This window comes from Plecotus auritus (genome assembly GCF_963455305.1).
Source record: "Plecotus auritus genome assembly, chromosome: 2".
Taxonomy (NCBI): domain Eukaryota; kingdom Metazoa; phylum Chordata; class Mammalia; order Chiroptera; family Vespertilionidae; genus Plecotus; species Plecotus auritus.
The window spans coordinates 68,617,426-68,863,433 of NC_137771.1; the positions used below are offsets into that span (position 1 = coordinate 68,617,426).

The following is a 246,008-nucleotide window of genomic DNA, read 5'->3' on the forward strand; positions in this document are numbered from 1 at the left end:
GTTGGGGGTGATCAAGCCTGCAGGGGAGGGCAGTTAGGGGTGACCAGGCCGGCAGAGGAGGGAAGTTGGGGGCAACCGGGCCTGTAGGGAAGGGCAGTTGGGGGGGACCCAGGCCTGCAGGGGAGGGCAGTTAGGGGCAATCAGGCTGGCAGGGGAGCAGTTAGGCATCAATCAGGCTGGCAGGGGAGTGGTTAGGGGGTGATCAGGCTGGCAGGCAGAAGCAGTTAAGGGCAATCAGGAAGGCAGGCAGGTGAGCAGTTGGGAGCCAGCAGTCCTGGATTGTGAGAGGGATGTCCAACTGCCCGTTTAGGCCCGATCCTCCCAGTATTGGACCTAAATGGGCAATCGGACATCCCTCGAGGGGTCCCAGATTGGATAGGGTGCAGGCTGGGCTGAGGGACACACCCACCCCATGCACAAATTTCATGCACCGGGTCTCTAGTTTAAGAATAAGAATATTTAGGTCCTCTGTGTCCCTTAAAAGGAAATGCAATTCTGAGTTTTCTCTTTATCTATCCCTTATTTTTATTTATATTTAATCATGTTTGTATTATTAATCAATATATTATGTAGTTTTGCATTGTTTTGTACTTATTCAAGTGGAAACATACTGACAACCTACTATTTCCCCTCAACCTTATAGTTTTTCCTTGTACATATAAGTCTTAATCTGTGAGGGTTTGATTTTTTTATATGCAGTGTGTGATGGTTTCCAGTTTCACCTTTTCACATTCGGGTAACTAATTTTCCAGTATCACTTACTGAAAAGTTCATCTTTTTCTAACCAACTTGCAGTGTCATCTCAGTCACAAACAAAATTTCCATTTTTGTATTGCTCTGTTTCTGAGCTGTCTTTTCTATTTTATTGGTCAATTTGTATAGCTCTGCACCTAATTCTAGACCATCTGAAGAAATAGAGCTTTATGACAAATTCTCAATTTCTAATAAGGAAACCCTCTATCTTGTACTTTTGTAGGAATGTCTTATTTATTCTTAATTATTTTCTCTTGAATAGTTATTTTAAAATCAGTTTGTCTTATCTCCTTTTTCCATGTAATTGAGTTGAACCTCAAAGTGGCTCACAGTGAATTGTGGTGAAACCAATATTTGAACCCATGCCAGGGCTCAGTCTATGTAATATCCAGCATTTCAGTGGATAACTGCTCTTAAATAGCCCATCAATAGACAAATTCATACAGCAATTCCAGAATATATCATGCAGCTAACTGATCAGGAGACCCATAAAAATTTAATGTTCTTTAAAATAAGGGGTTCTGGCCCTTGCCAGTATGGCTCAGTTGGTTGGGCACCGTCCCATGCATATAAGGTTGAGGGTTCAATTCCTGGTCAGGTCACAGGCCTTGGGTTGTGGCTAATCCCCAGTAGGGGGTGTGCAGGAGGCAGCTGCTTGATGTTTCTGTTTCACATCGATGTTTCTCTTTCTCTCCCTCTCCCTTTCTCTTTATCTAAAAATCAATAAAAATATTTTTTTAAAAATAAATAAAATTAAATAAGGGGTTCTGTGAGTGTATTCTGTGGTTCTTTCATAGACAGCTGTGGCAAGACTGCTAGATGTTCACTCAATGTCCATTCATTTTCCCACTGTTCTATTCTGACAATTATAGTTTTTTATTATTGTATCATTTTATAGGTAAGAAAACTGAGGTTATAAGAAGTAAATGTTATTTTTCTTAAGGCCACTCAGCTGATAAATATCAGAAACAGAACACAAATGCAGGTGATCAGACTCAAAATTTCAGGATGCACCGGTCTCTGACAAGGCCTGTAGAGTTGAAGATGAAGGATAAATGTCCTGCCCTCCAGTAGCTCACAATCCACCCTCAGAAATACCCTGAAAATTATTTTGTTGGGAGATGAGGGCAACTGCCCAGCCAATAAAAATTAAATCTCCGCCCTAGCCGATTTGGCTCAGTGGATAGAGCATTGGCCTGTGGACTGAAGGGTCCTGGGTTTGATTCCAGTCAAGGGCACATGCCCGGGTTGCAAGCTCGATCCCCAGTAGGGGGCATGCAGGAGGCAGCCAATCCATGATTCTCTCTTATGGATGTTTCTCTCTCTCTCTCTCTCTCTCTCTCTCTCTCTCTCTCTCTCTCTCTCTCTCTCTCTCCCTTCCTCTCTCTCTAAAAATCAATAAAAAAAACATATTTTTAAAAAATTAAATTTCCCAGCCTACATGGGCAGAGGTATCCATGTGTCACAGTTCTGGCCAAGGAGCTATAAGTAGGTATTTGGAGGCAGGAAAGAGAACAATACCTTAAAGAAGGAGGAGCTAGACCCAGCTGGAACACCCTTCCCATCATTTGTGCTCTTTGTTCTTTCTCCTTCATGCATCCTTAAGTGCAGGCATGGTAGCAAGTGTTGCAGCAGCCACTTGCATTTGACCACAAGAGAAAAGCTCAAAGAAACTGCAAAGACCTTAGAGACATGATACCCTTGAGCCTCTGTTCCATCCCTGCCTTCCTCTAGACTTTTTGTTTCATGAAATTAAAATAAACCCATCTGACTCAAGCCACTGTTATTTGAGTTTCCTGTTACAAATAGCCAATTTTAGTCCCTAGTTGGTGAAAGAATAATTATATTGGACATATGCCCTAAAACTGTATCTGCTTATTTTTATCTCTTCCATGATATATAGTACAAAATTTTAGGTCTTCAACCAGACATTGAATCAAAGCTTTCTTCCAAAGCACAAAGAGGTTCCACCTCCAAGTCCTCCTGCTACTCATGCTCGTGCTCAAATGGGTTGGCCACCTGTTGAAGTGAGAATGTATGCCCCATGTAAATTTCCAACATTACTCCCATTTTGCCCATGCTGGGTTTTGACGTATATAACTCTAATGTATCAACACTTCAAATACTTTTCAAAAGAGTCATAGACTCTTAGAGGTAGGCAGAATAGTAGAAAGCATTTAGCCCAACTTCCTTTGAAATGCATAGAAGCACAGTGTCTGTCATTCTACAAACACTGACCATCTGACAAGGCATTATGCTAAAGGTTAGAAGGAATTCAGACATTAAGAGATAGCCTCTGTTCTGAAAGAGGTTATCTATAATAATAAAAGGCTAATATGCAAATGTTTGTCACACCCTCACACCTTAATGACCGATCAGCAGGAGCCTGCGTCCCTGCCCAGCAGGGCTTGACGGGGGGTGGGGCCGGCTGGGTCTGGGTCTCACATGATTTCGAGGTGCACATGGGTGGGCGGGGACTTGACTCTGGGTCCTGCGGTATGCCCCAGACTTTGACAAGAAGGAGGAGGGAGCCGGATACCCGCACCCAAGACCCACACATCAGGGCAGCGGCAGTTAGGGGCAATCAGGCCGGCAGCAGAGGGCAGTTAGGGAAGATCAGGCCAGCAGGGGAGGGCAGTTAGGGGCGATCAGGCCAGGAGGGGAGGTCAGTTAGGCATGATCAGGCAGGCAGACAGGTGAGCGGTTAGCAGCCAGAGGTCCCAGATTGTGAGAGGAATGTCCAACTGCTGGTTTGTAGAATGGGGCTTAAACCGGCAGTCGGACATGCCCCAAAGGGTCCCAGATTGGAGAGGGTGCAGGCTGGGCTGAGGGACCAACACCGCCCCTCTCCCCTGTGCACGAATTTTGTGCACCAGGTGGCTAGTAATATAATAAAGAAAGTAGACCTAATTTGATGATTCAGCCTTCTGAGGTTGGAACTCAGATACCTGGGACAAGAGATTGAGTGCCAAGGTCAGTGGGAACCTGTTTATTTCTACCAGCTGCCATGGACACAGCAAAAAAAGAACTGTGGCAACATTTTGCTTATCTCAGATGTCAGAGAGTACCCATTTCCTTAACTTTATATGTGGGATCTCTGTTCTCTTTTATTCCTAGTTGCCTTATTTTATATAATCAGTCATCATCTTCCACTGGGGACTTGTGAGTCCCCAATTCTTTTCCAAAAAGAGTTCTTCTCTCTCTCTTCTAGATTCTCAATAACACAAGTGCTGTGTCTCCCTTCTCTTACTTTTAGCCTAAGACTAGATTCTTCCCACAAATGCTTAAAATGCTCTCTTTTTTAAGCTAACATGTACTAAGTGTGTCAAGAGCTAAGTGTGTCAAGCACTATCCTAAAGAGTTTGTGTATTTTAACTTATTGGTTCCTCAAAAAATCCTAAGATTTTTAGAATTTTTAAATGATTTTTTAATTTAATTTTTTCTCTAGTTCATTAATTGTTTTATTTTTTAATATTTAAAATCCAAGGACTTTATTGTGTTCCAGATGTGGAAACAGCTTCAAAAGGTCAATATGGTCAAGTTCCCATGGCTCATCAAAGGCTGTTGGAACTTGAACCCAAGCCATCTCATATTTATGTCCCTTAGATTGACTACTCTCTTATGTTGCTTCCTTGTCAACTGAAGAAGCACCCTGCAAACCTATTGATGAATAGGTTCAAAATAGCCTCGATCAGGGAAAATCAATTTTCCTAAAGGAATAATTCCCAACCCAGCCTTCCTGAACTTCTAGGATATTCACACCCATTCATTCATTCATTCAGCCTTTGTTGAGCTCCAATTAGGGGCAAGGATAATCCTGGGGATAGAGCAAGCTGTTAAGAAAGACCCTTGTCCTATGAGTCAAAGGAATATCAAAAAAAAACCTGAAAATGAAATCTGTTTGCTCTGCATTAAAAGCACAGGATGTCATACAAGTAGAGTAACAAAATAATTATAAATAAACCTTTATGGAACTCATACTACTTAACAAAAGGAAGATAAACCATCCAATCAAAAAATGGGCAAAGGACCTAAATAGACACTTTTCAAAAGAGGACATAAAGAAGGCCAAGAGATATAAGAAAACATGCTCAAAGTCACTAATCATCCAAGAGATGCAAATCAAAACAACAATGAGGTATCATCTCACACTTGTCAGAATGGCTATCAAGTGCTGGCGAGGATGCAGAGAAAAAGGAACCCTTGTGCACTGCTGGTGAGAATGCAGACTGGTGCAACTACTGTGGAAAGCAGTATGGAGTTTCCTAAAAAAATTTAAAATGGAACTCCCATTTGACCCAGTGATCCCACTTCTAGGAACATATCCCAAGAAATAAGAAACACCAATCAGAAAGGATATATGCACCGCTATTTCATAGCAACACAATTTACAATAGCTAAGATTTGGAAACAGCCTAAGTGCCCATCAACAGATGGGTGGACTAGAAAACAGTGGTACATCTACACAATAGAATACTATGCTACAGTAAAAAAAAAAAAAAAAAAAGAAACTTGCTTTTTCCGTCTGGCCGCAACCATCAGGTAAACCAAGATGAGTGCTTACAAGTACATCCAGGAGCTATGGAGGAAGAAGCAGTCCGCTGTAATGCACTTCCTTCTCAGGGTGCGCTGCTGGCAGTGCCCCCAGCTCTCTGCGCTCCACAGGGCCCCCAGCCCCACCCACCCGACAAAGCGCGCAGGCTGGTCTACAAGGCCAAGCAAGGTTATGTCATATATCGGATTCGTGTGCCCCGTGATGGCTGCAAACGCCCTGTTCCTAAGGGTGCAAGCCTGTCCATCCGGTGTTAACGAACTAAGGTTTGCTGGAAGTCTTCAATCTGTTGCTGAGGAGAGAGCTGGACACCACTGTGGGGTTCAGAGAGTCCTGAATTCTTATTGGGTTGGTGAAGATGCCATGAAAAAATTCTTTGAGGTTATTCTCATTGATCCATTCCATAAGGCTATCAGAAGAAATCCTGACACCCAATGAATCACCAAACCAGTCCACAAGCACAGAGAGATGCAAGGGCTGACATCTGCGGGCTGCAAGAGCCGTGGCCTTGGGAAGGGCCACAAGTTCCACCACACTATTGGTAATTCTCGCCCTGCAGCTTGGAGAAGGTGCAATACTACTCTCCAGCTCCACTGTTACTGCTAATATAAGTAATGTTTGTAAAATTCTTACCTACTAAACAATTTAGGACAGTGAAAAAAGGAGGAACTCCTACCATTTGCGACAGCATGGTTGGACCTGGAGAGCATCATGCTAAGCAAAATAAGCCAGTCAGAGAAAGATAATATCATATGATCTCACTCATTTGTGGAATATAATGAACAACATAAACTGATGAACAAAAATAGAGCCAGAGGGAAAAATAATATTCTAGAATATAATAGAAGCAATCCTGTTATTTGCAGATTTTTAATATTTCCTACAACTTTTGTGATATTGTACTACGTTAGTACAGTTTGGGTAATATTATTATAGTTGAAATCCTTTTATTCTTGAAATATTAATGTTTATTGCATGTAACATTATTATATTTAAAATAGTTTTTCTTGAAATTAAAAAAAAAAAACTGAAAAAAAATAAAGCTTTACTACCAGCATACCTTAATTGTAAAGAGGTTGAAAATCACCTCTTTAAAGAAGAGACAGAGTCTAAAGGAGTCTGCCTTCATTATAACTAGGTCCTATATACTATCCCCCAGAGAGTTCATTCTACACTAGATTTTCAAGTATCCCGTCACAAGAATTAAAAGGCATTGGGTCCAAACATGTTCTGTCTTGTTTTTAAGGGTTTCCATCTATGTGCATTTTTACTAGTTGGGTGTTTGAGAGACTACAAACTAAATTTCAAAAACTCATAAAAACTTAAAATACCATTAACTTACAATGAACCTACTTTTTCATGTCCCTTGCTCTCACCTCTATTCTTTCCTCTGCATAGGATCTCCGTGTGCCTATGTGGGTGAGTGACTAGCAAGCACCAAACTACGTTGATCTTGTTCTTTTGCTCCACAGAAGATTAAGCTCTGCTCTTCAACTTCAGACTACAGGCTGGCAAAACCAAGATGCACACAGAATATCACACTCCCTTAGGTGGCAACAAATTTTATGAACTTTAAATGACCCTTAACGACTTTGGGGGAGAAAATCCCAGCTAATGCAATCAGCACTTTGGAGAGAATTTTCATGATGATAAAAAAAAAAAAAAAATGTTCTATGTCTATACTGTTCAATACAGCAGCCACTAATAATGGCAATAGAGCATTTGAAATGTGGCTAGTATGACTGAGAAACTGAATTTTTAATTTCATTTAATTGTAATTAATTTAAAATCCACATTTGGTTGATGGCTACCAGACTGGTCAGCAAGAACAAATAAGAGAAAGATTTCACATTATTTAAAAATATTCTAATGGCATTTGATTGCTAAAATTTTTAACTGACATTTTTTCATAAAGCAATAATTGCATAATCCCATTTTAGGACTTCTACTGCTAATAGAAAATGTGGCAGTAATTTGATTTATTATAAAATCACATTTTCTTCTTGAGTGGCAATTGCAGATTTTATAACTCATTTCATTAATGCCACAGAGCCTTAATTTAAAGTGTTTACATTTACTAGTGCAAGATTTGGGGTAAGTAGGTCTTAGTATTCAAGATGACACTCCACCTAAAGACAGAAAAAAGCCAATTCAGTTTATTAATGAATTAATAGATAAACAAAGTGTGATATATTCATACAGTAGAATATTATTCACCTTTAAAAAGAAAGGAAATTCTGATACATGCATGAATGAACCTTGAAGATTTTATGCTAAATGAAATAAGGCAGTCACAAAGGACAAATACCATATGATTCCACTTATATGAGATACCTAGAGTAGTCAAATTTATAAAGACATAAAGTGGAATCATGGTTGCCAGGGCTGGAGAAAAGGGGTAATGGGGTGTGATTGTTTAATGGGTACAGTTTCAGTGGGGAAGATGAAAAGGTCTGGAGATGGATGGTGGTAAAAATTGCACAGAAATGTGAATGTACTTAATGCCACAGAACTATACACTTAAAATGGTTAAAAGATAAATCTTATGTTGTGTATGTTTTACCACAATAAGAAGTTGTTAAATAATTCTACAAAAGTAAAAAAAATGTTTCAAATGATGAGCTCTTACAGAGCAAATCACACACTACAATGTAGTTAACCCTCAGTCTGACCAAAGCTCGTGGAGAAAAAAAAAGAGCTCAATCCTAGATGGTTTGGCTCCGTGGACAGAGTGTCAATCTGCAGACTGAAGTGTCCCAGGTTTGAGTCCAGTCAAGGACTCATGCCCGGGCTGTGGGCTCAATCCCCAGTAGGGAGCATGCAGAAGGCAGCCGATCAATGATTCTCTCTCATCATTGATGTTTCTATCTCTCTCTCCCTCTCCCTTCCTCTCTGAAATGAATATATATATATATATATATATATATATATATATATATAGAGAGAGAGAGAGAGAGAGAGAGAGAGAGAGAGAGAGAGCGCTCAGGTTCAGCAAATAGTAGAGAATTCAAGATTCCCAATAACTCAGACATTCTTCTTAACTTGAGACTGTGTGACTGAGTGATTTTTATCCTTTGGTTCAGTAAAATCTTCCTCAGTAGGATTGGCCTACACAAATAATGAATTGCCTGAGTACAAACCACTGAGTGCGAGTGATAACAGATATTCTGGTCTAACTTACAAATTTCCAATGAAAGAATAGACAAACTATGTGGAGGAGGAGAGCGCTGTCATCCCAGCACCTGTTAGATTGTGTAGGCGAAGGTCATGTCTATGGTGCTCACAGCTGCAACTCCAAGACCCAGACACACCTTTATATAGTAGATATTCAATAAATATATTGATTGACTAAACGAGTGAAAATAATGAATGACTAAAATGAGCGAATGAATGAATAAATAGCAAAGAATTCTAATTTGAGCCTAAACTGGATCCTCACATATTCCACCTGGTCAGGAAAACTAATGGAACATTATACTTGAATTCCATTTACATGTGGAACTGAGAAATAATTCTAAGGGAAGCATTGAGCATATAGGCTTGATTCAATAACAATGTTTCAACCATCAGAGAATGAAAGTATGATTTTGTATACATCAGTACAGCAAGGTTTGTGTTATTCAGAGTTGTCTTTCATCTCAACACCCGCAGTCTTGTAGTGAGTCCTAAGGAAAGAAGGAGCCATATGGAAAAGCTAGATTCACTAAACTGTTTATAGCGTGTTGAAAGCCCTCATTAGTACTTCAATAAGACCAAAGATTGGGAGTGGGAAGAGATTTATAATGTAGCAGATGGCTGGTGGCTTTAGTTGGCACCAGTGACTTTAGTGTTAATGGCAGACATAAGGCTGTACCAATAGCTGGGGAGAGAAAGCTTTGAGAGTGACCAGAACTCGTACTTGACAAAGACCTCAGTGCCTTCAAAATGGATACCAGTGGAAACATCATTTGTGAAATGCCTACCTACAGTTTCATGGATTTTCAAGTTTTCCATAGTTAAAGTCTAAAAGAATGTTCACAAATACGAAATGCAAATTAAAGATTTTTCAGAAATATTTGGGGGAATTCTTGTGGAATCCTGGAGGTAGATGAAGGTAAAAGTTCAATAATTATTGATACTATCATTGTGCCCCTAGGTTGATATTAACAGAGAATGACATACTTACACTTGAACCCCATGGCAGAGAACATTTAATGGTCCCATTCTTGAGGCACAAAGAAAAAAAGGATGGAATATTCCTACTCTTCTTTGTATCTGTGAGTGACCATGTGACTTAGTTCTAGCTAAAGAATGAGAGCAGTGTAAAATATCTCCCCACTCCAGGGGATATTTGACTAGTCTAGAGTCATTTTTGGTTGTTACAACTTGAGGGAAGTGGGATATTACTGGCACCCAGTAGAGGCCAGGGATGCTGCTAAACTTCCTCCAATGCACGGAACATCCTCCCACAATGAAAAACTATCTGACCCAGAATGTCAATAGTGAAAATGTTGACAAATTCTGACTTAAAGGGAAGAGACATAATCTCCCCTTCTTTGCCCCTTCTGTCAGGTTGTAATTGAGACATAGGTGTGATGCATGTTGGATCACAGAGATGGAAACAACACCCTCCAGATGACAGAGCAAGATGAGAGTCTGGTTCTTCATAGTTTCACAGAGCAGAGTCACCATACCATCTCAGATTTTACATGATAGTGGAAAAAAACTTCTATCTTGTTTAATATACTGTTACTTTGAATCTCTATTACATGTACCTGAGACTACATTCTAAGCCATACAGAAGCTAAACGTGACTGAGAGTCCTTTTAGGGGAAATGCCAAATAAAGAGAGAAGGGGAGAAAAATCAAGGTGGCAAAAATATTTTCTTTGCTATTTAGCATCATTTTCCCCATTCATTTACTAGCAGAATTGGGGTGGGGGGTGGATCCTGCCATCCCAATTCTCTGCAAGTCAATTGGATGGGAAGGATCCCACTCCCAACCTCCATAGAGGACCCTGATTAACTTAAGCAAAACCTTACAACCCCAACTTCCTGGTCATGGTGACTGGCTCTAAGAAAGAAAAGCTTTCACTGTTCCACTGGATTTTGTAGATGAAGGTATGAAGCTTAAAAATGTTGCTGCCGCCGAAACCGGTTTGGCTCAGTGGATAGAGCGTCGGCCTGCGGACTGAAAGGTCCCAGGTTCGATTCCGGTCAAGGGCATGTACCTTGGTTGCGGGCACATCCTCAGTGGGAGGTGTGCAGGAGGCAGCTGATCGATGTTTCTAGCACTCTATCCCTCTCCCTTCCTCTCTCTGTGAAATATCAATAAAATATATTTAAAAAAAAAATGCTGCTGCCATCTTATCTCATTAAAGAAGGAATCCAAACATGAAGATGACACAAACAGAAAGTGTTGAAAAGTGATGAGAAACCCAGCATTTGATCCTCCCAGATCAAACTGCATCTATGACAAGCCCTCCCTCTGGCCCTGTCAAATATATGAGCCAATAATGCTTTGCTTACACAAACTTGAGTTAAGTATTCTGTGACTTGCAAAAGAAAGATTCCTAAGAGATACAGAAAGTTTTATGGTAGAAAAAATTCTTTCAAGAGAAGTTTCACTCTTATGACCTTTTCATTTCACTGAAGGGTTTGCACATCATCTGCAAAGTTTCCTGTAGGAGGAAAACAATTACAACCGAAGTTTTGCCATTGCCTGAGGTATGTGTAGTAGGGAAAGTGGATATAAAGAGATTTGAATCAATGTTTCCCTTGGACTTTAGAAGTAGCATTACTACTTTCATACAGAACATTCCTGCTTTTCTCCTCAATACCTAAACCAGGTTTTCAATAATGAGATTGGAGAAGGATTCATTTTTCCTTTATGTTATTCTTCTTGTGATTAGTGGTTAGTCAAGGCTGGAGAAGCTTAGCATTCATTCTGATTATGTTTGATTGCTCAGTTTCCCTAGGAATCATAAGCTGTCAGCCCTATGTAGATAGAAGTTTGTATTTTGATTTTTTAAAATTCCACTTTATTTGTCCTTTTGTTAGTACTTAGCTACATGTTCTTATGTTTCTTAACGGTTGCCTGGGAGCTTATTTTGTGCCTAACTATCAACTTCAAGAGAACTTCAGGAGACAATCATGCTTTCCAGACTCATCTACTCTAACAATAAAATGTCAGAAAGGAGCTATTGCAGGTGACAGTGGCAATGTTTCAGGTTAGAAGACTTGATCACTTAAGTTAGATCATTTATATCTGTGTTGAGTCTTAGTTGCCTTGTTATCCTACATTGTATTCAGCCTTTGTGGTTGTTCTTGATCTTCATGTTTTATTGTGGTCATGTAGCTCCTGATTCTAAAATGAGGAGACCATTGTTGTCCCAGGACTGGCCTATAAGCCATTTAATAGCTGTGATTTAATAGCTGTATTACCTAGGGAAAGGTAATTAACCCCTCTGACACCCAGTTTTCTCTTCTTTAAAATGAAAAGAAATGGGAATATTGTTATTGAGTTATTAATTACCTGATAATTATAGTGTTTCAATTCAAACTGCCATGTTTTGCCCTAGCTGGTTTGGCTCAGTGAATAGAGAGTCAGCCTGCAGACTGAAGGGTCCCGGGTTCAATTCAGGTCAAGGGCACATACTTGGGTTGCAGGCTCAATCCCCAGAGGGGGCATGCAGGAGGCAGCCGATCAATGATTCTTATCATTGATGTTTCTATCTCTCTCTCTCCCTCTCCCTTCCTCTCTGAAATCAATAAAATATATTTTTTTAAACTTCCATATTTTAAAAACCAAAAGCTTTGAAGACTTAGTAATCCACTGCCCAAAGATTTGTTTGTGAAAAAGACAAAGAGAGCTGCCAGGAATGGTACAATTCAATCAATTTAAGACTTGAGGCCAAAAACTAGCTGCAAATAGGTAAGCCCCACACTTTTCATTCTTCAGATGTTCTATGGAATTAGTTACTACATTGTTCATAAACAAGTTGAGTGGAAAGTTCTTACATGGCAGAAAAGCTACCTTGACATTTTTGTTGAACTACACTGCTCTTGTCTTGGGAACTTGGCACACAATGTTTTCTCTACTTACAACATTCTATCACCTCTCTTTGCCCTGCTATTACCCATACTACCTATGAGACCTAAAGTATTTCCCATATTTTCCCATGAGAGCTGAAGCATTAGTTCTCAGTATAGACATCATTTTTTGTGGAAAACCTTTCCTACCCACCACTCTACCTAATCTAACCATGCCACAGTTCCCTTCTCAATTACAGACTTTATCAATCTAAATTTTAATTGTCTATTTACTATTTACTCAAGAGTGTAAGTTCCATGAGGACAGAGACCATATCTGTTATATGCAAATATTGAGTGCTTTAAGAAGGAGGGGGGAATCAGATATATGAATAGTTGAAACCTAGAAGGATAGCTTGGTACAGTAAATCTCCTGATTGCCCTTTGCAAATCTGAAAGATGACCAGCCCACCTATGATTGCAAAACACTTTTAGTTTTCAAAGGATTTGACATGTATTATTTTATATTACCTTCTGAGCAAGAAAATACACAAAGGAAGATATATCCTTTAAAATATGAGTGGAGGGATTGAAAAAAAAAAAGAGAGGAAGAACTCATGGACACCACAGACAATAGTGTGGTGATTGCAGGGTGGTTGAGGGAAGGTGGAGTTAGAGGTGGAAGAGTCTATCAAGGGATAAATGGTAATGAAAAAAATAAAATAAAGACAATAAAGAAATGATAAGAAAGTACAGAGAGTTTAAAATGACTTAAGAAAATATACCTGGATAAATATGTAACTCCAGATTTGTTCTGTTAATCCACACTCTTTTCAAAGCTGTGAAGCTCAAGGGTTCTAGTACTAAGGAAGGCCACTGAGAAACCCATGTAGTGTGGCTCTCCATATACAAAAAGGTATTCTACTGCCATCTTAAAATCTTCAGTTTGCATTAGTAAAAATGAAGATATACTCAAGGATATTGTCAAGAAAATAAACTAGATGAATTGAATATGACCAACCTGTAAACATATATGATTGCTTAGACTGCACATAATGGCCATGTGTTTTTGCATGTTTTCGAAGGAACTGTGGGTTGCAGTTTTGATTAATTGTACTGATTCTCCAACTTGGAATCAAACTGAGAGCTATATAATTCTTGGGCCTTTTTTGTGACCTTTATAAACCAACCTTCTTTGGAGGTCTTGAAAATGACTTTCAAAATGTGAAATTAGTTTTCTTTCTAATCCCCTAGAGACTAATGCAGTGAATTTCATCATGCAATGTTGATTAAAAATGCTGAAATGAGTCACGATGTAATTAGACATTTCTTTGTCCAAATCAAGTCCCATGAACTACAACTAGCACTGGTTCAATCTATAAAAACCAGTCCATTCTTCCTGATGTTGAAGATTAATTTTGGCATGGAGACATTAAAAAATCTCATAACTTTAGGTATATTTATTAGTCAGTCAGCTTTTTTTTTTTAGGTAAATGGTGGTAAAGGATCTTAGACAATTTGGCAGCTTATACAAAAACATAGCAGCAGAGAACAAGAAATATTATGAGAGCTGCAGAAAAGCCAATATGGCTGAAACACATGTAAGAAAATGAAGAAACTTTTACTCTCTTAGCAAACTGGTAGAATAATTCCCCTAGAAGTGTAACACTAAATTTTTAAAGATTTTAATAAGCTACTTGGGATGAGAGGTGAGACCTTAGGGACATATTCAAGCTAAAAATGATGGCAATAAGCAAGAATGAATCTAGAAACAGAGGGACACTTTGTTTTGTTGAGTCCTTGGATGGAGTTGGGAATGTACATTTATAAACAGAAGCTGGGGCAAAGCCAAATTGTTCAATATAAGAAAGAAATGAGTGTAAAGAGTCTGGGGTGGGTGTGGGTACAAGTAGATCCAGGAAGGCTGTTTTACCTTGGGGCAAAAGTAAAGACACACACAAAAAATCCTAGAAGTACCACCGCTGAGAAGAAACTTGGTAGAAAAAAATGTCAAATAGTCAAATGGTAAAGTGGGGGTGGTTACTATCCCACATGTGATAAAATATCCTCTTCATCTCCCCAATTAATTCCATGTTTTTCACTAAGACTTTTGTAGAAGTAGATTTGGGAAAGAGAATGTGAAGACATGCAAGAGTTCTACATCCAAGTGGGGGTAAAAAAAAAAAAAAAAAAAACTAAGGCTGCTTTTGTAGAGGGGACAGCTAACATCTGGGCTTAGATACAATGTAAGAGGAAAGTAAGGAGGGGATGAGTCTAGAAAAATGAGGACAATTTTATGAGAGGCCATGTGAGCCATCCTAAAAAGTGTGCTCCTTATCTTAGGGCAAATAGGGAACAGTTTTAAAAATTTTAAGAAGAAAAACATCCTCTGATTTATAGTTTAGAAGGATTGCTCTAGCAATAATTCAAAGAATGAGGTAAGTTAAGCAATCATAGAGGCAAAAGGAAAGCTCAAAAGCTTTATAGCACCCTAAGCAAGAAATTATCATGGCCTGCACTGTTTAAAGCAGCAGAGAAGAGGAAGAGAATAGGACAATCTAGTTAGAATCAGTGGGTTTTGATGATTGATTAGATGTAAAAGAAAGAATGACCTTTTTTTTTGGGGGGGGGGTGCATATGTCTTTTTTTTAATTTAATAAATCTTTATTGTTCAGATTATTACAATTGTTTCTCCTTTTTCCTCCCACAGCTCCCCTCCACCCAGTTCCTACCCCACCCTCTGCCCTTACCTCCCTCCCACTGTCCTCATCCATAGGTGTATGATTTTTGTCCAGTCTCTTCCCACACCCACTACAACCTTTTCCCCCTGAGAATTATCAATCCACTCCCATTCTATGCCCCTGATTCTATTATATTCACCAGTTTATTCTGTTCATCAGATTTTTAATTCACTTGATTTTTAGATTCACTTGTTGATAGACATGTATTTGTTGTTCATAATTTTTATCTTTACCTTTTCCTTCTTCCTCCTCTTCTTAAAGAATACCTTTCAGCATTTCTTATAATACTGGTTTGGCAGTGATGAACTCCTTTAGCTTTTTCTTAACTGTGAAGCTCTTTATCTGACCTTCAATTCTGAATGATAACTTTGCTGGGTAGAGTAATCTTGGTTGTAGGTTCTTGCTATTCATCACTTTGAATATTTCTTGCCACTCCCTTCTGGCCTGCATAGTTTCTGTTGAGAAATCAGCTGACAGTCTGATTTCTACAAGGGAGTATGGGTGCTCCCTTGTAGGTAATTAACTGTTTTTCTCTTGCTGCTTTTAATATTCTCTCTTTGTCTTTTGCCATTGGCATTTTAATTATGATGTGTCTTGGAGTGGTCCTCTTTGGATTCCTTTTGTTTGGGGTTCTCTGCGCTTCCTGGACTTGTTAAGTCTATTTCTTTCACCAGGTGGGGGAAGTTTTCAGTCATTATTTCTTCAAATAGGTTTTCAGTATCTTGCTCTCTCTCTTCTTCTGGCACCCCCATAATTCTGATGTTAGTAAGCTTGAAGTTGTCCCAGAAGCTTCTTACACTATCTTCAAATTTTTGGATTCTTTTTTCTTTTTGCTTTCCTGGTTGAGTGTTTTTTGCTTCTTTGTATTTCAAATCTTTGACTTGATTCTTGCATTCCTCTAGTCTGCTGTTGGGTCTCTATATAATATTTTTTATTTCAGTCAGTGTATGTTTAATTTCTAATTGGTCCTTTTCCATATCCTAGAGGGTCTCATTAAATTTATCGGCCTTTTCTAGAAAATTCTTGAAAACCCTTATAACCGTGGTTTTGAACTCTATATCCAGGCGTTTGTTTTCCTCCATTTCTTTTGTTTGTGATCTGTTTCTTTGTCTCCGCATTTTCGCTGATTCCCTGAGTTGGTGGGGTGACTTTGTGTGCTAGGTGTCCTATATGGCCCAGTGGGTCAGCCTCCCAGTTACCTGAGGTGGACACTCTTCGTGCACCCCTTTGTGGACTGTGTGTACAGCCTTGTTGTACAGCCTTGTTAAGTCTTGATTGTTGTTGGTATCACTGGGAGGAATTGACCTCCAGGCCAATTGGCTGTTAGGACCCGCTGTGTCTATAATGGAAGAACTGCTGTGCTGGAGACATGCTTATGGGGCAGGACTTGTTTCAGTGGGGCTTTGGTGCTCACTGAGTCTGCCTCTTGAATGTGTCACTTATGGATGTGAGTAGTTGAAATCTGGTGTCATCTCACACTGACCACTATATACACTAGCTTTTAGATCTCAAATGAGGTGCAGGTCAGCTACTGTCTGAGGCCACCCAGCAGGAGCTACAGTGAGAACTACAGTTTTCTCCTCTTTGCTTGGGGTTTGGAGGTTTTGGAGCTGTCTGACCAGAGCTGCAGTTTGTTAGGTTAAGCTGTGATAGGGCAGGCCGTTTATATGCAAAAGCCACTGTGTGGAGCTTGGGTGGGTTTGTAGATTGTGCGGGGCGGGGTCTCAGGGAGTCACTAAGCTAGGGCGTGGCAAACAGCGATGGCTGCCAGTCAGCCGTCTCTGCGTTTCCACATTTCCAAGTCCCCGCATCCCGTGCCCCAGCACAGCAAACAATGATTGCTGCACGCACCTCTACAAGAAAGTCACCCTCACTTTCCGACCCGATGGCAGACAGTCCAGCTTCTCCTCATAGGAGTTTGGGTCCCCAGCGTCTCCCCAGAAACTGGAGTTCAGAGTAATCGGCAGCTTGTCTTCCTTCAGGTTGAAAAAAGCAGTGCACCCAGTCGCCCACTGCCAGCCCGATATGTGCGCCTCCATACCTCAGCTTTTCAGCGCTTGTGCACGTCTCAATGCTCTTTTCTCTTTCCTTCTAGTTGTAGAACTTCCACTCAGCCAGCTTTCCCGTGCTTCTGGGTGATAGACGTTTTGTCTTTTAGTTGTAGTTTTTAAATTGTTTTGTGAGGCAGCAGTTTAGGTCAGGGGTGGGCAAACTTTTTGACTCGAGGGCCACAATGGGTTCTTAAACTGCACCGGAGGGCCGGAACAAAAGCATGGATGGAGTGTTTGTGTGAACTAATATAAATTCAAAGTAAAGGAGCAGAGGGGAGAACAAGAGAACCCTCCGCTCTTTTGGCTCCGCGGGCCGGATAGAACAGCCGAACGGGCCGGATCCAGCCCGCGGGCCGTAATTTGCCCACGGCTGGTTTAGGTGTTTACCTACGCCACCATCTTGGTTTCTCCTCCAAGAATGACCTTTCTAGTTTGCCCAGGACTGAAGGGTTTCCCCAAGGTGTGAGAATTTTTGTTTTAAAAGTGGGATAGCTGCAGGCAAACCATTCCAGTTTTCATAGGATTACAGGAGTTTCACAGATGTGGAACCAAGGAAATCCTGGGCAAACTAGAATGAATCAGTCACCCTAATTGGAGTTGATGTTGTGGATAAGGGAGGATAGCCTCTAACATCTGACTTGGGAATGGAGGTACCAGTCACTGAGACAGGAAAGGCAAAGATAAGAACAGATTCAGGTGGGAAGAGAATGCTGAGTATCATTTTTTGACACATTGAGTATCAAGGTCTATAGGACATCAAAGAGGAAATATATAGTATGATAGATCCTTTTAAAAACCTGGTACTCGAGAGAAAAAGTTAGACTTAAGATATAATTTTGAAGTTACTGACATATAGATGGCACTTGAAGCTTGGTGAATGAATAAGACTTCCCAAAGATAGTTTTATACAGAGAGAAGGGAAGGGGAAGAAAGAGAAAAAAAAAGAAGGAAATGGAGAGGACTAAAGACAGAACCCTGAGAAACATCAATATTTATCTCTATGTATCCTATCTAATAAAAGCGTAATATGCAAATTGACCGTACCTTTGCTACACCCACAAGCCATGCACACCAATCAGGAGCGAGTATGCAAATTAACCCAACCAAGATGGCTGCAGCCACTGAGTGAACAGGAGGCTTGGGTTTCCCCAGCAATGGAGGAAGCCAAGCTTTCCACACACCCTGGCTGGCCCAGGCCTTCACTCAAGGCTACAAAGTTTCAATTATAGAAGATAAATAAATCCCAACAAAAATGGCTGTGGCCACAGAGCAAGCAGGAGGCTTGGCTCCGCTCAAGACTACAAAGTTTCAATTATAGAAGATAAATAAATCCCAGATACCAGGGCCTCCGTTTGGGTTGCTGGGGGGCGTGGCTAGCCTGCAAACCACCACAGACCCCTCGTCCAGGCCGCCCCACGCCCCAAGGGAACCCCCACCCTGATCCAGGACACCCTTCAGGGCAAACCAGCTGGCCCCCACCCGTGCACCAGACCTCTATCCTATCTAATAAAAGAGTAATATGCAAATTGACCATCACTCCAACACACAAGATGGCTGCCCCCATGTGAACACAAGATGGCCACCACAAGATGGCCAGCAGGGGAGGGCAATTGGGAAGGACCAGGCCTGCAGGGGAGGGCAGTTAGGGGTGACTAGGCCAGCAGAGGAGGAAAGTTGGGAACAACCGGACCTGCAGGGAAGGGCAGTTGGGGGGACCCAGGCCTGCAGGGGAGAGCAGTTGGGGGGGGACCCAGGCCTGCAGGGGAGAGCAGTTGGAGGGAACCAGGCCTGCAGGGGAGGGCAGTTAGGGGTGACCATGCTGGCAAGGGAGCAGTTAGGCATCAATCAGGCTGGCAGGGGAGTGGTTAGTGGGTGATCAGGCTGGCAGGCAGAAGTGGTTAGGGGCAATCAGGAAGGCAGACAGGCAAGCAGTTGGGAGCCAGCAGTAGTGGATTCTGAGAGAAATGTCCGACTGCCTTGGACATCCCTCGAGGGGTCCCAGATTGGAGAAGGTGCAGGCTGGGCTGAGGGACACACCCCTCCCCCCATGCACGAATTTCATGCACAGGGCCTCTAGTCCTATCTAATAAAAGAGAAACATGCAAATTGATCATACCTCTGCTATGCCCACAAGCTACGCCCACCAGCCAATCAGGAATGAATTAACCCAACCAAGATGGTGGTTAAATTGCATATCCAGGCACAGAGCGAAGATTGAAGACAGCGTAGAAGGAAACTAAGCACTGCAGAAGGGATCAAAGCTGCGGAGAAGCAAGCAAGTGGGGCGGCAGAGAAGGGAGGGAAGCAGGCGGGATGGCGGAGACTGCTGCAGGAAGCCCTATTGCAGGAATCTTCCTGCAACAGGCCTCTAGTATATATTTAAAAGGTTAAGTGACGAGGAGACAAAATGACGGCAGAATAGACGGACATGTCCTGAGCCTTGTCCTGGAGCAAATAGAGGGAGCAGCTGACATGAGTGGAATCCAGCCCGAATTGGCAAAGGAGGCGCAGCTGGTGAGACAGTTTGCAGCCGGGAAGGGCAGAAATCCCCCCAAAAAGGTAAAATCAAAGATCTAGGCAGTAGAATCTGCCAGACCTCTGTGCCCAGAAGGTCAGGGAGAAACTACATGGCGCCAAGCCGCGTCTCTGAGGACAGGCAAAGTGTCTGACTGAAAAAAAAAAAGGGGGGGGTCCACGGGACTGCAGGAGGTAGGGGATTTTAGACCTTGGAGTCTGGATTTGGGATCTGAGCTCAAAGGCAGCCCTGAAGAGCTGCCGGACTGCACAGTGCCGGCAAGAGAGGAACTTGCAGAGACGCGGTCCCTCCTCGCACTGGGGCCTGCGCCTTTCTACACTGAACCTGGTTTGTAGGACCTTTAGGATACAGAAGCTTACCTGTGGCTGAGGTTCAGAAGAAGGGGTGGAGTTGTGGAATCTGGGGAGAGTAGGCAGCGGACGGTCTAGGAGAGGTGGAAGCGAGTCTGGTGCTGAGTCATATCTAAGCCCCGGTCGCCATTTTCTCCTGAGAGATAGCCCCTCCCTCCAGTCTCCAGGCAACCAATATAGCCACACCCAGATCCCACCCTGAATAATACCATGGAATCTGAATACTCCCTGAGGCCATAGGATCTGCCCTAAAGAGAAATCTTTAGAAGCTAGGCACCTCAATTACAGGGCTACACTGCCAGGGCCCTTCAGAGTGCTTCAGTGTGCCTCGCTGGCAAACTTACCGCGGGTGCTCCTGTGAGCCGCCGCTGGGAGTAAGAGCCTACCCACCACAGGTGCAGCATTGAAAGCTGAGTCTGCCCACCTCATAACTACAGAATTCTGGGCATCACAGTAACGCCTTTCCAGAGTGCTGGCCTCCTGAGCCACATCACCCCGACAAACAGTTCCTTGGTGCCACTGTGAGTCCCCACTGGGCACACGTGATTTCAATTAAGGGTGCAAGACAGCAAAAATTGGGATACTCCCCTCCATGGCTGCTGACTTCTAGACACCACAGTTGTGCCTCTCAAGCTCACAGGCCTACATCAAGAGGTCCCAAATAGCTAAAGTAGGGAGCTACACTAGATTACCAAGCCCAGGAGAACTGAGAGATTACGCCAGTAGCACCATCACCAAAAGAACCTGGGTAGCAAAGCAATTGGATCTACAATTAAAACATTACAGGAAAACATGGGGAGACAAAAAAGCAATCCCCAAAGGAAAGAAAAAGAGGAATCACCAGAAAGGGAGTTAAATGAAACTGAGGCTAGCAGCTTAACAGAGAAAGAATTCAGAGTAATGGTTATAAACCATTTGTTTAAACCGATGGATGACAAATACACACAACTCAATGACAAATACACACAAATCAATGAGACCTATAAGGAGCTGAATGAGAATGTCACCAACATGAAAAGAAACCAAGAGGAGATGAAGAACGACATAGCTGCATTAAAGAACACATTGGAAGGCTTAAGCAGCAGACTAGAAGAGGCTGAGGACCGCATCAGCGAATTAGAAGACAAGATAGGAAAAAACACACAAACACAGCAGCAACTGGAAAGAAGACTTAAAAAGCAAGAGGAGAGCCTAACGGAGCTTTGGGACAACACAAAATGAAACAATATTCAAATAATAGGGATACCAGAAGGAGAGGAAGAGAAGAAATAAATAGAAAACCTGTTTGAAGAAATAATGACAGAAAACTTCCCTGATATTGGCAAGAAAAAAACTATGCAAGTCCAAGAAGTACATAGAGTCCCAAACAAGTTGAACCCCAAAAGACTGACACCAAGACACATCATAATTAAATTGGCGAACACTAAAGACAAAGTAAGAATCTTAAAGGCTGCCAGAGAGAGAGACAGAAAGTTACCTACAAGGGATCTCCTATTAGAATATCAACTGATTTCTCAACAGAAACACACCAGGCCAGAAGGGAATGGAATGACATATACAAAGTGATGCAAAGCAAGGGTCTGAATCCAAGAATATTATACCCAGCAAGGCTATCATTCAAAATTGAAGGTGGAATCAGGAGCTCCAGACAAAAAAAGGGCTAAGAGAGTTTATCACTACCAAGCCAGCAATGCAAGAAATGCTAAAGGGACTGCTGTAAAAAGAAGTAAGAGAAAGGCAAAAAGAAACACAAACACTAAGGAAAAATATGACAACAAACATGTACTTGTCAATAACATTAAACGTAAATGGATTAAATGCACCAATCAAAAGACATAGGGTAGCTGAATGGATAAGAAAACATGACCCATATATTTGCTATCTACAAGAGACCCACCTCAGAGCAAAGGATTCACACAGACTGAGAGTGAAGGGATGGAAAAACAATTTTCAAACAAATGGAAATGAAAAAAAAGCTGGGGTTGTGATACTTATATCTGATAAAATAGACCTCAAAGTAAAGGCCATAACAAGAGATAAGGAAGGCCACTACATAATACTAAAGGGAGCAATTCAACAAGAAGATATAACTCTGGTAAACATATATGCACCCAATGCAGGAGCACCCAAATACATAAAAAAACACCTGGAAGATATCAAGGGAGAGATCGACAACAATACAATCATAGTAGGAGAATTTAATACACCACTGACATCACTGGATAAATCCTCTAGACAAAATATCAGCAAAGAAACAGCAATTCTAAATGACGCACTAGATCAAATGGACCTAATTGACATCTTCAGAGCATTTCACCCCAAAGCCACGGAATATACGTTCTTCTCAAGTGCACATGGGACATTTTCAAAAATAGACCACATATTGGGTCACAAGCAAAGTCTCCCCAAATTCAAAAAGATTGAAATCATATCAAGCATATTCTCAGACCACAATGGCATAATATTAGAAATAAACTATAATAAAAACATTCCAAAAAATTCAAACACTTGGAAGCTGAATAGCATGCTATTAAACAATGATTGGGTGATCAACGAGATCAAAGAAGAAATTAAAAACATCCTGGAGACTAATGACAATAAAACCACAACAATGCAAATGCTATGGGACACAATGAAAGCAGTCCTGAGAGGGAAGTTTATAGCTCTACAGGCCTACCTCAAAAAGCAAGAAAAAATGCAAATAAATCATCTAACTCAACAACTCAAAGAATTAGAAAGAGAGCAACAAGAAAAGCCCACAGTGAGCAGAAGGAAGGACATAATAAAGATCAGAGCAGAAATGAATGACATAGAGACCAAAAAAAAAACAATACAAAAGATCAACAAAACCAAGACCTGGTTCTTCAAAAGGATAAACAAGATTGATGAACCTGTAGCCAGGCTCACCAAGAAGCAAAGAGAGAGGACCCAAATAAACAAAATCAGAAATGAAAGAGGTGAAATAACAACAGACCCCACAGAAATACAAAGGATTGTTAAAAAATACTATGAACAACTCTATTCTAACAAACTACACAACCTGGAGGAAATGAACACATTCCTAGAAAAACACAACCTTCCAAAACTCACTCAGGAAGATTCTAAAAATCTCAATAGGCTGATAACTATGGAAGAAATTGAAGCAGTCATCACAAAGTTTCCAGCAAAAATAAGCCTGGGTCCAGACGGCTTCACAGGGGAATTTTACCAAACATTCAAGGAAGAATTAAAACCTATCCTCCTCAGACTATTTCAAAAATTCAAGAGGAAGGAACACTTCCAAGCTCCTTCTATGAAGTCAGCATCACCCTAATACCAAAACCAGATAAAGACAGCACAATGAAAGAGAATTACAGGCCAATATCCCTCATGAATATAGATGCCAAAATCCTCAACAAAATTCCAGCAAATCGAATCCAGCAGTACATCAGAAAGATCATACACCATGACCAAGTAGGATTTATCCTGGGGATGCAAGGATGGTACAATATTTGCAAATCAATAAACGTGATACATCACATAAACAAATTGAGAGATAAAAACCACATAGTCATATCAATTGATGCAGAAAAAGCATTTGACAAAATCCAAGACCCTTTCTTGATAAAAACTCTCAGCAAGGTGGGAATAGAAGGATCATACCTGACCATAATAAAAGCCATATATGACAAACCCACAGCCAACATCTTACTCAATGGGCAAAAACTAAAACCATTTCCCCTAAGAACAGAAACAAGACAGGGATGCCCACTCTCACCACTCCTGTTCAATATAGTGCTGGAAGTACTAACCATTGCGATCAGACAAGAAGAAGAAATAAAAGGCATCCAAATTGGAAAAGAAGAAGTAAAACTGTCCTTATTCGCAGATGACATGATACTGTATATAGAAAACCCTATAGACTCCATCAAAAAATTACTACACTTAATAAATAAATTCGGCAATGTAGCAGGATACAAAATTAACGCCAAGAAATCTATGGCATTTCTGTACACCAACAATGAACTTACAGAAAGAGAGACTAAAAAAGCAATCCCATTTACCATCGCACCAAAAAAATTAAGATACCTAGGAATAAACTTAACTAAGGAGGTAAAAGACCTATACGTGGAAAACTACATGACACTGAAAAAAGAGATAGAGGAAGACATAAACAGATGGAAGAACATACCATGTTCATGGATAGGTAGAATCAACATCATCAAAATGTCCATACTACCCAAAGCAATCTATAAATTCAATGCACTTCCCATTAAAATACCAACGACATATTTCACAGACCTAGAACGAACTTTCCAAAAATTTATCTGAAATAAAAAAAGACCCCGAATAGCTGCAGCAATCCTGAGAAAGAAGAACAAAGTAGGTGGGATCTCAATACCAGATATCAAGCTGTATTACAAAGCCACTGTTCTAAAACAGCCTGGTACTGGCACAAGAACAGACATATAGATCAATGGAATAGAATAGAGAACCCAGAAATTGACCCAAATCACTATGCTCAATTAATATTTGACAAAGGAGGCATGAACATACAATGGAGTCAAGACAGTCTCTTCAACAAATGGTGTTGGGAAAATTGGACAGATACATGTAAAAAAATGAAGCTAGATCACCAACTTACACCATACACAAAAATAAACTCAAAATGGATAAAGGACTTAAACATAAGACGGGAAACCACAAAAATACTAAAGAATCCACAGGCAGAAAAATCTCAGACATATACCGAAAGAACCTCTTCACTGATACTGCCCCTAGGGCAATGGAAACTAAAGAGAAAATAAACAAATGGGACTACATCAAAATAAAAAGGTTTTGCACAGCAAAGGAAACCATCAATAAAACAACAAGAAAGCCCACTGCATGGGAGAACATATTTGTCAATGATATCAATGATAAGGGTTTAATCACCAACATTTAAAGAGATCTCATACAACTTAACAAAAAGAATATAAACAACCCAATCAAAAAATGGGCAACTGATCTAAATAGACACTTTTCGAAAGAAGACAGAAGGAAGGCCAAGAGACATATGAAAACCTGCTCAAAGTCACTAATCATCAGAGAGATGCAAATCAAAACAACAATGTGGTACCATCTTACACCTGTCAGAAGGGCTATCATCAACAAATCAACAAACAAAAAGTGTTGGCGAGGATGCGGAGAAAAAGGAACTCTTTTGCACTGCTGGTGGGAATGCAGAATGGTGCAGCCACTGTGGAGAACAGTATGGAGTTTCCTCAAAAAACTAAAAATGGAACTCCCATTTGACCCAGTGATCCCACTTCTAGGAATATATCCCAAGAAACTAGAAACATGAATCAGAAAGGATATATGCACCCCTATGTTCATAGCAGCACAATTCACCATAGCTAAGATTTGGAAACAGCCTAAATGCCCGTCAGCAGATGAGTGGATTAAAATACTGTGGTATATCTATACAATGGAATACTATGCTGCGGTAAAAAAGAAGGAGTTCCTACCATTGGCAACAACATGGATGGAGATGGAGAGTATTATGTTAAGTGAAATAAGCCAGGCAGAGAAAGATAAATATCACATGATCTCACTCATTTGTGGAATATAATGAACGGCATAGACTGATGAACAAGAACAGATCCAGAGACTGAGAAACGTAGATCAGCACGTCATACCTCAGGGTAGGTAGGGGAGGGTGGGAGTAAGGGGGAGAGATCAAGCAAGGGACTTGTGTGCATGCATATGAGCCTAATCAATGGACACAGACAACAAGGGGGTGGGGCATAAGTGAGGGTTGGGGGGTCATGGGGGAATAAGGACACATATGTAAAAAATTAAAATTAAAAAAAATTTTTTTTAATTATAAAAAAATAAAATATTAAATCTAATCCATACTTGTGGTCACCATAACCTTAAGAGAAATTGTTTCATGTGACAAAGATTTTTAAATGAAACTCTCTGTAGCCCGAAAATTATTTTGGAAGGAAACAAAGAGAAGTTTCCTTCAAAAGTCATAAGGATTGTAATTGAAAGTCAATATATTTGGCCTCTTGAACTAAAGTAAGTAATTTGTGTTTTTGCCTCCCTGACAAAGTTTATATAAAGTTACAAAAAGAAATTGACAGCCAGTTTGAAATTAAATTGCCATGGCCTAGAGCAAAGAATATCCTTACATGATATTATTCTACAATGTCATTATAATTTTAGATATTTTACAACAGCATATTGTACAATTATCCCAAACAAACTTACAAACTAATTCTTTGAATGTTTGGCAGCAATTTAAAAAAAAATGACATGAAAGGATTTAATCCCTTTCAGAAGGAATTAAGGCTCTGGGAAGGCACTTGAGCATTCTATATTGGCCCCTCTTGCCTTTTGTGCTAAGAGGGACCCTCTTCTCACAATCCAATTGCCCTCAGCTGTTGCCTGAGCTTTCTGTTCATGCTGAGCTTGAAGCCTCGTGGTGGCTGGTACCATGGATCTGTCTCTCGCCCAATCGTGTGAGCTGGGCCCTCCCTGGAGAAGAAACCTGAGTTCCCCGAGGTATGTGATCAGTGTTGGGGCCCCGCCAGCAGGCCAGGGGATCCCAAGGCAGGTGCTGGGCGTGGAGGCCACGGGGGCATAGGCTACCAAGGACACAGAACTGAACCTCACATCACCCTGCTTGGCCCCGGAGGATGACTGGTTAGCCAGAGACGGGTAAGATTCCTCAGGGAAGGAACAACCTAAGACAGGCACAGTCACAGAGGGGCCATCAGGAGAGAACTTGGGGGTCAACAGAGGTGGGGGACAGACCCTCACCCCCCTAACCTTGCAGGGGCCTGAACCCTCACCCCGTCTGAGGGAGGTCTCCTGCCCCCATGGCTGCTTTGCTTCCCACGCCCAGCTCAGATCGGGACACAGGTGACAGACAGTGACTTGTCCCAGCTCAGATTGGGACCCAGGTAACAGACAGAGACTTGGCCAACAGCAGCTGCCCTATATCTAAATCCAGCCTAGCACCAGGAATGCTCAGGGCCTACTCAAGAATGCAAATAATCCTTTCCACTAATATTTACAGGGTAAACTAAGATTGTTGGTAGAGTATTAAATTTGACAGTAAAATAATAATCAAGTTTTCAGATTAATTTAAATAGGCTAATTGAAATAAGTGAATATTCAAGAAAATTTAATTGTACTGGACAAAAAGCTGTTCCTAAAGTAGTAACTAAAATTTCTATTGGTAGTTCATCTCATGGTAAAATTCCTGAACATGCAATGAAACTAAAGCAGTCATACTTTTGTGCAAAAAAAATAAAATTTAAAGTTATCAAGACTGCATTATAAAATTTACAAAAGCCTCCATTCATCAACAAAAGGGAGTATAGTAGGGTAATATCATGTAAGGAAAAATATCCTATAAGTAAATTACATCTAGAAAATTTTTACTTTACAAAATTAATTTTCATTTGTAATGCTAACATCAAGACACCCATGAAAAACACACTGGTGTCTAAATAAGACAAAGGAAAATCGTTTGGGCAAAAATAAAAAGGATCCCAAATCAATTATATAGAAAAGATTCCTTTATTAACTTTTGGTGGAGAATATGTTTGTATATTTTCAGAAAACAACTCCAAGACCATGTGGATTCCTGCAACAGAGAGGAATTGACAGGTCTGCTCCAACCACGAAGACAAGAGGAGAAACAGTCCAGAGATGGAAGACGCTGATGATGCCTTGCCACGCTAGCAGTCAGCAGCTGTGTGTCGCAGCAGGTTGCCTAGGACCAAACCAGAGAGGGTGGGACCTGCATTGCCACCATGTGCCCACCATCCAGATATCATTGCTGACATGTACACATAAGGAACTGTTTGACATTGAAACGGGGACTCAGAACTGTTGGACATTGAAATTGGGACTCAAACATTTTTTGTTATTATATGTTTATTTCTAGTCTGCAGAGGCAAGATTTTTTAAAGGAAAGAAATGGCGAAAAAATAGATACAGAGGCAAAGAAGCATTGAACAGACTGTCAAACTACAGCGGGAAGGCAGGGGAGGTTGTGGGGGGGGGGGGAGGGGCGGGCTGTAAGAGATCAACCGAAGGACTTGTACACATGCATATAAGCATAACCAATGGATACAAGACACGGGGCGGGGGCAGGTAAGGCATGTACTGGGGGGTAGGGGAGGCCGGGGGGAGGTCAATGGGGGGGAAAAAAAGGAGACTTATGTACTACTATTTGTAATACTTCAAACAATTAAAAAAAAAAAGCCTAAGTGACTAGATCACCAGACGACCAGACGACTGGTTGCTATGATGCACACTGACCACCAGGGGGCAGACACTCAACACATGAGCTGCCCCCTGGTGGTCAGTGGCTCCCACAGTGGGAGCACCACTCAGATGACCAACGGGCACCAGACGCCAGGCTGACAGCTGGTGAGCACAGCTGTAGCAGCGTGAGCCTCTCCTGCCTCTGCAGTAGCGCTACCCAGCTGGGGGCAGCAGGTGCAGCGGGGCTAGGATAAGCAGGAGTGGCAGGAGGGAGAGGCAGGCAGGAGCAGCAGGCTGTGTTGGACTGCCGTTTTGGTGGATCCCTGCAGGCCATGCCGAGGGACCCCACCAGTGCACAAATCCGTGCACCGGGCCTCTAGTAAGATATATAAAGGTGACTAAGATGGAGTAGCTATAACAGCAAGATAAAAACCAGAGTGCATTGTCTAGAATTCAGGGCAATACAATGTTGGAAGAAGGAGGCAAGGTCAGTGTCAAGTGCTGCAGGCAGATCAAGTAAGATCAAGTAAGAAATTATACTTTGGATTTAACAACAACAACGTCATTATTGGTGTTCATGAAAGCAATTTTAGAGAAATGGTAGAGAGGAGCTAGATGAAGAAATAAATGGCAGATAAGAAAACAGAGATTAAAAGTCTCTTTCAGCTCTCCCCTCACACACGCTCACACCCACCTCGACATGGGGGCGGCTGCAGCGGGGGGACTCCGACTCTTGGGACTCGGACACGTTCTCCGTGGAAGACCCGGTGCGGAAGGTGGGGGCCGGTGGGGACCGCTGGGAAGGCGAGGACGAGGACGTCAAGGATAATTGGGATGACGATGATGAGGGGGAAAAAAGAGGAAGCAGAGTAAAACCAGAAGTAAAAATTTCAGAAAGGAAAAAAATAACAGAGAAGATAAGAGAGAAAGAACGGCAACAGAAGAAAAGGCAAGAAGAAATTAAAAAGAGGTTAGAAGAACCTGAAGAAACAAAAGTACTAATACCAGAAGAACAATTAGCAGATAAACTGCGGCTAAAGAAATTACAGGAAGAAGCAGACCTTGAATTAGCAAAAGAAACTTTTGGTGTTACTAATACAGTTTTTGGAATAGATGCTATGAACCCATCTTCAAGAGACGACTTCACAGAGTTTGGAAAGCTGCTAAAAGATAAAATTACACAATATGAAAAGTCATTATATTATGCCAGTTTTTTAGAAGCCTTAGTTCGAGATGTGTGTATTTCATTGGAAATTGATGACTTGAAAAAGATCACCAATTCACTGACTGTGCTTTGTAGTGAGAAACAGAAGCAAGAAAAGCAAAGCAAAGCCAAAAAGAAGAAGAAAGGTGTGGTTCCTGGAGGGGGATTAAAGGCCACCATGAAAGACGATCTGGCAGATTATGGTGGTTATGATGGAGGATATGTACAAGACTATGAAGATTTCATGTGACATTTTATCTTCTCTGGTGTCTTCTTTCTGTTGCCCACAATCCCTTCAACATGTAGCACAACTTCCTTTCCTTTCAGTTCTGCCAAATGCTACAATCAGAAGTGCAATATCTTTTGTGCTGGTTACTTAACCCCTTGACACTTAGGTGCTAATGTGCAAATGAGGGAACTTGGATCTTGCTGCCAAGGGGTTAAAATTGGGAACCTCAGTTGCTACTAAATCATAGTTTTAAAAGACACACAAACTTAATAATGTTGTCATTGTTGCTATCTGATTCTATAGCAGCAGCACTAAGTTGGAAACAAAGGTTGCAACATGACAAAAAATTGTGTAGTCTTGACCAGCACCATTCAGTAATACAGCCTTAACCATACCTCCTTGAACTACCATACCTCATAACTTGTCAAGAAAAGCAGTTCGCAGCAAGGGCATGTGGTGTGCACCTAGTATTAAAATTGCTTTGTCTTAAAAATGAGCGTGAGGATATTAAATATACATTGTGAAGAAGACTGCTTATGTCAGAGTGAAGATATGGCGGCTGAAAAGCACTAGTTTGATACTTAAAAACTAAATGACCGAAACCCTCCACTTTGAAGCTGAAGAAGGTAAACCTCTCCGTTATTGTATTACAAGTTGTGGAATCTCTTGAGTGCAACTGTCTAGTGTATCAAACTATTCTACTGATGAAGTGCTTCAGATGGGGGAGGGAAACCCTACCTGCTTTTTTTGCCCGATTGAAGTGTCTGAGGAACAAATCTCCTTTGTTCTTCTGGGCTGCAGTGGAATAACTTTAAACAGGGTTTTGGCATTTCCTTTCCTTTATAAAACATGCTCAGCACGTTGCACCAGTTAACTAGTTTGGTAAATTGTTATGTTAACAATTATGACATCTGCAATGTTTTACAAAGCAACTAATTTAATAAAATCACTATTGTGAGGACTTAAATTTGGTGTTATCTCCCAAGAGATATTTTTGGAGAGTATAGAGCACAGCTCTTGGGACTAGAGTTCTCCACATACTTAACAAAGCTTAATAAATGCTTGATGAGTAGTTAATAGCTTTAAAACAAAAATGATTGGTCAGGCCCTTAATAGAGTCACCCTAGAGCAACAAAGGTGTAGGGCTGCTTTCCTCATTTTATTTATTTGGGGGAAAATTATTTGGTTGTTTAGTTACTAAGGCCTAATTAAGATACCTGGAACTATTTATTTGGAGTAATTGAGCTTATAACTCAGGTAGGGCTGTGAGCACAGATTGAGTGATCTTTATTATATATATATTTTAAAGCAATTTAACCAAAAAAATTGTTAAATTTTTAAAACTGTCAGACTCAAAAGTAGGGACAGAACAAAAAATGTTTTTAATTTCTTTTACATACAAGGGAAGGGGGCGGTCTCAATCAAAGCTCTGTAGAACACTAAGTAGAAGACAGGACCATCCAAATGAGTTGAGAAATTAACAGAAAGCAGTGACTACACAGCAATAATTACAGCCAATAAAAATCGTTTTAAGGCAGACAAGGGCTAAGATTTCCTTAGCAGTTAATGACATGCACTGAATTTGAAATCTATTTTATTATAGAGATCAGTTTCTAACTAATGGAAATGTATCATCTGTTCCTTAACTGTGTAAATAATATTAAATTCCTTTGAAACTGGAAAAACAAATCTCTTTCAAAACATATCAAAGGGAGAGAAATATAAGTGGAATAGATAGATGGGGGAGACGTGGAGTTGAGAAAACATTTGTATGATGGATACCTTAGCCTGGGTTCTCTAGGAAACAGAACCTGAAGTAAAGATTAAGACACTGTTCTTTGTGAGATGCAAGCTCAGGGCAATGAGGGTAAGGAAAACGGGGGTGGGGACAAGGCAAGGAGAGATGCAAAGCAATGTGACTATCATTTCATAATGATTCACAAAGAAACCAAACAGGCTTCTCAGCGGGTGTGTCTGCAAGCCTTTTTGAGAGTTACAGAAGAAACCACACCTGAGTAGTCTGGGTAAGGAATTTATTTTATCCTTTCCTACTCTTGAATCTCATTGGTCAACGTTTGTCCCATAGGGAGCTGACTCCTCCGCACATCCGGTCCTTAGCAGTCACCAGGAGGCCCAATGCCATGACTGTAGAGTAGTTTTTAATCCAATCTGAATGAAACATGAAGGCTGCCTTGGAACAAAGGGTTCAATGAAGGCCATGCATGCCCAAGGCTCCAACTCAGACTACAGCCAGTTCAGAGAACTCGGCAAAGGTGCTAGCAATGGCAGCAAATAGGTGCACCAGGCCTATTGAATGTTTGGCAGCAATTTAAAAAAAAAAAAAAGGACATGAATTCATTTTTCATTTTTTAAATTTCAGCAATTTTTCTAATGAAAAATCCCAAGAGCACAGTCCAGGGGCAAGTGTCTTTATTTTTAATCTTTTTTTATTTTTATTTTTCTTATTGATTTCAGAGAGGAATGAAGAGGGAGAGAGATAGAAACATCAATGATGTGAGAAAATCATTGATCGGCTGCCTCCTGCACACTCCACACTAGGGATCGAGTCCACAACCGGGAATCAAACCATGACCTCCTGGTTCATAAATTGATGCTCAGCAAGTGTCTTTGTAAAGAAAGTAATCAGGAGAATCTAACAAGGTGCTCAAGCTTTGTGTTCAAATTAGTAGGAAAGACTTAACACATTTAAATGCCATTGGCCATTTGCCTCAGGGGATAGAGTGTCTGCCTGCGGACTGACGGGTCCTGGGTTCGATTCCAGTCAAGGGCACATGTCCATATATTACGTGATGAACAAGTCACAGGTCCCTAAACTGGATAATCTCTCCAAGAACGTAAACAAGATCCATCCATGGAAACAGCTCATTGCTGTGGAAGCCTCTGCACTCCCTGCTTTCCCACTCTTGCCACCCCTGCCGTGGCTCTAAACACATAGAAATTCTGGATAAAATTTAACAATATACTTTGCATGCATAGCTAAATTCTAAATAAGAAAGAAAAATTATCTAGGTGCTAGAAATAAAGACAGAATTCAAAGTGGAGCATTGGGCAGAAACTGAAGTTAAAATTGTGTAAAGGATAGAGGCCTTGGGCTGGGTCTTTAATACCTACCTGTGGGACAGGGGAATCCAGGCCTCAGACACCTAACTTCAGGCACCTGGACATGAGCTACTGCATGAGCCTAGGAATCTTGAAATCTGCCCACAATGTGACATAGGCCTAAAATGGGTTTTTCTCTGCTAGGTAAGCAGTTCACTGTCTGGGGCAGTAGATAGGAACTTCTAAAAAATATTAAAACCCAGGTCTAAGCTACACAGGACATGTGGTCTGAATTCAGACTACCTGTATGGTGAAGCACTCTAAACTAAGAAATTAACATTAAAAACCTGGCCCAGAACAGATGGAACTCTTAAAGTTTTGGCAAAAGCAAACTTGAAACTGTTCATAGGAACCTTTCCAGGACCCAGGACCCCCATGAAAAACAACCCACAAAAAGATAACTTTTATTCTGAAGAACTTGAGAAAAAAGAAAATTTTAAAAGAAACTTCAAAATATAGTGTTCAAAATGAGAAAAGAATGTAAGGCAAGAAAATGCTTCTATAAAACAACAGGTAAACTTTTTAAATGATGAAATAAAAATTCTGGAAGTGAAAAATACAATTACTAAAATACATAATGAATGGGTTCAATTGTAAAGTAGACACAGTTAAAGAGAGAACTGATGAATTAAAAGATAGAACCTCGAAAATCACTCAAAATTCACCTTAGTGGGGAAAAAAAGAGATGTAATACATGAAAGCAGAAATAAGAGAATTCATGTACAGAATGAAAAATCCCAACAGACAGTTAATAGGAATTTCAAAGCATTGAGAATCAGAAAGAAATATTTGAAGACATGATGGCAGGAAATGTTCCAGAATTAAAGAAAGACCCATGTATGAAACACACTTTATAAACCATTTTTGTGTGTATCTTAGTCTTACCCGTGTCTTGTTTGAGCTACTGCTTCAGCAACTGACTTTGCACAGGCACAATCTTATTAAACCTTGTCTCAGTTGTTACTCCAAAGCTTCTGTATTAATACCAAGGCACAGATGTTACAGTACCCATATGTATACCCCATAAGTAAAAGGGAGTTAACACTGCATGGGGTGAATCTTTGACATCATTTTTCTTCCACCAAGCACATATTTTCAGTGCCAGTGCCAAAAGACACTTCCATAGTGATAGACCTCTGGCCCTGCATCTTCGGTCACATTGCCACATGAACTGGTGCAGTAGACAGGGTAATTACACTGGAAGCCATTCCCACACTGAGCTAGTTTACTATACACAGAAGTGACTGCAAATTATATAAATACTAGAGGCCTGGTGCACCTATTCATGCACAGGTGGGGTCTCTCGGCCTGGCCTAGAGAGATTGGGCCAAAACCAGCTCTCTGACATCCCCCGAGGGGTCCTGGATTGTGAGAGGGCCCAGGCCAGGCCGAGGGACCCCACCAGTGCACAATTGGGGCTGAGGAGGGACCGAGGAAGGGCTCCAGGGGTGTCCAGCCTGTCTTGCCCAGTCCCAATCAGCAAGCTAACCTACCGGTCAGAGTGTCTGCCCCCTGGTGGTCAGTGCATGTCATAGCAACTGGCCAAACAGCCAAACGTTTGGACACTTAGCATATTAGGCTTTTATTATATAGGATAGCCAACTAAATGACTCCCCAATTCAATTCCCTCTAAGCCAGATATCCAAAACACTTTCAATATCACCCAAAAAAAGGGTAAGTATGAAGGAAGGGTATTAATGCTGGTTCTTCAAAGAAACAGGTCCAACAGGATGTATATCTATATAGAAAGAGATTTATTTTAAGAAATTGGCTGACATGATTATGTTAAGTGATCTCGGGATCTGCAATTGGCAAACTGCAGATTTAGGAAACATGGTGGTGTAGTTCTAGTCCAAAAGCATGCAGGCTCAATACCCAAGAAGAACCTCTGTTTCAGTTCAAGTCTGAAGGCAGAAAAAGACCAGCATCCCAGCTCAAGCACTCTGACAGGAGTAATTCCCTCTTACTCGTGAGAGGGTTAGCCTTTGGTTCCATTCAAGTCTTCAACAGATTAGATGAGGGCCATTTACATTAGGGAGGGTACTCTGTTTCACTCAGTCTACCAATTCAAATGTTAATCTCATTCCCACCCAAACACATAGGTGCACACCACACACACACACACACACACACACACACACACACACAAATGTTCTCACAGACACAACCAGAGTAATGTTCGATCAGATATCTGGGCACTCCATGGATCAGTCAAGTTTACACATAAAATTATCACAGGAAATCAAAGTAGAATGATCCAGTGATCTTAGCAAATTGCAGTTAAAGTATCCTACTTTTTCAAATTTCACAAAACCACATGACCATAGGAGCACTTCGGGCCATGAAAGTGAGGGGCCCTGAGGCAAAGCTTTATTAGTTTCACAGCATGGTTGAGTGTCTAAGATAGTGAACTTACATAAACCTATACCCCCAATACAGAGTGTCAAAAGAAAGCACCACTAACACCAGAACATTTTTTTCTTCTAAAGTTTAGGTTTTGTCTAGTATACATGGAATAGTTCATACCAAGAACCATTGCTCCCACCACCAAGCCTAGGGCTGTCATACCCACCTAGATCATGTGAAGAAACATTTAACTATTCCCAAGGTGCTTCATTTTGTATAATCCATCACAATAATTACTACAAACCCCGCTATTCAACTTCTTGAGCTTTTTGGACAATAACAAATTCTTTATCTTCATCAGAAAAAAGATACCCTCATTATCATTTGAGATGTTAATTGGTTGAGGAATTTTATTCTATATGACAGGGTGCATTATAGTCCCTCTGAGTTTTTTAGGTAAACCTGATTTTATTCTTAAAGGATAAATCCTATGTAATAAAGAGGTGATATGCAAATTGACCCTCATGCCCTCGCACAAGATGGCCACCATCATGTGGTCAAAGATGGCTGCCACAGATGGCCAGCAGGGGAGGGTGGTTGTGGGCAATCAGGCCAGCAGGGGAGGGCAGTTGGGGGGACCAGGCCTGCAGGGGAGGGCAGTTGGGGGCGATCAGGCTGGCAGAGGAGGGCAGTTGGGGGCAACCAGGCTGGCAGGGGAGGGCAGTTGGGGTGACTAAGTGAACAGGGGAGGGCAGTTGGGGGCAATTGGGCTGGCAGGGGAGCAATTAGGCATTGATCAGGCTGGCAGGGGAGTGGTTAGGGGGTGATCAGGCTGGCAGGCAGGCAGGTGGTTAGGATCCAGTGGTCCCAGATTGTGAGAGGGATGTCCAACTACCAGGATCAGGACTAAACCAGCAGTCGGACATCCCCCAAGGGGTCCCAGATTGGAGAGGGTGCAGGCTGGGCTGAGGGACATCCCCCCTCCCCCACCCCAGTGCACGAATTTCATGCACCAGGCCTCTAGTCATTTATAATTTTTTATTTTTCTTTTTTAAGAAACAAGCTTATATATACTACCAGAGGCCCAATGCACAAAATTCATGCACAGGGGGCGTGGGGAGGTTGTCCCTCAGCCCAGCCTGCACCCTCTCCAATCTGGGACCCCTCAGGGGATGTCTGACTGCTGGTTTAGTCCTGATTCTGGCAGTCGAACATCCGGGACCGCTGGCTCCTAACCGCTCACCTGCCTGCCTGCCTGATCACTCCTAACTGCCTCTGCCTGTCTGCCTGATAGCCCCTAACTGCCTCTGCCTGCCGGCCTGATCACCCCCTAACCACTCCCCTTCCAGTCTGATCACCCCCAACTGCCCTCCCCTGATGGCCTGATCTTCCCTAACTGCCCTCCCCTGCCAGCCTGATCACTCTCAACTGCCCTCCCCTGCTGGCCTGATCACCTCCTAACTTCCCTCCCCTGCCAGCCCGATCAACCCCCTAAGTACTTGCTCCCTGACGCTGGCCTGATCTCACCCCTAACTGCTTGCTCCCCTGCCAGCCTGATCTCCCCTAACTGCTTGCTCTCCTGCCAGCCTGATCTCCCCTAACTGCCTCTGCCTTGGCCCCCACCACCATAGCTTTGTCCAGAAGGAAGTCAGATGTCCGGAAAATGTCCAGTCAACCCAGTCTAATTAGCATATTACCCTTTTATTGGTATAGATTTCCACAAATCAACTATCAGGATACTGGAAGCTCTGGTGCCCAGGATACAAAGACTTATGCAAATCAGCACCAAAAACATCATTGAGCTAGGAAAGCCTTATTTTCTGAACGTTTCCAGGCTCCTAATTTTGTAAGTCTCCTCAAGGAGAAGGTAGGGGAAGGTATATGTATTTTTTTTATTATTGATTTTAGAGAGAGAAAGAGAGAAGCATTAATTTGTTGTTCTACTGATTTATGCATTCATTGGTTGACTCTTGTATGTGCCCTGACCAGGGATTGAACCCACAACCTTGGTGTATGGGGACAATGCTCTAACCAACTGAGCTACCAGGTTGTATATTCTTTGTATATCTTCAGGACAACTAGGGGAGAGATTTCATTTCCTTTTCAATTCTATTAGATGGAAATGTTGGTGATCCCAGAAGCTCTATAAGAAAAGCCAAAAACTCTGAATGGCACCCTAGTCATAATATCCCCAATGGAAAGTATGGCCTGGGGAAAAAAAGGTTGCAAAACAAAATCTCCTGAGGAGATTCCAAACCAAGACACAGATCAATCCCTTCTAATCATCTACAATCTGAGTAGCAAAAAGACTTTCTCATCCCAGAAGAAGATACTAGCTGTGGCACTGAAATATTTCCACCCAATTCTCTCCTTTATGCTCCATAATCTCAAGAAAATTAAGGGGAAAAATTAAATATGAGAGAGATACAAATGTATGGGTGGAAGTTTAGTGTATTAAAGGCAGTATCTTAAACTTATTAGGGGCACCAAAGAATGAACTTTTATTTTCTGGTGAAAGACTCAAAATTAAGTACTAGGGTGTGTCTTTTTTTCTCTTTTTTTCTAAATTCTCTGAAGTGGCTTGCCAGATCCACCAACGTTCTCTATCCCCACTCTAAAATATAAGCCTTATGTCCAACTACACTATACACTCCTGGTTAGTATATTTGGCCATGCCTACACCTTCTCTTCCCATAAGCTAAGTTGCATGCTTATCAAGAATTAATTTGTGGTTTCTGCCGGTGTGGCTCAGTGGTTGAGCCTCAACCTATGAACCAGGAGGTCATGGTTCAATTCCCGGTCAGGGCACATGCCCAGGCTTCAGGCTCAATCCCCAGTAGGGGGCATGCAGGAGACAGCTGATCAATTATTCTGTTTCACCATTGATGTTTCTACTTCTCTCTCCCTCTCCCTTCCTCTGTAATCAATAAAAACATATTTTTTAAAAAGCAATTGAAAAAAAAGAATTATCATGTGAAAGAAAAGAGAATTCAAAAATGCTATAAAGTGTAAGTAGCTAACCTTAAAAGGGGCAGGTGTAAATTTTGAGTGATACAGAGAGATAACGCTCATTTGACAGTTTTATTTCATGATTCTAATTGCCTTATTGCATTAAAAAATTTTCATCAAAACTTATGAGGTATGGCTTTAGCTGGTTTGGCTCAGTGGATAGAGCATTGGCCTCCAGACTGAAGGGTCCCAGGTTCAATTCTGGTCAAGGGCACATGCCTGGGTTGCAGGCTCGATCCCCAGTAGGGGATATGCAGGAGGCAGCCGATCAATGATTCTCTTTCATCATTTATGTTTCTATCTCTCCCTCTCCCTTCTTCTCTGAAATCAATAAAAATATAATTTTTAAAAAACTGATGAAGTAGTGTGAAAAATAGAGAGATGAGTTTTTATATGAAATTTAAGCTGAATTGTAACAAAATTATATCTTAAAAAAAAAAGTGTTGTCGAAGTGAAGTAGGTAAGACAAGAATAAAAGGTTGGGGGCTCTATCTTTAAACTTTTTTTTCTGGCTTTCAATAAACTGGAAATCATGGACAATGCATTATGTTTACAGTTGAAGAAAAAAAACCACAACCGAGAAAACAATTAGTGATTCCTCATTTAAAAAGTAAAATAAACCCCTAACCCAATATCAAAATATTGGTATTTGTATGTATATCTTCGATGTTTAAGGTAAAATAAACGGGTATATTACTTTGAATGATTCCCCACTTTAACTGACTCTTTAAACTGATTAACATCCTCAAGAGCTTCCCACTATCCACTGCTTTCATGCTTATCTTTCTAATGCTGTATTCGTGTTTCCCAAAGACTTCCCAATAAACTAAACTCTAAATTCTACATCACTTTACCTAACTTAATTTTCTAATTCCATTTTCTAGTCATATACATTACATTTAGTCCAACTAGACTTATAAGCCTCTGAACACAAGCTCTAATTTTAAGTTCATTCTAGTCTCTTGAGTTGGAAGAAAGGGGCAGGGGATGGGGAGGAAGAGTATTAGGAAGGAAGAAAGGGAAGGGGAGGGGAGAAGGGGAGGAGGGGGAGAGGGGAGGGGAGGGGGGAGGGAGAGGGGAGGGAGATGGAGAGGGGGAGGAGGAGGGGGAGGGGAGGGGAAGGGGAGGGGGGAGGGGGAAGGAAGGGAAGGATGGATTAGCTGGGTAAGGAAGCTCCAGTGATGGGTTTGAAGCCGTGATGACTTCATCCCATCACAGATGCTCCCAGGGCATCTGTCCTCTCACTCAGTTCCAGCTACCCCACTTACTATACATATCAGCATCTATAGACTCAAGGTCCTGTGCTAAAGTGTTATTAAATGTGGCAAGTATAGGGAACACATCAACATATACAAGAATATAAATAAAATCTATCATGTGAAAGAAAACAGAATTCAAAAATACTACAAAGTGTAGGTAGCTAACCTTAAAAAGGGCAGATGTAAATTTTGAGTGATACAGAAAGCTAATGCTCATTTGACCATTTTATTTTATAAATTTGCTTAAGTTCACAATAAAAAGAAATTATAAATATTAACAAAACATTCTATAGGATGAGATTAGCTTTTTTAGGGTTAAAATATTTTATTGATTAAGGTATTACATATGAGTCCTTATCGCCCCATTGCCCCCCACTCCCCCACCCCCACTCATGTGAGATTAGTTTTAAAGTGAATTAAGGGAAACTGAAGTACTCTGGACTGGGTGCTAATTAAGCCTCAATCTGGGAGTTCTAGAATACCAATAGACTGATTTTAAAATAATATCTAACATAAAAAATATTGAAGCTTTTTTAGACTCTTCACTTCTTCCTCACACCTGACCCAATAAAGAATTAATTATTTGATCATTTTTCCATTTCTTTGCATTACTTGTCTGTCTGTACTTCCATTTTTTCAATGATTCAATAAAGTCTTTCTAAAAAGTGACAGAATTATAAAATCTCTAAGCTAGGGAAGACTTTGAGCAACTATTTCCATTTCCCTACTTTTAGACAATAATGCCACGTTATTTTTTAAATCTTTGGAGGAGAAGAGTCTGTAATCTCCCAACATTAACAACTCTCACTGTCAGGAAATTCTTTCATATGTAATCTAAATCTCTCATGCTGCTGTTGAAATCAGTTTCCACTCAGCAGAGCTGAGTTGATATTGAAAACAGCTGGTCTTCTGCCTCTATGTAGAAATTCTTCATTTGCTGTCACTGCAATGTAATGAGATTTGAATTTTCTGTATAGCTTTGAGCTAGTCCTTAGCTCCTATCCTTCTCCAAGCTGATTAACCCCAGTTCCCCAACCTACCTAGAGAGTTCATTCATGCCCTTATCTGTCCTCCCACATCACTTTGTAGGTGTCTCTACTAGAACATTACCCCAACTTAGAGTTTACACGACTGTCTCCCCTCACCTCCTCCTGTCTCACTTGTAAGTCTCTCTGCGATTGAATCATACTAGGTCCTCAATACATAACAATTGAATGAATCAATGAAACTGCATTCAGATCAACCATTTTATTCTAACCATTCAGCCATGGTAGTGGCTGTCTTCTGTTAAGTTTCTTTTGATAACAAGTAACATAAACCAATTCTAGTAGTTTGAGCAAAAACAGAAATTAAATTGTAAGAATACTGGAATATCTTACAAAATCTAAGAAAGAATTAAACCAACGCTCAGAAAGGGTGGGAACTAGGGCAATTTCATGCATTTCTTCTGCAGGAGGTGTTCCTTTCAGAGTATTGCAATGTGTCTCAACTACCAACAACTTCCAATAACAATGTTGCTCTTCTGGCAACATTTCCAGTTCATGAGAGAAACAAACTTATTGGAGCAACTTGGGTCAGATGATGGGCCTGAACCAAGAAGCCATAGTCCAAGCGACCCTTGCCTAACATTGAGAGAGTTGTCAGGGTGGGAGCAAGAAGAGGACATATCTGCGTATATTGGGAGCTCCTCAGAGAAGAAGAACCCTGCATTGTGGATTTGCCACAATGATGATGCTCACTACAGTCACTGATCTCTCAGGCCTGTTGTCACTGTTGAGTTCTTATGAGGATGTCACAGAGCTGAATCAATAAAGTTATTCGACCTTACTTTTTTTTTGCTTGACTATTTTCCTTTAGGCTTCTGGTACCAAGAGTTAAGAAGATAACAGCCTGTTTTACTGAGTTGAAGTGTAAATTTCCTTTAAACTATGGATCAGTGCTTGAGCTAATGACAAATATTATCACAAGATTTACAGCACACAGGAAAATCTTTCTTTCTGAAATTCAGTACACTTCGTATGTTATTGAATTGGTAGCAGACTCATACATGAGATACCGAATAGCAAGAAACAGATAAGTAGTGGCCAAGCCCACAAACACGCTTTAGAATGGCTCAGCAAGCCTGCAGCAAGAAGTCTTGAACTTCTTAATGAGGACACCTGCCAAAATGACCCTGGAGAAGGAGGAAAGGAACAATGAGTCAGCTACTTCATAATAACACTTAGCAATAATTTAGCAGTTTTCTATTTAAGTCCAATTCTTTCATATCTCTTTTCCCATTTGTAATTCAGCTGAATACCTATGATAGATGACAGATAGCCAGTTTTCTTCTAGCTCTACAATGAGGGGAGTCAATTTCCCGCCTCTTGCAAAAGGGCTGACCATAAGACCTGATTTGACTGAATGAGGAGAAAGTGATTTCCTATGAATTACAAATGTAAGCCTCAAGAGACCTAGTGAACGTGCCAGATAAGAGGATAATAAACCATGTAGAAATGTTTAAAAATGTGGGTGTTTGCTGTGTGGAAATAGATAACCTATACATCACCAAAATATACCACTAATTTCAGACTATAATAATAGGGATCCAATAAGGCAGTGGTTGGCAAACTCATTAGTCAACAGAGTGGCAAACCGTGGCTCGCAAGCCGCATGTGGCTCACGAGCCGCAGTTTGCCGACCACTGCAATAAGGTATTTACATTAAACATATATTAAAATGTATCTCTAGCTTCTCATTCAGTATGGCAGAAATCTATAACCTTCCTTTAAAATTTATACATATATGTGTGTGTGCGTGTGTATACACACACACACACACACACACACACACACACATACTAGAGTCCTGGTGCATGAAATTTGTGCAGGCTAGGTGGGGGGGGCCCTTCAGCCTGACCTGCACCCTCTTGCAGTCCAGGACCCCTTGGGGGATGTCTGCTTGCCAGCAGTTGGACATCCCTCTCCCAGTCCAGGACTCCTCGTTCTTTACTGCCTGCTTGCTCGCTCCTTACCACTCGGCTCACTGCTCCTTAGCACTGCCACAGAGGCGGGAGAGACTCCTGCCACTGCTGCTGTACTCTCCTGCCGAGAGCCTGGCTTTTGCTGAGTGGTGCTCCCCCTGTGGGAACACACTGACCACCAGGGGGCAGCTCCTGTGTTGAGCATCTGCCCCCTGGTGGTCAGTGCACATGATAGTGACCGGTCGTTCTGGTCTTTCCACCGTAATGATCGCTTAGGCTTTTATTATATATATATATATATATATATATATATATATATATATATATACAATTTATAAGCAAATTAAGCTTGCTTTCCTAACATTTTGGAATAATGTTCATACTTGGAATTTGGTTAATCTAAGATCATTCTTCCTCAGGTTATTTAAGACATCCAGGCAGTCTATAAAATCTTTAAAATGTAAGACCATTTTCAAAATTCTTGCTACTCTGTTTGCATCATTTACTTTGAGAATTTAATTTATATTTCACACGTTTCCAGTCCTGCTCTCCTGAGCGAGTTATCTGAAAGGTAACTGGGTAGTTGAAATCTATGGACCATCTCCCTGGATGTGGAGATTCGGCTTCATTCCAGATCTCCATATCTGTCACAACCCCTGCTGTGAGATCTTCTTTATTCTGTTTTTCTTTTATCTTTACCCAGAGACTTTCAAGAATTCTTCTTTGTTCCTCCTATTTCCATAGTTACTTTGGTATTTGAATTCTCACCCTGCCAGAGAGAGAAGTTTATGGATACTTAGTTTGAATGTGGAATGAAGCTGGGATACTTACTAATTAGCACAGAAGCCAGCTTAGAAATTCCCACAGTGGGCCATATCATATACCCTTCTGTACTCATTATTTTTACTATGTTTTCAATAATATTCTGCTTCTCAAAGACTAAATGAGTCACAGTCGCTTGCCTTTAAAAAGACACATTCACTTTGCATGGTTCATTTTTAATCTAATACCTTTATTGTTGTTATGTCAGTTTCAGTTTCTAATTCTCTTTTCTCTGATAATGACTATTTGGTTTTCTATACCTCGCTTACTCTACTCCCCTTTTTCTAAGTTTGACCTCTCTTTTTACCTCAGAAAAGAGACAAGAATTAGAACATTATTTTAAGAGATTTGTGCAATTCCTACTATTTCTTTAGGTACCATTACAGTGCCAGGTGCCTCTATTCACATTCACCACCTGCCCTTCTAATGTTTTTTCGGGGGAGGGAGGAGAGTGCTCCACAGGAAGACTATTAGTCAAGGACACTATTGACTAAAAATATCAAAAAGAAATTGTTCTTATAAAGTTTACATTGGGAGGAAGGAGGCAGAAAGAAAGACAAACATTTAATCTCATTCTTCCAAAAGCACTTATTGAGCACCTTAGTAATACAATTTACCTCTGCATGCCTCAGTTTCCAACCTGCTTCAGGTAAATTGTCTCATATATTTCATAGGTAGGCAGATAATAAATGAGTTATTATACATGAAATACTGTAACAATACACTATATAGATGTAAGAAAAAGCTATTTCCATTTTACACATAAGCAAATGGGGGTCAAAGAAGTTGAGACACCTGACTAATCTGATTCACCTGGTCTCCTGACCATTATGGACTTTTATGCAGCATCACACTCTCTGTTCAAGGCAAAGGAATGTATGGAAATCTCTGCCTTGGAAAAGCTTATAAATCAGTAATGAAAAATATCATTCACATAAAAACAAATAGCATTTATTATTATTATTATTATTATTATTATTATTATTTACTACTTACCTTGTGCCAAGCATTGTTTTACATGCATTGATTCATTTAATCCTCTCTGCAATCTTAGCATGTTAGCATTATTTTTATCTTGAATGTAAACTAGAAGGGCACAGAGAGGTTTAGTAACTTGACTGAAATCACCAGGATAATGAGTAGTAGGACCAGGATTTGAAGTCAGTTACCTGGCTCCAGAGTTTATATGCTGGACTACGATACACTACTGCCTCTCTACAAAACAGTATATGAAATGCATTCCATACTTATGATAAAGTGAGCGCGGTAGAGTGTCAGGGAAATTCATATTGGGGGCGGAGGAGAAGGGAAATAAGACAAATATTTGTCTCACCAAAAAAACTAGTATAGAACAGAAATTTGGGGTAAGATTTATTTAACTGGAAGAAGCTAAGAAAACACCATAAGTAGAAAAGAAAAAGGAAGTCTGTGCTCAGCCATTTCCGGCCCTGCTAATGTAGCCATTCTGACTAAAGCAGAGGGTTTAGGTAAGCACACAATGGAAAATAATACCTACTTACTGGGCTGGTAGGTATGAATAAATTGTGACTGGTCTACATTGAAAAGCTAAGTTTGGACTTAGTAATAAATAATAGGAAAGCACAGAGCCTTCTTAGTAAGAGGCTAAAGTCCTGGAAAATGTGTTTTCTTGTGATAAACAGAATAGATTAGGGAGGGGAAGACACAAGATCTGAGAGAAGTTAAGTAACTCTGGCAATAGTCCTGGGTTGCATGAGGTAACAAGGGCTTGAACGAGAGAGACGTGGAGGAAAGGAGACATATTGACAGATGATTCATAGGTTGGTGACTGACAGCATGGGGGAAATGAGGCAGAGAGTGGGGGGGGATGGATTTCAAAGATGTCTCGATGCTTCCAAGTGTGTGAAAATGAGAAAATAATAAGTCCATTTATAGAAATTGGGATGTTCAGAAAGGAGATGATTTTGAGAAACATTAGATTTGGACATACTGGATTTGGGGTGACAGAATGACATACAAGTGAAACATCCAGGAGTCAATTAACAAATACAGGGTGTGGCAAAAGTAGGTTTATAGTTGTTCATATGGAAATAATACAGTAATTCATAAATAATAATACAAGAATAAACTGTGTTTCATGTACTCACAACTGTAACCCTACTTTTGCCCCACACTGTTTTTATTGACCCCCTACTTTGTATTAAGGCAACATGCTAGGCTTGGGGATACTGGTGTGACAAGACAGACAAGATCCCTGTACCTGTGGAACCTGGAATGTAGCCTCCACTGTTAGAGGATTAGCAGATTCAAAGAAAGGTCAGGAACAGAGATGAAGATTTAGAAGCCAACTAATCTGAGGTGACTAAAACCAGGGTGCTGATCCATCCCTTCTCTCCTTTTCTTCCTCAATGGAGCTCTTTCCTTTCCTTTTTTTTTTTTTTAACCTTCTAAGAGATTCAGTTATTTCTTTTTAGTCTCTCACCTCATCAAATGAATTACTATGAGCAGTTGTTTTTCTTCACAGAGAATTAAAATTTAAAAATATTTACTTGGGAAGCTCATAGATGCAGGGAGGTATCCCAAGTCAAGAACATGGTTAAGTTTGTTGCAGATAGAAATGATCAGACTCCCCGTCACAGCCAGCATCCAAAAGAAGAGAGGAAGAAAAAGAAAAAAAAAAAGGGTAAAAGAGGAAAACATTTTAAAATTCTACACAGTGATCAGTTTGCTGATAAATGAGCAATGGTTCCTGCTATTGGTCACGTAGGCCCAGGCCAGTGACAGATATTTGCAGCTTAGTATACCTGTGCATGTCATTGGGCTTGGAGCTTAGTCACAGAGCAGAAAAACCAGGAACTTGGCTGTTTTTACTGTATAGGTCAGAGGTTACAAAACAGTGCCCAAGGCTAGATGAGGTCCATAGGCCTGTTTTGTTTGGCCTGCACAGTGTTCTTTTAAACTTTGGGCCAACGTTTAAAATTCAGGTTTTGAATTTAAAGGTTATACACAAAATTCAAGATTTAAAAATTAGAGTGTCTGTCAATACTGGGTTAGTTTTTCTGCCGACAACATTGGGCTAGAGTTGGGTCAGATCTGATCTTTTGGACACAGTGCATGCCCTCACACAATAAATACCATTCTCCCTACGGCAGCTTGGCGTATTTGAATCTGCAACCTCTCAAATGTATAGTTCTCTGCGGAAGTTGAGCAAAGGCACTTACCTATAGGAGAGAGTAGACAAAAGATATGTGGCCCATTCTGAACTGACATACTAGGAGGAATAAATGCAGTTGTCCAATAACCAATAGGGGTTCTTTCAGGAGAAGGGGCTTTGGCCAGTAGTAACAGTTACACCTTGAACAAGTATATTTTCTGAAACTCAGCTTCCTAAATTGTAAAATAAAACTAATAGGATTCATCTCCCAAATTGCTGATAAAAGAGAGTTTCTTAAGTAGACAATATTATCTAAGAAGAAATATTGGAAATAAAAGATTGGGAAGAGGCAAAGAAAATTCAAGACTGGAGTCAAGAAGAGAGTATGTGAAAAAATGTCACAAAAGATGAAAGTGAAAGAATAAGTCTTCGATTGTGTTGAATTTGAAATTTATAGAAAGATGCATTTCATTATCCACTGAATAATGAATATTCACAAATAATAACTGTCAGAATTAACTTTTATATCTCACCACATGCCAGGCACTATTCTAAGTGCTGTATGCATAGCAGTTTAATTTGCAGTACAACTTTTTTTATATATTTATTTTTATTGATTTCAGAGAGAAAGGGAGAGGGAGAGAGAGAAAGAAATATCAGTGATGAGAGAGACACATCAATTAGTTGCCTCCTGCATGTGCCCCGTCTAAGGCTGGGGATCAAGCCTGCAACCGAGGTATGGGCCCTTGACTAGAATTGAACCCAGGACATTTCAGTCCTCAGGCTGATGCTCTATCCACTAGGCCAAACCAGCCAGGGCTGCAGACCAACTTTTGAGATAGATTCTATGGTTTTCTTTTTACAAATAAATAAACAAGGGCCTACGGAGGTCAATAATTTAAGTTACTCTACTATTAAATGGTGAAGCTAAGATTTAAAACTAGGCACTTCTGGCTCCACAATCCATGCTCTTAAGGAAATCGAAAATTAGACCCTGGAAGGAAGGAATCTTCATGGCAGACACCCTTCTAAGAATGGAAGAAAATGTGGTGTAACTGGTCAATCCAGTGTGCTCTTTTCCTGGAATATGTATGTAAATAGCTTCATGGAATCTGTCCCTCCACTTTCTCTGAGGAGAAAATTAACAGGCTTTGGTCATACCCAGGAGCAAGCACACCACCTCTGCTTCCAGTTGAGTGCTCAAATTCTGGGAGAAAAAGCTGAATTTGGAAAGGGAAATGACTAACCATATAAATAATTTTGGAGGATGTACTTGTGTGACACTCAAGATATTGCAGATGAAGAGTCCCCCCCAGAGTGGGAACACCACCGAGTCAGGGAAGCAAGCGATTCCCAATGGCTTCCCCAATGGACACCTGACTACTTGCCATAATTCAACTATCCACCGAAACAACATCAAGAAATCCAGGAAGTGAGGGAGGGGTGGGAGAGGGAAAGTGGAGGGGCGGACATAGGGAATACTTTCAACAATAAAGATTTATAAAAAGAAAAGAAATCCATGAATATGCAGAACATCAGTAATGATACTAGGAAAATTTACTTATTTTGTATCAGACATAGTTCCAAGTGCTTTCCATGTAATATCAAATTTCACCTGACAACTCTAGGAGAGGGGCAGTATTACTTTCATTTTATAGATGAAGAAACTGAGACACAAAGGCCACACAGCTAACAAGTGCTGGTGTCAGAATACGAACCCAAGTATATGACCTAGGGCCCTTGTTAACCACAACTTATTACATTCAGGAATACATGTAATCTTGATTTCTAAATAGTTTTTAAAAATATTGATATTCTTCACACAACTCAGAGCACTTTTCAAGACTTATTAAGTTGGGTGGCCTAAATTTTTTTATTATTTTCTGGATGATATACGGATTTAAAATATAGGAATAGACACAAATATCAATGTTGATGCTAGTTCCTACCTAGACAGATTGAGGAAGAAATATTTGTTTGAAATTTGAGTTGGTTAGCAAATGTGCTTGTCTATTTAGATTCATTAAGTAAAGACAATTATTTTTATGTGGAGTAATTTTCTGTTAATTTAAGTGGCACAATAAGATTGCCTATTAAATACCCTTTTCTACTTACCACAACAAAATCTGAATAAAGTCAACATTAAAAACGAAAATGTTTTCACCAACGTCATATAACAGTTCACCACTAGATGGAGCAACTAAATTTTAAATTTATTCACTCATGGCAAACCCTTGGAGTTTGTTTTGAAAATAGTCCTGAGTTTAGGTCACTTATTTCTTAACTACTGTATTTTCTTTGTTTTTGTTTTAATCACATGTTTATTATAACCTCTAGAAATTTTAATGAAAACATTGCTCTTAGTGCACTTGATGCTACTGCACTTGTGAGAAAAGATTGACCATAGATAAATATGAGTTCAGAATTTCAAGCAAAATAAATAGAAAATTCAATGTAAGCAGATTTAATACGCTTAACAAGCACAACCTGCAATCTGTTACCAAACAATGTGACCCATCTAGTCAAACCAAGCAAAAAATACCTCTGACCCAACAGAATAAATGTCACACAGTTTGTGCATATATAGCCTCATGCATAGATGATTACATGTTTGAATTAAACAACAAAAGTCCTGGCTGGAGAAGCCAGAATGGTTTTTGATGGTGTGGCATAAAAATCACATTTGCCGAAATCGGTTTGGCTCAGTGGACAGAGCGTCAGCCTGCAGACTGAAAGGTCCCAGGTTCGATTCCGGTCAAGGGCATGTACCTTGGTCCCGGGCACGTCCCCAGTAGGGGGTGTGCAGGAGGCAGCTGATCGATGTTTCTCTCTCATCGATGTTTCTAACTCTCTATCCCTCTCCCTTCCTTTCTTTAAAATATCAATAAAATATATTATAAAAAATCACAACATTTTAGGGTCAATGCTATCTGAGTAAGGGCAGGGAGTTTTCCTAGGCCATGTGCGTCATTCTCTTCCCACTGAAAACTAGAGCAATTACCCATTTGTTTAATAAATATTTATTGAGAGACTGTTACGTACTGAGCATCATAACCTCCACTCACTGTCACCCCAGAGACAGAAACTTTGACTAAGAATAAAGCCAAGGTCAACTGTGCACCAGGAATTTCAGCACTACATGGATCTGTCTGGGAAAACAAGAAGGAAGGATAGCGAAATGAATGAAACCACTGCTGAAGCTTGTGAAAATTGGGGTGATGAAAGAAGAGGATTAAACTGAACGGGGTCAGAGACATTTCCTTTATCCACTACTGACCAAGGGTGCCACCAGTTCCTGAACACAGCATGTTAGAAATCAACATCAGAAGCACACAGCATAGGAAAGTTTGTTCTGAGCATTATTACGTTTAATATAGCTACTCCTAAGTTGTATGCTTATATCTCAGGTGAAGCCATTTCCACTCCATGTTTTTGCTGTCACTATAAAGACTTGATTAAGGGGTACTTTGAATAACATTGAAATTCTCTGTCTAGATCAATAATCGGAGTCAAGATTCTGTTTATCAGCAGAAGCAGGTCAGGTAAGCAGCCCTTCTTAACAGAATGATGCCTCATTAAAGATTTTTCCTACCTGAACAAGTCGGCTGCTCTAACACTCACACACTTTCCTCATGGCCTACTTGGTTAGGCATTTACCCAAAGATCATTTAGTTTTATCTTATTCAGAGTTCAAATAAGCCTGATTATCTGGTTTTTAAATCCTTAGCAGGTTTGAAATAACTAATGAGAAAGATAGTGACAATAACAAACAGTTGTCGAGCACCCTTTATTTTCCAGGCATTGTTGTAAGCAGTTTTAGTTACCTTAAACCCATGACAACCTCATGAGTTGGCACATTGTTACCCACCATTTCATATATGAGGAAATCAACGAACAGAAAAGTTAAGAAACCTGCCCAGGGTTCATGCTCTTATGTGACAGATCTGAGATTTCCACCCAAAGAGCCTGGCTCCAAACTCACTCTCAAGAACACTAGCTCCACTGTAAAGAAGGGCTGTTAACTGGCATGCAGCAGGAAATGATCATTGCTAACATCATAGCAAGGGAAGAGACCATGTGTGAAGGGCAGCTGAACAGATTTAAAATGCATAACAATCTAGGGTCATTTAAAACACCAACAAACTATTTCTTATATTTTTAAAATATTTTTTTAGTTTTCCAATTACAGTTGACATTCAATATTATATTAGTTTCACGTATACAACATAGTGATTAGACATTTAAATTTATACCTCATGAAGTGATCGCCCCTATAAGTCTAATACCCGTCTGGCACTGTATGTTGTTATTATATTATTATTGAGTATATTCCCTATGCTGTACTTTACATCCCCATGACTATTTTCTAACTACCAATTTGTGCTTCTTAATCCCTTTAACTTAAACTGCTCTTTAATTACATATTTTCTGGATTTTTAAGGACACTTCAGATTTTTGGTATTTATTTCCATAATTTTGAATTAATTTCAAAATTTAGAGACATAAAATTTTCCCTAACTTTCAATTCAAAAAAGTTACAATACTCAAAACTTACCTAGCATTAAGTATAGTCTACCAATGCTTATAATGTAGCTCAGAGTTTATGAGAATCAGTGTCTGAACACACCTGTGTCCTGGCAAGAGATGTCATGGACCCAAGTTCTCTGAGAGCTATTTGTGCTCCAAATATGAGGGACCATGATACAGGGGCCAGGATTTCTAGTAATGGGAGACTGGAGGCTGAACAGATGGCCTCTGCTAAGGGGAAAACTTAGAAGGGAGCTACCACTAATCTCATTAAGATGGCAGGGCATGTGTCCCACCCCACCAGGAGAGCTGCAGTCACTGGATGTGTGGGCATGTAGACTAAGAAACCAGTTATCGAAGCCAGTCCTGTGGCTAGCCCAGACCATGTGTCTCAGATGAGAGACAGGGGCTGTGATAATACAGATACCCAGTCACACCTGTTAGATAAGCGGACACAAGAAAATACTGGTGTACTTCTGCCTGGCTCCACCAGAAGCAACATCTTGAGCTAACTTTTCAAGGTGGGCCCCCCTTTCTTCTAAGAAAGGAAGAACAAGAAGGCCTTTTGGGAGCTCTGTCAACTTCCTACAGGTTGTATGCTTGTATCTCAGGTGAAGCCATTAAAACAGCTCATTATACAAACAGTCCTGAGAGAGAGTGGGGTGGGTACAAAGGTGGATCCAGGTTTTACAATGCCTGTTGCTAATACAATTTGGGAGTACCTTTTAAGAAAAGGAATACAAAGTTATGAATACAAAACAGTTAGGGTCTTGTTAACCAGTATCCCCCGAATAAATTCAATAAAAATGGAAAAAAGAGTTAGGTTTAATAATAAATATTCATGTAGAATGAGAAAAGAAATTACAACTAATTACAAATTTTGAAAATCTGACAAGTACCACAAAGATCCCCAAATCCAGAAAAATAAGTTTTACTAATTTGATGACATAATCTATGTATTTTTTGTATATCCTCTGTATATCCTCTGTTAACATTTTTAAGTGATAATGATTTTGTAATTTTTATAGATGGAATTGAAAGATAATTCATCTTTCCTCTAGAATAGCTGATCACTTTTTTTTTCATTACTGACAGATTAGAAAAGTTTCTTTCAGTTTCACACCTCACTACTCCCAAAGTCATTTATAAGACTATTGTCAAATTTGGAAAATGTCAAGTTTTTAGCATTAATTACCTGTACGATTTCAGGGCAATTCAAGTTTTCTTGGCAGGGACTGTGTAAAGTGCTCTCTGAATTTATAACAACCGTATTGCTGGGATCTTGTAAGCAGCTTAAGCTTCAATCACTTCATGATAAACCCATTTATGGGTGAGTGGACAATTTCCAATTCAGATTTGAGACCCAATAGGAAGTTCAGTAGAGGCTATTTCTGTGGTGGCAATGGCAACTTGCTACCTAAGTAGAGCACTCCCACAAGTGGCCATTGAAGACTTTTCAAATCACTTCCAGTCTCAACAACTAAGCCTCAGCAACAACTTAGTGGCTTCAGCTGAGGGTGTCTCTGTACCTGCAAACAAAGAAAGCATTGCATGAATTTGGATCACATCAGTCAGTACTCAGAGTGCCTGAGCTATTACAGAGTGCTGCCCAAGGGGAAAAAAATATACTTTATATTTTCTTTTCCAAGGTCTGGCTCCTTTACAGGAGGTTAATCAAAATTCAGAGGACAGGAAGAATGCACCATAACAGCTAGTTTTCAAAAGTCACGACTTTACTTCATTTAGAGAAGACCCAGGGAAAATAGCTTTGAAATTGATGGTGCTTGGGTGTCCCACCAGGTAAAATAGTGTATGTGCTTTGGAATCAAGGGGACTTAGAATCAGATCTCATCAGCCAGTTTCCAAATGTATTAACTCCTGCTAACCTTTATCTATACCTCCAACCCATATGCAATCCCCTTCACCTCCAAGTAATTGTAAAAATAAGTTCCAGAATTCATAACTGTTCCTTTGTAAATATTCTAGAATGTATCTTTAAAAGAAAGAATCTGTCTTAATCACCTTGTGCTCCAATAAGAAAATACCATAACCTGGGTAACTTATCAGCAACAGAAATTTATTTCTCACAGTTCTAAGCTCAGGGTGCCAGCACAGTCAGGTCTTGATGAGGGCCCTCTTCCAGGCTGCAAACTGCTCATTTCTAGCTGTATCCTCATATGGTGGAGAACAGAAAGAAAAAGCAGCTCTGTCCTAACTCTTAAAAGGGTACTACTAATCCTATCATGAGAACCCTACCCTCATGCCCTTGTCTGACCCTAATTATTGCCCAAAGAGCCCATCTTTTAATACCATCACATGGGGGCGTTAGGGTAGGGTTTTAATATATCAATTTGGGGGTTCACAAACATTCAGTTCATAGCAGGACTCTTTAAAAATTTAATAACCATAATATCACTATCACACTTTTGAAATTAATATTAATTATGTAATATCAAGAAATATCTAGCCATACACTTCCTCTATTGATGGGGGGGGGGGACCCTGAAAACTAAAAGATTAAAGAACAAAACAAACAATGAACTGACAGTGAAAAAGACTGTATATTTTTATTTTTTAATATATTTTTATTGATTTCAGATAGGAAGGGAAAGGAAGAGAGAGATGGAAACATCAATGATGAGAGGGAATCATTGATCAGTTGCCTTCTGCATGCTCCCTACTGGGGACCGAGCACGCAACCCAGGCATGTGCCCTTGACTGGAATCGAACCCAGGACCCTTGAGTCTGCAGGCCGGCGCTCTATCTACTGAGCCAAACCAGCCAGGGTGAAAAAAAACCTGTTTATATCTCTTTTTTTTTCCTGTAGGTGACCAGGAAAAATTCAATTATCCTTCCGGACTTTGACTTACCCACTTTACTCTCATTCGCTCATCACTGTTACAAAGAGCAAGTTACTTAACTACTCTAAGATTTAATATGTAATCTATAAAATGGGCATAATAACCATTTGAAAGGTTGTTATAAACACTGAAGGAGACAACAGGTGAAGTACCTGGCACACAATCACTCAAAAAAATTAATTCTTTCCCAAATTCAACATAAAGCAATACTATATTTAATGATATACTGTATAATCTATACTCTGATTCTCTCTCTCTCTCTCTCTCTCTCTCTCTCTCTCTCTCTCTCTCTCTCTCTCTCTCTCGTGTTCACAACAGCCTGGAAATGTAAGTAGCTCAGGTTGCGTGTAATCCAAGGCTCAGAACAATTGATTGACTTGCCCAAAGTCCACAACTGTCGAGTGGCAGAACAAGAATTTGTGTAGAAAAAGCTCCTTATGCCCCTGTGTTTTTTTGAACCTGTGACATCAAATGAAAGTTATGTTTTATACTAACTATTCTGTTCACAGAACTTGGAACATATATAATAATCTTAAGGAAAATTTCCATCTAGAATGGTTATAAATTTCAAGTTTTTTGAACTAATGGAGAAAACTAAGCTATCTCCAAAACTCATTTCTCAGTTCAGGATACCAGAGGTTTTGGTTTTATTATGTAAAAAAGGGCCATGTGGAGTTTAAAAATAATAATAATAATGACTAAGTACAGTGAAGCTCAAATGTCCAATTTGTTACATATTTAAAGTGTAATTTTTTAAGCCAAATAATTATTGGCCTCACATAAGCACATTTAAAATCTATCCATGAAAGTTCACAATGATTTTTAATTTCTGAACTAAAAATGCCTCTATTTTCTCACAAAGTGAAACTAGAAACTATTACAAGAAACACTGCAACCTGACCAAATGCTCACTGTAATTAGTGTTTCTTTTGTAATCGGGGTTGTAGGTGGCATGATAACCTCTGAGCATCCTTGATTGTGTACAGTTAGAGAACAAAAGGTCACAAAGTCGCTGTGGCTTCCCAACAACAGTTCCTTCACCAGGAACACAGGCTCAGACTCTAGCATTCATTTGCTAAACTCACTCAAACATAATGGCTTCTGGATGAATACTCAGTATTCCCCAGCTATAAGACCTGGGGGAAAATTATTTTATAGCTCAATAGTTTTGTATTTTCCTTTATATGGGTCTTACATGTTTCTTCTTAAGACTATTCCAGGTATTTTATGTAGTTTGTTGCAATTGTGAGTGAAATTTCCCGTTTAGATTTTCCCCCCTGGATATTTGCTATTACATTGGTTATATATAATCTGGGTGGAAGAATAGAAGTGATGTTTCCAAACATCTTATAATAGAAAGCCTTTAACCATAAGGCAACATCAGAATTCACAATGACCCTGGACAATTAGAGAAGTGTTAGAAACAAAGAAAACAGTAGTGAGTAGGGGCAGGTACAACACAAAATAACAATGACAAACCAAAAAATCAAAAAGCCTGAAGGGAACTTTAGCTATATAAAAACATGTCAGCAGTGCCCAGCTGGTGGACTCAGTGGTTGAGCATGGACCTATGAACCAGGAGGTCATGGTTCAATTCCCAATCAGGGCACATGGGCGGCTTGGTCCCTGGTGTGGGGTGTGCAGGTGGCAGCCAATCAATGATTCTCTCTCATCACTGATGTTTCTGTCTCTCTCTCCCTCTCCCTTCCTCTCTGAAATCAATAAATATATACATATTTTAAAATGTCAGCAAAATATGTAGGGTCAAAGTGGATCATTAGCTGACCATGAACGAACAGGGAATCACTACACTCTTTTCTGACCTGTAAATTGGCAGCTGGTACGGAAGGACCATCAGGCTAGCTTCCTTGTGTGTTCAGTGCTGATGGAACCTCAATCATGACACACACTAATTCTGACAGCTACCACTTGAAGAACAAGGTGGAGATCTTAGAAGCTAAGTTGGCATGAGAGCTAAAAAGATGTATATAAAGTTAAAAAAAAAAGATGGAATTACAGAAAAGATAAAGAAAGGTCCTTTGATATGCAGGACATTGACCAACAGTAGCTATGTACACTGATGACAAAAAAACAGGCTTAACCGGCAACTTGACGGCATGCCATAAATGGCAATGCTTTCAGACAGCAGATGTATTAATCATTAAAACGGCTGTCAAATTTTCTCTTGTAGCAGTGTAATTTTGTAGGTTTTTCTACTGTGCTGCTCAGTTCTATAAAAACTGACAACTTCAGTGATTTCAGGCTGCTTCTGAAGATGCTAGTGGCTAAGTTATCCCCGGCTCACAAAGTAAATAATTCACCACACTTCTGAATACAAACAAAAGGGCTTTATAGCCCAGCTAGTGAGTGGCTGGGAAAAATTAGAATGTTTATCTTACAGTGCTTAGTGGAAGAGGGACACAGGGTGTTTATTATACCCAGCAACCATCCACATCTAGTCTGGGGGCCTGCTGTGTTTCATAAAGAAAGACAAGGAGAAGCAACTTGGAAGTACGGTAGGATCTTGTTGGACCAAATACAAACCTATCTCTTAACCAGCTCACACAACAGGCAAAGAAGAGACTCCCAGCAGATGAGAAATAAATCTCTAGAATCTTCAAACTAGCACGGGTGGAGAGGGACAAATTCACTTAAAGAGGCTTGGGACCAAGGTGTGTGAGTTTACGGTTAGTATAACCTCTTAGAGAAAACATTAAGAACTGGTGGGGAAAGACAACAGCAGTGCTAAAGAATATAGTAGTGCCTAAAGAATTACTCCATGTTCCATTAAAAAAAAAAAAAGAGTATATATATATTTTTTGATGGCGTATTCAGGATTATTTGAGATATGGACCCTTGAGCTGCCCTTGGTCAGTACTGACATTTTTATTCTCCTTCTAGATCCCCATGATTAACTAACCCAATTCTTGGTACTTACCAGTATATTTTTCCTTTCCCATAATCCTATATGTTCTTTTTTGTTGTAATATGCTCTCTTTTATAACTTAAGATTTCTTTTACAACTCACTACATTTATGTTAAGAGCTGCTTCCTATTGTCTCAAAGGGAACTTAATCTCTTACAAATGTGCAGACATATCTATAATGCTGACTAATGTAAAACTGATTCTTCCTAAATTGGCTGTTTCATTCTTTTCCCACTTATATCATTTCTTACCTAAAAGATCTACGCTAGCATTGCAGGACAATGATACTAGCTAAGACTGGGTGAGAAATTAGAAATATATGGGGAAGCGTCAGCCTAATACTTACCGAAGTAAATTATATCTAGAATACCTATAGTACAGGGGCTTTAGTATGGGTAGGAAGAGAATACAGTTGAAACTATATTTAAGTTCCCACCTTGAATACAGGGAAATAATATATTTTTTCTTTTGATTCTCTTTTTCAGACTTTTTTTATTTTTTTAAATTTAATAAATCTTTATTGTTCAGATTATTACAATTGTTCCTCTTTTTTTCCACCATAGCTCCCCTCCACCCGGTTCCCACCCCACCCTCTGCCCTTACCCGCCCCCTACTGTCCTCATCCATAGGTGTACAATTTTTGTCCAGTCTCTTCCCGCACCCCCCACACCCCTTTCCCCCCGAGAATTGTCAGTCCACTTCCTTTCTATGCCCCTGATTCTATTATATTCACCAGTTTATTCTGTTCATCAGATTTTTTTATTCACTTGATTTTTAGATTCACTTGTTGATAGATATGTATTTGTTGTTCATAATTTTTCTCTTTACCTTTTTCTTCTTCTTCCTCTTCTTAAAGAATACCTTTCAGCATTTCATATAATACTGGTTTGGTGGTGATGAACTCCTTTAGCTTTTTCTTGTCTGTGAAACTCTTTATCTGCCCTTCAATTCTGAATGATAGCTTTGCTGGGTAGAGTAATCTTGGTTATAGGTTCTGGCTATTCATCACTTTGAATATTTCTTGCCACTCCCTTCTGGCCTGCATAGTTTCTATTGAGAAATCAGCTGACAGTCTTATGGGTGCTCCCTTGTAGGTAACTGTTTTTCTCTTGCTGCTTTTAATATTCTCTCTTTGTCTTTTGCCCTTGGCATTTTAATTATGATGTGTCTTGGTGTGGTCCTCTTTGGATTCCTTTTGTTTGGGGTTCTGTGCGCTTCCTGGACTTGTATTTCTTTCACCAGGTGGGGGAAGTTTTCGGTCATTATTTCTTCAAATAGGTTTTCGGTATCTTGCTCTCTCTCTTCTTTTGGCACCCCCATAATTCTGAGGTTGGTACGCTTGAAGTTGTCCCAGAGGCTCCTTACACTATCTTCATATTTTTGGATTCTTTTTTCTTTTCTGGTTGAGTGTTTTTTGCTTCTTTATATTTCAAATCTTTGACTTGATTCTTGCAATCCTCTAGTCTGCTGTTAGATCTCTGTATAATATTTTTTATTTCAGTCAGTGTATGCTTAATTTCTAGTTGGTCCTTTTTCATATCCTTGAGGGTCTCACTAAATCTATCGGCCTTTTTTAGAAAATTCTTGAAAACCCTTATAACCGTGATTTTGAACTCTATATCCAGTAGGTTGCTTTCCTCCATTTCTATCATTTGTGACCTGTTTCTTTGTCTCCGCCTTTGGCTGCTTCCCTGAGTTGATAGAATGGTTTTGTGTGCTAGGTGTCCTATAGGGCCCAGTGGCTCAGCCTCCCTAATTACCTGAGGTGGACACTCTTGGTGCACCCCTTTGTGGGCTGTGTGCACAGTCTTGTTGTAGTTAAGCCTTGACTGTTGTTGGTATCACTGGGAGGAACTGACCTCCAGGCCAATTGGCTGTAAGGATCAGCTGTGTCTACACTGGGAAAACTTCTGTGCTGGAGACACCCTTATGAGACAAGACTTGCAAAAGCCTCTGTGCTCAGCTTGGATGGGGCAGAGTCTCAGGGCGGAGCAGACAGCATTGGTTTCCCATCAGCCCTGCCCTAATAGGCCCTTGTGTCTCAGTGTCCCGTGGTAATCGCTGCAAGCACCTCTGAGAGAAAGCCGCCCTCAAGTTCCGCGCAGACAGTCCAATTTCTCCCCGGATGAGTCTGGGTCCCCAGAGTCTCGCCCAGAACTGGAGTTCAGAGCAGTTCAGTCGGGAGCTTTTGTCTACCTCCCGCTTGAGAAAGCCAGCTGCCCTCTCCACGTGCGCGCCTTGGTACCTCTGCCTTTCACAGTTCCTCTGAGTCTCAGTGTGCTTTTCTCCCTCCTGACAGTCCAGTTTCACCCCGTATGAGTCTGGGTCCCCAGAGTCTCACCCGGAACTGGAGTTCAGAGCAGTCGGGAGCTTTTGTCTCCCTCCCGCTTGAGAAAACCAGCTGCGCACTCAGTTGCCAGTCCTCTCTGCCTGCGTCTCAGTACCTCTGCCTCCTGCAGCTCCTCTGAGTCTCAGTGTGCTTTTCTCTTTCCTTCTAGTTGTAGAATTTCCACTCAGCCAGCCTTCCTGTGGTTCTGGATGATGTCCGTTTTGTCTTTTAGTTGTAGTTTTGAAATTGTTGTGTGAGGCAGCAGTTTAGGTGTTTACCTATGCTGCCATCTTGGTTTCTCTCTTTTTCAGACTTTTCAAGAGATATATTTAGAATATCAGATTAATGCTGACTTGAGATAGAGAAACTCTCCTGGTTTTTGCTTCCTGCTGAGAATGGATCTATAATGGATAAATTATAGAATAAGTCAACATGTCTTTTCTGCATAGATAACAGTGGCACAATTTTGCTTATGTTCACAGGGACTCCTTGGTTTGGTGTAAGTTAGGCTTTAATAGTTTTCAAAACATTTTATGAAAGCCCCAAATTTTACAGTTAATAAACACTAACAAGATATTACATTAGGGCTATTTTAAAATGATGAAAATAATGTGATATTAAATCTAAAACTACTGGATTTGAATCATGAGCTTTGACTTATAATTTTTAGAATGTTATGAAAGACAAAAACAACAAATGGGATTAGATAAAACTAACATTTACCCCAAGATACAAATATAAAAATACTCTTTGAGAATACATTTAACCCAAGATAAAAAGCAAAGTGTTTTGCACATAGTTGGACCTCAAGTCAATCACATGTTTGTTCTGTCACTGACCTACTATGAGTCAGAAAATTCTATATAGCCTATGCTGCTGATACAAAGATAAATACTAGGAATTTCTTGCTATCCACAAGTTCACAGCCCAGTTGAATAAACATGTAAACAAAATAATCACAGGACAATGATAAGTGCTATTATAGAAGCACTTATAAAGTTATCTAAAAGATAATACGACTTACTAGCTGTGCCCACACAGGGGTGGAGTCATAGAAGTTTAACAGAAGATGTGAATCTCCAGTGGGGTTGACACCCAAGGCAGGAATAACAAGAGATTATTCCTCTGAAAAGTTAAACCAGATCACAAAGGGCTTTGTATGTCATGCAAATGGGTTAGGCTTTATCTGGGAGGTAATGAGGAGCTACCTTAGAAGGAGTGGCAAAATCTGATTCACATTTTAGAAATGTACCTCCCATGGCAATGTGAAAGGTGGACTACAGAAAAAGTGAGGCTACAGACAGGAAAGCCTTTTAGGAGGCTATTTCAAAAGCCCAGAAGAGATAACAAGCATCTAAGGAAGGACCCTGAGGCAATGGCAATGAGGATTATGAGAAGAAAACTAATCTGAGAAATGTTTGAAAAGTATGTGAGACAAGACTAGGTGACTAATTAGGTGAGAAGTAAAACACAGCAGTGAGGACAATTCCAAGTTTTCTGGTTTAACCAATTAGGTGGCTTGTGGTGCCATTAACTGAAGTAGATAATACAGAAGAAAAAGCAGATTTGGAGAAACCAATAGAAATGAGCTTGGTTGAAGATATGTGGGGTTTGAGGTAGGAATACTTGGTTGTTCATTAGAAATATTATGTTAATTAGGTCAAATATTTGAGCAGGATACACATTAGTAAATTAGTAGGTGATAGCCTAATTAATGGGAACTGATGAGTTGGCCCAACACACTTGCATAATAAATCACAGCCCCATTGGTAACTGTGGCCTTATTGTGATTTTATAGGAATGTGTTCTCAGCACTCTCCTCTTGAATCAGTTTATTTCTTTTGGTTTTAAAATTCATGGTTTTAGTCAAATTCTAGAGATTATTTTTCCTAGAAAAGTGTGTAACAAATAAATTTGCCTGCTTTGAGTCATAACAGTATATGTCCCTATGCTTAACAAGGAAAAATTATATCTACTAGTAAAGTTAAAAACAAAATAAGCAGCCGAAACCAGTCTGGCTCAGTGGATAGAGCGTCGGCCTGCGGACTCAAGGGTCCCGGGTTCGATTCCGGTCAAGGGCATGTACATTGGTTGCGGGCACATCCCTGGTGGGAGGTGTGCAGGAGGCAGCTGATCGATGTTTCTCTCTCATCGATGTTTCTAGCTCTCTATCCCTCTCCCTTTCTCTCTGTAAAATATCAATAAAATATATTAAAAAAAAAACAAAAAACAAAAAACAAAATAAGCAGTGAAAAGCAACTTGTTTACCAATTTGAAAATGACTAATTGAAAATTTTGGCCTCATTATGCTTAAAGGAAAGTGTCCTGAACTGAAATTCAAAAGCTGGCATTGTTTGACATTAGTACTGACCTTGAGGAAGTCTTCTGAAGTCTCTGGGCCTTCATTTCCCCATTTATCACAAGAAGGTGTTAGGCTGGAAAAATCTCATAAGGTTCTGGATAAGATTGATGTGTTGTCCTTTAACTAGTATATTTTGTTGAACCAAATGAAAATGATGATGTTGAACCATTTTACCTACAAAAAAATGGAAATTTCATATGTTTCAACATATTGAGGATGGAGCGGACCCATCAGGCATGACCAGTGCAGGGTCTCTATCCAACTCCATCTCACAGTCAGCTTGTTTGATTTTCTCCAACAAGTGTATATCTCGATGGCCCCAAGCACACCCACCTTTACATCCTGCAGGCCCTGAGATTTCAAAGGGCAACAACGGTTTTTTACCTCTAAATTGAAAAATCCTAGAGAAGAACCCAGATTGACATGGCTTGGATCATACCCTCTCCTCAGCCAAATGCTGCGGTCAGAGTACTATTATTGGCTGGAAGTAAGTCACTTTCCTACCCCAGTGACCAGAGGGGTAGAATAGTGTGAATGGCAACTTTTAGTCCCATAAAGGAGGTGAACAGACAAAAAACAGATATCCTTTACCTGTCTCTATGTCTCTGGGTATGACATGACTTAAAATATACTTTATTCATTGAAAGGACATATTATGACTCAACTAAACCAGAAGGAAGATTTGAATTCAAATGTTTGTGGCTTGGGACATTATTTTCCCTTCTGAACTTATTTTCTCATCTGAAAAAACCCTCTATAATAAAAGGCTAATATGCAAATAGGTCGAATGGTGGAACAACCGAACAGTCAGTTGCTATGACATGCACTGACTACCAGCAGGGGCGCACGCGGAACATGATGGGCATCAGCAGCAGGTGGCTGAGCATGGACATGGTGGTCATCGGCTGCAGCAGGATGGTGGAGCAGGTGAGTGGGGGCGCCAAACCAAGGCAGGGTGCTGATCACTGTCATCGGGGCAAGCCTCTGGTAGTTACTGAAAATTCTTTGCTCCTGCATGCCACAGCCCCACCTGGTGCTCGCACCCACTGCCGGCACCTGGCGCCATCAGCAGGTGCGAGCAGCTGCTGCCAGCCCCATCGCCCCTGAGGGCTTCTCCACCTCCTCATGCTCCTGAGGGGTGATCAGGGCAGAGCAGCTGCTGCTTGCACCCGCTAACGGCACTGGCCCTGCTTGCACCCGCTGCTGGTGCCGGCCCCAATCGCTCCACACTGTCATTGGGTGTGAGTGGGGCCGGTGCTATCAGCGCGTGGGAGCGGCAGCAGAGGGAGTGGGGCTGTTGGGAGACAGGAGACTGGGGGATGTGGCGGGAGGGGCCAGGCAGGGGTGTGGAGGATGGGCCGAGACCCGCCCCTGTACCCACTGCAGCCTCGCAGCCCATAGTTCCTTTCAAGGGGCACAAATTCGTGCACTGGGCCCCTAGTTTATTATAAAGACCTTGAAGGGTTATGATGAGATGATATGAAATCATGTGCATAAAATTTCTTTGAAAATTGTAAAGCTCTCCGATATCTCCCAAGGGGTCCTGGATTGCAAGAGGGTTCAGGACAGGCTGAGGGACCCCACCAGTGCACAATTGGGGCCGGGGAGGGACTGCAGGAGGTCTCCAGGGCATGTCCAGCCTGTCTCACTCAGTCACGATCAGCCAGACCCCAGCAGCAAGCTAACCTACCTGTTGGAGCGTCTGCCCCTTGGTGATCAGTGCACATCATAGCGAGCAGTTAAACGGCTTTAGCATATCATTAGCATATTGGTTGAATGGACGACCAGATGACTGGACACTTAGCATATTAGGCTTTTATTATATAGGATATCCATAACCTATGGACACAGACAATAGTGTAGTGAAGGCCTAGGGGAAGGGGGTTAATGGGGGGGGGGAGGGGAACATCTGTAATATTTTCAACAATAAATTTTAAAAAGGAAATTATAAAGCACTATAGTAGTTAAGGACTCTTTCATTCAATAACCATCTATTGAGTGCCCACTGGTTTTTTGTTTGTTTGTAAGCTTTCTTAGGCACCGGGAATATAAAGAGGAATTAAATATGATATTTTTGCCCTCTGCAACATCACACAGGATCAGGATAACATCCTGTATGTAAATAATCTCAGCACATCTTAACTTTTTTTTTTAATATATTGTATTGATTTTTTTTTTACAGAGAGTAAGGGAGAGGGACAGAGAGTTAGAAACATCGATGAGAGAGAAACATCAATGAGAGAGAAACATCAATCAGCTGCCTCTTGCACACCCCCCACTGGGGATGTGCCCACAACCAAAGGTACATGCCCTTGACCGGAATCGAACCTGGGACCCTTCAGTCCACAGGCCGACACTCTATCCACTGAGCCAAACCGGTAAGGCACATCTTAACTTTTTAATACTTGACAACTGAGTCAGAGAGTACAGTAGTTTAACAAATGCAGGGATAGTCCATATATTTTAGAATAGAGATATTACTCAAAATTTGAGTGTAAAATAAACTTTTCAAAGCAAATTTTTGACTTGTTTCACCTCTATTCTTTTCACAACACTATATTTGGTTCTGCTCACCTCTTCAACAAATGATTTCTTCCTCAAGATTAACATTGTCTCGAAGCCAGCTTTTCTCAAAACTGATCTTATGGCCAGTGCTCTACTGATGTTTCTTATCTCTACATACACTTCGACCTGAATACAGCAATTCTAACCCCATAGTCTCCCTTACACAAGATCTCAAATTATTTCCTAAACAATTTTGAATTTGATGCATTCTAATTTTTATTTTCATATTTTTGTCACAATTCTCTTATTAATGCTGTCCCACCCAAGCTCATGCTTTGGGAAATGGTTGATAAAACTGAGAGTTGTCTATAAAATCTTATAGTTCTCTAGCCATTCTGAATCTAAAATTTCCCATTAACATTTGTGGCAGTCAAACTGATTTCTTATAGTGGTTTATCTTCCTAAAACACATTTTGAAATAATCATCCTAAAATACATTTTGAAATATGACTTTATAAAAATTTTAACAAGATTAAACAAAAAATTATAAGAGACTTTTCAGGATCTTTCTGCTAATAAATATTTGCTTGCTATGCACACAAGTTTATATACCAATCACATATTTATTCAGCATGAATTGGTCACATTGTAATAAGATCATGCCTCCACGAGAACTATATAAAATTTCCAAACCTAAGGCTGGCTTAGTAGTCACAATGTTACTATTTACTCCTGGTACTTTAGTACCTATTGCTCAGAGTTTTGTCATGGGTTCCTAAGCCTCTATTCTTGAAATTATTTGCTTATTCATTTATTTCTTCAGCAAATATTTACTGAAGGACTACTATATGCCAAATGCCATTCTTGGCTGGGTGGGTACAAAATTAATAAGGCATAGTCTTTGCCTCAAGGCCCTCACAAAGCTGTAGAGAAGACATAGAACTAAAAACAAAAAAACAACAATTACAATACAGGAGATGCAATGGACTATGGGAACTCTGATGTGTGTCTGATTCCCTCAAGCAATTCCTCCCCCATTCCATTGGTCCGAAAGGGCCAATCATATTAGTTCAGGAATGGGCATCTTACTGTCCCAGAGCGATCAAAGGCCTCCTCACAACTTTCCTGCTGGAGTTAGAAGGGGAGGAGTATCCCTCTGTTGCTTTTATTTTATTTTTATTTTTTACTTTAAATATATTTCTTTATTGATTTCAGAGAGGAAGGGAGAGTGAGAGAGAGAGAGAGAAACATCAATGATGAGAGAGAATCATTGATCAGTTGCCTCCTGCACGCCCCCCACTGGGGATTGAGCCCGTAACCTGGGCATGTGCCCTTGGCTGGAATCGAACCCAGGACCCTTCAGTCAGCAGGCCAATGCTCTATCTACTGAGCCAAACCAGCTAGGGCCCTCTGTTGCTTTTAGATCACAAGCTCCAAGTGTGGAGCCTGAAGCATGCAAGTGATTTCACTGGTCATGCTCAGTGCAAGTGAGAAGCTGCTGGTGGCATATTCCCCACCATGTGGAGAGAATCAATCCAGGAGAGACCAAAGCCAACATTCCAGGAGAAGCAGAGAAAAGTAAGACCTGAGAGGCGGAGAAAGGCTTGCTGATGCCCGTGTCTGGTATGCCCGAACCTTTCACTTCCCTGAGCTTACCAGATATGTGTAGAGGTAGGCAGTCCTGGGTTTAGATGGGCTTCCATGATCATCAGGGATCCACACTCCTTCTGTCATTCTACTCCGCAATCCTTACTTAACATATGACTTCCATTTTCCTGTAGCAACTGCACTTTTTATATTATTTTATTAAAAATTTTTAATGTGGACATTATTGCAGACTCCCTCTATTCTCTCTGCCCCCCCCCCCCCCCGCTTTGCCCACCTCCACCTACCCCCACCTCCTGCTCTTTTGGCCTTCACCACACTATGGTCCGTGTCCCTGGGATATACTAATCCCTTCAACTTCTTTATCCAGTTACCCCCCACCCTACTCCCCTCTGCTCCTGACAGTTTGTTCCATGCATCCATGCTTCTGGTCCCATTTTGTTGATCAGTTTATTTTGTTCATTAGATTCCACATATTAGTGGGATCATATGGTATTCTTCTTTCTCTGGCAGGCTTATTTCACTAAGCATAATATTTTCCAGGTCCATCCATGCTATTACAAAGGGTAAGAGTTCCCTCTTTTTTACAGCCACATAGTATTCCATTGTGAAAATGGACCAGTTCTTTTATCCACTCATCTGCAGTATATTTTTATTGATGTTTTTTAGAGAGAGAGAGGAAAGGAGAAAGAGGGAGGAAGAGAAAAAAAACATTGATTTGTTGTTGCACGTATGCATTCATTGGTTGATTCTTATATGTGTCCTGATCAGAAATCAATGGTGTATTGAGCCAACACTCTAATCAACTGAGCTACCTGGTCAGGGCTGCAACTGCACTTCATTTTTTTTACTAATTTTTAGAAAGGAAGGGAGGGAGTGAGGAAGAAATATCAAGGTGAGAGCAGAACGTAGATCATCTTTCTCCTGCACGCACCCTGTCGGGGATCGAGCCTGCAACCTGGGCATGTGCCCTGACCCAGAACGAAACCAGCAACCTTTCAGTGCACTGGACTTACCACACAGGCCAGGGCACAACTGCACTTTTTGAATGGGAAAAAGACTCTATCATTTTCTGCAGTCCCCATTCTTCCTTAATATCTCCCAGACACTCTACTCTGTGCCAGTTGTCATGTATTCTTGAGCTCACAGTGTTGTTTTCCTTGCTTTCTGCCTCCTCAGTCATATACATAACCTGCACAGTCCCTGTAGACTCTGAGAGTATGGTCCCTGATCAAAAGAGCATTTCTACTGAACTCAAGCAAGAAGTCTAACTCCTTTCTTATAAAGCTTTTGGGAAAAAAAAAGTAGATCAACCAACAGCAATGTTCTCAACTTTAGAGTCATGGGACAATGGTGTTTCTACCTATTGTGCTGGATATGAGGTATATCCAAAGTAATTTCTTATTAGATATATGTGTGCTTTTAAAGTTTGTCAACAGTGCTCTTTCCTTTTTAGAAATTTAAGATCATTCCTATGATAACATCATTTTCTTTCTCTTGCATTCTTGTATGCTTTATAGAAGGGGGAAGTGGGGTGGGTTCAGAATTACTGGTTAATTCACATAATTTGAAGCTTATTTAAATACTAGAGGCCCGGTGCACGAAATTCGTGCACGGGGGTGTGTGTCCCTCAGCCCAGCCTACACGTTCTCCAATCTGGGACCCCTCGAAGGATGTCCGACTGCCTAAATGGGCAGTCGGACATCCCTATCACAATCCAGGACTGCTGGCTCCCAACTGCTTGCCTGCCTGCCTTCCTGATTGCCCCTAACAGCTTCTGCCTGCCAGCCTGATCACCCCCTAACCACTCCCCTGACAGCCTGATTGATGCCTAACTGCTCCCCTGCCAGCCTGTTTGCCCCTAACTGCCCTCCCCTGCAGGCCTGGTCACCCCTAACTGCCCTCCCCTGCAGGCCTGATCGCCCACAACTGCCCTCCCTTGCAGACCTGGTTCCTCCCAACTGCCCTCCCCTGCTGACCATCTTGTGTCCACATGGGGGCAGCCATCTTTGACCACATGGGGGCAGCCATCTTGTGTGTTGGAGTGATGGTCAATTTGCATATTACTCTTTTATTAGATAGTATAGAGGCCTGGTGCATGGGTGGGAGCCAGCTGGTTTGCCCTGAAGGGTGTCCTGGATCAGGGTCAGGGTTCTTGGGGCGTGGGGTGGCCTGGGCAAGGGGCCTGTGGTGGTTTGCAGGCTGGCCATGCCCCCCGGTGACCCAAGCGGAGGCCCTGGTATCTGGGATTTTTTATCTTCTATAATTGAAACTTTGTAGCCTTAAGCAGAGGCCAAGGCAGGCCAAGGCAGGTGGAAAGCTTGGCTTCCTCCATTGCCAGGGAAACCCAAGCCTCTTGCTCGCTCCGTGGCCGCAGCCATCTTGGTTGGGTTAATTTGCATACTCGCTCCTGATTGGCTGGTGGGTGTGGCTTGTGGGTGTGGCAGAGTGATGGTTAATTTGCATATTACTCTTTTATTAGATAGGATATTCATGTGTGTGTCACATATATGATCTTCATCCTTTATGTGTTTCAGCAGCAGAACGTTGAAGTGTAAGTCCAGAGCAGACAGACATTATGGTAAAGCTTTGAATGGGTTAGGGAGTAGAGACCAAATGTCATCACTAAACATGTCATGCTAAATGCCAAGTGGGATTACATAGTTTTTTGGCCAACTGGGGCTCTGTGTGAGCTTTTTAATATATGTCACTAGTCTCTTGGGAAATAAAGTCCTACCTTAAGATTAGGAAGAGAAGATTGAAGTTAGCTTTAAGGATGGGGGGTTGTGGGTAAGGAGATCATGGCTCACGCCTCTAACAATTCAGAAGGAGCAAGGTTAAGTTAGGTTAAGGGGTCTAAGATTAAGTTAGAATTCCAAATCAGAGATGGTGTTGCCAGAGACGCGGGCAAAATGAAGAAACTCTTCATAGAAATAAGGAAACCTGATAGGGACACGACTTTAAGGGGAAAGGTGATGTGTTCAGCTCTGGATAATTTGAATTTGAGGTGAATGTTAAATATTTAAGTGGAAATATCCAGAATACTCAGTAGACAATAGGAGATGTGAGGCTGAATTAATGAGAGAGATCAAAGCTAGAATTATAGATTGGAAGTTATATCTCAATGATGTAAGTAGGAGCTGGAAGAGTAGATGTGATTGCTAAGGGAGGTGCCCCAAAGACTAACCTGTAAGAATGTCTTCTCCTGGTTCCTATATATGAATCCTAAATATGTAGACTGGAGATATTCAGTTATTGCCTTGAACTGGCAATTATTTATTGCCTGTCATCTGAGACACAATGAACCAGGGATACTTGGTTTAAATTCCAAAATTATATTACTTCAACTGAGAAATTTAAATATACAGAGTAAGAATAGATGAATACCAGAAAGTTGCTCCTAACTTGTGTTATAAACTAAATATAGTATCAGATCCATTAAATATTGCCAGCCAATACTGGATGAATAGGTGGTTTTCACATAACATTTTTCCTTAAATCTATTTGCAGTATGTTTTTCCAAGAAGAATTTCAAGTTCACTTCTTAATTTTCTTAATTTTATAATTTCAAGTAAGACAAATGAAATATGCCTTTTCAAACATAGTGTTAAGGACCTGAGTACACTGTATAATCCAAAATACCTGTGCTAATGTTTAATTGTATAAAGAATATTATGCAAATGTTTAATTGAATAAGGAAGTAGGATATTGTTATTAATAATGATTTGTAAATATAATTAGAAATGAATGATTAGGGAAAATATCACAGTAAAAAGAGTATATTTCCAAAGTAGTAGACTGAGGATATGATAATAAGCCCTTTATATCCTCTACATACCAGTAGAACAGGCATATGGTATTCCTGTTTATGAAAATTATTTAAAATGAAAAGGTATGGATAAAAGGGTTATAATGGTCTCCTAATTCCTCTAAGTAATTTTAATATATTCTATCTATTACACAACTTTGAATAGACTAGTGATCAAATAAAATATATTCCCAGAGGAAGCCTGGAATTTACATAATGGTTTCTCAAATCCTATCTTTCCAGTAATTGCCTCACACTTATTGTTTAGTTTCTGTATGTGTGTTCTGCCTCAACCCATTAATAAATGGATTTTGGTGTTCAGTTGTATAAGTGAGTGTTAGCATTAAGAGAGCATAGAAGAGCCCTAGCTGGTTTGACTCAGTGGCTAGAGTGTTGGCCTGCGGACTGAAGGGTCCCAGGTTCAATTCTGGTCAAGGGCACATGCCTGGGTTGTGGGCTCAATCCCCAGTAGGGGGCATGCAAAAAGCAGCTGTTCAATGTTTCTCTTATCATTGATGTTTCTCTCTCTCCCTCTCCCTTCCTCTCTGAAATTAATAAAATATATTTTTAAAAATAGAGAGAGCATAGGAGAAAGATAAATACCACATGATCTCACTCATTTGTGGAATATAATGAACAACATAAACTGATGAATAAAAATAGATCCATAGATCCAGAGATTGTCAAACCTCAGAGGGAAGGTGGGGCAGGGGGTGGGGGAGGGCAGGTGATGGCAGGGGTGGGGGGGCAAGATGTTAGGAGATCAACCAAAGGACTTGTATGCATGCATATAAGCATTATCAAGGGACACAGACACTAGCAGGGGGGCAGGGGCGGGGAGGTGAGGGCATGTGCTGGGGGGTGGGAGTGGCCAGAAAGAGGACAATGGGGGTGGAGGGGAAAGAAACATACATAATACTTAAATCAATAAATAATTTAAAAATAAATTATATCATAAGTCTAAAAATAAAAAAGAGAGAGAGCATAGGTTCTGAAACTAAACAACTTTGAATATGGATTCTTCTGCTTCCTAAGCTTTGAAGATTTGGGCAGGTCACTCAACCCCTCTGAGCCTCAGTTTTCCCATCAATAAAATGAAGAACTAGTATTACTTACTTTATAGGATTGTTGGGAGAATAAAATATAAAGCATCTAGGAGAGTACTTGGCATAAATGTTTATTATAAAGTATTGACATAAGAAATGTATTTGAACCATGCAAACGCACACTTACGTAACACATACTAGTTATGTTTTGTTGTATGTGATGGTTGGGTCCAATAAGTATACTAATCAAGGCAAACAAATGGGCAGAAAGTCTTCACTCCAGGCTCAGGGAAATAACTTAGAGTTGGGATAGGTCCTCTGAAGGAAGATAAAATTGAACCTGTGCTTTATTTAGCATCTAAATTCTATTGTTTCATCCTCTTTGTCTCTGTTCTTTACTGTTTTACTCTTTGTGGCTCAATTAAACAGATGCCAATACTTTCAGAGAAATACAAAATAGTGCAACACAGGTAAAAACACTAAAAATAAAATTGTAGGGGCAATTAAAACTAAAGCTAGAGCTCAAATCTTAAATACATTGCCCGTCTGAAATGGAAATGAAGAACTTTCTTTTCTGTACTTTGGCTAATCATGTTAATCAAATCCATAGGATAATTCAAATTAAGAAGTAAATGGGACCCTAACACACTCCGCTAATATTTAAGAAAATTAAATTTGTATTACATGTGAACAAATTGACAATTGCTGGACAGAGAGTTGAATAAGCCATTCAATTAATCTAATTCTAATGTATACAATTGTCTGAAAATATTTCTTATTTTCAATTTCTAAATGTAAAAAAAAGGATAGGTATTCTATTTTTAAAGTTGAGTGATATTTTCAACTCTGTCTTCTAATTCATAATTCACTTATTTGATCCTCAGCTTCCCCTAATCTTCTGTGTATTCCTTCCAGTGTTCTTTATTTGTATTATGTCATTCTTTATCTCAGACTGTTCTTTTTTCATAGTTACTATATCTTATTTTTTCATACTGTTGAGCATTTTTAACATCATTACTCTGAACTCTGTTTCAGATAAATTTCTTATCTCTGCTTCATTTATCTCTTCTTCTGGAGAATTTGCTAGTTCTTTCATTTAAGGGTTGTTTCTTTGTTTCCTCATTTTGATTGTTTGCGTTTGTGACTATGTTTTAGGTAGATCCTCTATACTTCTCAATCTCTAGTGCAGGACAGTGTTAAAGGCTGTTTCTGACTAATTGGATCAGGCTAAGACTCAAAGTCTCCAGAGACCACCTGTGCCTACAGACTAATAGGATTCTGACTTGAATTGCCCCCAGGCAATCATCCTCAGGTGTGGTGAGAGTTTTGTCAACAGGGTGGTGCTAATTGTTAATTTTAATCTCTTAAGTGGCCTCAGGGCAAGGTGTTTTCCAATAGGGTGTGTTGACTGTCTTCCCCAAGCAAGGCAGATGTCCATGTGGGAAAGATGTCCTCCACTGTGTGAGGGAATGACTCAGCCCAGGAAACTTGGGGTGTCTGCCTTCTGAGCTCTATCCCCCAAGTCCCCAATCCTGGGTTCTGCTTTCACAGCTCCAGTCCATTTCACCTTCCCTCTGCCAGAGCACAAGGTAGGTGGCTCTACAGGGAATTTTTGTGCATTGGTGCTTTAAGAGGGTGCCCAAACTTTCAGCTGCCACTCGCTGGCAGACAGCATCCCACTGCTTTTCACAGCTAGATGTTATGTGGGTACCCTCCTTAGTTTGGTGCTCTCTGCTGGGGAGCCCAGCTTGGGGATTAGATCCCAGAGTTCTCAGTGGCATCCCCCCACAGCTGAGATATCTCTCCGGGACTTCAGTTGCTGTCTGTGGGTGCCTGGCCAGCCCTTTCATGCCTCCACCCCTCCTACCAGTCTCTATGTGGTATCCACCTTCAGTCCTTGGGTATCAGGGTTCTCTCCTGTGAGTTTTCCATTAATTATTCAGGAAGCCTTTCCGCATTTCAGTTGTAATTCCAGCTTGTTCCTGGGAGCATGTCCATGCAGCATCCTCCTACTCTGCCACCATTTTTAATCTTCAAAAATAAGGATTTTTCTTTTGAAAATTTTAAAGTTAGGGTTGTTCTCTTGGGATTGGTTAAGTACAATTCACCTTAGAATTACAGATTTTTTTTTTTTTTAATTCTCATCTGAGGACATTTCTCTAGAGAGAGTGGAAGAGAGAGGGAAAGACAGAGAGAACCATCAATGTGAAAGAAACACATAGATTGGCTGCCTCCTGCATGAGCCCTGACCAGGGCTGGGGCTGGCGAGGAGTCTGCGACCAAGGTACATGCCCTTGACTAGAATCGAACCCGAGACCCTTGAGTCTGCAGGCTGATGCTCTATACACTGAGCCAAACTGGCCAGGGCCAGAATTTTTAAAAGTGTATATATACGTATACACACACACAGACACACACACACACACACACACACATACATATACACACATATATACCAGCCAAGTAGCTCAGTTGGTTGGCGCATTGTCCTGATACACCAAGGTTGTGGGTTCAATCCCCAGTCAGGGCACATACAAGACTCAACTAATGAATGTGTAAGTGGACAATAAATCAATGTTTCTCTCTCTCTCTCTCTCTCTCTCTCTCTCTCTCTCTCTCTCTCTCTTTTTTCCCCCTTCCTCCCTCCCTTTCTCTTTCTCTCTAAAATCAATCAATCAATAAAGGGAAAAAAGTATATATATATGTATATTTTTTCAAACCCTAAAATGAATTGATGTGATAGCTGTGTGATATCACCCTTATTCTACATGTCTTACTTTACCAATCCATTTCAAGTAATTTCTAACTACATGTGGTATAGAAGGAGGTAAGGGAGGGCAGGGAGCCTATATCAGGGAAAAAATGATGGTATATTGAAAAACATATTTTGCCATTTATAGATATAACTACCATTTGTCTATATGCTAGTCTCCATCAGAGACCTCATCAATATCACAGCAAGTGTAAAGGGGATGAATATGTAGAAAATCCTGACTATCACACTTCAAATCTTTACCAGGAGTGTCCTATCTTTCATCCATTAACATTGCCTTAGGCAAAGGATGTCTTATATGAACTGCCTACAAATAACAAAGCAAATCTTTAACACTTTGAGTTAGCTTTATTTTTTATAATAGTCTTTATAGCTTCTGGCTTCATTTTCCTTTCAAAGAAAAATAAATGAGTTGACTATATCATTGTAGCTAAGGAATTTCAATTCTTTCAGCGTTCAAGTGCTAGGGCAAGGCTCAACTGAGATCACTTTCACTTGGTACTTAGGGCAAGTAAAATAGGTGCTGATAAAAAATTATTCACTCAGAGCAGCTATTACTAGAATTGTTAGTCTATATCACAAAACAGTGGGAGGAGAAAAATGCATTAGAAGGTTGTTTTAGAAAGACAACTCAAAAGTGAAAATTCGAAGTAATGTAAAATCTGTTAAATAATCAGCAGAGTCTAAGAAATTATTTGCTTCACTAGAGGCCTGTTGCACGAAGATTCATGCAAGAATAGGCCTTCCTTCCCCTGGCTGCCAGCACCAGTTTACCTCCTGGCACCTGGGACCCAGGCCTTCGCTCCGGCCACCACCTTCTGCCTTCGCTCTGGCCGGAGTCTTCGCTCTGGCTGGAGCCTTCAGTGTTCACTCCAGCCAGAGCACCGCTCCTGTAGCTCCCTCTGCCCTCCACCCTTCCCCTCATAGCAGGCATCCTGCCCCGCCCAGCCTCTCCATGCCTGTGTATGCAAATTAACCCTCCATTTTTTGTTGGGTTAATTTGCATACTCACTCCTGATTGGCTGGTGGGCTTCACAGAGGTACAGTCAATTTGCATATTTCTCTTTTATTCATGTAGATTATTCTGTTAACTATACTCATATAATGCTAAACCAAGAAGTTGAAAATGAGAAAATCTAACTCACCTACTGGTTATGTTAAACAAATATAACTCTATTTTGACATTGTATAGCTATATCGAATAATGTCCACATAGTGAATTTTGACATATTATAGTCACAGCCTAAATGATATCTATAAAAATAACTGACTGAAAAAAAGGAAAAAAATGAGCATTTCTTTTTTGATAAACCTCTATGTCTGTCTTTATTCACATACTGATGAATATATTATAGTGAATTTCAAATTTTAATATGGTTGATCAGTATAAAGATTATAGTATAGTTGATTAGTGTAATATTTTATTAACTGTCTCAGTAGATTTTTTTGAATTGTGTTTCAAGTCAGGAAGGAATGCATTCATAGGTGAATAATTATTTACTCCAAATACAGATTTTATCAGCATAGAAAACAGTGAAAAGAGGGTGTTAATAATATAGGCAATCCATTTACCAATATTTTATGAAGAATTTATACTAAGGCAAATATAATCTGGAACAAAATTAAAAGCATACCATATTCTTTTTAGTAAAGTCCCTTAAAATAATGTTTAGACCTACAGTAGGTGGTATAATATCATTATATCTACAATACTACATATTTTTTAAAAAAAACAATTTATAAGATCAGTCATTTTAATTCTTTTTTTTTAAAAATATATTTTGTTGATATTTCACAGAGAGGAAGGGAGAGGGATAGAGAGCTAGAAACATCAATGAGAGAGAAACATCGATCAGCTGCCTCCTGCACACCTCCCACTGGGGATGTGCCCGCAACCAAGGTACATGCCCTTGACCGGAATCGAACCCGGGACCCTTCAGTCCGCAGGCCGACGCTCTATCCACTGAGCCAAACCGGTTTCGGCCATCTTAATTCTTTAATATAGATAGTTCACAAGTTTCCATTCTTGGCACATAAAAAATACGAAGTGTTTTTCTATGTGGCAAATGAACTCATGAGAAAACTCTTGAATATCTTCTCTGTAGCCCCAATTTCAAGTCAATAGATTAAATGTCCACATCATTTGCAACCAAGTCACAGCTGTCTAAATTGCTTCAGAAATGTTTAGCAGATTGCTTTATAGCAGGGTAACAGTTTGAACCATAGTTTCTTGAATAGTTCTTGCTGAGAGCTTATCTCATTCAAATAATGAAGGCAGCTGAAGCATGGCATTTGAATCATCCACATTTTGCTCTAATAAAGGAGAACTTTAGGAAGCTCTAGTTGTTATAGGCAACACAGTAAAGCAATTGAAATGTGGATCTTATATTTTGCATCATTCAAAATACTTGCATAAGTATGTGTGTGGTGATTAGATACTTTAAAAATAACATTTCATTTGGTGAAAGGCTTACAGTTAAACTGTAAAAGCAATACACATATCATGTGACTTACAAGCATATAAAAATAGATATGCAAATGACTGTAGTACTGTTTTCCAAAATAGTATCTTTAATAGGAAACCCTTCTTAAGAGTCTTTATAAAGTGATATAGTTTAAAGTTGTTTTTGTAAGTAGCAGTTATTTTTAATTGGAACTTGCACGTCTTTTCAGCCAGACCTTAATAAGCTATATGTATGAATATGAAAAATGGTTATATATATACTTGTATTATAAATTATCAAACAAATTCTCAAGTAAATGAGCTTTACGTATATACTAGGTTCTGTGATTACAGAAGTCTGCTATACATATATTTTTTTTCACTCAAGAAGTGAATAATTATAAAAGGTAAACTTTGTAATTGATCAGTTTAGAGGATTTAAATGAACTATTACGGAAGAATTCTATTAATGAATTTGAGAAGTGGGCTTATCTAAATATCCAGCTTGGAAAGTATGTTCAGTTATCTATTGCCATGAATATCTATTGCTCCCCCACCCTAAAACAAACAAACCACTTGAGTATGCCCATAAATTGTATGGTTTAGGAATTTGGATAGGGCATGTAAGGTTGTTTGTCTCTTTCCATGATGTCTCTGGCCTCAAATAGGATGATTCCAACATCTGGTGACTTGAATTGATGGGGACTGGAAGAGCTGAGACTGTAAGATCTATTACCAAGCTATGGTATCTTCAATCACCTGTCTGGTGTCTGGGCTGGGATGATCTTTAGGATGGGCTGTACTGGTGACAAGAACACCAACATACAGCCTTTCCACAAGGCTTTGGCTTCTCACGGAATGGTGGCTGGGTTCTCGAAAGCTCAAGCTAAGAGAACAATCATTTCTAGGAGTGTCACAAAGTTTTTTATTGATTTGTTTTTTAACTGACACAATGAATATATTTACTCAATGCCCTAGAGAATGTAGTAGTTAGATTGAAAGCTTTCATTTTAAAGCCTGAGAAGTAGAACAATTTGCTGATTGCAAAAATCATTGACTATAAAGCTACGTGATGGATACTGTGAATTGTCCATCAAAATCCACCCTGACCCTCTTCTTCGGTAAAAGAGTTGTGGGTAGGCTCATGACTAGTCAGAGAGCACATTTCTTAGCCTCATTTGAAGCTAGGTGTGGTTAGGTCACTATATTATCACAATAGAATGGGGTCACAAATATGTGTGTTAACTTTGAGCCTGGGCCTTAACACATAAAACTTTTGAACCCCCAGGCTTTTTACTTCCCACAAAGTAGATCATGGAGTTCTTTGACCCAGGTTCAAGCCTGTTGTTGAGAATAACACCATGGTGGATGGTAGAGCAGTATGATAAAAGGCACTTGGGTCCCTAGATGACTTTGTGGAGCAGAGCCAGACTAATAACCTGGATTAATAACCTTATACAATCCTTGTGAGGGAGTAACAAATTTCAGTGTTCTTTAAACCATGTTTGGTGTCTGTTAAAAGTTTAGCTTTACCCCAATTCAGATAGTAAATATGTATTAATGAACAATAGCTGGGAGCTTAAGAAATGATGGTAGGGAAAGCCACCTCCCTGTTGTTCACCTCCCAAACCCTTTAAAATGCTTGGTATAACCAATATTAATTCTTTGTACCTATTGATTTTTTGCCATTTTACAGTTGCAGAAGAGCTTTCCTCTAGAGGAAGCACTCATAGTAAAATAGTCATGTTTTATATAAACTTTTTCATATCTCTATTCCTTTTTCATTTTGACAAGGATAGCCAACATTTCTCATGTATCATTGATGTTTCACTAGAAAAGCCCAGCAGCTTGTAATTATGTTGGCATGTAATAGATCTTAAACTCTGGAAACAAAGAGGTCACATTTCCATATTCACGAGCAGAGAAACTGTACTAATCCCGAGGCAGTTGTATAGGTTAAAACAGCAGTTCTGAAAGTGCAGTCCAGGGGGTCTGGTCTGCAAGGTCAAACCTATTTTTATAGTTATATTAAGATGTCACTTGCCTTTTCCACTCTTACTCTCCTACAGGTGTAAGATAGAATTTTGTCAGAGGCTGTGTGACATGGGATGAGGTCATCACTCCGTTGGCTAATAAAATGAGCTTGTGTATTCTTGTGTTTTAAAAATTTCTCAACTTTAACTTCTAATAAAGTAAACATCAGAAGATATAACTCTCATAAACAAAAGCTCTTTGGAGTGTTAAATAATTTTAAGAGGATCAAGGGATACTGAGGGTTAGAAAAAAAAGTTTAACTTCTCAATAGTGGTTAAAACATACTTTATTTTTCATTACTTCAAATACATAAAATTCAAAATGTTACCATTCATTTGATTATGTACCTACCAAGCTTGGAAAATGGTGTTTTCTGGTATCCCTTTCAGAAGAACATGTATATTTTGAGGAGAAATTTCTAAACAATCTTATTTGGGATAACACTTGAGAATCAGAAGAATCTAAGTATGGTTAAACTGTAACAGCCTGGAAAAGGAGCAGAATTTCTTGTTAATCTACTGAGAGTGGAAAAAGAGACAGTCCCAGATTCAGGATAAAAAGCATCATATACTATATAGTGTGACCCCTCTTAAATCTTTGGTACCAATTTAATGAATTCATGAATTCTTGAGGAGAGTTGGTATCGGGTAACTGGTCATGGGTTGAGCTTTAGGTCTATATCAATATGGATACTGTGAATTGTCCATCAGTGGGGAAGTGTTTGTGGCGGGAGAGAAAAGGAGGCAAGCATATGTAAATAACCCATCAGGGAATCAGAAAAACTGGAGTAGGGAAACAGGCTCTTGACTTTAGAGCCTACAAAAGTGGGCATTCAAGGCAAGTTTACCTAATTTTCTGAGGGACAGAGAGTCCCTAGCTGAGTTATCCTAAAATATTTCTGTAATACATATAGAACCACACACACACACACACACACACACACACACGTAACATCTACTCATAAGACACACCCTACTAGGCCACATAAGATTCATGTAACCTCACTAGTGGCTTTAAGCCTAGCAGGAGAACAAGGTATGTTATAAGCCTCTACAAGGAAATGTAAGTACACAAATAGATTTATCAACAAAATGCCGTGGGAAGGTTCATACCAGGTTTAATATATACTTATTGTTTATAATTTGTATGTTTGCTGGTGTTAGAATCCTTTGGGAATAATAGACAGGATAGAGGAGTCATTGAGAGAGAAGACAGCACGAAATAAATTGTGTTGCTGGTCCTACTTATTTTTACCCTATAGTCAGAATTGTGGTGTCACTCTGATGATTCTTACCACACACACACACACACACACACACACACACCCTATTTGCTTAAACAAAAGGAAAGATTATGGGAACACAGAGAACCTAAGAAGAAACACAGTATAGAGTAGCTGAACTTCCCAGAGATTAGAAACCAGCAAATGCTAAAACATCAAGAACCAATTCTGCTATATTTCTTCCACCATCCTGGGAGAAATAGTTTTTCATCTCTGCTTCTCTTTGCACATTAGCAGAGCCTTTTATCTTTTCTTTTCCTTCTGCCATTACAATGGCAATATCCCAGATAGAGACTCTCTGTTAGCCTGAGTACAGAGTGAAGACATGGAGCAGAGCTGTGGGCATGTTGCATGAGAAATAAGCAAACCTTATTGTAGGGCACTGAGATTTTTGGAATCATTTGTTACTCATCATAACCTATCCTATCCTAACTGATACACATGGTTTATAAGTTCTTGCTTATTGCTCCATCTTTTTGCTATAGTCCCACTAGCCTTTCAGTACTTATACAATGCTCCCTCCCATTTTAGATTATTTACCTGTTATTCTGTCTCCTTGGAAAATCTTTGACACATGTTTTTGACCAGTTAACATTTACTCCCCAGTGAGATCTCAACTTACCTGTGAAGTACTCAGGAAAGGATTGCCTGACCTGTATTCAAAGCCCCCTGAATTCACCTTTTGTCATTATATCTCCTTAACTAAATTATAAATTCCACGAAGACAGAGATCAAGTATGCCTTGATCCACACTATATTCTCAGTGACAGGAAGGAAGAACTTTTTATTTTCCAAAGAGTAGATTTTTCTGCATCTTTGTACATATGGCAGAAAATGGCCATTCTAGCCCTGGAACCGTAACATCTCACACTGCAGGGCCACCAGTTAATCAACATTCCAGTGTTCTGTTTCCAGATTTTTGGAAACAGAATTTTGTAGCTTTGAGATGTTCTATCATGGTCCACCCCGTGGTTACTGAAATTTCTAGGTCAATCAGAATCAACATTGCTAGAGAGACCTGTTCTCTGGGAATAGGGGCAATTCTCAGAGAAGGGGATGTGGGCTAAGACATCGCAAAAAATACCTGCTACAGTCACTACAACTACTTTACTTTTCTGTGTTCTTGAATTTTTTTTTTTTAACTATCTTCTTCTCAAAATTATCCTCATAGAGCACACAAAGGGACACTACCTACAAGGGATTTCTTAAATAAGAAAAGAGTGATCAAATAGTTCTGATTCTGTCTCCCTGAGTTTGGCCTCTCCTTTGGTAGTCTGTGACTTTATCACTGCTATTTCACTTAGGAGTATGGCGTTACTCTTTTTTTAACACTAACATCAAAACAACAACACCAAAAATTATCTTCCTTCGATACTCCAAAAATGCTTTTGGGATAAGCTAAAATTGGAAAAAACAACAACACTCACTTTACTAATATTAAGGAAGGAAAAAAAGGGAAATAAAAAAAAGCAAGGCAATAAAAACAGTTTGGTTCACAAAGTAAAATTTTTGGCCCTTTCCCTATTTATATAGTTCTTATCATCTAAATATCTGAAAGTCTGTTTCTCACCAATAACACAGAAAACAAAAATAATGAAATCCAACTCTACTAGGATTTTTCCTATAATATTTTTCATTTTAAAATGAAAAATACAAGATAACATTATCAAATTTTTGTTAATTGAAACTATTTCTATATGTTTGGTAATTTCTAATTCTTAAAGACCTTTAAAATCGCTATGAAAAAAGTTTAAAGGTGCCTGCATAACTAGTGATACAATCCAGATATATTTGAGGTCTTTAACTTCTCATATGGATCTGTGTAAAAAAACCTTTCATCTGTTTTATTGGTAATATAAATTAGAACATAACTTCAGCTGAACTACACTTAGGATTCCCTAAAAACACTTGCAAATAGGGACTGAATACAACTCGTCTGAATCAACACGATATGAGTTTCCATGAAAACTTTTTCAAGTGTGCTTCATTCTGATATGTTCCACGTACTATTACTTCCCCTTACCTTGGCCCTGAACAGAGACTATGAGATGAGTAGTAGTTTTTAGCTTAAATTAAACTAATTACTGCTTAAACCATTACATTTTCCAAATTATCAATCAGTTTTCATTTTGTCTTGGTCTCCCTTTTGTATTATACTACTTTTCCCAGCATAACTGATCTCAGAAATAATTCCTGTAACTTTAAAAACTTTTATTTTTGTTGTTTACATTTACATGTGATATATACAATTAAAATTATTATCAATACTTGTTTTAGCACTAGAAATAAGTAAAATTTGAAGCGTTTTTCTATGGTAAAAAAATTTTAGGGGTATATAATGCTTTGAGTTCCATTTAAATGAGGATTCTATTTTAAAGTACTTATAGCGGCATGGTCTAGGACAGATTAAAAGAAACACAGGACTGGCAATTAGATTTAGGTTCTAGGCTCCATTTCTGCCACTAAATTGCCATGCTCCTAATTAGCTAAGCAAATTACGCTTTTTTCCCCCCTACTTATAAGAATTAGGCTAAAACTCCATGGTGCTAAAAACGTGAATGTTTTCTGTATTGTATCTAAATTTATTTTTAAAAAGAATACCCATTGACTGTATTTCTCAGTCCTTTACATAGGTCATTTTAAATTCCATCATTGTTAAGCACCTACTATGTGCATGCCAGCAATATTAAATCAATTCTGGAATAAGGCAAGGCAAAAAATAAGCAAAATACATTTGCATGCATTTAATGCCACTGAATTGTACACTTATAATTGTTAAGATGGTAAGTTTTGTTATGTATATTTTATCACATGCAGTGCTCCCCTAACATTTCATTCCTACCATTTAAAATTGCATTATTGAAACAGATTGGTTTGGACATCAGTCTGTTTCTCTAAAGGACTCAACCACTCCAGGGACAAGAACTCTTTTGTAATCCTAGCTGTTAACTCCAGGGCCTTAGAACACTCACTGTCTGGCCCTTAGTTACCAGGGAGGACATTTATAATCTGGCTTTTCCAAGAGTTGTTACTTCATATATTTTAATTACTATTTTCAACCAAGGCAATGCATTAAACATATAAATAGCTGTAAACTTTTGAAATACACACCAGAAAAATTCTTTTTCACATGTCATGAGTTGGAGTTCAGAAAATCTGGTCACAGAAGTCTAGACCTTCGACAAATGTTTGTCAAATTAATGCATGAGACTTGAGAAGACAAAAAGATAAGCATTAAGTCCCAGCATCAGTCCAACAGATCTTACACAGAGTGTAAGACAAGTACATAATGGTATACATACTTCTTAAGAAGTATGCCAACTAAGTCATTATTGAAGTAGCTATCTAACGAATCCCTATCACTTTTTCCAAGTAGCTTTTAACAAAGCCATTGTATTTCAGCCTCAGATAATCTAAAGGTAGGCAGTTGCCTAGAATAATATCTATTCAGTGCTCAGACAAAACAAAAGCTACCTGCTGGAGACTTTATTGGCATTCCTAAATACTATAGTCATTTTTTTAAAACCGAAATTTACACTATTTAGCTATATGTCACTAACAGGCTAGCTTGGATGTTTACTACACCAAGGAGAGTTGGCTTTTTCCCATTCCTGGCTTTTATCCCGCCCCGCCTCCTTCAGTTTAACTTCAGTTAAAAACAGTTCAAGAAGCCAGCTAACTAAATCCTAAATTCTGTGGAGTTCCACCGACAAAACCATAATTCAGCGCTTGGGAAAAGATCTCTCTCAAAAAGACTGCGTGTTAAAAGTTGCCAGATATCGCGAGCTGCTATGTTTCTTAAGAAGTGCAGACCACACCCCAGTTGAGCCCTGTGCACCTTACTGGTCTAAAGGCGGGAGGGGGAGGGGGCAAAAAAGCATGATTAATAGCTGGGGTGGATGGGGGGCAGGGGTATAATCTATTCAGTTTGAGTTCCGAAACTCTTCGGATTGTGGAAGTTAGAAAGAGGACCGTTTACGTTAGGCGTAACCTTCAGCAAGAAACGAGAAAGTCGGCTGGGGAGAAAGCAAACAAAATAGAGCGAGGAGGCTCCGAGCTCTGGCGTTCCCCATGGGGGCCGTTGAACGAAGCAAGAGCACGGGCGCGTTTTCTTCTTCCTCTTCCCGCCGCCCGAGACGCGAGCCCAGCGCTCTCCTCTCATTCTCACCCCGTCCGGGTCCACAGGCAGCCCCCCACTCAGGTCGAAGCCGCTCCGCCCCACTCAGGGTCCCCTCCGCCCCACCTTTCCCGCCAGGCGCGAAGCAGCGACCCAGGCCGTCACGTGTCCTGGCAGCCGCCAAGTGAGGCCGCTTTTGCGACGCAGTGACAGCTAAATGGTGCGACAGGAGGAGCATACAGCCGCGGCCGCTGCGCCCCACAACGAGAGGCTAGAGGCGGCTCCAGGCGTCGCCCAGAGGGAGCGACTGGGCGGACGGAGTCGGCGCGGGAGGGCGGCGGCGGCGGCGGCGGCGGCGGCGGCGGCGAGGGGGAGCCCGCTATGAGTGCCCTCGCTCCCCGCCGCTCTCCATGAACCGGGCGAAATAAGCCGCGCCGCCAGCAGGGGCTGCGCCTCCATGAGTCCCTAAGTTTTTTTTGTGTGTGTTTTCCCTTTCTCTCTCCGCTCCTCACCCCCCTCCCCGGTCCCGTCCCGCCTTCTCCCTTCGCGAGCGGCGGTCGCGTCCAGGTGCGGAGTCCAGAGCGGAGTGCAATGGCGTCCAACCCCGAACTGGGGGAGATCCTGCTCACGGAGCTCCAGGTAAGGGCCGCGGCCCGGATGCGGGGCGCTGGCGGGGAGCAGAGGGGGAAACCTGGGTCGGGGGCCCATGGAAACCCTGCGGCCGCCGCGCCCCTAGCCCGCTAAGTGCGGGAACTTGGGGATGTCTCTCGGGAGCCGCTTCCTTCGGGAGCCGGACCCTCCCCCGCCCAGTGGCCGGTTCGCCACTGCTTTAATCACCTACCAGAGGGACCCCATCTCTGCCTGCGGCCGCAGTCCGCTTTCTCCCGGCCCCGGGCGGCCCGCTCCCCGCCCCCTCCCGGGTGTCAGAGCGGTGGGCTGCCGCCCCGCCGCCCCCTCTCTCCGCCGCTCGGCCCCGCCCCGCCTGCGCCCGAACTCCGCTGCTCTAACTCCTTTGAATGACTCCCAAGCTGTTTTCTCGTCCCTCCCCTTCCCCTCAGACTTCGCACAAAGAGCGCCCCCATAACTTCCAGCCCCCAGACAACTTCGTGTGTGTGTGTGGTTTTTTTTTAAAACGTGTCTTACTGAAGGCTGACTTTACTTCACCAACCTCTTCAGGTGACTGTATTTCTTTTCTCTAATTCGGGGGCTACCTTTTTTTCTTTCTATTTTTACTAAGTGATATATGGGATCCCCCTTCTCAGCGACTCCGTGCTCAGATTCGGAAGCTTAGATGCTTTTCAGACTTTCATTTTCCCTCCCGTTTGAACACCAGAAAAAAAGCTACAGAAGTTGTTTACAAATGAGAAAGCAGTCGACTAAGGGAAAATGCTAAGGCACTGCATGCCTGCAGGAGATGAGAACAAATTGGGTCCCTTAATTAAGTCCATGTCCAGTAGCAATATTATTGTTTCCTATTTCCAGCTAAATATTTGATCCATGTAGGCACAGTTTTTGTTTTCAGGTCTCTACACTACCCTGTTGGATTTAGTTTTCATTACTTTGGAGTTTTCCAGAGATGTTTACATCTGGATTAAAATTTCATGCCTGTTTTTTGACTTAAACTTATTTGGATTTGTTTAAATATAGTCTATAGATTTCTAAGAGAAGAAAAAGATGATATATTTATTTAGTGCGTTGAACAGTTAAGACTGAGTTTAGACACTGAAGGATTGATTCTTGATGTCAAAATTATTGCAACCGCTTCTAAATTTTTTTTGCCTTTCAAGTGTATTTTTCAATAGATCTCTGCATAAGCAAGGTGTAAGTGCAAGATGTAAGTTTGAAAGTATTATTATAATACTTGGTATTTCCTCCACAGAAATAGAGATTTCAGCAAGATATACCAATGAACTGTTGCAAACTTGGAATCCTCTGGAAATGCAAAGCTGAATTTCGTATAATTGAATATGTTGCTATATAGTATATTAATTATTCTTAGCCTTTTATAAGGAGGTCATACAGCATACCACATTTGCGAAATGAATGAAATTTATTGTTTTATTAATTTATATGAGCTTTTAAAATGAAGTTTGTTTGAGGCACAATCGGAAATGCATTCCATTGCCTAATCTTGAAATATGAATAGGTTCCTATTCAGGAAAAAAAAACAACAACATGAAAATGACAGGAGCATTTTTCTTTGAATGGAGTGGCTTCAGAATTATATAATATTTGGCATCCTAATTGGTATTTTATAGACGTTGGCATGAAAGACACTGGGCCTGAAAACATTTTTATGTGTATTAAAATATAACGTTTGGGAACTTTTAATAATATCAGTTTTGACAATAACAAGGAAGCAAGTTAGAGAAATAAGAAATTTTAAATATGACTGTTTTAAAATGGGACCAAAGTAAGAAAACATCTAAAGTTAGACTTTAGTTTAAATAAACTAAAATGTAACCCAGAAAAAAAATAGTTTTTATTAAGTGTTACCTTACAAGTTGTCATATATACCCAGGGCATTTTTCTTAGTGTATTTCACTCTCATTTCTAATGCATTTGAACTGTATCATGTTTATTAAAATAACTGAGATTAATTATATCAGCACTTAAGATAAATGGTGATAAAATTTGTCTCACCGGGCACTTCCATCTATTCAAACATTTTATTTCATCAGGTCAAGAAACTAGTCTACAGTAACTAAATATTTATCAAACTTGCTAGTAGAACCAATTTTTTTAAACACTTCTAAGTTTGAATTTATTTAAATTAAAAGGTCATTTAGTATGAAGATCTTAATGCTTCTCTGCCAAGCTATTTTAAGTATTTAAATGGTAATTTATGTCCTAAGTTTGAAGATTTATGTTTAGTAGTTAAAAACTGCTACTTTGCCATATCTTGTCTCAGGAATTCTTGTTTCACTCTGAAAGTTACATGTTACCTACTTTTAATGAAATTGATGTTTATTTTGAAACATTATGTATTTAACATTTTCAAATTATTTTTCAAATTATATTGCAGAATTTGCAATAGTTTAGTACTTGAACTGGAGTTGGATTATTGATAACCTTTGGTTGTAGGAAGACAAAGGAAATCTAAAACCACAGTACTTTGTCTTGTTAATTACTATAATATTTCTATGTAATAATGTTTACACACAAACTTTGATGGCTAGAGACTTCAAAGTGTAAGGAAGAACATTTATTTGCTGTAGTAAAAATTAAAATAGGCTATTTAGAAATATAAAATTAATTGAAAATTTCTTTTCTTTTTTAAATTTGAAATGTAGTAGGAAACTTAATGAGATAGTTTTGTGAGGCCAAAGAAGTTAAAGTTTATTTTCAAGGAAACTGGATAAATGAAAACTATATAAAGAATCTCAAAATGAAAATGTTGGCAAATTTTATAGAATTCAGACCCAAATATTAACATACTAATAAAGTTACCTTGTCAATTAATGGAGATTCATCTCCATCAAAATGCCTGATAAAGTGCTGGGAATCTGAAGTTCCATTCTCAGCAGAATTTATTTAGTAGAGGTGACTTGCTCAAGTGGAGGTTGAAGTAGTTAGCCTTAAATTATAGAGATTCATTTAAATAAACATTTATTGAGTACCTACTAAAGCCATGTTGAAGGATATAAAAATGACAAGATATGGTTTTTACTTTATAGAAGAGAGTAAAACAGTAACATTTATTGATTATTTGCTGTATGTCAGACATTGTACTTGGTATCCTATAATCCAGTACACCTTATTCTTTTTTTTTTTTTTTTAATTTTTTTTTTTTAAATATATTTTATTGATTTTTTACAGAGAGGAAGGGAGAGGGATAGAGAGTTAGAAACATCGATGAGAGAGAAACATCGATCAGCTGCCTCTTGCACACCCCCTACTGGGGATGTGCCCGCAACCAAGGTACATGCCCTTGACCGGAATCGAACCTGGGACCCTTGAGTCCGCAGGCCGACGCTCTATCCACTGAGCCAAACCGGTTTTGGCCAGTACACCTTATTCTTTACAATAATAGTTCAGTAAGGTGGGTGGGTATTTCTATTTTACGGATCAAGAAATTAAGTTCAGGGATGCTCCACAGTTGCATTGTAACACTGAGTTTGAATTCAGATCTATATGTTTGCCCACTACACTATTCTTTAAGCTGCCACAGTTCTGTGGGTCCATAAATGTTTTGCATTCCAATGTGGTAGATGTGTAAACTTTGTAAAAATTGGCCAAACATGTAATTAACCAGAGTTAACTTTAGTATAAACTTCAGACTACTTGTTAGACACCTCTATAACAAGGGAAAATGATTTTCACATTCTGTTTGGTAGTCTGTAATTTGACAGTGCTTTATTATGGTGAATAGGTGTCATGTTCTACAAGGAATAACAGTACCAATAAGTTTTTGCAGGTTTTTTTCACTTAAAAATTATTGATTCTGATGAAAGTTGTTAAATGTTTGCCTAAAACCTTCTAAAGATTTTACATTTCTCTGTAGACTATCCATTAGATACAAGTAGCTTTAAAAATTTAAGCTTATGTATAGCCAAGCTATGTGTTTGCATTTAGTAGATACTCAGTACATTGATGAGAAGACACCAGTTTTCACCTAGGATGAGAAATGTCTTGACTGTTCTAAGAGAACTTGATTATAATCATTGACATAAGAAATTACTTTGTTGTTGTTTTTTTCAATTTACATTTCTAATCTTTTGTCTCAAAAAATACTCCCTTGACAAGTTCAAAAGGGATTTATGCTCTAGTTATATTACATCTACATACAGCATATTGCTATTTTATCCTTTGATGGGAAATTGGGAGGTGGCATATAACTTTTGCCGTGATGCTGGAAAGGACTCTGTGTTGGGCGGATTGAAATTTCCAGGTGTGTTGTTGGGAATGTAGGCAGGATGGGTAAGATAGACTTCACAATTTTTTCAAGTTATAAAAGTGATGCATGTTCATTGTAGAAAATTTGGAAAATGTAGGAAGCACACACAAAAAAATGTGCTCATAGTTCTCACTCAGAGATAACTGACAAACTTTTCCAACTTATAAGCCCCATAATTGAGTCTGTTTCCCCCTTTCCTTTTTTATTGAGATATATTTAATATACTAAGTTGTTTAATTTTAAAATGTTCAACATATTGATTTGATTTTTTCCTCCCTTTATCTCATTTTACTTACTAGAATTTTAAAAGAGAAATGAGGTTCACAGAGTTTTAAGATATGAATAGCTATAGGTTGAAATATTTTTTTGCCACTAGTTATAGATAAGCAGATCTAAGTAGCTTTGTTGACTTTTTTTAATCTCAAAATGTTTTGATTGTGAGTCAGTACTTTGAGATACAGTTAAGAAGAAAAACAAGTGGTGAGTACAGTGTGGACTTAGTAATAGACAATGATACATAGCATAGACTCTGAACAATAAATTAGTATGATATGGTTTTCAGCTTAGATTTGATTCTTGCTACTCTTAAAGAAATCTGCATACTTTATTAAATAAGGCATATCTTTAAATAAATTTCTCAATTTTTTATTGCCTACTTAGGTAAACATCTCTGCTGAAACTAGTGTTATAAAGTGATGACTCTAAAATGGATCATGTTTTTCTGTCGTTTCTAATTAGTGTAATAGATACTAGTTGTAGTCTCCTACAACTCCCTACTATTCCTATTTAATCAATGTTTAAATAAAGATAGGTAGGCGCACCTTGTAGGCATTCTCTGTTTATTCCAGGGCTTTGCATCTGATTCCTTGAGTTTTCCTTTTCTGCTTTTCAAATTTGGCAACAATTAATTTTCATGCCTTTTATCAGTTTATTCCTATGTGTTATACTTTCAAAGAAATGGGAAGAGTGGAGTAGTTTATAGAAGTGAAAATAATGTTGCTTCCAGAAGCATAAATGATATTTGAATAGAATAGTTAATTCTGCATCATTTCCAAGGCAAATGTGTTGTGTTGAACAATTGTCAAATGTCTATTCAATTTCAAAAACCAATTTTATTCTAATTAGAGTATGAAAAAATCATATGACATTTAATATTAACTTTTGATATACAGCAGAGTTCAAACTTGGCAGCAAAGTTAGAAAATTAAAAACTAGTTAAAAGCTTTAAAAGATACTTAAAATTTTAAATAGGAAAAACATACTAATGAAAAAATAACTTCTAATATCTTAGAAAAGCAGAATAGAGAGTATTTATTTTGACACACTCAGTTTCTCTTATTTTTATCTAATGAAACCTTACTTGGAACTAGCTGTATTGTCACATTCAGTTTTTCACAATCAAACAAAAAATTTGTGTAACATTATGTACATAAATATTGTCTGTTAAAAATAAAGAACAGAAAAGCCTAGGAGGAGTGTATTTGATGATAATAAATACCTTAGATTGGAAGGTAAATATTAGTGTTATATTATGAAGATAAATTGATACACAAGAATTACTTCATATATACCATTACTGGGATTTATCTATTTTAGAAACTTGGCAGTGATTACTTTTTTCTAATTGATTAAGCTTTATTGTCCTGGCTTACAAAGACCTTAATTTATTGGAAAGTTGTTATGGAGGCAGCATTTGGAATTTATTTTAGATATAGAAGACAAATTTACCACCCAATACATGTGAAGAATAACATATCTTTATACATTAATCATATTGTTTTCCCTTTCCTATAATCTTTAGCTTAGTAAATATCTACAGAAGTGCTTGTTATGCCTGTTCCAGAATTTTTACTGAACAAATTTCATAACATTTTTGGAATTTTTTTCTTTTATTAAACCTTAGGTACACTGCATTGGATTAATCATTATCTATCATTATAATGAGCACCCATGGACATCCATTCCCCATCTCCCCCCAAAAGCTAGGAACTTAACCTACGTATGGTTTTTCTCCTTTTCATCTCCCTTTGTCAACCTTTCGTCAACCAAGCTTATCATCATCTTAAATTTTATGTTCATTGTCTTGCTGCCTCATAGGGTAGGTGAATGCCCAACTATAGGAGATGATGTCTAGCTCCCAATGTGGTTGAGCCAATTTATATTCATAGTAGAGGCCTGGTGCACAAAATTTGTTCACTGGGGGTGTGTTTGGGCCGGGGGGGGGGGGGGATGCTGTGTGTGTGTGTGTGTGTGTCCCTCAGCCTGGCCTGCGCCCTCTTGCAATCTGGGATCCCTTGCTCTTTACCGCTCGCCTGCTCACTCCTTACCGCTCGGTTTGCTGCTCCTTAGCAGCAGGCTCCTTACTGCTCAGCTCACTGCTCCTTAGTGCTGCCATGGGGGTGGAAGAGGCTCCCGTCACTGCCACTGAACTCACCAACTGTGAGCCTGGCTTCTGGCTGAGCGGCCGCTCCCCCTGTGGGAGCGCACTGACCACTAGGGGGCAGCTCCTGCATTGAGCGTCTGCCCCTGGTGGTCAGTGTGCATCATAGTGACCAGTCATTCTGGTCATTCTGTTGTATCGGTCGCTTAAACTTTTATTACATAGATATTATATAGACTAGAAGCCCAGCACGCGATTCGCGTGGCACTGCCCACCCTTGAGTCACCGGTCTGGCCCTGCCTCCCTCTCCGGCCCTTGAAGCAGCGCAGCCGCTGTTGATCAGGCCCTCCCCCAGCGCAGGAGCGCAGAGGCCCCTGCCGCCCCACCCCCGACGCTGCACACGCAACCTCCTCCTGTCCGGCTGACCCATTATGGCATCCTGGTTAATTATCATATTTCTCTATTTTATATACATATATATATAGATCAGCAATATATGTGATAAAAAGATCCGTATCCAATCTTCGACATCTGATACTATGCTTTAATTTTTACAAATCAGAAGAGTGTAATATGCTCTATCATTGTGGTCTTGATTTGCATTTTCCTGATCACTGATGTAGAACATTTCTTTTTATATTTACTGACCTTTTTGTTTTCAGTTAAATTCCTATTCATGTCTCTTGCTGATATTTCTGTTTTTCTCGTTGATTTTTAAGCATTCTTTATATTCATGTTAATCTTTTGTGTATATTTTGACTGCCTTTTCTCAGTTTGTAACTTGTCTTCACTTTTTTTAGGGAGTTTTTGGGAGGGGCAGTTTTACTTACTATTTTTCCTTTTTTTTTTTTTTTTAAATACATTTCAGAGAGGAAGGGAGAAGGAGAGAGAGATGGAAACATCAATGATGAGAGAGAATTGTTGATTGGGCTGCCTCCTTCATGGCCACACTGGGGATCAAGCCCACAACCCAGGCATGTGCCCTGACCAGGAATCAAACTGTGACCTTCTGGTTCAGAGGTTGAAGCTCAACCACTGAGCCATCCCGGTCAGGTGGGAGGGACAGTTTTAAATGTTTTACCTTTATGGCAAATACTCAGAATCATTTACATCATTGTGATCAGCAAGCCTGCACTTAACATCTATTTTAGATTTGGTATAGAAAGGGTAAAGTTACTGAGTTTATGATCTGCAGATTCAGTTATCCAAATGAACAATCATAGAAAGTTGTATAAAATATTGCATCACTTAACACATACTAAACACTCAATGTTAATTGACTCAAAGAATGAATTTAGAAGCAAAGAAATTGTTAAAATTCCATATGTGTAAGTAGTTCATCAATTGCTCATTTTTCCTTTTCCAAATCTGTTCCTTGAAAAATACTTTTTATTTATTTTAATATTTTATTCTTTTATTTGAAGGGCATTATATTCCAAGTATAGAATTATATGTGAATTGGTTATTCTGATAATTTGCATAGCTTGTCAATAAAGTGCTGGAGTTGGTCAGATTTAATATTGGTTATAAACCAGAAATTACTATTCTCTTGCTGAATTTACTGATATTGACAAACCTGGAATCCTAAATGGAGTTTTTGTCATTGCTGTGCTTTCTACATGAAAAAAAAAATTTTTTTAATTTTAGTCAGATTTGTTCATCTTTTCTTTTATTGTATTTGCTGTTTAAGAAGTTGTTCCTTACTCTGGGATAGTCACCAAATTTTCTACTGTTTTGAAGGTTTTTGTTTGTTTTTACATATAAGTCAATACATTTGAAGTTGATTTTTTAATATGGAGTAAAATAAAGAACTGAGTTATTTTATAATTTTTAAAGTATTATTTTGAAATATATATCTTATAATGTAAATTTAAGATGACACTTCAGTTTTTAGGAGAGAAATATTTCTGAATAGCCTTAATTTTTATAAGTTAGAAGTTAAGATTACATCATACTAGGTTATGTAATAAGTTATATCTGAAGTAATCCTATATAATAAAACCCTAATATGCAAATAGAACTGTGGAATGACCAGTCACTATGACATACACTGACCACCAGGAGGCAGCCACTCAACACAGGAGCTGCCCCTGGTGGTCATTGTGCTCCCACAGGGGGAGCACCACTCAGCCAGAAGCCTTGCTCACAGCTGGCTTGCAGGCAGGTGGTAAGGAGCGAGGGGTCCTGGACTGTGAGAGCCCGGATTGTGAGAGGGATGTCTGACTGCCGGCTTAGGCCCGGTAGGCTGACAATCCCCCAAGGGGTTCTGGACTGCAAGAGGGTGCAGGCTGGGCTCAGGGACCCCCTCACCCCCAGTGCACGAATGTTGTGCACCGCACTCTAGTCTATAATAATAAAAGCATAATATGCTAATTAGACCAGACATACTTTTGGACGACCTTCCGGACGAAGCTGGGACTACAAGGGAAACCTGGGTCCTGGGTTCCTGCCGGCAGCCGGAGGAAAGCCCGGGTCCCAGGTGCCAGAGTCCCGGGTGCCAGAGGGAAGCCGGTGTGCCGGCAGCCGGGGGAGGGAAGGCCTACTCTTGCATGAATTTCATGCATCGGGCCTCTAGTTTTTACATAAATCATTAGTAGCTCATTTTTCTCTTATAGTACCAGTTTGTGTTTCTTCTATTTTTTGTTGCATCCCCTGAAGCCTTGGGATAGTAAGATATTTGAGTTAACCTCTTGTTAAGTCTCATTCCCCAATTGTGGCTCAAACCTTTTATATTTTCTTAAGTCATCCAACCAATTCCTCCTCCTTAGTTTTCAGCAAATCACTCACCTACTCACTGCCTCTACTGAATGTCACATAGGATTCATTGAGAGTTTCCTGAACTTCTCTTATTTATTCTCTTTAGTCTTGGCATTTTAACCATCTTTTTCTTCTTCTATTTAATTCAAGTTTAAGGAAAAGTTGTTTGACCTTGCTAAGGCTATACTCTCCTGGACTGAATGGGGCTTTCATTCTCCCTTAACTCTGCCTAGAGATAAGTTCACATCTCTCTCTTTTTATAAGTATTATTATGTTTTTTCTTTAATATTGTTATTCCCTCAGACTTCTTTTAATCATCACACTCCTTTAAAGAAGTTCTTAGTTGTATTTATTTTCTATCATTTATTTCTTAACTTATTCAGATATGACTTCTGTCCCATTATTCTGTTGAAATTATTCTTAAAAGCACCCTTGACCACTTGTTCATTCTAGTCCTTGGAGGCAATTTATACTGCCTCAGGTTCCTGAAAGTCTCTTGTTTAAATTAAGCTTCATGAACGCTGCAAAATATTGGTTACTTTTCATTCATCATATCTATCTTTATTTGCTACTATTGCTTTCTTTTGATAATTCTTTTTTAATTTAAATGTTCTTCCCTTTTAGCCTATTTTTCTCTAATTCTTCAGATTAACCACCAGAATTAATCACCTTGTTTTGTGTCAGGGTTGTAGGGAATATAAATCCAATTAAATTAGCTTAAACAACAATTGGATTTATTGGAAAGCTACAGGGACATTTCACTTAATCAAGGGTAGGGTATATAGTCAGGTCCCATGAGGACTAAGTAGGAAAATAGAGGCTTTCTTTCTCTGTAGGGCTACATGTTCTCATATCTCTTCTTAAGTATGTATACTTCTTTACATTTCCTCTGTATATTGATTGTCTTTTTATGTTGTCCCTAAGTGGCACTCTTAACTTCTGAATTACATTAATCTACAAGTTCAGTGCCCAGAGCTAACTGACTCACTTGTTCAGTGCCACAATTATAAATTACTAGAGGCCCAGTGCATGGATTCGTGCACTGTTGGGGTCCCTCAGTGTGGCCTGCGGGGATTGGGCTGAAACCGGCAGTCCAATGCTGCCTGCAGCTCTTGCATGCTGCTCCCACCTGCCTCTCCTGCTCATCCTGGCCCCGCTGCGCCTGCTGCGAGCTTGCGCCCAGTCAGTTCTGATCAGGAGAGGCTCACACTGCCACAGCGGCACTTGCCAGCCATGAATCCTGCGTCTGGCACCCGTTGGTCAGCTGAGTGGCGCTCCTGCTATGGGAGCGCACTGACCACCAGGGGACAGCGCCTGCGTTGCCCCCTGGTGGTCAGTGCGTGTCATAGCGACTGGTTCAATCATCTGGTCGTTCGGTCGCTTAGGCTTTTTATATATAGAGATTGAGTGAGAAAATCTGACACCATACAGAACATGTACCCCTTTATCTAGTCAACTGTGACAATGGAGGAATGGAGTTCTCCATACCAACATGTGCTAATATGGCTGCAAGGACTCTCCTGTCAACTAGTGATAGGGGCTCTTCTCTGAGAAGGGAATACAGGTTAAGAAGCACTTCCCCTGCTTAAACCCTTTTAGTAACTTATTATTGATTGTAGAATAAAATATATATGACATTCAATCATCTGGCCCTTATCAGTCTTTTCAGATTTTTCTCTTTATGCATCTTCCACTCTGATATTAAACTATTTGCAGTCCTTGGAACTAGTACACTGCTTCTTGATAGCTTGTATCTTTGCAAATGCTATTTCTAATTTTAAGATAATATTTATCTGCCTCAAAAGCTTTTGACAAATTGGACAATCCTTAAAATTCTGCTAAGAAAAGTGTATTCATTGAATATATGAATATATTCATAGCATATAATCAAGAAAAATTTTACTTAAGATACATTTTTGATAAGTTTAGTGATTGGTTATGTAGCACCTAACAACTTCCCTAAAATATTTTGTTGTAATATTTTAACATTTAGTGATCAGAGTATTGGGCCTAAATACATTCAGATTTATGAGGAAAAGGATGACCTTTTTTGTTTTTGTTATCTATGATAATTTTATCCTCCTCTTTTGTGCATGAGTTATTAATGGTGGTATTCTCATCACTACCCTAGTATTACCGTGCTATGCTCTTTATCACCTGAGAGCACAGCAAGGTTATGCTACACCCTGCCTCTGAAATAGTTAGTCTTATCTTCTAAGAAAGTTAGAAATAACTATATACAATTAACAAATAACTGACTATATTTTTGCTTAGTTTTTCTAGTTGTTCAATATATGACTTCCTCAACCGCAGCTCTATTACTAGTGCCTAAAACCAAACCAAGCATCAAAACACTACACTTCACGTTTAACACTACTTTTTCTAGCCTTGTGAGTTCTTAAAAGAGCACCAATATATTCTATTCAGGTAGATACTGTATAAGTAAAATGCTTAGCTCTTTGTCATGTTGTGGTAATGTAGTAAAACTTGATTCATTATGGGGTTACTGTAACTTTTTCTCAGTAAATCTGATGTTTCTATCTCTGAAAAGCACTTTATTTCCTTTATTGGTGACTTTAGATTTCCAGTTAGCTGTGCTATCAGAAGTATTTACTTGTTTAAATGTGATGCTTTAAAAAATTTAATTGTAAAATACACAGTTACTGTGTTAATCATTTTTAAGTGTACAGTTCAGTGACGTTAAGTACTAGTATATTCACTGTCATCACCATCCATCTCCAGAACTCTTTCCATCTTGTAAAGCTGACACTTTGTACCCATCTATATCTCTCTCTATATATAAAACCTAATATGCAAATAGACTGAACGGCTGAACAACTAAACAACTGAATAACCGGTCGCTATGACATGTGCTGACCACCAGGGGGCACGTGCGGAACATGGCAGGCATTGGCTGTGGTGAGATAGTGGAGCAGGTGAGTGGGAGCGCCAGACCAAGGTGAGGCGCTGGTCCCTGTCTTTGGGGCGAGCCTCTGGTGGTTACTGAAAATTCTTTGGTCCCGCCCGGTGTTCGCACCTTCTGCTGGTGCCAGCCCCGCTCGCACCTGCAGCTGGTGCCAGAGCTGCCACTCATACCTGCTGCAGGCGGCTGGCACCGGTCCCCATCGCTCGGTGCCATCAGCGGGTGTGAGCAATGGCTGCCAGCCCCGATCGCCCCTGAGGGTTTCCACCTCCCCTCAGGGTTTCCACCTCCCGCTGCTCCTGAGGGGTGATCGGGGCTGGCAGCCACTGCTTGCACCTGCTGCTGGCGCCGGCCCCAATCGCTCCGCACCGTCAGCGGGTGCAAGTGGGGCCAGCGCCATCAGTGCGTGGGAGCAGTGGTGGCGGGAGTGGGGCTGCTTGACAGACGGGACTGGAAGCCGCAGCGGGAGGGCCCGGGTGGGGGGTGTTCAGAATGAACCGAGACTTGCCCCTTTGCCCACCACATCTTCGCGGCCCACAGTTCCTTTCGAGGTGCACGAATTTGTGCCCTAGGCCCCTAGTTTATTACTAACTGTCTTTTACCCCTTTCCCTAGGTCATGACAAACACTTTTGTACTTTCTGTCTGTATCAAATTGACATAAGTGGAATCATACAGTATGTGTCCTTTTGTGACTGGCTTATTTCACTTAGCATATGTCATCAAAGTTCATTCATGTACTACGGCCCGCGGGCCACATGCGGCCCGCCAAGGACATTTATCCGGCCCACCGGGTGCTGCTGCCTGTCCTGCTTAGCAGCCGACTCGTCCCGGGCCCGCAGTGCGCATAGGAATTTGTTCATAGTTTTTTTTTTAAACTATAGTCCGGCCCTCCAACGGTCTGAGGGACAGTGAACTGGCCCCCTGTTTAAAAAGTTTGAGGACCCCTGTTATAACATGTCAGACTTTCCTTCCTTTTTAAGCCTGAATAACATTTCATTGTACTATATTTTGTTCATCGCCTCATCTGTTGATAGACACTTGGGTGGCTCCTGTGTAGCACTGTTGGAGGTTATTGTACCTAATTGTGTTCATTTGCTAGTCTGTAACTGTTATTCAATGCAGTACCAATAGCCACATATAACTTTTAAATTTTAAATTAAAATTTAATTCTTCAGTCACTCTAGCCACATTTTAAGTGCTCAGTAGTCACATGTGCCTAGTGGCTGTCATGTTGAACAGCATTAATATATAGAATATTAGAGGCCCAGTGCACGAAATTTATGCATGGGAGTCCCCTCAGCCTAGCCTGCACCCTCTTCAATCTGGGACCCCTCGGGGGATGTCCGACATCGGGTTAAACCAGCAGTCAGACATTCCTCTCACAATCCGGGACTACTGGTTCCTAACTGCTCACCTGCCTGCCTACCTGATCGCCCCTAACTGCCCCCACTGCTGGCCTTGTCACCCCCAACTGCCCCCCCCCCCCGCCAGCCTGGTCACCCCTAACTCCTCCCCCCCCCCGCGCCAGCTGGTCGCCCCTAACTGCCCCACCCCCCATTGGCCTGGTCGCCCCTAACTGCCCCCCCCAGCCTGGTTGCCCCGTACTGTCCCCCCTGTTGGCCTGGTCACCCCCAACTTCCCCCTCCCGCCAGCCTGGTTGCCCCTTACTGCCCCCCTCTGCCCGCCTGGTTGCCCCTCACTGGCCGCCCCCCCTGCTAGCCTGGTCACCCCCAACTGCCCTCCCCTGCTGGCCCAGTCACCCCTGACTTCCCTCCCTTGCCAGCCTGGTCACCCGTTACTGCCCTCCCTGCAGGCCTGGTGCCCCCCAACTGCCTTCCCCTGTAGACCTTGTCCCTCCCAACTGCCCTCCCCTGCAGGCCTGGTTGTCCTCAACTGCCCTCCTCTCCAGGCCTGGTTCCTCCCCCAACTGCCCTCCCCTCCTGGCCTGATCGCCCACATCTGCCCTCCCCTGCTGGCCATCTTGTGTCCACATGGGGGTGGTCATCTTTGACCACATGGGGGCAGCCATCTTGTGTGTTGGAGTGATGGTCAATTTGCATATTACTTCTTTATTGTATAGGATATATATATATATATATATATATATAGAGAGAGAGAGAGAGAGAGAGAGAGAGAGAGAAACATTGATGTGAGAGAGAAACATCTATTAGCTACCTCCTGTTTTGCCCCAACTGGTATGTACCCTGACCTGGAATCGAACTTGCAGTGTTTTGGTGTATAGGATGATGCTCGAACCAACTGAGCCACCATGCATTTTAACTACCACTGAGATTAGATGAAACCTTTTTTTTTTTTTTCTTGACATCCTCAATTGTCAGCTTTAGGGAACTGTAGGGACAGGTTTAGAGAGAAAGAGAGAGTTTGTGTGTGGCATTTTTTATTATTTTGGATTAATTACATGCTTTTATGACTAGCAGTTTGTTAACCTGTCTTTTAAAATTACTTTTTAAAAGATAACACAAGATACTTTTAATGCTTGAAAGAGTTTTGAACCAGTCGTGTATGTTTAGAAATTATTTTTACCTTGCTGAATAACTGCTTGAGCTTGAAAATTCATTCAAATCTAGCTTTTTTAAGTAACTACAAAACCTATTTATTCCTTGAGCATATAATTTGAAATACTGTAAGCTAAAAGAATAAAATTCCTCATTTCTAAGAATGATAGCTTATGCATTCCTTTTCAAAATTAAATAGAAAATTGATCTAATCTCATTAAAAAAAATGTCTAATGAATTTTTCCATATCAAAACTTTGACTGTTATTGCACTCATTTAAAAACAATTCATTTTGAATAGTAAGGAATAACAAATTAGCCTATTTATTTTGATTTTGTGGAAAGAGAAATGAGTGATAATAATAAGCAGCTCTGGAATGGGTATCTTTTTAGGCTTAATTATTGGAGTTGTGCTAAGAAAGGATAGCAGTTCAAATTCCAGCTCTTTGTAAAACAGAAACTTTTGTCACTCTTGGCTTACTGTTACAATTAATAAGCTGGTGTAATAATGAGAAGTGGCTAAAAGCTGAGGAAAGTAGATAATTTTTTAAATTTAGTATATGTGTAGATAGCATAAAAATACTTCAATAATCAAGAGAGCAAGGTAGAATTAAATGAAATTTTTTCTCTCACTATAGATTTTCTATTACTCAAGTAGCAGAAACAAATAACAGATACCGAATTCAAGAAAAAATGATCAAATCTGAATTTCACAGTTCACTTTTTGAATACTAACATTTTATTGTTATCTGATGATACTTGCAGCAAGTTTTCTTTTGTTTTTTTCATATCTAGGCAAGGATGTAATTTATTTTTTAAAATATATCTTTATTGATTTCAGAGAGGAAGGGAGAGGGAAAGAGAGATAGAAACATCAGTGATGAGAGAGAATCATTGATTGGCTTCCTCCTGCATATCCCCTAATGGGGATCGAGCCCACAACTCAGGCATGTGCCCTTGATCGGAATCAAACCTGGGACCCTTCAGTCTGCAGGCTGATGCTCTATCCACTGAGCCAAACCAGCTAGGGCAGGATGTAATTTATTAATTCAGGCAATAGGAATGCCTATTGTATACCCACTATTGTAATCAAATATGACCAAATGAATTGTGGCAATATTGTGAAGTTAAAACAGATAACTGCATTTCAATAGTTCCTAGAGAAACTTTTAAAAATTAATTTAAAAAATTGCATTAAGACGTTTATTGAGTCACCCTGCCAGATCAGTTTTTATGATACAGGTATTGCCAACTAGACACCAATGAAAGTTCTTATTCAAAACCTTTCTTTGTGCCCAGGTGGTGTGGCTCAGTGGTTGAGTGTCAGTCTGTGAACCAGGAGGTTACTGGTTTTATTCCTGGTCAGGGCACATGCCTAGGTTGCGGGCTTGATCCCTAGTAGGGGGCATGCAGGAGGCAGCCGATGTATGATAGTTTTCTCTCATCAGTGTTTCTGTCTCTCCCTTTCTCTCTCTCTTAAAAAACACACACACAAAAAAAACCTTTCCTTTATATAAAAAGAGCAGTTTACTTAGGGCAGTGGTTGGCAAACTCATTAGTCAACAGTGGCAAACCACGGCGGCTCACGAGCCGCAGTTTGCTGACCACTGACTTAGGGGCTTGCATTATTGAAAGGATTCTGTATCAAAATGGAGTCGTATAATTCTAAGTATACTACCTACAGCTTTAGAAAAGTGATCAATGCCTGGCCACGGACCAGTGCCTGGTCGGTGTTGCTCAGTGGTTGAGCGTCCATCTATGATCCAGGAGGTCACAGTTCAATTCCCAGTAGGGGATCATGCCCAGATTGCAGGCTCGATCCCCCAGTGTGGGGCATGCAGGAGGCAGCCAATGGATGATTCTCATCATTGATGTTTCTGTCTCTCTCCCACCCCCTTTCTTTCTGAAATCAATAAAAATATATTACAAAGAAAACTGATCAAAATCAATCCTTACATTACTTAAAAAATTTTTAGCCCTGGCTGGGTAGCTCAGTTGGTTAGAACAGTGGTCGGCAAACTCATTAGTCAACAGAGCCAAATACCAACAGTACAACGATTAAAATTTCTTTTGAGAGCCAAATTTTTTAAACTTAAACTTCTTCTAACGCCACTTCTTTAAAATAGATTCGCCCAGGCCATGGTATTTTGTGGAATACAAAAGGGGCCAAAGAGCCACATGTGGCTCGTGAGCCGCAGTTTGCCGACCACTGGGTTAGAACATCATCCCGATACTCCAAGGTTACGGTTCCATCCCTGGTCAAGGCACATACAAGAAGCAACCAATGAATGCATAAATAAGTGGAACAAAAAATCAATGTTTCTCTCTCAAAATCAATCAAAAATATTAATAAAATAATTTTTAGTTGTCCATAGAGTATAGAGGAGAGGTCACAACATGCCTTCGGCCAGTAACATAAATTAGTGAAGGAGGTGAGTGTAATGGATATAAATACATTGTGGGATTGGCATTGATGGGTAAACAGATATAAAAGCATCTGGTGGCACCCACTTCTCAGCAGTAGTCATTTGTTTCCACGTGGGCCCTTGTTGCATTTTATTGGGAGATACGTTCTAAATTTTAAAAGATGTGTTCTAATTTTTAACAGATTATTAATAAAATAAAACATGTTTGTAGGACCATCTCTGCCACTACAGTAATTTGTCCTTATAAAATTAAATATTGAAGTGCCTACCATATTCAGTTATTATGGTAAAAACTATTGTATATACAAAAAAATTGGACATGGCAATTACCCTTTAGAACAGCTTTGTTCGGTAATGCATCCTGAGATGACAGAAATATTATATATGTTTTGGTAATAATAATAATAAAAGTGTAATATGCTAATTAGACTGAACAGCTGAACGACCTTCCGGATGTCATTCCAGACATCCTTCTGGACGAAGCCATGGCAGCGGAGGCTGAGGCAGAGGCAGTTAGGGGCAATCAGGCAGGCAGACCAGTGGTTAGGGATGATCAGATAGGCAGGCGAGTGGTTAGGGGTGATCAGGCAGGCAGGTGAGAGGTTAGGGGTGATCAGGCAGGCAGGTGAGTGGTTAGGGACAATGAGGCAGGCAGGCAGAGTGGTTAGGGGTGATCAGGCAGGTAAGCAGGAGCAAGTGGTCCCGGATTGTGAGAGGGATGTCCAACTGCCAGTTTAGGCCTGATCCCACAGGCAGTTGGACATCCCCTGAGGGGTCCGGGATTGCCAGAGGGTGCAGGCCGGGCTGAGGGGACTCTGTGCATGAATTTCGTGCACTGGGCCTCTAGTCCAATATGATAGTCACTAGCCATAGTGAATTGGGGGGTAGTACTAGTATAACTGAGGGACTCGTTTTTTAAGTTAAATTTAAATGTATATAGCCACATGTGGTTAGTGACTACTGAATTGACAGTGGTACTCTAGAAACTAAATTCAGTTGCTAAGACAATCATGAGAAGTTACCAGCAAAGCTTCAAATTATATTTCAGAACTGCTTGAAGTCACACACAGTTTCTAAGTGAATTGTACAGGCAGTTGCTATATAGGACTTCAAAGGAGGAGAGTGATCACTTTAAGATAAGCTTTAGAGACCAGGTGAAATTTAAACTAGCTTAAAGGATAGGTAGAATTTTATTAAGAGGAAAAGGTTCTAGGAGAACGATAATGAGAACTAAATGCATGCAGGCAGGAAAAATTAATGAAAACTTCCTGTTTTTCATTCAGAAAGTTTTACCACTTTAAAGTTTCCTAGTCAGTTATGTGTGTGTGTGTTTTTCTGTTATGATGAAAGATAATTTAACTCGAAAGAGCTATAGGGGAAAGCAAATGAAAGCTCTCTAAGTGTATAAGTTATTCATGAGGTATTATAGTTTTAGTTGAAACTTTTTCTCTTTAGTAGTTACTGGATCTTTTCTTTGGGGGATTATATGTAATTCACAGCATGGTGTTTGAAATATTTTGTATTCTCTTTATTTATATGCCAATTTAAAGGAATGACTTCTTTATTAGTTTAGTCGGAAATTTTTGGCTTGATATTTTGTGTAAAAATAGTTTTATGAATTAAAATATACTAACGTCCCTGTCAAAATGTTTCTTTATGTGATAAGAGCATTTTCTTCATTTCCTTATATAAAAATAACTGTCTCCCACCCTGCCTTCCAGCACCCTATTCTCCCCTCTGCCTCCTGGTTAACTTCTGTAGATTAAATGAAATAAAAATGAAAAATTTATTATTTTATGTGGCTTATACTTCATGGACACTCAGTAAATATTCTTCTTTTTTTTTATTAAAATATATATTTTATTGATTTTTTACAGAGAGGAAGGGAGAGGGATAGAGAGTTAGAAACATTGATGAGAGAGAAACATCGATCAGCTGCCTCCTGCACACCCCCTACTGGGGATGTGCCCGCAACCAAGGTACATGCCCTTGACCGGAATTGAACCTGGGACCCTTCAGTCCGCAGGCCGACACTCTATCCACTGAGCCACACCAGTCAGGGCTCAGTAAATATTCTTGCCTAACTTCCCCATACACGATGAACAACGAAATTCTTGTCTATTAAAATTTATAGAGAGAGATACTTTTAAAGTGGTGATTGTTTTAATTTATATTAATAATATTACTTTACATTGTATATTACAAAAATATCTAAAGTATACAAATAGTTTTATAATTTATTTTTATTTTTTAAATATACTTTCAGATAGGGAGAGAGAAATAGAAACATCAATGATGAGATAGAATCACTGATTGGCTGCCTCCTGCACGCCCTCTACTGGGGATCGAGCCCGCAACCCGGGCATGTACCCTTGACCAGAATTGAACCCAGGACTCTTCAGTCCACAGGCCAGTACTCTATTCACTGAGCCAAACCGGCTAGGCAGTATTATACTTTAAAGCACTATTTTATCATTAATATTTTAATTACCAGTTATTGAACACTTGTTATAGGACAGGAATCTGCTGAACACCTCAATCTTTTTATTTTACTAATCCTCACAATAGCCCTAAGATATATTGGTTTATTTTCTTTATTTACATGTAAAAAGAAGAGTGAGAAGTGAAAAAGGCATAGAGAACTAAAATTACTTGCTCGTGTTACATAGCAAGTTAGCCCAGCTGGATTTTGAAACTAGGTCTTTCTAAATCCAACCCAATGCTCATTTCGCTGTATAGTTTATATTTTAATATATTCAACAATTATAGGGGTTTATTGTTGAACTTTTGTAATAAACATTTTTCCCATCACTGAATGTGATTTGATTTACTATTGAATTCTGGGAACAGCATAATGTAATAATGAGCTGAGGTTACTAGTTATAGATCCATAAAATATTGATTGAGATGGGTATGTATCAATTTAGTCTAATCTCATTTTACAGGTGAAAAAATAAGGACCAGAGAGGTTAAGTGATTTGTCTAAGTAAGGGGGCTGGGACCCTGATATTCTAACTCTAGTAGGATATGATTTTTCATGAACAACCTTAAAATTTTTTTATATATATGTTTATTGATTTCAGAGAGGAAGGGAGAGGAAGAGAAAGATAGAAACATCAATTGTGAGAGAGAATCATCGATCAGCTGCCTCCTGCACACCCCCACTGTGGATCGAGCCCACAACCCAAGCACATGCCCTTACCAGGAATTGAACCATGACCTCCTGGTTCATACGTTGGCGCTCAACCACTGAGCCATGCCAGCTGGGCCAACCTTGAATTTAATAAAAGGAAAAATATAATCATGTATACAGTAAGAAAATAAAGGAATTAAGGTTTTTTCTTAAAAAAACAACAACACCTTTATTGAAATATAATTGACATACAATAAACTGCACATATTTAAAATAAACAGTTTAAGTTTTTTTTTTTTTTTAAATATATTTTATTGATTTTTTACAGAGAGGAAGGGAGAGGGATAGAGAGTTAGAAACATCGATGAGAGAGAAACATCGATCAGCTGCCTCCTGCACACCCCCTACTGGGGACATGCCCGCAACCAAGGTACATGCCCTTGACCGGAATCGAACCTGGGACCTTTCAGTCCGCAGGCCGACGCTCTACCACTGAGCCAAACCGGTTTTGGCAACAGTTTAAGTTTTGACATACCTCTACACCTGTGAAACCATCACTGCAATCAACATAGTGAACATCTCTTACCCCCAAATTTTTTGTGTTTCTTTGTAATCTCACCCTCTTGCTATTACCCCTTTATCCCCAATTCTCAGGAAACTGATTTCTGCTTTCTGTAACTATAGATTCATTTGTATTTTCTGCAGTCTTACATGGAAATAATCTTACTGTATATACTTTTTTTTTTTTGCACTAGTGGCCTGGTGCACAAAATTTGTGCACATTAAAAGGGAATTAATTAGAGGAAATATTTTAATATTGCTATTTGCCCTTTATAATAGAAGTGTCAGAGATGAAAGAAAATTAGTAAAACATATGAAAATCTCCCTCCTGTCAGAGTCAGCAGTGCACTGCAGGACCCAGAGTCAAGTCCCCACACACCCGCGCAAGCCTCGAAATCACGCGAGAACCAGGCCCGGCCAGCCCCAACCCCGTCAAGCCCCGCAGGGTAGGGGGCACAGCCTCAGGTCCCCCATCAAGCCCCACTGGCCGGAGGGGTGCGGCCTCAGGTCCCCTGGTGCAGCCTCAGGTTCCCCAGCCTGGCGCTGGGGTGGGGGGTGTGGCCTCAGGTCCCTCAGCCCAGCCTCAGGTCCCCTGGGGCAGGGGGGCACAGCCTCAGGTCCCCCTGCCCAGCCTCAGGTCCCCCGGCCCTGGCACGAGTGTGCAACGACCATTTGCATATTAGCTCTTTATTGTATAGGATTATATAGGACTAGAGGCCCAGTGCATGAAATTCATGCACGGGGACAGGTGTCCTTCAGCCCGGCCTGCAGCCTCTCCAATCTGGGACCCCTGGGGTAGGGTCCCTAGGCCTGGCTGGCGATCAGGGTCTATCGAGGCTTTCCTTCCCTTGGCTTCCAGCAGCTGGCCCTGCCCCTGCCGCAGCCACTGCTTGCCATCTGTGTGGTGCTACCCCCCCTTCCCCACCACCGGTCGCCTCCCTCTGCAGGCAACAGGCGTGGGGTGCCATCGCTTGGCTGGCCTGGGCCTCCCTCTGGGGGGCAATCACTGGCTGGCCCCACACACCCACCACAGCGTTGCTGGCCAGGTAGTCTGGGCCTCCCTCTTTGGGGTGATTGATCATGGGGCTCCATAATCAGTCACTTAGCAGAGGGAGGCCACACCCACCCACTGCAGCGCCGCCCAACTGGGTAGCCTGGGCCTCCCTCTTTGGGGTGATTGCGGAACACCCCCCCCCCCCCATCGCTCCCTCTGTGGGGCAATTGATCTCGGATCCCTCCCATTGATCGCCCTGCAGAGGGTGGCCTGGGCCTCCCTCTGTGGGCTGATCATGGGGCGATGGTGGGCCCCCCATCCAATGGCATTGCACCTGCTTTGGCTGGCCTGGCGCCAGTGCATGTCATGGCATGGTTGTCAGGAAGGTCATCCAGATGGTCATTCTGCTGTTCCGTCGTTTGGTCAATTTGCATATTATACTTTTATTATTATAGATAGCTTCTTTCACTCTATTTAGTGGTTTTGAGATTCCATCATGTTGTTGGATGGATCAGTAGTTTGCTCCTTATTATTGTTGAGTAATATTCCATCACAGTGGTCGGCAATCTCATTAGTCAACAGAGCGGCAAACCATGGCTCGTGAGCTGCATGTGGCTCGCGAGCCACGGTTTGCTGACCACTTTTCCATCGTATGGATAAACCACAATTTGTTTATCCATCTGCCTGTTTGTGGATATTTGGGTTTTTGCCAGGTTTTTTATGTATTACAAATAAAGCTTCCATGAATATTCATGTTGAAAGGTTTGGGTTTTTCAAAGTTTGGATTTCTTTTTTAATAAATTTATGCTTCCATTATTCTTGGATAAATTCCTAGGAGAGAAGTAGTTTATTTTGGCATGACAAGTATATCGTTTTATTTGCATCTCCCTGATTATAACACAGTTGGTATATTTTCATTTGTTTATCGTACCATTCTGAATTCTTTTTCTATTAATTACTTGGTTGTATTTTTCTAACCAAAATATTGAGGGAAAGCAACTCCAATATTTCACATTTTTTTATCTCAGAGTTCTCTAGACAATGGCAAAAGTAATCCGTGTACAATTCATATTGGAATTACTAAGATACTTGGGTCTGTAATTGTTCTTTTTTTGATGAATTTTTACTTATTTTGTGTGTTTGGGGAAAAGCCAACCTATTAGACAGTATTAAATAGTATGTGGGAACGAAACTGCTGTTTGGTTACATTCAGTATCATGACAAACACTAATGCTAGTTGTTAACCTGGGGGAGAGGGGGGACTCAATTATTTATTATGTTTCCTTGATACATAATGCCTTAGCGACATTCTGTAGATCTACAGTGATAGCCTACCTGTTTTCCTCTAACTATGGTTTTTGTGGTTCAACCTGTCTAACCTGTAGTTCTTGTGTTAATGTGAATAGAAATAAGGAAACTAGTTATGGGTATTAACTGGTTCTCTGTAGATTTTTATCTAACCCCACCCATAATGGAACATCATTTTATAAACTTTATTTCATTTGGTAGTAAAGAACAAGATAGCTGAAAATCTTATGTGACTATTTGTCTTCTTTTGGGATGCTATTTATACCAGGAGAAAAGTTGGTTCTTCATTTTGTAGTATGTGACCTGATATAGTGTGATACAATAACAAGTCATATTTCAAAACAACCAGTTCTAAAATTGTGATTAAAATGTAGTTTTGTTTTATTAAATATTCAGTCATTTTAATGCTTATCAATGGGGAATGAAGTATACTTTTCCAAATAAATTAGTCTTAATCCTTTAATCATATAAAACATTGATTTTTAACATTGTTTTAGAAATTACATTCATGCAATGTGAGCCTCATTTTGCTGCCTGATATACATAATATACACACAGAAAATTTGACTCTCCTGATAATTGAATAAGTGATAAATGCCAGATACTCTGACAAAGATGTCTATATTTTGCTAATTAAATCATTTTATAGTCCTTTGAGATGAAACCTTTGTTCTTAATTGTTCTGGTGTACTTTCAGGTTTCATTATTTTATTAGAGTCTTTTGGGTTTCTGTTTCACAGTCTCTATCTCTGCCTATTACTTGCAAACCTGTCATCTATCTTATTGTCATCTTCACAACCAGAATTTCTACATATTTCCAAAATGCCCCTATGAGATGATACAGCCCCTATTCAGAAACTCTGGGTAGGGGAAATGACTGTTAGCACACATTTAGAGAGGAAAGAAAATTATCCTATATAATAAAAGGCCATTGGCCATAAGCGTAATGACCATAACGACTGCTCAACCAGTTGCCATGAAGTGCATTGACCACCTTTTGGTCCCTTCCCCATCTGGCCTGTGAGCGGCGGCGGGTGGGGTGGCGAGCAACGAGCGGTGGCAGATGGGGCGGTGAGCAACGAGCAGTGGCAGGCAGGGCAGTGGGCACAAGTGACAAGCAGCGGCAGGCAGGGCGATGAGCGGCGGGTGGGGCGGTGAGCTACAAGTGGCGGCAGGCAGGGTGGCGGCCTGAGCAACTAGCGGCGGTGGGTGGGGCAGGGCGGCAAGCGACAAGTGGTGGCGAGCTACTCGTGCACGATTTTGTGCACTGGGCCTCTAGTCCTGTATAATAAAAGCCTAAAATGCGAAGTGTCCAACAGTTCGTTCAACCAGTCGCTATTATGCCCACTGATCACCAGGGGCAGACGCGACCAGTAGGTTAGCTTGCTGCTGGGGTCCAGCTGATTGTGACTGAGCGAGACGGGCCGGACACGCCCTGGAGCACTCCCGTGATCCCTCCCTGGCCCTGATCGTGCACCGGTGGGGACCCTTGGCCTGGCCTGCACCCTCTCGCAATCTTGGACCCTTCCTAATCACTCGCCTGCCTGCCTGCCTGCCTGATTGCCGCAACTGCTTCTGCCTGCCAGCCTTATCGCCCCCTAACTGCTTCCCTGCTGGCCTGATGGCCCCCAACTACCTTCCCCTCTCAGCCTGTTGGCCCCCAACTGCCCTCCCCTGCTGGCCTGATTGCCCCCAACTGCCCTCCCCTGTTGGCCTGATGGCCCCCAACTGCCCTCCTCTGCCGGCCTGATTGCCCACAATTGCCCTTTCCTGCCGTGACCTGCCTCCTTTGCGTGAGGTGGCGGAGTCACCAGGACCAGCCTCCACACCACGCAGAGCCATGGGACCCCCAGGCCTCACCGCGCAGAGTTGCCACCGGGCCCCGCCTCCATTGTGCACGCAGCCATCCTGTGGCAGCCATCCTGTGGCAGCCATCCTGTGGCAGCCATCTTGTGGTGGCCATCTTGTGATGACATCACACGAGGGTGCCATGCCACCTAGGCTTTTATTATATAGGATTCTCTTATTTCCACATTTAGGATTGCTATGTCTTCTTTGTGGTTGGATCCTTTATTAATTTTGTTAGGATCCTCTTTTTCTTTAGTGATGTTCTTTGCTTTGCAGTCTACTTTTCTGATATTAATATAGCCACTTAGGTTTTACTGGAGCCCAGCATGCGAAATCGCGCGGCCCTGCCCTGCCTTGACACCCGAACCTCTCCACACACAGCTTCAGCGTGCTTGGCCCAGCCCCCAACCCCTCTGGCCTTCTCTGGCTGCACAAGCCCTGCCCTCAGTTTCTCCAGTTGCCTTGGGCTGGTCCCGCCTTCTCCAGTCACCTCCCCGCTTCTGCCCCATCTCTGGAGCAACGTGGTGGCTCTGCCCCCGTAATGGCTTTGGAGGAGAGCATGGAAGCCTCCCGCCTGCTGCGCTGTGCTCCTTCCCCTGGCAGGTGAGCAGCGGGGTGCTCCGAGCGGTGGGTGGCGAAGGACTGGTGAGGGGAATGCTGTGGGCTCTCACCCGGTCCTCCCCGCCATGGGATGGTCCCACCTCCTCCTGGCACCTCCTCACTTCCGCCCTGTCTCCGGAGCAATGCCCCGCCACGCATGCACAGGCAGCCTTCTGCAATTGGTCATGACGTTACAGAGTAACGGACAATTTGCATATTCCTCTATTATATAGGATTTTTGATTAATGTTTATATAGCATAACCTTTTCCTTTCAATCTGTCTATGCCATGATATTAAAAGTCAGGGTCTTGTAGATAGCAAATACTTATTTAGGTCATATTTTTTCAATCCACTGTGCCAATTTGTTTTTAATTTTTATATTTAGGCCATTAACATTTAAAATAATTATTAATATGTAAGGGCTTAAATCTGTTAGATTATTATTTGTTTACTTTGTTTCTTCCAACTCTTTCCCTTTTCTTGCCTACCTGTGGGCTACTTGAACTTTTTTTAGGATTCCATGTTGATTTATTTGTAATGTTTTTTAGTATGTCACCAGTTTTTTTAGGTAGTTTCTTTGGGTATTACAATATGCATGTGTGACTTATTAGAGACTGTTCCTATTAACATTTTAGCACTCCAGGTGACATATAGAAATCATTTCTATTCAGGTTTCTTTATGTTCCCAATTTAAAAATTATAATTATCTTGTTTCCTGTACATTGAATACATCAGATGATCACATTAAAATTCATAAGGAGAACATTATTTTATCTTCTTTTTATCTGAAGTTACAAACCTCCTTCAGTTATCATTTCTTCCTAGTTTTGAGAACTTATTTTAGCCATTCTTTAAAATTTGGACTGCTGATTTGTCTTAGTGTTTTTGTTTGAGAATGTCTGTTTCCCTTTAATTCTTGATGAATATTTCCACTAGGTATAGAATTTGAGATTGTCAGTTCTTTGTTTTCAGCATTTAAAATGTTATACGACTTTCCTGGCTTTTGTAATTTCTATTGAGAAATGTGTAATTTCTCTTAGTAGCTTTTAAAAATGTTTTCTTAAGTTGAGTTGGTGATATAGTGGTGAGCATAGCTGCCTTCTAAAAATGTTTTCATTGTGTATAGTTTCATAACTTTGATTTGATGCATCTTGGCTTTCTTTGGATGTCTTTGCATATATCCTTTTTGGGATTTGCTTAGCTTCTTAAATCTGTAGGTTTATGCCTCTTGCCAAAATTTGGTAGTTAGCCTTTATTTTTTCAAGCATTTTTTTAGACACATACTCTTTCTGTTTTCTTTTTGGGACTTCAATGTCAGATCTTTTGTTAATGTAGATGTCTGTGCTTTATTAATTTTTCCAGTCTATTTCTTTTGTTGTTGTTGTTGTTCAGATTGGTTAAGTTTTATTCACCTGTCTTCAAGTTTGGTGATTTATTTTTGTTACTTTCAATCTACTATTGAGCCCACCCAGTGAGCTTTTTACTTTAGTTATTGTATTTTTCAATTCTCCAATTCCTTGGTTGGCTTTTATATCTTCCATTACTTGCCGATGTTAAAGAATGTTTATAATTGTTTGTTGACATATTCTTATGATGATTGCTTTAAAATCCAGGTCACTTTTTTTCAACATTTGAGTAATCTCAGTGTTGCCATATATGTACTCTTTTTTTAGTATGTGAGTAATTTTAAAAAAAAATTATATCCTGGACATTTGGACTATTATGAAAACATGTACCCTATTTAAGTCTTAATTCTAGCAAGTACTCTTGCTAAAGATTCTGGCCCACTTTTGTAGGCTGTGGTTTCAATGAGAACTTACTTTCATTGTTATTCTAATTTGTTTAGTGTACTACCTGAAAAGCCACTCTGAAGACTGGGATTCATGATATAGTTTATTCCTCAAATCTTTTGCATGTTAATGTAGTCGCCTAAATGTGTGTGTTGGTTCTACCTAGGACTTTTCATGCAGACTTAAAGATTTTTTTTTTCTCCAGTTCTCTCCAAGATCCTCCTACTTCTAATCTCTCTTATTGGGGGTAGAGTGGTGCACTGCCTTTCCCTGCTGGATAGGAGTGGAATTCTTGACTTGGTCCCCACATGATTTTCATTGACAACACACCATTAGAGGGAGGGGATTGCCACCTCAGACTACCTGCTACTGTTAGCTAAGGGGCAAAATCCCAGAATTCCATTTATTGTTTGATAATATCATGTGATAAGAAAAATCTTAAGTCAGACTAACTAGAGCCAAAAGGAATTGATTGGCGTTTTGACTAAAAAGTTTAGGGGTATAGAGTATATTTGCTTTAAGCATGATTGGATTTAGATGCTCAGTTTGTGTCCTTAGTGATCGTTTTCTCTTAAGTCTCATCTTTGCTTCTTTTTGGGTTAGCTTTGTATTCTGCTATCTGTGGTAAGAAAAGTACTCTTCATCAATAGCTTTAGATTTTTATTGTCTTTGCAACCGGTATTCTCCTGAGGCCTTGTCTATCCCTGAAAAAGAGATCTAAATGAGCCTACTTTAGTCAAAGCATGATTACTTCTAAACAAATCACTGCATTAGAGGAGTGGATGTTCTGGCTGACATGCAGCTTATGCTTAATTTTGTGACAGAAATGGTGGAGAAGCAAGGCAATTTCTTTTAAAGTAAGTCTGTTTTAAAAAGTAATAAATTTTTCTTTGGCCAGTGTGACTCAGTTGATTGAGTGTCCTCCCATGCACTGAGAAGTCACTGGTTGGATTCCCGCTCAAGGTTCATACCAAGGTTGTGGCCTTGATCCCCAGTAGGGGGTTTACCTGGTACAGGAGACAGCCAATCAGCGTTTCTCTCTCATTGATGTTTCTCTCTCCCTATCCTTTCCTCTCTCTCTAAAATCAATAGAAAAATAAAAAACAAAACAAGAAAGAAAAATAATTTTAAGTTATGACCTTATGTTTTCTTTTTTTAATGTTTTTTGTAGTTGACAGTATTACAGATATCCCCTGTACCCTCCCTTTCTCCCCTTTACCCATCCCCTCCCTACCCCAGGCCTTCACCACACTATTATCTGTGTCCATGAGCTATGCATATATGTGTATATGTTCTTTGGTTACTCCCTGCTTGTGCCCCTCACCCCCCTTTGAGATCTGTCAGTCTATTCCATGCACATCATCCATGCCTCTGGACCTATTTTGTTTGTCAGTTTACTTTTCTTCATTAGATTCCATATGTAAATGAGGTCATTTGGTATTTGTCTTTGTCTAGCTTATTTCGCTTAGCATAATAATCTCTAGGTCCATCTGTGCTGCCACAAAGGGTAGGAGATTCTTCTTTTTTACAGGTAGATAACATTCCATGGTGTAAATGTACCACAGCTTTTTTATCCACTCATCTACTAATGGGCACTAGGTCTTTTTCCATATCTCAGCTATTGTAAATAATGCTGCTGTGAACATAGGGGTGCATATATTCTTTCTGATTGGTTTTTCAGAATTTTTAAGATATATTCCCAGAAGTGAGATCCCTGGGTCAAAAGACAATTCCATTTTTAACCATTTGTACTCCATAAGCGTCTATAGACACAAGCGGCAGACCTTTTTAAATTACATTCAAAATATCGTGGCAGTTAATTGGTTAATTTTTTTTTAGGAAACTCCATACTATTTTCCACAGTGGCTGCACCAGTCTGCATTTCCACAATCAGTGTACTAGGGTTCTCTTTTCTCCACATCCTCACCAGCACTTGTTTGTTGATTTATTGATAGAGCCATTCTGGCAGGTGTGAAGTGATACCTCATTGTAGCTTTAATTTGCATCTCTCGGATGATTAGTGACATTGAGCATTTTTTCATATATCTGTTGGCCATCTGTGTATCCTCTTTGGAGGAGTGTCTATTCAGGTCCTTTATTCATTTTTTTATTGGATTTTTTGTCTTCTTGGTGTTGAGTTCTTTATATATTTTGGAAATTAACCCCTTATCAGATGTATCATTGGCAAATATGTTCTCCCATACAGTGCATTCCCGTTTCATTTTGTTAATGGTTTCTTTTGCTGCACAGAAGCTTTTTAGTTTGCTGAAGTGCCATTTGTTTATTTTTTTCCTTTGTTTCTCTAGCCCTAGGAGATGTATCAGCGAAAATACTGCTACGTGAGATGTCTGAGATATTACTGCCTATGTTTTCTTCTAGGATTTTTATGATATCACAACCTACATTTAAGTCTTTTATCCAATTTGAGTTTATTCTTGAATATGGTGTAAGTTGGTGGTCTAGTTTCATTTTTTTGCATGTACCTGTCCAATTTTCCCAATGCCATACATTGAAGAGACTATCTTTACTCCACTGTATGCTTTTGCCTCCTTTGTCAAATATTAATTGACCATAATCTTGGGGTCAATCTCTAGGGACTCTGTTCTGTTTCATTTGTCTCTGTGCCTGTTCTTGTGCCAGTACCAGGCTGTTTTGATTACAATGGCTTTGTAGTATAGTTTGATTTCAGTATTGTGATCCCTACAACTTTGTCTTTCTCCAAATTGCTGAGGCTATTCGAGTTCAGTCTTTTTTCAGATAAAGTTTTTGAATATTTGTTCTAGATCTATGAAATGTGCTGTTGATATTTTAATAGGGATTGTATTGAATATATAGATTGCTTTAGGTAGATTTTTTAATGATGTTAATTCTTCCAATCCATGAACACAATATATATTTACACTGCTTTATATCTTCCTCTTATTTCTTTTTTCAATGTCCTATAGTTTTCTGAGTACAGGTCTTTTATCTCCTTGGTTTATTCCTAAATATCTTTGTTGTTGTTGCAATGGTAAATGGGATTGTTTTTTAGTTCTCTTTCTGAGAGTTCATTACTGGTGTATACAAATGCCATCAGTTTTTGGATGTTAATTTTGTATACTGCTACTTTGCTCAATTCATTTATTAAATCTAGCAGTTTTTTAGTGGAGTATTTAGAGTTTTTTTTATATACAATGTCATGTCATATGTGAATAATGACAATTTTACTTCCTCCTTTCCAATTTGGATGCCTTTTATTTTTTCTTGTCTGATCGCTGTAACTAGGACTTTCAGTACTAAGTTGAAAAAGAGTGGTGAAAGCAGATATACTGTCTCATTTGTGATCTTAAGGGAAATACTTTTAGTTTTTCCCCATTGAGTATGATGTTGGCTATTGGTTTTCATATATGGCCTTTATTATTATCTTGAGGAATGTTCTCTCTATTCCCCCTTTATCATAAATGGGTGTTGGATTTTGTCAAATGTTTTTTCTGTTTCTATTTATATGATCATGTGATTTTTATCCTTTTTTTTAATGTAATGGATCTCACTTATTAATTTGTGAATATTGTATCAGCTTTGTATCCTGGAATAAATCCCCTTGGTCATGGTGTATGATCTTTTTAATGTATTGCTGGATCCCATTTGCTAATAAACTTTTAGGGGGATTTTAGCATCTATGTTCATCAGGGATATTGGCCAGTAATTTTCTTTCTTTATGGAGTCTTTATCTGGTTTTAGAATTAGAATAATGCTGGCCATGTAGAAAGAGCTTGGAAGTCTTCCTTCCTCTTGAATTACTTGTAATAGGTTGAGGAGGATAGATGTTAGTTCTTTGAATGTTTGGTAAAACTTCACCTGTGAAGTTTTAGGACTTTTGTTTGCTGAGAGGTTTAGGACTTTTGTTTGCTGAGAGGTTTAGGACTTTTGTTTGCTGAGAGGTTTTGTTTTGTTTTTTTTATTACTATTTCAATTTCATTAGTTGTTATTGGCCTACTTAGGTTTTCTGACTCTTCCTGATTGAGTTTTGAAAAGTGTATGTTTCTAGGAATCTGTCCATTTCACCAAAGTTTTCCAAGTTTTTGGCATATAGTTGTTCATAGTATTTTCTTACAGTCCTTTGTATTGCTGTGGTGTCCATTGTTACTTTGCCTCTTTTATTTCTGTTTTTATTTATTTATTTGGGTTCTCTTTGTTTCTTGATGAGTCTGGCTAAAAATTTATCAACATTGATGATCTTTTCAAAGAACCAGCTCTTGGTTTTATTGATCTTTTGTTTGTTTGTTTTTTAGTCTCTATGTCATTTTTTCCCACTTTGACCTTTATTATTTCCTTCCTTGTACTTACTCTGGACTTTTCCTGTTGTTCCCGTTCTAATTCTTTTAGTTGTAGGATTAGATTATTTATTTGAGCTTTTTCTTGTTTTGTTTTGTGGGTTTTTTTTACATAGACCCGTAATGCTACGCACTTCCCTCTCAGGACTGCTTTCATTATGTCCCATAGATTTTGGGTTGTTGTAAGTTCATTTTCATTTGTTTCCAGGAAGTTTTTTATTTCTTTCTTGATCTCATTGCTAACTTAGTCATTGTTTTAATAACATGCTATTTAGGCTCCCTGTTTTTTTAATGTCTTGGAGTTTATTTTCGTTGATTTCTAGTTTCATGCTATTGTGATTTGAATAGATGCTTTATATTATTTCAGTCTTGAATGTATTAAGACTTATTTTGTGTACTAACATTTCGTCTATCTTTGAGTATATTCCATGTATATTCTGCCCCTTTGGGATGAAATGTTCTGTATATATCAGTTAAAGCCATCAGATCTAGTGTGTCTGTTTCCTTGTTGATTTTTTGGTCTGGATCTCTCCAGTGATGTCAGTGGGGATATTGAAAGTTCTCTACTATGACTGTATTGCTATCTATCTCTCCCATAAAGTCCATCAAGAGTTTTTTAAATATATCTTTGTCCTTCTATATTGGGTTCATATACATTTACAAGGATTCTATTTTCTTGTTGGACCAATCCCTTTTAGTATTATGTAGTGGCCTTATTTGTTTCTTTTTATAGCCTTTGTTTTGATGTATATTTTGTGCTGTGGAGAGACTGAACTATTTTTATGACTATTGCTATCTCACCTTTTTTTATTTTTCCATTTGCATGGAATATATTTTTCCATCCCTTCACTTTCAGTCTGTGTGAATCTTTTGTTCTGAGGTGAGTCTCTTGTAGACAGTATTTCTATGGGTCTTGTGTTGTTATCCATTGAGCTATCCTATGGCTTTTGAATGGAGCATTTAATCCATCTACATTTATGGTTATTATTGATAGGTAGTTATTTATTGCCTTCTTTTTTTCTTGCAGATGAGCAAACCGGTACAGAAAGAAGGGATTATATTCTTGGGTTGCATGGCTAATGATAAAGAGCTGGTGTTAGAACTGGCTTCTTGCTTTCTGATTGAGAACATTCTCCCCTGAGACACAAAAGATTGGATTAGAGCAAAGTTAGAGAGTAAGAAGAACCATGTCCTGCCAATATCCCTGCTTTAAGGCACATAAGATCCATTAATTAATTAATGTATATCTTAATTATGTCAAGGTTTAATTCAAATATAGGGAAATGGATACTACAAAGATCCTAAGAAGGCACCGTTGAGTAAAATAGCACTAAACTAGGAATCAGGAAACTAGTATGCTAAAAGTCACTGACTTTCTTTGTGACCTTAGGCAAGTTGCTTAGTTGCTTTCAACCTGTTTTCCTCAAAATTCAAATCAAGGGAGTTAGGTAACATAATCTTTGAATTCCCTTCTAGCTAAAACTGTATATGAAACACTGTACCCAGTGAGTTTTTATGGTTTCTCTTACATTTCCTGGCATTTATCAGGTTAGACTGTTTTATATTTCTATCATATAGCGAAAGTAACAGCCTTTTCACTTCTTCTCTGGGAACTTGGCCAGTGATGAGTAAACATCCTTTCCTCTTGCTCCCTAAATGAAGTACTGGGTCATAAGTGACAGACTTGTTTTCTTTTCTTTTTTTTGTAATCCAATCCTGTTCTCATGTTAGTATTTTTCTTCACTGTGAGTTTGTTAAAATGAATAAATTGAAAATGTTCATTTATGTTTTAGTCTATAGATCAAAATTTTATTTTATAAAATAAAAATAGTTGTACTTAACCAATACATATTAACACATTTGTGTATTTGAAATACTTGACTGGCACATACTGTGTAGTCTCATACCTTGCAGTAGAACTGTATTGATTCAAAATAACCTAAGTTAAATAGCAAATATACTGTAGATTATAAGATGACATTATGTTTTTACATTTGCCAAAATTGAAATAAAATGAAAGTTACATTGGTTTATTTTAAATAATATATTTTCCTCCTTATTGAACAGGCAGTGTATGTTCATTGCTAAGAAGAAAAATAGAGAAAATACAGAATACTTTTGAAGAACAAAATGAAAGTTTCTTTTAATTCTCTTACCCGGAGATAATTAATCTCTTTCCTTCCCAGTCTCACCCACTCATTCTTATTTTAAACATATTTTGAAATAAGACTGTATGAACATAACAGCATATATAGGGCTACCCTATCTAATAAAAGAGTAATATGCAAATTAACCATCACTCCACCACACCCACAAGCCACGCCCACCAGCCAATCAGGAGCGAGTATGCAAATTAACCCAACCAAGATGGCTGCGGCCATGGAGCCAGCAGGAGGCTTGGGTATCCCCGGCAATGTAGGAAGCCAAGCTTTCCGCACACCCTGGCGGGTCCAGGACTGCACTCAAGGCTACAAAGTTTCAATTATAGAAGATGAATAAATCCCAACAAAAATGGCAGCAGACACGGAGCTGGAGAGAGCAGGAGGCTTGGGTTTCCCCCGACGATGGAGGAAGCCAAGCTTTCTGCAGCCCTGGCCTGCCTTGACTTCCGCTTAAGGCTACGAAGTTTCAATTATAGAAGATAAATAAGTCCCAGATCCCAGGGTCTCTTTGGGTCGCCGGGGGGTGTGGCTGGCCTGCAAACTACCACAGGCCCCTCGCCCAGGCCACCCCACGCCCCAAGGGAACCCCCACCCTGATCCGGGACACCCTTCAGGGCAAACCAGCTAGCCCCCACCCGTGCACCAGGCCTCTATACTATCTAGTAAAAGAGTAATATGCAAATTGACCATCACTCCAACACACAAGATGGCTGCCCCTATGTGGTCAAAGATTCTGCCCCCATGTGGACACAAGATGGTCGGCAGGGGAGGGCAGTTGGGAGGGACCAGGCCTGCAGAGGAGGGAAGTTGGGGGTGATCGGGCCTTCAGGGAAGGGCAATTGGGGGGGGACCAGGCCTGCAGAGGAGGGAAGTTGGGGGCGACCGGGCCTGCAAGGAAGGGCAGTTGGGGGTAACCCAGGCCTACAGGGGAGAGCAGTTATGGGGGGAACCAGGCCTGCAGGGGAGGGCAGTTAGGGGTGACCAGGCCTTCAGGGGAGGGCAGTTAGGGGCAATCAGGCTGGCAGGGGAGCAGTTAGGCATCAATCAGGCTTTCAGGGGAGTGGTTAGGGGGTTATCAGGCTGGCAGGCAGAAGTGGTTAGGGGCAACCAGGAAGGCAGGCAGGTGAGCAGTTGGGAGCCAGCAGTCCTGGATTGTGAGAGGGATGTCCGACTGCCCGTTTAGGCCCGATCCTGGTGGCTCCCCTTGACCAGTTTGATCCCTGGTGGGATCGGGCCTAAACGCGCAGTCCGACATCCCTTGAGGGGTCCCAGATTGGAGATGGTGCAGGCTGGGCTGAGAGACACCCCCCCCCCCCATGCACAAATTTTGTGCACCAGCCCCCTAGTGGAATAATAAAGGGCATAAATAAGAGAAGCCTTTCCTTATTCTCTGGACTGTTTGCAATTCTTTTGTTATGAATACTGAACTTTCACTTTCCTATAAGTTGATTTAAAGCCCTCCTGTTTGTAAGCTTTATGAGGGAGTCTGTTTCTGCCCAGCACAGTGTCTTGCACATAATATTTATTAATTTAAAATTTATTTAATTGGCCAGTCTATATAGTAATCAATTTATAATTATTTTCTTATGTTATATAGCTAGAATTAGAGTTACTGGGTCAAAGGGAAACTTTTTAAATTTCTTTTAACATACTTTTAATTTCTATAAAAGCTTTGGCTTACAGCAGGATTGTTGTCAATTTAAGAGGTAAAAATAGTTCAGTCGCTTTCTCCACAGCACAATGCTTCTTTAATGTAAATTAACATACATGATTAGTGAATAGGCTAATGATATAAGTATAAAATGGACTCTCAGTTAGTTCATCTGTAATTTCCCCCAGAATGTTAATATTTTGAAGCAAATTTTGCATTTTTGTTTATTTTTTGTTTGGGTAATTTTAGAGAATACCTTAGCAATATATGAAGACATTAAGATAAAAGCTGAAAATCCTATAGAAGTTTGATAGTTGGTGGTCTCTATTGTGATTTAAAGTTTTCTGTTCACCTAATTGGCATTCAGTTATAGATAGAATGCCTTTTGTGGTTGTTATATTCATCTGGGAAATTCTCAGCCATTTATTCATTCATGTACCACTTCTCCCCATTTTCTTTATTCTCTCATTCTTGAGCTCTTACTAGATGAGGATGCATCTTAGGTTTTCTTATTTTATCTTCCATGCTTTTTAATTTCGCACATCCCTGTGTGGAGAGTTTAGAGTACTTTTCTCAGTTGTCTATCTGCCAGGGTACTAATTCTTTATCTTGGTCTATTCTGCTGTTTAATCTGTCCACTGAATTAAATTTCTTATTGTTAATCCTCACCCGAGGATATTTTCGCATTGATTTTTAGAGAGAGTGGAAGGGAGAGTGAGAGACAGAGAGAAACATCGATATAAGAGAGACACATTGATTGGTTGCCTTCCGCACTCGCCCCCACCAGGTCCAAGGATCGAGCCTGCAACCAAGGTTTGTGCCCTTGACTAGTTTGCAGGCTGATGCATTATCCTCTGAACAAACTGGCTAGAGCTTAATGTGTTTTGATTTCTTTTAAACCCATCTAATTTTTACTCTTTCTTTTATACTTTTTGAGTTCTCTCTTATATTTATTTAGCTTACTTGAATTCTGCTTAGTTAAAATTTATTTAGATTGTCCTATAAATCCTAAGGGTATTAATTCCACTAATGGTTTCCTTGTGTTTGTATTTGATCCATCTGATTAAATGACTAACTGCATTAAGGATATGGATGACATAAAAATTAAAGTACAGTAGAAATAGGACTAATCATGAAAAACTTGAAATATTTTTTTAACAGGTATTCATTTTACCTTCCATGCTTTTTCTGATCATGAATTTAGGTCGATAGTGAAAGGAATCCTAATATATAAAAAGCCAGGGGCCATCACGACCAAAACAACCAGACAGACGACTGAACAGCTGCATGGCGTGACTAGGCCTGCAGGGAGGTTAGTTAGGAATGACCACCAAATGACTGAACAGCAGGCTGCATGGGGCAACTAGGCCGGCAGGGGGGCCAGTTAGGGGAAACCAGGCTGGCACGGGGGGGGGCAGTTTGGGGCGACCAGGCCGGTGGAGGAGGGCAGTTGGGGTGGACCAGGCCAGCAGGGGGAAGCAGTTGGGGGCAACCAGGCTGGCAGGGGCAGTGAGGGCCGACCAGAGCACAGGGGGGTCAGTTAGGGGTGATCAGGCCAGCAGGCAGAGGCGGTTAGGGGTGATCAGGCTGGCAGGGGGGGAAGATAGGGGTGATCAGGCAGGCAGGCAGGTGAGCAGTTAGGAACCAGCGGTCCCCAGAATCGGGCCTAAATCAGCAGTCGGACATCCCTCGAGGGGGTCCTGGATTGGAGAGGGTGCAGGCTGGGCTGAGGGAACCCCCCATGCATGAATTTCATGCACCAGGCCTCTAGTAGTACATAAGAAGCATGGTTAAAGAATGTAAACAGCACAGTGTTTAATTAGAATGGAGTGGCTAAATTTGTGGTTTCAGTGATAAAAGGTATAAGAATTATGTGTTTCTTTTGTATATGTACTAGAGGCCTGGTGCATGAAATTTGTGCACTGGGGGGGTGTCTCTCAGCCCAACCTAAACAGGCAGTCAGACATCTCTATCACAATCTGGGACTGCTGTCTCCCAACTACTCACCTGCCTGCCTGATTGTCCCTAACCGCTTCTGCCTGCCAGCCTGATCACCCCCTAACCACTCCCCTGCCAGCCTGATCGACGCCTAACTGGTCCCCTGCCAGCCCGATCGTCTTCAACTGCCCTCCCCTGACAGCCCAGTCACCCCCAAATGCCCTCCCCTGCATATCCCCTCTTTATTAGATAGGGTTTTTTCTTTAACATATTGGACAGTGTACCTGCCTTGGTCTTGACAAACCAGTAAAAATGTAAACCCAAACTAAAAGTGTCATAAAATAAACTCCTTAAACAGGAATTCTTGAGACCTTGGAAAGGTGATATCATGTGGTTGTTTCTTCCTTTCTTCCTTCTCTTTCTTTTTCTTGATGTTTCATCTTTTGTCCTTTCTTTCTTTTCTCCTTTTATTCCTTTTCTGTCCTCTCTTTCTCTTAACTTTTCCATTGGTAGAATCGTCGGTACTTGAATCTGTCTTGCTTCCAGAAGACAAAGAAGAGGGAAACACACCGTCATCTGAAGAAAAAGTTGATCTATGTTGGGATCGGTAGTGTTTCTGGTTTTGCTCTTTTCCTGGTTTGTTTGTCATTTCGCCATCTTCAGGACTTGTGCGTGGGCACTTCTTATTCATGTCTACAAAACCTCCCTGCCTTGGTGAAAACTGTAGGGGAAAAGGCCTTCCTGGGTGGGCTCAAACCCTGCCCAAGGTGCTGAGGAACCAAGGTGGGGAGTACCCGCCACCGCCCTTGCAGAGCCAACCTCCAGACCTCAGGGTACTCTCCAGTAAGTATCTACAATGTCCCTGTTGCCTTCAGAAATTAGTTGTGAGTTACTTCCGATGTGAAACCCTACCTCATACATTTCCTTTGCGGTTTCTAAAGATTTTAAACAAAACTCATTTACCTCCCTAACCTGGTCAGAAGTTTCTACCCAATGGGAGAGGTTTGCTGGGCAGCATCACCCTGATAACGCCCCCCAATCTCCAATCACTCGGCTGGGGCAAGGGAATTTCCAAGGCTATAGGTGTGTGTGGGGGGATCACTTCATGGAGGCGCAGGCCCTTTGGAGGCTGACACCCCAGGCTGCAGCTGGGAGGGGATCGCTCTGGGGGGCGCGGCTGCCTCCCAGGCCTACACCACCTGGCTGCAGCTGTGAGCTGATCGTTGCGGGGTAAGGGGGGTGGCGCAGGCGCCTCCCAGGCCCACAGCCCTGGCCGCGGCTGGGAGCTGATCGCGCAGGTGGGGGCGAGGGTGCCTTCCAGGCTGACGGCCCGGGCCACGGCTGGGAGTGGATCGTTTTGGGGCGGCGGGGGGGCGAGGGCGCCTCCCAATCCGATGGCCCGGGCTGCAGCTGGGAGCAGATCACGCCGGGGGGGCGCAGCCGCCTCCCAGGCCGACGGCCCGGGCCGCATGCTGCCGGCTCTCATCGGTAGCCCTCCCTGGGACTGGGGGACTCCGGCAGGCCTGAGAGGACTGGGCACCACCATCTTGTGTCTATGGTTGCTGCCATTTTTGTAACGGACTGACAGTTTATTTGCATATTACTCTTTTATTAAATAGGACTAGAGGCCCGGTGCATGAAATTCGTGCACGGGGTCAGATCCCCTCAGCCCAGCCTGCACCCTCTGCACCCAGGACCCCTCGGGGGATGTCCAACTACCAGTTTAGGTACGATCCTGGGTATCAGGCCTAAATTGGCAGTCAGACATCTCTCTCACAATCCTGGACCGCTGACTCCTAATTGCTCACCTGCCTGCCTGCCTGGTCACCCCTAACTGCCCCCCTCTGACACCCTGATTGCCCCTCTCTGTCTCTGTGTGTCGGCCTGATCGCTCCTAACTGAGCCCCCTGCCGGCCTGGTTGCCCCTCACTGCCCCCCCCCCCCCCGGCTGGCCTGGTCACCCCACGCAGCCTGCTATTCAGTCGTCCCTCAATAACCCCCTGCCAGCCTGGTCGCGCCACGCAGCCCACTTATTTAGTCATTTGGTCATTCCTCACTAACTCCCCTGCTGGCCTGGTCGCCCCATGCATCCTGCTTGTTCAGTTGTTTGGTCATCCCTCACTAACCCCCCTGTCAGCCTGGACATAGGCAGCCATCTTGTGAGGACGTGAGGGTCAATTTGCATATTACCTCTTTAGTATATAGGATAATTGGTATAAAAGTTTAGTTTTATGTTTAGGATATATTTAGGATTGGTGCTTTTGTATCTCATCTCTTTTCTTTCTGAGCATATTAATGAATTTTAAAGGGAGTTTGTCATTTGATCCAACTTTGTTTTAAAAAGTTGAAAAAGGGCCCTAACCAATTTGGCTCAGTGGATAGAGCGTAGGCCTGTGGACTCAAGGGTCCCAGGTTAGATTCCAGTCAAGGGCATGTACCTTGGTTGCGGGCACATCCCCAGTAGGGGGTGTGCAGGAGGCAGCTGATCAGTGTTGCTCTCTCATCGATGTTTCTAACTCTCCCTCTCCCTTCCTCACTGTAAAAAAATCAATAAAAAATATTTTTTAAAAAAAGTTGAAAAAGGTATCTACTATTTACTTTTAGAGAAGGGATGAAATTTTAGAGTAGGAAAGAGTTTTGAATGGTGGATGAAAGTGTTAAGCTTATAAACATAAATTAATGTAATGTAGATGATGTAGACAGTTTCTACTGCCTATAATAGAACCTATTCAGACAAAAATGATCACAAAAGATTTTCACAGGCTAAATAGCTATTTACATTCCTTTGGCTAAATCATCTTCCTTTTGTCAAGAATATTATTTCATTACCTCGTACTGATTCCTGGCATTTCTGATATATATATATCTATATATATATATATAGATAGATATATATAGATATATATAGATATATATATATTTAGGATAGAGACATAATTGAATAGATGGAGTATCTCATTTCAGTTGTTCCAAAAAATTACAAGAAAATTACATTTTCCAATAACTTTCATTGTAATTAAAAGTTTTAGGAAAGAAGTAATAGAAAGTACTATAACTTTTCTTATCTGTCCTCACAAGGCTTTTTTTCCCCATCTTAAATTACTGATTATATCCTATGTATCAACCTGCTCCTTTCCAAAGTGTTTGAGCCATATCACAACAAAAGGTGGGAGTAAAAATAAAGTTACTAAAAATTCAGGTCTGTGAAACGGAACAGGGAAAGCAACATGCTAACTACATTTGGTTCATAGCTAATTCTAGCTGATATAGTTGCTATGATTGAATATCAGTTTTGCCCTTAAGCTTCTTGGAATATGAGTTCTCTTTATCAGACGTAGGAAAGCATGACTTCCTTAGCAGTGACATATTTTCCTGAATTCAAAAAGAATACTAAATAGTATAATAGAAAAACCATTAAGAAAATAAAACAGAACTGTGTAAAGCATAAGCCCTGCTCTCAAATTGCTCATAGTTTGTGGGGTGGTCGGATAAAATGAATAGTTTAAATTATATCCATACCATCAGAGCATATTGGAGAGATATTTAATCTAAATTCTAAGAAAGGTCATAAGCAGGAAATTCTTTCTCAGGAAGAATTGTGGTAAACTTGGACAAAGTAAAAGTTAACTGATAGTTGAAGAAAGAAAAAGTAGTGTATCCTAAAGGTATAGCATGCATACCAGCTGAACCCAGAGAGATTGTCTTTGTCAGTGAACTTCTGTAATTTTATTGAAATTTAGGAAGCAAACAGAAAAGAAATGGGACTTGAAGTAGGCAAGGGGTGTTCTTAACCTTTAAATCTTAATACCATAATTCTCAAATTAAGCAACAGTCTATGGGATGCCTCAGCAAACGCTCAGGTTGCTGCAGTATATTTTAATTTCTTTTAGGGAAACATAGTGACACTATTTGTTGGATACCGTGTGAACTCACTGGAATCAGTTAAGTTTCAATAGCATATTGTTCTAAACTCCCTTTTTACAATGGAACAGCAAATGAAGGTGGGAATATCCATTTTGATTTTAGGATTTGAGAAATTGTGAAGGTACCCAACGGGCAGACACATCCTATTAATAAGTAACTATGGCTATTAAAGAATGGAATAAAATGTAATTTTTTCTTTCAGGTGGTATCACTTCAGTCAGTTACTAGGTTGTAAGTATTAAGTTACCTGAACCTAACTACTTAATAAATGGAATTATTAGATGTTCCCTTTAGACTGTGGGGTATAAAGAAAAAAGTATTGAAACACTAACGTCACCAGGAACCCAGAAATTTAGAGAACCCCTTTGCCTTGGTATATAATATTCAAAAACAAATTTGTGAAAGCAATTCATGTGATGTTTTTTAAGATTATAAGGATAGAAAGAAAGATATTTGGAGGAATGCAATTACCTTGAGCTTTTCCATCTTAACATTGTTTGTCTCAGTGTACTTTACCTGAAGCTAGACAGCAGAAATGTGGGATTTTATTTTTTGACAGTAGTCTTATGTGCTAGTGTTTTGACAACCAAGTAAAGATGTATTCATAAACTTTGGAAACTGAATGTATGGATGATAGGACTTATATTCTAGACATTTTGGTACAGGTAGAATATCTTTCTATATTCATATAGATAAGAATCACATTTAAGGCCAATAGATATAGATCACCAATCCCAGGAATTCTTAGTCTAAGATCCATAGAACCTGAAAATTATACATGCAAACATGTAATTTTCTTTATTCTACTTCGGTTTTGTTTGTTTTGTTTTGTTTTGTTTTTGGTCAAAGATTGAAAGGGATTCTTGGCCCTAAAGCAGTTATGAACAGATTTATGGTTCAACTACTTCATTTTTTGCATAGTGTATCTATTGCAGCCTTGGGCAAACTACGGCCCGCGGGCCGGATCCGGCTGTTCTATCCAGTTCTCTTGCTCTCCCCTCCGCTCCTTTACTTTGAATTTATATTAGTTCACACAAACACTCCATCCATGCTTTTGTTCTGGCCCTCCGGTCCAGTTTAAGAACCCATTGTGGCCCTCGAGTCAAAAAGTTTGCCCACCCCTGATGTATTGGCACAGGTTTTTTAGAGGTTAAGCATTAGATGCAAAAAGTATTTGTATCAAGAATTTTTTTAAAACAAACTTTCATTGATTTTAGAAAGGAAGGCAGAGGGAGGGAGAAAGAGAAACATCAATGATGAGAGAGAATCATTGATTGGCTGCCACCTGCACGCCCCGCACTGGGGATCCAGCCAGCATCCTGGGTATGTGCCCTGACTGGGAATGGAACCATGACCTCTGGGTTCATAGGTCGATGCTCAATCACTGAGCCACACAGTCCAGGCTGCATCAAGAATTTAAATAGGACTTAATTCTTGTGATGAATTCCCAAACAAATTAAAGAAAATGTTTTATTTAATAAGATCTGTGGTTTAAAAGGTACATAAAGGGTTCACAGTAAAATGTAAGTCTCTCTATCCTTCACAAACAATTTCTCTTCCAAAAGGTAAGCATTTTCTCTAGTTTATTTCTCAATTTTTAATTCTTTTTTCATTTTTAATAAATCTTTATTGTTCAGATTATTACAATTGTTCCTCTTTTTTCCCCCCATAGCTCCCCTCCACCCGGTTCCCACCCCACTCTCTCCCCTTACCTCCCACCACTGTCCTCATCCATAGGTATACGATTTTTGTCCAGTCTCTTCCCGCACCCCCCACACTCCTTTCCCCCTGAGAATTGTCAGTCCACTTCCTTTCTATGCCCCTGATTCTATTATATTCACCAGTTTATTCTGTTCATCAGATTTTTTATTCACTTGATTTTTAGATTCACTTGTTGATAGATATGTATTTGTTGTTCATAATTTTTCTCTTTACCTTTTTCTTCTTCCTCTTCTTAAAGAATACCTTTCAGCATTTCATATAATACTGGTTTGGCGGTGATGAACTCCTTTAGCTTTTTCTTATCTGTGAAGCTCTTTATCTGCCCTTCAATTCTGAATGATAGCTTTGCTGGGTAGAGTAATCTTGGTTGTAGGTTCTTGCTATTCATCACTTTAAATATTTCTTGCCACTCCCGTCTGGCCTGCATAGTTTCTGTTGAGAAATCAGCTGACATTCGTATGGGTGCTTCCTTGTGGGTAACTAACTGTTTTTCTCTTGTTGCTTTTAATATTCTCTTTGTCTTTTGCCCTTGGCATTTTAATTATGATGTGTCTTGGTGTGGTCCCCTTTGGATTCCTTTTGTTTGGGGTTCTCTGAGCTCCCTGGACTTGTAAGTCTATTTCTTTCACCAGGTGGGGGAAGTTTTCAGTCATTATTTCTTCAAATAGGTTTTCAGTATCGTGCTCTCTCTCTTCTTCTGGCACCCCCATAATTCGGATGTTGGTACGCTTGCGGTTGTCCCAGAGGCTCCTTACACTATCTTCAAATTTTTGGATTCTTTTTTCTTTTTGCTTTCCCAGTTGAGTGTTTTTTTGCTTCTTTGTATTTCAAATCTTTGACTTGATTCTTGGCATCCTCTAGTCTGCTGTTGGATCTTCGTATATTATTTTTTATTTCAGTCAGTGTATGCTTAATTTCTGATTGGTCCTTTTTAATATTCTCAAGGGCCTCGCTAAATTTATCGGCCTTTTCTAGAAAATTCTTGAAAACCCTTATAACCGTGGTTTTGAACTCTATATCCAGTCATTTGCTTTCCTCCATTTCTTTCATTTGTGACCTGTTTCTTTGTCTCTGCATTTTGGCTGCTTTCCTGAGTTGATAGAGTGGCTTTGTGTGCTAGGTGTCCTATAGGGCCCAGTGGCTCAGCCTCCCCAGTTACTTGAGGTTGACACTCTTGGTGCACCCCTTTGTGGGCTGTGTGCACAGTCTTGTAGTTAAGCCTTGATTGTTGTTGGTATCACTGGGAGGAATTGACCTCCAGGCCCATTGGCTGTGAGGATTAGTTGTGTCTACGCTGGTAGAACTTCTGTGCTGGAGACACCCTTATGAGGCAAGACTTGTTTCAGTGGGGCTTTGGTGCTCACTGAGTCTGCCCTGTGAGTGTGTCCCTTATGGATCTGAGGAGTTGTAATCTGGATGGTCCCACTCTGACCACTGGGTACACTGGCTCTTGGATCTCCAAGGAGGTGCTAATTTAGCCTCTGCCTGCGGCCACCCAGCAAGAGCTACGGAGAGATCTGCAGATTTCTCTTTGTTTTGGTTTTGGAGGTGCCCAGATGAGGCCCAGCTGTGAAGCAATGCAAGCTGCTGTGGGGCCTTGGGCCTTGCCCTAAGAGGCCCCTGGGTCTCAGTGTCCCTTGGTAATCGCTGCAAGCACTTCTGAGAGAAAGCCGCCCTCAAGTTTTGCCCGCTGCCAGACAGTTCAGTTTCTCCCCGTATGAGTCTGGGTCTCCAGAGTCTTGCCCGGAATTGGAGTTCAGAGCAGTCGGGAGCTTTTGTCTCCCTCCCGCTTGAGAAAGCCAGCTGCGTCATCAGATGCCAGCCCTCTCCGCGCCACGCCTCCGTACTCTACCTTCTGCAGCTCCTGTGAGTCTCAGTGTGCTTTTCTCTTTCCTTCTAGTTGCAGAATTTCCACTCAGCCAGCCTTACTGTGGTTCTGGATGATGTCCGTTTTGTCCTTTAGTTGTAGTTTTGAAATTGTTAAATTGTTGTGCGAGGCAGCAGTTTAGGTGTTTACCTATGCCGCCATTGTGGTTTCTCCCTATTTCTCAATTTTAAAACCAAGAGTATTATAGTAATGGAGTATAAAATACTGAATGATGCACAAATAGCTAAATATAAATTTGTTTTTTTAGATATAGATTATATGTGCAACCTGATTTGATTTTCAATTTAAGATAAAGAACTGGTAAAAGGTATTATCTTAGCTCTGTCAATAGGACATAATTTAGATATATTTTATAGTGATGATGTATTTGTAGTGGGTCAACCAAATTATCAGTTGGGATAGTTAGCCATGAAATATACAAATAGAGTTATGAATATAGCCTTTCCAAGCCTTATTTCATTAAAAGTTGTCAAAAGGATATAATTTTATTTTATTTTTGCCAATGTTAATTTATTTTTTAAGAGTGTTCTCATAGAAGATAAAATGGAATTTTATCTTACTACTAGTAGCCCTGTGCATGAATCCGTGTGCCATTAGCTCTCTGTGGGGCCTGGCCACTCCGTGGCCGCTGCCCAGAGGCCTGCAATCATTCCGCGCCCCGGCCTGGCTAGAGGCCCATCCATGTCCGGGAGTGGAACGCTTGCCTCGTCGCTGTGGCGACGAAGCAAGCATTCTGCCAGGCCGATCACGTTGCCTTCTCTCAGCGGCCGCCCCCCTGGACTGGGGAACTCTAGCGGGGCTTAGAGGACTGGGCACCGCCATCTTGTGGCTGTGGGCGCCGCCATATTTGTGACAGAGTGACTGTTAATTTGCATATTACCCTTTTATTAGATAGGATGGAACTTAATATTCACTTATTAAGTGACTACAATGGGCTAAGATTTATGTGTGGATCTTCACATAATATTTTGAATTATCACAATATCTCTGAAATGTGGCCCATATTATTATTTATACTAGTGACCCAGTGCACAAAATTCGTGCACATTCAAAAAGGATTAGAGGAAATATTTTAATATTGCTATTTGCCCTTTCTCTATAATAGAAGTGTCAGAGATGAAAGAAAATTAGGAAAATGTATATGAAAATCTTCCTCCTGTCAGAGTCTGGGGCACGCTTGGGACCCAGACTCAAGTCCCCGCGGCGCCTCAAAATCATGCGAGACCCAGACCCAGCTGGCCCTACCTCCACTGGGCAAGATCCAGACCCGGCCGGCCCTACCCCTGTCAAGCCCCGCCGGGTCGGGGGCGCAGCTTCAGGTCCCCAGTCAAGCCCCACTGGGGTGGGGGGCACAGGTTCAGGGCCCCCGTCAAGCCCCGCCTGGTGGGGGGTGCAGCCTCAGGTCCCCCATCAAACCCTGCTGGGGCGGGGTGTGCAGCCTCAGGTCCCCCGTCACGCCCTGCTGGGCAAGGGGTGTAGCCTGAGGTCCCCTGGCCTGATGCCAGGGCAGGGGGTGCAGCCTGAGGTACCCCAGCCTGATGCCAGGGGTAGGGGATGCGGCCTGATGCTGGGGTGGGGGGCGTGGCCTGTGGTCCCCTGTCAAGCCCCACTGGGTAGCGGGGTGCAGGCTCGGGTACCCTGCCCCGGCCAGCGCCATGCAGCCTCAGGTCTCTGCTGATTGCTCCTTAAGGCTTGTTAAAGGAACTCAGCCTCCTCTGTGGGTGCAACCATCATTTGTTATGGAAACCCCCACCTTTGCTGTGGGCGCAGCCATCTTGTGTTATGGAAACCCTGCTTCCACTGTGGGCACTGCCATCTTTGTGACGGTGTGATGGTCAATTTGCATATTTCCTGTTTATTCGATAGGATTTTATAGAGAATGAAAGCAAGTTTTTGATAGGTTAAATAACATACCTTAGAATCAGAGTTTGGGCATTGGATCTATCTTGGAATCATAGGATATTGAAAATCTAAATATTTTTACACAACCTTTGTGTGTAAATATGTTGTATTTATTTTAATATAAATTTGTCAGGCAATGCTACTTAGTTGAGTTAGCAGTTTTTGAACTTAGGATTTTGTATGGTTATAATAAAGTTAAATAAGTAGTCTGTTGCTTATTAAGAAAGAATTGAATTTAATATACTTAATAAAGGATTGCTTTATATATAGTTTATACTTATGCTGTGCATTTTACTGAGCAGCTAACTTTCCTAAACCCTCACATATGTATGTTTCTTTCTTTCTATAGGGAGATTCCCGAAGTCTTCCATTTTCTGAGAACGTGAGTGCTGTTCAAAAATTAGACTTTTCAGATACAATGGTGCAACAGAAATTGGATGATATCAAGGATCGAATCAAGAGAGAAATAAGGAAAGAACTGAAAATCAAAGAAGGAGCTGAAAATCTGAGGAAAGTCACAACAGATAAAAAAAGTTTGGCGTATGTGGACAATATTTTGAAAAAATCAAATAAAAAATTAGAAGAACTGCATCACAAGCTACAAGAACTAAATGCACATATTGTTGTATCAGATCCAGAAGACGTTACAGGTATATATATATATATTTTTTTATTTGATGTGTATATGGTATACTAATAAGAAATATACTGGTATTATTTTAAAAAATAGCAAGTTTTGTGATGTATACTTTTTGGCTTTTCTGAAGGTACATGGTCTGTATTTTCTCTTACAGTTAAAGGTCTTGTTTATATTCTGTTTGGAAGTGCATTGAATTGATGAATATGAAAATGAATTATTTAGTTAGAGATGAATAATTCTGCTGCCTACTCTCTTACCCTCTGTCAGTAAGATATTACTTAGAGTTATTTTCCAGTGTTAATGTTTTGTATTGAGTCAGCCATATACACTTACCTGATTCATCCTTGTGATCAGCAGCTCGAGTTTGCCAGATGACTTTTTAAAGTTAAAAATGCTTTCTGTGACCAAAGGCTATTTTTATTCTTTGCAAATGTAATTAATCAAGCCTATGACCTTTGTTCTTCGTGATTTAAGCAACTAAATTAACAATTAAACCACTGGCATATTGTTTAAAAAAGAAGAAAAATTTAAAAGCCAAATATTACCTTTTTTTCTTAAATATAGAAAATAGAAGGAAAATATAAACCATAAGTGCAACAGAAGATTATAATTTTTAAACAGTAGATTTAACAAATGTTCATGTCGGAAATTTTTTAGTGCTACAGAAAGTAAAAATAGAAAAACTACCTCTGTCCATCCTAGGCATTCTCTCTAAAGGTAGTATTACTAACTTTCTGTTGAATATTCTTCCAGAAAAAATATTTCTATATTTGTATCAATATTCATCCATTCATATATACATACTTTCTAAAACTTTTTACTTAAAAAAATCATTTAATGTATACTTCCCTAATAGTTTTTTCTTTGAAAGATGATATTTTGAGCAAGGTATTTAATCTCTATAACCCTCAATTTCTTCATTTGCAAAGCAAAGGAGTGGTATATGTAGCATAGTAATATATGTAACACTAGAAATTTTAGAAGAAATGGTGATCAGGTAATAAGAAATAACAGATATAAGTAAAATGGAATTTAATTAAGAAGATAATAAATTTGACTAAGAAGCTCAAATGACCAATCTCAAAAGTTGCATAAAATACTTCTGATACTAGTGTATTTGACAGGACTTGTTTTAATGCCTCAATTTCAACATGTGGGACTTACCGTAGGGATTTCATTTGGAGAACTCTATGTGGAGATTTCAACCTTGTAAGAATAATTGAATCTTGAAAATGAAAGAAATCATAGAGAAACAAGCCTTCTTATTTTAAAGCTTAAATAATCCCAAAGATGTGAATCACAAAGCTAGCTAAAAAGAATTCATCAACTCCTCAGCTAGTAGTCACTTACCCCCACATTCAATAATTACATTATAAATGGAAATTTGTATTAGGAAAATGCTTTTTTTAGCAATGTTATATAAACTTTGAAATAGCCTGTTCTGTTGGAACTCTGCTGAGCTCTACATTTTTTGCCCATTACTTCTTTAAGAGAGGTCTAAAATAAGAAACAGCGCTGGAGTTTTGAACTCTGTTTATTTAGAGAAAACATTTTCCTCCTCACAGAATACCCATAACTACTTTGTAATTGGAATATAGAAGAGTTTTTGCCACACTAAAGTCCAGTTTCCCCAGTCCTTTAAACATTTTTTAACTTTACTGAAGTATAAATGATATATGATAAAATGCACATATTTTAAGTTTATGATTTGATGAGCTTTAACAAATGTATATACTCAGGTAACCTTCACTTATAACCAGTAATTCTGCACATTTCTATCACTTCAATGGTTCTCTTGTATACTTGCATCTCAATCAATCTCCCCCATCTCTGGTTTAAGCAACCACTGGTCTACCTTTTATCACGTTAGATTAAATTTGTTTTTCCTAGAGTTTCATATAAGGAAATGACCTTTAAGTCTTACTATCAAATTTCTTTTCTCCCTTAAAAGCCAATTTGGATATCCCTGAGAAACCTTCCCTGACTTTCTCTGATTGTCTTCTCTGTTCTGCTTTGTCCATTCATTATTGTATTATGTTATATTGTACATGTTTATATCACTTACTAAACTATGCTCCTTGAGGGCACGGATGTGTTTTCAAGATTTATCATAGAACCTGCAACATAGTAGGTGTTTAGTTGTGACTGTTATAGCCCAAAAATCAAACAAAAACACCCCAGCAAATAAAAATACTGTGTTAGTTGAGGTAATTAATACCAAAACATAATTTTTTAAAATATATTTTTATTGATTTCAGAGAGGAAAGGAGAGAGAGAGACACCGGATTGCAGAACAACCTTCCGGAACGACCAGTGGGCGGGGGGCGGGGCCGCAAGGCAGCCGGGGTTGCGAGGGTCAAGCCCCTTATACGAATTTCGTGCATCGTGCCTCTAGTTTTATAAATAAGAAAGTAAAGAGTGATAGAGTTCATTATTGCAGATGTGAATTAAGAGCAGTCTTTCTAAGCACTTTCATAGTAACCATTGATACAATGCAGACTTAAAATTTGTTCTTTCTATGAGTCATTGATTCTGCTTACATAATTCCCCCCCTCAAGAATTAGCCAAACACTTCTGCTATTAATTCACATATACATGCTCCCCAATTTATAATGGAGTTACTAGTACATCCTGATAAACCCATCATAAATTGAAAAATACCCTAAATTGAAATGCATTTAATAAACCTAACCTACCAAACATCATAGCTTAGCCTAGCCTACTTTGCTAGTAAATGTAAACTTACATTAGCCTACACTTGGGCAGTTATCTTGAATTTCATCTCAAGAGCAATTGCTGCTTCCTTCTCCTCCTCACCAGAAGCAGGAGACTCACATGGGCATTTCTGCAGACATGATGGGATGCAAAAACACAAAACACAATATACAAAAAAGCTAGCAACACGGTACACTGTAAACTACTGGTTGCTTACCCTTGTGATCATGTGGCTGACTGGGAGCAGTGGCTCACTGTAGTGGCCCAGAATCACAAGAGAGTATCATACAGCATATAGCAGGAAAAGATAAAAATTGAAATTTCAAAGTACAGTTTCTACTGAATATGTATTGCTTTTGCATCATTGCAAAGCTGAAAAATCATAAGTTGAAGTACTATAAGCTGAGGAACATCTGTACTTTAAAAAACTGAAAGCAAAGTACCATGTCTTTAAATCTTCTTGTCATAACTAATCTACACTAATAAAAGAGAAACAAGCAAATTGACTGTCCCTCTGCTACACCCACCATCCAGTCAGAGCAAGTATGCAAATTAACCCAACAAAAATGGCGGTTAATTTGCATACGCCAGCAAGGAGCGAAGACTGACACCGTAGAAGGAAGCCAAGCGCTGTAGACGGGAGTGAAGCCCGCCTTCTCTGCTGCGCTTTGGCCGCAAGAAGCCCTATTCTTGTAGGAATGGGCTCAAGGAAGCCCTATTCTTGCAGGAATCTTCCTGCAATGGGCCTCTAGTCTAAAATAAATAATTTTGTTAACCTTAGTATGTAATGTAAAAAAAGTGAAATTTGCCCTAATCAGTTTGGCTCAATGGATAGGGAGTCAGTCTGCAGACTCAAGGATCCCAGGTTTGATTCCGGTCAAGGGCATGTACCTTGGTTGTGGGCACATCCCCAGTGCAGGGTGTACAGGAGGCAGCTGATCGATATTTCTCCCTCATCAATGTTTCTGACTCTCCCTCTCCCTTCCTCTCTGTAAAAAATCAATAAAACATATTTAAAAAATGAAATTTTATGGTAATCTGACCCAAAGTTAATGTTGAACTACCATTAGACCTCTGTGTTGTTGCTTGTAATGCTGCCAAATCAGTAATACGGTAAAAAGAATAAGCCACTTGCAAAGAGAACTATTTTTTTTGATTTTTTATATACCTCTGAATGTCTGCATTTCCAAGAACTATTTATTTTAAATAAATTCAAATTTTAACTGGTCTAATTAGCATATTAGCTCTTTATTATATAGGATAAGGATTTTTTATCAGATGAAGTTAAAGACTTTTAACTATAAAACTCTCTGAAATATTACTTAGTATAATGTCAAGATCTGCTCTTTTGGGACTGTTATTTATAAAATACCTGTATGTATTTTTAAGAGTAGTAAGAAATGAATTCTATAAAGTAGAGTGGTAATCTAAGCCTTAGTTGGCACATGAGACTCCAAAGCAAATAACCAGTTTCCTGATTCTTGGACTTTCGTGTATTCCTAAAGAAGTGGGTAAGAATATTTTTCATATTTTATGAAATATAGCTAATAATAATTTTGTGTAGTATAAGCCCTTCTATTTTCATCTTATTTCCTTTTCTTATTAGCTCTTCTCATTGTCATCTTTTCAGACCCCACCAAACTTAGATTTATTTTTACCTATTGAAGCAGTAAATATTTTCCTTAACATCTAGAATATCCACCAGGGAAATATTACTTCAATATAAAACTAATAGTATTAGGATTTTTGGAGTTAACCTTGGGAATTCTTTTAAATTCTGCAGATATAACTATATTGAAGTTTTCTATTTTAATGACCAAAGTTCTGTTTATGAAGTCTTTCTTTTTTATTATTTTTATTTCATTTTTTATAATACTTTATTGTTGAAAGTATGAGTTCCTTATATTAACCCTTTACCAGATGTATCATTGCCAAATATGTTCTCCCATACAGTGGGCTCTCTTTTCGTTTTGTTGATGGTTTCTTTTGATGTGCAGAGCTTTTTAGTTTGATGAAGTCCCATTTGTTTATTTTCTCCTTAGTTTCCTTAGGCTTAGCAGATGTATCAGTAAACATATTGCTATGAGAGATGTCTGAGATTTTGCTGCCTATGTTTTCTTGTAGGATTTTTGTGGTTTCACGACTTACATTTAAGTTTTTTATCCATTTTGAGCTTATTCTTGGGTATGGTGTAAGTTGCTGGTCTGGTTTCTTTCTCTTTTTTTTTTGCATGTGTCCAATTTTTTCAACACCATTTATTGAAGAGACGGTCTTGATTCCACTGTATGCTCTTGCCTCTTTTGTCAAATTTTAATTGAGCGTAATGGCTTGGGTCTATATCTGGGTTCTCTGTTCTATTCCATTGATCTATATGCCTATTCTTGTGCTAGTACCAAGCTATTTTGATTATGGTGACTTTGTAGTATAACTTGAAATCTGGTATTGTGATTCCTCCAACTTTGTTTTTCTTGCTCAAGATTGTTGCAGCTATTTGGGGTCCTTTTTGACTCCATATAAATTTTTGGAGTATTGTTCTAGCTCTGTGAAATATAGTCTTGGTATTTTAATAGGGTTTGCATTGAATCTGTAGATTGCCTTGGGTAGTATGGACATTTTAATGATGTTGATTCTACCAATCCATGAACATTTTGTATCCTTCCACTTGTTTATATCTTCTATCTCTTTTTTCAATGTCCTCCTTGGTTAAGTTTATTCCTAAGTATCTTAATTTTTTTTGTTGCAGTAGTAAATGGGATTGTTTAGTTTCTCTTTCGGAGAATTCATTGTTGGTTTTAAAATAGTCATTGATTTTTGGGTGTTGATTTTGTATCCTGCTACGTTGCCAAATGCTTTTATTAAATCTAGTAGTTTTTTGGTGGAGTCTTTTCTATGTACATTTTGGTGTACATTTCTATGTACAATATCATGTCATCTGCGAATAATGAGAGTTTTACTTCCTCCTTTCCAATTTTGATGCCTTTTATTTCTACTTCTTGTCCGATTGCTGTGGCTAGGATTACCAGTACTATGTTGAATAACAGTGGTGAAAGTGGACATCCCTGTCTTTTTCCTGTTCTTGGGGGAAATGCTTTTAGTTTTTGCCCATTGAGTCTGATGTTCACTGTAGGTTTGTCATATATGGCCTTTATCATATTGAGATATGTTTCCTCTATTCCCACTTTGCTGAGAGTTTTTATCAGAAATGGGTACTGGATTTTGTCAAATGCTTTTCTGTGTCTGTTGATATGATCATGTGATTTTTGTCTTTCAATTTGTTTATGTGATGTATCACGTATATTGATTTGCGAATATTGTACCAGCCTTATATCCCTGGAATAAATCCCACTTGGTCATGGTGTATGATATTTTTTATATATTGCTGGATCCGATTTGCTAATATTTTGTTGAGGGTTTTTAGCATCTATGTTCGTCAGGGATATTGGCCTGTAATTCTCTTTCTTTTTAATGTCTTTTTCTGGTTTTGGAATTAGGATAATGCTGGCCTCATAAAAAGAGTTTAGGGGTATTCCTACTTCTTTGATGTTCTTAAAATAGTTTGAGGGGTATAGGTGTTAGTCCTTCTTTGAATGTTTGATAAAACTCCCCTGTGAAGCTTTCCAGGCCTGGGCTTTTGTTTGGGGCGAGTTTTTTTTATTACTGTTTCTATTTCATCAGTTGTAATTGGCCTATTCAGGTTTTCTGACTCTTCCATATGATTTTGGGTGATTGTATTTTTCTAGGAATTTGTCCATTTCATCCACATTGTCCAGCTTGTGGGATTATAGTTGTTCGTAGTATTTTCTTAAACCCTTTGTATTCCTGTGGTGTCAGTGGTTACTTCTCCAATTTTGTTTCTGATTTTATTTATTTGGGTCTTTTCTCTCTCTCTCTCTCTCTCTCTCTCTCTCTCTCTCTCTCTCTCTCTCTCTCTCTCTCTTTTTATGAGTCTGGCTAATGGTTCATCAATTTTGTTTATCCTTTCAAAGAACCAGCTCTTGGTTTCATTGATGGTTTTTTTGTTTTTAGTCTCTTTGTCATTTCTTTCTGCTCTAATCTTTATTATTTCCTTCCTTCTACTTACTCTGGGCTTTTCTTGTTGTTCTCTTTCTAGTCCTTTAAGTTGTAGGGTTAAATAGTTTATAGTTGATTTTTCTTGTTTTTTTGAGGTATGCCTGTAGTGCTATGAACTTCCCTTTTAGAACTGCTTTTGCTGTTCCCAGAGATTTGGGGTTGTTGTATTCATTTTCATTTGTTTCTGGAAAGTTTTTTTATTTATTTTTTTATCTCGGTAACTTGCTATTTAGCCTCCATGTGTTTGAATGTTTTTGGGTGTTTTTATTGTAGTTGATTTCTAATTTCATTCCACTGTGATCTGAGAAGAGGCTTGATATGATTTCAATCTTTTTAAACTTGTAGAGACTTGTTTTGCATCCTAACCTGGTCTGTCTTTGTCAATGATCCATGGTGCACTTGAGAAGAAGGTATATTCTACTGCTTTGGGGTAAAATGTTCTATAAATGTCAATTAAATCCATCTGATCCAGTGTGTCCTTTAGAGTCTCTGTTTCCTTGTTAAGTTTTTGTCTGGAAGAACTATCCAGTGAAGTCAGCAGAGTGTTAAAGTCCCCTGCTATGACTGTATTGTTGTCGATCTCTCAATTCAAGTCCTCTAGAAGTTTTTTTTATATATTTACGTGTTCCTATATTGCTGCATATGTGTTTACCAGGGTTATATCCTCTTGTTGGATTGATCCCTTTAGTATTATGTAGTGACCTTTGTTGTCTCTTGTGATGGCCTTCAATTTGAAGTCTATTTTGTCAGATATGAGTATTGCTACTCCAGCTTTTTTTTCTTACCCATTTGCATGGAAATTTTTTTTCCCATCCCTTCACTTTCATCCTAAATGTGTGTCTCTTGTTCTGAGGTGGATCTCTTTTGGACAGCATATAGTTGGGTCATGTTTTTGTATCCATTCAGCTACCCTATGCCTTTTGATTGGAGCATTTAGTCTATTTACATTTAAGGTTATTATTGATAGGTACTTATTTATTGCCATTTTAATTCTGTATGCCTAGGTTTCTCTTTGTATTTATTCTTCTCATTACAGCAATCCCTTTAGCATTTCTTGTAATGCTGTCTTGGTGGTGATGTACTCCTTTAGCCCATTTTTTGTCCAGGAAACTCTTTATTTGACCTTTTATTTTGAATGATAGCCTTACTGGATATAATAGTAATCTTGGTCTCAGATCCTTGCTTTCCATTATCTTGAGTACTTCATGCCATTCCTTTCTGGCCTGTAGAGTTTCTGATGAGAAATCAGGTGTCAGCCTTATGGGAGCTCCATTGCAATTAACAGTTTTCTTTTGCTGCCTTTAAGATTCTCTCTTTGTCTTTAATTTTTGGCATTTTAATTATTATGTGTCTGCACGTGGGCCTGTTTGGGTTCTTCTTGCTTTGGGTTCTCTGTGTTGCCTGAATTTGTGTGACTTTCCTTTAACAAGTTAAGGAAGTTTTCTGCCATTATTTCTTCAAACATGTCCTCTATCCTTTCTCCCTTTCTGCCTCTTCTGGCACACCTACTATTCTAAAATTGTTACTTATCACATTGTCCCACAGCTCCTTTAATCTGCCCTCCTATTTTTTAATTGTTTTTTTTTTTTCTTTTTGGTTCTCTGATTGAGTGATTTTTTTTTTCAACCCTGTCTTTTAATTCACTGATTTGACCCTCAGCTTACCCTAATCTGGTGTGTATTCCTTCTAATATGTTCTTTATTTGTGCTATGTCATTCTTTATTTCTGTTTTCATAGTTAATATGTCTTTTCTCATGCTGTTGTGCATCTTTACCATCATTACTCTGAACTGTTTCAGATAAATTTCTTATTTCTGCTTCATTAATTTCTTCTTCTGGAGAATTCTCTTATTCTTTCATTTGGGGATTGTTTGTCTCCTCATTTTGGCTGCCTGTTAGGGTTTTTGACTATTAGGTAGATCCTCTACACCTTTCAATCTCTAGTGCAGGACAGTGTCAAAAGCTGTTTCTGACTAATTAGATCAGGCAAAGACTCAAAGCCTCTGCCTGCAGACTATAGGATTCCCACTTGAATTGTCCCAACTTGCAATTGTCCTCAAGCATGACGAGAGTATTTTTCAACAGGGTGAAACAGTTGCTTCTGCCTGGAAGCTAATTGTTATTTTTAGTCTCTTAATGTGGCGTCAGGGCAAGGTGTTTTCCAATAGGGCGGATCAACTGTCTTTACCCAGGCAAGGCAAATGTCTGTGTGGGAAAGATGTCCTCCACTGTGTGATGGAATGAGTCAGACAGAAAACCAGAGGTGTATGCCTTCTGAGCTCTAACCCCTGAGTCCCCAGTCCTGGCTTCTGCTCACACAGCTCCAGTCCACTCTGCTCTCTCTCTGCAGTAGCACAAGGTGGGTAGCTCCACAGGGAATTTTGTGTGTTGGCCCTTTAAGAGAGTGCCTGAATTTCCAGCTGATGCTCTGGTTGACAGCAATCCCCCTGCTTTTCTTAGCCAGATGTTATGTGGGTACCCTTCTCAGTTTTGGTGCTCTCTGCTAGGGGGCCCAGCTTGGCGATTAAATCCCAGAATTCTCAGTGGCAACCTCCCCATAGCTGAGCTATCTATCTGGGACATCAGTTGCTATCTGTGAGCGTTCGGCCAGCCCTTTCGCACCACTGCCCCTCCTACCAGTCTATGTGGTCTCCACTTTTGGTCCTTGTGTATGTATTAAGATTCTCTCCAGCGAGTCTTCTATTGATTATTCAGGAAGTTTTTCTGTATTTTAGTTGTAATTCCAGTTTGTTTCTGGGAGCCTGTCCATGCAGCATCCACTTACTCTGCCACCATTTTTAATCCTCCATGAAGTCTTTCTTGGTTGAACGGAAATGAGAATATTGGCCTATTCACTTAAATGTGGTATGGAAATTATAGTTGAATTTTCTATGTATTAAAATATAAGTGGAATCTGTGATCTGGTTTGTTATGTAATTTCTACCTAGTCTGTATTTCTGGTTGTAATTCTCATTTTGAGGTAAATATATTTCGTATTAAGTTGTGAACTTTTTTTTTTTAATTTTAAATCCTCACCTGAGGATATGTTTATTGATTTTAGAGAGGGAAGAAGGGAGAGAGAGTGAGAGAGAAAGAGAGAAAAAAACCTCAATGGTTGTCTCCTGTAGGTGCCTGGGACTGAACCCGCAACCTAGGTATTGCTGCAACTGGGAATAAAATCTTTAAAAATATGAGATTAAATGATCTGTAGATCTCTAACTTGAATTCTTTGATTACATAATTTTAAAAAAAATTGATTTCAGAGAGAGAAAAGGAGGGATGAAGGGTGGCGGGGGGAGAGAGATCTTTTGCCTCCCTTGTACGTTGGGTATGTGCACTGACTAGGAATTGAACCCACCACCTTTTGGTGCATGGGACAATGCTCCAAACAACTGAGCCACACCAGCCAGGGTTGATGATATACTTTTTAAAAAGTTAATACATAGTAAAAGTGGTTATTTTTTTTTGAATACCATTTCATGAATTTTAATATATGTAATATGTTCCTCTAACCACCACTGCAATCAGGAAAAGCAACAGTGCTATCCCTTTATAGTCACACTCCCCGCACTTTATATCTCCTGGCTACCACTGGTCTGTTCTGTCACTGTAGTTTGCTTTTCAAGATTATCATGTAAATAGAATCATAAAGTACATAACCTTTCAACACTTACTTTTTCTTTTATATATGTACATATACTATATACAAATATATGTGTGTGTATATATATATATATATATATATATATATATATATATATATATTGATTTCAGAGAGGAAGCAATAGAGAGAGAGAGAGAGAGAGAGAGAGAGAGATAGAAACATCCATGATAAAAAAGAATCGTTGATCGGCTGCCTCCTGCGTGCCCACTAATGGGAATCGGGCCTGCAACCCAGGCATGTGCCCTTGACCAGAATCGAACCAGGGACCCTTCAGTCCTCAGTCTGACGTTCTATCCACTGAGCTAAACTGGTTAGGACAACACTGACTTTTTTGCTCAACCTTTTGTTTTTTGATATTTATCCAGGTTTTTGCACTTATCAAAAATTCACTCTTTTTTATTACAGAGTAGTAGTACATTGTATAGATGTACTGAAGTTTGTTTATTCATTCACCAAGAACATTAGGGTTGTTTTCCAGTTTTTGGAAATTTTCAGAACAACTGCTATAACTACTCATGACTAGTTTTTTGTGTGAACATGTTTTCAGTTCACTTTGGTAAATACTTAGAAGTGTGATTGCTAAGTCATATGTTAGAGTATATTTAGCATTATACACAGCTGTCAGAACATTTTCGAGAGTGGTTATAGCATTTTTTATTCTCACCAGCATATATGAGAGTTCGAGTTTTTCACAGCCTCTCCAGCACTTGCTATTATTAATATATATTTTTAACCAGTCTAACAAGTGTATAATGATTGGCGATATACATCATTGTAATCAGAGGGAGGAAAGAGGAAAAATAAAGTAGCACCATCTTAAGGAGAATTTATTAAATAACTGCATGCCCTGGGTACAGAGTTTTGTACAAAATGAAGTCTTTTCTACTAGGAGATGTAAGGTGCAGTTTTCAAACATTAAGATATATGTATATGAAAGGCTAAGCAATCGGCCGACTGGCCGGTAGATATGATGCACACTGACCAGCTGGGGGCAGATGCTCAACGCAGGAGCTGCTGAACGACAACAACTTTGCAGAGTGCCCTCTCGCAGTCTGGGACTCCTCGGGGGATGTCGGACTGCCGGTTTCGGCCCAGTCCCCACAGGCCAGGCCAAGGGACCCCACCTGCCAGAGGAACCCCACTCACTCTGCAGACGTCCTTCGAGCCCCAGCACCACCCAGATGCGGCCGGCCAGGGAGGAACCATGGGAGGTTGGCTCCAGGGCATGTCCAGCCCATCTCGCCCAGTCCTGCCCCGCCAGCCACCTTCTAATTAATTTCCTTTCAATGTGCACAGATCTGTGCACCGGGCCTTTAGTTTAATATAATAGATACAAGCAGTTCTGAATTTTTAATTTGATTTTAGAGAGAGGAGAAACATAGATTTGTTGTCTCTACTCATTTATGCACATTTTGTTGTCTACTCATTTATGCACATTCATTGGTTGATTCTTATATGTGCCCTGACTGAGGATCAAACCTGCAACCTTGGCATATGGGGATAATGCTATAACCAACTGAAATACCCTGCCAAGGCCAGTTCTAAAATTGTTAATGCCTTGCTTGCTTATTTCACCTTAAGCAAAAAAAACATGTTACAACCCACAATTTTATCCACGCACTTTTGGTAAAATAATAATAAAACTAAACTAGAGGTTGTACTAGCTATAAAATATTTCAGCAAAATTACTTAAGTTGGTGACATCTGACAAAGATTATCCTAAGTACTCAAAATAGCTGGTTAATCATTCATTAATAATAAGTGAGCATTCATTATAATCTGAGCAAGTTCCAGATGTCTTTATAAGGTAAGCATATCTGGTTAAACAAGAACGTTAGATTTTAGGGGAAATATAAACTGTTAATATAACTGTAACACATGGCAAGATTCTGGAGAAGTTTATTTTTAAAATACCAGTTTATAAGTATCAACTGAAAACCAAAATGTTGACCAGTGAACAGTAACTAAGAGACTTTCAGATGACAGTTTCTGAAGGAGATAGGTTAGCTAGTGCTTCAGCATGCTACTACTTTTACTAGTTTAGATTTGGCTAGGTTTACTTCAACTATATTTTCTCCCCCCCCCCCTTTTTTTTTTGACTCAGTAAATAGCTTCAATCCAGAAGCAGGATCACTTTATGAATATTGACCATTGGGAGTCAGTTGGCTATATAATAAAGACTAAAGATTATATGATCTGAGATCTCATCCCAGCTGAAGCATTACATAGTTGTGTGGTTATATGCCACTTGCAACCCCTTCAGGCCTTGTTTTTCTTATTTGAGATCTGTCAGAGATGGAATCTAAAGGTTTGGTACTTGACATATAGACTTACATTGGAGAGCAAAAGTAGAAAGAAAGGGAGGCATCTATAGTAAAAGTCAGGTTTTATTTATGGACTAGAGGCCCGATGCATGAAATTCGTGCACAGGGGTGTGTGTCCCTCAGCCCAGCCTGCACCCTCTCCATTCTAGGACCCCTCAAGGGATGTCCGACTGCCCGTTTAGGCCCTACCTGGATCGGGCCTAAACGGGCAGTCGGACATCCCTCTCACAATCCAGGACTGCTGACTCCCAACTGCTTGCCTGCTTGCCTGCTTGCCTTCCTGATTGCCCCTAACCGCTTCTGCCTGCCATCCTGATCACCCCCTAACCACTCCCCTGACAGCCTGATTGATGCCTAACTGCTCCCCTGCTAACCTGATTGCCCCTAACTGCCTCCCCTGAAGGCCTGGTCACCCCTAACTGCCCTCCCCTGCAGGCCTGGTTTTTCCCAACTGCTCTCCCCTGCAGGCCTGGGTCCCCCCCAACTGCCCTTCCCTGTAGGCCCGGTTGCCCCCAACTTCCCTCCTCTGCTGGCCTGGTCACCCCTAACTGCCCTCCCCTGCAGGCTTGATCGCCCCCAACTGCCCTCCCCTGCTTGTCTGATCGCCCACAACTGCCCTCCCTTGCAGACCTGGTCCCTCCCAACTGCCCTCACCTGCTGGCCATCTTGTGGTGGCCATCTTGTGTCCACATAGGGGGCAGCCATCTTGTGTGTTGGAGTGACAGTCAATTTGCATATTACTCTTTTATTAGATAGGATAGAGGCCTGGTGCACGGGTGGGGGCCAGCTGGTTTGCCCTGAAGGGTGTCCTGGATCAGGGTGGGGGTTCCCTTGGGGCATGGGGTGGCCTGGGTGAGGGGCCTGTGGTGGTTTGCAGGCCGGCCACCCCCCCCCCCCCCCCCGCCCCCGGCAACCCAAGCAGAGGCCTTGGGATTTGGGATTTACTTATCTTTTATAATTGAAACTTTGTAGCCTTGAGCGGAGACAAGCCTCCTGCTCACTCTGTGGCCGCAGCCATTTTTGTTGGGATTTATCTTCTATAATTGAAACTTTGTAGCCTTGAGTGTAGGCCTGGGCCGGCCAGGGCAGCAGGGAAGCTTGGCTCCCTCCATCGCCGGGGGGCAACTCAAGCCTCCTGCTCTCTCCAACTCTGTGGCTGCCGCCATTTTAGTTGGGATTTATTTATCTTCTATAATTGAAACTTTGTAGTCTTGAGTGTAGGCCTGGGCCGGCCAGGGCGGCAGGGAAGCTTGGCTTCCTTCATTGCTGGGGAAACCCAACTCTCCTGCTTGCTGCAGCTCTGTGGCTTCAGCCATCTTGGTTGGGTTAATTTGCATACTCACTCCTGATTGGCTGGTGGGCGTGGCTTTGGGGTGTCGCGGAGGTACGGTCAATTTGCATATTACTCTTTTATTAGATAAGATTACTAGAGTCATGCCATTAACAGGCCAGAAAATAAGCAGAAAGATTTACTAGTAGAAGTAGTGTTCTAGGAAAGAAGAGTTCAATTTTAAATACAATTAGAAGAAAAGCCGATAGGACATTCAAGTAATATCCATAAGGTTATAAATTACCAGATGAAGTCCAGAAAACCCATCTTGGCTTGAAATACCACTTTGGAAGTACCAGAAAAATGATGTGGTTAATTTGAATCTACTTAATTCCACTTGATTTATATGCCATTGGTGTTTATATTCTAGTTCTACTTTATCTTCAGTTTCGCAAATTAGATCTAATTATATTGTCTTATATAGTCATTGTTAGTTTGCAATTGCTTACATATTTACCATTTTCTTTGTCCATTTCTTCATACTTCGCAGACCTTCTAGAATTTTGTTTCTTTTTCTTTCTAAAGGTATAGACTGTAGAAAGATATTTTTCCTCATATACAATTCTAGGTTCTTTTCTCTGAGCACTTGAAAACTGTTATTTCAGTCTTCCACTGTTATTGAGGAGGAGGCAGCTGTAGTCTAATGGTTGAAGCCATGTAGATAATGTCTTTTCTCCCTAGTTTCTTTAAGATATTCTGTCTTCAGCCAAAACCGGTTTGGCTCAGTGGATAGAGCGTCGGCCTGTGGACTGAAGGGTCCCAGGTTCGATTCCGGTCAAGGGCACGTAACTTGGTTGCGGGCACATCCCCAGTAGGGGGTGTGCAAGAGGCAGCTGATCGATGTTTCTCTCTCATCGATGTTTCTAACTCTCTATCCCTCTTCCTTCCTCTCTGTAAAAAATCAATAAAATATATTAAAAATAAAAAAGATATTCTGTCTTCAGTGTTCTGGTCTTTGAGAATAATTGTTTATATTTCCTTTCATTAGATCTGCTTGGGATTTGTTATGTTTCCTGAATCTGAGATTTGTGCATTTCATTAATTATGGGAAATTCTTAGCTCCTTTATTTTTTATTTTTTATTTTATTTTTTTAAGTATTGCACCTTCTCTATTCCCTCTATTCTTTCATTTTGGAACTCCAATTGGATGCATGATCATTTCTCCAAGTCTGTCTCCATTTATCTAATACTCCTTTTACCTGTGTCCAGTTTGCTCTTGATCACATATATTGTATTTTTAATATATAGTGTGTCCCAAAAAATGTATATACACTTTTACAGCTGATAGCTCAATTGATGTTTCTTTGACTTCAGATTTAAACCATTGAAATATATAATTATTCAAAGTGTATATGTATTTTTGGGGTACCCTGTATATATTTTAATACTGGAAGTTCTATTGTATAATCCTGGTAATTTTTGATAGTGTCTTGTCCCAAACATTCTTTGATACTCCTTATATTTAGTTTTCATATTAAATACACTTTCTTTCACTGTTTGTATATGGTAATGACAATAAATAAAATCCTTGTCATACTACTATAGGTTTTTCTTACTCGTGGTGATTTTTTTTTTTTTCTTATCTGAGCTTTGTGATTTCTACTGCGTGTATATTTTCACTGGAACTTTCTCTGGGGGAATTATTTTAGGTCTGGATTTAAAGTGTCTCCTTTCAAAGAGGATGTGCATTTCTGTAAGATGCCTGGAAGCATTACCAACCTGAATCCAGTTAACAGAAAATTTTAACTTAAGATAATATAATTTCCTGCCTCTAAACTATGAGAACAGTAGGAATTTCAAAAGAATACGATTATTTCTCCCCCCAGGCATCCTAAGCCAAAGACAAGTCAAGAAGTAATTTAGCCATTATAGATGGCACTGTTTGAGGTTCCTGTCTTCAGTCAGATTTTCCCTGATCTTATTGCCCACTTTGTAGAGTTCTCAGAACCCAAATTTTATTCCACCAGGATGAGGAACTAGCAAGTCTCTTTTTAAAATCAGAAAAGCAAACACATTCTCAGAAGCATAAAGCTACAGATGTCTAGTTATATCTATCATAGGATTGGGTCACATCACTGCCTTGCCCCTAGCCCCCAACTGCAAGTGAGACTGAGAAATCTTGTTTTTTCCCCTGCTTAACCTGCTTCAGAAAGACATTGAGCATGAAGTTTTAAGTTAGCTTATAGTGTCAGGCACTTAAAAGTTTGCAAATACTATTATTTACATTCTTCTACAACTCTGTAATATATTTAAGGAGTCTTGTAGCACTTTGAATTTTATTGGTAACTAGTGGCCTGGTGCACGAAATTCGTGCACAGGGCGGGGAGGGGGTTGTTCCTCAGCCCAGCCTGCACCCTGTCCAATCTGGAACCCCTCCAAGGATGTCATACTGCCGGTTTACAGGGTTCGGGCCTAAACCGGCAGTCGGACATCCCTCTCGCAATCCAGGGCTGCTGGCTCCTAACTGCTCACCTGCCTGCCTGATTGCCCCGAACCACTCTGTCTGCCGGTCTGCTCGCCCCCAACTGCCCCCCGCCGCTGGCCTGCTCACCCCCAAATGCCCCCCTGCCAGCCTAATCACCCCCAACTGCCCCCCCATGCCAGTGTGCTCCCCCCAACTGCCTCCCCCTTCTGGCCTGCTTGCCCCTACCTTCCCTCCCCACTGGCCTCGCCCCCAACTGCCCCCGTGCTGGCCTGCTCACTCCAAACTGCTCCCCGCTGCTGGCTTGCTCACTCAAAACTGCCCCCCCCCCCCCGCTGTCCTAATCACCTCCACTGACCCCCACTGACGTCCTGCTCGCCCCCAGCTGGCCCCCCTGCTGGTCTGCTTACCCCCAACGGCCCCGCCCCCCACCAGCCTCATCACCCACAACTGTCATCTCATCCTGGCCTGATCACCCACAACTGCCCTCCCCTCTTGGCCTCTAACCACCTCTACCTCGGCCCTGCCACCATGGCTTTGTCCAGAAGAACATCCGGAAGGTCTCCTGGAAGGTCTCCCAGTCTAATTAGCATATTACCCTTTTATTAATATAGATAGAGGCCTGGTGCATGGGTGGGGGCCGGCTGGTTTGCTCTGAAGGGTGTCCCGGATCAAGGTGGGTGTCCCGCTGGGGTGCCTGGCCAGCCTGGGTGAGGGGCTGATGGCTGTTTGCAGGCTGGCCAAGCCCCCCAGCGGAGACCCTCACCCCATGGGGTGTGGCAAGCCTGGATGAGGGCCTGAGGGGTTTGCCGGCTGGCCACGGTCCCCGGCGACCCAAGCTCCCAAACTCTCCTTTTTTTGCTTTTTTTTCAGTGCCTCCATGAGCAGAGGCCAGGGCCAGCTGGAAGCAGGTATCTGGGATTTATCTTCTATAATTGAAACTTTATAGCCTTGAGCGGAGGCCAGGGCCGGCCAGGGCGTGCGGGAAGCTTGGCTTCCTCCATTGCCGGGGGCATCCCAAGCCTCCTGCTCGCTCCAGCTCTGTGGCCGCCACCATCTTGGTTGGGTTAAATTGCATACTCACTCCTGATTGGCTGGTGGGCGTGGCTTGTGGGCGTAGCGGAGGTACAGTCAATTTGCATGTTTCTTTTATTAGATAGGATTATAATCTTTAATTATTTTTTATGAACTTATAGTTTCCTATGATCTCTATTTTACATAATTTTCAAATTTATTGACATAACGTATCTGTGTATATCTATAGTGACATTTCCTCTTTCGTTACTGATATAGGTATGTTCTTCATTTTTCTCTCTTGATCACTTTTCTTGCCATATTTTGTATGCAGTTCCCTTTACCAAAAAAGAAGTTTTTTGGTTCTACTGATTCTTTTTTGTTTGTTCTATTTTGTTAATCTCTGCCCATTTATTACTTTTTTTCTCTCATTCTTTGGAATTAGTTGGCTATTTTTTTTTTAACGGCTGCCAGTTGTTTTTTAATCTCAACAAGATAGATGCTTAGCACTTCTTTTTTTGAAATTCTCACTGAGGATATTTTTTCATTGATTTTCTTTTTTAGAGAGAGTGGAGGGGAGGGAGAAGGTAGGTAGGAAGCGAGAGAAACATTGATGTGAGAGACACATTGATTGGTTGCCTCCCGCACTAGCCCTGACTGGTTCTTGGGATCTGGCCTGCAATGTGGTATGTGCCCATGACTGGGAATTGAACCTGTGACCCTTCGCTCTACCATGGAGCAAAACCAGCCAGGGCAGATGCTTAGCATTTTAGATTTATTATCTTTTCTAATACATTCATTCAAAGTTTATGACTATCCTTTAAGTATTGCTTTAGTTGCATCACAAATGTTTTGATATGTAAAATTTTTAAACAACTATTTTTATAGAAAGTATAACTGATAAATAGCATTATGTAAGTTTAAGGTGTACAACATGTATACATTTATATATTGCAATATGATTATCACTATAGCATTAGCCAACACCTCTATCATGTCACATAATTATCACTTCTTGTTGGGCATGGGAACAATTAAGGTCTAGTTTCTTAGCGACTTTGAAGTTTACAGTATTGTTACCTATAATCATTATTCTTTGCATTAGCTCTTCAGGACTTATTTATCTACTAGTTTCTAGTTTGTATGCTTAAACAGCATTTCCCAACTACCCTACTCTTTAGCCTCTGGTAACCACCTTTCTACACTCTGTTTTTACAAGATCTTGGCCTTTTTAGAGTCCACATATAAGTGATATCATAGCATATGTTTTTCTCTGTCTGACCTATCTCACTTAGTATGATGCCCTCAAGCTCTAACCATGTTGTTGCAAATGGCAGTTTTCTTTCTCATTGTACATGTACACACGTACATACCACATCTTCTTTATTTTCACCTATTGAGGAACACTTAAGTAGTTTTCATATCTTGCCTATTGTGAGTAATGCCACAATAAACATGAGAGTGCCTATATCTCTTTGATATCTGTTTTTATATCCCTTAGATATATATAAAGTGGAACTGCTGTATCATATGGTAGTTCTACTTTTAATTTTTTTAGAAACCTCCATACTGTTTTCCATAGTGGCCACACCAATTTACATTTTCATGAATGGTATACAAGGGTTCCCTTATCTGTACAGTCTCAAAACAGTTGCTATCTTTTGATGATAGCCAGTTAGATCATTTATATTTTTTTTAAAAATATTTTTATTGATTTCAGAGATGAAGGGAGAGTGAGAGCGAGATAGAAACATCAATGAAGAGAGAGAATCATTGACTGGCTGCCTCCTGCACAACCCCCACTGGGGATTGAGCTCACAACCCGGTATGTGCCCCGACCAGGAATTGAACCATCAATTGTCAACCACTGAGCCACACCAGCCAGGCCTATATGTTGCTTTATAATTTTGTTGCTTGTTTTTTTGCTGTGAAGAAGCCTTAAAGTTTGATATAGATTGAGGTTATTTTGCTTTAGTTGTCATCCAAAAAATCATTGCTGAGACCAATGTTGATGGCTTCTTCCCTAAATTTGCTTCCAGGAATGATGGTATCAGGTCTTATTTTTATGTCTTTGATTGATCCTGAGTTACTGAGGTCTATCGATTACCAGAGCTAAGTTGGGCAAGACTCCTCCCATGTCCCTTGTCCTGTGGTGCTAATACTTCAAATCACACAAAGGCAGTTTTGTCCAGGGATGGATATTTAATTCATTGTTTAAAAAGTGGGGCAAAAAAGGGGAACATCTTATGCTGTCATGATGATATCACCTAAAGTTTTAGTTATTTAGTTTGAAATATTTTCTCATTTTCATATGTCTTTGTTATTCTACAAGGTACTTAAAAGTGTGTTTCTGGGTCATTAAACATATGAGGATTTTCCTAGTTTTATTTATTGATTGCTTGATTAATTTTATTGTGATCCCTTGAAATTTCCTGCGATTTATTTTATGGTCATATATAATGATTGTTTAAATGTTCTGTGTGTGCCTAAAAATAATATATATTCTTCACTGGTTGGCTGTTATTCTTTATACTAGAGGTTCGGTGCATGAAAATTCATGCACTGGAGTGGAGGGTCCCTCAGCCCGGCCTGCCCCCTCTCACAGTCTGAGAGCCCTCAGGGTCAGGAGGTGACATGGTGATCAGGGAAAGGTGACGCCCCATCACACCTCTGCTGCTGCCACTGCGAGCAGCGCAAGCCTTGGTCAGCCCTGGTTACCTGAGCCTCGGGCAGCTCTAGGCGCTGGGCAGCTGACATCTTGAGGCTTGCCTGTGCCTTGGGCTGGCCCTGGGCAGCTGGGGGGCTGAGGAGACTGGGGGACTCCGGAGACAGGCGCAGAGTGGCCTTGCCACACGTCTGCCACCCCGGCGGGGCTGAGGGGACTGGGCACTGCCATCTTGTGGCTGTGGGTGCCGCCATCTTTGAGGGCGTGGCAGTCAATTAGCATATTCCCCCCTTATTGGCTATGGGCGCCTCCATCTTTTAGGGCAGGGCAGTCAATTGGCATATTCCCTCCCTATTGGCTCTGGGCGCTGCCATCTTTGAGAGCAGGGCAGTCAATTAGCATATTCCCTCATTGGATGTGGGCACTGCCATCTTTGAGGGCGGGGCAGTCAATTAGCATATTCCCTCTTTATTAGATAGGATGTTTATAGGTTAAGCATTTAATTTTTATCTGCTTGTTCTATTATGAAAAACACTGGATTAATGTTTAGTGGAATTGGAGTTTCTATATTCTCTTTAATGTTGCAAATTTTTGCTTTATTTTGTCTCCATGTTACTGGCCACAAAATAAATTTAAAATTGATATGTCTAAAAAAAATAAAATAAATAAAATTGATATATCTTTCTGGTGAATTGAATCTTTTATCTTATAAAATGACTTTTTTATCTCTAGTAATTTTTGTGCCTCAAAGTATCTTTCGTCTGTTATTAATATAGTTTGGGGGTTGGGCTTATTGATTACATGAAATACCTTTTTTAAATTATTTTACTTTCAGCTTTTCTGTATCACTGTTTTAGACATGTCTCTTGTAAATAGCATATAATTGGATTTGATTTTTTTTATTTGTTTTTACAAAGTGTATGGTTATCTTTTATCTGGATCGTTTAGTCAACTGTCCTATCTAATAAAAGGGTAATATGCAAATTAACTGTCACTCCATCACAAAGATGGCAGTGCCCATAGCCACAAGATAGCGGCTCCCAGTCCCCTAAGCCCCGCCAGAGTCTCCCAATACTGGGGGGAGGGGGCGGCTGCTGAGAGTGGGCAGCATGAGCTGCCGGGGCCTCTGGGGGACAGGGGGCCGGCCCGCAGCCTCTGCGGCCAAGTGCAGGCCCGGAGAGGAGACGGCGGGCCCGCCTCCCACGGAAGCAGCATAGCGCCCTCCCGCCTCCCGCAGAATTGGCACAGGCCCTTCCCGGCTCCCATAGGTGCTGGTGGTTCACTTCCGCCTCCCAAGGAAGGCGCACGGCTCCCGGCGGCACGCTGCGGTTCCCACCGGCTCCCACGGAAGCGACAGGCGGCCTACTGTGCGCGATATCACGCGATGGGCTACTAGTGTTTAAATAATTACCATTACATTTGGGTTCATATTTAATATCTTATTTTGTGCTTAGTGGTTCCCCCCCTTTTTTGCCATTTTCATAGCATTGTTGAAAAACAGTCCATTATTTTAGAAATTTTGGTTAATTTACACAGTACAACATGCATACTCATCAAAGGCCATAATGTTAACACTATTTTTACCTGTCTTTATACATTTCTGAGGCCTTAGAATGGCTCCATCTACCCACACATCCTGACTTATATGTTGTTGTTACCTTAATTTTAATTCTTTGTTTTTTTAATATATTTTTATTGATTTTAGAGAGAGGAAGGGAGGGGAATAAAGAGATAGAAACATTGATGAGAGAGAAACATTGATCAGCTACTTCCTGCACTCCCCTCTACCTCCAACTGGGAATTGAGCCTGCAATCTGAGCATGTGCCCTGACTGGGAATCAACCATAACCTCTAGGTTCATGGGCCGACACTCAACCACTGAATCACACCAGCTGGGCTTAATTCTATATTTTTAAAAAAATCTTTACATGACATTTTAAAAATTTATACAGTAGTCTTTTAAAGTCACTCAAATAGAAACTATTTTCTTTTTTCCTCGTTCATTTCTCTTGATATACCAGTTTGTATCACTTTTCTTCTACCTAAAATACATCCATCCCTTAGTATTTCTTTTTAAGAGCTTATGTTTGTAATATTCTTTCCATCTTTGTTTGATAGTGTTATTTTGTCCTCATTCTTATAAGTACCGCACGCTAACCGATTGTGCCACTGGAGCTCCTTGTCCTTATTATTCTTAAAGGTATTCTCACTGAGTTTACAATATAAGCCTGATAGATATATCCTTTCACATAAACTATCCTTACACCTTCTTTTAGCTTTCATTGTTTTAAAAAGTCTGCTGTCTCTCTAATAGCACCTTTAAAGGCACCTTTTCTCTGGCTGCTCTTAAGATTTTCTCTTTGATTATTTTGAAGTTTTACCATGATGTGTCTAGGTGGGGATTCCCTTCCCCAAACACATACACACATTATACAGATGGGTGAGATCCCAATAAGCCCATCATTAAGTTGGAAATATCCTAAGTAAAAAATGCATTTAATACACTTAACTTACCAAACATCATAACTTAGCCTCAAACGTATTAGCCCACACTTGGATAAAATCATCTAACACAATGAATACAGTATAGAATATCAGTTGTTTACGCTCATGATAACATGGATGACTGGGAGATGTGTCTTAACTGATGATTCCCAGAATCATGAGAGTATCATACCACATATCATTAGCTCAGGAAAAGATCAAAATTCAAAGTTCAGTTTCTACTAAGTACATATTGCTTTCCCTCCATCATAAAGCCAAAAAATTGTAAGTCAAACCAGCATTAATTTGGAGATTGTATATTTCTGCTTGGAGTTGATTGGATATCTTGAATCTATGTATTGGTTTCTTTTATTTGCTTTGGAAAATTTGTAGTCATTATCTCATTGCATACTTGTCTTTGAATCATCATTTTTCTCCTTTTCTTCTGAACCATAATAAGATATGTTTTTCGTTTTGCCCTTTGTGTCTCTTTACCCCTCATTTCCTATCTCCTCCCCATTTTTTAGAGAAGGGCATAGGAGAGACATCGATGTGAGAGAGAAATATTCATCAGTTGCTTCCCACACTCACCCCAACCAGGAATTAGACCCACAACCTGGGTATGTGCCCTGACTGGGAATTGCGCCCATCACCTTTTAGTGCACAGGACAACACTCCAATCAACTTAGTCACATTGGCCAGGGCATTCTTCACCCCATTTTTAAATGGACTTGTTTTTCAGAATTAATCTGCTATTTTTCTGTCATGAATGTGTATAAAAGGCTAAGAGACTGGCCGGTAGGTATGATGCACACTGACCACCAAGGGGCAGACACTCAACGCAAGAGCTGCCGAATGACAGCAACTTTGCAGCGTGCCCTCTCGCACCCCAGGACCCCTCAGGGGATGTTGGACTGCCGATTTCGGCCAGATGCCTGCAGTCCAGGCTGAGGGACCCTACCTGCCGGAGGGACCCTGCTCACTCCACAGACACCCTTTGAGCCCTGGCGCCGCCCCAGGTGCAGCCGGCCAGGGAGGGACCACAAGAGGTTGGCTCTAGGGCATGTCCAGCCCATCTTGCACAGTCCCGCCCCGCCGGCCATCTTCTAATTAATTTCCTTTCAATGTGCACAAATCCATGCACCGCGCCTCTAGTATAATATATTAAACTCATCCATTACAATAGTTATGAATAAGTCACAGCACTCCATATGGAAAACCTGAAAATAAATCATTATAATACTATATTATACATAGTTCCATGGAGGGATGAAAGTGTACTTTGAAGACATATTAGAAAGGACACCTGATCAGATTGGGGATGATTAGAGGTTTCCTGAAGAAAATAATGTCTAAGATGAGTTGAAAATAATATGGAGGAAATCAAGTGCATTGCTTTTTCAGAGGTAAAGAGATATAAGTTATTTTTTAACTGAGAATTTGACAGGAAATTAGTAATGGACAGTTAACTTAGACCTAGTCAGTATAAGGCCTTTAATGCCTAGCTATGAAGGTGAAACTTTATTTGGACCCTATTTAATCTAGTATATAATTATTATATGAAAGCCTTTTTATTGAATTGGTACATAACATACATTTTTAAATTGTATGATAATATTTAGAAAGTTAAAAGTATGAATAATTATTGTGATATACCCCCCTTCCCATCCCACCCAAAAGCTGGTTTGGTAATTATAGCAGTAGATGGAAATTTATCATTAGTCTTAATCATGAGGTATAGTTTTAAGTGGCAAAGTATGCACTTAAGAGTCAATTTAGCCCTAGCCGGTTTGGCTCAGTGGATAAAGCATCAGCCTGCGGACCAGGGGGGTCCCAGGTTCGATTCCAGTCAAGGGCTCGTACCTTGATTGCAGGCTCCTCCCCAGCTTAGCCCCTGGTCCAGGAGGCAATCAATTGATGTGTTTCTCTCACATCAGTGTTTCTCTCTGTCTCCCTATCTCTTCCAGTCTCTCTAAAAAATCAATGGAAAAATATCCTCGGGTGAGGATTAACCAAAAAAAAAAAAAAAAAAAGGAGAGAGAGAGAGAGAGTCAATTTAACATTTGCTCTTGTAATTTTAAAGGCAGTTCTTAGAGTGGAAAAATAATTTCATCTTATAGAATTCTTTTAAATTTATTGTTTTGAATGAAGAGGACATTAATTGGGAGTTCTGGTTACCCCTATTTGGAAATGTTTCACTATGAAAAAAAGTATTAAACAAAAATGCTGGCAACCATATGTTTTGTATGTTGTAACTTAACATATTTATAAGAAAGAAAACTGGAGAGAAGAAAAGTAGGAGGTTAAATGGGAAAATGGGTGAAATCTGAGGAAAACAGCAAAGTTGTTCTCTGATTTCTAAATGAGTGAAAGGTGGGCTTTATAAAACAAGATATAGCGAAGGTTAAATTTCTGCCTCAGCACACACACTTTTGTGACCTTTGCAAATTACTTAACCTCTCTGAGCTTCTGGGTGTGTTTCTTTTATTTGTAGAAGGAGGTTATGTTACAAACCTTTGTGAGCTCCTTTGAAGATTAAATGAGCAGAAATACAGCTACTTAACTGAGCCCTGACATGTAATTTGATTGAGCCCTAAACATTGGTCTAAGACTGTACCAGCTTTATCTTCACAATAGCCCCCAATTGTGGCTGAAAAAATGACCACACAGAAATGTTAAGTGTATGATCAAGACCATACCAATAAGTAGCAACCAGAGGATTCCAATCAAGACATTTTGATCTTAAGAACCATTACCATTAATTGTATTTCTTATGTTCTTGTAATTCTTAGGACATACTTTTTCATGAAAATTGACAGATATTTTAATACCATTACAAATTCCCAGACTATTAGAATCAGTAGGTATTTAATGTCTTAGTACAACCTGCTTTAATGTGCAAGAATTTCTTATTTAGCATCTTTAATAGATTGCAGTCTAGCTTTGTAAATGCTTTCAGAGTCAAGGAACTTTATTAATAGTAAAGCAAACCGTCTCATTGTTATAAGGGATTTCTCTTTATCCTCTGATAAAATTTTTGTCCTCCCTGGTTTTACCCATTGGGTCTAATTCTCTGCCCTATGGAGAATAGTAAATGGACAGCTACTTTTATAGACAAATATTTAAATGATTAGGCAACAATTTCTCTTTCTCATCCTATGCTAAATACCATTATCTATCCAACAACACATAGCTATACTGTTTTCAACTGAGGGCCTTCTACTCTGAATGCATTCCAGTTCTTTTTAAAAATGTGCTTATTGCCCTAGCTGGTATGGCTCAGTGGATGGAGTGTCGGCCTGCAGACTGAAGGGTCCTGGGTTCGATTCTGATCAAGGGCACATGCCCAGGTTGTGGGCTCGATCCCCAGTGTGGGGTGTGCAAGATGCAGCCTATCAATGATTCTCTCTCATCATTGATGTTTCTCTCTCTCTCTCTCTCTCTCTCTCTCTCTCTCTCCCTCTCTCCCTCTCTCTCCCTCCCTCCCTCCCTCCCTCTCCCTTCCTCTCTGAAATCAATAAAAAAATATATTTTTTAGAATGTGCTTATTGTTTGGCCTGCATGGCTCAGTTGTTGAGAATCGGTCTATAAACCAGGAGGTCACAGTTCAATGCAGGGCACATGCCAGGTCTACAGGCTCGATTCCCAGTAGTGGGGAGTGTAGGATGGTTCGTGTCAGTGATTCTCTTTATCATTAATGTTCTCTCCCCCACCCCTCTCTAAAATCAATAAAAATATGTTTAGAAAAAAAATGTGCTTATTATAAATTATATACCAGATTTTGTGTGGTTTTGATTTCTATAACATTTATTTTTAAAAAAAAAGGAAAGAAAACCTGTTCACAGGTCTGAATACACTTAACTGTTTAGTCATTGCTATGATGTGCAATTTATGGACTCAACAGAGACATGCTTACACTTCCTACAGTGACTACTAATTAATGTTTATTGAATATTTACTATGTACTATGCCCTTTTGTAAGCTCTTTACATATAACTTAATTAATCATAGTAATCCTGTGAGATTGATGCTTTTTCACTAACAGATGAAGAAAATGAGGCACAGTGTTGTTTGTTAAGTAATTTACCCCATATTACATGGTTTGTACTGAATCTGAGCATCAATTGAGATTCAAGCCTAGGCATTCTTAACAACTATAGCAAAATATGTGTGAGTGTGTGTGTGTGTGTGTGTGTGTGTGTGTGTGTGTGTGTGTCTGTCTGTCTAATTCGGGCTGCTTTAACAAAATACCATAGACTGGGTGGGTTAAAAAAACATAAATTTGTTTCTAAAAGTTCTGGAGGCTGGGAACGTCCAGATCAACGTGCTAGCATGATCAGAATTCTGGTGAAGGTCCTCTTCCTGCTTAGTATATGTAGTCTTCTCACTGTATCCTGACATGACAGAGAGAGACCACCCTCAATACCTAATTCCCAAAAGACTCACCTCCAAATTACTATCACATTTCAGCTCCAACATGTGACTTTTGAGGGAACACAAAAATTCTATCTATAACAATATGTTACATAGTTCCTTTGTGAGCCTTTCTGAAATCTTACCTACCTTATATATCAGTTTTCTATAAGAATTGTCATGTAGAAAATCAACCTTTGAAGTGACTCATTTGTAATTTGGAAAATTCAGTTACAATAGAAACCTTTCTTGATTAATTTCAACTATTAATTGTGACTTTGCCTGTTTCCTGACGTGTAAATGTGAATTAATACTTATTTTAAGTATTAATATGCATATATGTGTATAATTATACTGTCATATGTGTAAGTTTGCGCACATATACAAGGGCTAGTATAATTGTTTACAAGGTTTTTAAGTACCAAAAGCAGCGAGGCACAGCAATTATTAAGATTGACTTAGTAGATGTTTAACCTAGAGCAAGGTTTTTAACCTCTTTTTGCCCTGGTTTTCTTTTCTGTAATATGGGTGTAATGTTCCTTTTAAGGCTGTTTATGAGAATTAATGGGTCTATAACGCGCTTAGATCAGGATTTAACAACTTGTAAATTAGTATATAATGATGAAATAGTACTATATTACACCAATATCTAGCATAGCACCTGTATTTTTTTAAGTTAATGAACAAATTATGTTAAAATGTTTCTGAACTGGTAAAATTTTTAAAAGAGTATAAAATCAAATATACTAGTATTCATTAAAATCAGTAAGTCACATCTTTTATTGCAGAGGAGAGAATGGAACCCTGAAGAACAAAGGTTAAATAACTTGAAGATTATGCAATTTTCCAGTGATTACCAAGTGACTTGTAACTAAACCAGGTCTGGTACCCTGGTCTTTAGTCTTCTAGCTTTTTTTTCCCTTTTTTTTTTTTTCTCTTCTTTTTAATAAACAAGGGACCTAGTGGGGATAAATCACAAGATAACTTCAATGTGAAGAATTTTAGTGACATGGTAAAACTATTAGAAGTGTTTCAGCAATAATGGTTTACCTAGAATAATTAGTGTTCTACTTAAAGTTTTTTGTTGTTGTTTTTTTTTGGTGTGTGTATGTGTGTGTGTGTGTGTGTGTGTGTTTTAAGTAGAACCACAGTATTCTTTATGAGAAGCCAGGACCTTGAATTTTTGGTCTTCCTATACCCTGCTACCATCAATGTGATATCAATCAATTATTATCCTTGAAAATTTTTCCATTCTATTGAGCATCCTCATAGTAGAAAACAAAATGTGAAGGCTTTATATGTGTATACTTTGGTTATTACTAATTAATGCTAGCATTATATTTGAAGTACCTTAATTCTATTTACAAAGAATTACTTAAGCCGAAACTGGTTTGGCTCAGTGGATAGAGCGTCGGCCTGCGGACTGAAGGGTCCCGGGTTCGATTCCGGTCAAGGGCATGTACCTTGGTTGCGGGCACATCCCCGGTGGGAGGTATGCAGGAGGCAGCTGATCGGTGTTTCTCTCTCATCGATGTTTCTAGCTCTCTATCCCTCTCCCTTCCTCTCTGTAAAATATCAATAAAATATATTTTTTTTAAAAAAAGAATTACTTCAGTGGAATTTGTATAATGTTTTAATAATCTTTATTCTCAAACTAATTAGGTAGTGAGTAGGGAATTTAGTTTAATTGTTCAATAGACTAGTTAAATTGTTTCAATTTAAATTAATAGTGTTGGAAAAACTTTGGGCAGTGACCTAATTCAACTTCAGTTTCAACAAAATCACTTCTACAGTATCCTGGCAAATGGTCCTGCAACTCTACTTAAATATTTTCTTGGCTTGAATTTTTATATTATCTGGAAGCATGAGAAAATTCCATTTAGGTTACTTCAAACTCATCTTAAACCCCACAATTCTTTATTCTTTGAAAGTGTTAACTTCCCATTTTAAGCAGTAATTAGTCCTAGTAAGTAATTTTAACATACTATTTAATTTACAGATTGCCCAAGGACTCCAGACACTCCCAGTAGTGACCCTCGTTGTTCTACTAGCAATAATAGATTGATGGCCTTAAAAAAACAATTGGATATAGAGCTTAAAGTAAAACAAGGTGCAGAGAACATGATACAGATGTATTCAAATGGATCTTCAAAGGTAGGTACAATAAATGTAAGTGTATCCAGTCAATTCACATTATTCACAGATTCTGTATGTGTGATCACCTACCCAATAAAATTTATCTGTAACCTGACAAGAGTACTTATAACACTTCACAGTCATTTGTGGACATATACAGAGGGACAATAAATTAGAGTTATTTGATTTACATGTTCACAGCTAAGGTTGAATAAGGTGATGCTCCACCTTCTCATGTAATCTCTTATATTATAAACCAGAGATTTTCAACTGGTGTGCCTCAAGAATTTTTAAAACATGCAATACCTGACTAGTCAAAGGCACTGACCTCTTTTTCCTTCGGTTGTCAAATTAAAAAATGACAACAGACACCACAACATCTGTCTGGTGTGACCGAATCAAAAGTATCCTTTTTTTTTTTTTTTTTTTTTTATCAGATCATCAAGAAATATATTTCGGTGTGCTGCAGAATTTTAGTAATTAGTTTGTGTGTGTCATGAGATGAAAAGGGTGAAAATTGCTGATATGAACAAATATACTGTAAAACAAGTTGGAAACAAGTGGTTTTTAAAATAACTTATTTCTACCTAAACCAATCAAAAAATACTTTTAGCTGTATGAGTAAAGAGTACATAGTAACTCTCCATATTTACAACTTTTCTGGAACTCTAAAATTATTCTAAAACAAAAAGGTTATTTTAAAACTAGAGGCCCGATGCACGAAATTCGTGCAAGGGGCTTGACCCTCACAGCTGCAGCTGCTTGCCTCGGCCCTCGCAGTCCCAGCTTCGTCCGGAAGGTCGTCCAGAAGGATGTCTGGTTGTCCAGTCAAATTAGCATATTATGCTTTTTTTATTATAGAAATTTAGGCTCTAATTAGTTTTCCATCACTACATACAGGTTTTTAGAAAAGGACAAATTAAAAGATAGGACATTCTGGCATGAGTGATTGATTGGACTAGACCTGTGGGTTCTTAGCATATATGATATGGGCATATAATTCCTAATTGTAGAACAGTGTTGTAGGGAGCAATTGTCACTACTGCAAATGTTTCCTTTTTCTGAGGTATGGTGTGGGAGAGAAAATGTTGGGAACCACTGAAATACATTATCATGAAGGTTCTTTCCAATTTCAGGTTCTATAGTTGTGTAATTTCCAAAAAGTCTTAAAAAAGTCAATTTATTATAAAATCCACCTTTTTACTCTCAACTCTTTACTTCAAAGATACTTGGCTCTGCAAATTAGTGTTTCTTATATATTTTAATAGATATTTCTTAAGTAATTTTAGAATGAAAGTTTAGGCATTTGTTTGTTTTGTTTATTTTGTTTTTAGTTTAGGAAGAGTTTGAAATCAGGATGGGAGAAATCTTTGCTTGGAGCCATGTAACATACCTACCCACCCAAATGAAATTTGGGAGGACAGAAAAGAAAGAAATGTATATATGTTTTAAATAAAATTTTAAAATCTTAGTTATGAAAATGAGATTATATGCAGTATTTCCAAAGAATTTTAAAATTATTTTTAGAGAAATATATTTGTTTATACTTGATACATTACTTATATGATATGATACTTGATAGCATGTTATTTCACTCACTTTAAACATTTCTGGAGTCGTAGAGTTGGTTTTCTGTGTTACTTTTAATATTGACCTTTTGTTTTTATCAGTGTTATTTTGGACTTCTTTTTAAGGCAAATACTGTGTTTTTGGAACTGTGAATGCAATGTATTATGTAGCGTGTTCTAAAATAACCCAGCTACCACCCTCTGGAGTAAGGTTTTTTTAATGTAGAGTTGATGAATTAATTGAGAGGTTAATGAACCCTTTGAGGTTATAGGAGAAGTGTGTATGTTGATAGATGGATGGAGAAAGCCATAGATTTCACCGTATTCTCAGAGTGGCCTGTGGGGCCCCCCACCCCCAAATTGAGCAGGGGTATGGACGTATTAAAATCCTATCTAATAAAGAGGGAATATGCTAATTGAACCTCACACCGTCGCAAAGATGGCGGCCAATAAGGAGGGGATATGCTAATTGACTGCCCCGCCCTCAAAGATGGTGGTGCCTGCAGCCAATAAGGAGGGAATATGCTAATTGACTGTCCCGCCCTCAAAGATGGTGGCGCCCACAGCCAATAAGGAGGGAATATGCTAATTCACTGCCACGCCCTCAAAGATGGTGGCTCCCATAGCCACAAGATGGCGGCTCCCAGTCCCCTCAGGCACACCCCCAGGTGGGCCCAGCCGCTCCGTACACCTGCCTCCAGAGTTCCCCAGTTCCCTCAACCCACCAGCCGCCCAGGGCCGGCCCAAGGCGCAGGCAAGCCTCAGATGTCCAAGGCTCAGGTAACCAGGGCTGGCCGAGGCTTGCGCTGCTGGCAGTGGCAGCAGCAGAGGTGTGATGGGGCATCGCCTTCCTCTGATCGCCAGGTCACCTCCCACCCCTGAGGGCTCCCGGACTGTGAGAGGGGGCAGGCAGGGCTGAGGGACCCGCCCCCCCCCCGCACTCCAGTGCATGAATTTTCATACACCGGGCCTCTAGTACATAGATGACATATAACCATAGGTGCAGAATGAACAGGGCTATGAGCAGCCTGCTAAAGCAAATAGATAATTCTCCAATAGCTTTTGTTTTTAATTAAAGATTCATTTATTTGAGATTGGCTCAAGTAGAGGTTCAGAACATATTAACAGCTTCTGCAATTTCTGAGGTATTGCGTGTTTTAAAAATTCTGTGGCACACTGGTTGAAAAATTGCTAGTTTACAGTATAAGAGATTACACAAAAAGGTGAAGTGTCACCTTGTTTATCTGTCAGAAGAAATCATTAAAGTGTTAGTATAAGATTTAAAGTATGATTTGGAGTTTAAGAAGGAATTACTTTCTAGGGATGGTGATCTGGGTAAACCTAGTATATACAGGGTAAGGAACTGTGGAAAACCATGGCTTCTTCTAAGAAATGGAAGTGCTTTCATATAGCGATAACAGAGGCTCTCAACTTATTTCTTATCCAACATATCTGAGGGTAGGTAGAATGCACTTCTAATAATAGTAACCATCATCAACTGTAACAGTCATTTTCAATGAAAGGCCATGCTCTTACAGGAGAACAAAATTGAATCTCCATAAAGGCACATTTTATTTCAGTCCTCTAGGTGATTTCAACGTGACTTTTTATTTGTTCTCCACTGGGAGAGCTTTCAGTAAGTGAGGTATAATGAGAGGTGTAACATAAATAAAAGACAAACCAGATTATAAAGTACTTGGTACAAAATGAAGCATCTGAGATTCTGTCTTAGGAGATATGTGGAGCTGCTGAAAGACTTTTAGCAATGAAAGCAAAGAAGGCAGGGTCAAAGCTATTTAGATAGAATAAATATGTAGTGTCTGAATATGAGGAAGAAGGCAGAGTCAATGATTCTTAGATTGGTATGTAGACTGACTGGTGAATGGCAATTCACAACCGGGAGCAAATTTAGATTCATGGATGGTTAATTCAGTTTGGCAGCAAATAGACATCTTTAGAATTCTGGTTATTGAATTCTGTATGACAAAATTATTACCCCAGTACATGTTATAGCCAGAATTGCTCTTTTGAGAGCTAAGTCAGATATTTTTACACTTCTGTTCAAAACCCTCCAAGGATTTTCTAGTGTGCTTAGAACAAAATCCAGAGTCCTTACTGTGACTCTGCAAGTTCATACATGATTTACCCCTCACTGCCTTCTGATCTTTTCTTCTAAAACACTCATTCTCTCTCTTTACCCTCTAGCTATATTAGCTTCTTTGGATATCTTGAACATACCAAGCATGCTCTTACCTCAAGGTCTTTGTATTTACTGTATTTCTGCCTACATTATCTCTTTTCCCAAGAACTTCCGTTGCTTTTTCTCTCTCGCTTCATTACAATCTCTGCTCAGATGCTACCTCTTCAGCAAGCTCTATACAACTATCCTATGCAAAACAGCAACCTGTCTCTCCTTATCCCTGTCATTGCATTAACACTACTTGAGGTTATAATTTACACAATCAATTTCTTTTTCATGTTATCAACAGAATGTAGATTTCATGACTCTTAAGTAGCACCATTGGTTTTCAGAATAATCTCAGGGCTTGATAGGCATGTTGAAGAGATGTTTCTCATTCATATAATAGGCAGATTATAAACCAAGCTATTTATTAAAATTTGGGATTCTTTCTAGCCTCTATCACATTTTTAAAAAATGCTCCCAGGTCTTTCATACTTATTTCTCATTTGAAAATACCTGACCATCCACCCAGGCCTCCCTCTCCCCAATCTTCCAATCTTCACATATTCCAATCTTATCTATTATTAATAGTCCACAAAACCTTTCTGGATTCCTTTAGCTAAAACTGATCCTATCTGCGCTGGCTGGCTCAGTTGGTTGGAGCCATTGTCTGGTACACCATAAAAAGTTGCAGGTTCAGTTCCCGGTCAGGGAACATACCTAGGTTACAGATTCTGTCCCATCTGGGGCATGTATGGGAGGCAACCGGTTGATTGATGTTTCTGTCTCTCATGGGTGTTTCTGTTTCTCTTTTTCTCTTTCCTTCTGTCTCCCTCTCCCCTTCCCCCACCCCCTCTTTCTCTCTCTCTCAAATCAATAAACATCCTCTGGTGAGGATTAAAAAGAAAAAAAATGATTCTATCTTCCTTTGAATTTTTCTTTGGCTACTTTTAACATTCTGATACATATAATAATTATATCTGTTCAAACTAAGTTTTATAGGGTATATCATAATTGGTTAATTATTTAATTAATTAATTGTTAAGCTGATTATTTTCACTGGATGTGACCACATTTAACACTTACAAAGTAAGCCATAAATATGTGATTTATTTATTTATTTCTGAAAGCTTTGTGTGTGATGTAGTTTATGACTTGCAAAACAAAAATAGTTTTTTATAAATTGAAAAAATATTGTACATTGGAAATATAACTGTCAGGCATTGTAGAGTGTTAACATTAGGTAACTACTTTATTAGGTTGAACCACATAAGATTGCTGTTCAAAATCAGTCAGGTATCAGCATTTTCATATGGTTCACACTAATGTATGTAAAAATCTTCCCAAAGTTTTAGCATAAAAAAAAGGTATTTCTCTGATACATAAACCAGTTGATGTACTTTGGAACTACCTTATCTCTTACCTCAAACATATTAGGTGCACAGTAAAAAATAAAGGAATGCCTGAAAGCAGAAAACTGACATTTAGTTACTGTAAAATTGCTTGTGACAGGTAATATCCAATGTCAGTTTTAAATGCCTTCATCATACTTTGACATCTGTGCAGATCTTCAGTAATCTGTGGGAAAATTCACTTATTTTAAAAATGAAATACAAATGATCTTCCTTGAATGTTGAATTGAAATAGTTAAGAAAGGAGTGTTTCCAAAAAAGTAAGTGACAGGACTACTGTCTTTCACATACTGATAAAATAATAAGAGTAGATTAGTTAAAAGTATTGTATTATATAGTTTACTTAATATTTATACTTTTACATTAGAACTTTATTAAAATAAGATAATCATGATTTTTATTTCTCTAAAAGAGAATATTTTAATGCCATTCATGTGCTAGGTAATATAATTTTAGTTTATCTAATGCATATACAAAAGCTGTATAGTTTAGAGTGGTATTTCCATTTACATAATTTCTTCAAGAAACCTAAAGCTTGTAGAAGATAGGTAACTAACCCAAATTTATAACTATAATAAGATTTGGGCCTAAGTCTATCTGATTGCAAAACATTTTTGGCCCTAATAAATTCGGAGCTTTGGAATACTGAGTTTTTCTCTTACTCTGATCTGGTCTCAGAGAAAAGTTATTTCAAATCTTTAGTTTGTCTGATGTTCCTAAGACAAACTAAAAGGAGGAATTAAAGTAAGAGAAAGATCTTTTCATTTTAAATTTGGAAGGTGAATAGGTGTATTCATAAAAGCATATGTAAATCATAGACAAACACCAAATTCAGGATAGTATCGTTACTGGTACAGCATAATTAACAAATATTGTGTGTGTGTGTGTGTGTGTGTGTGTGTGTAAACTTCTTCATGGTATAAATTAATAGGTAAGGGACTTAAACTATTTCAGTTTATTTCCTTGGCGTGAAATCTAAATTTATTTAATAAATAAAATCTGACTAGAAGTTTTTTTCTTAAATGACTGACCTTGGAAGCAAGAAAGAAATGGAAGCAAAATTTATAATTTTGCTAATTGCTTTTTCCTCCACTGTGTATCAACCTAGTTTGATGTTTAACATAATATACTTTAGATTACTTTCTTTTTTTTTTTTTCGTATACAATAGCAATAGTATCTCTCCCACCATATATATCTTCATCCTGCCCTTTATAGTACGCTGTGTGTGTGTGTTTGATTTATTGAAGTGATGCTCTCTCTGGTGCTTGCCTCTTGGCTTCTAGTCTTGAGTCTCCTGGACAATATAGGTTGATTATATGCTATTTTATTTCTAAATTAATACTAATTGTATTAGTAGTGATAAAAGTAGAGATGCTTAAAATTGGCCTTTCTTGTGAAATAAGTGCTTCCTAACTTATGCTCAGTTTTATCATTTTCTTTTTTGTGGATTGAAGCCTACTAGATTTTGACAACTAATGTAATTGTCTAAATAGGAGATAGCATTAACTTCTATGACTTGTTTTATATCAAACCTCTGAAGAAAATTTCCTATATTAGTTTTCTATGGCTGCTGTAACAAATTACTACAAATTTAATGGCTTAAAACCACACAAATTTATTATGTTACAACTTTGAAATTGAGAATTTTAAAATAGATCTCACTGAGCTAAAATCAGGGTATTGACAGAGTTGTGTTTTCTTCTGGAGGATAGGGGATAATTCACTTTTTTGTTCTTTCCAACTTCTGTAGGCTGCCCACATTCCGTGGCTCATGGCCCTCTTCCTCTAGCTTTGAAGCCAACAATAGCAGGTTCAGTTCTTTTCATCTACCTCCTCATCTGCCTTCTCTTCCACATTTAAGAACCCTTGTGATTACATTAGGTCCATCTGGATAATCCATGATAATCTCTGTATTTTGAGATTGGGTGGTTAACATCTAATTCTATCTACTATCTTAATTCCCCTTTTGCCATGTAAGGTAACATGTTCACAGTATAGGCTGATTTCCAAATTTAAAATTTACCTGCTCACAAGTTTTCAGGATATGGACTTCTATGGGTGGGTTATTATTTTGCCTACCACACTTCTGTCAGTAATATTCAGTGTTATTATAACTAAACTGAGGTGTACAGCACAATAATGCCATTTCACTTAATTCAGGACCTTTCTTGAAGTCTTAATAGATGACAATATTCACTATAATTTCCACCCTAGCTTTACTGAGGTCTCCTTTTTTGACATTCAAGAGTTTCTAGGGACTTTTCTCATCATAACCAGTGTTGACAAATGCTATTTCCTATTCCTTTGTCAGAATTTAAAGTAACACACATACTGTTTACAATTAGCTATTTTTAAAATGTGTGAAGCTCGATGAAATTTAATGTAATGGGAGAGGAAGAGATTTTCTAAAAATTTCAGGCTTAGTCGCTGAGACGGCTCACATACAGTGCTTCTGAATATGAGAGTTGCTGCCCATGGTATAAGAAAATTCTCATGTTAAGCAATGAAAGAAAATTACAAATGTGAATTTGGATTTTTTAAAAACCAGTAGTAAGACTTACTTGCTTTCTCTCAAATTGTCTTAACTTAATGGAGTTGTTTTATAACCTTTTCTGCTTGATGACTTTTTTAAATAAATGTATTGACAAGTATGTATAGAATTATAGTGATGGAACTCTTGTTTTACACTTGCTGATATCATTTGATCTTATTTAGAATCTGTGAAAATGTTTTGTCTCTTTATCTGCTTACCTTTTCAAACTTATTTTTAACAGGATCGGAAACTCCATGGCACAGCTCAGCAGCTGCTCCAGGACAGCAAGACAAAAATAGAAGTGATACGAATGCAGATTCTTCAGGCAGTCCAGACCAATGAATTGGCTTTTGACAATGGTGATGGAATAGAGATAAATTTTCATTCTGATGATTATGGGCAATATGATATGCTAAATAACTTTATGTAAAAAAGACACAGCGTTTAAAATTGAGGGGGAGGCAGCATTATGGTTTTTTTTTATCTTACATTTTTAAACTTTGAGTTTTGAGCTGAAAAAAGGCTCTATATCAAAATTGTATCTGTTATGTATTCAGTTTTTTAAGGACTGTTCTTTTAATGTAAGAATTCATTTTTTTATTGATGAGTTTTAATCACTACATATTAGAAAGTGAAGTAACTTTGTTTTTGCTTTCTCCTCTAGCAAAACCTGTCATAAGTCCTCTTGAACTTCGCATGGAAGAATTAAGGCATCATTTTAGGATAGAGTTTGCAGTCGCAGAAGGTGCAAAGAATGTAATGAAATTACTTGGCTCAGGAAAAGTAACAGACAGAAAAGCACTTTCAGAAGTAATTTTAAATAAAATTTTTAACTTAAATATATTACTCAAAGAATGTAGTTATTTAAATAATAACAATTGTATTTTCCCTGTCCAAGGCTCAAGCAAGATTTAATGAATCAAGTCAGAAGTTGGACCTTTTAAAGTATTCATTAGAACAAAGATTAAATGAACTTCCCAAGAATCATCCCAAAAGCAGTATCATTATTGAGGAGCTTTCCCTTGTTGCATCACCAACACTAAGTCCACGTCAAAGTATGATATCTACACAAAATCAGTATAGTACACTATCCAAACCAGCAGCACTAACAGGTATGTAGTATATATCTTCTGATTATTTTTGGTGCTTTTTTGGCTATATCTGGTCCTAGTTTAATAAATGAATAAAAACTTGTGCACAGATTTTTAAAAATATTGTGGGGAGATACATATAACATAAATGAATTATTTTAACCATTTAAAAATATACAATTCAAAGGTGATTAGTATATTTCTAATGTTGTGTAACTATCACCACTATCTAGTTAACAGAACATTTTCATTACCCCAGAAGGAAACCTCATACCCATTCCCTTTTCCCCTCCAGCTCCTGGCATCCACTATTGGCTTTTGTCTCTGTAGATTTGTCTGTTTTAGATATGTCCTTCAAGCAAAATTATATCATTTTGTGGCCTTCTGTGTCTAGCTTCTTTGATTTAGTGTACTGTTTTTAAGATTTGTGCTTGTAGCATGTATCAATGCTTCATTCCTTTTTATGACTAAACTAGAGGCCTGGTGCGTGAAATTTATATATGGGAGAGGGGTGTCCCTCAGCCCAACCAGCGTCCTCTTGCAATCCGGGACTCCTTGGGGGATGTTGGGCCTAAACCAGCAGTTGGACATCCCTCTCACAATCCGGGACGCTACATGCACCAGTGACCATACTTTTCATACAGGTGAAAGGCATCTTGCTGTTGTATGGGCAGCTACATTTTTTTTGCCCTGATTATAAAAAGTAGGACACAACATGGTCCTTCTGAGGCAGTAGTATCATTTTCCCCATCTTATGGGTGGAAAAACTGAAGCAGAGAGATGTTAAGTAATTGGCTTTGTCACACAGTTATAAGTGTCAGAATCAGGGCTGACCACAAAATGTGCAAGCCAGAGTCCATGCATGTCATCGCTGCATCATCCTGTTTTTTCAGTGTTAGAGAAGCCTTGCCAGGTTAAGAGACTGTTCCCAATATATAGGGTAGGGTTTCTAGGCCTGGCCACCAATCAGGGCCATCTGTGGGTAAATGGGCACACGGGGTGATCGGGGGGCCCCCACTAGCTCTGACTGCTAGCCAACCCCGCACCCCTGATCGCCACCGCTGGTCACCTCCCTCTTGGGGGGCAGATGCTCAATGCAGGAGCATCTGCCCCCTAGCAGTCAGTATGCATCACAGCCACCAGTCATTCCACTGTTCAGTCGATTTGCATATTAGGGTTTTATTATCTATACTAATAAAAGGATAATACACTAATTAGACCAGACGTCTTCCGGACATCCTTCCTGACAAAGCCGGGGGCATGGTTGGCCCGCAAACTGCCAACGGCCCCTCACCCAGGCCAGCCTCGTCCCAGCGGGGATCCCCCACCCTGATCTGGGGCCCCCTTCAGGGCAGGCCAGTCAGTCCCCACCCGTGCACCAGGCCTCTATCTTATCCTATATAATAAAGAGGTAATATGCAAATTGACCCTCACGCCCTCACAAAGATGGCTGCCTACGACCAGGCCAGCAGCGGGGTTAGTGATGGACGATCAAACATCTGAACAAGCAGGCTACGTGGGGCAACCAGGCCGGCAGGGGGGTTAGTGGGGGACGACCAAACAACTCAACAGCAGGCTGCGTGGGGCGATCAGGCCGGCAGGGAGGGGCAGTTAGGGGCAACCAGGCCGGCAGAGGAGGGCAGTTAGGGGTGATTAGGCCGACAGGGAGGGGGCAGTTGGGGGCGACCTGGCCAGCAGCAGGGGGCAGTTAGGGGCGACCAGGTCAGCACGGGGGGGGCAGTTAGGAGCGACCAGGCAGGCAGACAGGTGAGCAATTAGGTGCCAGCAGTCCAGGATTGTGAGAGGGATGTCCCAGATTGGAGAGGGTGTAGGCTGAGAGCTGAGGGGACCCCCCCCACCCCGTGCACGAATTTCGTGCACTGGGCCTCTAGTACAATATAAGGGTAATATGTAAATTGACCCTAACAGCCGAACAACCACTGGACCAGTCACTGTGAGGCGCACAGACCACCTCTTGGTCCCTTTCCCCAGCCGGCAGGCTCTGGTCGCCTGATGGCCACCTGCTGCATGGGCGGGGCCGGTGAGTGGGCAGGAACAGCTGACCTCTCGGTTCCTTCTCCCGGTGGTCAGGCACCAATCACACAATGGCAAACTGGGGAAGATGGCTCTGATGGCTCTGATCACAGGCCAGGCCTAGGGCCCATACCCACGCACAAATTTTGTGCGCCGGGCATCTAGTATAGGATAATATTCTATTGTATGGGTATATATATATATGAGATTTTGTTTACTTATTCATCAATTGATAAACGTTTAGGTTGTTTCCACCTTTTGACTCTTGTGAATAATGTTGCTATGAACATTTGTGTACAGGTTTTTGTTTGAACACCTGTTTTCATTTACTTTGGATATTTTCCTAGGAACACTAGGTCATGTGGTAATTTCATGTTTGTAATGTTGAGGAACTGTCAAACAGTTTTCCATTATGACTGCATCATTTTACATTCTCAGCAGCAATGTATGAAGGTTTTTATTTCTTTACATCCTCACCAACACTTTTTTTTTATTGCCATTCTAGTAGGTTTATTCTTGCAAGTGGGTAGTGAGGTTTCCTTTCAGTTGTGTAAAGGTTTGCTTCATATATTTTCAGGCTCTGTTGTTAAATGTGCATATGTTTATAATTTTTATATTGATGGATTTATTTTACTCTTATCAAAATCACATTTCTTTTTTGTATACTATAATAATTTTGGATTTAAAGTCTATTTTGTCTGATAGTAGTATAAGCTACCCCAGCTCTCTTTTGGTTACTATTTACATTGAATTTTTTTTTTTTTACCCTTTCACTTTCAATCTGTTTGTGTCTTTGGATCTAAAATGAGTCTCTTTTAGACAGCATATAGTTGGATCGTGTTTCTTTTTATCCATTCTGCCAATCTCTGCCTTTAACTTAAATAGTTTAAAATAGTATGTTGAGGTAATTACCTAAATGCTAATGTACAATTCTGATGCTAACGACACAGTTAGGTCAGATTTCGAAAGTTAATGGCACAGTCCGCCACAAGACTACACTTGTTTCAGAGACATGCTGCAAGCTTGGTGTTTCCTCAACCACCCTCACTTCTGACCAAGTGGCTATAAATTCTGGGTTCCCACTACTACCTCAGGCTTAGTAATTTTGTAGAACAATTCACAGAACTCAGGAAAGCTCTATCTTTACAATTTCAGTTTTCTTATAAAGTACAGTAAATGAAAAAGAAAAAGCTACATAGGGAGAGGTCTAGGAGGGTCCCAAATTCGAAGCTTTCTTGTCCTCAGCATACAGCCCTCTCTCAGTACATCATTTTCTGTCAAAAACCAGAAATTTCAGCCCTAGCTGGTTTGGATAGAGTGTTGGCCTGCAGACAGAAGGGTCCTGAATTCGATTCCAGTCAAAGGCACATGTCCAGGTTGTGGGCTCTATGTCCAGTGGGGGGCGTGCAGAAGGCAGCTGATCAATGATTCTCTCTCATCTTTGATGTTTTTCTCTCTTCCTTCCTCTCTGAAATCAATAAAAATATATTTTAAAAAAATAAACAGAAATTTCACTTTAGCTGGGAGTATCCAAGTTTTTATTGTGGCTTCATTATGTAGGAGTAACTGATTGAATCATTGGCCTCTTGTTTGAAATCATTCTTCAGCCCTTCATCTCTCTCTGAAGGTCAGGAGGTCAGGTGGATATGTGTCTCTAAGCACCAGCCCTCTAATCATATGGTTGGTCTTTCCAGTGTAGCCAGCCCCCCAAGCTAAAACTGTCTGGTCACTTGGTTAGCATAAACTTACATGTGGCTTGAGGGGCTCATCATGAATAACAAATACAGTGTTATCACCAGGGAAATTACAAGGGTTTAGAGCAGCCTTGGGAAAACTACGGCCCGCGGGCCAGATCCGGCTGTTCTATCCGGTTCTCTTGCTCTCCCCTCCGCTCCTTTACTTTGAATTTATATTAGTTCACACAAACACTCCATCCATGCTTTTGTTCCGGCCCTCCGGTCCAGTTTAAGAACCCATTGTGGCCCTTGAGTCAAAAAGTTTGCCCACCCCTGGGTTAGAGGCTCCTTCCCAGGAAATAGATTAGATTTTCAGAATAGATAAAAAGAAGTTACCTATTTGATTTATATATATATATATAACACATTTCACTTTAAATTTTAAAAAAAAGCGAACAGGTTGAAAATAAAAAATGGAAAATATTCACTAAGTAACTTTACGCATGAGAAGAATGGTATAGCTCTACTAAAAACAGACCAAATAAACTGCAAGTGGAAGAGTATTTTAGAAAATAAATATTTATGATAAAAAAATAAATTTATCAATAAGCCGTAACAACATCCTATCTAATAAAAGAGTAATATGCAAATTGACTGTCACTCCAACACACAAGATGGCTGCCCCCATGTGGTCAAAGATGGCTGCCCCCATGTGGACTCAAAATGGCCACCACAAGATGGCCAGCAGGGGAGGGCAGTTGGGAGGGACCAGGCCTGCAAGGGAGGGCAGTTGGGGGCAATCAAGCCTGCAGGGAAGGGCATTTGGGGGGGACCCAGGCCTGCAGGGGAGGGCAGTTTGGGGGGACCCAGGCCTGCAGGGGAGGGCAGTTTGGGGGGACCCAGGCCTGCAGGGGAGGGCAGTTTGGGGGGACCCAGGCCTGCAGGGGAGGGCAGTTGGGGGGGACCCAGGCCTGCAGGGGAGGGCAGTTTGGGGGGACCCAGGCCTGCAGGGGAGGGCAGTTGGGGGGGGACCAGACCAGCAGGGGAAAGCAGTTAGGGGCGATGAGGCTGGCAGGGGAGGGCAGTTAGGGGTGACCGGGTCAGCAGGGGTGGGCAGTTGGGGGGGACCGAGTCAGCAGGGGAGGGCAGTTGGGGGTGACCAGGTCAGCAGGGGAGGGCAGTTAGGGGCAATCGGGCTGGCAGAGGAGCAGTTAGGCATCAATCAGGCTGGCAGGGGAGTGGTTAGGGGGTGATCAGGCTGGCAGGCAGAAGCGGTTAGCGGCAATCAGGAAGGCAGGCAGGCGAGCAGTTGGGAGCCAGCAGTCCTGGATTGTGAGAGGGACATCCCTCGAGGGGTCCCAGAGTGGAGAGGGTGCAGGCTGGGCTGAGAAACACACCCCCCCCCTCCCCGTGCATGAATTTCGTGCACCGGCCTCTAGTTAAATGTATATGCTCCTAATTCAAAGTAAAATAAAATAGGAGGTAAAACTTAATGGAATTGAAATGGTTTGCAACTGACCTTACCCATTTAATGCCTGATTTGATACTTTAAGGCATTTATGAGAGCTGCTTTTTGAGCTCTACTAAAGCCAGGTTTTTGAGAGAGATCTTGATGGTTCAAACCAGAGAGACATGATTCATGTTTGTGGACTAGGCTTATGGGAACTTATTCGCAGGAAGATTCTGATTCCTGGGCTTGCCTTACACTTGTAATTTCTGATATCCGTGATAGCTGATGCCTGTTTTTATGTTTATATCTGGTCTCTGGGCTCCCAAAATGTCTGTACATCAATAAACATTTATTGTTGTAAAAAATAAATAAGGGAAACAGAGACTAAGTAAGCAGCCTCTGGGATAACATCAAGAATACAAACATACACTCTGGCTGGTGTGTTCAGTGCTTAGAGCGTTGGTCCTCACACCAAAGAGTCGATAAGAGGTTAAGGGCACCTATCTGGGTTGTAGTAAGAGATTAACGATAGTAGTATCCTATCTAATAAAGAGGGAATATGCTAATTGATCATCACTTTGTCAAAAAGATGGCTGCACCCACAGCTGAAGCCAAGTTCCCATAAGGAGCCGGGCCGGGGGACCTCAGGCCACACTACCCACCAGGTGGGGCTTGACAGGGGACTTCAGGCCATGCCCCCCACCCCTGGCACCAGGCCGGGGGACCTAGGCCATGCCCCCCACCCCAGTACCAGGCCAGGGGACCTGAGGCCGCGCCCCCCTGCCTGGTGGGGCTTGATGGGGGAGCTCAAGGTGCACTTCCTGTCCTGGTGCCAGGCCGGGGGACCTCAGGCCACACTCCCCTGCCAGTGGGGCTTGACAGGGGACCTGAGGCTTCACCCCCCCCACACAGCAGGGCTTGACAGGGGACCTCAGGCCATGTCCCCCACCTGGTGGGGCTTGATGAAGGACCTCAAGGCATGCCCCCCGCCCCGCTCTGGGCTGGGGGACCTCAAGCCACGCCCCCCTATCCTGGCGCCGGGCCAGGGGCCCTGAGGCTACGTCCCCTGTCCGGCGGGCTTGGCAAGGGTGGGACTGGCCAGGTCTGGATCTAGCCCAATGGGGGCGGGGGCCAGCCAGGTCTGGGTCTCACGCGATTTTCAGGCGCATGTGGATGGGCGGGAACTTGACTCTGGGTCCCGTGGTGCGCCCCAGACTCTGACAGGAGGAAGGTTTTAATATACATTTTACTAATTTTCTTTCATCTCTGACACTTCTATTATAGAGAAAGAGCAAATAGCAAATTAAATTATTTCCTCTAATTAATCCCCTTTTAATGTGCACCAATTTCGTGCACCGGGCCACTAGTTAAAATAAAACAACTATAATATAATGTAATAAAAGTTTTGTGAATGTGGTCTCTCTCACCTTTCTTCTTGTGATGATGTTAGATGATGAAATCCCAAACCTGTTGCTGAATGTGCATAATCATCACTTACTTGGCAATAAATGCTTGGTGGCACTCATTTCAGGGGATCCCTTACTGAAGTCTTCATGTAGGCTCATTACTTCGTGGTGCAACATGCTGCTGTCAGTCAGACCATGTTTTCTGTTCATGCCTTTCACCCACAAATTTAACACCTTTTCCATCATATTTATAAGCACTTATCATACACTGTGGCTGTAACGTTTGCAGTTTGAGGTATAACAGCAAAATTAGCAAGAATTTCTTTTTCCTTCTTCATGATGTCACAGATAGAACTTCGTTTCACAGTAGATCTTATCAACCTTAGTGTAAAATTTTTTTTCTTTTCTTATTGAGTCAAAAATTTTCAACTTCTCATTTAACACACTTTATGGCTTCTCTTTGGCTTATCCAAATTGCCAGCATCACTACTATTGTGCTTTGGAGCCATTAAGTAAAATAAGGGTTACTAAGATACAAGCACTGTGATATCATGACAAATAGATCTAATAATTGAGGCAGCTGCAACGTGACTAAGGGATGGGTAGCTTCTACACCATGGATACACTGGACAGAGGGATGATTCATGTCCCAGGCAGGAAGGAACAGCATGTGCGAGATTTCATCATGTGACTCAGAACAGCGCAGTTTAAATCTCATGAGTTGCTTATTCCTGGAATTTTTCATTTGGCATATTCAGACTGAGGTTGACCATGGGTAACTGAAACTGAAAGCGAAACTATGGATAAGGGAGCACTACTGAACATGGTAAATATTTTACAATAAAAAGGCAATGATAATACTTATTATCTAAGTTTTACTATCTTATGACTTAGTCATGAACACATTAATATTCAAGAATTTTTGAATGATTAAAATATGGTTTTCTAATATTTGAAAAGTACAAGTTCTAGAAAAGTAATAAAGCCATGTTTTAGAAAATCGAGGGATATAGCTAGAAATTTTTTTCCTTTTCTGGTTTGCTCTTCTCCCCAGTTCTTTAATTTCTTTTCAATTCTTTTCCTCTTCTTTATTCCTGAAGTTGAACTTTACTCAAGTGATATAAATCGGCAGTCTAAAAGAAGTATCTTAATTCTTAATAGAGTTTGGTTTTAAAAAAATTCCACTAAATATGAGGTAACTAGGAAGAGACATAGTATTGGTATTAATAAAGGAGTAGACATGATGAAGGATTAGTAAGAACATTTACTATCCTGAGTTTTTCACTGAATGGTAGTATTTATGGTTTGTCTCATTTGTTCTCTGGTTTATTTTGTGGTTGTATAATTATAATACTGAACTTACATATTTGTTGCTACTTTGATATACTGTGTAAATGAATCTTTTAGGTCCACATTTTGAGACACTTAATAGTTTTTATAAAAGAAGACTTCCTCAAAATTAAAAAATGCTACTCACTTGTACCAAGATTAAATGTTGAATTTAGTAAAATGTAATTTTTTATATAAAGTAGTTTTTCCAGAAAGTTAAAATAAAAATACATTTACTTGTTCTAATGGAATTCATAGGTACTGGTTATGAAAATAAACATTTACTTCTTGGAGTTGCTTGTTTTAAATATTTTATATTGTGGGTTATAAAATAAAAATGTAATTTAAAGCTATTTCTAATATGGTTATTTGAAATTGCAATTGTATTACCTCATAAAAGAAAGAAACTTCTAGATGCTTAATAAAGATCTTAAATCCCTCTAGATTTTTTTCCTAAATGAAAGCAGGTGTTGAGCATTGTTATCTCCTAATATTGAAATTACTAAAATATTTAATAAGCTACCAGGGTTTGAGGTAGTAACCAGATGTTTTCAGTTTCCCCGGGATTACTTTTACAGCTGAGCATTTACACTGAAAATGAGCTAAGTTTTCCAGTTTAACAACAAAAAAGCAAATAAAACACACAAATACAAGTTGTTGTTGTTGTTGTTGTTGTTTTTTAACTAAAATTAAAATGGAATCCATTATACTTAAACTGCCTTAACATTTTACAGTTAGGTAAGATTTGCATAGCCTAACCAGACATGAGATTGGAGCTTCCTCCACTCCACTTTTAGCAGCTTTATTGAGACATAATTTACATACTATAGAATTCACTCAACTTTAAGCATGCTATTTTTTGATTTTCAGTAAAGATATGAGGTTGGGCCGCAATCCAATAAACTACACATATTTAAAGCTATAATTTGATAAGTTTTGTCATATATTTAAAGTGAAACCATCACCAGAATCTTGATTGTATTATCCCCAAAAGTGTCCTCAGATGCTTCATGTAATCTGTCTTTGCTGCTCTTCTGATGCTCTCCTTACCCATAACTGTCCCAGGGCAATCACTAATCTGTTTTCTGTCACTACATATTTGCATTTTGTAGAATTTTATATAAAAGGAATCACAATAGCCCTAGCTGGTTTGGCTCAGTGGATAGTGTTGGCCTGCGGACTGAAGGGTCCCAGATTCGATTCTGGTCAAGGGCACATGCCAGGGTTGCAGGCTCAATCCCCAGTGTGGGTCATGCAATGGGCAGCCGATCAATGATTCTCTCTCATTATTGATGTTTCTACCTCTCTGAAAGCAATCAATCAATCAATCAATGGAATCACAGTATATTCCATTTTCTTTGCTAGGGTAATCTGTTCGTTTTCACTCTGAATAATTATTTTGATTTTCATCTATGTTGTGTGTATTAATAGTTTTATCTATTTATTAGTAGTATTCAGTCTTGTGAATATAACAAAATTTGTTTATCCATTCTCCTGCCATTGCTATTTGGGTTGTTTTCGCTTATGTGACTAAGGTACTACTAATCAGTTGTTTATTTATTTACTTTTAAATCAGTTGAATTTGAGTTAATGTAAAGGACAATTATCTGGGTAGGCCTAATATAATCACATGAGCTCATAAAAGCAGAGAATTTTCAGACACTGATGGCAGAGAGGAAATCAGAGAAATCTGAATCATGAAAAGAATTTTATGTGCCATTGCTGGCTCACAAAGGAAGGGGCCGCCACATGGGGAGTAATGCAGGTGGCTACTAGAACTTGAAAACATTCCCTAGCTGTTAGCAAGAAAATAGTTTCCCCAGTCCTGTGGACACAAGAAACTGGATTCTGCAACAACGTGAATGAGCTTGGAAGCAGATTTTTCTTCAGAGCTTCCAGATAAGAGCCTTGTCTGGCAGACAATGATTTCGGCCTTGTGAGATCTTTAGCAGAAAGTGCAAAGCTGCCCACGCAGACTCTGACCCACAGAACTGTAGATAATAAATGGGTATTGTTTCAAACTAAGTTGTGGTCATTGAAAATGCAGCAATAGAAAACAAATACAGTTGGTAATCTCTGATTAGATGCCAGACATTTTGATTTTTAGCTTGTTGGGTGCTGGATATTTGTGTAATTCTGTAAATATTCTTGAGCTTTGTTCTAGGTCATAGTTAAATTACTTGGAAGCAGTTTATATTTTGGGGATTGCTTTTAAGATTTGTTGTGTGGGACCAGAACATTGTTTAGTCCAAGAGTAATTATTTGCTACTACTGGATCAAGACTGAATACTTGATCAGAGGAACCGTCTGTAAATCCAAGGAGTTTTGTCTCTGGTCAGCCGTCTTCTATGAACTCTAGTTGTCTGGTAATGCCAGGGTGATATCCAGCATCTAGAAGGGTTCATGAATCTGGAGAAAGGCTGCGTGTAAATTAATAAAGAGGCTAGAGAAGAAATATGAATTTGGAAGGCATTTTGGGGAGCCAGAGGAAGCTTAGCTGTTGTAGCTAAGTTCTCTCTATCTCCTGACCCAGGGCTCTTTTTATTTCCACATTTTGCCCTATAGCAAAGTAGATATACATATCAAAGGTAAGTTTGGTATACAGTAGGCATTGACAGGTTGGAGGAAATGCCTTCGGCTGTTCAGCTGTTTGGCCAGCAGGAAGCAATAACATGTAGATTGAAATGCCCTCAGCTGTCTGTTAACAGGCAATAATATATGCAGATCTTCAGGTTTGAGGAAATGCCTTCGGCCATTCCAGTAAGCAACAATATGTATTCAGCCCTGCTGAATATAGAAGCCCATCAACCTTTTGAGGACTTCTTGCATTTATTATGACATGCTGGAATTAGCCTCCAGCAGCCTGGGTCATTTCAGTCTCAGTTCTGTCTCCTTAACTCAGGTAGTCCATTTGGCTCCACCTGAGATTCTCTGTCCCTGCACTGTGTCCTGGATATTCTCAAGGCAGTAAGCTGAATCAATCTTAGAGTTCATCTCATTTGTTTCCCATCTCTTAGGGATCACTGTTTTTCATTGTCTGAAATCCAGTATTTTAATACTTTTTCCCCCAAATATTTTGTCTTGATTTTGTTTTTTGAGTTGAAGACAAATCCAGGCTTTTTTACTCTGTTAAAAGCCCTTTGGTTACTTTTAGATATTTAAAAACTTTAAATAAAATTAATCTTGAATTATTTAAGTTTAATGGAACAGCTTTTACCAGGAAGTACTCTTCCTAAAGTGTTATGTTATGTGCAGTATCTAAAATTTTAATACTAAAGCACCATTTTTAAATCTTAGTACACTAAGTGTAGCCCAAATGATGACAAAGCTGTAATTCCAGGTGCCCTAATTCACAGTTCCTCATTTTCATTTTGAACACCGTTAGTATTTATTTGCCTAAGGAAATTGCAATTACTTTGTGCTTTGATAATTACATCCCATAATTATTTGACTAAACTATTAGAATGGAAAGATGTTATTTTACATCTTCTTGTAGAACAGAAACCCATTTATTTATGCAAAAGAAACCTGTAAAGTCCTTTTCTATGTTAACTATATAACTATTAAACACAGCTGTCAGATTTCTAATTTCTGTATGTTTATTTTAATAGGCATATTAGCTATGTGTTTCCCCTCCCACATGTCCTAGCCACATTATTCTGTAATTCTTCCATGTAATTCTAGAAGTGTGTATTCAGATACACAGGAAGTTTATATAACTTGTTTTATGCCCTACAGACAGTATCGGGAGGTGCTGTTTTTTCTACAAAATTTTATATAGTTGCCTTAAGATTTTTCAATAGGTTTCTCTAATTAAAATAAGAAAGATGATAGTTACACCACAGATCCTCTGGGAGAAGAGATTTTGCTACTTTACAGGTCTCCTCCCCCTCAGCCACCCACCTCCCCATTTTTAAATAGCTAACAAATACTGAATTTTATATATTAAGAATTAATGTTCTTAGGATGGGAGTGGGCTGGGTTTTGGGGGAAAAGGAGGACCTATGTAATACTTTCAACAATAAATATTTTAAAAAACAGAATAAATGTTCTTATTTGATATTTTTTATGCTAACAGGTACTTTGGAAGTTCGTCTTATGGGCTGTCAAGATATCCTAGAAAATGTCCCTGGACGGTCAAAAGCAACATCAGTTGCACTACCTGGTTGGAGTCCAAGTGAAACCAGATCATCTTTCATGAGCAGAACGAGCAAAAGTAAAAGTGGAAGTAGTCGAAATCTCCTAAAAACCGATGACTTATCAAGTTCAGTAACTAGATTTTTTAAAAATCATATATAACAAATTAAAGAACAAAGAACTTAGCATTGGGGACACAGTAGAATGGGGAGAGTCAAAGTTGGACCAAAAAAACAAACATTAAAATAATGATTTTCATAGTTTAAAATAATTAAAAGCTATAATGACAGGAACATGAAAAAAGGAAACAAAATTTACTTTATTGAAAACATATTAGAAAACTGAATGACATAAAGCATTAATTAGAAAACTGAATGACATATAGCATTAATTCTTTTGGAAGAAATGAAATATTAGATATCACTCTCTACGCCAAACTAAAAGTGTACAGAGGCTGTGGGACTTGTCACATCTTGATTCTTTTAATGATATAGTGGCACTTCTAAACTAACATTGAACTTTGATAGCTAACCACTGGACAAACGTGTTTACTAAAATAGTAGCCCACTATCCCAGTAGTATATTGAAATGGGAGAGCAGGTGAAGATGGTAATAGTAAAATATAACAGGTTTGTGAAGCATTTTGGAGACATTCTAAAAGTATACTTACAGCTCTGTCCAGGTAGCTTAGTTAGTTAGAACATCATCCCAGTAAGCCAAGGTTGTGGGTTCTCTCCCTGGTCAGGGCACATGCAAGAAAGAACCAATGAATGCATAAATAAGTGGGACAACAAATGCATGTTTCTCGCTCCCTCCCTTTCTCTCTTTCTAAAATCAATTTAAAAAAAAAGTATAATTATACAATGATAGAAATATATAACTAGAGAGAAAGGCACATGACATTTCCACCTAGAACAGAGAACAAAGATTAATATGACTTTTATTTCCTGTAGGTAGAAGAGAGACTTTAGGAAAAATGTGAAAATTAAAAATGTCTAAGGTAACAAACTATAAATAGCAAATATAGAGGGAGAAAAACTGGATGATTGCTATTGGTATACCCTTGAACAACACAAATTTGAATTATGCAGGTCTGCTTATTTGCAGAATCTTTTTAATAAATATGTACAATACTGTAAATGTACTTTCTCGTGGTTTTAAAATATTTTCTTTTTTCTAGCTTACTTTATTGTAAGAATACAGTGCATAATACATTTAACATACAAAATGTGTGTTACTTGACTGTTTATATTATTGGTAAGCCTTCCAGTCAGCAGTAAGCTGTTAGTAGATAAGTTTTGGGAGAGTCAAAAGTTATACAAATTTTTGACTGCACGGGGGTTCAACACCCCCAACCTTCACATTGTTTCACGGCCAACTCTACAAACACAGACATACATTGTGGCAGACAGCTACTGGTCATTTGTTCACCCTTTCAATTACATTTTAATATAAATAAAATAGCAGTTGATGTTTTTGTCAAACAGGATCAATTAGGAGTGTGTAGTGGTAGTGTATGTATATATAAAACTAGCTATTTAAGATTCAGAAGCTTCAGTATTGATTAAGAAAAACTTTATTTTTGAAGGATTGGAAGACTTTTATTTCTATTAAACAGTGATACCTCTATTTTAAATGTTTTAAAATATTTAAGCAATTTTATAAATTGTAATTACAGATGATGTCTGCGCAGTTTTGAAGCTAGATAATACTGTGGTTGGTCAAACTAGCTGGAAACCCATTTCCAATCAGTCATGGGACCAGAAGTTTACACTGGAACTAGACAGGGTAAGATGAGAAACTTTTTACTTGAATTTTCCTTGTATTCATTTTGGATGTAAATTATGTTTCATAAGACAGAAGTTTTATTTTTAACAGAATTGAAAAGAAGCTAGTATTCTTGACATTTGTCATCTGTTGAGTTATACCTAAATCTACGTTAAGATAGAGGTGAATATCAGATTGCTGCTGTAGCTTTCATTTGTGTAGTGATTTGAAAATGTATAGTTTGTATTAACCTGAAAGATTGGCAACCAGGTGAGATCTAATATTGAAATAAATTTTATGTTAGTAATGCACTCTCTAAGCACTATGGTGATTCTTCTGACCCACCATTTCTGGGTTATATTATCAAAGCTGGATTTGAAACGAGCTATTATGCTTATTCATCCAGCCCTCCATGTGTCTCAGTGGCTTTCATAAATTATGTGAATGGCTTGAATGCAATCTGTGGCCATAGAGGTTTACTTGTCCTACAGTAAATTTAAATTAATGCTGAGCCCTGGCTGGTGCAACTCAGTTGGTTGGAGTGTTGTCCTGTACTTGAAAGGTTGCTGGTTTGATTCCCCATCAGGGCACATACTTAGGTTACAGGTTTGATCCCCGGTTGAGGTGTGTACAAGAGGCAGCTGATCGATGTTTCTTTTTCACATCAATGTTTCTCTCTCTCCCTACCTTCCTCTCTCTAAAATCAATAACAAAAACATAATTCTTGGGAAAGGATTAAAAAATAAATCCATGATAATAAATAACTTTATTATTTCATTCTAATACATCCATTGGAGAATGGGAACAAAATAGTAAAACTTAATCATGATTTTATCTAAAATGTAAAAAGGATATTAAGTTTTTTTATCATTTAGTATTCAGATTGATGGTATATATGTCATTTTTTTAATTATATATATTAATACTTAAGATTCATAATTCTTAATGATGATATGAAGTGGCGGTTACTGCTCTATCTTCTACTTTTAAAATATTTTTCCAATTTATAACTCTTTTTAATCCTCACAACCAGCATCCTAATCAGGCCCCTCATCATTGCTTTTCTTGACTCTAATATGTGTATATGGAAGTCTTCTGATGAGTGAATGTTAAGTGGATAAGATCACTCTATTTATTTCACAAATATTTATTGATCATCTTACATGTACCAGATATTTTACTAGTTTACAGAGATAATATATACTCACGGCTGTCATGGAACTCATAAGCTTAATAATCACTGATTTTCTGTTCTATGCCAAACATCATTCTACATGCTAGTGATACTTGATCAAGATAGTTCAATTCCCTAAATTTATGGACCTTACATTCTAATGAATGAAGATAAATAGCAAACAAGCTTTTTTCTTTTAATATACAAGTGCAATGAAGGAAGTAAGTGGGATGGTGTAATTAAATTGGAGGGGGGCTAACTTGAATAGAGTAATTAGGGAAAGTCTCTTTGAGAAGGCTACATTTAACCTGAGACCTGATCTGTGAAACATTGCCAGACTTGCAGAGATCCAGGGAAAGTGTTCCTAGCAGAAGATACAAAGCCTATGTCCCCTACCTTCAAGGTAGAGAACTTGATGTGTCATAAGAATAAAAATGGTGAGTAGATCATTGTGAAGTAAAATAGCAACTATAGGTAGGTGCCAGATTGCTAGGATCTTTATAGGCTACTAGAGGCCCGGTGCACGAAATTCGTGCACGGGGTGGGGGGGGGGTGCTAGATTGCTAGGATCTTTATAGGCTACTAGAGGCCTGGTGCACGAAATTCGTGCACGGGGGGGGGGGGTGTTTCTCAGCCCAGCCTGCACCCTCTCCACTCTGGGACCCCTCAAGGGATGTCCCTCTCACAATCCAGGACTGCTGGCTCCCAACTGCTCGCCTGCCTGCCTTCCTGATTGCCGCTAACCACTTCTGCCTGTCAGCCTGATCACCCCCTAACCACTCCCCTGCCAGCCTGATTGATGTCTAACTGCTCCCCTGCCAGCCTGTTTGCCCCCAGCTTCCCTCCTCTGCTGGCCTGGTCACCCCTAACTGCCCTCCCCTGCAGGCTTGATCGCCCCCAACTGCCCTCCCTTGTAGGCCTGGCCCCTCCCAACTGCCCTCCCCTGCTGGCCATCTTGTGGTGGCCATCTTGGTGTCCACATGGGGGCAGCCATCTTGTGTTGGAGTGATGGTCAATCTGCATATTACTCTTTTATTAGATAGGATATATTGGAAGACAATTGAGGGGCTTTCAGTAGGGGAGTTGACATCATCTGAATTACCTGTAACAAATGATCTGATATCATGGACTATAGAAGCCAATGAAAATAGTTACTAACCCATAATTGGAAAGACTTTATAAGTAAGAAAACAAAGGTCTACCTATCAAATCATAAGCAGTATCCCAAGATTAGGAGGAGAAAGAAGGTTTGCCAAAGAGAAATAAAAAATCTTTGAGTTGGATCAGATCATACCTTAGATCAGATAAGCATTATGAAAGGTTATTCAGTAAAGAATGCTAGAATAGTGAGATGATGAGAATCCTGTTACATATGGAACTGAAAGAAAATGTACAAAGAAGAGATTTAACAGCTTTGATAACTGTCTTTAAAGTTATAAGAAACATGTGCAAAAAGAATTAGATTAAGGATAACAAGATTTCAATTTGTGTGTGCCAGCTCTAATCGATTGGTAGTGATTTTCTAGAGCTTATTACGACTTATTGGATGCATTCTGGTTTTCAGAGAAAATTATACTGATCCAGTAGCAGTGTTTGCCAAAGGCTTGGAGAAGGGCCAAGTAAGTAGTAAGCTGTAGTACATGTTCTATCCTTGGGTTGACTGTATGCTTTGTGGCTAGAGGACAAAGCAAAAGTCAGTGGATGGCAGATTTCATTTCAGTACAAAGAATAATACCATTGAAAAATGAAATGAGGTGCTATAGGAAATAGTAAGTTCTCTCTTAAAGGTGAGTGAGCAATTTATAAGAGACTTTAAGGGATTTCTTATATTACAAAGGCTACACTTCTAAGATATTTTTCAATTCTGATAATTTCTCTTTCAGGGCAGGAGGAGAAATAGTATTTTACATGCTATAAATTAGCTGTTTAAATACTTAGACCAATATAATTCAGTCAAGCCCATCAGAGACAGAAATACAATTAAGGTTGTCAGTGTGTGTAGGTATAGTCTTCATGTCTTGTTATATTTGCATCTTCTTTCTAAACTGTTTATACATAGAAATATTTATGACCATAAAATGTTTTGTACAGTTTCCATGGGTTTTTTTTGTTGTTGTTGTTGTTTTTTATTGGTTTCAAAGAGGAAGGGAGAGAAAGAAACATCAATGATGAGAGAGAATCACTGATTGATTGCCTCCTGCACATCCCCTACTGGGATCAAGCCTGCAACCCGGGCATGTGCCTTTGACTGGAATCGAACCCGGGACCCTTCAGTCCACAGGTCGATGCTCTATCCACTAAGCCAAACCAGCTAGGGTTCCATTCATTTTTTTAAAAAATTTATCTTTATTGTTGAAAGTACTCCAGATGTCCCCTTTGTTTATTTTCCCAATGACACCCTGAACCTCTCTCCCCTCCCCCCACCAGGCCTTCACCACACTATTGTTTGTGTTCATGGGCTATGCATATATGCATATAAGTTCCCCAGTTATCTCTTCCCCCACCCCCACCCCCAACCCCTGCCTTCCCTCTGAAATTCATCAGTATGTTTCATGCTTCTTTGTCTCTGGGTCTCTTTTGTTCATCCGTTTATTTTGTTCATTAGATTCAACATATGAGTGAGATCATGTGATACTTATCTTTCTCTGACTGACTTATTTCGCTTAGCATAATACCCTTCAGGTCCATCCATGCTCTTGCAAATGGTAAGAGTTCCTTCTTTTTTATACCCACACTAGAGGCTCGGTGCACAAAATCGTGCATTCTGGGGGGTCCCTCAGCCTGACCTGTGCCCTCTCACAGTCTGGGAGCCCTTGGGGGATGTCCGACTGACATCAGTCGGACATTTTTAGTGCTGTCACGGAGGCGGGAGAAGCTCCCACCACCGCTGCTGCGCTTGCCAGCCATGAGCCCGGCTTCTGGCTGAGTGGTGCTCCCCCTGTAGGAGCACACTGACCAGCAGGTGGCATCTCCTGCATAAGCATCTGCCCCCTGGTGGTCAGTGCACATCATAGCGACCAGTCGTTCCGCTGTTGGTCCGAAACCGGCTCTCTGACATCTCCCAAGGGGTCCCGGATTGTGAGAGGGCTCAGGCCAGGCCAAGGGACCCCACTGGTGCACGATTGGGGCCAGGGAGGGACGCAGGAGGTTGGCCAGCTGGGGAAGGACTGCGGGAGGGCTCCAGGGCATGTCCGGCCTGTCTCACTCAGTCCCGAGTGGCCGGACCCCAGCAGCAAGCTAACCTACCGGTCCGAGTGTCTACCCCCTCGTGGTCATGTCATAGTGAGCAGTTGAGTAGCCTTGGCATATTACGCTTTGATTGGTTGAACGGCCGACCAGATGACTGGACACTTAGCATATTAGGCTTTTATTATATAGGATAGTATTCCATGGTGTAAATGTACCATAGCTGTTTTATCCACTCATTTGCTCATGGGCACTTGGGCTGTTTCCCAAATCTTAGCTATTGTAAATTGTGTTGCTGTGAACATAGAGGTGCCTACATTCTTTCTGATTGGTGTTTTGGGCTTCTTAGGATATATTGCTAGAAGTGGGAACACTGGGTCAAATAGCAGTTCCATATTTATTTTTTTGAGGAAACTCCATACTGTTTTCTACAATATCTACACCAGTCTACATTCCCATCAGCCGTGTACTAGGGTTCCCTTTTCTCCACATCCTTGCCAGCACTTGTCTTTTTTTGATTTGTTGATGATAGCCATTTGTTGATGACAGATATGAGGGGATACCCCATTGTCATTTTAATTTGCATCTCTGGATGATTAGTGACTTTGACCACTTTTTCATATGTCTCTTGGACTTCTGTATGTCCACTTTGGAGAAGTGGAGTGTAGCCCTCATTAAGTCCCTTATAATTCTTATTAAGTTGTTTGTAGTTCTCACTGAATTGTTTGAGCACCCTTATTGCCATTACTTTGAATTTTTTATCTGAAAATTGCTGCCTCCATTTCTTTTAGTTCCTTTTCTGTTGATTCCTCCTTTTCTTTCATTTGGAAGTTGTTTCCTTGTCTCCCCATTTTTGCTGTCCCTTTGTATTTGTTTCTATGTGTTAGATCAAACTGTTATGCCTCCCAGACTTTCTGGGGTGGTCTTATGTAGTAGGTGTTTTGTGGGACCCCGTGGTGCAGTCTCTTAGATCTCCTGAGCTGGGTGCTCTAGGAAAGGCCTTTGCTTGAATTAATTAGGTTCTCCTATTGTAGTTCAGTCTTGAATGTTATTGTCCCATTCATGGATGCAATCTCCTCTCAGGCTGGCTTATTATGTAGCTCACCTCTGTCATGCGAGCTGTTGTGGAGGTGCTGACAGAACAGAACAAAATGCAACACAACAAAATGTGAAACAAAAGAAACAAAACAAAAACATATACAAGACCTCTACAGTAACAATAAAAGCAACCATCAGAGAAGAGAGAATTAGGAAAGAGAAAGGAGTGCAAGAATGATAGAAGGAAAAAAATGAGGAGAAAAGCAACAAAATAAACAAAAAACAAACACACAAAGAAAAACAATAAAAGGGGGGAGAAAAAGGAATATGTAGGTGCAGAGCTGAAATAATGAAAATTAAGAATAAAGAATTAGGGAAGGAAAACGTCTCTATTATATAAAAACCTAATATGCAAATTGTCCCTGTGGGAGTTCAACCAGGAGACTAATTGCTCACTATGTTGTGGGCTGACCACCAGGGGGCAGCGTGGAATGAAGGAAGACCCCGGCCGGCAGCGGGAAGGCCTGGATCAGCTCTGATCACTGGCCAGGCCTAGGGACCCTACCTGTGCACAAATTCTGTGCACCGGGCCTCTAGTTTTAAAATAACGGAGGAAGAAAAGGAAAGAAAAAAATATGATATTGGAAATAGAGGAGAAAGCAGCAAGAAAAGGAAAAGAGAGAAAGAAAAAAAAAAAGATTGAGTAGGAAAAGGGTAGAGGAGCACAGCTGGCATGGCTCAGTGGTTGAGCAAACACCTATGAATCAGGTCAGGTTGGATTCCTGGTCAGGGCAAATGCATGGGTTGTGGGCTCAATCCCCAGTGTGGGGTGTGCAGGAGGCAGCCAACCAATGATTCTCATCATTGATGTTTCTATCTCTCTTCCTCTCCCTTCCTCTCTAAAAATATTTTTTTAAAAAGGGAAGAAGAAAATTAGATATATAAGCAAAACAATAGAGACTAGAATAATAACAAATAAAGTCAGATATATAAAGAAGATAAATTTAAAAAGGGAAAAAAGAAAGGAAAGAGAAAAATTCAAAAAAGTGAAAAGAAAGAGGGAAAAAATAGAAAAAGAAAAAATGAAGTGGTGTTCACTTCAGCAGAGTTTAGTGCCCCATGGGAGTTCCCTTTGGATCCTCCTCTTCTGATGACTGGCTAACTGTTCTGTCTGCCAATTCTGGGCTTCTCATGAGGTACTTAGGTGCTAACCACTGTCAGAAACTGTCTTCCTTTGGCTTTCAGCAATGTGCTTTCGAAGCTCCAAGGGATCCAGTTTGTGTCTGTCTCCACAGGACTTGGCTGCAAGTAGAAAGGGCCAATCTGCCCTCTAATGCATGTTTGTTCGCAGCATGGGGTCCAGAGATGGGTCAGCAAACTTCCCTTGGTTCCCTGGGCTCTTCTATTTTTTTGTTTGTTTGTTTGGGTTATTTTAATTCTCACCCAAGGATGTTTTTCTTGATTTTAGAGAGAGAGAAGGGAGAGAATGAGAAAGAGAGGGAAACACTGATATGAGAAAGAAACATCAACTAGTTGCCTCTGACGGGGATCGAACCCACAACCTAGGTATGTGTCCTGACAGGGAATCGAACCTTCAGCCTTTTGGTGTACAGGATGATGCTACAAACAACTGAGCCATCTGGCCACAGCCCAGTTGTCAACCTTAATCACTCAAAAGTCTGTTTCTGAAAAGGCTTTAGGCAGAGAAGTGCTGCTCAGATTTCAGGGAATTTGATGGGTATGTTTCCCTATCCCAGAGCTACTCTTCTGTGAGTGGCCCAAAATATTACTCTGCCCTTGGCTGGACAGAGATCCTTGTATGCAATCCTGTGAATCATCTGGAAACCTGGAGTTTCTATCAGCTCTCTCATTTCAGAGCCTATTTAAGGTAAGTACCAGTCATGTTCCCTGGATAATGGGGCAGGAGGCCCCTCCCCCAATCACTGATGGTCCCTGAGACTGTTCAAACCTGCAGGCTTGTCCTCTGTTTTTGTTTCCTCTGAAAAGTCAAAATGCAGGGTGTGGCAGGCAGAGCTCCAGAGGATAGGGCAGGCTGTATCACCTAGCAACCGTGGGCAAACTACGGCCCGCGGAGCCGAAAGAGCGGAGGGTTCTCTTGCTCTCCCCTCCGCTCCTTTACTTAGAATTTATATTAGTTCACACAAACACTCCATCCATGCTTTTGTTCCGGCCCTCCGGTCCAGTTTAAGAACCCATTGTGGCCCTCGAGTCAAAAAGTTTGCCCACCCCTGAGTCCTAGAGTGAGGTGGTTGTTATTTTCACCTGTCCTATGGCTGTTGGGAGAGGCTAGCTGCTCTCAGTGAAAATAGACATTTCAGTTTGGGTGCTTATGAACGACCAAATACAGGATTCTTGGCTGCTGCTTTTCCACATCTCCCTGCAGTGCTTCCCACCCAGCCTCTCCTTATGCACCTCAAGTCTGTGCCTCCCTCTGCACTGAAGCCTCAGGTGAGTAGCTGCAAATGAATAAAACAAAAACGAAACTGGGGCTTTCTCTCCTACCAGCTCCAGACTCAGCCAGGTCCTGAAACCCTGCTGCCTTTCAGAGCTGATGTTACCTGGGCTGCTGTTCCCAGGTCTGGTGCTCTGGACTATGGAGCCTAGCCTGGGTTCCGGCCTTGATATTCTGAGGGAAAAGACTTTCCTGTAGCTTCAGAGCTTGCTCCTCACTCTCGGCCTGCCTTCCCTGGAAGCTGGGTCAGCTCCTGTAGCGACCTCGCCCTTCCTACTGGTCTCTGGGTTTTTTTTGTCCTTTAATATAAATCTCCTCAGCTGGACCTCAGTTTTAATTCCAGGTGTATGTTCCCCACTTCAGTTTTATATCCAGTCTAGCCCTGGGAGGAGGTGCAAGAAAGGTCTGCCTATTCCTCCATTCATTTTTTATTAGTAGATTTGCTGTAACGTTGGCTTTGAAGCCAAAGAGACTGGGTTTATTGTCCATCTGCTACTTCTTAGCTTTTGTATAATCGACAAGTTACATAGCCTTACTACTGGGCACTTGTTTCAACATTTCTAAAATGGGGATAAAATATTAACATCACAGAACTGTTATAAGGGATTCTTTCAAAACTGAGGTGTAGTGTATATAAAATGCTTTGCATTGCCTGGCACATTTTAGCCACTCATTGATTTAGTTATTTCTTTTAGCCCTGGGCTTTGAAATGTGGCTATAAATTTGAGTATAATAGAGGAACATGCTAGGTAATGGGAAATTAATTGATTAAATGTCATTTTCTTTCATTTCAGAGCCTATTTAAAGTAATTATAGAATTTTTGATGAGCAGTATTATCAAAATGAAACTTATTGTTGGAGGGAAAATGGCTGGTTAGATTTCCCTTGTAGCCAGGTTATTGTGTTACAGAGTTATATGTTTAAAATAGAATTTAAAAGTAGTTAAATGTCTTGTGATCATTTTATAATTAAGGAATCTGAGAACCAGAGTAGTTAGTTACATATTAATACATTTTAGAGCTGATACTCGACTTTCATTGTTCTAAATGGATGCTCTTTCTTCTATGGTAACTTGAATGAGATAGAAAGATAACAGTTGCACAGAGGATGACACAGTAGGAAATGATGAAAACTTGGAAAAGAGAAAGTGGTTTAAAATTACACAAACTACAGTGTTAGAGATCTAGAAAGACTGATAACTGTTGATTGGTTGTTCTTTACTTATAATTGTAATCTTCACCTACCTTGTTTTTCTGCTCCATTCTTCCCACTTTGGATTAATCCTCCCTTTGAAATTTTGAAAACACTGTATGGCTAAGTAAAGCTCTTCATCCCTCACGCCAACTAGACCTTTTAGGTTCCTGATATGCATGTTACTTGTCTCTAATTTGATGTAAACTTCTTTGGCAGAAACCACATTCCTTATTGTGCTAACTCCTTCTGTTTACATAGTACATTTTACTTTCTCGTGTGCTTTTTACTCTTTTATTTTATCTCTTACATTTATACATATTTATTTATAGAAAATATTCACAGATATATTTATAGAAAATGTTATTTTAAACTGTCTGACATGTTCATGCTCAGCATTTTGCCTCAAATGTCAAGTTTCTTTTCTAAGGCATTCTGGGAACTAAGCTGTCCATACTGATTCTGGCCTTTTCAAGATACAAAGATTCATAGGTCTTTTTAGAGTTCTAAGATATTCTACAAATGATACAGATATCAAATGATCTAGAAAAGTTTAAAGTATGTTCCTGGGAGTTCAGGGTTCAGAATTCTCTCAGAAGACAGCATGGAGATTTTTTAAATTGACATTCTGGATAAAATGTCATTTGGAATTTGCCATTCCGGGGGGGGACGGGGAGTTTGAGAATTGCTGATATAATGCAGCCCCCTCATTTTACAAATTAATAAGGAAATTATGTACTAAGGGTTAAATAATTAGCCTAAGGCAGCAATTTTCAACCAGTGTGCCACGAGAATTTTTAAAACATGCAATACCTAACTATTTAGTCCGGGGTGCTGACCTCTTTTCCCTTAGATTATCGAATGGAAAAATGTGAACAGCCAACTCAACCAAAGCCATCTTGTGTGAATGAATCAAAATTATACCTATTTCTTGTGTCAGATTGGCAAAAAATAAAAATGTATATATTTTTTGGTGTGCCACAGAATTTTTGTAATTAGTTTATGTGTTCCAGATGACATGAAAAAGGTTGAAAATCCTGGCCTAAGGTATAATCTAAGATTCTTAATGAAGTTTACTGACTGTTCTGTGTTCTTTCTGTCCTTGTCAGGTTACCTTATTATTTTTTCTTATAAAATTAGGTCTTTATTAATGTTTATTAGAAGCACAATAGCTATGTAATTTCTCACTTTTCCTGAATTCCCCTAGCTCTCTCCTGTTATAAAAAGTTTCATTCTCGCCCTAACCGGTTTGGCTCAGTGGATAGAGCGTCAGCCTGCGGACTGAAAGGTCCCAGGTTCGATTCCGGTCAAGGGCATGTACCTTGGTTGTGGGCACATCCCCAGTAGGGGGTGTGCAGGAGGCAGCTGATCGATGTTTCTCTCTCATTGATGTTTCTAACTCTCTATCCCTCTTCCTTCTTCTCTGTTAGAAAAATCAATAAAATATATTTAAAAAAAAAAAGTTTCATTCTCCCTTGAGAGTTTGAAATAAAAGATAAGAGGGTACACTAAACCCATATGTCTAATCTTTTCCCTTTCACATTTTATTTTGATTAACCTTACTACTGTAAAAGAGAATGATCTTTATTACTGTTAGAAACAGGGATGGGCCCTGTCCTTAGAACTGAAACTTAGAAAATTTTATCAGGAATCAGTGCTGTTAAAAGCAGAATAATAGCCAAAACCGGTTTGGCTCAGTGGATAGAGCGTCGGCCTGTGGACTGAAGGGTCCCGGGTTCGATTCCGGTCAAGGGCATGTACCTTGGTTGCGGGCACATCCCCAGTGGGGGGTGTGCAGGAGGCAGCTGATCGATGTCTCTCTCTCATCGATGTTTCTAGCTCTCTATCCCTCTCCCTTCCTCTCTGTGAAATATCAATAAAATATATTTAAAAAAAAAAAAAAAAAAAGCAGAATAATAGAGAATGTTCACTAATAAATAGAAAAAGGAGGAGGAGAGGACATCGAGAGAGTGAGAGCCAGTAAAAAGGATTACCAGATTGGAAGTAATAGTGAGGCTGAAGGGTCAGTAGATGTTGAGGTACTCTAGAGAGGGAACCAGAATGTTAGGTGATGGTCAGAGAGAACGATGTAGACAACTGAGATCGTAGAAAGATTGCATTTATTGGTATGACAGTAGCAGTGAGAGGGTGGGGTGTAGGATAGAAGATGAGATTATGACTATTTATTGGTTTCAAATTTTCAGAAATTATCTATTTATAATACATTAAAGAAGGTTAAACTATAACTCTTTTAAATCACGCAGACAATATCCTCATCTATATTACAGAAATATAAGCTGATGTATGCAGCAACATTGTGGGCCCCAACCCATGTAAAACTTAAGGCATGGAGGAGAACACATTGTATTCTTTAATTTAATGGCCTGCTTCTCAAGAAAAAAAGGAAGAAAGTCTTCTATCAGATAACTCACAATGGGGCATGAATAAGAAGGTTGAGGTAGAAACATAGATATTTAGGCAAAAAGTGAAAATGATCCCTCATAGAAACTATGTCAGTGAGAAAGATGCTTTCCTCCCTATAAAAGGATAAAAATGCAACATCTTTCTAATGGGGAGTAAAGCATCTTAATATAGAACAAGTCATAGAATAGGAACACGGAGACATTTAAATTTCCTCCATGTCTGAGATGTCTGACATTGAGCATATTTTTTAATCTGAGATGCGGATTTTTAACTTATACTGGAGCTATAGTAACATTTACACTTTTTACCTCTCTTTTGCTGATTCTAAATTCTGCTACTATCAAATAACATCATATCCTCCTTTGAGGCTATATGAGTCCTCTGAGACAATAAACTATCCTATACAATAAAAAGCTAATATGCAAATCAACCAAACGACGGAACAACCGGTCACTATGACGTGCACTGACCACCAGGGGGCAGATGCTCAACACGAGCTGCACCCTGGTGGTCAGTGCGCTTCTACAGGGGGAGCACCGCTCAGCCAGAAGCTGGGCTCACGGCTGGCGAGTGCAGCAGCGGTGGCGGGAGCCTCTCTCACCTCCACAGCAGCACTAAGGATGTCCAACTGCCAGCTTAAGCCCATGGGGAGCAGGCCTAAGCCGGCAGTCGGACATCCCCCAAGGGCTCCTGGACTGAGAGAGGGTGCAGGCCAGGCTGAGGGACCCTCCCTCCCCACCCCCCAAGTGTTCAAATTTCATGCACCGGGCCTCTAGTATATTATAATTGTCTACTTTTTTTTTTTCTCATCTCTGTCACCTCTTGATCATTTGGGTACTCTCCAATATTCCTTAAGGACTTTGGTTCTTCACTCTAACATTTGCCATCATTATGGGGGATTTTTTAAAAAGTCTGTATATCTAAACACCTATTTAATCTACTATTATTTCAAATTTTTTGAACACTTCAAGCCCAGTGTACTTTTACTTCCTGACATTTTAGCAATGAATTGTTCTGAAATCTTAAATTCAGTATGCTGAACTTTTACCAAATCTTATTTCCTTAAATGAGGTAACTACACAAAGCACCTAGATTAATACCTTGTAGTACATATGGTTATGTAGTAAATGCTAACTCATGATATTATTATTGTTCCTCTGCCTCTTGTACTTCATTATCACTAAGCTAGATATCTGATAAAATATTTCCATTTCCTTGATTCTTCAGGAAGGGACAGAAGGAAGGGCTCTTCAGTTCCTACCAGATTTTTTTCCCCCTTATTTACTCTAAAACCCGTGTTACCCTGAACCATTTTCTTACTGATGCCTCTACATCATCTTTCAATTTTCTCTCTATACCACACCTGCTATGGAAACTCCCAACAGCAAATCAGTTCTACCACCTGTCTAATCTGCTTTGAATTGTTGAATGCTGCTGAAACGAATCACACCTATTACTATAAATTTTAGTATCTAGCCTCAACTGTACTTAAAAAGTCCCAGTTTTAAGATCTTTACTCCATTACTGGCAACTTTTTTTTCACCTTTTTTCTCTTTAAGTAACTTATACCCCACCTCAAACCCCTTGGATTCTTCTTACTTTTTTAAATCATAATTCTGTTGTATTTTTTAAATGTTTCTTCACTTGTATTAATCATTAATTAATTTTAATTTTATTAATTTTTTAATTTAATTTTTACAATGGATTCTTGAGTAAGGTATAATTATTACCATTTAAAAATATTTAATTGATTTTTGAGAGGAAGGGAGAGGGAAAGAGAAATAGAAACATAAATGATGAGAGAGAATCATTTATTGGCTGCCTTCTACACGCCCCCTACTGGGTATCAAGCCCTCAACCTGGGCATGTGCCCTGACCAGGAATTGAAATGTGACCTCCTGGTTCATAGGGTATGTTCAACCACTGAACCACAGCACCCAGGCATATTACCATTTTAAAGAAGAAGAAACTGAGGTTTTGGGAATCATAACTTTGCAAAGTGTTCCTTCTCCCCCGAGCCTCTTCCTGGATATTTCCAGTATCCACCTGGCATCATACTTAGTTATCACAGTATTATTGACAGTATTCCCTACACTGTACTTTACATCACCATAACTGTTTTATAATCACCAATTTGTACTTCTTAATCCCTTCACCTCTTTCACCCAGTCCCCCAACACACTCTTCCTATCTGGCAACACCAGTCCACTCTCTGTATCTATGAGTCTGTTTCAATTTTGTTTGTTTATTTTGTTCTTTAGATTCCACATATAAGTGAAATCATGGTATTTGTCTTTCTCTGACTGACTTATTTCACTGAGCATAATACCGTGTAGGTCCATTCATGCTGTCACAAATGGTAATATTTCGCCCTAACCGGTTTGGCTCAGTGGATAGAGCGTAGGCCTGCGAACTCAAGGGTCCCAGGTTCAATTCCGGTTAAGGGCATGTACCTTGGTTGTGGGTACATCCCCAGTAGGGGGTGTGCAGGAGGCAGCTGATTGATGTTTCTCTCTCATCGATGTTTCTAACTCTCCCTCTCCCTTCCTCTCTGTAAAAAATGAATAAAATATTTTTAAATAGTAATATTTCATTCTTTTTAATGGCTTAGTAATATTCCATTGTATATATCTCCCACTGATTTTTTATCCATTCCTCTATTGATAGGTACTTGGATTGCTTCCATATTTTGCCTATTGTAAATAATGCTGCAATGAACATAGGGAAGGCATATATTCTTCAGAATTAGTGTTTTGGGTTTCTTCAGATAAATACCCAGAAGTGGAATTCCTGGGTCATAAAGCAGTTCCATTTTTAATTTTTGAGGAATTTCCTTACTATTTTCCATAGTGGTTACACCAACCTGCATTCCCCCCACCGGTGCACAAGGGTTTCCTTCTCTCCGCATTGACGATTGCCACTCTGATAGGTATGAGGTGATATCTCATTGTGGTTTTAATTTGCATTTTTCTGATGATTAGTGATGTTGAGCATCTTTTCATATGTCTGTTGGCCATCTGTATGTTCTCTTTGGAGAAGTATCTATTCAGGTCCTCTGCCCATTTTTTAATTGTATTGGTTGGTTTTGTTTCTTTGTTTGTTTTCGGTGTTGAGTAGTATGAGTTCTTTATAAATTTTGGATATTAACCCCTTATCTGATGTGCCATTGGAGAATTTGTTCTCCCATTCAGCAAGTTGTCTTTTTGTTTTGTTGATGGTTTCCTTTGCTATGCAAAAACTCTTTAGTTTGATGTAGTCCCATTTGTTTATTATTTTCTTTTGTTTCCCTGGTCAGGGGAGATATGTCAGAAAAAAAATACTGCTACAAGAAATGTTTAAGATTTGACTCCCTATGTTTTCTCCTAGGAGTTTTATGGTTTCAGGTCTTAAAGGAAATACTTTTAGTTTTTCCCCTTTGAATATGGATTTGTCATATATGGCCATTATTATGTTGAGGCATGTTTTCTCTATTCCCACTTTGCTGAGAATTTTTATCATATATGATGCTGGCTATTGTTAACTGCTTTTCTGCATCTATTGATATGATCATAGTATGTTTATCCTTCATTTCGCTTATGTGATGTATCACATTCATTAATTTGCGGATATTGTATCAACCTTGCACCCCAGGAATAAATCCCACTAGATGTGTGATCTTTTTACTGTATTATTTGAATTTAGTTTGGTAATATTTTGTTGAGGATTTTTGCATCTATGTTCATCAGGGATATTGGTGTATAATTTTTTTTCTTTGTAGTGTCTTTATCTGATTTTGGAATCAGTGTAATGCTGACCTCATAAAATGAGCTTGGGAGTCTTTCCTCATCTTGTGTTTTTTGGAATATTTTGAGAATAGGTGTTAGTTTTGCTTTGAATGTTTGGTAAAATTCACCTGTGAACCCATCCAGTCCAGGAGTTTTGTTTGCTGGGAGTTTTTTAATTTATTATTTACTGCTTCGATTTCATTAGTTGTAATCAAATTGTTCATATTTTCTGTTTCTTCCTGATTCAGTTTTAGAAGATTGTTTCGAGGACTTTATCCATTTCTTCCAGATTTCCCAGTTGTTGGCATATAGTTGTTCATAGTATTTTCTTATTCTTTGTATTTCTGTGACATCAGTTATTCTTTTTCATTTCTGATTTTATTTATTTGGGACTTCTCTCTTTTGATTAATCAGGTTAATAGTTCACCAATTTTGTTTATCTTTTCAAAGAAACAGCTTTCGTTTTCATTGATCTTTTGTATTTTTCTAGCTTTATTTACTTCTGCTCTGATCTTTATTATTTCCTTCCACTCACTTTTGGTTTTGTTTCTTTTAATTTTTTTTATTTCCTTTAGGTGTAAGGTTAGTTGTTTACTTGAGTTTTTTCTTCTTTAGGTAGGCCTGTATTGCTATGAATTTTCCTCATAGGACTGCTTTTGCTGTGTCCCATAGATTGTGTTGTTATGTGTTCATTTTCATTTGTTTTAAGGTAATTTTTTATTTCCTTCTTGATCTCATTGTTAACCCATTCATTGTTTAATAACATATTGTTTAGCCTCCATGTCTTTGTGTGGGTTTTTTTGTTTGTTTGTTTATTTTGTAATTGATTTCTAATTGCAGAGCATTGTGTCCAGACAAGATGCTTGATATGATTTCAATCTTCTTGAATGTATTGAGCCTCATTTTGTATGGTCTACCCTGAAAAATGTGCATTGTGCACTTGAAAAAAATGTACATTCTGCTGTTTTGGGGTTAAATGCTCTGAAAATGTCAATTAAATTCATCTGGTCTATTGTGTCATTTAAGGCCACTGTTTCTTTCTTGATTTTTTTTTAATCTGAAAAGTCTATCCATTGATTCAGTCAGGTATTAAAAATCCCCTACTGTGGCTGTATTGCTGTTAATCTCTCCCTTTATGTCCATCATGATTTGCTTTGTATGTTTGGTACTTTTAGATTGGGTGCATGATTATTTACAAGAGTTATATCCTCTTTTCAGTTGATCCTTTATCATTATATAATGTCCATCTTTAGCTCCTCTCATAGCCTTTGTTTTAAAGTCCATTTTGTTTTGTTTTTGTTTCCATTTGCATGAAATATCTTTTTTCATCCATTTACTTTTAGTCTCTCTATTCTTTTTCTGAGTTTGGTCTCTTGTAGACAACATATATATGGGTGATGTTTTCTTATTGATTCAGCTACGCTGTGTCTTTTGATTGGTGCATTTTAGCTATTTACATTTAAAGTGATTATTGAGAGGTATGTGTTTATTGCCACTTTATTTCTTATAACTATGTTCTTTTTTCCTTCTTTTTAAAGAAGACCCTATAACATTTCTTATAATACTAATTTGGTGGTAATAAACTCCTTTATCTTTTCTTCTCTGGGACATTCTTTATTTTACCTTCAATTTAAATGCTAGCCTTGCTGGGTAGAGTAGTCTTGGTTGTAGGTTCTTGCTTTTCATCACTTTGAATAATTCCTGCCAATCCCTTCTGGCCTGAAAAGTTTCCATTGAGAAATTAGCTGATGGTCTTATGGGAACATCCTTTTAGGTAACTGATTTTCTCTTGCGTTTTTAAAATCTCTTTGTCTTTTTTTAATTATTTTTGTTTGTTTGCTTGCTTTTTGTTGTTGTTTGGTATTTTTTATTTATTTGTTGTGAGGGGGTTTTTTTTGTATTTTTGTTTTTTATAGAGAGGAAGGGAGAGAGAAAAACATTGATTGATTGCCTTCCACACATGCCCCAACATGGATTGAACCCACCACCTTTTGGTGTATGGATGATGCTCCAACCACCTGAGCCACACCAGCCAGAGCAAGATTCTCTTTGTCTTTAACCTTGCCATTTTTATTATGATATGTCTCTTTGGGTTCATCTCCTATGGGACTCTCTGTGCTTCCTGGACTTGTCTATTTTCTTTACCAGGTCGGGGATGTTTTCAGTCATTATTTCTTTAAATAGATTCTTTGTTTTTTGTTTTTTCTCTTCTCCTTGTTGTACCCCTATGATGCAGGTGTTGTTATCATGTTGTCCCAGTGGTCCCTCAGACTATCTTCATTTTTCACATTCTTTTTTCTTTTTGCTGCTCTGATTGGGTATTTTCTATTTGGTCGTTCAACTCACTGACTGTATTCTCTGTTTTATCTAGCCTGCTGTTGAATCCCCGTAATGTAGTCTTCATTTCAGATGTTGTATTCTTCCCTTCTTACTGATTCTTTTTTATGGTTTCTTCGGCCTTTTTTATGTTTACTATCTCTTTGTTTAAGTTCTCACTGAGTTCATCCATTCTTCTCCTAAGTTCTTAGAGCATCATTATAATCAGTGTTTTGAACTCTGCATCTGGTAGCTGGCTTGCCTCCATTTCACTTAGTTCTGTTTTTCAGGATTTCTCTTCTTTCATTTGGGGCATGATTCTTTGTCTCCCCAGTTAGCGCTGAAACTTCTTCTGTAATAGATTATGAATAAGGCACATTACATATAATGTTTCATGTAATCCTCCCAGTAATCTTATGAATGTGTACAGTAATTATCACTGTTTTGTGATTACTGACTTTAAGTAACATTTTTCAGGCCACACAGTTAGAAAGCTTTGGGAATCAACACAAGCATCTGACACCAAAGCCAAGCCAATATGAAGCCAAAACCTATGTTCTTCATATTAGTAGGCTAACTTTTCTCTTTGTTTACACTCTATCCTTCTGCCATGGTAGATTTGCTTAAGTGCATATCATCATCAGCATCATCATAGCTGACATTTACTGGACATTGACTGTGTGCTGAGCTTGTTTTAACTTTTTTTAAATATATTTTTATTGATTTCAGAGAGAGAGAAACATCAATGATGAGAGACAATCATTGATCAGCTGCCTCCTGCATGCCCCACACTGGGGATCCACCCGGCAACCTGGGCATGTGCCCTGACTGGGAATCAAACTGTGACCTCTTGGTTCATAGGTCAATGCTCAACCACTGAGCCACGCTGGCTGGGCTTAACTCTTTTCAATATAATATCAATAGAGTATTGATATTATAATAATACATATTTTACAGATGAGCATTGTTATTATAATAATACATATTTTACAGATGAGCAAACTGAGGCCCACAAAGGATATGTAACTTGCTCAAAGTCTCAAAACTAGCAAGTGGTATATAGGTAAAATTTGAACCTGTTTGTTTTACAGGAATTTATTGAGTGTGGAGCACCAGGCAATCGTGATTGTAGAGCCCCTGTGTTTAACTATCATACTACCTGACCTGATTTGACCTCTATTCCTCTAAATTTAAAATTTTTTAGTTGCAGCCTATAATTTGCAAGTTGAAAACCAAAGTCCTTGGTTATAAAGCCATTCATGACCTGTCTACCTATCATTTCCCAAGTCATTTCTATGTATATTCTAGGTTCTAACTACATGAAACTATTTCCTGTATCTATAATGTACTATATGCTTGCTTAATTTTATAAATTTTTTTCCCTCTGATTACTGTGTCCTCCCGTCCTTTACTCTTGTGATTCATCTCTTCAAACCCAATTTGAGTAATTCTGATTTTTTTTTTTCTGATTTTTTCTACTAGCTTACCCTTAGGGGGACAAATATGGTCACCTCTCTCTTTTGTGTTATTGTGCTTCTTGTCTTTATTGTCAAATTCATTTACTTTTCTATCTCCCCAACAAAACTATGAACTATTTGAAAACAGGACCATAAATTATTTTTCTTTGTATCACTATCAGAGTACTTAATATATGTACTAAGTATTAATGGTATGAATAAAAATACTTTATGTAGAAATAATTTAAAAACTAAAAGTTTTTCTCAGTTATTTTCCCCCCCGTTTCAATATATCCAAGGGACAGTGACACCTCTAATTGGTACAGTGATTCCCAAATAGATTCTCAAATAGGCACACATTAGAATCTGAGGAGGGGGAAGACGTGTAATTTGAACATGTTTGCTTTCTTACCTACTCCCACTCTCCCCCACACCGTTGAATTTGATTTAATTCTTCATGCCTCAACTGTTATTAGAAAGTCTGTGCTCTAAAACACACTATAGACAGACATTTTAGCTTTTTTTACCTCTATGATCTTTAATATGCAAGGTCTGCATTTAGCACTGTGAGAAATACAAAGGAGCCAGAAATGTTCTTTCTATAAGCGTACTTACAGTATGATAGGTTCAAAACAAAATAAAACAGTTTTAGATAAAATAAAAACTATTAAATTCCATTTAAGAAGTTTAGGGAAGTATTCTGCCATAGATGAACTTGTGTCAAAAATAATCTCAACAGATAATGGGATTATTAGTTACAGAATGTAAAATAAATGTTTAAACTATTTAAATAAATAATAGAAGAATATAAAAACATGAGCAAAGAATGAGTAATGAACCAAGAAGACAAGGCAGAATTCTTTAAAAAATAAATAAATCAAATGCGATTCTAGATATCAGAGATAGGCCTCAGAATAATTGAAGGAAAGGTGGTGATGAAACATGATTTACCATCTACACTAATAAAAGAGTAAGATGCAAATTGACCATACCTTTGCGACGCTCACCAACCAATCAGGAGTGAGTATTCAAATTAACCCAACAAAGATGGCTGGTTAATTTGCATATGCAGGCGCCGAGCGGCCGGGGGCGGGCCGGGCCGCTTGCGTTGTCGCAATGGCTTCAACACAGGCATTCCGCACTGCCCCCAGCCACTCTGGGCCTTTGGGCAGCATGGGAAGGCGGAAAGGCGGCTCCGGGCCAGAGTGAAAAGGCAGCTCCAGCCGGAGTGAAGGCGATGCCGGCAGCCAGGGGAAGGAAGACGCATTCTTGCATGAATCTTCATGCATCGAGCCTCTAGTTAATTGATAAATTGTTAAAGCTGGGTGGGAAGGAGAACTAAATAAAACGTATAAAAATAGGAAGCACAACATATGAAATTGAAAAACAAATGAATGGGTTAAATAACAGAAGGTAGTTAGTGGTGTGGAAAATGTAGCTAATGAAATTACCTGAGTACAACACAGAGAGAGATGAAAAATATGAAAAAAAGAGGCTAAGAGACATAAAGGATAGAATGAGAATGATTAATATACTAAGTAGTATTAAGAATGAGGGAATGGAGAGAATGGGGCAGTGGCCATGCCCAAAGCAGTAATGGCCTAGAATTTTTCAGAATTGATGACAAACAGGAACCCTCAGATTTGAGAACACAAGTACCTAGAAGGATACATAAGAAGTTATCTACATCTAGCCTGGCCAGTGTGGTTCAGTGTCTGAGGGTTGACCCATGAACCAAGAAGTCACCAGTTTGATTCCTAGTCAGGGCACATGCCTGGGTTGTGGGCTCGATCCCCAGTAGGAGTGTGCAGGAGACAGCCAATCGATGTTTCTTTCTCATCAATGTTTCTATCTCTTGATCTCTCTCCCTTCCTCTCTCTCTAAAATTAATAAAAACATATTTAAAAAACAAAAACAGAGAGCAGGAAGTGTTTACCTGGGATTGGGAAGTAGGGAGAGGTTAGTAAAAAGGTACAACTTACAGCTATAAAATAAATAAGTTCTGAACATTTAATGTATAATATGGTGACTGTAGTTGATAACACTATTGTATAAATGAAATTTGCTAAGAGAATAGAACTTAAATGTTCTCACCAAATATATATTTTTCTATATAATATAATCTCACTTAATATATGTATCTACATATTCATGTAATATATATAAAATATTTGAGGTGTACATGTTAATTAAATAGATGAGAGGAATCCTTTTAAACTGTATACATATATCAAATCATTTCAGTGTGCCCTTTAAATATTTTTTTATTGCTATATATAACCTTTACTTATGGGATATATCTGCCTGTTGTATAGATATAATTTTTCAAAGCTTGGAATCAGGTTGAACACTGCAGCCTTATCTCCTATTCCACATTGATTTTTCATGTGGTAAAAATCAATATTGAAAACCCAGTTTAGCAAAGATACTATGTCATCAAAAGGAACGTGATACGTTCTAATGTTGACTATTTCTTATGATGTCCTGCAGATGTCACTGTGTTTCTTTTGAAAAGTCAAAATATCTCTGTTGCCCCAGAGTTCCTCAGGAAGAGTTTGGGAACCCCTGCCTTTTTTGTGCTTTAGTTCTTTTTATGCTAAATGTGTACTGTTTTTTTTTTAAATTGCAACATATGTTTTAAGGTGTTGCTCTCTTTCCTCACTTACACTTATGACTGATTCAATGTATCTTTTTATTTACTTTTTGACCTTGCAGAGGCTTTAGACAAACCATACAGATTTCATAGGTCTACCAAGTTTTCTCTTTTTTCCTGTGTTCTCTTTTGTCCTGTGTTCAAATTCATTAAAAGACAAAATGAAACACCAAGTTGGGACAGTTTGCCAGTCCTTAGCTCAAATCACACTACTCAGCTATTTTGATCATTTTGTTACTCTTAGAATTTGACATTACCTACAGACATGCCCTTGCTTTATAAAACTGACCTGCTTCTGGAAAATTGCCAGCAAATGAGCAGTCACACTTGCAATTTAAATTCAATAAATATTAGTAGCATCTATCTACACTAATAAAAGAGTAACATGCTAATTGACCGTACCTTTGTGATGGCCACCAGCCAATCAGGAGTGAGTATGCAAATTAACCCAGCAAAGCTGGTGGGTTAATTTGCATACACAGGTGTGAGGGGCCGGGGCGGGATGCACTACCCCAGTCGCTCCGGGCCTCTGGGCAGTGTAGGAAGGCAGAAAGGCGGCTCCAGGCCGGAGCGGAAAGGCGGCTCTGGCCAGAGCGAAGGCGGTGCCGGCAGCCAGGGGAAGGAAGTCCCATTCTTGCACAAATCTTCGTGCATCAGGCCTCTAGTTTATATAGAAGCTACTTTGCTTTGATACTGTATCCCTGCTTTTCCTATCCAAATCACACTGTTTATTAGGGATTAAAGTAGAATTGAGGTTCCATGAAACAGTGTTAAGATTTCTGACATAAAATATCTTACTCTGTTCTAGAGCATAGCTACCATCCCCTTAAATTGTAGAGAGAAGGATACTCACAGGGAACAATGTAAAGTAACAAAATTTGAAGAGCTTTATATGTAAAACCTCAATGCAGAATTCCAGGAAAGCTAGCCTAAGGCTTTAAAATGTCCTTCCATCCCAAATCTAAGAACTTCTAGTATACTTCAGTTTGAAGCATGGAATAAAGAGACAGAGGATAGAGAAACGAGTCAATACGTGAATTTTATCAGAGTGGCTAGAATATATACAGATGAGGTGACTGGGCCTTCTGTCACCTAGTGAAAGGTATAATGTTATCATTTATCAGTGCAAAAGTATAAGAACTTTTAACAAGTACTAATTCCATACCCAGCATCTATGTGCTTCCCATCTGCCTGAACCATAATAAGCCCTTCTCCCTAATATAGAGAAGACAGGGAAAAGGAGGCCTCTCCTTCTCTAACCTGAAGCAATGAAGTCTAAATTACCAATCCCTGGTTTAATTATTCTGTTTATTTCCCAAAATAACTGTTTCCAAATACGTAAATCTTTAACTTGAATAGAATATTACACCATTCACACACTGCTTTTAAATACCATTTGCTTACCTTAAAATAATTATACTCTATTCATACTTCTTCTCTCCCATAGTAATATGTATCAGAGAGAAAAATGAGGTAGGAGGCACTGGGCTCACATATTCACTGCCATAGGTATCTTTTTCCAGTCCTTTTTCTGTTTGGTGCTGAGACCCTCTGGCACATTGTGTCTTGAATCATTTTTTTCATGTTCTTTTTTAATAAGTGTTTTTTTGTATTCATTTGCATCAACTTATTTTATTATTTAAAGTCAAAAGATATTTTATTGTGTATACTAACAACTTACATAAGATGTATAATTTCATAAATTTAAAGTTATTCTTTGAAAGAAGTAATTTATTACTTTGTAGATCCTAAAGGGCAAAACATTTATCTCTTTTTGTGGATGGTGTACAAAATCCTGGGAAAACAAAATAATAGAAAAGTCTTTATAATTAAAATGTGTGTAGATTATAGCATACATGTAGATGTCAGTTTATGATTTGATTCCCCAACTTATAAATTGTGCTCTTCAAGTATGTTTAGTAATTGTTAAAACCTTAAATACATTTCCCCATGTAAGCATTATTTTTAACTAGAGGCCCAGTACATGGATTTGTGCACTGGTGGGGTCCCTTGGCCTGGCCTGCTCCCTGCTCCCTCTAACAATCTGGGACCCCTCGGGGGATGTCGGACTGCCGGTTTCAGCCCAATCCCTGCAGGCCAGGCCGAGGGACCCCAGCAGTGCACAAACATGTGCACCGGGCCTCTAGTATGCATATAAGATTTTTGGTTAATCTCTTCCCACCCTCCCCCCTTCCCTCTGAGATTCATCAGTCTGTTCTATGTTTCCATGCCTGTGCATTGAGCATCTGCTCCCTGGTGGTCAGTGCGCATCATAGCTACCAGTCGAATGGTTGGCCGGTTGCTTAGGCTTTTATATATATGGATGACTACAGAGTATTCTCTCATATGGATGTGTTATAATATATTTGCCCCTGCTTTGGGGACATTCAACTGACTGCCTTTTTTTTTATGTTGTGATAATTGAACATCTTTTTTTATAAAACTTAGTCTGAATTTCCCTTTTTCTCCCTACCTACAAGAGGCCCCTGCTGTTATTGGTCCTATTATTCGATGGTATTCTTTGAAGGTTAAGGGACCTAATATTCTTTGAATGCTTGGCACAGTGGGTTGGCACACTGTAAGTGCAGAATAAATACTCTCCACAACCTTTCTCTAACTCAGCATTGATACAGGAAATACGATTTGAAATGGTTCTTTGAGGTGAGCACTGAGGTCTTTTAGCAATAGCACAGCAAGGGATGCCAAATGGAGGAGGAAAATCCGAAAGATTGAAGCTGTAAGATTGGAAAGTTTCTGTAGTCATTCATTTATATTAGTTGTTCCCAGTTGTATATTCTTTATATAAAAGGAATATCTTAGCTGGAGACTGTGAGAATATAAATTTCTTCCTTTGAATGAAAATGTATACGTTTATTAAAGTAATATTATAAGAGAGAAAAATTGAAAAGCACTCTTTAAAATAGTGTAATCATGTGTGTGTTATTTTTGTTTATTGTATCTATATTTTATACTTTTTTTTAATATTTTACTCAAGTGTGTGTCCAATGATGTCTTCTCTGTTTTCTTTCCTTTTTTTTTTTTTTTTTTAATTATCCTAGTCACGTGAACTGGAAATTTCAGTTTATTGGCGTGATTGGCGATCTCTGTGTGCTGTAAAATTTCTGAGGTTAGAAGATTTTTTAGACAACCAACGGCATGGCATGTGTCTCTATTTGGAACCACAGGGTACTTTGTTTGCAGAGGTAATAAATGTATTTTATTAAATGTGCATAACTGCAATTAAAATTATATATGTAGACAGCATGATGTAGAAGTGGAAAGAATATTAGGCTAAACAACAGACAACTTGAAGTCTTGGCTCAGCTTTGCCACTGAAAAGGTATATTATCTTAAGACAAATAATTTATCCTCTAATTTGTTTACTCAGAGGGGGTTGGACTACGTTATATCTAAGGTTCTCTTAAGTTTTCAAAACTTAGTAGTGTAGTGAATTTCATGACCATAAATCCAGTGCTATATTCATATCAACTTAAATTTTCTTCACTGTAGGTTACCTTTTTTAATCCAGTTATTGAAAGAAGACCAAAACTCCAACGACAAAAGAAAATTTTTTCAAAACAGCAAGGTAATTACTAAGAAATCAAATACTAAGTGTTTTGTTGGTATTTCCTGAAGTAAAGAAAATTTGCATACTTTTTTTTTTCTTTTTTAAAATCTTTATTGTTGAGAGTATTATATGTCCCCTTTTCTCCCCCATTAACCCCTTCTAGTTCGTCCTGCTCTCCACCCCATGCCATCACTACCCTATTGTCTGTGTCAGTGGGGTATATACATATGCATACAAGTTCTTTGGTTGATCTCTTCCCACCCACTCACCCACCCACCCCTACCTTCCCTCTGAGATTCCAGTCTATTTCATGCTTCTGTGTCTCTGAGTCTATTTTGTTCATCAGTTTATTTTGTTCAGTAGATTCCACATATGACTGAGTTCATGTGATACTTGCCTTTCTCTGACTGGCTTATTTCACTTAGCATAATACTGTCCAGGTCCCTCCATGCTATCTCAAAGGGTAAGAGATCTTTTTTTTACTGCTGCATAGTATTCCATGGTGTAAATGTACCACAGCTTTTTTATCAATTCATCTACTGATGGGCACTTGGACTGTTTCCAGATCTTAGCTGTTGTAAATTGTGCTGCTATGAACATAGGGGTGCCTACATTCTTTCTGATTGGTGTTTCGAGTTTCTTAGGATATATTGCTAGAAATGAGAATACTGGGTCAAATGGCAGTTCTATTTTTAATTTTTTGAGGAAACTCCATACTGTTTCCATAATAGCTGCACCAGTCTGCATTCCTACCAGTAGTATACTAGGGTTCCTTTTTCTCCACATCCTTGCCAGCATTTGTCATTTGTTGATGTTAGCCATTCTGACAGGTGTGAGTAATAACTCATTGTCATTTTAATTTGCATCTCTCTGATGATCAGTGACTTTGAGCATTTTTTCATGTCTCGTGGCCATCTGTCACTTTGGAGAAGTGTCTAGGTCCTTTGCCCATTTATAAATTGGATTGTTTATCTTCCTTTTGTTAAGCTGTATGAGCTCCTTATATATTTTGGATATTAACCCTTTATCAGATGTATCATTGCCAGACATGTTCTCCCTTACAGTGGGCACCCTTTTCATTTTGTTGGTGGTTTCTTTCACTGTGAAGAAGCTTTTTATTTTGATGTAGTCCCATTTGTTTATTTTCTCTTTAGTTTCCTTTGCCCTAGATGTATCGGTAAACATATTGCTATGAGAGATGACTGAGACTTTTTGCTGCCTATGGATTCCTCTAGTATTTTTATGATTTCACAACTTACATTTAAGTATTTTATCCATTTTGAGTTTATTCTTCTGTATGGTGTAAGTTGGTGGTCTAGTTTCATTTTATTGCCTGTATCTGTCCAGTTTTCCCAACAACACCATGTATTGAAGAGACTCTCTTGACTCCATTGTATGTTCTTGCCTCCTTTGTCAAATATTAATTGAGCATAATGGTTTGGGTTGATTTCTGGGTTTTCTGTTCTGTTCCATTGATCTGTGTGCCTATTCTTGTGCTAGTACCAGGTTGTTTTGATTATGGTAGCTTTGTAGTATAACTTGATATCTGGTATTATAATCCCTCCAGCTTGGTTCTTCTTTCTCAAGATTGCTGCAGCTATTTGGGGTCTTTTTTGGTTCCATATAAGTTTTGGAGAGTTTTTTCTAGATCTGTGAAGTACGCTGTTGGTATTTTAATAGGGATTGTATTGAATCTATAGATTGCTTTGGGTAGTATGAACATTTTAATGATGTTAATTCTACCAATCCATGAACATGATATATTCTTCCACTTGTTTATATCTTCCCCTATCTCTTTCTTCAACATCTTGTAGTTTTCGGAGTACAGGTCTTTTACCTCCTTGGTTAAGTTTATTCCTAAGTATCTTAATTTTTTTTGTTGCACTGGTAAATGGGATTGTTTGTTTAGTTTCTCTTTTGGAGAATTCATTAGTGGTGTATAAAAAATGCTATCAACATCTGGATGTTAATTTTGTATCCTGCTACATTGCCAAATTCATTTATTTAAATCTAGTAATTTTTTTATGGAGTCTTTAGGGTTTTCTATGTACAATATCATGTCATCTGCAAGTAATGAGAGTTTTACTTTCTCATTATTTCTTCTTCTTGCCTGATCACTGTGGCTATGACTTCCAGTGTGTTCTTTAGTAGTGCTGTCCTTGTTTATTTCCGACTGGTCTTTTTTCATAGTTACTATATCTGTACTCATGCTGTTGAGCATCTTTGCAGTCATTATTCTGAACTCTATATCTGATAAATTTCTTATCTCTATTTCATTTAGCACTTCTTCTGGAGAATTCTCTTGTTCTCTCATTTGGGGCTTGTTTTTTTGTCTCCCCATTTTGGCTGCCTGTTTAGGTTTGTGTCTGTGTATTAGGTAGATCTGTTATGACTCCCAATCACTAGTGCAAGAAAATGTCAGACGCTGTTTGTGACTGGCCCTGAGTACCTGTTTGGAGCTAGCAACAATCCACAGGTTGTGGCTTCCTCTGGTGGGGCTCTTTGGAAAGGACCAAGATGTGCACCAAGGTCTGCTTTTCCTTGCCCCAGGCCTGGATTAGATCAGGCAAAGATTCAAAGCCTCCAGAGACTGGCCTCTGCCTGCAGTCTGATTGGTATTCAGTCTTGATTAGCCTTAGGCTATCCATCTCAGGAAGGGGTGAGAGGTTTTCCAAGTGGGTGGGGCAAAGACTCAAAAACCTCCAGAGACTTGCCTCTGTCTGCAGGTTGATTGTTATTTTCAGTCTCTTAATGGGCCTCAGAAACTCCACAGGTGAGGCAAGAGGTTTACAATTACTTGCCTCCCACCTACCCCAAGGCAAAAGCTGCCTTGATGGTAAAGGTATACAGGAGAAAGATGTCCTCTGCAGTATGAGGGAATGTGTCAGCACAAGAAACAGGTGTCTGCCTTCCGAGCTCTAACCTCATAGGGTTATATCTGATAAGAGATTTATCAGATATAGAGTTCAGAATAATGACTGCAAAGATGCTCAACAGCATGAGTACAGATATAGTAACTATGAAAAAAGACCAGTCGGAAATAAACAAGGACAGCACTACTAAAGAACACACTGGAAGTCATAGCCACAGTGATCAGGCAAGAAGAAGAAATAATGAGAAAGTAAAACTCTCATTATTCGCAGATGATATGATATTGTACATAGAAAACCCTGCAACCCTGGCTTTTGCTCACATAGCTCCAGTCCACTGTACTCGCCCTCTGCCAGAGGCCAAGGTGAGTGGCTGCACATGAAATTTTGTGCATTGGCCCTTTAAGAGAGTGCCTGCATTTCCAGCCATCTCTCCCTGATAGACAGCAACCCTGCTGCTTTTCACAGCCAGATGTTATGTGGGCACCTTTCTCAGTTCTGGGCTGGAGGCCCAACTTGGGGTTTAGACCCCAGAGTTCTCAGTGGCAACCCCCCACAGCTGAGATATCTCTCCAAAAATTCAGCTGCTGTCTGTGGTAGCCTAGCCAGCCCTTTTGCGTCTCCTCAATTCCCATCAGTCTCTATACGGTCTCCTCTTTCCATCTTTGGTTATCAGGGTTCTCTCCAGCCAGTCTTCACTTGATTATTCAGGGTGATTTATCTGTATTTTAATTATAATTCCACTTTGGTCCTGGGAGTGTGTCCGTGTAGTTTCCACTTATTCCACACCATTTTGGAATCTCTCCATACTGTTTTAAAAGTGATATCCATCTTTGTGTTTTGTTTTATTTTTATCTGTGTATTCATTTATTTTTATTAAGGAATATTTCAAACATACTTATAAGTAGAGAGACTAGTGCAGTGTACCATCATTCAACTTCAACCACAGTCAACTCATGGCCAATTTTGTTTTATTTATCTCTCATTCACTCATTACTTCCTCAGATTAATTGAAGCAAATCCAGACATCATATTGATTTACCAGGTGTACCGGTTAATCAGATATTTTTCACTAGACGGGAGTTACACATATGTTTATATATATGCAATTTGATATGTATGCTATTTTGTTATATTGACAGCAAGCTTCAAAACTTCATATGTAAAATTTTCTGAAGGTGTTAACATCATAGATATTTTTACGCTTAAAAAATGTCGAATTTCGTGCCCAAAAAAAGCATTTGCGGAAAGTTTTAATTTGTTACTTTATTTTGAAGAAGAGTGCTGCTGAAAGTTATCGTATACTTCGGGAAGCTTATGGTGAACATGCTCCATCTCAAGATACTCGTGAACGCTGGTTTAAATGCTTTAAAAGTGATGATTTTGTTGTGAAAGACAAAGAACATCCAGGTCAACCGAAAAAGTTTGAAGACCAACAATTACAAGCATTATTGGATGAAGATGCATGTCAAACTCAAAAAACAACTTGCAGAAAAATTAAACGTTGCTCAGCAAACAATTTTCGATCGTTTAAAAGCAATGGGAAAGATTGTAAAGGAAGGAAAATGGGTGCCACATCAACTGAACTAAAGACAAATGGAAAACTGAAAAGTCATCAGTAAAATGTTGCTTCAACGGCACGAAAGAAAGTCTTTTTTGCATCAAATTGTGACTGGCGTTGAAAAGTGGATTTATTTTGAGAATCTCAAACACACAAAATTATGGGTTGATCCTGGTCAACCATCAACATTGACTGCAAGGCCTAATTGCTTCGGAAAGAAGACAGTGCTCTGCGTTCGGTGGGATCAGGAAGGTGTGGTGTATTATGAGCTTCTAAAACCAGGTGAAAGAGTTAATACTGATTGCTACTGACAACAAATAATCAATTTGAACCACACTTTGATCATGAAACGACCAGAATGTGCCAGAAGACACAGCAAAGTAATTTTGCTTCATGATAATGCACCATCACACACTTCAAAACCAGTTAAAAACGCGTTAAAAGATCTTGCCTGGGAAGTATTAACCCACACGCCATGTTCACCAGACCTTGCTCCTTCAGATTACTACTTGTTCCAATCGATGGCACACTCGCTTTCTGAGCAGCACTTCAAAACATACGAATAAGTGGAAAATTGGGTCTCTGAATGGTTTGCCTCAAAACAAGAAAAGTTCAATGGGGCGGTATCCACAAATTACCTGAAAGATGGGGGAAATGTGTAGCTAGCAATGGACGTTACTTTGAATAACGCACTTTTGATGTTTCTCTTGAAATTACCATCTTTTCTTTGATTACAAAATCCGCATTATTAACCGGTACACCTGTATCCTTAAATATTATAGTTAGTATCTCCAAAAGATAAGAATTTTTATTAAACCTTAACCACATATCATTACCAGACTTTAAAAATAAAATATCTACCTATTTATCTTTAATAGTTAGGTACTATTTTGCACTAATCTTTATAACAAATAGTAAACTATTTTTTAAGTGGCACATTTTATTTGTCCTTAAATTATAAACCAATGAATATGAATTTTTTAATTATAGCTTTTGGTAATATATTTAAAAAATTACTTGTTCTGTTTTCTTTATTTACAATATCCACAGGCAAAACATTTCTTAGAGCTCCTCAAATGAATATTAATATTGCCACTTGGGGAAGGCTAGTGAGAAGAGCTATTCCTACAGTAAATCATTCTGGCACCTTTAGTCCTCAAACACCTGGGCCTGCTACAGTGCCAGTGGTTGATGTACGAATCCCAGAACTAGCACCACCAGCTAGGTATGTGTCTAAGATTTAAGCATTGCTTTTATAAAAAAAAAAAAAAAAATTGTGACATTTGTATCTATTGATTACAGTGGGCCTATTTAAAGTCTCATTTTTTTCCAAATAGTATTATGAAATTAGTATTCTGATTACTTTTAAAAATTGTTTGCTTACATTTTAGATTATTTAAAATACATATTTTTGATAACTGTTTTTGGTGAATGACTTTCTCTTTTATAAGTGATTCTACAGTAACCAAATTGGACTTTGATCTTGAACCTGAACCTCCTCCCGCCCCGCCACGTGATTCTTCCCTCGGAGAAATGTATGAATCTGCTGAATTAAGAGATTTGGATGCACCAGAACAGGCAAGGCATTTTAAAACTTGTATTTTTACCATGTGAATTACCAGTAAAAGCATCATAGTGAATGAGGTATACATTTCATTTACTTAAAAATTGTCTGTACCCTGTCAGTGTTGCTCAGTTAGTTGGCGCATCATCCCATGTGCCAAAGTGTCACAGGTTCAATTCCCAGTTAGGGCACATTCCCGGGTTGCAGGTTGGATCCCATTAGGAGGGCAGTAAATCGATGTTCTCTCTCACATCGATATCTCTCTCTCTGTCTCTCTCTCTCTCTCTCTTCTCCCCTCCCTCCTCTTTTTTTCCTCTTTTCTCTCCCTCCCTTACTTCCTCCCCCTCTCTCAATTCAATGAGCATATCCTCAGGTGAGGATTTTTTTTTTAAATTGTCTGTTTTTGTGTTCTTATGAGTGAAACATAAAAATCCCTAGATGTCCCTGGGCCAGTAGAGATAAAATAGGCTGCTTCAGCTAAAAAGAGCATAAGAACATGGTTGATAGTAAATGACATATTGCCTGAACACTCTTCTGGCTTCGTTAACATGATTTCTGAATATGCATCGAAGATGGCAATAATGTGTTTTCACATATTTTAGATAAATGCAATATATAATTAATAACCTTAGAATGAATATTTAGTATCTGAATTTAACTTTTCTTACCCATACTGACTTCTGACATTTTTATTTTAACTTTATCCTTACCAACTAAGTTGTTTCTTGAATGTTTCTATAATTTAATGAGTATTTAATATTTTACAGGACTCAGAAACTGTTTTTGATATTGAAAATGAAAGAAATAGTATACGTCCAAAATCTCAATCGGAATTTGAAGCTGATATTCCTCAATCAAGCCTAGAATACAGTGGAGTTCGAGAACATGATGGTAGAAGGTAAAGAATATATACACAACTTTGCTACTGCATGTTTGGTCTCATACTTTTGCCTTATTTTTAACTGACATTACTATTTTCAGATCTCAACAAATGTTTCAGTTTAATCTACAAGACTTCAGATGTTGTGCTGTCTTGGGTAGAGGACATTTTGGAAAGGTAATCTCTTAATATTTCTTTAATACCTACAAAAGTAATAACTCAAGTGGGAAATAATTATTTTAATCTCATTTCAGGTGCTTTTGGCTGAATATAAACACACAAATGAGATGTTTGCTATAAAAGCCTTAAAGAAAGGAGACATTGTAGCTCGAGACGAAGTAGACAGGTTAGCTTTTTAAAAATAAAATTATTTTTCTGAAGTTGTGACTTAACAGCAAAACTTTTTTTTGTGTAACAATACATGAAGAAACTAAATAAATTAATCTATCTGTACTTGAAGTAAGGTAGGCATTAATTAAATAATGTTTCTCTTCCCAGCCAACTCCTTCTTTCCCTTCTTATGAAAATTTACTGGTTAGGATTCCCAAAGAAAGATGATAAAATTTTTAATCTAATTCTATTAGATTTTTTTATGCTTGGAGATGTTCAAGTGTTTATATGAAATAGAAACTGTTATTTATCTGTGATTGAGTGAGACTATTTCCCATTTTGTTTTATAGAAATCTTAAAATGTCATTTACAGATAATCTGCAGTTAACAGTATTGTTTATATAGTCTACTTTTTAAAATGCACCTATATCTGTTTTTTTAAAGAGGAAATGATATATTTTACCATAGCATCTCACCTTTCTGGGTTTAATAACTATAAATTGATATGTATATATATATCTCTATTTTATTAAAATGCAAGGACTTTGGGGATAAAGTTGTAATTAGGCTAGAGAATATACTTTTAAAACTATCATTAATAGGGTGATTTAAAATGAAAATAAGTTAATTCCAAGTTGTATTTGAACATTTGACTTGATTTTCTTCTACTTTAAGTCAAGTTGATTTTCAGGGAGAGGAGTAGTAGTAATTTTTTTTCTATTTAGTCAAAATAAATGTTCCAGAGTCAGAAATTTTAAACACTGTTCTTTCTAGCAGCTTGTAAAAATTCTTATAGGAAAAACCTATGATTCTATAGACTTTACAGAGAAATTATACCACTCTCAAGGAGCTTCTTGAAGCATGTTATAGAATTCTCCATGTAGCCTCTCTATTTTCCAGTCAGCCATCCAAATTAAAATTTATGCAGCATATCTTTACTTAATATATTATATGATGAAATACTTGAATCCTGTAACTTAAGAATTAAAAAGACTGTCCTTGAAATTACCTTGGTCACAAACTTTTATTTTTATTATGCTTTAGGTTGCTAAATTCTCTGACCAATTCCTGATAAATTTTAACAGTTTACCCTAATTAAGCCGTTTCTGTTAGCTATACACTAGCTATATGTGTGCTGCTCTGGTACTGTCAGTGTGAACTCTATAATCTTTATCATACTAATCATATATTTTAGTTTGCATTAACATATTTCAATTCATTATATACATCAAGCAGACCAAATTTTTTAAGCATATGTAGCAAAACGAAGACATATTTTATGGTTTTAAAGTTATAATAGTTAAGAACTTCAGTTTATAGCGTTTGGTGATTTTTAAAGAACATTGTTTCCAACTAGAACCTAAGGGGAAGAAAAAAACCTATTTATTTTTAAATGTTTTCTCTTACAGCCTAATGTGTGAAAAAAGAATTTTTGAAACTGTGAATAGTGTAAGGCATCCATTTTTGGTGAACCTTTTTGCATGTTTCCAAACCAAAGAGCATGTTTGCTTTGTAATGGAATATGCTGCCGGTGGGGACCTAATGATGCACATTCATACTGATGTCTTTTCTGAACCAAGAGCTGTGTGAGTATGCTTTAGACATTTCTCTGAATTTTTCATGACTAAATTTTTTCTGGGAAGGAAAAAAGCTCTCTCAATTAATTCTTGCCCCCCACCCCCTCTCCCAAATAGAAAATAAGACTTTAGAAATTCTTACCTTTTGCCACCAAAAAAAAAAAATCTATTTCACTCTGTTGTCCATATTGAAAATTTCATGGATTACCCTAAATCATATTTGATCATTTAAATACAAAATTTAGGTTCATTTTAATAAAATTTTTGCTGGGTTTGTTGTTTTTTTATAATTTTTTAAAATTGATTTGTTGTTGTTTTTTTTAGCAAGAGAGGATGGGAGAGGGAGAGAGAGAGAAACATTGATGTGAGATGCCCCCAACCCAGTCATGTGCCCTTACCAGGAATCAAATAGGCATAGGATGATGCCCAACCAACTTAGCCGCAGTGGCCAGGGCTAAAATTTTTGTTTTCTATTACATTTTATCCCTAGGGAATGCCATTATGACCGTGGCTTTAAATACCAAATATATTCAAAGTACATTGTTAAGTGGAAAGAGAAAGGGTAGAATAGTCTGTGTCATATAATTGTACGAAATACTTGTATTTGTATTTTAAAGGGTATATGTTTATAATATCTCTGAAAGTATCCAAGAAAGTGGTATATATATTGCTTCCAATGAAAGACATAGAAAGTAGACTAAATGAGAATCCTTTTTGTAATTCTTGAATATGATATAGTATGAAAGTTTTACTTATTCAAATGCATAAAAAATAAATAATAGCATACATAAGATTAAATATGTACATATATGTATTCCCCCCTATGTTATCCCAGTTTATAGCTCTTAAATGGTGGAGCTGGGATTTGAACCTAGGAAAGTGCTCTTAATAGCTACATTCTACATGCTAGTGTTTACCAAATTTAGGTGTGTTTTTTTAAATCCTCACCCGAGGATAAATTTTTCATTGATTTTAGAGAGAGGGAAGGAAGGAGAGAGGGAGAGAGAGAGAGACATTGATTTGAGAGAGAAACATCGAATAGTTGCCTGCTATACATGCCTGACCAGGGATCAATCCTGCAACCTTTCGGTCTATGGGATGATGCTCCAACCAACTGAGTCACACCAGCCAGGACTCACCACATTTATAGCATTCATTGGCCAACATGACTTTTCCCTCTGTATGGCTAATATTATTTCTCATTTAACTTATCAAACTAAGCTACTGATTTTTCCTATTTTTTCCTGACCTCACTTACCACTTCCCAGACCTACTATTCTTCTAGTCTTCTCCATCTTAGTAAATGTCATTACCATCTGTCGATTGTACAAGCCAAAACATGGGAGTCATTCTCGATCCTCTTTTTCCTCACATGCAATATCCAAATTATTAGCAAGTTTGACCAATTCTACCTTCAAAATATATCTCAAATCAGTAGTAAATCTTTATTGTGTTTATTCTTAAATTTTCATTACTTGTTTATATTTTGAAAACTGACATTTGTTTAGCATTTTCACTTCTTATTTGATTCATATCATAACCATTAGAGGTATGTAGAGCAGATAGTAGTATACTGTTATATCTTCAAGTTTCAGATTAAAATAGAGGTTAGTTCTGATAGACAGTGACGCTTTCAGAAAGGAGGCAAAATCCAGAAAGTAGAAAAAGGCTAAAAATAATTCATTCCCTGAATATTTAAAAATTAATATTTAAAAATTAAAAGCAGGACATTTAGACTATGCCTAGCCCTGTACTACCATGGAAATTTCTTCTGTTTTGTTATGCCTTTAAACTATGTTTTGTGTGTTTATATATAAAATCCAGTTCATCCTTTAGAAACTTTTATTTTCCTGAGACTACAATTCATATACAAATGAAACAAGCCCAATGAAATACAGAAATAAAATGATACTTTGCACTACTTCAAATCTGAAGTACTTCTCTAATTATTCAGATCTCACCTCAAATGTTATTTTTTTGAAGGTCATTTTTTGAGTATCCTATCTAAAATACCACTATTACTAATGTCCAAGTCATGTCTCTATTGTATTTTATTTCTCCATAACACTTTATTTCTACCTAAAATCATCTATGTATTTATTTTTTACATAAGATGTAAAAGGCAGAGAAAAAAGGACCTTTTCTATTCTGTGTACTAATGGAATAGCTAGAAAGGTGGCTGGCACATAGGTGATCAGTGACTTTTTACTGATTGAGACTATGAAATCAAAATCAGTTCAATTCCTAGCTTTACTGTTTCTAGCTATGTGACTTTAGACAAATTACTCTCTGAGAGCTTCATTTTCTGCTTCTATAAAATATTTTATGGTAAAAGCTTTAAGATTAAATAAGCCAATTGATGAAAATATCTAACACAGTACTTGATACATAGTAAGCATTCACTGATATATATTTATTTTAAGCAGTATTACCCAATTATTTGGTAAGTGCAGTATCATTAGGTCAATCTGTTTAACAAAGAAGGAAAGAAAGAAAAATCAAAGTATTTTATAATTATTATAATGTTTTTTGCTGCCAAAAAAGTTTGCTAAAAACTTATGTATAAATAACCACCTTAGCATTTTCGAATCACATTTGTTCTAGTGGACCTTAGTTAAATCTTTTAAATTTTTGACAAGTATTTATATAAGATCTAATGTATTATCAAATAAATATTTCTAAATACTTGCATTTTAAAATTTTCTTAAATTGTGTTCTATTTTTATAAAAATAAGTAAACATAGGCCTTGGCCAGTTTAGCTCAGTGCATAGAGCATCGGTTCGCATACTGAAGGGTCAAAGGTTCGATTGTTAATCCCTGGCCACCTCCAGGCGCATGCAGTAGGCAACCAATCGATGTGTCTCTTCATTATCAATGTTTCTGTTTCTTTGTCTCTTCCCTCCCTTCCATTCTCTCTAAAAAAAATCAATGAAATATTCTTAGGTGAGGATTAACAACAGCAAAAATAAGTAAACATAAAACATAGCTGTATTATCTACATGTACATCTGACTGCATTCTAAAACTTTGAGGAACATTCACCAAACTGACAAGAATAGTTATCTCTATGGATGATAGTCACTTTGGGGTGAGATGGTAGATGGATAAATAAAATATTATGCCTTGGGACAAGGGTATTCTATGTATTTGATAGAGAAAATATCCATGTTTTGCTTGTGTAGTTAAGAATTGACTCTCCTAAGTATCTCCTAATAACCTATTCTACACTGAAGACAGATAGATCTACATTTTTTAAATTCACTCATTTATTTATTACTTGCCTCCTCATTCTGTATGCCTACCACATATGAGGCATTATGTTAGGCATCTATATATATAAAAGCCTAAGCAACCATTACAACAGAACGACCGGTTGCTACGATGCGCACTGACCACTAGGGGCCAGATGCTCAATGCAGGAGTTGCTCCTGGTGGGTCATTGCGCTCCCACAGGGGGAGCGCTGCTCAGCCAGAAGCTGAGCAGCGGCAGCAAGCACAGCGGGCCAGGGATGAGCATGAGCAGCACGGCGCCCGGCCCCAGTTCGGGCTCCTCCCTGGCTGCCTGCCACTTGGAGCACTGCTACATCCCTCGGGGGATGTCCGACTGCTGGTTTAAGCCCAATCCTTGCAGACCAGGCTGAGATCAGGCCTAAACCAGCAGTCGGACATCCCCCGGGGGGTCCTGGATTGCGAGAGGGATGTCCAATTGCCGGTTTAGGCCCGACCCCCACAGGCCAGGCTGAGATCTGGCATAAACCGGCAGTCAGACATCCCCCGAGGAGTCCTGGATTGTGAGAGGGCACAGACTGGGCTGACGCTCAATGCAGGAGAAAGGGGTGGGGGGTGCAGCGAGGCCTGGAGGCACATGGTATGGCCCAGGGATCCCAGGAACCACAAGCCTTGAGCTTGCTTTCCAATAAAAAAAAATTTTTTTTTGGAAAAAAAAAATGGCCAGACGCCACCACTCTGGGAAGAGTGGCTCCTGGAGGGAAAAGCCTCCCTAGGCGCCGCCTGGTCTGGCTGGCGTGCCACGATGGACCACGCACCAACCTTGGTGGCGCCCCCAAGTCCTGCGGCTCGCAGCAACTCACCAGTGAGGTGTAGGAAGCGCAGCCCCTCTGACTCCAAAGCCAGTAGCTCCGACAGCTGCTCCCCATCTTGCTCCACAGTGGATGCAGCGCTGCCTGGCCTGTGCCACATCAGCTCTGGCTTCCGGCTTCCTGCCCACCCCTTTGTGTACTACATGCGCTCAGGTGTGACTTCGGCCTCCCCGGCCAATAGTGCCACAGCATAGCCAGAGAATGGCAGGACACAGCCACCAGGGCTGGCTGGGCATTGATTTGGCCGTGTGTTTACATTTGTAGGGAAGCAGGGCAGCCTGCTCCTGCCACCTGCATCACCTTCTAGGCTAGAGAGACCTGCTGATCTCCGTGTTTCTCCTCCTGTCCGGAATCAAAACCTCTTGGGGATGAATGATCCCAGCAATGGCACCAACACACGCTCGGTGTCACTGTCACAGACATTCCCAGTCATTACAGCCCATTCCTCAGCCCGCAGTGCCCTGCTCCACCCACTGCCACTCACCTGTCACCCCCTGAGGACCACCTTATGTTATCCTATCTGAAATGTGAGCAAGATCTCAAATGCCCCCCTGTCCTTTTTTTTTTTTTTTTCAATAGCTCCCTTGCCCTACCTTTCTTCCTCTAAAAACCTTGCATTTTAAAAATACATATTTGATTAATTTCGGAAAGGGAAATAGAGATAGAAACATCAATGATGATAGAGAATCATTGATTGGCTGCCTCCTGCACATTCCAAACTAGGGATCAAAATCTCTTGCGGTTCCTCCCCCAGCCAGGCAGGCCACGATCGGTGGTGTGGGAATGAGGAGGAGGGGAGGCAGGGAACCGCATGGTGGCAGTGCAGCAGCAAGGGAAGGAGGAGGGGAGAGGTGGGGAACCTGATCGGCCCTGATCGCCAGCCAGGCTTAGGGACCCCACCTGTGCATGAATTTCGTGCATTGGGCCTCTAGTATAAACAATGAAAAAGACATACTTGGTCCTGTTCTTCTCAAGAGGTAGTATTCTCGCTGGGGGGAAGTTTTTCTAAGATCCAAACCCATTTACCCAATTTCTAAACCTCTTCACCTGCCCCAAGACAATTCAGAGTCAACAAATCTAAGGCCAAACTCATTTTCCCAGCACAACTTTGGCTACTTCTGTATTTTTTTACCTATTCATTACACTAAGAAGGAAACCTTGAGAGTCATCTTAAGCTTTTCCTCTCCCTCATCCTCACAGCCAATGAGACACTAATCATGCTAGTTTTAAAATTTCTCTTAAATCTATCCTTGCTTTCTCTATGTTGGCACTGTAACAAAGGTTCTCACAATTTTCATCTGTACCATCCTAATGGCCTTATCTATTATTTTCTCCTCTGGATATCTACCTACTTTTACTCCAACCTTCATACTTCTATCAGAAACATCTAACACAAATCTGATTAAAATAGTTTGATTCTCTATCACAAAGAGAAAAAAATCCAGTATCCATAATATCAAGATCCTTCACAACTTGATCCCAAGCTGTCTTTTCAGCCTCCTCTCTCGTTACTTCTTCCCCATTCTTTACTTTAGCCATGGTAAACTTATTGTTTTCAAAAATATTATGCCTCTTCCACCTCTATTTCTTTCCCTCTCAAGGGAATTCCCTATATTTCACCTATGAAAGTTTTCAGACTGTCCTTCTGCCCTTACAGCATATTGTAATTTCTCCTACAGACCAGGTTGAGGGTCTACAGACCAGGTTGAAGGACTACAGTGGAAGCCATCAGGCAAAGTTAATTAATGGCTTCCATTGCAGAGATTGTATTTTTCCTTTCATATGTTTTTATTGATATATTTTTTTTTTTGAGACAGAAGAAGGGAGAGGGAGAGAGAGAAACATTAATTGATTACCTCCGTATGCACCCCTGCTGGGGATCGAACCAGCAACCTGGGTATGTGCCCTGACTGAGAATCGAACCAGCAACCTTTGGTACACAGGATAATCCTCAACCAACTGAGCCACAGCAGACAGGGCTTGCTTTCCCTCCCCCCACCCCCCCCCACCCCAAATATTTAGCACATTTCTTACTATGTCTGGCATATAGTAAGGACTAAATAAATATTTGTGAAATTAGTTAACTATGGAATTCTGCTTTGAATTATAAAAGTATAAACTAGGATTCAAGAGCAGTGGAATTTAATAAACATTTCTTATTTAATTCTTCAGATTTTATGCTGCATGTGTAGTTCTTGGGCTGCAGTATTTACATGAACACAAAATTGTTTATAGGTAAGTGAAGTTTTGATACTTAATGGCTTACTTTGGTGTGTATTAGAATTAAAGATAATTAAGAAGGATCTTGTGTGTTTAATCAGTTACCTAATTTTCTCTTTCATATAAGTGACCTCTCAAAAGTTAAATTCCAGTTTTTAAAGACATGGTTAACACAGTAATTATATGATGGACCTCTTTGTTCCTGAACCTCTGCCCATTATGTAATTACAGTAGTCAAATTATGAGTTGGCCTCTGATAACAAAATTCACCAACAATATTCATCCTGGTGAATATTTTACATTCAACTGCAGAAAACTTCTGTAAAACTAGTACTACTCAAATTTTTTTCATGTTAAGATAAGTAGCTTGTACCAGAGTATAAAGCATCACCTGCTGCTTCGTTAAGTCTTGCTGTCAACCAAACAGTGTACTTTGGTGACAACTGGTTTATGTCTGGTGCAAGCTCCTTATCAAATCACAGAACCAGAACAAATAGTTCATAGCCCAGTAACTAGTCTATGGGCCACACTTTGAATAGCATTGCTCTAGACCAGCGATTTTCAAACTTTTTCATCTCATGGCACACATAAACTAATTGCTAAAATTCTACAGCACACCAAAAAAATACATTTTTTGCTGATCTGAGTAATTTTGATTCATTCATACCAGATTGCTGTTGTTGTGTTGACTGTTGTCATTTTTTTTATTGACAATCTAAGGGAAAAGAGGTTAGTGCCCTGACTAAACAATCAGGTATTGCATGCTTTAAAAATTCTTGCAGCACACCACTGGAAAAATGGCTGCTCTGGAATAGACAAATTATCAAAAGGCCAGTCAGAATTAGGAGACTATAAACATTAGTTTACTCAAACTTCTAACAATATTTTCAAGGTAAGTGTATCCTCATGGTCCTGTTTTACTTACAGGATAAACTATTTTTAACTTAATTTGTAACCATTTAGTGTGGGTAGGTAGTTTTCTCTTTATTTTGAATTATTCTCTTAGAAAGTTAAACCTGCCCCCAATACCTTCTTTATACTGTTAGACATTTCTTTTTTATGGATGGTGTATAGGCAAACGCTTAAACTCCTTTCATGTTTTTAAGTATATATTTAAATAGATAAATTATTCTTTATTAAATACATTCTTCTTGTTCTATATAACAGGAAAATTATTCAGAAACTATATTATGTAGAGTAATACATACAAATGGAAGAAAAATAAATGTTTCTAATATAGTATTTAAGTCTCAAATCACAATTTGAAAAAGTTGTTTTTAGCAAAGAGAAAGTACAGCTCCTAATGACTTTTTTACTACATTTGCTAGTGATTTTATTGATTTTTTTTTTTTGCATTTTTTTAATCCTGAACAGAGATTTGAAATTGGATAACTTATTGCTAGATACAGAAGGCTTTGTGAAAATTGCTGATTTTGGCCTTTGCAAAGAAGGTAATTGGACATTTTAAAGTTTCTTTTTTTAATATATTACTATTCCTTTGTACTTTGGTAGTTTTCAAGTTTGTCTATGGAAAGTAGAATGTATTTTTAACTTTTAATTTATTCTTTATTAAAACATTATGGACTATTCATATCACTTAATTGTCACATATTAAGAATTCTGTGGGTATGAATAAAGTTAGGTTTTCAGAAATCAGAGTATAAAACAAAGATTCTCTTTGTATGATTAATAATTTTATCACTATTCTATAAAAAACATTAGTTAAGCACCAAAGTTTTCACTATGCTGGGACTATAGAATGAATTAAGTAAACCTAATAACTTCTCTCTAGCTTCTTAAAACTTTTAACATTTTTAAATAGGGAAAAAATATATCAATAATCTTTTCTATATATTCAAAAGTAAATAAATAAGTAAACTGGGAAAATTAGAATCAGAGGTAGCATAAGGAAGTGTACAGAGCTTGGACTTAAGAACCAGATGGTCTTAGGTTTTGAATCCTGGTTCTGCTACTTATTTGCTCTGTATCTTTGGAGGAGTTACTTTTAAACTCGAGTATTTCCTCAGTCAGAAAGTAAATATAATCCTCCTTGTTTAGGAGTATTATGAGAATTGGAGATAAGTATGTGACACAGTGTTTACTTAACATATGGTAAATAGGTATTCTTTCTTATCTTTACATTTAATACATTGTATTGTAAGGAACATTATCTGTCTGCCCCTCCACATTGGTAGCGTCTGATTTTCTTATTCAGCTTTGTTTCTATAGCATATAGGATAGTGCTTGGCACATCTTAAATATTCAGTGAATGTTGAATTAATAAGTAGTTAGATGATGCCCTGGCTGGTGTTGCAAAGTGTTTAGAGCATCAACCTGCACACTGGAGGGACACAGGTTTGATTCCAGGTCCAGGGCACATACATTGGTTGCAGGTTCCATCCCTGCCCCCAGGTGGGGCGTGTGTGTGAGGCAACCACTGATGTGTTTCTCTCACATTGATGTTTTTCTCTCTCTCTCTCTCAACATCAATAGAAAAAATGTCCTCACTCTTTGGGTGAGAAATAAAAATAATAATAAATAGTTAGATGAATGGAAGAACAGACAGACTTTGTAGTATATGTCTATTAGTTACCCACTGACCTCCTAATTACTGAATTCAATAAAAATTTTTTTCTCTTATTGGACTTCTCTGAATTGGACAATGTTGACTTAAATGCTTTTATTCTTCAGTGCCTTTCCTTAGCCCATGCTCTTCACTGCTAGTTTTTAACTAGCAATTATATATTAACTAGAGGCCCAAGTGCACGAAATTCATGCACGGGGGGTGGGGGTGGGGGAAGGTGTCCCTCAGCCCAGCCTGCACCCTCTCACAATCCAGGACCGCTGGCTCCTAACTGCTCACCTGCCTGCCTGCCTGATCGCCCCGAACAGAATCTGCCAGCCTGATCACCGCCTCACCGCTCCCCTACCGGCTTTATGGCCCCAACTGCCCTCCCCTGCCGGCCTGATCGCCCCCAACTGCCCTCCCCTGCCGGCCTGATCACCCCTAACCGCCTCTGCCTTGGCCCCCACCACCATGGCTTTGTCCGGAAGAAAGTCGCATGTCCGGAAGATGGCCGGTCGGCCCAGTCTAATTAGCATATTACCCTTTTATTAGTATAGATGATTCCCAAATCTATTATTTCCCTTCCTAACATATATATTCAGCTGTCTACTAGACAGATCTACCTGAATAGTCAATAAGGATCTCAAATGCTATACAACAAAAAAAATTGTTCTTTTCCTCGGATAGTCTAGTTCATAGTTGATGGTGCCACAGTCCTCTCAGTCTCCCAGTTTGAAAATGTGGAGTTATCCTGAACTCTGTCCTCTTCTCTACTCTCCATATCCAGTTAGTCATCAAATTGTGTTGATATCTGTATATATTAGTTTTTCTCCAATTTTCTGTAAGCTCCTTAAAGGCAAGAATTGTGTCTTACTCTCATTTTTATGCCCCCACCACTTGGCATGGATGCCCAGAATATAATAGGTATTCAGAAAGTATGTATTCAATAAGCAGACTAACTAAGTATATATTTCTCATTGTCATAAAAACAGACTTAGTACATTATCATAATAATAGCTAGCCATTTTTGAGCTCTTACTGTGTGCCAAGCACTTTGTTTCATATGCTTCATATCCAGTAAAATTATAACTGCCTTACAAAAGTTGGTAATACAGCTGAGGAAAACAGACCCTGAGCTCTCATGGCTAAGAAATGGCAAAGCTGGTTTTTAAACCCAGATCTTTATGACTCCAGAGCCTGATGTTAACTACTTACATGGAGTTCTACCAATTTGAAGTCTTAGGTAATTGGGCCTACTTTTAATTTCCTTTAAATTTATCAGAATGAATGAAATATAACTGTATTACTATAAGTGACATGATATACAGTATATGCATTACATTAAAATACTAAGATTTTATAATATTACCATTTAAAAATTCAGGGGGGAAAGTTAGAGTAGTTTTATGCTACAGGTATTACATGTTTTAGTTGTGTGATCAGGGCACAGAATAAAAATAAAGAAATTAGTTCTGTTTCCATCATTGTCAACTTTTCCTAATCTTGGCCAAGGCATTTAAAAGGATTGTGTAGAACTTATATAGATATTATATCAACTCTTTTTACAAATAACATTTTTGAAGAAAAAGTAATATGACCAATGTTCAAGAAATTTTGCAAAAATTCCTCACCCTTTAAGTCTTGGTCTTAAAGGGTATAATTAAGTTTATCTCAAATAAAACTTACAAACTTATTTGAGATTTCAGTCCTTATAAATGCAGACCTTTTTATATTTAGAATTGAGGTCTTGTCATTTAAGTTCATTTATGAGCTTTTAATACTTCAGAATACATTGAGACATCTTCAATATGTATAGTTGATTAAATAAATTATGATGATGAGGAACATATATTTGAAAACTAATTAGCTAAAATAATACCATATTTCTATATTATGTAACACATTTGGTGAACTCTTGATTTTCCAAGTGTTTGCTTTTGTGGTATTTTCCAAACTATACTTAATGTTATTTTTATAATGAAGTAAATAAACTTACTAAAAAAGATTGAATTGAAAAAAATGATAAAACTTGAAATTCACAATCAGTTCCTGTTGTTGTCACTTGTAATGACAAGAAAGAGAAAATAAGTAAATAAAGTATGAAAGTTTTATTTTTACCCATAGATTAAATAATAAGGTTGCTATTTAGCATAGTTTTCTCAATACCAACCTTTAACATTTTCTTTAAAAGTCTTTGGTATATCTTGACTTTGGTCACCATGCACTAATGTGCAACTTTAATTTTGCTGCTTAAGGATATCTTCTAATTTTAATTCAAGATCTTTTCTTTGCTAACAAATATTTAAATTTTACTTTTTCAGGAATGGGATATGGAGATAGAACAAGCACATTTTGTGGCACTCCTGAATTTCTTGCCCCAGAAGTATTAACAGAAACATCTTATACAAGGGCTGTAGATTGGTGGGGCCTTGGTGTACTTATATATGAAATGCTTGTTGGAGAGGTAAGCAGTATAAAGTAGTGAGAAAGAAAAAAAGATGATTGAAAGAACAAAGCATGTCATTTATAAAACTACTTAATATGTCTCATGCATAAGTGGAACTTAAGTTTTATAAGTATTTATAATGTACTAATAATTTACTATGATTCTATATTACCTTCACTGTCTTTTTTAGATTTTTATGTAATCTGTGGAATGCATTACCAGTGTTTTGAAAATAGTTTCTTATATTTTGGTATTGCTATGGTATGATTCTAAGATATAATATAACTGAATATTTCATAGGGAATAGAATAACAGAAAAACTAATAAACAGAATGTCCTATATACCGGTAAAAAAAAGTCAGCTATACCTTAATCAAAAACAGTATAGCAGACTTGAAAACATTAACTTTCTTTTTTTTTATATGTATAATTTTTTTTTCTTTATTGATTAAGGTATTACAAATGTGTCCTTATCCCCCCACTCATGCCCTCACCCCCCTGATGTCTGTGTCCTTTGGTTAGGCTTATATGCATGCATACAAATCCTTTGGTTGATCTCTCCCCCTTACCCCCACCCTCCCCTCCCTTCCCTCTGAGGTTTGACGATCTGATCTATGCTTCTCTGTCTTGGGATCTGTTTTTGTTCATCAGTTTATGTTGTTCATTGTATTCCACAAATGAGTGAGATCATGTGATATTTATCTTTCTCTGACTGGCTTATTTCGCTTAGCATAATGCTCTCCAGTTCCATCCATGCTGTTGCAAATGGTAAAAATTCCTTCTTTTTTATAGCAGCGTAGTATTCCATGGTGTAGATGTAACACCGTTTTTCAATCCACTCTTCTGCTGATGGGCACTTAGGCTGTTTCCAAATCTTAGCTAGGGTAAATTGTGCTGCTATGAACATAGGGGTGCACATATCCTTTCTGATTGGTGTTTCTAGTTTCTTGGGATATATTCCTAGAAGTAGGATCACTGGGTCAAATGGGAGTTCCATTTTTAGTTTTTTGAGGAAACTCCATACTGTTTTCCACAGTGGCTGCACCACTCTGCATTCCCACCAGCAGTGCACAAGGGTTCCTTTTTCTCCACATCCTCGCCAACACTTGTCATTTGTTGATTTGTTGATAATAGCCATTCTGACAGGTGTGAGATGGTACCGCATTGTTGTTTTGATTTGCATCTCTCGGGTGATTAGTGACTGAGCATGTTTTCATATGTCTCTTGGCCTTCCTTCTGTCTTCTTTCGAAAATTATCTATTTAGGTTTGTTGCTCATTTTTTTATTGGGTTGTTTGTCTTCCTTTTGTTAAGTTGTATGAGTTCCCTGTAAATGTTGGAGATTAAACCCTTATTGGTGATAACCTTGGCAAACACGTTCTCCCATGCAGTGAGCTTTCTTGTTGTTTTGTTGATGGTTTCTTTTGCTGTACAGAAGCTTTTCATTTTGATGTAGTCCCATTTGTTTATTTTCTCTTTAGTTTCCATTGCCCTAGGAGCGGTATTGGTGAAGAAATTGCTTCGGCATATGTCTGAGATTTTGCTGCCTGTGGATTCCTCTAGTATTTTTATGGTTTCCCATCTTATGTTTAAGTCCTTTATCCATTTTGACTCTGTTTTTGTGTATGGTATAAGTTGGTGGTCTAGTTTCATTTTTTTTGCTTGTATCTGTCCAATTTTCACAACACCATTTATTGAAGAGACTCTCTTGACTCCATTGTATGTTCTTGCCTCCTTTGTCAAATAGTAATTGAGCATAGTGGTTTGGGTCAATTTCTGGGTTCTCTGTTCTATTCCATTGATCGATCTGTCTTTTCTTGTGCCATTACCAGAAAAGATTAACTTTCTTACTGTTTTCTTTAGATTAACTTGAAATACATTTCTGGGGATAACATAGTTGTTCACAGAAATTTTACCACTGAGGAAATAGTGAATTATATCTAATAAATAAAGCAGTAGTAAGAAGCTAATCTGTTTTGTTATAAATTGTTGGATATGATAAATTAGGGTGGAATTGGGGAAAAGTCAATATTTAGATAAGTAATTGAAAACTACTTAGAGAATCTTGATCTCAAGATGCAAGAAAAATTACCTTTTGGGATTGGTTCATTGTTCTACAGTTTCTCTGGTGCCAACAACCTTTCTTATACATTCTTGGCATGAATAAATGAATGAAAGAATGACCAAATTATTAAATGTCAGAAATTTCTAAAATTTTTCTCTGTGATTGTCATGTAGTGGCACTTACACAAACAAATAAATGATTTCAGTTCATCCAAACAACATTGGAGTGAATACTTGGAAAAGGAGGAAAGAAATAGCTAATTAAAAGGCTTATCATGGGACTGTGTGCTCGCTGAGGGAAAGTAATTAAACATGGGCAAAGGAGATCCTAAGAAGCCGAGAGTCAAAATGTCATCATATGCTTTCTTTGTGCAAACTTGCCGGGAGGAACACAAGAAGAAGCATCCAGATGCTTCAGTCAACTTCTCAGAGTTTTCTAAGAAGTGCTCAGAGAGGTGGAAGACCATGTCTGCTAAGGAGAAAGGAAAATTTGAAGACATGGCAAAGGCGGACAAGGCTTGTTATGAGAGAGAAATGAAAACTTATATTCCTCCTAAAGGGGAAACAAAAAAGAAATTCAAGGATCCCAATGCACCCAAGAGGCCTCCTTCAGCCTTTTTCTTGTTTTGTTCTGAGTATCGCCCAAAAATCAAAGGAGAGCATCCTGGCCTATCCATTGGTGACGTTGCAGAGAAGCTGGGAGAGATGTGGAATCTCCGCTGCAGATGACAAGCAGCCTTATGAAAAGAAGGCTGCTAAGCTGAAGGAGAAATATGAAAAGGATATTGCTGCCTACTGAGCTAAAGGAAAGCCTGATGCTGCCAAAAAGGGAGTTGTCAAGGCTGAAGAAAGCAAGAAAAAGAAGGAAGAGGAAGAAGACGAGGAAGATGATGAAGAGGAAGAAGAGGAGGAAGATTAAGAAGATGATGAAGAAGAAGATGATGATGATGAATAAGTTAGTTCTAGCGCAGTTTTTTTTCTTGTCTATAAAGCATTTAACTCCCCTGTACACAACTCCTTTTAAAGAAAAAAATTGAAATGTAAGGCTGTGTAAAATTTGTTTTTAAACAGTACAGTGTCTTTTTTGTATAGTTAACACACTACCGAATGTGTCTTTAGATAGCCCTGTCCTGGTGGTATTTTCAATAGCCACTAACCTTGCCTGGTACAGTATGGCGGTTGTAAATTGGCATGGAAATTTAAAGCAGGTTCTTGTTGGTGCACAGCACAAATTAGTTATACATGGGGATGGTAGTTTTTTCATCTTCAGTTGTCTCTGATGCAGCTTATACGAAATAATTGTTGTTCTGTTAACTGAATACCACTCTATAATTGCAAAAAAAGTTGCAGCTGTTTTGTTGACATTCTGAATGTTTCTAAGTAAATACAATTTTTTTTTTGTTAAAAAAAATAAAATAAAAGGCTTATCATGTGCTAGGCACTATTCTGTGTGCTTTATAAATTTTAGCATATTTAATTTTTCAGCAACCTTTAATAAGCTCAATATTAACCTACATTCATTTTCAGATATATAAATGGAAACAGAACTTGAGTAACTTGCTTAAAGTCTCACAGCTGTTATGGGGTAGGGCTTTGATTTTAAACCTGGTTTTCTGGAAACCATTATATTTTGCTACCTGCAGGATAGGGTATTGAATCCACACAACCTTGTTTCTGTCATTAAGACCGATGGTTCAGAACTGAATTTTTTACCTCTATTTAGAAAAAGTGCTATATGCTGTTTTAGGATGGAAAGATGTATTTTATCCCTAATCCAGTGTGGTCTTTACTTTCTAAGAGAGCCAGAGTATGTATTCATAATAGTTGTTTCTGTAAACTCTGGCATACTTGAAATCTCTTTTTAAAGTAACATATTTGTTTTGTGTTGTTTTTTAAGTGTAGCATTCAGATACATATGAAATTTAATTAAGTTACTAAAAATTATATGCTTGCTTAAAATTTACCCTCCATATTAGAGATGACATGCAAAAAATATAAGTTTATTGCAAAATAATAGAGAATTAAGAGCCAGTTGATTCTACTTCCTCCTATTCTAAAGTGACTGGAGGATTGGCATTGAACAAGTGAGGAAGCTACTGTTCCATATTTTTTTTAAAAGAGCTTCTAATTAACTAAGCTCTTAATTAATTAAAACAATAGAGCTAACTATTCCTTCAGAATTGCTTTTTGAAATTTCATTTATTTTTAACACCTCCATAAGATAGTTGGGAAAAGAACTAAACTTAAAACACATCAATATGCTTTATAATTTTATAGCATTGGTGAAATTTTAGCAATAATATTTTTTAAACTATTAAAAGAGGTGAGAGGTTTGGCTAATGTTTATATCTAATTTATCTATTATTTACAAATAATTGAAAACTCCCTAAACATATTATGCATATTCAAATTTGTATTTGAAAAATCTTTATTGTTGAAAGTATTACAGATGTCCCCTTTTTCCCCCCACATTGACCTCTTTTAGCCTGCCCCTGTCCCCCCCTACCCCCACCCCAGGGCCTTCACCACCCTATTGTCTGTATCCGTGGGTTATGCATACATGCATACAAGTTCTTTGGTTGATCTCTTCCCATCCACCCCCACCTTCCCTCTGAGATCCAACAGTCTGTTCCATGCTTCTGTGTCTCTGGACCTATTTTGTTCATCAGTTTATTTTGTTCATTAGATTCCACATATGAGTGAGATCATGTGATACTTGTTTTGAAATTTTATTTGTATAAGTTTTGAGGACTGAAAAGACTACAGAAATAAACTAATGAATGTACCAGGTCTCCTTTTCCTGTGCCAAATGGGGTATCAGAGAAGTAACCTTACATACTTGAGTTAGATGCTTGACATCTGAACAGACTGTTGCATTTTTATATGTGTTTAAAACACATTTATTGTGTTTTGTTGTTAGCTTATAATCTGTTTGAAGAAACAAAGAACTTTAACATCTTAACAAATATGAAGATAAACTTTTACTTATAGAGTGACATTTTTAAACACAAAGTTGACTGATCAAGTCAACAAAAGTCCTTTGTATTACCACTTGAAGTTCTGATTGCAAATCCTTGTGAAATAGAATTTTTCCCTGACTTATCTTCATTCCTGAAAGAAATTATATTGTCCCATATAGTAGGTATTTGATTTATGTATTTTGAATGCATGAATGAATAAAGTAAAGTTTCGATAACTGAAAAGTTTGAAATTACATAAGCACAGTAGGATGGGCAGCTCAGCTTCAGGAAGTTGGGTTCTGAATTCATTTTCACAGATTCCTCAGGTCAAAGATCCCTCTTATTCCATTGATACTTGGAATTACTGCTTGGTTCTTAGTCTTTAATACCTTATAGGAAGCGAGCAATCAATTCTAAACCATCTGAAATTCTGAGGTGATAAACCATATTGTATAACCACATTTTCAACATGGTTGAGAGTTTGTCCCTTTGTGTATCAAATAGATATACCAAATGTAATGTAACTACTTTTTTATGACTCAGAGTCATTATTGTCATTCTTAAAGATTGTTTATTATCTAAATGTTTCCCACTATGTAGTAGGTACTTAAAAGATTTACTGTCTGGCCAGATAAATGAATAAATAAATGAAATAAAATGGAATGAAATGAAAAATTATATTAGGCTAGAGGCCCAGTGTATAAAATTTGTGCATTGGGGGGTTGGGACAGGGGGTCCCTCAGCCCAGTCTGCACTTTCTCGCAGTCTGGGAGCCCTCGGGGGATGTCCAACTGCCAGCTTAGGCCTGCTCTCCACATGGGCCTAAGCTGGCAGTAGGACATACTTAGCGCTGCCTCGGAGGTGGGAGAGGCTATCGCCGCTGCGCTCAGTAGCTGTGAGCTTGGCTCAGGGCTTATGGCTGAGCAGAACTCCCCCTGGTGGTCAGTGAGCATCATAGCAACCGGTTGTTCCACCATTCAGTCTGTTTGCATATTAGCCTTTTTTTATATAGGATTATTTGACCAAATTTGTTCAGGTCTGTGAAATAAATTTAAGGAATATTTCAGAAAGTATATGGTGTGTCCTCTGGGCAATAGATATATATCTGTTATAGCTTCTTTTGTCCTTGTTTGTGTGGTGTTGTTTTATTTATGTGGTTTTTTGTTTTGTTTTTTCACTGCCTGGTTCTTGATTGTGCTTTGGATAGGTGATAAGGTTTCACTATATTGAAAATTATTTTGACTTACTCAACTATATTTCTTCTAGTCTCCCTTTCCTGGTGATGATGAAGAGGAGGTTTTTGACAGTATTGTAAATGATGAAGTAAGGTATCCAAGGTTCTTATCTACAGAAGCCATTTCCATAATGAGAAGGGTAAGAATTAATGGTTTATAAACTATTTAAATTTTTTATATTGAAGGACTAGAAGTTCTTTTTCAGTTCATAGATGCATGGTTTAGACAAACACGTATAAAAAGAAATCTAAATCTTTGTAGGTTATGAGAATCTTTATCGGTGAAGTTGCTGGTTTTGTTTTACTTTTTAACTTTATGTTGTGTTAGCTATTAAGAAGAAATCCTGAGAGGCGCCTTGGAGCTGGTGAGAAAGATGCAGAGGATGTAAAAAAGCACCCATTTTTCCGAGTAAGTATGAAAGTTTAGAATTTTTTCTGAAACTATAGCCATTAGGAGTAGGAAACTAAACTGGACATTTTATATTTTGTAATTCAGCTAATCGATTGGAGTGCTCTGATGGACAAAAAAGTAAAGCCGCCATTTGTACCTACCATTCGAGGACGGGAAGATGTTAGTAACTTTGATGATGAATTTACCTCAGAAGCACCTATTCTGACTCCACCTCGAGAACCAAGGATACTTTCAGAAGAGGAGCAAGAAATGTTCAGAGATTTTGACTACATTGCTGATTGGTGTTAAGTTCCTACCCACTGTGAAACCAAGCAGACTGACTACAAGATGACCTCTTAAAAATAGCAACTCTTCATTTGCTCTCTGTGCCACCAGTAGCTTCTGAGTCTGTTTTTTTAAAACACATGAAGATTTGTTTTAAAGTACTTCTAATATCTTCTGAAAAGTAGCTTCTTGATGTATTCTCAATGTAAATCTGAGCACTGGAAACAGTTTCATGAAGTTTAAGCTGAATGAACATCAGGCGTGAAAATCTATCACAAATGAATACTTTTGGATCAATAGTCTTTTAAAAAAAAAAACAAATGTGCCCTTCTATAGTCCCTAATTTGGCTGTATGCCTGCCTGCCTTAAGTGGAAGGAAAATGAATCAATTAACTTCACTTAGCTGAATTTTTTAAATGAAAAAAGGGCTTGGGATGCTGTTACTAGTCAGACATGATTCTGTTTGAATAAGGCAAATGCTCTTATTTTTTTAAAGAAATAACTGAAATATCAAAAAAAAGTAGTGGTAGTTAGTGCTCATTTTTAGGCCTTTTTTAATGAAATGAATCGATGTCTTGTTTTATAAATTTTTTATATTTATTAGGAGAAAACTTTTATTGCCTTATCTTTACCAACCATTTAACAGAACCTCACAGCTTTTCAACAGAGCTACTTGCCAAACACTTGTTTATTAAACCATGAAATGAACAAGAACAACTAAACATCAGCATTTACTCAAAATGTTAAGATTGAGAACTTATGATTAGCCTGAACCAAGATACTGTGTTACCTGTATGCATTCCCAAAGTCTAGACACTCAGCATGTTCAGTCATACCTTCCTTCAAAATCAATGAACTCATTACTGCTTCTTTTGATATTCATTGTACATTTATCAACCTAGTTCATCTTGTTCTTGTGTCTACTGTAGAAGGGAACTATATCTTTGTTAAAACATAGGGGTTATCATTGTATACATGCTGTGAACATGTATATGTACAAGTTGTAATGTATTCTATGTTGGTTTATTATTTAATTTCACCACTTCATCACTTTTGTACAGTGGCCAAACAGACACCTCAAACTCCCGCATTTGTTAAGTACATTTGTACATTTTAGGCCACTGGATCCAGATTTTATATTGGCAGTTACTAAGGGCAAAAGCAATATATTGTAACAGAATGTATAAATATTTTTGATAAAACAGTCTATATTTTATAAAAATTATAACACTAAAGCTGTACCTCAAAAGTCTCAAAAATGATTTGATCAAGTACTTTTTACAACTCTTCAGAGGATCCTTTCGTGGCTTTTTGAATGCTCTTATAGGAAAGTCTTTTTGTAAGCCATGACTTTTCCATTTGCCTGGAGTTTTGGATATTTTTGTTTGTTCATTTGTTTTTCCCTTCTAGTCCATGACTTCATTGTTTTTCCTTAATTCAATAATAACATCTTTGATTCTGTGCTTAGCATATTAGGGTCATCATACCTCAGGAATAGCAAGTTATTCACTGAACATTCTGAATTAACCATTTAATCACAGTGATCTCATGTCTTAAAAACTGTTCAAGTTTAAATCATGAGAAACATGAAAGCAGAGACTTGAGCTAAAAACATTTATAAATATTTCAGCCTTGCCAGAGGGTGTTGGCATGTTTTTGCTGTACTCTGAGAACAATTCAAATGGTTCAGAGATAATTCATATTTCCTTTCAAGTTGATTATTCCCCAAGATCCTTTGGGGGATAATCTTCTAGAAGGAGCAATATGTTGTTTCAAGTTATTTTTAAATGCCAGTTGACTTTTGGTAAAGGACAATAGAGGATCTTAGCTTAATTGCCTGGCTTTAATTTAAACAGTATTAACACAACATTTAAAAAAAAAAACACTAAATACTTTTGAGGTACAGTCTGTTCACCTTTTCAGGTTCTCAAATATGCATAAAAAGCAATGTCTAAAATAGGCTTTTAGCATTAAAAACTGATGGCATTTTTGTAACTACACAGTGTACAGAAATTTTTTTTAATTGAAGCCAATCACTAAAAAAATTAGAGGGCAGGGTATATTCACACCATTAAGCTGAAGAAAGCACTAATTTTTTCTGTAGTTTTAAACATATATATATATTTTAGTCAGATTTAAAATTTTTAAACTCTATAGAGTGTAAATATATTTTGCTATTACTGTATGTGTAAGTGACTGCTCAAGCACTTTGTGAGGAAATTAAAATATTTTAGAATGGTACACTATGCATTCAAATGAAATGTGCCTTTAATTATGTCATTCTAAGAAAGAAGTGTTTTTGCAGTCATAAATTACCACAGATGCACAAATTAAAGTTTAAATAGATTGCAATTTGTAACTTTGGTTTTAAGTATTATTTCTTTTTGAAAATTTCCCATTGATCAAAATATGCATTGGCTTTACTGTATTCAAGATCTCAAAGATGTTAACTTTAGTTAGCCTTCTTGTAAGTACTTTTTGTCCTGGGGAAGGGCAAAATCATGAAGAGTCACAGCAAGTTGTTCTCTTCACTGATAATAATGGGCAAATTTTGCATCTTACTCATGTAGGGTCAGTAGCATCTTCTATTCAATGGATATTGATGGAATGCCTTCTGTGTACTAGACACTGAGGATAAAAGGTAGGGGGAAAAGCATCAAAGTCTTCATAAATAAAGAATAGTATGCATTGATGCTAAAATGCAAGCACCATATTATATGTACTTTTTTCTTGTTTGAAGTTAACTTATTTTAAGACCTTACCTTTCAGAAAATAGGTAAATGTAAATAGAATATTAGCATTTTATAGTCACTCAGAAATTACAAGTGATATATTTTAGAACTATAAAATGATCCATGTTTCTGGAACACAAGTTGGGGGTCATAATGGAAATTGTTAATACAGGTTAATTAGGTAAATGCTGCACTATAGATTCAAATCTAACAAAATTTTTACAGGTGCTGCTGGTCTCCCCGGAAAACAGGATGAGCATGAGAAACCCAAAGGAGCAAATAATTTAGAATTTTGACTATATTTTGAGATCTAGTGTTTGTCTAAGATATTAACCTTATTTGTGTGTATGCATGTACATATACACTGAGTGGCCAGATTATTATGACCACCTGATGTTTGTAGGCTAATTAGCCGTCTACTGCATCATATGGGATATGGAAGCTGAAGGCCTGTTCGAACACCTTTGCTGTCCGCAGTTACCAAGATAAAACGTCTCCAACTCGCACAGGAAAACAAAGATTGGACAGTCGAGCATTGGAAGTCATGTGGTCCAATGAATCACGTTTCCAGTTTTATCATGCAGATGGCAGAGTGAGAATTTTGCAGAAACAGCATGAAAGCATGCACCCCACATGCATGAGTACAACCCTTCAAGCTGGTGGGACAGTGTTATGGTTTGGGGCATGTTTTCCTGGCATGACTTGGGCCCTTTAATTCGTGTGGAACAACGTCTGAATAGCACAACATACCTAAGTATCGTTGCTGATCAAGTTCAAATATCATGTTGATGGCGTATCCCAAAGGAGATGGCTTCTTCCAACAAGACAATGCGCCATGCCACGATGCTTATATTGTGCAGGAGTGGTTTCAAGAATATAAGGGAGACTTTACCTTGCTTAGGTGGCCCCCACATTCACCAGATCTCAATCCAATTGAGCATTTGTGGGACAAAGTTAAAAGAGCCATCAGGCAGCTGGTTCCACAGCCATCAAATCTCATAGACCTGGACAGTGCTATTCATCAGGCATCATGTCAGATTCCTCGCATCACCTTTCAACATCTCGTGGAGTCAATGCCAAGAAGAATCGCCACAGTATTGAAGGCAAAAGGTGGCCCAACGAAGTACTGATGGGGTGGTCATAATAATCTGGCCACTCAGTGTATATGTCTATATATGTATGTATTTATAAACTGCCGTATATATGTATGTATAACATATATAAATGTATACATATATTAATAGAGGTAAACTTTTAAATAACTATTAAGTGTTAAAAATTTTACATAATTGTTTATGACTAAGGAGAAGGTCTAAGAAGACATCCATAATTTGAGGCATTTCTAGTTTTATTGAAGGTAGGAGTGGTCTCTGGCAACCCTTCACTCCAACAGAAAACAAACTTGAGCATGAATCTAGATGAGCCAAGGTTTCAGACCAAGAGTTACGGAGTGCCTAAGCACAAAAGCGAGACTACTCAGAGGTTGGGACTGGAAGCTGAGTCCACATAGTAGGCCAGAGAAGTAGGAAGTTGAAAAGGGTAAAAGCCAGAGTGGCAGGGAGCTGGTTTGGAAATGCAGACACCCAAAAGAAGTGGGGTTGCCCAGGATGGACTCCTCCAGCAACACCATTATGAGGACAACCTTACAATAGCAGAACTTACGTTTTGTGCTAAAATCCTCAAGTTCTAGTTTGAAAGTCACTCTCTTTCTAAAGTAGAATGGTACTTTCTGAAGGAAAGCTTCTCAGGATTGGAACAAAGGCCTTTCACAAATTGAGGTTAAGTAAATACATCGTCTGGTGTTTAGTCATTCAGTAAATATTGATCCCCTATTACTGGTCACCGGGAATTGTGCTCAGTGCGGACAAGGCTCTGTAGAGCCTACAGTTCAGTAGGGGTACGTATACATCACTTGGCAAGACATTAATGTGATTCAGACTCCTCAAGGTGCTCTGGGAGTGCATCAGAGACCCAGGCGGGGAGTCAGTGAAGGGTTCTAAGTGCGGGAGGAAGATTTAAGTTTGCCACAGGTGAAAGAATGTGGTACTTCTGAGGAAACGAGAATTCATTGTTCCTGGACTGTGTGTATAAACCACAAGAAGGTGAGTAGAGGTTAGGAAAGAAAGGGTCCTATTGTGCAGACATTGTAGGCACTATTCAGAAGGTTATCACAGGGCAGATCTAAATTTTATGGTACTGGAAGTGTGGATACTTTTGGGGGATCTTCTTTAAAAAATCCATAATATTTATGGCTACTGTATTCAGAGCCTTGGTAGGGGCCTGCACAGGTACACCACCTCAGGTTTCTTCAGCTTTCTGATAAGTCACCTCTGCCTCAGCTGCGGCAACATCTTCAGCTGGGATGTGATTAGATTGCCATGTGGAGAAGGGTTAGAGCAGTGGTTCTCAACCTTTCTAATGCCACAACCCTTTAATACAGCATTAAAGGGTCACGGCATTAGAAAGGTTGAGAACCACTGGGTTAGAGAGTAAAGACTGAAGGCAGGCACAAACTTGGGGCCTCTTCAGCAATGGTGAGAAATGATCCTATCTAATAAAGAGGTAATATGCAAATTGACCATCACTCCAACACACAAGATGGCTGCCCCCATGTGGACACAAGATGGCCAGCAGGGGAGGGCAGTTAGGGGCAATTGGGCCAGCAGGGGAGCAATTAGGTGTCAATCAGGCTGGCAGGGGAGTGGTTAGGGAGTGATCAGGCTGGCAGGCGAGCGGTTGGGAGCCAGCATTCCTGGATTGTGAGAGGGATATCCCAGATTGGAGATGGTACAGGCTGGGCTGAGGGGGACACCCCCCCACACCCCCCGTGCATGAATTTCGTGCACCGGGCCTTTAGTAAAGACATAAGCTAGGATATGGCACTTCAGTGTGAGAAAAAGGTGTATTTAGGTGGTAGAAACAAAGGACTGGACTGACTTCATGTAGCCTAAGAGACCATATACTGACCCCATCACATGAATGTTCCCCACCAATTTGATTTCCACCCATCCTTCAAGGGCCATTTTCAAGTAAAAAGTTATAGGGCTTTTTTTCTTTGTTTTTTACATGTTGTGCCCTGCTCTTTCCACACAGGCAGAATGAGTGTTTACTCTCTGACCCCCTTGGCCTCTGCACACACCTCTGTCTTGTCTAATGCATCAGTGCAGGGCATGCCTTATTCACCTCTAGTATCTTGCATCTCCAGGGTCTACATAGTGGAGAATAAATGGCTTTGTTCTATACAAAGCTTTTACAATAATATATTAAGTTTTTATTAGTGATTGAGATCCATCCTAAGATCAGTTGTTGATGTGAGTTGTAAGTGGGCTGCAATATAACAAGGGTATTCCTATGACAAGAGCCACACCTTGTTTAAGTTAAGTCCTGGATCTACAGAGAACTTCCACATTCATGCGGTCACTTGAAACGAGAAGCATTTTGAAAATCAGCACATGGAGGTAGCAAGAGGCCTGGGACTAGTCCTCATTTCACTAGTATCTAGTAGTGTGACTTGGGACAAGTTATTTCACCTTACTAATGATATATGAACATTTCACCCTAATGTCTTCATCTGTAAAATGAAGGAGTTAGAGTAGGGCATTCATTTGTACCTTTTCAAACAAAATCTTCAGTGGTACTCCAACACATAATCAGAGAAGAAGCGAGCTGGGGGCTATTTCTGAGGTCTATAGAAGACCCCGGTCTACACTGTTTGATGTCCATGCTGCTTGGAGGGCCTTCAAGAGACTGAGTGGTCCTAGAATATCCATCATCTCTAATATGCGGATAGAGAAAAACGGTGATAGGCTCAAGCACAGAGTTAAAATGTGTTATCAGGGCCAAAATCTGGACCCCTGATGTGTGCTGAAGAGCAGACCACCCCTCAGATGAACAAACTAAAACAGGAGAAGTCAATTACACAGCAGATATTTGTTGGGCCACAGCAATGTAGGAGGAGATTGAAAGCTCTTGGTCCATCATTAACTTGTCTGATGTCTCATAGCCATGGAGAGGAAGGAACCACAGACACGGTTAAGGCAATTCCAGAGAAATCTCTGACAGATACAGCAAGTCTGATAAAATACCTTCAGTGAGCTATTCAATGTGATGTGTTCATCTGGAAGCTCTGTATAACTTTTACATCATAGACCTGCCTTTTGGAACAGTATACAACACCCTAGCCTTTCCAGTGTCTCTAAGAGCTGTAGACCCAATTCTTTTATTGTATTTTTACTTTGTTACTTATGTCAGTTTAAAGCACACTTGGCAGAATCTCAAATTCAACAGGGCATCACTTATAGTTTGTTCTTGCTCTTGCTATGTACTTAGCATACCAGTGATATTCCTTCTTTCTCAGAGCACTCAAACATCCTTTCATAGGCTGCTGCAGATAAGAGAAAGCATGAGAATTGTTCTGATATTCTGCAGAGGAAACGAAAAGCTTTATGCTCACATTTTCCCTCCTTTTTCACCAAGTGCAAGTTTGAGCATCCTAGAATGGCAGTGAAAAATTCGCCTGGCTAAGAAATGCCAGCAAGGGTTGTGAATGGAAGTTTATGTTTGTGAGAGATGTGGGGCCTCTGGGGCTGAATGATGTGTTTGCAGTGACACCCTGATTATCTTGAGATCCTGAAGAAAGGACTGTGCATGTGTAAATATCCGGTAGAGAGTGGAGGGGACCTTTCAGAAGCTCCATGAGTGGCAGATGAGATTAAAACTCCAGCAACAGGAAAAGTCAGGGCCATTGACAATTGGAAATATTGGCATGGGCACAGAGGCCTCTGGGCTGGATTAGGACCAGATGGGTAATAAGCTGACCCCCTCAGCTGTTCATCTCGATAATTAAAGTAAATCTTGCACCTGCGATACAAAATTAGCTCAGAAACCAAAAACAACCATGGGTAAAGTACATGTGTTGCTTTGAACACAAAGGCTTACATCAAGAGGCATCTTGTTTAAGAAGCATTTATTTTGAAAGAAGTAAAGAACAACTTACAGCTATTAACTCCTTGACACCTGAACTGATTTTTAAATATTTTAAAAACTCTGAAGAGCTTTCCCCAAGAATCCAGATAAAAGTATTGCATTGAATAATTCTGTTAATCTAGTAATGGAACAGAATTTTGTTCGGGAGCTACAACTAAAGTTCATCTTGAGGCAGCCTCCTCTGAAATAAGTTTCAATCGTGGGTTTAGTAGAAAGAACGCTGGATTGAGTGATCAAGAGACCTTGCTATTATGTGAACTTGGACAGAACTTTCGGTTTCTCTAGATGTCTCTTATCTACAAAATGGGGGTATTGGACCGGAGGGCTCAACCTTAGAATCCATGAAACAATCAAATCCTTGAACTCAGTGTAATTATCAGTGAAAGTGGCTTCCAGTGACTTTTATTTTTCATTTTTCTTTGGGTGACTCTGTTTTAAATACCCAGATGGAAGGGGCCATATTAACCAAGATTTCAACTACTTTAAAAATGTTAGCATGCACAGGAGGAATCCACTGTCATGGCCACTACTATTTCTAACTTACTAAAATGTAGGCCCAGACAGAAGCTGGCTATGAACGAGGTGGGTGTCCACCTATGTATGAAGAGTTTTTCACACCTCAAGAGATGAGTAAAAGTCATGTCCTATTGTTGGTTTAGAATGTATTATATTGTAAGTACAGTAGTTCTCCACACATTTGTGAGGGACGTATTCCAAGAACTCTAGTGGATGCCTAAAACCTCAGATAGTACCAAATCTTACATATACTGGTGTTTTTTTTTTCTGTACATACATACCTACGATAAAGCTTAATTTATAAATTAGGCACAGTATGAGATTAATAGCCATAAGCATAAAATAGAACAATTATAACAATACTAGAGGTCCCTCAGCCCGGCCTGCCCCCTCTCACAGTCCAGGAGCCCTCAGGGGCGGGAGGCAACTGGGCAATCAGAAGGCGATGCCACCATCACACCTCTGCTGCTGCCACTGCCAGCAGCCCAAGCCTCGGCTGGCCCTGGTTACCTGAGCCTTGGGTGGCGAGGCAGCCGCCATCCAGGGCTTGCCCTGCTCCTCAGGCTGGCCCTGGGTGGCTGGGGGGCTGAGGAGACTGGGGGACTCTGGAGGCAGGCATGTGGAGCTGAGGACACTGGGCACCGCCATCTTTGAGGGTGTGGCAGTCAATCAGCATATTCCCTCCTTATTGGCTGTGGCACCACCATCTTTGTGAGGGTTTGACGGTCAATTAGCGTATTTGCTCTTTATTAGATAGGATACCACTGTAATAAAAGTTATGTCAATGAGGTCTCTCCCAAAATACCTTATTGTAATCATTCCTTCCTTGCAGTAAATGGTGCTGCTTGTTTCAGGGGATTCCTTGCTGATGTCTGCATATAGGCTCAATGCCATCAATCAGAACAATTAATTCATGTCTTCCACCCACAAATTTAAAGTCTTTTCCATCTTAACCACTTATCATGCTGTGGCTATAACTTCTGCAGTTAGAGGTGCGACAGTAAAGCTGGCACGTATTTTTTTCCTTCATCTTCCACCTGAATTATTTCTACACTTCTATTTTTGAGCTTACCAATTCTCCCTGTGGTCTGTTCTATTTCAGTGCTTTCTGATGCGTTTTCCATCTCATTTTTCTTAAGCTCCAAAATTGGTTTTCTTTATAGTTTAAATCTCTTTGGTAAAGTACTCTTTCTGTCCATTAATTATATTCCTGAACCCATTGAATTGCATTTCTGAGTTTTCTTATATCTTGTTGAGTTTCTTCATGGCTATTTTGAATTTCTATCATTTAGATCACAGTCTTCCATGACTGAGTTTTTGTTTGGTTTGGTTTCTGGAGAAAACAAACTTGCTTGTTCAAGTTGGTTGATGTTATGTTCTATCAGCACATTTGAGATAGTGAACACTTTTCTTAAGTGCTAGTTTGATTTTAATAATTTAGCAGGTTGATAGGTCTTTCATTTTTCCAGTAGATGGCACTATTTTTTCTTACCAGCACTACTTGTGCCGTTGAGGTCATGGTAGCGGGTAACCCAGTGATCCTTGGAGTCACTGTCTGGATGTTGGAGTGGTGGGTGTTCCTGCTGCATCCCTGTCATTTGGATCTTGGGGAACTACCACCACAGTGGGGGAATGTGGGTGAAAAGGAGCTGGGTCCATGAGCCTGCTACACTGTTACCTGGTTTCCTCTGTGTGCTGGTGCCTCTGTGCTGCAGCCCTGAGGGCATTGACCAGTTGCAGCTGCTACCAGACTCCGTCACATGGCAGGAGGGAGCTGGATTCTCCAGTGCTGGCACTGCTTCTGCTCTTTACCCTCCACTGAGCAGTGTGAGAGCCACACCGACTTAGCTGGAGAAAAGGCGTTATTTTGTTGGTCTTCACTTACGTTGCCTAGCAGTCTAGTGACCTTAAATCAGTGTTCCTCAAAGTGATATGCAAAACAACTACATCTCACAATCACCTGAGGGTAGGGTGCTTATTAAAAAAATTCCTGGACATTTTCAGGCCAAATAATCTCCATTTAAAATATTCTTTACCCTATGCGTATCCCAATCAGTAAAAGTAACAAAGAATTATGGATATGCAGATTTCATAAAATGAAACATTAAGATCTGAAAATTGAAATCTATTGCTCTATTTACCAGCATCTTCTCTGCTCAATCTCACAGAGCAAAAACACAAACATTTTTTGATCAAGGCAGTGCCCTTTCAGTGTCCAATTCATCACTTCTTGCCTTTTTTTAAATCCTCACCCGAAGATATTTTTTCCATTATTAGAAGAGTGGAAGGGAGGGGAGGAGAGAGAAACAGAGAGGAACACCTACGTGAGAGAAACATCAATTAGTGACCAGGACCAGGGATCAAACCCACAATCCTTTGGTGCACAGACCGATGCCTTAATCACTGAGCAACATGGGCCAGGGCACTTCTTGCTTTTTAATACATAT

The 246,008-nt window shown here is 39.3% G+C and overlaps 1 protein-coding gene and 3 pseudogenes across 4 annotated transcripts; all 4 read left to right on the forward strand.

The window, feature by feature from the left end:
* The first annotated feature begins 5,305 nt into the window (after nt 1-5,305).
* Nucleotides 5,306-5,911, forward strand: LOC308241085 (large ribosomal subunit protein eL15-like; annotated as a pseudogene). Its single transcript has one exon. The product of its transcript is annotated as a large ribosomal subunit protein eL15-like (transcript).
* Nucleotides 5,912-28,937: 23,026 nt separating this feature from the next.
* Nucleotides 28,938-29,869, forward strand: LOC308240848 (eukaryotic translation initiation factor 3 subunit J-like; annotated as a pseudogene). Its single transcript has one exon. The product of its transcript is annotated as a eukaryotic translation initiation factor 3 subunit J-like (transcript).
* Nucleotides 29,870-83,158: 53,289 nt separating this feature from the next.
* Nucleotides 83,159-238,024, forward strand: PKN2 (protein kinase N2). Its single transcript, XM_080652235.1, has 22 exons — nt 83,159-83,578; nt 130,923-131,223; nt 160,314-160,468; nt 168,388-168,505; nt 168,811-168,956; nt 169,045-169,258; nt 181,211-181,396; nt 182,948-183,057; nt 207,772-207,915; nt 208,223-208,298; nt 213,762-213,936; nt 214,163-214,289; nt 215,043-215,173; nt 215,257-215,332; nt 215,410-215,501; nt 216,895-217,071; nt 223,335-223,397; nt 224,757-224,833; nt 228,270-228,412; nt 234,684-234,791; nt 234,980-235,060; nt 235,148-238,024. The coding sequence occupies exons 1-22, from the start codon at nt 83,531-83,533 to the stop codon at nt 235,349-235,351; spliced, it is 2,952 nt and encodes a 983-aa protein (XP_080508361.1). The 5' UTR covers nt 83,159-83,530; the 3' UTR covers nt 235,352-238,024.
* Nucleotides 230,770-231,412, forward strand: LOC308239416 (high mobility group protein B1-like; annotated as a pseudogene). Its single transcript has one exon. The product of its transcript is annotated as a high mobility group protein B1-like (transcript).
* Nucleotides 238,025-246,008: the final 7,984 nt, after the last annotated feature.

Coding starts and splice junctions, on each gene's coding strand:
- PKN2 (XM_080652235.1), top strand. CDS start 83,531: ATGGCGTCCAACCCCGAACTGGGGGAGATCCTGCTCACGGAGCTCCAG. Junction 208,299..213,761: donor AATTTTTTCAAAACAGCAAG/GTAATTACTAAG, acceptor CAATATCCACAG/GCAAAACATTTCTTAGAGCT. Junction 213,937..214,162: donor GAACTAGCACCACCAGCTAG/GTATGTGTCTAA, acceptor CTCTTTTATAAG/TGATTCTACAGTAACCAAAT.